The sequence below is a fragment of the Xenopus laevis genome, chromosome 7S, assembly GCF_017654675.1.
Source record: "Xenopus laevis strain J_2021 chromosome 7S, Xenopus_laevis_v10.1, whole genome shotgun sequence".
Taxonomy (NCBI): Eukaryota; Metazoa; Chordata; class Amphibia; order Anura; family Pipidae; genus Xenopus; species Xenopus laevis.
Genome location: NC_054384.1, coordinates 15972807 through 16261164, shown reverse-complemented (window position 1 = coordinate 16261164; position 288358 = coordinate 15972807). Strand labels below are relative to the sequence as shown.

Below are 288358 nucleotides of genomic sequence, written 5' to 3'. Positions count from 1 at the left end.
ATTTGCACCTGTTAGCTGTTCTGGGCTCTCTGCTAAAAGCCAATTAAGTGAGAAACTTTGTTTCTTTTTCTGGCTGTTCAGTGCAGAGAAAAGAGGGACTTTCCAGTACAAATGAGGGACTGCAGGTTGAGCTGTCAAAAGAGGGACTGTCCCTCCGAAAAAGGGACAGTTGGGAGGTATGAAATTCTCTTTTTTGGGATTAAAAAAAATAAAATAACAATTAAAAATGTTGCCACAGAATAAACCAGATTTTTGGTCAGTGTCTCAACAACCAGATGGCATTTAAACTGTACACTAGGGGGGGGAATTTAATAAAGTCCAATAATAAAGTGAAATTTGTGAAAATTGGATGAAAAAAATCGGCAAAATCATGAAAATCTAATTTTTTCCTGCAAAGCAAATTTTATGGAAAATGTAATGATAAATAAGTGTAAAAAACTTGAGCAGATTTGATTGGAATTTGTAGCAGAAAATATGGTCTTTGCCCGCACCAGATTTTTTTGGGATAATTTATTAATAAATAAGGTAAAAATGTGGATGGGAGTGTGGTCAAAGTTACTAAAATAATGAGAAATATTCTGCCATTCACTTTTACATGATTTACACAGGTTTTAGCTGGAGTATTTTTTGATTCAGGTTTTTAACAGCTTTGGAGCATTAATCTCGAAAAATTAGAGGGTTTTTTGTCTTAAAATTCCCCTTATAAAAAAGCTTGACCAGAGAAAATCGAGGCTTTATAAATAGGCCCCTAAAACTCAACTCAAAAAGCACACCATCTAAAAGATAAAAATTCATGTAGAAGTAAAATTTAAGGAATTTACAATTCCATAAGATTCATTTGAAATCTGGCAGCCTCATTTAAAATAAAAGGTAGCGTGTGATTTTAATGCATTTGAGTTGTTTTTTTTTTACATTTTTACTATATCCAGTTTTCAAAATTTTATAAATAACTAAGCATGCATTTGAGGTTTTACAGTTTTTTCAAATAAGAAAAAACGTAAACGTTAGATTTTTTTTTATAAAACGGCCTTTGTCTTTTTTTTCACTATTCATCTGGACTTTCATCCTTGTTATTGATTAATGGACTGGAAATTTCCATAGAAGATCAAAAAGACTGTCTACATGGTGTCTTATCTACAATTGTTACTACATATTAACTCTGAGTAAAAGTCTAAAAAGTAGAATTGAAAGTAGAATCTGAAGTTTAGATAAAAAGAATTTCAATCTAAATTTTAATCTTTGTGAAATGTTTAAACTGCTTTTGATTTTTTTAAATTTGCATTTATTTAATTATTAGTCTTCTTTCTCTGTTTCTTTCTAGGCTGCAACTTTGTGGTTGTTCCGGTCACTGACCCTGGCAATCAATCAATAAGTATGGCTTTAGTTTTACAGTTATTCTATTTTCATTTATCTTTCTGCTCAGACATTCTCCTATTCATCCTTCAGTCTCATGTCCAAACATTTAGGGGCTGATTCACTAAGGGTCGAATATCGAGGGTTAATTAACCCTCGATATTCGACGGGAATTGAAATCCTTCGACTTCGAATATCGAAGTCGAAGGCTTTAGCGCAAATAGTGCGATCATACGATCGAAGGATTATTCCTTCGACCGAACTATTAAATCCTTAGAATCAAACAATTCGAAGGATTTAAATCCAACGATCGAAGGAATATCCTTCGATCAAAAAAAGTTAGCCAAGCCTATGGGGACCTTCCCCGTAGGCTAACATTGACTTCGGTAGCTTTTAGATGGCGAACTATAAGTTTTTTTTAAAGAGACAGTACTTCGACTATCGAATGGTCGAATAGTCGAACGATTTTTAGTTCGAATCCTTCGATTCAAAGTCGTAGTCGAAGGTCGAAGTAGCCCATTCGATGGTCGAAGTAGCCCAAAAAATACTTCGAAATTCAAAGTTTTTTTACTTCGAATCCTTCACTCGAAGTTAGTGAATCGGCCCCATAAACACATGGCCTGAATTAAATTCTTATCACAATATTTTTCCTGATGCATCTCACTGCATTTCTCTAAACCATTTCTCACTTTTCTTTGGCTTATAGGGGCAGATTCTGTAGAAAACGGCTACCCAAAAAAAGTTTAAGATAGGACTTTTGCAGGCAATTTTGCTTCAAAAAAGGAAAAGTCGCCAGCGTTTTTGGAACTTTAATGCATTTTCAGCATAAAGGATATGACGTTAGTGACAGAAGATTGAGGAAGATCTAGCTTCTTTTTAGCACTATGCCTGGTCTGAAGTGGCAAAGTCAACTCAGGCAAAAGAGCTAACGTTCAGTAAAATCTGCACTCTAGTGAATTTGTGGAGTAGCGCCCGTTCGCCAGAGCGAAAATACACCTGGCGATAGGGTCCGAAACTATGCTAGCGACGGTCTGGTTCACTAGCAAATTGGTGCTGTCCCTGCCTATAGGTAGTCAGGGAAAGGAGAGAATGTAATTTAAAGAAACAGACAATTAAATAGTCAAAATCAATATATAAGCAGTACAGATAAATAGATTCATCATTGATCAGAAAACCTTACTAATATGGAATTAAATTAAAATCTGGCCCATTTTAAGAGACGACGAGACCATGTGATTTCATGGTTTATCTCATGAAAACCATGAAACATTTTTCTCATTGAATCTTGGTCAATAATTTATTTTGGTTGAAAAGGACACCACACAGAGAAGTAACCACAGTGAGACAAGATTAAATTATGAATAATATATATAGTGGGTTTTTCCCAAAAATTCCAATAAGCAAAGTTTATTTAAAAGTGGAAATCATTTATAAGGACAAAAAAATCGCCTAACGCGTTTAATGTCTGATGTTAACAGGACATCAGCCATTGACTTCTACATGAACTTGGCAGGTCTGAGTTAGAGTACTTCTTTGTTCTGACTTTTAACACCATTGGGGTTTAATAAATCGGAAAATTCCAGGGTTTCTTCTATAAAAAAAAGGTGTTTTTCCCATTTAAAAGTCTGACCAGAAAAATCTAACTTTAATAGGTATGTTACAGAACAGGCAATTCTAAGCAACTTTACACATAAACTCCGAATGCAAAAATCCTGAAAATGTTGTGATTTTGAGAAAATCTGACTTTGAAATAATCTCAAATTTTTTGGAATTTATTAAACTCCAAGGACGGAAAAGTCAGAATCCGAAAATCCGGCATCTCAGACCTGTCGAGGTTGCATTTAAGTCAATGGGTGAAGTCCCAATGATTTTTTGATGTGCGATGGGTTTCAAGCAATACCCTGAAGTTTTCGGACAAAAAGCATAGGAAATTTTTTTGGGTGAAAAATCCCAAACAATTTCTGGTGAAAAATTGTAATAATAAATAAGTGTAAAAAAACCCGAGCGGATTTGATCGGAGTTTGTAGCAGAAAATGTTGAGATAAAATCGGACTTTGTTAAATAACCCCCTTGGTTTTCATAATTTATTTTTTATCATTTGCCTTTTTCTTCTGATTCTTTCCAGTTTTCAACTGGGGTCACTGACCCCATCATAAAAGAAATGCTCTGTAAAGTTACACATTTATAGTTATTGCAAACCAATTGCAAATTGTCTCAGAATATCACTCTACTAAAGGTTAAATCAAAGGTGAATAACACCTTTAAATAAGTTGCACGTCACATTTTTTTTCCCTGTAAATGTTTTTAGACCTTAAACATTGTTATATATTATAGGCCTCTTTGTTTTCCTCCCCCCAAAACTATACTGGTTTATTGTTTCTTCTCATGCATAAGTAAGCACTTTTCAGTCTAAACATTGCTTTTACTACTGCAAGAAATTGATATGTGTTGGTAAATTATTGATTTTGAAAGCAACACAAATATATTTTCTTGCTGAATAAAGACATGGTTAGTACCTAGGTAACTCCAAGCCAGGATTCTGCTATTTAGTTAATAGAGGCAGAAGTCTCTGTAGATGTAGATAAGTAAAGCTAACTGGACAAATATTTTATGACATTATGTTTAACTCAAGGCACTGTGATTAGTATTGCTCTGAAGCATTGGGTTCCTAGGTTGCTATTGGCAAGGAGTTTTTCTATGCTCCCTGCATCTGTGTGTGTTTCCTCCCACACTCTTTGTTACTGGTTCATAACAAAAGTGGCCACCATGTGCCTGAAAGGGACTTTGTAAGCTCTACTGGGGCAGTAGAAATGATTTATAATTTATATAAATTGTCCTTAAACCTATAATGGACACTATTTACATTAAATACAGGATGATAACAATAATAATAAACATTTATAAAAAAATTAAAGGGAACGTTAAAGGAGAGATAAAGCTTAACTAAAGAAGTAGGCTAGAAATGTTGTACATTATGTTTTGGGTTTCTGTACCAGCCCAAGGTAACCACATCCCATTAGCAGTAACGATCTGTGTCTCCAAAGATGCCCCAGTAGCTCCCCATCTTATTTTCTGCTGATTCACTGCACATGCTCCGTGCTGCTGTCACTTACTGATCTTAGGTCCGGCTCAAAATATACTGAATCTATATAATATAAATGTCACAATATAAGGCTGATAGTACATAATTTAAATTATTGGTATGTTGCAACTCAAAAACCAACACAATTAGTATCAGAATTTAATAATCAGCCCTGTAGCATCAGCTTATATTACAGGCCAACCTCATTTTCTGCTTGATAATTAGCAACGACCCCTAAGCTTAGCTTCTCAACAGTCCTGGATCATTGCTGCTATTGACAAGCTGAAACTTTAGGCTGGTGCAATAAGTTCCGTACATAAAATATGCCATTATTTGGAGATTTATTAAAGTCTGATGGTGTTGAAAGTCTGATGAAAAAAGTACTCTAACTCAGACCTGCCGAGAACATGTAAAAGTCAATGGCAGATGTCCCATTAACAATTGTAATATTTTCTGAGTTGCACTGGCTTTCTCAAAAAATTTTAGCAATTTTATGAAGAAATCATAGGTTTTGAGAGCAAAATCTTAAAAAAAACTAGAATTCTGATTTTTTTTTACGATTTTATCATGACTTTTTCCGTACAAGAAAAATTTGTGAAAATGTATTAACAAATAGGAGGGGAAAGTTTGTGCGGATTCGGTCAGAGTGGTTTACAGAAAAAAGTGATAACATTTCGGAGTTTGATAGATAACCCCCACATTGTAAACTTAGTTTTACATTCCACGATTTTAAAGGAAAACTTTACCCCCTAAAGGAATACTTTAGCAACAGATAGTTTATATCAAATTAAGAATCTTACCAAACTGGAATAAGCCCAAAAATTGAATATATATTTAAAGCAAATATTGCTCTTTTACATCTCTTGACTTGCACTACCATTTCGTCATGGTTTGTGTGCTGCCTCAGAGATCACCTGACCAAAAATACTGCAACTCTAACTGTAACAGGAAGAAGTGTGGAAGCAAAAGACACAACTCTGTCTGTTAATTGGCTCATGTGACCTTACATGTATGGTTTGTTTGGTATGTTTGTGTGCACTGTGAGTCATACGATTCCAGGGGGCGGCCCTTATTTTTTTTAAAATGGCAGTTTTCTATTTATGATTACCCAATGGCACATCCTACTAAAAAAGTATATTATTATGAGAATGGTTTGTTTACATGAAGCAGGGTTTTACTTATGAGCTGTTTTATGCAATGTCTTTTTATAGAGACCTACATTGCTTGAGGGGTATAGTTTTCCTTCAAACATTCGCTTCTTTCAAACTTTTTTTTTTGTGGTCCCACCAATATACAATGCATTTCCCTGATTTTAGATTTTCCCAGATTTCACACCATTTTTTATGATCCCCTTAAAATGTATAAGGTTCTACTATATTGTGTTAATGGTATTAATGACTAAGCACACAATGGGGGTTATTTAAAAGTCTGAACTTATCTCTTAGATAGAGTTTTTTTGGGCTTATTTATTAATACACTTTCCTGAAAAATCAGATTTTCAAGATTTTTTTCAAATTTTTCATCCGATTTTCATGATTTTTTTTCACCTGAAAACTCAGAATTTTCCGCAAAAACTCAGAAAACTTCAGGGTATTGCCAAAAACCAAACACACAACAAAAAATCATTGGAACTTCTCCCATTGACTTATATGAAACCTTGAAAGGTCTGAGATGCCAGATTTTCTGATTCTGACTTTTCCATTCTCGGGGTTTAATAAATTCAGAAAAATCCGTGATTTTTTAAAAGTCCAATTTTATATAAAAAAATCCCGAATTTTTTGTGATTTTTGCATTTGGAGTTTAGTAAATAACCCCCAATGAATCATAAAACACACAAAGCCATGTTCTATTATGTTTCCTATTATACTGTAAATCATGACTAAAAAAGGTTTTTTAACTTTACGTAAAAATGAATTATTTGTATTCTCTAAAACTGCCATCCAAGCGCATTGTCCCTAAAAAGCCTGTGGTCTTGTGCCTTGATCCTGGGCTGAAAATCTTGGGGGCAGATTTACTAAAGGGCAAAGTGACTATTGCTGGCGATGATTCACCACCATTTCCGCTTTTAGGTGCTTCGCAGATTTACTAATAGGTGCTAGTGAAAGAGACAGACGCTATCGCTCATTCGCACTCTATCGACAGGCGCCCTGGACGCAACGTCGCATTTTAGTAAATCATCGTTGTCTGATCGAATTTCGACTGGCGACTTGTAGTGATGGGTGCGAAACCGTCGCTGGCGAATTTTCACCGCTTAGTAAATTTACCCCTCGGTTCAGATTTCATTGTCATGTCCCTGTGATCTTGAACACTATTATATCTTTAGTATTCCTAGCAGACATAGGGCAAACACTCAACTGTGAGTTTTACCCAGAGGAAAAACCTTTTGTAAATCAAAGACATTTTTTATATTCACTCAAACAAGCCTGTGTTTGCATCTGTATTTCGAGACTGTACATTTTATTGGCATTTGCTGAAGAAAACTAGAACCTATAAATTACTTTAAATGACATCAAATTATATGGTTTTGTGCTTAATGATAGAGCACACTCATCCCTTTAAAAAGTAACGTTTGCAGTGCCCTTTCATTATCTGGAAATAGAAGCGTGTACTAGCAGATTTGCTTATTGTTAGAATCTCAAAAGGCCACAATACCCTAGATTTATGAAGGTACGATAACTGGCATTCAGAAAAGAAATTCTCTACGAAGGAATAAAACTGCACTCGCTCATAATCACATGGACTACCGCAATATTTTTAGATTCTATATTAATAATGGAATGAATAAGGGGAGGCATTTGTATTCTACTTCAAAAAAAGAATGCATCAGAATGTATGCCATGTTACTATAACGAGGTGAGCCACACCATGGGGTAGATTTACTAAAGATCCGTGACTCCTCTTTACTGAACTGCCGAAGTCCCAAAAAGCCAAAGTCCTGAACAGCTGAAGCCCCGAAAAGACCCAAAGTCACGAAAAGAGTCAAAGTTGAAGTTCTGAAGCCACGAGTTCAGTTCTACTGAACACCCATGTGTGTTTTTTTTGTTTTTTTATACCCCTAGCCACCAATGTATTATTTTAAAACTCTATAGGCCCCTGCCACCAATGTTGTTTTTTTTTTTGACCAGCAATTTTTTAAAAATAACTTTTATGGAGGGCCCTGGCTCCGCAGTTTTTTTTTTAACTTATAGGGGGGCCCTCAATTACTTTTTATAACTTGTGTGTGGAGGGGGGTTTACCGTGTGATATCTGTGATGTCTGTGTGGGGTGGGTGGGATCTGGGTTGGGGCATGGGGCTGGGATGGGTGAGGTCGAACATGGTGGCCCTGAAACAGAGTTAGGGTCGCCACCTGTCTGGTTTTGACTCAGACAGTCCAGATTTTACAAGGGCTGTCTGGATCAAAACTGCCTGCCTGGTTTTCCAAACTAGTAAATCTGGACAGGTGCTTGAATGATGTGGTGATCAACCAATCATAAGTCAATGCATCATAGTCCTGTTCCATGGCATCAACCACCCTGGCAACCCTAACTGGGGTATCTGACCTAAAAGAACCCACACTCCAGCCACCACCAAAGCCACCACCTCTTCCTATGACACCTCTGCCACTGCAGCACCCCAGCCGACGATCACTACATCCTGCATCCAACTCAAGATCCAAATCAAAATGGATGTGTGAGCACATGGCATTCTCCTTTTATATTAGTGCACAGCGACACCTTGTGGCTTCCTTTGGGATCAGCCATGCTGCACCAATCCAAGAGCTCTGCCCCTAGAAACTCTAGGAAACCCCACTCTCAGTTATGAGGCTCCGACCGGAGGGGAAATTAAACACATTAAAACCTGCGGTATCCTGCGGGTTGCAGGTAGAAGTTTCAGGAGCAGGTATAGACACAGGTCGGCGGTTCTCCAGGTTTGCGGGTCGTGGTTCGGGTTGCGGGCCTTCTCAATAGCGAGTTTTACTCCTACTTCCAATGATGTCACTTCCGGTTTACAATGACAGCACTTCCTGTTTTACTCCTTTTTTTCTGATCACGCCAACGTCCAATGATGTCACTTCCGGTTCACAATGACAGCACTTCCTGTTTCTTGATAGTCAGCGGATCGGGTTGCGGATAAGGTACTTGCGGGTTGGGTAGTGGGTCCAAGCGGGTAAGTATGCGGGTTGCAGGTCGGGTTTGGGTTTAACAAATTGGTTCCACACAGGACTCCAGTCTGTAAGTCACGTTATTCCACCACTTTTACATCTCTGCCTGAAGACAACAGAGCAGCAGATGGTAGAGGTAGAAAGATGTGGCTGTGGGGCCCATTGGGATTTTACCTGGTATACCAGTGAACCAGTCTGACCTTGGTTTTATATTTAAGGTTTTATTATTCTGCACCCTCAGCCTGTCACTTATACCTAGTTGCAAATAATTACTACGTCATCAATTATGTCTACAGTCTAAGTATCATAATAATTGCAAGCTTGACTGACTTTGAGTCAGTGGAAAAAAAAATTTTTTTGAGACTTCAGTTATCAAGCGGCCTCTACTTTAAGCTCAGCAGAAGCAATTGAATATCCGTTTGGCTCTAAAGGAATAAATGTGTTCAGCAGGAAATGGGGTCAATGGAATTCAGAGAGGCAGAGGAAGACTATAAATAGCTGGGAAAATGGGAATGAAAATTGAACAAAGCAGAGAGGAAAGGCAGAATGAGGAAGCATAGCAGAAAGAAGTGGACTGGTGGGAATTATAGGAAACATCACAGACAGGTTGATTTGTGGATGAGTATTTATTCCAGGAAACACTGTACACTTGCAATTCTTCCCATTTGTCTAATATACAAAGCAGATTGTGTTTGCACCTTTTCAACAACTAGCAACTGTACAAAGGATTTCAGGGATCCTTTAAGAGAAACGTACTGCATTTAATAAATTAAAATATAATTCACCTCTTCTAGATTAGCTCACATGTCTATTTCTATGGTGAAAATACTGATACTTTGTTGCTCTTTACATTTGGCTATATGTCTTATTGGAATCACTTCTTATCACAGTATATGCTGATATTATTTTGCTTTAAGTTAATTCCAGACCTGTGACTCATTACACACCATGGGTAACAGGCAGTAACATAACTAGAGGGGGCGGGCCCTGGTGAGGGACACGCAGTCGGGCCCCCCGCCCCCCTCCGTATGTGATTTTTGGCCCAGAAACAGCGGCGCTGAGGGGGTGCGGGCCCTGGCCCAATCGCACCCATTGCTCCCCCGGTAGTTCCGCCACTGGTAACAGGAGTACCCTACAGTTGGATAGTCCAATATGTTGCTTTAGAATATGGCATAATCCTGGGTAACACTGAGTGCCCCCCGATAAATGCTCGTACCCGGTCCTCGGAGGGTTCGGAGAGAGGTGGTATCAGTCAGCTTACAGAGATCGCAGAAGATGGACGCGTGGAACTCCGCTTAAAGAATCTGCGCCGAGGGGTAAGTTTGGAGTATGGGGCATCTCCCCGGGGGGGTAGTTAGCCTGTGGGGAGGAGGGAGGGGGGTCTACCTGGGGTGGGGAGTACGGGTTTTTTACGAACAGGTTGAATTCTCCTTTACGTTTAGTTATGCTTTGTAGGAATAAACACTTACAGGTTTCTCTATTTTATAGACTGTTCCTGGTAAACCGCATGAATCAATAACTGGAAATGCTCGATGCTTTTTATTGTCTACGTCATGTCTGTCCAGTGTTATACCTAAGAGAAATTAGTTGCCCTTTAACAATCCCAGCTAATAGTGACATCCCAGTCAACGGTCCACCATAAATAACAGTGAAGTAAAGTTAAAATGAATATATCTTGTTTTATCTTTGACACTGAAAGCAGGCTATACTATATTCCCCAGTAAACAAAACAATACATACTGCATACCATCCTAAATTCATAATATCAGACATAATTATAGGGGGTGATAGCTTAATTCATCAGCCTACTGTCAATCATGTGCTGAATTTGAATATAACCAGGTTCAAAAGGCAACAAAAGCAGACTTGGGTTTGTACAGGGTGTCAATTCATCACGTGTCATATTGGGTGACAGATAACAAAAAAGCAAACAGTACTGGGCAGAAAAATCAATATTTATTAAAATTAACCAAGAATGTGTTCTCTTTTGATGGTCACGTTGCGATGTTTTATTATCCTATCCATAACTGTATATTCACTTCTTATTTCTATCACATACGCACAAGGCTAAGAGACACAGTAGTAAAAACCTGAAAGTCAAAAACATAATTCTTTCAAATGTCTTACAGATACTGATGAGGCTCTGTTGGGTGGGATTGAGTTTATATATAGCAATATCTGCTTGTAGGTTGTGAATAACAAAACAATATTTCACTTCTAACAAGCTAAAACTGAACTGCTGGAAACCATAGCAACTACACATACTGTAGTTTCCCAAAGGCAATAATTATATATGCTATGCTATCCATTCAGGCACACGTCTAGAAAATCCATCTATAATGGCTACACTGATTGCAAGTTATTTCGGACTGGGGAGCCCAGGGCCCACGGGGGCTGCTGTCTCAGGGCCCCCTGAGCTCCGACCCTGCCGTAGCCACCTTTGGTATGACCTAACCCCGTGCATGCATGCACATGTACATACCTTTTTAGATGCCAACCGGGGCTGGAGACAGAGATCGGGGAAGAAAGAGCAGAGAGCAGGTCAGAGCCAGTGGGGTCCCACGAGAGCTGGGGCGTACAGTGGTTTTTCCAGGCACCCCGCTGGCCCAATCCGACCCTGTTTTCATGATATCAGCTGTGGAGTGAAGAGTGTATATTCAAAATTTTGGTTCACAAGTCTATTAATTTTCATATTGCAAATTTATTTTTACAATATTTTGACAATTTACAAAATGTCTGAATACAATTACCAACAGACCACACTCCAAGGACTTTGTTGATGAAAATGAAGTGATTTATTTCAACGTTTCTGCATCTCTACTTGGGCCGTCATCAAGATGTCCCAATTTTCCTGGGAGATGATCTTTTTGCGTTTCAAATAAGGTCATGTTCAGTAGTTGGAGGTATGGGTTTAGCTACTATTAATTTTGTTTCCCCCTGGGAAGTTCCAATCCCTTGACATTTAAAACACGCAGATCAGGGAGTGAGACTTCCAAGGGGAGATTTAAATAGGTGTTAATTTAAATGTAGCTTTTAAACCAAACATGTCTTCTTTTATAAACCCAACAATATAAGATGACCAGAAGCACTAAAGTTCCATAACAGAAAACAAATGTTTGTCTCTTGGAGATAGTGGGGGTTATTTATAAACACTGGGCAAACTTTCACCTGGGCAGTATCTCATGGCAACCTATCAGGTGATTGCTTCCGGTGTTCAACCTACAGCTGTCTGAAAAAAGCTTATCCCTGATTGGTTGCTATGGGTTACTGCCCAGGTGCACATTTGCCCAGTGTTTATAAATGAGCCCCAGTATGTTGCAGAGAGGCAATTGGCAATCAATCTAAAATTTTTAGTTAATAGTTTTTTAATTATTTAGCTTTTTGTTCAGCAGCTCTTTAAAAAAAATGAAGACCAACTGAAACGTTGCTAAGAATTGGCCATTCTATAACTTACTAAAAGTTAACTTAAAGAAGAACCACCCCACAGGCATCTAGGATGGGATCTATTATTTGTAAGCTAAAAAAAACTAAAAATAAAAATAGAGGATATATATATATATATATATATATATATATATATATATATATATATATATATATATATATATATATATATATATATATATATATATATATATATATATATATATATATATATATATATATATATATATATAAGATTATAAAGATTATCACAAACCCAGAAAAAAATTATGGAAATAGCAGACACTTAGGGGCAGATTCACTAAGGGTCGAATTTCGAAGTTAAAAATACTTCGAAATTCGACCCTCGAATTGAAATCCTTCGACTTCGAATATCGAAGTCGAAGGATTTAGCGCTAAACGTTCGATCGAACGATCGAAGGATTTTTCGTTCGATCGAACGATTAAATCCTTCGAATCGAACGATTCGAAGGATTTTAATCAAACGATCGAATGAATATCCTTCGATCAAAAAAAGTTTAGCAAGCCTATGGGGACCTTCCCCATAGGCTAACATTGACTTCGGTAGGTTTTATCTGCCGAAGTAGGGGGTCGAAGTTTTTTCTAAAGGGAAAGTATTTCGACTATCGAATGGTCGAATAGTCGAACGATTTTTCATTCGAATCGTTCGATTTCGTTCGAATTCGAACGAATTTAACCAATTCGATGGTCGAAGTACCCAAAAAATACTTCGAAATTCGAATTTTTTTCATTCAAATCCTTCACTCGAAGTTAGTGAATCTGCCCCTTAGGGGCCGATTCACTATGGGTCGAATATCGAGGGTTAATTAACCCTCGATATTCGACTAGGAATTAAAATCCTTCGAATATCGAAGTCGAAGGATTTAGCGCAGATAGTTCGATCGAACGATCGAAGGATAATTCCTTTGATCGAATGATAAAATCCTTTGAATCGAACGATTCGAAGGATTTTAATCCAACGATCGAAGGAATATCCTTCGATCAAAAAAAGTTAGCCAAGCCTATGGGGACCTTCCCCATAGGCTAACATTGACTTCGGTAGCTTTTAGATGGCGAACTAGGGGGTCGAAGTTTTTTCTAAAGAGACAGTACTTCGACTATCGAATGGTCGAATAGTCGAACGATTTTTTCTTCGAATCGTTCGATTCGTAGTCGAAGGTCGAAGTAGCCCATTCGATGGTCGAGGTAGCCCAAAAAATCTTCTAAATTCGAAGTTTTTTACCTTCGAATCCTTCACTCGAAGTTAGTGAATCGGCCCCTATATATAAATACACATTTAACGGGATGTTGGTGAAATTAATGCAAAAAACATGAGAAATATTAATCTGATGTGATATTTGTTTGCAAATGTTTTATTTGAAGAAGTCTTGTTTTATTCCAATGTGTTTTGACCAGATGTGGCATCTTTTATTTGTTGGATGGATGGATGCATGGAAGGATGGATGGATAGATAAAAGATGTATCTAAGATTTTATTTGTTAGCAAGAATTTAACTTCAGCTTGGATAATGCATTTCAGAACCCATAAAAGGTACATTTCATCCTTAATTATATTTTCTGGATTAATGTCCTGCACTGCATTTACAAACTGGCCTAAATGTTGCTGGCACTAAATGGCAGTTACCAGAATTCCTGAGAATAGTTGTGGGAGCTGTACAGTAACGTAGATCAAGACCATGTCAGAGGACACGTGCACACGCAGGCACATAATACTGCCATCTGGTGGCTGCTTGCAGGCATTCACTAGGCAGAATTGCTGCAATTACTGAAAAAAAAACACAGAAATATGTTTAAACTTTCATAACCTGCCAAAATATTGGGAGGTATGTAATTTCCTTGATGCAGATTCTAAATCAGTTTATGCTAATGTGTAATTCCCCGCTCCAAATGTATAGTATTCATAGAGATATTCTATCATTTGTAGCTATACATTGTCTTTTGTGACCGACTGATTTAAATATAGCTGCAGACATACTAACACACACCAGCATCATCAGTACAAATAAACATTTTATTTACTCCAGAGACTTAGGACTACGGAACCATGTGTTCGTTATTTGATCTACTCTAGATGTATAAACTCCATTTTGCAGGGAACCAACTGCATATTAAAGGGCACCTGTTGCCAAGATATATTATATAATATATTACCCCCAAACAGAGGGCACTCTGGTTGGGGGTAAGAGTCGTTTTTTCTTTGAAAAGCGATAGAATACTCGCACTGGTGTGAGCGGCCATGTCAGTCAGAGCGAATGCACATAGCGCGTCTGACATCACAAGCATAATGAGCAAATTGCGCCATTCACTCATTATGCGCATGTGCATGCCCCAACATGGCTGCTCAAACCAGGAGCACTGCATACCGTCAGGCCCGGATTTGCGGCAAGGCCGCATAGGGCCGGCCTAGGGCGGCATGCCGCCCAGCCGCATTATGGGGACGTTCGCGTCCCCGTTCAACTACATCTGCTGCGCCGGCGTTTCTTCGCCAGCGCGCTGGGAAGGCGGGCGCTAGGACCGCACGGCCGCCTGGTCGGACCGCGCGGCCTATGGGCGGCCGGAGAAGAAATCCGGCGCTGCATACCGTGTATAGGAGCTTACTCAAAATGCACTTTTTTTAGATTTTATAAATGTAATAGCAGTTGAAAGCTGAATGTATTTATCCCTTTCTTTCTCTGGTTCTGAAAAAATGGAACAGGAGCCAGTTCTCCTCCAGGTCTGTTATTCAGTTGTATTCAGATGTATAAACTCCATTTTGCAGGCAACCGGCTGCATATTAAAGGGCACCTGTTGCCAAAATATATTATTATGTTATTCTAATAGAGCATGCACTCTGGTTGGGGGTAAGAGTCGTTTTTTCTTTGAAAAGCCAGGTCTGTTATTCAGTTGGCTTCTGTTTCATTGTTTCAGGAGTCAGAACCAGTAGTGCAGAGAATATAAGCAGACACTGATTTCAATTGTATTTACACTTTAACTTTAAAACCACTAACATTCTGCAAAGCATGTAATTAATGTTGCTTAGAATTACATTTTCTTTCAATGTGCAAAAAACTGTTTTTGGATGGAGGACTTCTACTTCTAGACAGCTCTGTAAGGGCTCTTACACAAGGGCGGTTTTTCCTGCAATGCGTTGCACTTTCTTCCATTCAGCTGCAGGGGAGCGCAGGAGTAGAAACACTCAGTTATTGTCAAGGGGGCTGTACTCACACAGACGCATGTAAGTGCCAAACACAGGTTGGGATGCAGCATGTTGCATTTCACCTGCTTTCGGCGCATACATGCGTCTGTGTGAGTACAGCCCCCTTGACAATAACTGAGTGTTTCTACTCCTGCGCTCCCCTGCAGCTGAATGGAAGAAAGTGCAATGCACGGGAGCTCAGGAAAAAACACCCTAAATAGGCCCCTAATTACCTACCTCCTGTGTATCATTCTAATAAAATTAGATTATTGTTATTAATAGAAATAAATACAGTACGATGTTTGGCATATAAGACAAATATATATATATACATACAGTATATATATATATATATATATATATATATATATATATATATATATATATATATAAGCAAAAAGAAGTCCAGCAACACAGAGATCTCTTGTGATATATTCAAATCTGTATTGTGAAATCAAATGTAATCCAACGTGACGTTTCGGTCCACACAGGGACCTTTCTCAAGGTCCCTGTGTGGACCGAAACATCACGTTGGCTGACATGTGATTTCACAATACAGATTTGAATATATCACAAGAGATCTCGGTGTTGCTGGTCTTCTTTTTGCTTATACTATATATTACCGTGTATATATATATATATATATATATATATATATATATATATATAAAACTTGGAACTGATGCATACGGCAAAAGAAAGTCCAGTGCTAGTGTGCTGGTTTATACAAATAATGTAATAACTAGAAGAAGAAACAGCACCAAACAGGTCTTTATATTGTGTCAAAAAACATAATTTATTTATCGATATTTCGGCTCGACCTACAAGTACAGTACATTGTACTTGATCCAAACTAAGATATAATTAATCCTGACTCGAGGCAGAACAATCCTACTGGGTTTATTTAATTTTGTAAGCATTTTTTAGTAGATTTAGGGGGTTATTTACTAAAACTTGAAATTTTCTCATTATTTTATTAAAACAACTTAGGCCAAACTCCCCTCCACAATTTTACTTTATTTATCAATAAAATAACGTGAAAAATTTGGTGTGGGAAAAGATTCAATAAAATCATGAAAAACTTAGAAGCATATTTTTTAGATGCCTGAAAACTACATTTTTCTGATTATCACCAAAAAACCACCAATTATTCAGATTATCATATGAAACCAAGCGCAGATCATGATATCTAGTTGTAAAAGGGACATCTGCCATTGACTTCTACATGACCTCAATTCATCTTTCCTATATAAATTCACTGAAACTTTAAATAATTTTCAAGTGTTTTGTAAATGTTGTTCCTATTAAAAGCTGTATCTGTCTAGCTCTGCATTCATGGCTTTGACTCCGGAAACAATTTAGCTGAACCCGAAAATGATTAAAACACAATGGGGCACATTTACTTTGCTCGAGTGAAGGAATAGAATAAAAAAAACTTCGAATTTCGAATGTTTTTTTTTTTGGCTACTTCGACCATCGAATTGGCTACTTCGATCTTCGACTACGAATTCGACTTTGAATCGAACGGTCCGAACTAAAAATTGTTTGAATATTCGACCATTCGATAGTCGAAGTATTGTCTCTTTAAAAAAACTTTGACCCCCTACTTCGCCACCTAAAACCTACCGAACCTCAATGTTAGCCTATGGGGAAGGTCCCTTCGAATTGTTCGATTTTTCATTCGATCAAACTAATTGTGGTAAATTCTTCGATATTCGAAGTCGAAGGATTTACCTTCGGCAGTCGAATATTGAGGGTTAAGTAACCCTCGATATTCGACCATATGTAAATCTGCCCCAATGTGTTTTTATGTCAAAATATTATATATTGAATGTTATATTATCAACACCAGCAAAATCAAAATACCAAAAGACTTCAGATATTGGGCATTTGTTCTCCAGATTAGTTTGGTTCTCCAAATTCATTAATTAAAAACACTAAAATTCACAATTACAATAAAACGTTTTTTAGATCCGACACCATCCGACTTTTGTATTACTTACCTTGTTTCCCGTTGCATCCAACTTGATGCGGGTGTTTTGTCGCCGATCGTTGGATCTGATAGAAGCGCACGGAAATCATCCATGTAGTGCTACCCTAAAGGCATTGCTCACCTTCAAACACTTTACCAGTTCAGTTGGTTTTAGATAGATCACCAGAAATAAATACCTTTTCCAATTACGTTCTACTTTCTATTTGTATCGTTTTTCTAAAATTGAAGTGTAAAGTGTAATTTTTCACCTTCTAAAGCAGCTCTAAATTGATACATTTGGGGGCATATTATCAAGGGTCAAATTTTGAATTGAAAAAACTTGAATTCGAATTCAAAAAGACCAACCGAAATTAAGTCGAAGTTTTTTCTTGGTCGAATAGGTCCGTTTTCGATCGAATAGGTCCGTATTCAGCCTAATTTGAATCGTACAAATCGAAGGAATATCGCATTCGCTCGAATTCGATTCAAAGTTTTTCCCAAAAACAACTTTGATTTTTCAGACTCCACCAATTGACTCCATGTAGGTTCTAGGAGGTCCACCATAGGCTAAAACACAATCCGGAAGGTTTTAGATGGCGAATGAGACATAATAAATTTCGATATTCGAATTTTCGGTTTTATTTCAAATCGAATTTGGACTATCCCCTACTCGAAGTACACAAAAAATAGCTAAAAATTTCAAATTTTTTTCATTTTAAAATTCACCTCAACCTTTGATAAATCTGTCCCTTATGTTTTTAGATTTTTTTTTTGATTCACCTATACTAGATAAATCTGCCCCTTAGTTGATACATTTGTTATCTTTGTCCCTGCTGAGCAGAATCTCCGGGTTTCGTTAAGGGCAACTGTTAGACTTGATACAATAGTTGCTAATATTTCACAAATGTATCAACTCATTGTATCAACTTAATGTAGCAAATGGTTCAGTTCAGTTTGTTCAGTTCAGTTGCTCCTGGATCACTGAGTTGCCAGACTGAGACACTAGAGACAGGAACATTAAACTTCAATTTTGGGAAAACGGTTCAAAATAAAAGCTGGAAAGCAATTGAAAAAAGTCTTTGTTTAATCTGAAAACAACTGAACTATATAAAAAAAAAAACTGTAGGTACAGCCCTTTAAACGTAAAATGAATGCTAAACTTTACAGTAATTGTTTCCTTGTTGCTGCACCATTAAAGGGGTGCAAAACCCAGGTTTAGAACCCCTAGAGTCCTCAACTGCACCACTGCACTCCCCCAAGACAGACCCACTTGTCCTACCTGTTCCCAAACTATGAGTAAAAGCAGCCCTGCAGTATTCCGGAACAGGCAGGGCAAATGGAGCTGTATTGGGTGAGTGCAGCGCTATATACAGTACATTGATTTTAATTTTGAGTAAATAGTGCCCCCCATGTATGAAAGATGCTTTTTTTGCAGTTGCAGCTGTTCAGCACATGTGACAATCAGCAGGATATTATGTAATTCAGTCACACATGCAGATGGTTAAATTCCGTAGGAAATGCAGGACCACACTGGCAATTTGGAAATTCTGGCAAAAACAGACTGGCACTTTTTTATTTGGGGGTTATTTATTAACATTGGGCAAATTTGCACCTGGGCAGTAACCCATAGCAACCAATCAGTGATTAGCTTTTTTCAGCCAGCTGTAGGTTGAACGCTGAAAGCAATCATCTGATTGGTTGCCATGGGTTACTGCCCAGGTGCAAATTTGCCCCTTGTTTATAAATAACCCCCTGACACCAGAAAATAACCTTTTTTTTTTTTATATCCATCATAATATTATCTTTGAATGCTATTTATAATTTTGCCATAAAAGTATTTGCCTGATGCTTTTTCATTACCTTTCTTACCCCCATGTTCCTCTATGAGGCGGCTGCCATATTTGTATCTGATCTACAGGTATATCACTTAAAACAAACAAGAGGGGGTCTGACTCACGTCAGTTCATTAGCATATGTGAAGTAAAAAGAAAGATACCCCCCTCCTACTTGCTTATGAAATACTAGAACTTAGACTTAGAAGTTTGTGATGCAATTCTATAGAACAATACTAAAATCGATTGCTCTCCTAGAGCGAGTTTAATTCATAAAAAATCTGATTATTAACTGATGTGGAGGGTGATATTCTGAGACTTGGTTTTCATTTTTTATTATTTGTGCTTTTTGAATTATTTAGCTTTTTATTCAGCAGCTCTCCAGTTTGCAATGTCAGCAATCTGGTTGCTAGGGTCCAAATAACCCTGGCAACCATGCCTTGATTTGAATAAGAGAATAGGAGATGCCTGAATAGAAAGATGAGTAATAAAAATTAGGAATCTAGGATTCTGCCTTTTTCAGCAGGATTCAGCCAACCCCTTCTGCCCGGCCAAACCGAATCCTAATTTGCATATGAAAATTAGGGGCAGGGAGGGAAATTGAGTAACTTTTTGTCACAAAACAAGGAAGTAAAAAATGTTTTCCCCTTCCCACCCCTAATTTGCATATGCAAATTAGGGTCCGGGTTCGGTATTCGGACAAATCTTTCAAGAAGCATTTGGGGGTTTCGCCGAATCCAAAACAGTGGATTTTGGTGCCTCCCTAATAAAAATAAGCAATAACAATAAATGTGTAGCCTTACAGACCGTTTGTTTTTTAGACGGGGGTCAGCGACGCCCATTTGAAAGCTGCAAAGAGTCAAATAATTATAAAACTATAAAAAAATAAAGAATGAAAACCAATTGAAAAGTTGCTTAGAATTGGCCATTCTATAACATACTAAAAGTTAACTTAAAGGTGAATAATAGATATTCGTAGAAATAAACAGGAGGGAAAGGCGCCTTCATTCTGAAGAGAGATTTCATTTTCCCTCACAACTCATGTCCCTAAGTAACCTTATTCCGCCTCAGGTCAGTGGAACAGCTGACCCCGCCCCTTCACTCTCCCCCTGAAACGTATTGAAACTAACATCAGCCCCGCCCACAACCCAGCCATCTCGCTGACGTTTCCTGAGTCTTTAGTATACAAAACTACGGAAACTCAGCAGGATCAAGGGCGCATTCGCTTATTTGTGGGTTCATTGATTTTTTTTTTTTTTTTAAGAAGTGTGAGCCTGGCTGTGAATGGACGGAATCTAAAGCGGCGGATGTAAGCTTGGCGCTGATTGGCTGCGGCTTCCCAGCGGCATGTGTCCGAGGCAGGCTTTTGTATATACCAGCCGCAGCTCGGCCCTTTAACAATGGATGGGGAGAGCCGTGCGAATTGATGGTCTACGGGAAGCAGCGGGGGCTAAACGAGCAAAGGGCAAGAGATGACTTGGGGGTCTACGCGGCGATCGGAAGCTGGATACTGACTGAGGTCGGTGCTGGGGTATTCGGGGGGTTTTGGAGTTATATGAGAAAGTTCTAAGTGCGGGGAAGGGAGGGGGCAGGGGGAGAGAAGCGTGTCCGGGGGTCTTTGTTGCCTCTGCCAGACATGGAGTATCATTGTGATACACTGACCATTCCTTACTGATCTCACCGAGCAGCCATTCCTTTCACTATTCTCCATCCGCGACTAGAAAACCCTTGGGCAGCGACTGAGGTTCCCCCCTCGTCTCTGAGATCCGCGACCCCTGCCCGTTTTATTGCCGACAATTATGATGATGATTATTATTTCCCAAACACCCTTTGTTGCCAGAACAGTGTTCCTCTGAATGAAGGTCTGTATGTTTCATTCATACTGACTTGGGACATGTGTCCATAGAGTACCAGTCTCTTCATTCACCCACATCAATGCATTTCTCATTACAATGTCCTACATTCATCATTCTAATGTCCTACAGCTGTAAAAGCTCCCAGCATGCACTGCTAGCCAAAAAAGCTGTTGGGGGGTGGTTAGGAGTTTTCCTTCCAGCTGGACAGGTTGAACATTCCTGGTGCGTATTGTATACCTTACGCCTCCCCCTTTCAATTGCCATTAAACTTTATTTTCTCTGGTTGTAACATACATAGTAGGCGAGGCTGAAATAATACCTTTCCTAGGAAAGTGCTGCACTGTTACCTTATACGGCTTCTAGTCTGGTTTTACTAATATTCGTATAATAAAATAAATGCGTGTTTTATTATTTGCTTGCTTGAAAACGCCCTGGAAGCCAGAGCGATAGACACGTCTAACGTCTTTGTATTTTGGGCAATAATGATTCCCAGGTGTTCTAGGAATGGGTGTGTAAGATTTTTTTTTTGTTCACGGTAGGGAAAGGGTTAAACTGCTGGTTGATTTTAATTAGGTGCAAAAAGGTTGTTGTTGTTTTTTTGTCTAAGCTTGATCCCATTTGAGGAAGCCTTTGTATGTAAAGTTGGCCTGTCTTGGGTGCAACAAAAAGTAACTTGGTTCTTATCCTGTTTGCAGAACTCCATTTTACAGACTTTTCCTGTCTGATCTTCCATGCAATGGAGCTAGAAGGGCTGTGGTGGAAGGGCCAACTTGCAGTAGATATCCATCAGACTCTTCGATATAAAGTAAGTCTTGCATTCCTTGTCATTACTGTGTATGGTAGGCACTTGCTGGGTTTTATATCTATCTATCTATCTATCTATCTTTCTATCTCTCTCTCTATATATATATCTATATATCTATATATATATATATATATATATATATATATATATATATATATATATATCTCGGCAGTGGTGCTTATACACTTATCCAGGACTTGCATTTGCAAGAATATGCACTATACGACCTTGCCTAAACCCTGCTCTACTGACTTGGTACTCTTCCATGTCTCAACTACAGTTCAGTTGAGCTACATTTACAGTGCATGAGAATGGTAACTCTTCCACAGGGAGCCCTTAATGCAGAAGAATGCATGCCTTGTGTTTCCTATCATGGAAATATAGCTCTAACTTTAGTGAAAACCATTTAGATGGTAAGCTCCTTTGGCCAGGACCTTTTGGTCTAGGTTATTAGGGGTTTTGTTTGCATGTAATGTGTCTCCGCCAATTTATTGTACAATTTATATGTTGGAGCTTTATAAATACATGTTTATTTTGATGTTTTTAATCCATTATTAATACTGACTTTTAAATGCAGTGCTTTCTGTATATTATTAGATAACAATTAGAAAATGACTGGTCAGCTGTCCGCGGACCTTTCACAATATCAGTGTTTTGAATGCTGGTATAATTAGAACTGTTAATTATCAAATATTTACAAAGAGCTGCCATGTTCATGTATAATTAATAAGGGTGTGCTCTAATTACGCACTTAGACACAGACCTCTCTCAAAGCCGAAGAGAGATTTAGGAACGCTTAACCCCCCCCCTCAAAAGGGAGATCAGCTGCTCTATATGCTGATGTATTGATATGATCTCTATTGCAAAGCCTTCTGTTGGTTGTCTGTCCAAATAAAATGTCACCCTCTGTTCTTGAGTGCAGGACCACCACCAAAAACCTTTCATTTATAGGCTTCATAGAAGACAGAGCTGCTACCAAAAAAAAAAAAATACAAAGTCTGGCTCTCCTAGTGCACACCATAAAACAAACACAGATGTGGGAAATTGTGTTAGCCTCATAAATCTTGAGATTGAATGGAATGTCCTTAAATCCTGTTTCCAGGTTTTAAAATCCTTAAAACAGGGATAAAAACGCTTGGGGCTCTTACACACTGGCGTTTTTTCCTACGTTTTTTTTTTTAGTTTGACGCGTGTAAACGCAGGGTTGAGCACGTAAAAACGCACTCACTAATTGATTCCATTATATTCTGCCAGGTTGTCCTCATGAGCATTCTGAGTTGCGATTTACTTCGAGTGCATTTGTTTAGACGCGCTTTCTCACACTTGACGCGCATTCAACTTTCAGTAGAATTAGGGATGCACCGAATCCACTATTTTGGATTTGTCTGAACCCCCGAATACTTCGCAAAAGATTCAGCCGAAAACTGAACTGATTCCGAATCCTAATTTGCATAGCAAATTAGGGGTGGGAATGGTCAAACATTTTTTACTTCCTTGTTTTGTGACAAAGCCACGCAATTTCCCTCCGCACTCCTAATTTACATATGCAATTAGGATTCGGTTGAGCCAGGCAGAAGGATTTGACCGAATCCTGGATTCGGGCATCCCTAAATAGAATAGAGGGTTGCTTTTGGAATAGGAAAAAATGCGCATAGCTGCAGCCCTTAAAGCAGTGATCCCCAACCAGTAGCTTGTGAGCAACATTTTGCTCTCCAACCCCTTGGATGTTGCTCCCAGTGGCCTCAAAGCAGGAGCTTATTTTTGAATTCCAGGCTTGGAGGCAAGTTTTGGTTGTATAAAAACCAGATGTACTGCCAAACAGAGCCTCAATGTAGGTTGACAATCCACATAGGGGCTACCAAATGGCCAATTACAGCACTTATTTGGCACCCCAAGAACATTTTTCATGCTAGTGCTGCTCCCCAACTCCTTTTACTTATGAATGTTGCTCACGGATCCCTGCCTTAAAGGCATATTTAATTGGCCGGTGCTCCTATCAGGAAAAAAACGGTCCGGGGGTGATTCCAGCGAGCACCACAGAGGACTTCCTCCTTCTTCAAATTTCCTAGGGCAAATGCATGCGCAAGAGAACAAAATAGCCAGCTTTTTCGTTAAAGTTCGGCTTTTCGTGCCGCTGTGCATGCACACCCGCGCAAAATAAAGAAGCCGGAACCCGATTGCTCTATGCTACTTTCTTGAATAACCCCAGGCCGGTGCAGCTTTCTGCTGATAGGAGCACCGGCCCAGGGTTTCAGGTAAGTATATACTTGGGGGTGGCTAACTTTTGGCACCCCCAAGTAAAAAACGCCGTTCCTTCTCCTTTAAAAAGTAGTGGCACTGTAGTAGTGCAACGGGCAGAGCCCAGAAGTGTTTCGCTAGGTCATTTCTCTAAAGTAAAATGGTGAATATCAGAGCTTTAGTGTCCCGTTGGCCTGAGCTAAGGCCAGCTGGTAACTTCCCAATGGTTCCTTTCACAGGCAAGTGCTAAGTAGCAGGGTGCCGGCAGCCCCCCTCAGGACATATCTGTTCAACATACTTTGTGAGCAGGCTCTGAGGTGCTGCTGCTGCTGCAAGAAGATTTCCATGCTTTCAGTCCTTTTGTTATTCAGCAGCAGGCTGGGATGTCCCTCATAACAGCAAACTGACTAGCGTTTCCCAACACAAATGTGTCTTTTGTTCCCACGAGTGTGCATTGCACTACTCCTGAACTTCAGAGTTTGCACCTCTTGTGCTCGCTCACTGCTAGGAGTCACAAATGCCATATTTTCTCAAAATTACATTTTTTCGGCCCCTTTTCCCTTCTTTCTGTCGCTCCATTGAGTGGATTAGGTTGCCAGGGTTACGTACATTAATTATTTTGATGAATTGCTTGTTTCGCACTCTGCCCAGTCATGTCTATAATCTGCACAATTCAATTAGTGCTTAAGGCGTGTTTCAACCCCAAACAAGGGCATGCTTTGTGTGAATTGGAGGATGTGTGTGGATATTCGTTTGCATAAACTTGCTTGCATAAAATTTAGGAAACAAAGGTTTTTGAGTTGTGCACTTTTGAAGGGTGACGGGCAATAAAGGAGATCTCCAACCAAAAACTTAGCAGTGAAAGAAATTCTAAGCAACTTTCCAATGTATTATTTAAATAATTTATATGTTAAAAGTAGTTAAAATGTAGTTAAAAGTTATCCCTGTCTGTTTTCCCTGTCCTACTAAAAGTTAAAGGGATACTGTCATGGGGAAAAATGTTTTTTTCAAAATGAATCGGTTAATAGTGCTGCTCCAGCAGAATTCTGCACTGAAATCCATTTCTCAAAAGGGTAAACAGATTTTTTTATATTCAATTTTAAAATCTGACATGGGGCTAGACATTTTGTCAATTTCCCAATGGATTTCAGTGCAGAATTCTGCTTGAGCAGCACTATTAACTGATGCGTTTTGAAAAAAAAATTTTTCCCCATGACCGTATCCCTTTAACTTTAAAAGTGAATAGCTCCATTAATATCGGGTAAATTTGTGCCGTTTTTGGGTAACCCATAGCAGCTAATCGGCAAGAAGCATTTACTATCACCTGGTAATCACCTGTTAAAAGCCAAGGTGATATACATTTGATATTTTGATTTAACAGTTCATTTTAAAGGAGAACTCAAGCAAGTAGGGTAGAAATGTTGTACATTATGTTTTGGGTTTCTGTACCAGCCCAAGGCAACCACAGCCCTTTAGCAGTAAAGATCTGTGTCTCCAAAGATGCCCCAGTAGCTCCCCATCTTCTTTTCTGCTGATTCACTGCACATGCTCTGCGCTGCTGTCCCTTAATAACCTTAAGTTCAGTATATAAAATGACATTTTAGCCATATTAATTTTTAGGGTTTAGTTTTCCTTTAAGGTGCCTCTTCTCTGGAGACAGGTGATCACTGCTGAACATTCCATGGATTCTGAAACATTGTTAATGTCTGGGTATTTCGCATGTTCTGTCTAAATAACATAAATGTATATATCCATGTGTTAAAGGGAATGTTACCCACAAAAAATCTTCTGCATGTAGGTAGTATCTGTTTGAAGATGAGGTTTATTCTTAGTGGTTTATGAATTAATGTGTTCTGTCCTCTGGAATGTTGTTTGCTAGGGCCCTCTTATTCTATTAACCAGCAATGGTTTGAATCACCTGTAACTCCAAAAAGTCATAGCTTAGCCTCAAGATAAATAAACTTTCTAGTTTTGAGGGTTGTTAAGTTCAGTTTCAGGATAGAGACAGGTAGGCAAATTGTTAAAAATCAAGACCAGTTGCAAGCTCCGAACAGATATGAGGAGAGGGCTTGAATAGAAGGATCAGTAATAAAAAGTAACAATACATTTGTAGCCTTAGGACTTTTACACACGGCTGTTTTTTCCTGCGCTCCCCTGCGTTTCGCCACAGGGGAGCGCAGGAGTAGTCGCACTCAATTATTGTGAAGGGGGCTGTACTCACACAGATGCATGTATGCGCCGAACACAGGTGAAATGCAACATGCTGCGTCCCACCTGCGTTTGCGGTTTACATGCGTCTACATTATAGTTAACGCAAAAGGTGACTCGCATGTAAGCCGCAAACAGATGCGACGGAAATAAGGTAAGTAATTCTATTGTCGGATTGTGTTGATGCGACACGACTGTCGGATGCAGACGCTGCGTCTGCATCAACACAATCAGACAATAGAATTACTTACCTTATTTCTGTTGCATCCGACGACACCTTCGTTTTTGCGCATTGTGGCGGAATCGTCCGTGGAGTCCCGCCCTAATGTGTGGCAGGCAAAGCTCCCTGAAAAGGTAGGGAAATGTCCAGAAACATCCAGAAAGTAATTCCTCATTGGTAATGGGGAGGGCTCAGGTAGGTACTCAGTGAGTCCATTGTCCTATGCTGCAAACACCCTGTGTGTTATAGGCCTAAAAATTCCAAAATGTGTAGTGCAATCATATATAACACAAATCTTAAGGTTTCTGTCTGGGTTTAATGATTTAAAGGGGAGCTATCACAAAATGAAAATTTAATATAAGCTTCATCATACTGAAATAAGAAACTTTCTAAATACATTCAATGAAATAATCAAGTTTATGTTCACTGCCCCTCTCTCAGCATCTGTTTCTCTTCATTCTGTCTTCATGCAGGAGTTGGGTGTCAGTCATTGAAAGTTAGATCCAATATATTTTATAGGGGGGCTCCCTTTCCTAGCAGATGTATTAGAGCTCACTCAAATAACTGATTTCAGTACAAACAAAATTAACAAAATAACTGCCTTTTGCATAAATTCTGCATGTAGAGAGACATGATGTCTGGTGATTTTAATAGTGATCTAACTGTCAATGATTATCTGACACCCAACTCCTTCATAAAGAGAGAATGAAGAAAAACAGATGCTGAGAGAGGTATAGTGAAGATAAACTTGATTATTTCAGAAACCGTACATAATTTTTAATTGATTGTATTTAGAAAGCTTCTTCTTTCAGTGTGCTGACGCTTGTATAAAATTTTCATGATAGTTCCCCTCTAAGTGAAATCTTGCTGAGCGTTCTCCTACTTCTGTTTACTTAGGAACTGAAACTTCCTTCCTACAAAGGCCAGTCTCCCCAGCTCAACCTGAGACGCTACTTTGCCGACTTGATCGCCATCGTCAGCAATCGGTTTAAGCTCTGCCCTACTGCCCGACATCTTGCTGTGTACCTGCTGGATCTCTTTATGGACCGATATGACATATCTATCCAACAGCTGCATATCGTGGCCTTGTCGTGTTTGCTTTTAGCGAGTAAGTATATTTTTTATGTTGACACGCCCACACAACTGCATCTCACAGTTGACCAGTTGTTTTTTGTTTTTAAGAAAAAAGGGCATTTATTGTTGCTATTTAATAATAACTGATTGAGAAAAGTATCTCTGACAGTTAGTACAGACTGGCCAATGACCAGCGAGAGCCAGAAACCAGCTGCTTCAGCTGTGCCGCCAGTTGCATTCTGTCATGTGACCGTCAAGAGCTGAATTCTTCTCTCTGTGCCAGTCCTAAGCCTGCTTTGGGTTTATGGCACCAGTTATGTGACACTTGGCAGTAGTAACAGCTGGGGGAGGGATTAGCACCAGATGCTTCAAGGTTCCCTACTGCAGTCTCTGATTTCTGCTATTACAATTAGACCTGCACCCCCTGTAGTGATAATGACAAGTGAACATCAAAGAAAAATCCTGGTGACCAAAAATATGAAATAAGCCTCGGGCCTCTCCATCCTGCAGTTCATATCTGTTTGCCTTGAGTCTGTCGCCCCCCCCCCCTGTTATCCCTTTGCACACTATTAATAGAAACAATGGCCCTCTACTTGAGGACACGCCGATTAAAGGGCAATTGTGCATATGTGTGATGCTAAGAGAGGAAGGCGAATAAGGAGTGACTTATTGCATCACATGCACTGGGGCCCCTTGGGACATAGATATCTGTAACTTTTTTTAATATTTTTTATGGATGTGTGATAAGTGACATATTTGTGTTATCACCAACACATACGGGCAGATTTATCAAGTGTCAGAGTGAAAATTTTAATTCTTGAGTTTTTTTTATGGCCAAAACTATTCAATTTGACTTGGGAATTGTTAAAACGTTTTTTAAAAAATTTGATTTTTTTTTTAAATGTATAATGCACTGGCCCTTTAAGAACTCAAATTCGACTATTTGCCACCTTAAACCAGCTGAATTGCTGTTTTAGCCTATGGGGGATGGCTTGGGATCAATTTGGAGTTGTTTGTTGCCTTCCTGACATTCAGAGAAAAAACTCGATTTGAATGCGATTTGTATTCGATTCGAATTTGATTCGAGTTTGCGGGTTGATCCCATTCTCCCGAGTTTCAAAAATTCTAATTTTTTAATAAATTGCAATTGGTCAAATTTCGAGTTCATGGGAGTTTTTAAATAACTCCCATGAACTCGAAATTCGACCCTTGATGAATCTGCCCCATAGTCTCTTTGGGTATTGGTATTATTGACTAGAAGGGTTCCATCCAAATGGGAAAGTCCACCTTTATATTAATTTCATTTTCACATTTTACCGTAGTGGTGTTACTGTATTTATTCCTTTATAGTGACTTATAGATGCAGTGGGTCTATTCACAATAGGGTAAATCTATTGTATATCTGTCAACAATAAAGCCTTTTTTTTAAAACAAAAAATACATTTCTATTGTTATGAGTGATTGTGTGCCCCAGGGTGTCTTTCTGGTTTGAGTGAACTGTGCCCTTTGTGTGTCTGGACACGGCTCACATTTACATTTTCTAGAGGCCAGACCTGCTGAGAATAAGCACTGACGCCTTAGGAGAAAACTGGTTTGTGTGTTTTACAGCAGAGCTTTCAGGCATATTGCTATGAAAGGTTCAGGAACAAATGAAGGAGCACATGTACCTAAATTAACTACTGTTCTGTTAAAACAAGAAAATGGGATTCTTTTTCATATAGTTAAAAATGTAAATGGCCAGGGGAGTCGGTTTGACTGACAGTTTCTCCAGTGCTAATACAGGTACAGCTGTATAGGATTTGTTAACTTATTATTATTATTATTATTATTATTATTATTATTATGGTGGTGGCACACGCTGCTATTTGGGGAGATTAGGCACCCAGCGACAAATCGCCTCTTCCTCGACTAATTTTCCCCCCCCCCCTCCCGCAATGCCTTCCCGCTGGCTAGAATGTAAATCGCCGGCGGGATGGCACTTGGAATACTTTGTTTTAAGACGCCTCACAAGGAAAATTCGAAATGCGGTCCCACTAGAGTCCTGCAGCGGGTCGGGTACCCGCGGGTTATCCGCAAAACCCTGCGGTAGCCTGCGGTTAGCAGTTCCGGGTGCGGGTATAGACGCGGGTTTGCGGGGCATGCCGCGGGTCTTCTCAATAGTGACATTTACTCCTTTTTTCTGATCACGTCTACAGCGCCGATTCTGTCACTTCCGGTTTACAATGACCGCACTTTCTGATTCTTGATGGTCAAGCGGGTCTCAGGTCCGGGTTGCGTATAAGGTACTTGCGGGTCGGGTAGCAGATCCAAGCGGATTGCAGGGTACGGGTCGGGTATGGGTTCCAAAAAAATGGACCCACGCAGGACTCTAGGTCCCGCGATCCGACCACCCGTTACCCACCCGTTACCACGATTGTATCAGCCCGATATCGCCCACCTCAAGGTGAGATCTGTCAGTGTATGGCCACCTTAGATTGATGACCAAACAGTTTTCTGTTTTTATAATCTTTTCATGTTGGGCTTTTTCAAAGAGACCCATGTTTGAATGTTGGCCTTGTTTGCTTTAATCCAATTATAAAACTCAGTCTGCAGTACTTACTGCTATCCCCCCCCCTGGCTCTGTTTTCTCCTCTGTGTGTAACTCCACTCTCTGTTTGATGCCATTTAGCAAACAATCGCTGGTATGTCAGACACTCATAATGATTATTGTCTGGGGAAAACAAAACCAAAAGACCTAATCATAAAATGGCTTCCTTTTTTCTTACCTGCTGTCAAGCAGATGAACTGTGAGATTTCAGTTTTGTTTTTAATCCTATTTTAGCTGCTTATCTATCTTCTGGCCCTCCCCTCTATAGATAATGCTATACTCTTATCCAAACTGCTTATTTGTTGCTACAATAATTACGCTGTAGCAACTGCTGGAGGATGCAAAAAACTCAGCAGTTTGTAATTTCAGCAATCTGGTTGCTAGGGTCCAAATTATCCTAGCAACCATGCACTGAATTATGGACAAGACATAACCTGAATAGAAAGGAGTTAAAAAATAAAAAAGTAGCAATAACAGTACATTTTGTAGCCTTAGGTGCAGATTTATCAAGGGTCGAAGTGAAAATTTTGAGGTAATTTCAGTGTGTACTTCGACTAGGGAATAGTCCAAATTCGAACTGAATTTGGGGGGGAAAAAATCGAATATCGAAATTTATCATGTACTGTCTCTTTGAAAATTCAACTTTGACTATTCGCCATCTAAAACCTGGCAAATTGCTGTTTAAGCCTATGGGGCACCTCCTAGAACCTATTTGGAGTCTTTTTTTTTTTTTTTTCGAATTCAGTCGAATACGATCCGAATTTCAATCGAACGATCAAATACAGCCTATTCACCTGAAGTTAAAAATTAGATTTTTTTTTTTTAATTAAATTTTGGTTGGTCTTTTATTATTCGAATTTCGAGGTGATATGGGAGTTCAAAAAAAAAAAAACTCCCATCACCTCGAAATTGGACCCTTGATAAATCTGCCCCTTACAGTCATCTCTGTAATGTGTTGTGGATATGTTTATAGATACAGGTATGGGATCCATAAACCCGTTTTCCAGAAAGCTCCTAATTGCGGGAAGGCCATTTGCCATAGAAGATAGTTCAAATCTTTAAAAATGATTTCCTTTTTCTCTGTAATAATAAAACAGTAACTTGTACTTGATCCAAACTAAGATAGAATACCCCGAGTATGGAAAAAGTCTTCATTCTGTCTTCATTCAGGAGTTGGGTGTCAGATATTCATTGACAGTTAGATCCAATATATCTTATGGGGGGCTTCCTTTCCTAGCAGATGTATTAGAGCTCACTCAAATAACTGATTCCAGTACAAACAAAAATCTAACAAAATAACTGCCTTTTGCACAAATCCTGCATGTAGAGAGACATGATGTCTGGTGATTTTAATAGAGTGAGCTCTAATACATCTTCTAGGCAAAAGGAGCCCCCCTATAAGATATATTGGATCTAACTGTCAATGAATATCTGACACCCAACTGCTGCATGAAGACAGAATGAAGAGAAATCTCTGAGAGATGCTGAGAGAGGGATAGTGAAGATAAACTTAATTAGTTCAGAAAAGGTACAGAATTTTTAATTGATTATATTTAGAAAACTTCTTATTTCAGTATGCCGAAGCTTATTTTAAATTTTCATTTTTGCGACAGCTCCCCTTTAAACAAATAATATTTTTCAAAATGATTTCCTTTTTCTCTGTAATAATAAAACCGTACCGTGTACTTGATTCTAAATAAGATATAATTACGTCTTATTGGAGGCAAAGAAATCCCATTTGGTTCATTTAACATTTTGATGGTTTGTTTTTTTTTTTTTTTAATGGAGGTCCAGAATTACAGAAGGATCCCTTATCTGGATCCCGAGCATTCTGGATAACCCAAACCTGTACAACAAATGTGATTTTTTTTTATTTTTTATTATTATTCATTCTTAGGAGTTGAGCTGACCATACACATTAAGAACAGCTTGTCCAATTTTATCTGAAAGGGACAAATATGCCAAATATGCAGTTTAAATCTGCCCCATATGGCAAGTTTTAAGACTACTTTCCAAATGAGCACATTTGATACATCCTAAAAAGCCCAGACGTGGGATGGAATTTGCTCACCCTTTGATGCCAGTGTGTAGTAATATATAACTGTCATTGTTCAAAGGTAAATTTGAAGACAAGGAAGACCGGGTGCCGAAGCTGGAGCAGCTCAACAGCCTGGGCTGTATGACCAACATGAACCTGGTGCTGACCAAACAGAACTTGCTGCACATGGAGCTTTTGCTACTGGAAACATTTGAGTGGAACCTGTGTCTCCCCACACCTGCCCACTTCATTGAGTACTACTTGTCCATTGCGGTTCATGACACTGACCTCCATGACGGCTGGCCGATGATTTGTTTGGAGAAGACGAAGATTTATATGGCAAAATATGCAGACTACTTCTTGGAAGTATCTTTGCAAGGTATAGTCATCATCCCTATCCGTGTTTATTATTAAGGCTTCTCCGATATCCGTACCTTGTACATGAATACATTTTATTTTTTTCTCTTTTCACAGATCACATGTTTTTAAACTACGGCCCATCCTTGGTGGCTGCTGCATGTGTAGCCGCATCTAGAATTATCTTGCGGCTCTCACCGTCTTGGCCGACGAGGCTGCATCGGCTCACCGTGTACGCTTGGGATATCCTTGTGCCTTGCATTGAGAGATTATTAATGTAAGTTCTGAATTTAATTTATTCTCTTATATTTTCCATTAGAGGGTAATGCACAGCAAAATGGCTCCGTTTTTTTCACCTTCATTTCATCAAGAGGCTGAACGATGCATACTTTGACTGCTTCGGCCAGCCACAAACAGGTGGATTTGGGGTTTCTATTTCAAACAGTACCTGTAAACTCTTGTTTACCTGGATCCAGGGTCGGACTACACTGGCAGGACACCGGGAGAAAACCCGAAGGGCCTCGGCCCTCAGGGGCCCCAGCCAACCAAGACCTGCTCCTCAATCACCCCTGATGGGCCCCTAAAGAAAAAGAGTTTGTGCATGAGCTGGCCCAGCATTCATACACCAGGAGAGCGTTCACGTGTACGCACGAGTGTATGGGGGGTCACGGGAGTTGGGGTGTCCGGAGGGGGGCCCCCGGTGACTTGCTAGGAGGGCCATTGTCGCTGCCGGTGGGCTCCATGCTCCAGTCCAACCCTGCTTTGATCTGTATGTAATAACAGCCTTGCTTTAAGATAAATTGAATAGATCTAATGGCTAGTAAAGATATTGGCATGTATGTATGGCCGTGGGTCTCTTGATTCATTAAATCTCACAGTTGTCACCAAACTAGCCGTGTCAGATTTAAAAGGCTAATGACTATACCAATAATACCTATAACTGAACAAATGGCAAAACCACACTGCAGGGCTGTGCAGAGATACTCAATGCACCTGGCACAATGTGTTGTTTCCAATAAATCTTAAAGGAATAGTTCAGTGTAAAAATAAAAACTGGCTAAATAGATTTATTGTGCAAAATAAAAATTGATTCGAATATAGTTAGTTAGGCTAAAATGGAATGTATCAAGGCTGGAGTGACTGGATGTCTAACATAATAGCCAGAACACTACTTCCTGCTATTCAGCTCTCTAACTCTGAGTTAGTCAACGACTTTAAGGGGGCCCACATGGGACATAACTGTTCAGTGAGATTGCAATTGATCCTCCGCATTCAGCTCAGATTCAAAAGCAACAGTTATGACCCATGTGGCCCCCTCAAGTCACTGATTGGTTACTGCTTGGTAATGCCTGCCATGTCAGCATGGAATATGCCATTACTTGCCTTCCAATTGTGCTGTAAACATTTGGGAATACTCCTGTTTGTTTTTATAAGGGTTTGTAATGGTATAATATCTTTAAATAAACTGAGTGAGTTGTAAATCTAATGCCATGATCTAACCAACAAAAAGTAGCTTTGATGCCTGAGGGTACCAGAGCAAGGTGAAGCCTATGATTAGGGTCCATAAGCACAAAACATGTTAGTCCTGTTTGTGTTTCACAGACTACACCTGTTGTTTTAATGAACCACGTAAAGCATCATTTGTACTTACTGGAGGTGTAATTTGTTTTGCACATTTGCAGTTGGTGAAATCAGCCAGGGGTCCATTCTGTTTATAATACCCTATATGGCAGCTTTGCAGTGACAGTACAAGCCTAAAGGTAAAGGGGTAGTTCACCTGTAAATTAACTTTTAGTATGTTTTCGAAATTAAGCAACTTTTCAATTGGTCTTAATTTTTTAGCAACCAAAAAATCAACTGGACGGCGCTGTGGTTAAAAATTTATTGTAGCAGACTGCGGATATGTCTGCATAATGCGTTTCGGAATCACTCCCTTAGTCATAGAAGCCTAGAAGGTAGTGATTCCCAAAACGCGTTAGGAGGACAAATCCGCATACTGCTACAATAAATGTTTAACCAGAGTGCCGATTTTTTTTTTTTTTTGGTTGCTATTTGTACAGTGGGGACGCTGTGGACTGGAGCTGCTTGAAATAAGGGGGAGCTTGGAGTAGTCTTTCTTTTTTTTTTTTATACTAACCCTGACAGCAACAATTTCAACAAGGTTACAATTTTATTATTGATACTGTCTAAGGCTGCTAAATAGCCAATCGTAAACTTTAATTGGCACTCCCAGGACCTTTTTTTTAATGCTTGTGTTGCTCCTCAACTCTCTTTATATTTAAATGTGGCTCACCGGTAAAAAAAGGTTGGAGACCCCTGTTCTACGTCATACTAAAACGTAAAAGGTGAACTACCCTGTTAAATGTACAGACGTTTTATCACAGTCAGAGAACAAGTACTTTTCGCGGGTGGGAGGTTCTTTTTTTTTTTTTTCCATTAATGAATTTGTATTTATCCGTGGATAAGCATATCTAATCACAAAAGACGGATAGGTGCTCCAACTGAAATTATAAAGCCCAAGTATCCAAATACTTTTTTTGCAAGGGCAGAGACGCACGCTGCAGTTCGGGGAGATTACTCGCCCAGCGATAAGTCTTCTCTTCTACAGGGCGACTAATCTCCCCGAACTGCCTTCCCGCAGGCTAGAATGTAAATCGCCGGCAGGATGGCACTCTGATCGATTCGTTTTCCGAAGTCACCCGAAGTTTCCTCGTGAGGCGACTTAGGAAAACAAATCACTTAGCCTGCAGGGGCAGTAGTTTGGGGAGATTAGTCGCCCCGAAGAAGAGGAGATTTGTCGCCGGGCGACTAATCTCCCCGAATTGCAGCATGTGTCTCAGCCCTAAGGGGTTATTTGCCTTGAATGAACTTTTAGTATAATTTAGAGAGTGCTATTCTGAGACAATTTAAACTCGGTCTTGGTTTTTTATTTTCTGTGTTTTTTAAATGATTAAGCTTTTTGTTCAGCAGCTCTCTCCAGTTTGAAAGTTCACAAGTATCTGGTTGCTAGAGTCCAAATTACCCTAGAAACCAGGCAGTGGTTGAGAAAGTGGAATATGAGTAGGAGAGGGTCTGAATAGAAGTAGCGTAATAAAATCAGCAATAGCAAAATTGTATAATGGCAAGCATTTTATTTTGGCTGCTGGGGGACAGTGACCCCCTTTTTGAAAGCTGGAAAGAGTCAGAAAAAAAATCAAGACCTATTGAAAAGTTGCTGAGAATCATCCTATAACCTACTAAAAGTTCACTTAAAGTTAGCTACACCTTTAATAAACTGGAAACCGTGTTTATGAAATCGTAGAATTCAAGCAGGGATGCGCCTTTCTGAATTTTTGCATATTCTGTAAAAAGAAAAGACAAACGTGCTCTATGTGTGTTTGATGCATATTTGTATTTTTTTCTTTTAGTGCACACGACAATGATGTTAAAGAAGCCAGTAAGCATAAGAATCATCTGTCGCATACTGCAGCACAGTGCCTCTTTCCTCCTGCATCTCCAGCGCCCCCACAAGCTCATGTCCAGCAGCACATGCCTCCGTATCTACAGTCGCAACATCACCAGCTGCAGTTCCACCACTCGGCCCCTCAACCGCAAAACTGCCAACCGATCATAACAGCGGCCCATGCCTCTGCTTTTCCGCTGCAGACTTGCGCTTCTGCTATCCCCACTAGCATTCAGGCTCGCGGCCACATACAGACTACTGCAAGCGTCTCCTTAGCTGCCGTCCCAATAGAAGTCAAGCCGTGCATTGGGGTGTCTTACAACAGAAGCTACCAAGTGAACGGACACTACTCGCGATTAACACAGTGTTTCGACAGGTGATGAGGCCTGAATGTGAACATTCTATAAACCTGTGAATTCTGCGGTGATCCAAAATTTTCCGTCAGCTTTATTATTTTGTCTTTTTGTTTTCGGAAAGATGCAATTGCATATCGAGATGAGTCCGATAAACAAGAATTGTGCAAAAGCTTCCTCCGTCAAACCACTTTCTTGCTGAAAAAGCAATCGCCGGACCTTTTTTTTTTTTTTTTTTTTTTTTTTTTTTTTTTATCCAGTAAACATTGTGACCTTCAAGGAAACCTGTCTTCTCTAAATGCAAATGGTTCTTTTTTTTTTTTTTATGAAGGAGACTTAAGGTGACCATAGACGTAACAATTACGATCTTTCTTGGAAACGATCTTTCCAAGAAAGATCGTTCGTTTCAATACACACGTGTAGAGCTGAATCGTCAGATATACAGGTAGATATACGGGAATAAACAATAGAATTCTACCTGTATCTGACGATTCAGCACTAACAATGGCCGATGTTTGGGTCCCTTCAAAGGCAACCGATCAAAATTTTCCATCCAGCCCGATCGACAAGCCGACCGATATCCAAGTCTTCTGCCGATATCGGTCGGCTCTTTTTCCACCATACACGCAACGAATATCGGACGAAAATTCGTTTCGTACGATATTATCTGTGCGTCTATGGCCACCTTTACAGTATTAATATTTTGCGACTTAAGGAGTACAGAACTACAGATATGGCAGTCGGCCGGTTTAACACAATCGATAACCACTCGTGCTTTTGTAACTGTAGATAGTCGTACGGTGCTCAGCTATGGGAATTATGGGTAACTAATGTTCCTTATGGTTCCGTCTTCATTGAAAGAGCTCAAGAATTCCATTATACCTCAAAGGATGCCATGTTTGGAAAAGCAATATTCCATACTAACTCAGGGAAATGAAATAATCATTTGTGCTGCTGGTATACTGTATATTGTAGCTAGGGTTATACATGTATACTATTTTGGTTATTGTTTGTCTAACCTTGTGCTGCTTTACAACCTAACTTGGAATGTGTGACCTCATCCATCCAATTGAAAATGTCCATTACTTTCTCTTGCAAGGAACATCGTATCTGATGTCTTTTCTGTAACACTAAAATGTGCAACACAATCGTCAATATACTGGTAATTTTTTAGGCGTAGCCGTAGCTGATTGTAGGTAGATGTAGTATATGGTAGTTTAATTACATGCCAAATGAAACCGACCAAAACTGTTATAGAATTCCACTTTGGCAAAGTTTTAAGACTGGAGTGGTTGGCCTGCCTGCTTCCATATGGAGAACGATGGGAGTTCTGTTGCTGAACGCAAAAGGAACCACTGGGGATTTAAGCTCTACTTTGCTGCCTCTAAAATATATAAAAAGGGTGTCATTATTGCAGCTATATGTGTATGTTCAATGAATGTTGTTCCATAGGGTGCTTAACGCGACGCCTATATAATGTGACAAAAATTGAATATATCCTTGAAATCAATCTAGCATTCTCAGAATGTTTCTCGAAAATTCTAGTTCTGTTTTATTACTTTTTTTTTTTTTTTTATGTAGTGATAAGGTTTATTTTCTCGCTAGTCTGCCATTTGTCCTGTTTGTGTTGGATCAGTATTTATAGCGTTTTTTTTTTTTTTTTTTTTCACTCCCATAAAATAGTGTTATTTTAGGGATTGCCGGGAATTCTAGAAATGGTTGGAGGCGCAATTGTTTAACATTTCAGTATCATTACAATTATCCTAATGTAACTACCTCGTGGGAGCTGTCTTTAGTGGGGTCCAAGGGGGTTGTTTATCAAGGTCCGGATTTATCTCCGTATTTTTAATATCAAACTTCGAGCAACTCCGAATTCCCGAATGGACCTTATTTATGAAGAAATAAGCCCGAATAAATAGGGTCAGCCAAACTTCGGAGCTTTCCCCAAAAACTCTCAATTGTTCGGAGTTTTCCGCAAAACGACAATCTTTTTTTCTGCGTTTTTTGCGCCAAAACCCGAAATCATCGGATATGGGTACAAACATTAGCGCAGACACTGGGACCTTCCCCATTGACTTATACAGAACCTCGAGAGCTTTTAGATCCCAATATTCGGACCTTGATAAATAACCCCCCAAGTGTTGGTGCTTTGTGCATAATGGTGTTTGCCAGTGCAGAATTGTCGTCCGGAACACTTATTGGCCGTGCACTGCTGGTTGCACAGCAGTATCTATAGTATCAATAGGGGCAATTGTATCATGGAAAGGGTTTTGCAGTTTAGCTGGCACAGTATGGTGACATGGCTACAGCCACACAATCTCAGAATACCTCAAAACTGATTTTGCCCCAGGCCCCGCCATCATTTACATCATGGTGAGAACAATTCAATTCCTCCTTGCTTCAAGGATTCAACTTGAAACTACAGATCAACGGCTGCTTGAAAACCAAGCGGCAGCAGATTGTTTTTTGTTTTTGAGCACCAATAACACTAGCAGAATAACCATTTTCTACATTTACTAACACTGGATTTTTTTTTGATTATTTTTTTTTTTTACTAAAAGGGAAGAATGGTGGGAAGATGTAATTAACATCTATATTCACAGCTACTGTACATATTTAATTTTTGATTACTTTTTATTGTCTTATAAGTAGTAGGATGCCAGGTCAGTACACTACAGTTTTATTATTTATTGCGTAGAATCACCTTCTGTTGTTGTAAAGCTACATAATCATGATACTGAAACAGCCAAAGGTATGTGCACTGTGAGCTGTTATGGCTATTGAGAATAATCAACCATAATTTCCTGTTGGAGCAGAGAAGCCAAAACGTTGTGGGCCTTCATCAGAATGTAGAGAAACTGATCCAAGTATTTAACCACAACAAAGAATTCGGGGTGAGTGCTATGCACTTCAGTTTTTTTAAATAAACATTTTCTTTGTTTAAATCTTGATTTATTTGGACTTGTTTTTGTTTTAATTGCTTTCGGCCAGATCTCGATCGGGGAAGCCCGTCGGGGGCCCCCATACACGGGCCAATAAGCTGCCAACTCGGTCTGTCGGCAGCTTTTGTCGGCAGCTTTTATCGGCCCGTGTATGGCCACCTTTATGGTAAGATATGACTACAATGCCTATATGGTCTCTTAAGATGGCCATAGACTTAACAATTATGATCTTTCTCAGGAAAAGATCTTTCCCGAGAAAGATGGTTCATTTCAATACACACGTGTAGAGCTGAATCGTCAGATATACAGGTGGAAACAATGAAATTCTACTGGTGATAAGCGAATAAATTCGCCAGGTGCAAATTTGCTGTGAATTTTTTCGTTTCACCGCCAAGAAAATTCGCAGACGAAAGCTCGCCATCGACAAAAAATTTTGGACGCGTGTCGGAAAAGTCGCTTGAGTCAAAACCATTGCGCATCAGCACTATTCGGACGCCCATTGACTTTAATACCGGCAGCAAAATTGCCGTGGGCGTTAAAATTCGCATTTTGCTGATTTTTCAGCATTTCGTGGGAAATTCGAGAGTTTTTCGGTGAAGCGAACTGGGAGAAGTTCGCCCATCACTAAAATTCTACCTGTATCTGACAATTCAGCACTAACAATGGCCGATGTTTGGGTTCCTTCAACGGCACCCGATCAAAATTTTCCATCCAGCCCGATCGACAAGCCGACCGATATCAAAGTCTTCTACCGATATCGGTCGGCTCTTTTCCCACCATACACGCACCCAATATCGTGCGAACATTTTTTCGTACGATATTAACTGTGCGTGTATGGCCACCTTTACATACCTATGAAATCCTATCAAGAAGGTAATTCAGGATGACATTTGAAAATGAAAACTTTTGCTGCCAATAGTCCCGGCTGAATGGTTGATACCAACATATTTGTATATCGCTGACCACAAAAGCCAATGGGGAAGTGGGGATAGGCTTTAATAAAAGGAGATAAAGGAGAAGATTCATTAACATTTTCAGGAATTGAGTTAATGTTAATAACAGGAAAAGATAATCTGATTACATTAGAACTGCTGGGAAAATACAAGGAAATTATTTGGAATCTGAATCTAACCCTTCATAATCCACCCCCCACCATATAATTATTGGGGGAATGGTATGAGGAAATATCACGATTTTCAAAGGGGTCATTGTAACCCATGCTTAACAGCTCAGCAACCAATGTTAAAGGGATACTGTCATGGGGGAAAAATTTTTTTTTCAAAATGAATTGGTTAAAAGTGCTGCTCCATTGTTTGCCCTCATTATTGAACCCCTGGCAATTCATATTCGGCAACATGTTGACATCCATGGTCTTCAGATAGGTGAGATTCATCATAAATGTGTCCTCTATGCTGATGACTTATTACTGTTGGTTTCCAAGCCTATGACATCTCTCCCATATTTATATACTTTACTCTCTGAGTTTGGCTCGGTCTCTGGTCTGAAGGTTAATTCCCAAAAATCCGAAGCACTGAACATTAATCTCCCTCCCCATACTCAAAAGCTGCTGGAGATTAACTTTGGATTTCACTGGCAACCTAAAAGCATAAAATATTTGGGGGTTCAGATCACTCCAGAATATAGTAACCTATCCCAAGCCAATTATCCGGGGTCAATTAAAAGACTGTTCTCTATGTTACATTCTTGGGAACCCTTGCAGTTATCCTGGTTAGGGAAAGTACATGCCCTGAAAATGACAGTCCTCCCCCATCTGTTATATTTGTTCCGCACACTTCCAGTTAACCCCCCTATGACTACTCTACTTAAACTGCAGTCTCAATGCTTAAAATTTGTATGGGGTGGTAAACGGTCTAGGCTGAGGGCAAGCATAGCCTACCGGAATAGGACTAAGGGTGGCTTGGGGATTCCTAGTCTTAGGGCCTATTATATTGCGGCTCAGCTGGCTCAGATGGTGGAATGGCATACCCAGAGTACTTCCCCTCTCTGGACACAGTTAGAACTAAGCTCTGTGGGGGGCACTCTTCTCAGCAATTTGATGTGGATTGGGGCCTCCCCTGACCCCACTTATTGCCCCACGGTGAATCATTCCCTGCAAGTGTGGAAGTCGGCTTCTACCAAATACCCATTAGTGTCGGCCCACCGTCCTGTGTTATCTTTCCTGAACAATCCTGACTTCCCTCCAGGCAGGGAGGGGGGCGCCTTCTCTTGGTGGCAGGACAATGGCCTTTTAGCTCTGCATCAGCTCACCAGAGATCATGTGTTTCTGTCTTGCCAAACACTCCAAGAGAAATTCCATATGCCTATCACTGAATCATTTAGATATGCCCAAATACGCCACTATTTTCTCTCCCTAACGGGGAACATTCTGCGGGACTTGCCTGCACCCACAATATTTGAACACTTATGCCTGCACTCCATCCCATATAAAGGGGCCATATCTAGAATTTATGATGTCTTAATACACCAGACGCCTGTTAAAGATTTGATTTTTGTTAAGCAGTGGGAGCAAGACCTGCGTCTCTGTTTGGAGGAGGATGCTTGGCTGGACATGTTGCGGGACATGTCTAGGTGTTCCCCTAGTATTTTGGTACAGGAAACTTCTCAAAAGGTGGTCACTAGGTGGTACTTAGTTCCCGAAAAGCTTGCGAAATGGTACCCCACCTCCTCTCCGGTGTGCTTTAGGGGTTGCGGGCAGACTGGTTCCTTTTTTCATATTTGGTGGCATTGTCCTAAGGCTGTCCGGTTCTGGACCAGGGTCTATACGATGGTAACTAGCATCACTGGGCTTATACTTAGGAAATCCCCTCTGGAAGCTCTGATACATGGACGAGTGCCAGGTGGGAACAAATGGGTTCGGCAGCTAGTAGGCCGTATATTTACGGCGGCCAAACAGACTATTGCCAAGGCTTGGAAAACCAACTCATTAAATTTACAGGAGGTGAAACACAGACTTGATAACTATATGTCTATGGAAAGGCTTTCCTCACTTGCCAGGGGTGACTTGCGCTCTTTTCACAAGCTCTGGGGCCCCTGGGTTCAATATAGAGGGCTATCGGCACTAGGTTAGATGTGGGTACGTTAGGTGGATTGTACCCTAGATTTGCCATTTGCCATTTTTCCCCAAGACACACCTATATTCTTATGTGATCATATTCTTCACTGAATACGCACCCCCTATGGATACGTTCTTTGGTTTCTGTTTTGCTACTTCTGTCTATTCTTTCCTGTCTAACTAAGGTTGGTATCCTATTTTCCTCATTGTTGATTGCAATAATTGTACTCTGTATCTTTGCATTATTGAAGCTGTTTTTTACATGCGATGCATTACTTTCTGTAAGACTTTTCATGGAAGATAGGAGCAACGGCTGTATTTTGATTTTCTTCTGTTTCTTTTTCTTTGAAAAACAAAATAAAAATATTGAAAAAAAAAAAAAAAAGTGCTGCTCCAGCAGAATTCTGCAGTGAAATCCATTTCTCAAAAGAGCAAACAGATTTTTTTTATATTCAATTTTAATATCTGACATGGGGCTAGACATTTTGTCAATTGCCCCTGGTCATGTGACTTGTGCCTGCACTTTAGGACAGAAATGCTTTCTGGCAGGCTGCTGTTTTTCCTTCTCAATGTAACTGAATGTGTCTCAGTGGGACATCGGTTTTTACTATTGAGTGCTGTTCTTAGATCTACCAGGCACCTGTTATCTTGTGTTAAGCTGGCCATAGACGCAAAGATCCGATCGTACGAATCAACGTACGATCGGACTTTCCCATCTCCCGACCCTCCACTAACCATTCAGATCAAAGTCTTTACCATTCCGATCAAATAAGAACAGATCACCCAATGTTCTGCCCCTGACAGCAATCGTACGATGTCTGACAACACTAGTGACAGTCTCCCTCTGAAAATCGTACGATCGGCAATACATGCAGAGATATTATCGGCAGGCGACAGAAATTTTCTAACCTGTCCGATCACCATCTCCGACGGACGAAAAATGTCGGGACTCTCCACACATGGTCCGAAAATCGTACGAATCCACGATTCGTACGATCGAATCTTTGCGTCTATGGCCAGCTTTAGGGAGCTGTTATCTGGTTACCTTCCCATTGTTCTTTTGTTTGGCTGCTGGGGGGGAAAGGGAGGGGGTGATATCTCTCCAACTTGCAGAACAGCAGTAAAGAGTGATTGAAGTTTATCAGAGCACAAGTCACATGACCAGAGGCAGCTGGGAAACTGACAATATGTCTAGCCCCATGTCAGATTTCAAAATTGAATATAAAAAAAATCTGTTTGCTCTTTTGAGAAATGGATTTCAGTGCAGAATTCTGCTGGAGCAGCACTATTAACTGATTCATTTTTTCCCATGACAGTATCCCTTTAAAGAGTTAAAAATATGGAAGTATGCAGTACAATATAGAACCTTGCATTGCTAGCGACCAATAGCAGCAAACACTCTCCCTAACGCAGGGGTACCCAAAACGGTAGATTGGGATCTACCAGTAGACCTTTAGCTGGTGATCAGTAGATCTCAAGACACTGTCAACAACTAAATCACCCTCCTGTTTCATTCTCTTCATTCAGATATTTATTATATTAAGGTTCCATAAGAAATAGTTGTTTGTTAACAATATACATTTGCTCATAAATCAATATTTAAGTAATATTTCCCATGGAACAGAATGCTAACTGCTTTTATGGATGTAGATCATAATGGGACAATATCACTAAAAGTAGACCTCACATTAGTAAAGTATGGGCACTCCTGTGTTGTGCAGCAGCTCTGCAGTTTGGAATTTCGGCAGCTCTCTGGTTGCTAGGATCCAATTTAACTGAGCAACCAGGCAGTTGTTGGAAAGAGAGACGGGAATGTACCTAAATAGAAACATAAGTAATAAAATGTAACCGTAACACAGAACAATAGTTTTTGGCTGCTGGGGTCAGTGACCTCCATTTGAAACCTGAAAAGAATCAGAAAGAGGAAGGCAAATAATTCAAACACAATAAAAAATGAAAAGATTATAAGAATCTTGCCATTTTAAAAAAAAAGTATTTCATTTTTCTCTGTAGTAATAATAATGGTTCATTTTACTTGATCCCAACTAAGATATAATTAATCTTTATTTGAGTGGTGTCAATCCTGGTGGTGTTGGCCAGGAGAGAAAACATTAGCCTAAAGTGATACTTGTGGTGGCCCATTTACTTAGTTTTGAGCGAAGGAATAGAGGAAAAATAGTTTAAATTTCAATGGTCGGATATGGCTACTTCGACCATCGAATGGGCTACTTCGACTACAACCTTCGAATCGAACGATTTGAACTAAAAGTCGTTTGACTGTTCGACCATTCGATAGTCGAAGTACTGTCTCTTTAAAAAATTCTTCGACCTCCTAGTTCGCCACCTAAAACCTACCGAGGCCAATGTTAGCCTATGGGGAAGGTCACCATAGGCTTCCTAACAATTTTCTGATCGAAGGAATATCTTTGATCGATGGATTAAAATCCTTTGAATCGTTCCATTCGAAGGATTTAATCATTCGATCGAACGATTATTCCTTCGATCGTAGGAATATCGGTAAATCCTTCGACTTTGATATTCGAAGTCGAAGGATTTTACTTCGACGGTCGAATATCGAGGGTTAATTAACCCTTAATATTCGACCCTAGGTAAATGTGCCCCTTGGTGTTTAAAAGCCTTTTCAGAAATGCTAGTGATTGTCTCCTTTAGTTATGTGATCCGTTATCCAGTAACCCGTTATCCAGAAAGCTCCTGTTACAGGAAGGCTGTCTCCCTTAGACTCCATTTTATTCAAAGAATTTAAATGTTTAAAAAGTATTTCCTTTTTTCTCTGTAATAATAAAACAGTAGGTTGTACTTGATCCAACAAATATATAATTAATCCTTATTGGAGGCAAAACGAGGCCATTGAGTTTTATTGATGTTTAAATGATTTTAGTAGACTCTTTATTTTAGTAGAAAGGTGCCATATCTGGAAAACCCCAGGGCCTGCACATTTTGGATAACAGGTCTAATACCTGTAACAAAAACCAAGAGTATAATCACAAATAACATTACACTGCTGGGTACAATACCTTCTACCCCAGTAAGATGTGAAATGAAGCAGAAAGTTATTCAGTGTGATTCTGCTATTCCCAGTACACAGGCCACTGGCTCAGTTGTCGGCTGCATTATTAATGTTGAAATCTTGCTCGTTTCCATGGTACTTTTCTTTTTGCTTTTTTACAGTGACTGCTCTTCTATTCTTTTTTTCTTCATTTATTAAGTTCAGGATACAGGTAACAACAACAATAGCAAATTAATTATTAATGAGAAAATAAAGTAGAAGCAGGAAGGAAAACATACTAGAATGAGAGAGAGAGAGAGAGAGAGAGAGAGAAGGGGACAGGGATCTGTCAAATTTTAATCCTATCTTTAAACCACTTAATCAGTATAAAAATATGGGTTATTTGTAGCTGGATTTAGAATCCAGAAAAGCCATTTAATTTGCCCTGGCACCCTCTTGAGATATATTCTGCCTTGTAATAAAGCAACATCCTGTTTAGTCTCCTCCCCTTCCTCAAGGATGGATGAGATGATCTGTGCCATTGGTTAACTGTTTTCTAGCAAAGTATAGAAAGATCAGGAGTAGGGATCTAATGCTTTCTTAGTATAATCAAATCGAATAAGGAAACTGAAGCTCATCTATGTTTGGATCTTGCAAACAGATAATTAATTAACAGTGCACAGATAATCTACCTGCAAACAAAACAGTCTGAACAAAGGTTAAATGGAGGGGTTGTATACTGAAAATCTAATCATCTACCTTGCAAGGACCAAACATACAGTAGCTTCAGTTCCCTTTTTTTGTCCTGTTTAGCTCACAAAATAACAAAAGATATTTTTTCATGGTTACAAAAAAACAGGCAAGAGCCTATTTATTCAACTCATGTTGAACAAGGGAGTATACTGCCCCTTTAATGTATCAGACGATGTTCTACTTCTTTAAGAGAAAGGATTTGCATTTAGGTATGAAATAACTGTTGAAATATCTCCCAAGTGTCAGGGACACACTCAAATGTTATAAATATACATAAAATAAATACACAGGGATGCTAAACCTTTTCCTTGAAATCCAATAACAAATAATGAAACAAGGGAAGCAAATCACTCTGAGGAAACCCAAACAGACACAAGAAGAACAAGCAAACTCCATGATGATGATATGCTGGTCAAAAAAAGACCCAAACACTACAAGACATTAACCATTACCTCTTGCATCGGTTATTGGTTGTTATTGTATGGAAATCGGTAGGTTTATTGTATATACGTATTTATTGTACAACGCTGCAGAATATCTTGGTTTTAATAATAATAGTAATAATAATTAGTCACTGTACCACCATGCTGCACGATGCTCTATATGTGGCACATAAACCCCCCAAGGGGCTACAAATGTAGCCAATGATATTTTAGAACTGTGTTGTCCTCAAACTGAGAAGTAATTATTCATTATGTCTAACCCTATCTAATTTTGTTGGCAGTCCAAATAATAAGGGGGGAGAGATACGTTATCCCATGCTGAGACCATTCTAACCACTCCCTACCATCTAAAAGAGCCATTTAGGGGGTTATTTATCAAAGTCTGAATGCCAAAAACTTGAAAAATTCGAGTTATTTTAAGTATAAAATCCGACTTTTGAGTGGAAAAAAAACCTCGAATTTTCCGGAATTTATTAAACCCCAGAGGCTACAAAAAGTTAGAATCCAAAAATCCGGCATTTCAGACCTCCAGAGGTTGGATATAAGTCAATGGGAGAGGTCCTTATCCTATTTGGACGTTTCTGTGGTCTGCGCTGGAATTAGCCAAAAAAATCTGACTATATCAGACTTTTCGGGGGGATATCCGAAAAATTCAGGCTTTTTAGGAAAATCCTGAAAAAAAATCATAAGGTTTGGGAAAAAACTCTGTAAAAAACAAACAATCTGATTTTTCATACGATTTTTTCGGGTTTTTTTCTCTAAACCAATTAATTTGTGCTTTTAAAATAATAAATAAAGTTTTATTCAAATACACAAAAAAAATTGGATTTTGATAAATATGAAATACTTCTCAAGTGACTCAGAGCTTCTTGGGAGACTGAAGGTGTCAGAGAAACATTTGTTTCCCCATGAAACGATCCCCTTAATAACAAAATTGTCATACCTTATGACATATACCATACCCTAGTGGTGCCAAGTATTTTTTGACTTTTTACTGGCTAATCCCCTCTTTTCTCTTCAGTTAATGTGAGTAAAAGCAAAGCAGAGGGACAATGGTTTGTGGAACAAAGGAGAAGTCGCACAAAGGTCAGATGTTAGTGAACAAGATTTGGTAGCCCTGTGTCTTGGGTGGCCATTAGAATAGACTGGCTGAAAAGCAAAGAGGACGAAGTGGGAAATATTTAAAAAGCACAATAAGGGCAGAGACACACGGGGAGATTCGGGGAGATCAGTCGCCTGGCAACAAATCTCCTCTTCTTCGGGGCAACTAATCTCCCCGAATTGCATCCCCTGCCTTCCCGCCGGCTAGAATGGAAATCGTTTTCGTTTTCCGAAGTAGCCTCACAAGGAAACTTAGAGCGACTTCAGAAAAAAAAGCGTTCTGATTGCCGGGCGACTAATCTCCCCGAATCTGACTGTGTGTCTCTGCCCTAAAGAGTTTATAAAGGATTTTTAAAAGAAGCTTTAGATCTTTCAACATATGTTAGCAGACATTGCTATAAAGACTTTATTTCAAGAGAAAAGTGATGAAACATGTCATTCCCATGTAAAAGAGAAAAATAACAAATTGCCCAAACAATGTGACTGGTGAGCAGCCTTCTCCCTTGAAGTTTATCAGAGCCCAAGTCACATGACTGGTGGCAGCTGGGAAACTGACAATATGTCTAGCCCCATGTCAGATTTCAAAATTGAATATAAAAAAATCTGTTTGGTCTTTTGAGGAAAGGATTTCAGTGCAGAATTCTGCTGGAGCAGCACTATTAACTGATGTGCTTTGAAAAAAAAACATGTTTTCCCATGGCCTGTGCCACCCTAGGCACAGGCCTCGGGGGCCTATATATATATATATATAAATACGGCCCAGCCAACAATGTCACCAGTTTCAAATGCAAGCAGCTTTTTGGTTGCTAGAGTCAAATATACTACATTTACCATGAATGTTTAACCATTCAAATCAGTGATTGCCCCATGGAGCTTTATGTGTAATGCCCCAGGCACATATGCAGATACACAAACCACAAATATTAGTCCTTTGTATCAGAAACCAATCAATCTTCTAGTAGTACAGGTATGGGAATGCTCAGGACCTGGGGTTATGTGGATAAGGCGTATTTCTGTAATTTGGATCTTCATACCTGAAAACTACCAAAAAATAATTTAAACGTTAAATAAAACTAATGGTATTGTTTAGAAGATAAGAGACCAGGGTAAAAGACCGCTACTAGGTTAGGATTCACAGCAGCAACCCCAATAAATCTTTTCCAGAAGTGCCGTCTACCTGTTCTTGTATTTATTTAATGGTATTGTTTAGCCTCCATTAAAAAGGGATACTGTCATGGGAAAAAAAAATTCAAAATGAATCAGTTAATAGTGCTGCTCCAGCAGAATTCTGCGCTGAAATCCATTTCTCAAAAGAGCAAACAGAATTTTTTTATATTCAATTTTGAAATCTGACATGGGGCTAGACATATTGTCAATTTCCCAGCTGCCCCAAGTCATGTGACTTGTGCTCTGATAAACTTCAATCACTCTTTACTGCTGTACTGCAAGTTGGAGTGTTATCGCCCCCTCTCTTTCTCCTCCCCCAGCAGCCAAACAAAAGAACAATGGGAAGGTAACCAGATAACAGCTCTCTAACACAAGATAACAACTGCCTGGTAGATCTAAGAACAATACTCAATAGTAAAAACCCATGTCCCACTGAGACACATTCAGTTAGGGTAGGGACACACTGGGCGATTTGGGGAGATTTAGTCGCCTGGCGACTAATCGCCGCGACTTTCCACGACCAATCTTCCCCGAATGCCTCCCCTCACTCTGCGCCTGGATAAAATGAAAAATCGCCTGCGCTAATCACACGCGGCGATTTGTTTTCCGAAGTCGCCCGAAGTTTCCTCGTGAGGCAACTTCGGGCGATTTCGGAAAACGAATCGCCGTGTGTGATTAGCGCCGGCGACTTTTCATTTTATCCAGGCGCAGAGTGAGGGGAGGCATTCGGGGAGAAAAGTCGCTGCGATTAGTCGCCAGGCGACTAAATCTCCCCAAATCGCCCAGTGTGTCCCTACCCTTACATTGAGAAGGAAAAACAGCAGCCTGTCAGAAAGCATTTCTCTCCTAAAGTGCAGGCACAAGTCACATGACCAGGGGCAGCTGGGAAATTAACAAAATGTCTAGCCCCATGTCAGATTTCAAAATTGAATATAAAAAAATCTGTTTGCTCTTTTGAGAAATGGATTTCAGTGCAGAATTCTGCTGGAGCAGCACTATTAACTGATGGGTTTTGAAAAAAACATGTTTTCCGATGACAGGATCCCTTTAAGGTTTAAATATTTTTTATGGTGGCCAATAAATAAAGTTGTTTGCGAACATTCCCATTGACTTCTATACAACCCAACCAGCTTTTACTTGCCAAGTTTTTGTCTACATGTTTTTCTCAGGAAACATGCCAACTAAATTTTCAGCCCCTAGTAGAATTGTTTTACCTCCAATAAGGATTAATTGTATCTTAGTTAAGATCAAGTATAAAGTACTGTTTTATTATTACAGAGAAAAAAGGAAATTATTTTTAATATTTTTAATTATTTGATTAGAATGGAGTCTATGGGAGATGGCCTTCCCGTAATTTGGAGCTTTCCTATACAGATCCCATACCTGTATTATTATTGCTATTAGCATTATTATTAGTAGTATTATCACATATTTATAAAACATCAACAAATTCCTCTGCGCTGTACAATATATTAGTGTCTACATTTGAAACATACAGATTTTTTATGCACAGAACCAATAACCTATACAAGAGGGCCTGCCCAAATGAGCTTACAATCTAAAAATATTTCTTTTTATTCTTACTTGTAACATTTTCTTTTTATAGAGGTCCTCTCCTATTCTTCTTTCATTCTGACTTCCAAAACCACAGCCTGGTTGCTAGGGCAACTGGGGCCCCAGAGAGCTAAAGAAATGTAAAACTGGACAACAAAAAGTTGATTTTAAATAAATCTTGTAAAACAAAAATTAAGACTTCTGCAAATTCTCTTTGAATTCAACAGGCAGAAATATAATGGGCTAGTCGTTCTTTTTCCCCCTGTATTAGGAGCTATAGTGGCATCAAAGGGGCATTATTGCTGACATATAATTATTGCATTTGTCCCAGAATGCAATGTGTTATATATAGAAAAGTAAATAATGTGGGAAAAGGTGATTCATTCATTTAAATTCAGAATTGTTTTTAGTCCTTTTGGCATATCCTGTTACTCACGCAGCAGCAGATACCTGAAGTCCTTTTCTGTTTTATTAATGATATTCCAGCTAACAGAGCATTCTGTCGCATTCTTACATCGATAGCGGCTGAAATGAAACGCTGATGATGAAGTATGTGTTGATCTCACTGACATTTTGCATTTAAAATACAATCTCGGCCTTTGATTAATTGAAACATGGGTGGATACACAAAATGAAAGACTTTTGTTGCAAGAAAGCTGTTAACTACATCGCTTTGTTAAACACATTAACATGAGCGACACTTACCTTTAAAGGAGAAGGGAAGGCTAAAATGAATTAAGCTTTATTAGAAAGGTCTATATAAATACACCAGTAAACCCTGAAAGTAATGCTGCTCTGAGTCCTCTGTCAAAAGAAACACAGCATTTCTTTCCTTCTATTGTGTACTCATGGGCTTCTGTATCAGACTTCCTGTTTTCAGCTTAAACCTCCAGGGCTAGGGCTTGAGCATGCTCAGTTTGCTCCTCTCTCCCCCTCTTTTTCCCCCCTTCCTGTTGTAATTTGAGCCCAGAGCTCTGAGTGAACAGGGAGAGACTCAGGCAGGAAGTGATATCACACCAAGCTAATATGGCAGTTGCTATCCTAAACAAACAGAGTGAGCTTCTAGAGCTGTTTACTCATGTATGGTAAAGCATTCTGCAGAATAAATATAGAGTTATAGCTTGCACTAATAGGCTAATCTATTGGCAATAAGCTGCTTCAGTAGCTTTCCTTCTACTTTAAGGGTAAACAATCCCATTTTGCCTTTCCTGCCAGGCACGGTATTCACCTTTTATCATGTAAATTATGATGAAACGCCAAATTAATCATTGAGTTTCTAACCATGTGTTTATATAATGCTATATTTACTGATATATTATACCTACAGACTAATGGTTTAGAAAAAGATTGTGCCTCACCCCACTGTGCCCTCTTCATCTCTTGAGCCCCCAGCAGTTATGTTTAAAAAACATAGACTTGTTATCCAGAAATTCTCTGATGGAAGGCCATCTCCCATACACTCCAGTATAAGCAAATAATTCTATTTTTTTTTAAAAAAAAGTCCTGGCTTGTTCTAGTAATAATTGTATTATGTTGTTACCATTCAAAAAAGGTAAAAGTATCATAAATAAGGATGGGAGTATCAGTATTACATAACCATTTCAGAATTTGGGGATATAGATAAGAAAGCCTGACACACAGCAAAAGCAACCCAGGATAATATAAAAGGTAAAGCTTGCCAGGGACAAATGTTTTTTTCTTACTGAGCAGGAGAATAAGTCATGTTAGTAAACACTGTCATTTAATCACAAAACCCTGGATGTTCAGCCAAGATGTATCACGTATTCCCATTTCTCTCTCCAGCTGGGATGCTGTGCGATAGCCAAACTGCCAAATACAGCTATGGGATCCATTATCCTAGAAACTCGTTATCCAGAAAACTCAGTATTATGGATTTAATTTTAATCAAATACAGATAAAGGTATGGGACCTGTTATCCAGAATGCGCAAGACCTGAGATTTCTGAATAATGAATCTTTCTTTCATTTTAATCAAATGCAGATAAAGGTAAGGGACCTGTTATCCAGAATGCTCAGGACCTGGGATTTCTGGATCATGAACCTTTCTATAATTTGGATCTTCATACCTTAAGTCTACAAGAAAATCATGTAAGCATAAAATAAACCCAATAGGCTGGGTTTGCTTCCAATAAGGATTAATTATATCTTAGTTGGGATTAAGTACAAGCTACTGTTTTGTTATTGGAAAGAAAAGAGAAATCATTTTTTAAAATTTGGATTATTTAGATAAAATGGAGCCTATGGGAGACAGCTCTTCTGTAATTTGGAAATTTCTGGATTATAGGTTTCCAGATACCGGTTCCATATCTGTATAATTAATCTTTATTGAAGGCAAACCTATTCCAATGGGTTCAATTCATGTTAAAATAATTTTTCTAATTATGTAAAGATCCTTCATTTGGAAATCCTCAGGTCCCGAACATCCTGGAGAATAGGTCCCATACCTGTACCTCTCTTTTTAATGTCAGTATGCTGTCATTGTGAGTTCCAAGACTCAAGGGAACAAAAATAAATAAAATAAAATAAATAAAGTTTAATTGGTCTTCATTTTTCCTTTTTTATAGTTTTTGAACTATTTGCCTTCTTCCTCTGACTCTTTCCAATTTTCAAATTAGGGGTCACTGACCCATCTAAAACACAAATGCTCTGTAAAGCTACACATTTATTGTTATTGCTACTTTTACTCATCTTGCTATTCAGACCTCTCCTATTCATATTCCGGTCTCTTTAGACCCTAGCAACCGGATTGCTGAAATTGCACACTGGAGAGCTGCTGAATAAAAAAGTCAAAATACACAAATAATAAAATATTAAAGTCAATTGCAAATTGTCTCGGAATATCACTCTCTACATCATACTAAAAATGAATTTAAAGGTGGACAACCTCTTTAAAACAAGGGGCTTCTTGGCAGAGAGCAGAGCAAAGACACAATTGTAATTACTTTAGATAAGCAAGTCTCTTGGGAGAACTGAGACTTGCAGCCTAAAGGGCAACTTCACCTTCATTAGCAAAACTGTTATAACACATAAAATATGGCCCTAAAACTCACAGAAATATGTTCAAACTTTAAGAACCTGCCAAATTTTGTAGATTGGACACTGTAATTATGGGGTGTGGTCATAGAATGGACGTGATCAATACATTATCGCAGATCTGTTTGTCCCGCTTTAGATTTTTCAAATATTGGGAGATACAGTATGTACTGCTGGCCTCGTATCTACCATAAGTCAATAACCCCAGTATTGAAAAGCCTAACTTGTATGAGTCAACTATTATCCAAATTAAAGGAAAAGTGCTTTCTATGGGGGTGCCAAATGTTAGGGCAGCCCCAAAGAATTGTAATGACTTACCTGATACCCCAGGCTGGTGCTCCTGTTAGCAGAAAACTGCACTGGCCCACGCCGGGAGTTCTGCTGCCATGAGGAGAGTTGAGAAACTTGCCTTGGGTGGGATCAGCTCTCATGTTAGCAGGGGCAGCATAAAAGCCGCTCCTGGTAACTTTAGGACATACCTCCTAACTGTTCAGTTTTCTGTGGGACAGTCCGGATTTTGACAGCTCAGTCCCGAGTTTCTTATTGAAATGTCACAACTTTCTTTTTGTCCCTGTTTTAGTTTTTCAAATGTTAAGAGATATGTTTTAGGAGTTGAAATACCAATTTTTAAATCGCACGATTGCACTTTCCACACTAGTAAGGCAGCTCCCCTGCACTCGCTCCAGTGCTAGAAATGGTATGCGCCGGGTGTGAGGGGCTGTGGCATCAAAAAGGCCGCCTCAGAGCGGCAAGGAGTCCCCAACTCCCCTGGGCCCGGGGTAATTGCAAGTGAGCAATCCTCTTCTTCCCTTCATCAAAATCCAGCGGCCAGCTTGTGCATTAGAGCAAAAGCTGAGGTTCTATGCCCACACGCAGAAGGAAGAGGATCAGTGGTTCTCAAGCACCCCTGGGAGTTGCAGTTTTCTGCTCAGGAAAATCATTATACTCCTTGGGGGGGGTTCCCTAACATTTGCACCCCACATCGACTGTATATTTCTTTCTTCTTTAAAATTATGTTTTGCAGTGACTGCTTTATTTCTTTTGAATGCAGTTCATGTGTGCTTCAAAAGCGGAAAAACGGCTCTCTGCAGCCCCATGTAGTGTTGCCACCTGGCTGGTATTTTACTGGCCTGGACGGTAAAAATGATGGTCTCCGTCTCAGATTACCAAAGACCCGGAAGATGGCTGCGTGGAACTTCAATGCCTGAATCTGCGCTGAGGGGTAAGTAAAAAGTTAGGGTTTTTTCCCTGGGGGGGTCTAGGTGGGGTGGGGGTAAAGTTGCCACATTTTCTTGAAACAAATATCAGCCTATCTCTATTCTTGCCATTTTTTCTTAATAAAACCTTTCAATAAAATTTGCACCGGCCGGTCCTGGGGGCGGTAAAAAGGGGTGGGGTGTGCTGCCAAAGGGGGCGGAGCGTGGCATCAAGGGGGCTGGTGTGACGCTGAAGGGGGCGGGCGTGACATCAAAGGGGGCAGCGTCGCGGCGTGCAGTTGTCCAGGCGGTGAAGAAAAGGTACATTTTGAGCAGATTGGGGCGGGCCAAGGGCTTTAGTTAGGGATATTACAAATTTACCGGCAGCTACATTGCCAGTATATTGCAATGCCGGTATTTTAGCGGCTAGGCGGGTAAAATACCAGCAACCCTTTTCTGCAAAAAAATACCGGCCTTCCTATATATTTATCTTTTTTACCTATTAATAACATTGGGATCAACCATCATTTTTACCGGCCAGGTGGTAACCCTAGTACAGGGGGGGTTAGGTTTTTTTTTTGCTTAAGGGTTGAATTCTCCTTTAAGGCAACGTTTCAGGCTACTATAACCCTTTCTTAAGCCTCGACAAAGGGCCGTAGTAGCCCGAAACTTTGCCTTAAGGCGCTTTAAGTAAAAGTCTTTCACTTTTCTCAATAATACCGGAGTGCTGCTGCTTTTATTGCTTTATTTCTTTTACTGTTTTTGAACCGACACTTTTGTTTGTAAACCTCTCTTGAAAAACCTCTATGAAAAACCAAATAAACACAAATTAAAAAAAAAAGTGTGTGACCCGACACATCCTGGATGAAGACCACCTTGAGGGGTGGAAATGCTTTTTGTTGTGTCATTTTTCTTCTATTTAACCTTTATACATGCAGACAAGTCACGCTACAAGCGTCATGGAACGCACCGTGGAACGCACCGCGGAACTGCGCACGTTAATTGCGTAAAAGGAAGTGTGACAACTTCCGGTTTTGGGCGGTGTGTGATCCTCGCCGTAGGTACCTGCTCCTTTATTTTTATCAAAAAATAAAGCAGACTTGATGCCTTTTGGCTGGGCTTAAGCGGACTCTTCATTTCTTAAACTGAGCGTTAACTCGATTCACGCAGATTGGTGACCGACCGAAGGTATTGGGAGCGTGATCAGTCGCAGCTGCTTCATTGATTGGGATTGGGCCTTCTTGCAGTTCGTCGGTTCCGGTTCTTTTTTTTTTTTTTTTATTCCCGTGCAGTTGGGAGGTGGAGTCTCTGTTTGTTGCCATGGTAAAGAAGAAGAACAGCATCCCCGGAAGGTGAGTATACAGGTTGATGAGCCCTGTGCTTTCCATATTGTTCCGCATGGGCACCCTCAGCTTGAAGGTCCCGTTTTTGAAACAGAGGCAGGTTGTCATTTCAGGGCTGGTGTTAGGGAAAGGCAGGCATGTGCCTGGGAAGGGAACTGGTGTAATAGTTGGCAGAAATGATTAAAGGAACAGTAACAAAAACAAAAGAAAAGCGTTTTAAAGGGATGACACTTTAACATACTGTTGCCCTGCTGCTGCACTAGTAACACTGCTGTGTTGGCTTCAGAAAGACTACTATAGTATATATAAACAAGCTGCTGTGTAGCCATGGGGGCAGCCATTCAAGCACAGGATACACAGTAGATAACAGATAAGTACTACTATAGTTTATATAAACAAGCTACTGTGTAGCCATGGGGGCAGCCATTCAAGCACAGGATACACAGTAGATAACAGATAAGTACTACTTTAGTTTATATAAACAAGCTGCTGTGTAGCCATGGGGGCAGCCATTCAAGCACAGGATACACAGTAGATAACAGATAAGTACTACTATAGTTTATATAAACAAGCTGCTGTGTAGCCATGGGGGCAGCCATTCAAGCACAGGATACACAGTAGATAAGTACTACTATAGTTTATATAAACAAACTGTTGTGTAGCCATGGGGGCAGCCATTCAAGCACAGGATACACAGTAGATAACAGATAAGTACTACTTTAGTTTATATAAACAAGCTGCTGTGTCGCCATGGGGGCAGCCATTCAAGCACAGGATACACAGTAGATAACAGATAAGTACTACTATAGTATATATAAACAAGCTGCTGTGTAGCCATGGGGGCAGCCATTCAAGCACAGGATACACAGTAGATAACAGATAAGTACTACTTTAGTTTATATAAACAAGCTGCTGTGTAGCCATGGGGGCAGCCATTCAAGCACAGGATACACAGTAGATAACAGATAAGTACTACTATAGTTTATATAAACAAGCTGCTGTGTAGCCATGGGGGCAGCCATTCAAGCACAGGATACACAGTAGATAAGTACTACTATAGTTTATATAAACAAACTGTTGTGTAGCCATGGGGGCAGCCATTCAAGCACAGGATACACAGTAGATAACAGATAAGTACTACTTTAGTTTATATAAACAAGCTGCTGTGTAGCCATGGGGGCAGCCATTCAAGCACAGGATACACAGTAGATAACAGATAAGTACTACTATAGTTTATATAAACAAGCTGCTGTGTAGCCATGGGGGCAGCCATTCAAGCACAGGATACACAGTAGATAACAGATAAGTACTACTTTAGTTTATATAAACAAGCTGCTGTGAAGCCATGGGGGCAGCCATTCAAGCACAGGATACACAGTAGATAACAGATAAGTACTACTATAGTTTATATAAACAAGCTGCTGTGTAGCCATGGGGGCAGCCATTCAAGCACAGGATACACAGTAGATAAGTACTACTATAGTTTATATAAACAAACTGTTGTGTAGCCATGGGGGCAGCCATTCAAGCACAGGATACACAGTAGATAACAGATAAGTACTACTTTAGTTTATATAAACAAGCTGCTGTGTAGCCATGGGGGCAGCCATTCAAGCACAGGATACACAATAGATAACAGATAAGTACTACTATAGTTTATATAAACAAGCTGCTGTGTAGCCATGGGGGCAGCCATTCCACACAGGATACACAGCAGATAAGTTCCCATTGTATACTACAGCGTATCTGTTCTCTGCTGTGTATCCTGTGCCTTTTCTCCTTTTTCTAGCTTGAACGGCTGCCCCCATTGGTACACGGCAGCTTTTTTATGTAAACTATAGTAGTCTTTCTGAAGCAAACACATCAGTTGTACCAGTGCAGGGCAATAATACATGATATTTCCATTACTTTAGAACACTTGAATTTTTTGGTGTTACTGTTCCTATAAATCCGTGATGTCCAACTTGTGGCCCTCAAGCTGAACTGCAGCTCTCAGAACCCTTGCCTCCTACTGAGTGTTCTGGTAGGTGTTGTTTAACCATTCAACTATCAGCAATTTTAAAGGCAGCTTTTGGAAAATCAAGTTGCTGAGCAATGAGTTTTCCCTCATATTTTCCCCTTAAACCAGGAAACTTAGGCGCTGCCTTATTGGTCCTAACTCCAGCCCTGGGATAATAGGTATAAATCAACTGTACATGGATCCTTAAAGGGAGCATGCCCAGTTTATTATTGGGCTTACTTTCCATTGAAAGTATGCAGGAATATTTTTTTCTTTTGTTTTTCACATTTTATTGATGACCTTTTTTTATGCACACGCACAGTGTTTTTTATTACATAAATAGTTTTTGTTTTTTTATTGTTTTATTATTATTATTATTATTATTATTATTATTTCAGTGGTTTTGTTTGGTCTAGTTCAGCAAATGCTTGCTATTGCTTCAACTCTTGTATTACAGATTTAAGTATGGGTAAGCGGAGTCCAAAATAGTGTTCAGCTCTGTGGATCATGCAGAGCAGCTGACAGTGGGAAAGGGGCAATTTGCAGGTATTCGTGCATCTTATTGAGATGAGTAAAACTGTCGCATGTAGGCCTTTGATATCCATCAGAAGAACAAGGAAACACGGGGGATTCTCTCTAGGAATCTCTCACTTGGTCGCTTCTACTCTACTGAATGAGGAGATGCATGATGGGTGTTCCCTCAAGGAATGCACCTGATCCAGGAATCTGTTCAGCATTTGGCTAAATTCAATCTGAACCTTTTTTTTTTTTTTTAAACAGTATTGAGAATCTGCCAAATTCAACACCTAATTAGCTTGTGGGATTTTGCTTTTTTTTAGGGGCAGATTTACTAAGGTTCGAATGGTAAATTAGAACTTTCGGGGGGAAAAAACTCACAAATTCGAATTTAAAACCACAAGGTCGAATTTAAATTTGAGATTTATCACACCTCTACCGTGGAAACAGTTCTAATTTGACTATTCACCGCCTAAAACCTGCTGAGTTCATGAAGAATTGATGTCCGGGCCAACCTCGCACTCCTCTTTGCGGGTGTGGGTTGAGCTCTTCTCCTGCTCTTCCCTTCCACCACCTTGCACTGTCGGCTTCTGACTTCCATCTTCTTCTTTTATAGACACTGCGCCTGCTCGCCCCTTTTGTGACATCATCCGCAGGGCAGGCCGGCATGGGTATATAAAAGGAAGCTCGTAGGCGGTTGGAGGGAAGACCCGCACATCACTTGTACAAGTCAATGGCAGAGGTCCCTTGAACTATTTGAAGATGTTAATAGTAGCGATGAGCCAAATTTTAGCAAAGTTTCACTTCGAAAATTACTGCCCATAGACTCCAATGGGAGGAAAAAATGTAAAAAAAAAAAACCTGACGTGCAAAAGTGGGGTTTTTTTTCAGAGGAAAAATCTAATCAGGTTTTCGGTCGGGACTATTCAATCCAATTTTAAACGTTTGAATTATTTAATAAATGACATACCATTTAAAATGTGAATTTGTTAGAGTTTTAAAAATATCCATGTTACTCTAAAATTCGACCTTTGATAAATAACCCCCTATATTTACTTTTTGGACTTGGTTTGGAATTTGGATGAGGTGGATTTGGTATTTGTTTAAATGCGAAAATTGTAGGTTTGGTGCATCCATAATTAATTTTTTTTAAGGCATTCCCCTGCAGGGGATGCATGGACCTTATTCTTCTTTATAGTGCTTATACCAGTGGCTCCCTGTAGAGCACAGGTGAGACACAACATGAAGCATCTCTCCTGCATTATTATCGGTATTTCAGAGCAAAGATCTTTATGGCTTTTACTCCGTATTTGTATCTACACGTAAATCATACGAGAGATATTTGTTGTTTTTTTATATGGTACATATGCAGTGAGGCACGTAATATAGTCATGTATTATAAAGGTAGTGTGTTACTTTTATAACACGCCTTTTAGTTCCAGTCCTAAATAAAACTTTAAAAAAAAATGTAATTAACATATAAAGACTTGAGTGCAAATGCAATAGCATCTTCAGGACACATTTCCTATATGAAAATCGCTGTGTATGTAAGTAAGTAAGTGACATAATAAAGGAGCAATACTGCACCAAAAACTTTGTGTTGAAGCTTTTAGCTGATGGAAAGAGACCATTTATCTATAGAAAAACAAAGGAGAAGGAAAGGCTAAAATTAAGTAACGTTTATCAGAAAGGTCTATATAAATACACCAGTAAACCCTAAAAGTAATGCTACAGCGTCCTCTTTTAAAAGAAACACAGCATTCCTTTCCTTCTATTGTGTAGACATGGGCTTCTGTATCAGACTTCCTGTTTTCATCTTAAAGGAACAGTTCAGTGTAAAAATAAAACTGGGTAAATAGTCTATGCAAAATAAAAAATGTTTCTAATATAGTTAGTTAGCCAAAAATAAAATGCTGGAGTGACTGGACAGAACACTACTTCCTGGTTTTCAGCTCTATAACTCTGAGTTAGTCAGCGACTTGAAAGAGGGCAACATGGCACAAAAGCAAGTTATGACCCATGTGGTCCCCCTCAAGTCTCTGATTGGTTACTGCCTGGTAACCAATCAGTGGAAACCAACAGAGCTGCAAAGCGGTAAGTAGTGTCCTGGCTATTATGTTAGACATCCAGTCGCTCCATGAAACATTTTGCACAGCCTATCTATGTACCCTGTTTTTATTTTTACACTGAACAATTCCTTTAAACTTCCAGGGCTAAGGCTTGAGGATGCTCAGTTTCTCCCCCTCCCTGCTGTAATCTGAGCCCAGAGCTATGAGTGAGCAGGGAGAGACTCAGGCAGGAAGTGACATCACACCAAGCTAATATGGCAGCTGCTATCCAAAACACACAGAGTGAGCTTCTAAAGTGGTTTACTCGGGTATGGTAAAGCTTTCTGCAGAATAAATATGATCTTGTTGCTTGCACTATTGTGACTAATCTAATGGCAATAAATTGCTTTGGTAGATTTCCTTCTCCAGTGTTTTATACTGGAAATCTTATTTTCTGCCAAGGATCAAACATAGGGGCAGGTTTACTAAAGGGAGAAGTGGCCGTCGCTACACGACAATCCGCAGGGACATCACCTGTTTACTAAAAGGTGTAGAGGACAATTCACTAGCAAAGAACTCAGAGCTAGAGACGTTTTTCGCCATTTCACCATGCGACTTTTTGCTAATGCCAACGATCGTTACACCGCAAATTCATCAGTGCGAACTTCAAAATACGTTACCCTTTATGCTTCGGGTCCCTTCGGCAATTTCCGTTACTGTCGGCGCATTCACAGTTGTCGAAAACCGAAGATTGCTCCAATTGCGCATGCGCCCATACGGCGATCACATTACGAAGAATACTGAAGCGCTGAAGATGGTGCCCCTGTCCTCTGCCGTGCTGACTCTGCATGTGCGGTCAGTATTTCTAGAGGGGACACAATTTAGGGGTAAGATTGTGCAGGAGGCAACAATTACCCATCATCTCTTCAGATCCTTCAGTCACTGCCGACAGAAGATGCCGTCTGTGAACTCCGCTAAGCCACATTTTTTTATGGAAGCGGGCATGCTTGTGTAATAGACTGTGCTGGCAGGGGTTTTGGGTAGGGATTGAGTTTCGAATTACGGAAAGGCTGTCTCCCATATAATCAAATAATCCAAATCTTTAAAAATGCTTTCCTTTTTCTCTGTAATAATAAACCAGTTCCTTGTACTTGATCCACACTAAAATATAATTAATCCTTATTGGAAGCAAATCCAGTTTGTTTACATGATTTTATAGTAGACTTAAGACATGAAGATCCATATTAGAGAAAGATCTGTTATCTGGAAAACGCCAGGTCCGAGCATTCTGGATAACCGGTTTATACCTGTAGTTCATACATTCAAATTGTTTTTCCATTACTGAATCTGGAGTACCAAATTGTACAAACACAGTCTTCACAAAAGGCATTTGAGAATTGTATTCTTTTTTTATCTGCAGTTTAACTCGAATAATTTTTATTTACAATTTAATTTAAGACCACTTTAGTATCACCCCCCCCCAAGCAATACAGGAGCATCTGCATCTTCTTACTTGTGACCACTATGTCCTGCCCCACCATCTATTTATTTTTCCCATTGTGGTGATCTGGTGCCTGGCACGGTCTGAAGCTGGCCAAACATTAAAAGATCCACTCCATTGGTGATCTTTCCCCAATATGCCCATCTTGATGAAGGCCAGTGGGTGAGGTCCCCTTCCACAACAGGATCTTTAAACTTACCTGATCAATATATAGCTGTTTTTCGGTCAGATATTGGTTGGGCAGGCTGTCAGAAGGCCCCACTGGCAAATATGCTACTTGACATTTATCTTGATCTTTCCTAGTATTTTTAGGGATTTATTCTGATTAAAACAATTATTAATTTTCATCCCAAGAAGGTGCCGTTTTAATAAGGGTCTGATTTAAAGGCACTGTATACACTATTGCTGTCCAACTTCTGTGGTACCGAGGGCTTGAATTTTTCTGCCCTACATGGTGGAGGGCCGATAATGGAAGCCAATCTTGACCACTCGCTGTTTTAAACCACATTCGCTATAAACCACACCCATATTACCACAAGAACGAAGACTATGTCCACATTAATGGCAGAGTATGGCACACACAGGAAGCATGGGGTAGGCATAGTATGGCACACACAGGAAGCATAGGGCAGGCATAGTATGGCACACACAGGAAGCATAGGGCAGGCATAGTATGGCACACACAGGGAGCATAGGGCAGGCAGAGTATGGCACACACAGGGAACATGGGGTAGGCAGAGTATGGCACACACAGGAAGCATAGCAGAGTATGGCACACACAGGAAGTATAGCAGAGTATGGCACACACAGGAAGCATAGCAGAGTATGGCACACACAGGAAGCATAGCAGAGTATGGCACACACAGGAAGCATAGCAGAGTATGGCACACACAGGGAGCTTGGGCAGGCAGAGTATGGCGCGCACATGGGGAGCATAGGGCAGGCAGAGTATGGCACACACAGGGAGCATAGGGCAGGCAGAGTATGGCACACACAGGGAACATGGGGTAGGCAGAGTATGGCACACACAGGAAGCATAGCAGAGTATGGCACACACAGGAAGCATAGCAGAGTATGGCACACACAGGAAGTATAGCAGAGTATGGCACACACAGGAAGCATAGCAGAGTATGGCACACACAGGAAGCATAGCAGAGTATGGCACACACAGGAAGCATAGCAGAGTATGGCACACACAGGAAGCATAGCAGAGTATGGCACACACAGGAAGCATAGCAGAGTATGGCACACACAGGAAGCATAGCAGAGTATGGCACACACAGGAAGCATAGCAGAGTATGGCACACACAGGGAGCTTGGGCAGGCAGAGTATGGCGCGCACATGGGGAGCATAGGGCAGGCAGAGTATGGCACACACAGGGAGCATAGGGCAGGCAGAATATGGCACACACAGGGAGCATAGGGCAGGCAGAGTATGGCACATACAGGAAGCATACGGCAGGCAGAGTATGGCACACACAGGAAGCATAGGGCAGGCAGAGTATGGCACACACAGGGATCATAGGGCAGGCAGAGTATGGCACACACGGAGCATACGGCAGGTAGAGTATGGCACACACGGAGCATACGGCAGGTAGAGTATGGCACACACAGGAAGCATAGGGCAGGTAGAGTATGGCACACACAGGGAGAATAGGGCAGGAGACCTGGAAACCTATAAGGACCCATGAACTGTTCATACTGTACTACGTACAGTGACACAATGCTCATGCCCCTCCAGCAGTTTGTATGAGGTGTGAACAGGGGATCAATGTGGGCACTTACAGTCCGGGTCTGAGCTGTAAACAGTACAGGGCTTTAGGGGTGTGAACAATAGAGGTGTTACAGGTGTGAAGAATACAGGGGGGATTACAGGTGTGAACAATGCAGGATTTTACAGTCACAGGCTTGGCGTGGCCCACATGCTGGTATACACCCCCTTTCAACATGAGCTAAATATATGGGGCTTGTACAGAGCATACTTTTTTCCTGTTCTTACTAAGAAGTTCTATTTAAAAACCTATGGTTTTTGTTCCTTCCTGCATTAAAGAGGGAAATGAAGTGAGTTTCACTTTAGTACTTCATGTCACTTCTGGTCCCACAGGAGCTGGTAAAGCTAATTACCAGTCCAACGAGAAGCCCCTAATAATGAGATGCTGCTTCAGTAAGGGAGGGGTTTGTTTGTTTATAAGAAGATTAGTGTGTACTAGTTTCAGGTGTTTTTTTGTGTTTTTTTTTTTCCCCTAGTCTTTTGGGAAGAGTAGGGTTAGGCAGAGAAACACGGATGTATGAATGTCCACAAATTACATAAAATTTACTTAAATGTTGAAATGTATTTAAAAAAACTTTTATATCTATTATAGATATAAGCTATATATTAGCTGTTCAATGTTTGCAATTCATTGTTAGAAAAATATTAAACATTTTGTAACGCTAAACCTGTGTATCTTGTTTACTTTTCATAAATATAATAACAGTTTTCTGAATGTGGTGAGAGCGACCGCTCTCCAGTTTCAATACTCTAATTGTCTTAATTGATTATGAAAGGATCCCAATCCCCTGCCTGCAGCTTGATTGTCACTGCGAGGATGATGTTGTTTTATGGTCTTTATTACATATAAAATGTTTACTTTTGAATTTGACAACTTCTTAAAGGAGAACTAAACCTCTTTTCTAATAAAACCCCTACCCTCCATAGTCCCCCTCCCTGCTCCCCCTCGCACAGGAGTTAACACAAGTAAATACCCCTAAGGCGGTAATTACCCCTTGTTGCAGAGTCAGCACAGCGGAGCTCACGGGGGCCATCTTTAGCCGCTTCGGTAATCTCAGTAAGGAAACTTCGTCTTGGCACAGTTGGAGCATTTTCCTGGTTCACTACAACTGCGCATGCAACGAAAGGGACGAAAATTACTGAAGCACGGGAAGAAGACCCAAAGTTTACCGAAGCAGCTAAAGATGGCCCCGTGAGCTCCGCTGCGCTGACTCTGCAACAAGGGGTAATTACCAGTTTAGGGGTATTTACTCCTGTGCAGGGGGGGGGGACTATGGAGGGTAGGGTTTTTTTTATTAGAAAGGGGGTTCAGTTCTCCTTTAATCGCACCCAGAAGTAGCAAACTCTTATTATTTATTTTTTTATTTAACAGTAGGAGCTCCTAAAACATGTTGGTTGTTTTTATAGCTGTTTTTAGTATCTCAAGAAAGGGAGGAAAATGGAGAGAGTGTAGGGGTGGGGGAGAAGAAGAGGTAGATTAAAACAAGTAGAGCCAAGCTGGGCTGTCGCAAGCTTAAAAACAGGCCCATTGATGTCTTTGGGTCATAGGTCTTGGGAAACTCACATATTTGATTGGAAATGAAAATATCTTCAGGTCTCTGTTGTCACTTAAGGTTAGCACTACATGGACGTTTTCGGTTGTGATCCGATGCGCTGCGACAAGTCGCATGCGACAAAAATAATGTACGTGAATGCATTGTCGCATTGTTGATCCGACACGACTCGTCTGCATCCGAAATTCGTGTAGCATCGGATCAACGATGCGACTCCATGCGACAATGCATTCACTTACCTTATTCTTTTTCAAACCGCATCTGTTAATAGTACTGCTTCAGCAGAATTTTGCACTAAAATTAGTTTCTTAAAAGAGCAAACAGATTTTTTTTTTATATTTAATTTTGAAATCTGACATGGGCCTAGGCATATTGTCAGTTTCCCAGGTGCCCCCAGTCATGTGACTTTTGCTCTGATAAACTTCAGTCACTCTTTACTGCTGTACTGCAAATTGGAGTAATATAATCCACCTCCCTCCCCCCCCAGCAGCCTAACAACAGAACAATGGGAAGGTAACCAGATAGCAGCTCAAAGGTGGCCATAGACGTTACTATTGCGATTTTTCTTGGAAAAGATCTTTCCATGAAAGATATTTCGTTTCATTACACACGTGTAGAGCTGAATCGTCAGATATACAGGTAGAAACAATAGAATTCAGCACTAACAAAGGCCGACCGACGAGCCGACCAATATCCAAGTCTTCTGCCGATATCGGTCGGATCTTTTCCCACTATACACTCACCGAATATCGTACGAAAATGAGTTTTGCACAATATTATCTGTGCGTTTGGCCACCTTAACACAAGATAACAGCTCCCTGGTAGATCTAAGAACAGCACTCAATAGTAAAATCCAGGTCCCACTGCGACACATTCAGTTACATTGAGTAGGATTAACAACAGCCTGTCAGTAAGCAGTTCAATCCTAAAACACATGACCAGGCAAAATGACCTGAGATGCACCTACACACCAATATTACAACTAAACATAAATAAACTTGCTGGTTCAGGAATGACATTTTATATGGCAGAGTGAATTATTTGCAGTGTAATTTAGAAATAAAAACTACACCATAAAAATCATGACAATCCCTTTAAAAGGCTCTAAAAAATGGGTGCCCAGTTCTAATGTTTGCGGGGTTCTATATTTACTGCCATCTTTGTATGTTTATGTTAAACCTGCAGGGTTTTTTTTCTTGTCCAACTTTACGTTTTCTCTTTTCTTTAAAAAAAAGTGGGAGATAAATTACAAGCAAAAACTGTTCTCACACCATGTAGCTGGTTAAAGTTTTGTACATTTTGAAAAGCAGTTTTTTCCTGTTTGCTATAGCAACTAGCACAGAGAGATCTTTACATCAGGCAAATGTTATTCAGTTTTATTCTTAAATCAGGGCACTAAACCATAGCAAAGAGACAAAAGTATGTCTGCTGGATTTTTACATCGGCATAACTTCTCCAGGCTTATCACCATAAATATAAGAATTAATTAGTCACTTGTTGGGGCCACTTTACTAAGTTAAACAAGAGCATTAGGGTATATGGGGCATATTTATTAATAGGGATGTACTGAATCCCCTATTTTGGGATTGGGCTGAATACTGAATCCGAATCCTCATTTGTATATGCACGAAGGGTCAAAAAAAAGCAGAATCCTGGATTTGGTGCTTCCCTATTTATTAACACTGGATACAAACAGCACCTCTGCTCTTCGATGATGAAATTAACCCCATGTGCCTGCATCAAGGTCAATGGAGTGACTACCAGGGCATAGAATCTGAACCCTGTAAAAAGCCCTGCGCTGTGCTAATTTCGGAACCCAGTTTTGCTCATGTTTTTGAGATAACACAAAATTTGATGTTGCCAGAGTGAAAATTCCTATTTCGTCTGTCAATGCACCTTGGTGCTAACATTTCCTGGGGGCCCTGTATGCTTGTGATTTTTAGTCTGACTAAATGACTAGATCTTTAGTACAGGTATGGCATCCATTATCCAGAAAGCTCCAGATTATGGAAAGGCCATCTTTCATACACTCTATGTTAATCAAATTTTTAAAAAATAATTTCCTTTGTCTCTGGAATAATAAAACCAGGTCTTGTACATGAACCTAACTGGAATATAATGAATCTATTGAACGTGAAATAATACTATTGGGTTTCATTAATGTTTAAGTAATTTTTTAATCGTTATGAAGATCCAAATTGCAGAAAGGTCCCTAATCTGAAAAAAACCCAGGTCCCGAGCATTCTGGATAACCGGTCCCATACCTGTCCCATCACTGGCAAATTGACTATGAATTAAAGCTTCCTGCAATTGGGATGAATTACTTGATATGCATGTGTTTAGGGGAGGGGGCTTTTTGAGATTGAACTGGGTATTAAGTAAAAAATATATATCCAAAAACTACAAATCAGCCTTCCAATAAGTATGAAAGTTGAACATTATTGGGGCAATGCACTAGAAATTATGTCTTGTCCTCTAACCCTTTGCTTTCTTATTGGTGCTGTGACATTTCAGACATGGCAGATAAACCAGCATAGATTTTAAAGAGAAGGAAAGCTACTGAAGCAGTTAATTGCCAATAGATTAGCCACAATAGTGCAAACTAGAACACTATATTTATTCTGCAGAATGCTTTACCATACCTAAATAAACAGCTCTAGAAACTCTCCGTTTGTTTAGGATAGCAGCTGCCATATTAGCTTGATGTGACTTCACTTCCTGCCTGAGTCTCTCCCTGCTCACTCATAGCTCTGGTCTTAGATTACAGCAGGGAGGGAGGGGGAAAGGGAGAGAGGAGCAAACTGAGCATTTAATAGTTAAATTATATATAAATAAAGGGTAACATAACATAATATTGCACTGCTTATTCCAATGTGATTAACACGAGTTCGCGGCATCTTGATCATCCCATTTTCCAAGAAGGTTGAAATAATCGAATGACTAGGGCCACCATTTCTCATTAAGTATGTGCCCATTTATGAATGCTTGTTGTGTTTTGAGAACATAATGATACGAATACATATGTATACATTCTTTCTTTTTTTCTAAAGCTATAGAAATAAATAAAAGAAAAAAGGTTCTACTCTTATCCTCCTACTAACAGTTTTAGGTCATGACCAATATTATTGTCACTTTGATATGAACGTCTGTGCATTTTATGGTGTAAACTTACACAATCGTGTGTTTAGTTCCTATACGTTTAACGAAAATGTGTTATTTTAAATAACAGATGGAAGTCTTTGACAGCAATTGGTCAGCGGATTCCAGGATCTCGATTTATTGCATTTAAAGTCCCTTTGAAATGGGTATGTGTTAAGAATTAAATTGTTTACCAGATATTGTTTTTCTCTACTGTGCTGGAACGTGTCATTTAGTAGTCTATAAACCTGAATTATAATACAAACTTGCTAACATTTTTAGTTGCAGGTTGGAAAAAAAGATCAGAAGGTTACTAATTTAAAAATCTTAAAGTTAGGCACCCCCAATTAATTACTTTTAGATACCTGACACCCGGGCCGGTGTTCCTATCAGGAGAAAACTACACTTGCCCGCGATTCTTCTATCGAGCACCACGGAACGATCCTGTTCCTGCTTCTTCTCGCGGCTGCGCACGTGCAGTAGAGCGGAAAGCCGAACTTAAAGGGATCCTGTCATGGGAAAACATGATTTTTTGAAAACGCATCAGTTAATAGCGCTGCTCCAGCAGAATTCTGCACTGAAATCCATTTCTCAAAAGAGCAACCAGATTTTGTTATATTCAGTTTTGAAATCTGACATGGGGCTAGACATATTGTCAGTTTCCCAGCTGCCTCCAGTCATGTGACTTGTGCTTTGATAAACTTCAATCACTCTTTACTGCTGTACTGCAAGTTGGAGTGATATTGCCCCCTCCCTTTCCCCCCCAGCAGCCTAACAACAAAACAATGGGAAGGTAACGAGATAGCGGCTCCCTAACACAAGATAACAGCTGCCTGGTAGATCTAAGAACAGCACTAAATAGTAAAACCAAGTCCCACTGAGACACATTCAGTTACATTAAGAAGAAGAAATAACAGCCTGCCAGAAAGCAGTTCCATCCTATAGTGCAGACACAAGTCACATGACTGGGGCAGCTGGGAAACTGACAAAATGTCTAGCCCCATGTCAGATTTCAAAATTGAATATAATATAGCCTCTTTAAAAACTTTACATAACGCCACTCTGATTACTCTTCCTCTGAGCCGGAAGATGGCGCCCTTCCGCTGCGCTTACTCTGCACCTATAGGAGAGTAAAGGATTAGGGGTGTTATAAACTATGCAGGGACGGGGGGGGTATGTAGGTTTCTGGGTAGGGGTTTTTATTAGTGGGGGGGTTTCAAAAACATTTTGTTAGCGCAAAAACATGGCACCAAAAACTACCCCTATACCATCAGTACACGTTTCCTGACAAATACAGACTAACAAACACTTGTGGGCAGATTTATCAAAGGTTGATTTTCGAGTTCATGTGAGTTTTGTATAAACTCCCATGAACAGCTCCAAATTGATCCCAGGACGTCTTCCATTGACTAAAACAGCAATTCTGCAGGTTTTAGGTTTGAATAGTTGAATTTGAGACAGTGCATGATAAATCTCAAAAATCAAATTCAAATATTAAAAAAAACCTCAAATTTTAACAATTACTTAGTCTAATATGACAGTTTTAGCCTTATAAAAAAAAAACTTGAAAATTCGAATTTTCACTTCAACCCTTGATAAATCTGTCCCTTGATGATGATTTCAAACAGGATTTAAAACACAGGTTTTTAAGCAACCATAAAAAGTCTCAAAATGCTCCATGTGCCATTACCCAAAAAATATAAAAATCTTGTTTATTTTTTGCTATTTAAGTATATTGGCAAATATAGATATCTTAATCCAATTCATTACGTTACAGCAAGCAAATCAACGCGTTGCCCCCAACCAGAAATTCACCCCAAAAGATTTGTTGTCTGAAATCCGAGCAAGAAATGAGGATCTTGGGTTAATCATAGACTTGACGTACACAGAACGGTACTATACAGAAAAGGTAGGGCGAGGGTTCCTCCCATTTCGTGTTTGTTTGTGTAACACTTTAGTGGAGCAATCTGAGGTATATTACAACCATTATCTTCTCTGTTTTTTTTTTTTAGGATCTTCCCAGAAGTGTGCAATATATAAAGCTGTGCACAGCTGGTCAGCAAATACCAGAAGATGGCACAATTCATCAGTTTAAAAAAATTGTTAGAAGATTTATTTGGCAAAATACAAGCAATGGTAAGAATTTTCATGGGGGGTAGGTTAGGCGGTTGTTGAATTTTCATGGCGGGGGGGTAGGTCAGGAGGTTGAAATTCGATGTAGATACCATTCTTTTGGGTCTGAAAAGCTACTCCCAATTATTCAAAGAATCCATAATACCAAAAATTAAGAAACAACAAAAGCAATTTGATTCTGTCTTTAAGGGCAATGGCACACTACTTGTGGCTGTATATATTCTTTTAACTCCTCAGTGACTTATAATATGCCTATATTTTACAATAGGGGCTACGTTATTCACTATATAAAAATATTCACAAGGATCCACACTCCAATGCCAAGAAAAGAATCACATTTCTTTTATTGTGCACTTCTTATTAGGGATTTGGCCTTTTTCAGCAGGATTCGGATTTGGCATATGCAAATTAGGATTCAGTATTCGGCCGAATCTTTCACAAAGGATTCGGGATTTCGGCCAAATCCAAAAAAGTGGATTCGGTGCATCCCTACTTCTTATACATCCAACGTTTCATATATAGCAATGCACTGTAACGTTTCGTATATAGCAATGCACTGTAACAGCACTCAAAGGAATTTCTGACAAAAAAGATTATGCAAAGGGAGGTTTATTTGATCCGACGTTTCAGCTCCATATTGGAGCTTTCATCAGGGAAAGAAGCAGAGCGTAGCGTCCAACCTCCCTTTGCATAAATTTTTTTGGAAATTCCTTGGAGTGCTGTTACAGTGCATTGCTATTGATGGATTTTTTTCGTGTGTGTGTGTGTTAGGGAAGCACCGAATCCAGGATTCGGCCAAGAGTCTGCCTTTTTCAGCAGGATTTGGATTCTTCTGAATCCTTCTGCCCGGCCAAACCCAATCCTAATTTGCATATGCAAATTAGGGGCGAAGAGGGAAATCATGTGACTTTTGGTCACAAAACAAGGAAGTAAAAATAGTTTTCCCCTTCCCATCCCTATTTTGCATATGCAAATTAGGATTTGGTTCAGTATTCGGCCGAATCGTTCACGAATACTGGATATTATAATTATAATGTTTTGTTTTTTTTATAATAAAAACTGCTATGTAAATGGTTTCTAAATGGAGCTTAGAACTTCACTTTTTGTTAGTATTACTGGTCGTGACAGGTTTTTAAACTTTTATTTTAGACAAGCTTATTGGAGTTCACTGTACAACTGGTATTAACAGGACTGGTTACCTAATATGCAGGTAAGTCTTCTCTTTATCACTGTTTATATAAACAAGCTGCTGTGTAGCCATGGGGCAGCCATTCAAGCACAGGATACACAGTAGATAACAGATAAGTACTACTATAGTTTATATAAACAAGCTGCTGTGTAGCCATGGGGGCAGCCATTCAAGCACAGGATACACAGTAGATAACAGATAAGTACTACTATAGTTTATATAAACAAGCTGCTGTGTAGCCATGGGGGCAGCCATTCAAGCACAGGATACACAGTAGATAACAGATAAGTTATGATGAATCCCATTGTATACTACAGTGCTTATCTGTTATCTACTGTGTATCCTGTGCTTGAATGGCTGCCCCCCATGGCTACACAACAGCTTGTTAATATAAACTAAAGTAGTGTTTCTGAAGCAAACCAGCAAACCAGTCTTACCCTAAATTACCCAACCCTGCTTGCTATGAATAGGAGAGGGCCTGAGGAGTAAGATGAGTAATCAAAAGTAGCTATAACAATAAATGTGTAGCTTTAAAGAGCATTTGTTTTGTTTTTTTAAATGGGGTCAGTGACCCTTGTTTGAAAGCTGGAAAAAGTAAGACGAAAAAGGCAAATAATTAATAAATTATAAAAATAAATAATTGACAAATTGATAAGTTGCTTATAATTGGCCATTCTATAACATACTAAAAATTAGCTTAAATGTAAACTACCCCTTTAATTCATACTGTGGGATCAGTTATTCGGAATCCCTTCTACACACCAAAAGTTGTGAGGGTCAAGTGGAATAGATCACCAGAAGGGATGGCAGAAGGACTGGTAGACACAACGAGGGAGGAAACTCTGTGAATTGCCAGTTCTAGGTAATTTAGATGTACTAGAATTCAAACCATTCTCAATTGCATTTTAGGTACTTGATTGATGTAGATGGATGGGATCCAGAAACTGCAGTAAATGGTATGTAAATATGTAATTGAGGTTGCTTAATTTCGATATATAGTATTTACATTTTGTTCATAGGGGGATTTCCCATAAGGGCCACTGTGTCTGATGCTGTAAAGTATTACGAGGAGTCAGATCAATCGCCAAGTCCCTTACTCAGCGCCGGATTTCAATGTGGGGCGCCCCTAGGCCGAGCGGTCCGACCAGGCGGCCGCGCGGTCCTAGCGCCCACCTCCCCTCCCTTTCCCAGCACGCCGGCGAAAAAACGCCGGCGCAGCTGCTGTAATTGAATGGGGACGCACGTGTCCCCATAGTGCGGCTGGGCGGCATGCCGCCCCTATTTTTTTGCCGCGCAAATCCGGGCCTGCCCTTACTTTTGTTTAGTGTGTCCTAGCATAGCTCTCCAGTGGATTAAGTGGAAGCAATGGCTCTCTTAGCAAATTCTCCCTTAAAAGTAGGGATGCACCGAATCCAGGATTCGGTTTGGGATTCGGCCTTTTTCAGCAGGATTTGGATTTGACCTAATCCTTCTGCCCGGCCGAACCGAATTCTAATTTGCATACGCAGATTAGGGATGGGTAGGGGAATCGCATGACTTTTTGTCACAAAACAAGGAAGTAAAAGATGTTTTCCCTTTCCCACCCGGTACATTATTCAGCCGAATCGTTTGCGAACGATTCGGGGGTTCTGCCAAATCCAAAATAGTGGATTCGGTGCATCCCTACTTAAAAGTAGTTCAGAAGTTCATCATTACAGCCATAGGTTACTACACTTATATGGAAACGTTCCTCCGCCAGCTCACCCAGGAGTTTACCTGCAATAGAACTAAACCTCCCTTTTTAACTCCATAGCTTTTGCACAGACTCGAGGTCATCCTTTAGAGGGAGTTGTATACACAGGAGATCTATTAAATGGACCAACAAGAAGGTAAGCACATTTCTGAATTAAAAGTAATCAATGGACTGTGTGAATGCCACTGTACCCTGACCTTTCCTGATGAGTTTTGTTTTTAGTGAAAATAAGAATATATTAGTTTGGTAGGTAGCACCACCCATTGATAGAGATTTGAAACAAAAGTGGAGGTGTGCAAGGTCATTAATAGTTGAATATACAGAGAAAAGAGAGAAAGTATGACCCATATAATTGCACCTTCCCACACTGGTTAACTGGATTCCCAAAGCAAAAAAGTAATAAAATATAACTTTTATTGATCACATCCTAAAATTACTGTGAGACAAAATAAACGTAAAGTGTATGTTAAAATCAAGGTTAGGAGAGGAAGCTGAAGTAGACTCAAGGTCATCAGCTAGTAGACGGTATATACTTGTCGGAACGGTGTGGGTTTTCTTAGAAATAAATGGTAAATTACCCACGACTTCACTCACAGTATTGGAGTACTGGTGGCCCACCGTGTATATATGGATCGGGTGGAAATAGGGTTAAGTGGTACTATATATATATATATATATATAAACCAGGTCTGGTTTGTTTGTTGACCACCTAGCGGTTTGGTCTCATCTCAAAGGAAGGGTGGTGCGGGCTGAAGTCGACAGTTAAAATTTGATTAGAGAGACCTGCTCTCCCCTCACCGGTGCTGACGGCTATATTTAAACGGAGTAAGCAGGCGACTATCTCTCTACATATACTGTACGATCCGCACACCAAGTACTTTTGCTCAGCTAATCAAGCAGACGGATCTCGCAATTTGGCGGATTCGGTCGCTCTTAGGTTAGAAGCATATTAGCTCTTAAGGATGTTAGATGATAAGGGACTACAAACTGCCCTAATACGGTGTGTGGTGTGAAACCGGGGCTTAACAAACCAGACCTGGTTTATATATATATATATAGTACCACTTAACCCTATTTCCACCCGATCCATATATACACGGTGGGCCACCAGTACTCCAATACTGTGAGTGAAGTCGTGGGTAATTTACCATTTATTTCTAAGAAAACCCACACCGTTCCGACAAGTATATACCGTCTACTAGCTGATGACCTTGAGTCTACTTCAGCTTCCTCTCCTAACCTTGATTTTAACATACACTTTACGTTTATTTTGTCTCACAGTAATTTTAGGATGTGATCAATAAAAGTTATATTTTATTACTTTTTTGCTTTGGGAATCCAGTTAACCAGTGTGGGAAGGTGCAATTATATGGGTCATACTTTCTCTCTTTTCTCTGTATATTTTAGTGAAAATACCTATGCCAGCTTGGTTTCACATATGCCCCTCTGCAAATTAGCTAAAAGGGACCAATTCTTGATCCCAGGGGTGCAACAGCACGCTCCTTAGTTCTCATTCCCTAAGCATTTGTGCCCCCCGTGTGCTTGTTCTAGATTAAGCACCGAATCAAAACAGGCATTGGGGCGGCAGATAAGACCAGCTTCAAATATATTTATTCCCTTTAGGGTCAGCGCACACAGGCAGATTCGGGGGGATTAATCGCCCAAGGACAAATCTCCTCTTCTTCTGGGCGACTAATCTCCCCGAACTGCCTTCCCACCAGCTAAAATATAAATCGCCGGTGGGATGGTACTCGGCGCGATTCATTTTCCAAAGTCGCCCAAAGTTTCCCCGTGAGGCAACTCCGGAAAACGAATTGCGACGAGTGCCATCCCGCCGGCGATTTACATTTTAGCCGGCGGGGAGGCAGTTCGGGGAGATAAGAAGAGGAGATTTGTAATAATTTGGAAATTATTGATTATAACATTGTCAGGAGTTGATATATTTATTAGAATTTTTTATATATAAATATATTGTATATAAAATTGTCATGTTGCAAGAGCTTGTAATTAAGGAATACTCTGTGCAGGAATTAAAATAAATTACTTTCTCTTTATTTTTATTTTTTTAATTATATAATTTACTAGTAATCTGGGTATAGACCAGCCACCATCTGTAGAAGAGACACGAGGTGAACTTAAGAATCAACCAGAAGATCGGAGGTAAAGATTTTATCTGTTTTTCTGTTCGATTACGTGATTCATTGTCAGCATCATCCAATTCAGCTTTTCTACCCTGATTCTGAAGGGGATCTAAATCAACCTTAAAAAAAAAAAAAAAAAAAAAGGCTATTAAAAGAAAACATAATTCTAAGCAACTTTGCAATATACATTTAATACAAATGTTCTATAGTTTATAAGTTATGTGTATATGTTATGAAGCAGCGCTTGTCTGTCCCTTTCTATTATCTGCCCGGGTGGCTCAGACTGCTGATACAATGTAAAACAAGGCAGCTGATTAACAGACCTGTCTCTGCTGGGGAACTAAGAGTTTTGCAGCATTGTTTAAAGAGTAACAAACAGGAGTAAAGCAAATGCGGCTTTCAATTGCAATTGTTTTTACAAAAAACTTTAAAAGCAATGACATTTTGTAAGAAATATATATTGAAAAGTTGCTTAGAATTACGTTTTCTTTAATTAGACAAATTTTTACTTTGGGTTTGACTTGCCCTTTAAGGCAATTTTGATAACAATAGCAGTTATTGACTGCTAATACCAAGCTTTGTGTTCAGCAGAACTCATTCAATGCTGCTACGCCAGCTATGCAGGCAACGTGTCCAATAGACACACAGTCTGGACAGTCCTCTCCATGTCTGCTCTAGATTTAAAAACTGTTCCCTTCAGGTCAACACAATTGACAATACCCAATATTATGCTACTGGAGGATTTCGATAACTTGGTTGAGGTCAGTAGTTTCACCCTGCTTTAATAGCTTGAAGCATGAAAAGAAGAGAACTGTACAGAATTGCATCTGCCATTAAAAAAATGCCAATATATCTGAAACCACTAAAAATAGAAAATTAGGCCTTTTTTTGCCAAAATGTAACCAAACTAGAAAGGCCAACTCCTGAACAATAGTACAATCTTGCAGTGACAGATGAAAAACTATTGTAGGAATAATATACACTTTACATAATTAACTTGCTGTAACAAATGGGCCCCTATTTGTTCACTGTAAATGTTTACATTAGGGGGCAGATTTATGAAAGGGATCCTGTCATCAGTTTTTCAAAACACATCAGTTAATAGTGCTGCTCCAGCAGAATTCTGCACTGAAATCCATTTCTCAAAAGAGCAAACAGATTTTTTTATATTCAATTTTGAAATCTGACATGGGGCTAGACATTTTATCAATTTCCCAGCTGCCCCTGGTCATGTGACTTGTGCCTGCACTTTAGGAGGGAAATTCTTTCTGGCAGGCTGCTGTTTTTCCTTCTCAATGTAACTGAATGTGTCTCAGTGGGACATGGGTTTTTACTATTGAGTGCTGTTCTTAGATCTACCAGGCAGCTGTCATCTTGTGTTAGGGAGTTGTTATCTGGTTACCTTTCCATTGTTCTTTTGTTTGGCCGCTGGGGGGGGGAGGGAGGGGGTGATATCACTCCAACTTGCAGTACAGCAGTAAAGAGTGAAGTTTATCAGAGCACAAGTCACATGACTTGGGGCAGCTGGGAAATTAACAATATGTCTAGCCCCATGTCAGATTTTAAAATTGAATATAAAAAAATCTGTTTGCTCTTTTGAGAAATGGATTTCAGTGTCGAATTCTGCTGGAGCAGCACTATTACCTGATTCATTTTGAAAAAAAATTTTTTCCCCATGACAGTATCCCTTTAAGGGTCGAATTGAAAATTCAGATTTTCACATTTTTTTTTATGGTCAAAACTCTCAAATTCGAACTGTGAATTATGCAAACTCAATTCAAGTTTTAATACAAATCTATCATACTTTGGCCCTTTAAAAACCCGAATTTGACTATTCACCACCTAAAACCTTCATGATAATTCAATGGGAGAGGTCCATCAGTTTGGACATATTAGTAGCCTTCCTGATATTCCTCTTTTTTGGAGAAAAAAACTGGAATCGAGTTTAGTCTAATTCAATTTGAGTTTTTGAGTAGAATAAAATGAGTTTGAGTTTTAGATATTTGATTTTTTTTTAATAACCCTTCGGTTGAATTTTGAGTAAATTTGAATTTAAAGAAGTTTAAACTCACATGAATTCGAAATTGACCTTTGATAAATGTGCCTCCCCATGTAAATATATCTTGTATTCCTATCATTTTTTTTTTTTAAACCTGATTTTGTAACAGGCCAGAGAAGCAATCTGCTCTTCGGTCCACAAAGCCAGATTTTATTACAGATGAATACGGTGATTTCGATGCACGGAAATTGCCGTTACCACCTCCTTTGCCAAAAGAGAGACCAAGGTCAACTAAACTTTTCGAAGACGACAAGGACTTTTTAACCACTATGCCAGAATATGTAGAAAGAGTTCGAGTGGCACGGCAAACAATAGAGCGTCAAAAACTAGAGGCCATCAAAATATCCGCAGTTAGAGAGAGATCTATTCAAGATCAAAGTTTAGTTCAACCTAAACAACGAATTTACAACAGTGTGGCAGAGGTTACACAAGAGATACTCCGCAATCGTTCCATGGAGGCTGGGCGTCTTGTGGAGAGTCAGAGCCGCTATGGATCTGAACAACGAGTAGAGGCGACATTAGATCGAAACCAGGAACGTTTTGGCAATAGAACAATGGATAGAATAATGCCTGCGAATAGCTCTCAGTCTCTGGAGTTCTCACAGGGAATGGTGGGTAGACATGATAATTATTCTAATGCAGCACCTGGACCAGCGCCCTATTCTTCTCATCCGATGTCTTTACCGAATTTTAACACGGAAATATGCAAGACTGATATTGGAAAGACAGAAGCTCAAAGCCGATTCCAATACCAACATGCTTCAGAATTCTCCACCAAGATGGCACCCCTGGATAGAAACGATTTACTGTTTGGAGAAAGACCAACTCCCCAGTTAACCTCTAATATTCCAACTTCACTAAACGAACTTCTACAAAAGGAGGCCACAATGAACCACCGGCAGCTTCTTGAAATGCAGTCGCGCAGTCTCCAGGAAAGCCCTGGATTGTATCTGAGAGAGAGAGAAATGACTATGGGACCTTTGCAAGGCCAGCGCATGGATGGAATGCACCCAGAGGAAAAACAGTTTCTAATGAACAAAGCCAGACTTATGATCGACAATGAGAGATCAGCAGGCACAAGTAATTATGAACCAAGGTAGGGAAAATATATATATATTTTTTTTATTTTCAACGTATTTTCAACTAATGTAACAAGGGATTAACGTGCTAGGTATAACATACATAACTGTATTCTAATTGCATCATCAGTCAGTATCATGACATATTATTCATACGTTTTTATCCATCATGACAGAGTTAGTCTCCTCTTGTCCTAATATTCTGATTCAGGAGAAGAAAAAGGAGAGAAGGGGAGGGGGGAAGGCGGAAAAAGAGAAAGTTGTCAGGTTCTAGCTAAATAAAGGGTTGAAACGTCATGTGTTCAACAAGTGGTGCCTCTAGCCGTCAGGTTATTCAGGTGCTGGGCCCACAGATGCCACTTCAGACCTTGCTGGTCTTGCTTAGTAGGTAATTTGCGGGACTCTTTAGAGGGTATTGCTCTGATCTTCATTCCTAATAGGAATGTGTGTGGTGTTGCTTGTATAGTGCAATGTAGAACCTCAGAGAGCAGAGTCGCTACCATTTTCCAGAATTCTTGAGCTATTGTGCAAGTCCACAAGGTGTGCAAGAAGGATCCCCTGTCTCCACACCCTCTGAAGCATCTTGAATGATCTGGGTTGCCACTTAAGGTGGCCATACACGGGCCGATAAAAGCTGCCGACAGACCGAGTCGGCAGATTATTGGCCCGTGTATGGGGGCCCACGACGGGCTTCCCCGATCGAGATCTAGCCAAAAGTCGGACAGATCTCGATCGGATGGGACTAAAAATCCCGCCAGATTGCGGCCGCATCTGTTCATTGATGCGGTCCCGCAATCCGACCGCCCGTTTGCGTTCGCTAGGATCCGATCGTTGGGCCCTAGGGCCCACGATCGGATCAACCCGATATTGCCCACCTCAAGGTGGGCATATCGGAGGGAGATCCGCTCGTTTGGCGACATCGCCAAACGAGTGGATCTCTCCATGTATGGCCACCTATAGTCTGCTAATGCGTGTTGGGGTGTAGTACCAGTGGAATATAATTTTATAAGCTCTTTCACAAGAGACTGCCCATATGGATGTTTTTTAGCTGTGTCCCAAATTGCTGACCAGGTCTTTTCAGAGATTGTGAGATCCAGATCCTCTTCCCACTTTGGGAAAATAATTTTAAAAGCGATGCTAATGTTATTGTTTTGTAAGGATACTTTTATCCACTCAAACTTCAATTTTAGTGGTACAGCCATCCCAACCCGCCATATTTTATGCAACAATGGAGGTAACAATACATAGTGCCATAGCAGTGCCACAATGTGTCACAAGAGGAGACGTTGATATCAATGTCTGTACAAAATGGGCCAGCAGATTTAACTTGTGTATTGATCTACAAAGAGAGAATTTTCTATTGACTGACAAGCTGGCTGCCTGTACATGTAATTTTCAGGGGAAATTATTAATGGTAGGCAGGTAAGCAGAGGATCTGGGGCTTAAAGACACCGCGTCTTCAGGCAAGAACACTGGTTTATTCAGGAAAACGCTTCCAACACAGTCACTGGCATACAGGAACACGGTTCATTAGAGTTTTAACGGCACACATTCAAGACTTTTCCCCACTCTGGGCTCCTCACTGTACAGGTAGGGTTTTCAAACCATATCAGTTAATAGTGCTGCTCCAGCAGAATTCTGCACTGAAATCCATTTTTCAAAAAAGCAAACAGATTTTTTTTATATTCAATTTTGAAATCTGACATGAGGCTAGACATATTGTCAATTTCCCAGCTGCCCTCAGTCATGTGACTTGTGCTCTGATAAACTTCAGTCACTCTTTACTGCAAGTTGCAGTGTTATCACCCCCCTCCGTTTCAACAAAAGAACCAGATAGGTAACCAGATAACAGCTCCCTAACACAAGATAACAGCTCCCTGGTAGATCTAAAAACAACACTCAATAGTAGGGATGCACCGAATCCACTATTTTGGATTCGGCCGAATCCTTTCGCGAAATATTCGGCCGAATACCGAACCAAATCTGAATCCTAATTTGCATATGCAAATTAGGGGTGGGGAGGGGGAACATTTTTTTACTTCCCTGTTTTGTGACAAAGAGTCACATGATTTCCCTCCCCTTATTTGCATATTCAAATTAGGATTCGGTTTGGCCGGGCAGAAGGATTCGGCCGAATCCTGCTGAAAAAGGCCAAATCCCGAAGCGAATCCTGGATTTGGTGCATCCCTACTCAATAGTAAAAGCCAAGTCCCACTAAGACTGATTCAGTTACATTAAGTAGCCTGCCAGAAAGTAGTTCCATCCTAAAGTGCAGGCACAAGTCACATGACTGGGGCAGCTTGGAAACTGACAATATGTCTAGCCCCATGTCAGATTTCAAAATTGAATATAAAAAAATCTGTTTGCTCTTTTGAGAAATGGATTTTAGTGCAGAATTCTGCTGGATCAGCACTATTAACTGATGTGTTTTAAAAAAAAAAAAACGTTTCCCATGACAGTATCCCTTTAAGTGCTTTTCCTTGTGGTCTCAAAGAGTTGCATTGATTATTCATTCCTGATGTTTTCTTTGGCGATATCAGGGTATTTCACATACATTTCCGTCTATTTCAAAATCCTGAACCGAATTTACAGTATTCGTGTCTACATATAGAAATACATTCTGCGTAAATAAATGTCCTTTACTGCAAGATGTCATATCTTCCCTTTGATATTCCCGTTTCTCCTTCCCTCTCCTAGGTTATATCAGGAAAGAAATATTATTCCAGCTGCAGATTTCCGTGGGGCCAACAGATTTGCGCCGTATCAGCCACCCATGAGACCACAGCAAAGTAATGATTTCTTAAGAAACAGGGATCCAGGACCTCCATTACATGAGAACAGAGACCACCATGGTTCCCTGGCGTATGGCTATAATTATAATATGCAAAGAGGCGGGCAGCCTATGGACAGATTTTTGCTCCAGGATATCGAGGCTAGAAACAGATTACATCTTAAATAGTTTTCTTTTGAAGTTGTCAGGTACGCTGACTCCGTTTTCATAGTTACATGTGCTTTCAAGTTAACTGTGACTATTTGTTTCTCTATTGTTCTCTCATATAGAGCAGTGGCCAATGGGTATGTCATATCAAAATTTAAATACAGTGCAAATTTTCAGTAAGATTCACTATCGTGAAAATGTATATTTATTATAAGCTTCATCATACTCAAATAAGAAACTTTCTAAAAACAATCCGTTAAAAATTCTGCTTGGTTTCTGAAATAATCAAGTTTATCTTCACTATTCCTCTCTCAGCATCTGTTTCTCTTTATTCTGCCTTCATGCATCAGTTGGGTGTCAGATAATCATTGACAGTTACATCCAATATATCTTATAGGGGGGCTCCTTTCCTAGCAGATGAATTAGAGTTTACTCAAATAACTGATTCCAGTACAAACAAAATCTAACAAAATAACTGCCTTTTGCACAAATCCTGCATGTAGAGAGACATGATGTCTGGTGAGTTTAATAGTGTGAGCTCTAATACATCTTCTAGGCAAAAGGAGCCCTCATATAAGATATATTGGATCTAACTGTCAATGAATATCTGACACCCAACTGCTGCACGAGGAGAGAATGAAGAGAAACAGATGCAGAGAGAGGAATAGTGAAGATAAACTTGATTGTCAGAAACGGTGCGGAATATTTAATTGATTGTATTTCGAAAACCTCTTACTTCAGTATGCAGAAGCTTATATAAAATTTTCATTTTCACGATAGTTCCTCTTTAAATAACATTTATTGACATACTAACGGGGGAATGTAATAAAAGTCGCTAATGGAAAAACTATTCGCAATGCGAAAAGTTATGCCTTTGCGCGAACAAATTTTGCTTTGTGCGAATTTAATATAGCTTTTGCGAGCCCGGAAACTGTTTAGCGACCACTTCCGACAGTGAAAGACCGTTTGCGAATTTTATAGTTTGCGCCAATGCGCAGTCAATGTAATAAAACTTCTTACTGAAAAAGTCGTTATGTTTGCTCCAAAAGATTACAACACCTTCAAGCACTTCTTATGAGTGCGCAATTAAAATTCGCAATGCTCAATTAAAATTCGCAATGCGCAATTAAAATTCGCAATGCAGTAACAGTTTAAGGAACAATATTACATAGCGAGATGTGTATTTTTAGTCTTATTGGTGCGAATTGTTTTTCTCTTTGCGACTTTTATTACATTCCCCTGTTAGTAAGGTATGCCTTCTTTTCCTTGCTAAGGGTGGAATTTAAATAGCAGCCAATCACAGCACTGAGTGCAGCAGGTTCTGACTAAGCAACAGTTGCCATACACTTAAAAATCATTTTTGCTTCACAGTTGTGACCTTAATGTGGCTTTCAGCTACTGACTCATTCATTTTGATTGATTTAATGTCACAAAAAAGCTTTCAACAACATTCAGATTCGGCTGCAAAACAAGTGCTCCTGAATTGGCTTCAACTATCCCCGCCCACCCCAGAACCCAGAGCATCTGATTAGCTACAATAATTTAAAAGTCCAAACTCGGCAATCACCTATTCAAGTGGGTCAGGGAATTAAAGGAGAAGGAAAGTCGTCTTGCACTCGGCGGTGACAGATGTTAGGCACCCCAAGTGATTGTATTGACTTACCTGAAACCTCGGGCCGGTGCTCCTATCAGCAGAAAACTGCACCGGCCCGGGGTTATACCAGTGAGCACCATGGAGTGATCCTCTTCCTGTTTCCTCTTACTGCATGCGCAGTAGAGTGAAAAGCCAAATTTTAACTAAAAAGTCGCTATTTCGTTCTACTGCGCATGCGTCTACCCCAGGAAATTTGAAGAAAGAATAAGACGGAAGAGGATCACTCCATGGTGCTCACTGGTATAACCCCGGACCGGTGGAGTTTTCTGCTGATAGGAGCACCGGCCCGGGGTTTCAGGTAGGGATGCACCGACTCCAGGATTCGGTTCGGGATTCGACCAGGATTCGGCATATGCAAATTAGGGATAGGGAGGGAAATTGCGTGGCTTTTTGTCACAAAACAAGGAAGTAAAAAAGGTTTTCCACTTCCCAACCCTAATTTGCATATGCAAATTAGGATTCGGTTCGGTATGCGCCCGAATCTTTCGCAAAGGATTCGGGGGTTCAGCCGAATCCAAAATAGTGGATTTGGTGCATCCCTAGTTTCAGGTAAGTAAATACAATCAATTGTGGGTGCCTAACATTTGGCACCCTCAAGTGCAAGAAGACTTTCCTTCTCCTTTAGCACAGATCTAATAATGATGGGTAATTAAAATCATTGTATAAATATTTAGCAAACTGTAACTATGTTGAAAACACATATGCATTAAAGGAGAATTCAACCCGTAGTATGAAAAAAAACCTCCTCCCCTGGGTAGAACCCCCACCCTCCTCCCCCCAGCCTACCTGCCCCCCCCCCCCCCGGGCAAATGCCCCTAATTTTATACTCACCCCTCCGTACAGATTCTGGCCTCCAAGTTCACTGCAGCCATCTTTTTCCTCTCCGGTAATCTTTGTGTATTGACGGCATTTTCGGCGCATATGCAGTCGCTGTAATTTTTGGGTCCAAGAACTTCGCATGCGCCAAAAGTCTTGACGCATGCACAGTGGTTCGGGAATGGAAATTTACTCCAACTGTGCATGCGCCGAAACTTCCGAAAAAGACGGAAGAAAGAAAATCGTGAACTCCGAGGGGTGAGTAAAATACATTAGGGGCAGGTAGGCTGGGGGGGGAGGGGAGTCTACCCAGAGTAAGGTTTTTTTTTTTATTACGGGTTGAATTCTCTTTTAAGGACAGCGGTAATACATAAGCCATACATTTTTATTACATGATGGAGCTGTACAAAATTGCAAAGGAAATTCTTTATATTTGACCTTCTGTATATTCTCGATTAAACGATCTGTTTGTCACACCCTTTGTATGTGCAGTTGTTTTTGTGTGTCTCGTGGATAAAGATAATCTAGAACAATATAGAATAGCGTTTCCCTCTCTACTAAGGACCAGTCTGCAGGATGATTGGAGGTTATAGTGGCCCTTTGAATATGAAATAAAAAAGAGAAAGTTAAAAGCAAAAACTTTTTGTTTTTTAATAAGAATTAAAAATGGCATTATAAAGGCATACTGTCATAATATGGGGTTAGCGACACATACAGGAAAATCATTTCAACATTAAAGGGATACTGTCATGGGAAAAAACATTTTTTCCAAAATGAATCAGTTAATAGTGCTGCTCCAGCAAAATTCTGCACTGAAATCCATTTCTCAAAAGAGCAAACAGATTTTTTTATATTCAATTTTGAAATCTGACATGGGGCTAGACATATTGTCAATTTCCCAACTGCCCCAAGTCATTTGACTTGTGCTCTGATAAACTTCAATCACTCTTTACTGCTGTACTGCAAGTTGGAGTGATATCACCCCCTCCCTTCCCCCCCAGCAGCCAAACAAAAGAACAATGGGAAGGTAACCAGATAACAGCTCCCTAACACAAGATAACAGCTGCCTGGTAGATCTAAGAACAGCACTCAATAGTAAAATCCCATGTCCCACTGAGACACATTCAGTTACATTGAGAAGGAAAAACAGCAGCCTGCCAGAAAGCATTTCTCTCCTAAAGTGCAGGCACAAGTCACATGACCAGGGGCAGCTGGGAAATTGACAAAATGTCTAGCCCCATGTCAAATTTCAAAATTGAATATAAAAAAATCTGTTTGCTCTTTTGAGAAATGGATTTCAGTGCAGAATACTGCTGGAGCAGCACTATTAACTGGTGCGTTTTGGGAAAAAAAACATGTTTTCCGATGACAGGATCCCTTTAAATGAGCCCAATAAGATTGTTTTGTCATTATTATTTTATCTTCATTTGGATCAAGTACAAAATACTATTGTTTTAATTTTACAAGTTTTCAAGTTTGAAATTCACCCTTTTTTGGAAATGAAAGGTGCCGCCAATAAAGCACACGCGTTTCTAGTTTTGTGCCAATAATTCCGTGGAACTATCGCAAAAATTTAATATAAGCGTCATCATACTGAAATAAGATCCTGCCCTCAGTATTTTGGGGGTGGCATGCTGAACACCCCAATTTTTCCATTGACTATTTGACAGGGAAGATTTTCAGCTTTGAGGCTACGCTCCCCAAACTTGAATCACATCGCCATCAGGTCAACTTGAATTAAAAGTTAATATTTGTTGGATTCCCCAATGTAGGTGGAGCTACCAACAGCCAATCCGATTTCACCCATTAATTTTTAATGGAGGAATTGAACCTGCTGCCATTGTCACAATATTAACCCCAGAAACTCTTCACAGGTTTGAAAAAGTGTGTGGACCCACCAACAGCCAATCAGAGTTATCTCATTGATTGTAAAGGGAAAATGATCCTTGAAAAAGGTCCTAAGAGGGACCGAAACGTTGGAGCATTGTGATATGTGAAAAACTTCCTAAGTGTGTATAAACAAAGCTGCTTGAGTTCTGCATGGCTGGGAAGTAAGGCGGGAGCTCCCCCTGCTGTTCATAAGTATGATTGTTTCCCTGCAGAGCAGTTAGGGACCATCTGACAATTCCTATCCACAGCAGTAAATGAAGGGAGAATTTCACTGCATACAGTCAGGTTTCTTATAAAAAACCTTACACATTTTTTAATTAAAGTATATTGGAGATAGGTTTCTTTTTCATTAAAGAAAGTAAAAATGGGATTGCATTTTTTTGCCTTTACATGCCCTTTAACAACGTATTATCTAAAGTAAGTCAGGGCATATGTGAGAATAAAGGGTGTTGTTTCAAGTCAGCATTCACTGTTAAGGCAAAGATTCTCAATTGGAAACCAGACCAGACAGATGACTTATCTTGAAGAAGCAGTGTATTGATTTATTCTACATCGGTTTGTCTTCAGGTTGGTCAAATATTGCATGTCTACTTCAGATTCCAAGTGGTGCCTAGATGCTGGAACGCAGTGCCGGTGCTAGTGGATTGGTGTTTTCTGCACCAGAATATTTACCAATGACAAGGCCACCACTAGCGAAATTGGTCTTAGAGCTACTCAAACCATATTCTTTTGCTTCCATACTGAGCAAAACAAGAGACGGTCCTTTCTTCAACATGAGAAACTCTTTAAAGGAGAACTAAACCCTAAAATGAATACGGCTAAAAATGTCATTTTTAATACTGAACTTATTGCACTTATGCTACTGATTGGTTGATATTCTACGGAAGTTGTCATTCCTACGCTCAAAAGATAGCGGTTTCTTCTTTCTTCATTTTTGACATCCATTTTGGCAAGTTAATATGTGTCTATGAGCCTGTCTGTCACTATTGTAACTTGAAGATTTACTATGTTAAGTAGGGATGGGCGAATTTGACCCATTTAGTTTCGCCAAAAATTCGTCGACGCTCATTAAACTTAATGCTAAGGTTTTAGTGCACCTGCGGAGTCCAAATTGGGATACTGTCATGGGAAAACATGTTTTTTTTTCAAATCGCATCAGTTAATATTGCTACTACAGCAGAATTCTGCACTGAAATCCATTTCTCAAAAGAGCAAACAGATTTTTTTTATATTCAATTTTGAAATCTGACATGGGGCTAGACATATTGTCAATTTCCCAGCTGCCCCTGGTCATGTGACTTGTGCCTGCACTTTAGGAGAGAAATGCTTTCTGGCAGGCTGCTGTTTTTCCTTCTCAATGTAACTGAATGTGTCTCAGTGAGACATGGGTTTTTACTATTGAGTGTTGTTCTTAGATCTACCAGGCAGCTGTTATCTTGTGTTAGGGAGCTGCTATCTGGTTACTTTCCCATTGTTCTTTTGTTTGGCTGCTGGGGGGAAAAGGGAGGGGGTGATAATCACTCCAACTTGCAGTACAGCAGTAAAGAGTGACTGAAGTTTATCAGAGAACAAGTCACATGACCAGGGGCAGCTGGGAAATTGACAATATGTCTAGCCCCATGTCAGATTTCAAAATTGAATAAAAAAAAATCTCTTTGCTCTTTTGAGAAATGGATTTCAGTTCAGAATTCTGCTGGAGCAGCACTATTAGCTGATTCATTTTAAAAAAACATTTTTTTCTCCATGACAGTATCCCTTTAAAGGGGACCCGTCACAAAAAATTATTCCAAATCCTATTTTATCACATTAGTCAAGCAAAATGAACTTTAATTACACTTTATAAATTATTTGAATCTTGTCTCCTCCAGTCTGGGAATTCTTAATTATAGCAAGCAGTCAGGAGCCATTTTGTGGACACTGTTATTAAGACAAGTCTTGTATCATCTCAGAATCTTGTTTGTGCACCAGAATGGGGGACCTGATGTCCATCCCCATGTACTGGCTACACAATTAAATGGTGAAGAGAACTGGGGAATGTGGGGAGAGCAGTGACATGTAGGAAGTGCTGAATGGAAAGTGAAAGTAATATACATTTATGAATGGGAAATAATTTCACAGCTTTTTATGTCTGGATGACAGGTCCACTTTATAAGAATAAAATACTCTAATACATACCTTTAGTGATGGGCAAATTTATTCGCCAGGCGCGAATCTGCGGCGAATTCCTGCGATTTGCCACGGGCGAATAAATTTGCAAAAATTCGCCCGCATCAAAAAAAATGGACTTCTAATTTTTGATGCCTGTGTCCAAAACGAGACACCGCCGCCGTTTTGCAAATTTTTCACGGTTTTGAGAATTTCACGGAACGCCACCGATTCGCCCATCACTACATACCTTGAGTGTACTTATTTTGTTGTATGCAATTAATTTTTCCTATTTGTAGAACCGGCGCTGGAATGTTCGAATGAGGAATCTTCTCCTTTTGATCGACTTCGTTTTGATAGGTTTGATATTTCCAGATTATTAAAACACGGGGCTTCTCTTCTGGGCTCAGCAGGTGTTGAGTTTGAAGATGACAAAACAGCTATTGCATTTTCACAGTTTCTTAAACAGCCTTACTTTTAGGTTTTTGACTTTGGATAAATAAGCCTGTTTTTTTTTTTTGTTTTTTTTTTGTGTGCATATGTGAACAATAGATTAGGATCATTTTCCCTGTTTTTCTATTAAGTATAATAAATTTTACATTTAAGGAAGTATAACTCCAGCTGTTGAACAGAATACATATATTTCATTATACACTAGAAAGCTTAGCTTGAAATTTGGTTTCCTTGAGTCCTCTGTTTCCATATGTCCCTTTCTACTTCTTGTTGAAAACATGGCTACAGATGAGCCTTTAAATCTTACTTGTACAGGTATGGGACCTGTTATCCAGATTGCTCGGGACTTGGGTTTTCCGGATAAGCGATCTTTCCGTAATTTAGATCTTCATACCTTAAGTCTACAAAAAATGTATGTAAACATGAAATAAACCCAATAGGCTGGTTTTGCCTCCAATCAGGATTAATTATATCTTAGTTGGGATCAAGTACAAGCTACGGTTTTATTATTACAGAGAAAAAGGAAATCATTTTTAAAAGTTTGGATTATTTGGATAAAATGGAGTCTATGGGAGACGCCATTCAGTAATTCAAACTTTCTGGATAATGGGTTTCCGGCTAACAGATCCCAGGGCCGGAACTAGGGGTAGGCAGAGTAGGCATGTGCCTAGGGCGCAAAGCTGGGGGGGCAGAAGAATGCGACCAAATCCTGCTGAAAAAGGTTGACTCCTGGCCGAATCCCGAACTGAATCCTGGATTCGGTGCATCCCTGAAAATAAACACTACCCCATAAAAGAACATTTCTGAATGTAATGTTTTTCCCAAAAAATAACAATTGTTTTCAAATATTAAACACATTTTATTCCGAGGACGGTTCCCCTTTATGGGAGGAGGGCGTTTTTACACTCGCACAAACCCCCAACATGTCGTCACAGGACCGGCATAAGAATGACAAGTTGTCAGTGATTTATCCAACTAGATTTAATGTTGTTTGATAACAGAAAAAGAAATCCAATCCAGGCTACAAAGTTGAAGCAGCTGTAAGCAAATAGCAGCAGGTTTAGACACAGTACTGCAATTTCATACATTAATTTAGTCCAAGCAAAGAGAACACATCCGTGTCAAAGCCGGCGAGCAGTTAGAGCATGTTATACAGTACAAGGAAAATACCATGGAGGAATATAGAAGGAACACATGAAAGGCATATTGGGAGAAAATACAAAAGTATTACAGGTACGGGATCCGTTATCCAGAAAGCTCCGAACTACGGAAATGCCGTCTCCCATAGACTCTTATTTTATCCAAATTTTTAAAAATGATTTCCTTTTTCTGTGTAATAATAAAACAGTAGCTTGTACTTGATCCCAAGTAAGATATAATTAATCCTTATTGGAAGCAAAACCAGCCTATTGGCTTTATTTAGTGTTAACATGATTTTCTAGTAGTCTTAAGGTATGAAAGCCCAAATTATGGAAAAATCTGTTATCCGGAAAAACCCCAGGTCCCGAGCATTCTGGATAACAGCTCCCATACCTGTACTCTACACCTCAACAAATCCAGTTAGAAAAGGGACTTTATAGCAATTTCTAAACGTTTCAATTGCCGCCTACTCGAGGTTCATAGATATAACTTTGTACAAAATGTGTGATGTGGTGTGTAGAGAAAGAAAACCAACAGCGCATAGGAATGACTTGGTTAATGTTTCATTTCGATAATGCATAAAGAGATATCACAAGACTCGAGATTAACAATCTATTCTTGAACATACGGTCAACCCCAGTTATGTTACAATTGCATATTTCTATTGAATACAGGTATTTTTAGGTCAGGTTGGCCCAATGTTCTCCACTGGCAAAAAGAAATGTCCAAAAGAAAAAGTCAGGTTTTTGACCTTCAACAGAGTTTGACTCGGATTCTTCAAGCTCCACAGAGGGTTAGCCTGCCCCCCAACCATAATATCCGGATGTGTTTGGGCAAAATGACACTTATATATCTACCAAGTGACCGGGAGGCATCCTAAATAAATGATTAGCATTAATGTAAAAGCTGCAAACATCTACAAATAATGTCAACCGATTTGGGTCAAATAGAGCCTTTCCTCTGATTGTGTAGGGCCAAAATAAGCCCAGCCAACCTTTAAAGGGGGACTGTACACCGTCTAATAAATTAGTAGAATGTCACAAGGACTTTTTGAAATACAATCAATTACCAATAAGTTATTTTTTTATTTTATTGATGGCACCTCTGGAAAAAGGAGTCAAGACCCATTCCTCCACCAAATAAATGAGACAGAGAATGGCAGCAGAAAGACATTTTCAAGGAGAACATTGTGCCTTTAATGCTACTGCACATGCCCAGACCTAGACATAAGATGCAGGTGCCATGGGGAGGGAGCTCACGAGAGGGTGGGTTGGTGGGGCTGTGTGAACAAAGCAGGAATTGGAACCAATGGATATTGGCAAGAAATGGCGAGCAACATCAATGGATATTGGATAGAGGGAATGAGTTGGTTGGACACTCAGATTTGCGAACGGAGTGTGATGGGGTGTTGGGGGACTGGTGGTGTGTGGACCAAAGTGAGCTGATGATTGGGGGTATGAGCCTTGGGAGCCAAGACAACATGGCCTGGCTCTGATGGTCATTACATCACTGTCCGGCAGCCAATCAGATCAGTATTGTACCAGTAATTGTGTGGAACCGGACATTCACACTCGAGTATACGGCCACTAAAGATTCCTACCTGCCGGTGGTCTCTGCACTAAGCCTAACCCTGCCATCTGGTAAGTGCAATCTGTAAATCTCAATATGATGAAAACAGATTTTTGGTAACTGTCTGTATTTTGAAAAGTGCTCATTTTATCTTCTTGTTTGGTAGGAGTTTACAAAGATTGCAAATTTGCTTGCAGTCAAGATATGTATTTGAATGCATTCAGTCAATTGGCTCATGAAAATGCGTAAGGTATTGCTCTACTTTATTGTTCCTGGGGCCAGTTTAGTCCATTATTAGTTTAGTTCTTTATTAGTCTTATCTATGTGTGACCTATTCGAGTGCCTTGCTCCAACATTTTGTTTTTCTACATACGGATTGTCCTCTCCCTTGGGCTGAGGTCCTAGGGCAGGAGCACCTTGGCCACCTATTCAATTTGGTGAGTCATTTCACTGGTGAAGTTATTTATGCTTATATATGCTTAGTCCACCGCCATAACAAGTCAACAACTAATGGGAAGATCCACTTGCATGGGCCACAATGCATTACAGACACCAGGAGCAAGATGATTTCTCCAATGAACGGGAACGATTCCTACTGAAGGAAATGAAGCATGCAGCATGATTCCTACCGATAAGACATTTATGGGACATATAAGGATTTTGTGTATAAATTTTCTGCAAGTGGGAAAAGATTTGATGGTTACATATCACTTCCGCTATTGCTCTAAGAATGGAGGCAGTTCAATGGAGTCCATGAGTCTTACTGTGGAACGAATCTCAAAAGAAACACGATGACCCAAATAGAGGGTTGTTCTATTAAAAAGGCCCTTCTAGTACTTATTAGGCCTAGCTCTGTCCATAATAGATCTGCATACATGTGCACAAGACAGACCCTAAATTTTACTGTTTATTGGTGAACTTCCCTCTGTAGGATGTGGTGCTATAGGATCCAATGCTGTGCAGCTACATGGACCTTAAAGGAGAATTCAACCTTTTACCAAAAAAAAACCTACCCCCCACCCCACATAGACCCCTCCCCCCCCAGCCTAACTGCCCCCCTGGAGAAATGCCCCTAACTTTTTACTTACCCCTCGGTGCAGATTCAGGCATTGGAGTTCAACGCAGCCATCTTCCGCTGAAGATACATACAAAAAAAAGTCTATGGAGACCCATGGCAAGTTGAGGGTCATAGAACCCCTTTTAAAGGGACAGTATACACACAGTAAACACCTGTGATAAATATTATATATAATAAGATTTGTGTTGAAAACTCGTTTTGCCCATGCTTTTTTTTTTTTCAATTTTAAGCACTAATTTGAATGTTGGGGGTTTTAACTGAGTATCCCCCCCCTCCATATAAACAGGGTAATTTGGTTCAGAGGTCTTGATCTACCATTAATCACACAAACCCCTCCCCTCCTTTCTAGGCAGAAGACTTTGACCAGCTCATTATTAGAGGCTTCCCAGTGGACACAAGTTTTCTCATTCTTCATTGCTCTGTGGGACAGGAAGTGACAGGAAGTGCTAAAGTGAAACTGGCTTCGTATTCTTGTTTAGTGCCAGACATCGTAAGAACAATCAATATTTCATCATAAAAACAATTGGTAAAAAGTACGTTCAGCACAAGCCCTGTTCATTGAGCATATGTTGACATGGGGGTTATATTGTCACTTTAAAGGGGAAGTAAAGTCTAAAATAGAATAAGGCTAGAAATGCTGTATTTTGTATACTAAACATAAACATGAACTTACTGCACCACAAGCCTAATCAAACAAATAATTTATGCTTTCAAAGTTGGCCACAGGGGTTGAACATCTTTGCAAGACCAAGACTGTGCACATGCTCAGTGTGGTCTGGGCTGCTTAGGGATCGTCGTAAATTATCAAAACAGCACAAGTCAAATAATATCTGCCAGAAGCCGATACAGCAAGACTGATTAATAATCAGAATATACAGACTGCACTGGGTCCTGTGTTGTCATGTAATCTAATGTGGATTTTATAGTTTTTGTTTTGTGTAATACAAACTTTCTCCAACTCTGCAGAACCAGTGGCTGCAGCAAAATAATCCTCCAAATAGAATCCCAGTCTATCTGTTTAAATCTGGCTCCATGATCTTTGTCCCAGCAGCTGGAGTTGGAAACAGTCAGTTCAGAAACACACGTGGAGATTCGGGGAGATTTAGTCGCCCGATGACAAATCACCTCTTCTTCGGGCGGCTAATCTCCCCAAACTGCCTTCCTGCTGGCTAGAATCGTCATCGCCGGCGGGATGGCACTCTGAGCGCTTCCTTTTCCGAAGTCGCCTCACAAGAAAAGAAGAAGTCGCCCGGAGGGGATTTGTCGCTGGGTGACTAAATCTCCCCAAATATCCATGTCTGTCTCTGCCCTAAATGGGTTGTAAAGGCAAAAATAAAATCCAAAGCAAATCTCTACACAGTCGCCGACTGCTCTACAGGGAAACAAACAAATCTGCTTGAGTTCTGCATGGCTGGGAAGTAAGGCGGGGGCTCCCCCTGCTGTACATAAGTATGATTGTTTCCCTGCTCAGCAGTTAGGGACCGTCTGACAATTCCTATCCACAGCAGTAAATGAAGGGAGAACTTCACAGCATACAGTCAGGTTTCTTATAAAAATGGTACACATTTTTTAATTAAAGTATATTGGAGATAGGTTTCTTTTAACGAAAGTAAAAAATGGGATTTTATTTTTTTTGCCTTTACATGCCCTTTAAAGGCTTCACCCAGCCTACTGGCCCATTCCCCAGATTTTTTTCCTCCTCTACAGAAGATCTAGGTTAACCTGATCTCATCCATAAAACATAGTCACTTTTGGGTATCATAAAGCCAAATCTTATAAACCAGTAGAAGCATCATTCTTGCGCATACAAATTTAGAAAACATTGAGCAATTTGTACAAAAATTCCATATACAGCTGATTTGTGTATATTACATAAGCACATGCATTTACAGAATAGTCCACTTACAGATGACCATTGTGTGGTTCCTAATATTCCCACTCGAACACCCATCAAAGGAAAATGCTGCTGAGAATGAATGTTTTTTTCTGCTTCATTAAGTTTTTTATTGCCCATTTATTCATTACATTTTTAATCACTTTTACATAGCCAGCCAAGTTCATCACTGTCACACCATTGTAAATCACATCAAGTTAATACAGAAAGCTTTGCTTTTCAGAAAAAACTAGACACCTTAGTAACAATATTACAAAGGTTTTCAGCACTAACTGGAAAGAAAATTTATTTTTTTTGAAGAATTTGCATCGTAAAATTAATTTATTCCAAGTAAAAATACAAAATTATATGAATGACATTGACCAGATCTGAAAGTACCTCTGAAGAACAACAGTATTAATGGTTGAAGAGAAAAAGAGAGAGATCACTCCAAAGCAAATACAAAATGAAAAAAAAAATATGTAAATGTTTTAATTTTTTTCTTAGCAAAAAATCTTTCTAAAAATAACAATGACAGTTTTGTCTCTGTACAAAGGCAACACTACAATTGAAAAAATACCAGCATGAAGAAAAAAGTACATATCGGACAGTAGAAAAATGATTTTTACGCAACCCACAACGTTTTGCAATGAAAATAAGTCTGCAATAAATTTGTCTTTTTAATTTTTTCTTCACTTTTTTTTTTTATATAAACATTACAAACAGTATTGCACATAACAACAAATAATCAAGGTTAAGTCTGCCTTCAAAATATCTGACTAATTCAAGTCTAACACCGAGAAAAGGCAACCAACTGAACTGACACATCCAACGGCTTATTCTGCAAGTTTGCAGTTCCAAAGACATTCGTTTAAAAAACATTTTTTAAAGGACCCTGTTGAATCCATTCGCCTCGAGAGGGTCCGGCTCCTCCCTACAGCAAATAGATTATTAGACAGATTTGAGGGGCTGGGGGGCGTGTAGATATACAAACAGGAGGGGAAAAAGAAAGGAAATTTTTTAAAAAATAATTTAACAAAATAAAAAGTTATCGTTAAAAAAATACAAACAGAAGAATTCTTTCATAATTCTGGTCAGTCATGCATAATCGACGCTTGATTACAAACATACAAATCAAGGGAAATCACCATATTTCGTTGGCTTTTACTGTATAATGGAAAAGGGGGCGGATTCTGCATACGATTAAGTAGAACTTTCATCATCTGATTTCTATCACATTAAGGTCGAATATCTTCATATTCAGAAATAAAAAGCATGAAAAACGAACAAACAAAAATAGCGATCTTAAATCATTCTCTTGCAAAATTAAATTAATATAATATATACTTTTTTTTCTGAATAAACTTACTTAGAAAATATTTTCTTTCCTATATTCAAAATTGAGGTATTGCAAAAAAAAAAAAAAAAAAAAATTCACGTCAGAAAGGTTTCCTTCTTTATCTTAAAAAAAAAATATAAAAAAATATTTATATATATTAAAAAAAAGGGGGGGGGGAATGTGAAAAATTGCCCGGGTACAAAGTAGTGCATAAGAATTTTTTTCTCTGTTTCTGACACAAACTACAGTAAAGAAATACATTGGGGCGTATAAAAATTATTGAACATTACTAATGTCAAAAACAGCGATTGTAACCCTAGCACTGAATGCTTTAGATAAACTACACTTCAAGCAAAAAAAGAAATTCTTTATCAAAACATTCCTTGCAATTAAATAATAAAAAAATAAAGGGAGAAAAAAAGGTGATTTTTTTTTAAAGCGGCCAGAGACGCTTTATATGCGAGTGGCTTCTCTGGACAAACAAAAAGTTATTTGGTGCCGCAGATACGTGCAATCTTCTGGTTTCTTATTATACAATTAGAGGAGAACATAAGTACCGCAATGCTTTAAACTTTTAAATAGCAGAACCTATAAAAGTGCTTTAAAAAAAATAAATAAAAATAAGCAGGTCAAAAAATTCAAGCTTTGTAGGATATGTCCAGAATTGAAAGCTTTTTTTCACAAAAGAAAAGCATATTTCTTAGTATACTTCCTCTTCGCAGTTTTATGCCCTGCAGGTAAGTCCGTAAGATAACATCATAACTTTGGTAGTGTATTTAAAAAAATAAAATAAAAAGGTTAATGTGCCTAATTTGAACTTTTACATTACTTATGTATTTATGTGCTATTTAAAAAAAAAAAACCTTGGAACAATTTGCAAAATTGTGAATGTGCCTAGTCTACGCAAAGCCATATTTATTGTTTGGGGGAAAAAACACTAACATTGGAACAATTTGCAAAATTTGCCTATTATAGGCAAAGCCATATTTATTGTTTGGGAAAAATCAAAATACTAAATTTGGAACAATGTGCTAAATTTTTAATGTGCCTAGTCTGGGCAAAGCCATATTTATTGTTTGGGAAAAAACAAAACACTAAATTTGGAACAATTAGCAAAATTGTTAATGTGCCTAGTCTAGGCAAAGCCATATTTATTGTTTGGGAAAAAGCAAAACAATAAATTTGGAACAATTAGCGAAATTCTTAATGTGCCTAGTCTAGGCAAAGACATATTTATTGTTTGGGAAAAAACAAAACACAAAATTTGGAACAATTTGCAAAATTTTTAATGTGCCTAGTTTGGGCAAAGCCATATTTGTTGTTTGGGAAAAAACAAAACACAAAATTTGGAACAATTTGCAAAATTGTTAATGTGCCTAGTCTAGGCAAAGCCATATTTATTGTTTGGGGAAAAACAAAACACTAAATTTGGAACAATTAGCAAAATTGTTAATGTGCCTAGTCTAGGCAAAGCCATATTTATAGTTTGGGAAAAAACAAAACACTAAATTTGGAACAATTAGCAAAATTGTTAATGTGCCTAGTCTAGGCAAAGCCATATTTATAGTTTGGGAAAAAACAAAACACTAAATTTGGAACAATTAGCAAAATTGTTAATGTGCCTAGTCTAGGCAAAGCCATATTTATTGTTTGGGGAAAAACAAAACACTAAATTTGGAACAATTAGCAAAATTGTTAATGTGCCTAGTCTAGGCAAAGCCATATTTATAGTTTGGGAAAAAACAAAACACAAAATTTGGAACAATTTGCAAAATTCTTAATGTGCCTAGTCTAGGCAAAGCCATATTTTACATTCAATTAAAAAAAATGATAAAAAAAATAAACATACATTGGGACTATGGTTGCCACCTTTTAGCCTGTTGGAAACTGGCCTGGGGGCAGGCTGTGACACTGAGGGGGCGGGCAGTGATGTTGGGGGAGGGGCTATGACAAGCCAATCGCCGATAGGATTTATATTTTATTTTTAAAAAGGTAACTAATGCATTGGGACACACTGCAAATTCATGTGCCGAAACTGGGCTAAGACATTTTTTATATATTCATTATTTGTATAAATAAAAAATTTCTACAATAAAATAATTAAAAAAAAAAAAAAACTGCCACATTAGGACAAATAGCACTTGAAGAGGCGCTTGTAACTAAGAAAAAGCTTTCGAACTACCAGCTGTGAGATATGCCATCTGATCACAGTACTTGACAAAATCACTTAAACTACATAAAAAAAAATTGCACAATATAACAGAGCACCGCAAAGTATTTTCAGCTACCATCGTTTTTTTTTTCTTTTTCGGTTTAACAATACCCTATGTCTAGGTTTCATTTATTTATTGGTTGTAAATACATTTAAAAAAAAAAAACCTCTGCAATGAACAGATCATTTTCATTTTGATGCATTACAGATGAGACATGCCTTCCTCCATCACAATTGTTAAGCATTTTGCCTATATAGAATCTTCAGTTTTGTGTGTGTGTGTGTCTGTGTGTGTGTGTGTGTCTGTGTGTGTGTGTGTGTGTGTGTGTGTCTGTGTGTGTGTGTGTGTCTGTGTGTGTGTGTGTGTGTGTGTGTGTGTGTGTGTGTGTGTGTGTGTGTGTGTGTCTGTCTGTGTGTGTGTGTCTGTGTGTGTGTGTCTGTGTGTGTGTGTCTGTGTGTGTGTGTCTGTGTCTGTGTGTGTCTGTCTGTGTGTGTCTGTCTGTGTGTGTCTGTCTGTGTGTGTCTGTCTGTGTGTGTCTGTCTGTGTGTGTCTGTCTGTGTGTGTCTGTCTGTGTGTGTCTGTCTGTGTGTGTGTCTGTGTGTGTGTGTCTGTGTGTGTGTGTGTCTGTGTGTCTGTGTATACGTACTGTGGTCAGGCTTCATATGACGTGGTATATAGAACATTTTATATTGCATGCAGCAACCTGATTAAATAAACATGCAGTCAAAAATATCCACCTTGCGTGGAAGTTCTCTATACCGGTTTCCAGCAGCTTTTTTAAATTATATATATTTCTTTTTCCCCCATTTAAATCACAGATACCCTAGCCTGAATAGAGTATTGTGGGTAATACCATTTTTTTTTAATGTAGCAGCAAAAGCTATTGCAGCATCAATTTATAACACTAAAAAGGTCTATTTCCCCCCTCACACCCAACCCTGAAACAAATAAAAAATAACCACACTAAATAAAAAAATAAAAATCTGATTCAACATTTAAGATAAGATATCAAATAAAGTTATGATTTTTTTTTTATATATATATCCCCACCGATGTTGCAGGTAATTCTAGCCAGGAAGGTAAATACCATTAGACTTCAATGTATTGTCTGTCGTATTCTCACTTTGGAGGTGCTGCTACACTGTCCATGGATACGATACATTTGGTAAGTCACCTTGTGGGGATAGGAGGGAAGTTAGTGTAAGTTGTGTATCAGTAAAGGAAGTGCACGCTCCAGCTGGAGCCCATTTTGTTGCCTAAGGGCTCTTACACACGGCCGTTTTTCCTGCGCTCCCCTGCGTTGCGCTTTCTTCCGTTCAGCCACAGGGAAGCGCAGGAGAAGATGCAGTCAATTATTATTTATAGGGGCTGTAAGCGTCGAATGCAGGTTAGGACGCAACACGTTGCATTTCACCTGCGTTTGGTGCATACATGCATCGGTGTGAGTACAGCTCCCTTCAAAATAATTGAGTGCGTCTACTAGGGATTCGGCCTTTTTCAGCAGGATTTGGATTCGGCTGAATCCTTCTGCCCGGCCGAACTGAATCTGAATCCTAATTTGCATATTCAAATTAGGCGAGGGGAGGGAAATCACAAGAGTTTTTGTCACAAAACAAGGAAGTAAAAAATGTTTTCCCCTTCCTACCCCTAATTTGCAAATGCAAATTAGGATTCGGATCTGTATTCAGCCGAATCTTTTGTCAAGGATTCGGCTGAATCCCAAAAAAGTGGATTTGGTGCATCCCTGGCGTCTACTCCTGGCGCAGGCAAAAATGGAGGCGTGTAAGAGCCCTTGCCCACAACAAGCTGGCAGTGAGAGGGGCAACAGCCTAATGAGATGTCTCTACTGACAATATAGAATTAAGGTACCAAGCAGATATTCATATAAATCAAAGTGCAAAAATCAGGACTATTACACTCCTGCATTATACTGGACACTCGGTTCAGTAAAGCGACTGTAAATAATATATATAATAAAAGATAACCTAAAAGGGAACCATTTTTCTTTACATCCGTCAAAAAAAAAACCCACAATACTTTCTGCCCTCGTCCCCCACTCTCATGTGGGTTTGTGCCGAGGTCGGACGAGGTGCTCAGCTCCAGCGGAAAGGGACGTGGCGCGGGCGATCTCCTCCCTCTTTCACCAGTGGTTTGTGGAATTCCCTGCCAGCCCGGGAGTGGATGCTCGCCCAGCAGAACTCACAGTAATACTGCAGGCAGGTCACGTTGGCACAGAAGAATGGAGCAAACTTTCCACTGCAGCGTGTGCCCTGGCATTCGTCGCACATCTGATCATCCAGCACATATGGCTTCACTTCCACCTGCAAAATGCACCAATAAAGAACTGTATGAATGGAAGGAGAAAGTCATAAAATAAACATTTTTTTTAGATTAATTCATGTGGAAAATAGATTTAGGTTTTATTCTGTCATCGGTCCCAAGAATTTGCTAACAGATACAGCTCCGTTGACGAAACATCTCGCTGCTTATATTACTGGTAGGGAGCCGACATTCCTCTTTCTCCTTTCTTTTTCTGGTGTTGTGAATAGGGATGCAACAAATCTACTATTTTGGATTCAGCTGAACCCCCGAATACCCGAGTAAACAGCTCTAGATGCTCTCGGTTTGTTTAGGATAGCAGCTGCCATATTAGTTTGGTGTGACATCACTTCCTGCCTGAGCCTCTCCCTGCTCATAGCTCTGGGCTCAGATTACAGCAGAGAAGGGGGGGGGAGCAAACTGAGCATGCTCACGCCGGGGCAAGGAGGTTTAAGCTGAAAACAGGAAGTCTGATACAGAAGCCCATGTGTACACAATAGAAGGAAGGAAATGCTGTGTTTCTTTTGACAGAGGACTCAGAGCAACATTACTTTGAGGGTTTACTGGTGTATTTATATAGACCTTTCTGATAAGGCTTACTTAGTTTTAACCTTTTCCTTCTCCTTTAAGAACCCACTGGGAAGATATGAGAAATGCATCAAACACACATTGGTTTTTCTCTGTAATATTTACTTGACAATATAATCCAAAATGAATAAATACTAGTTGGACTGTTTTCACCATGTTTTGAGAAAAATGTGACACTTTTTTCAGGTCACCCAATATCGTACGAAAATTACTTTTGTACGTTTTATCTGTGTGTCTACTCTATGGCCACCTTAAGATAGCATCTATCCAAGATGGTCTATCCAAGAACAGACATTCATTGGCACACAGGATTTTTTAGCTGCAGGGCAAGCCCTTGCAATTTTTTAATGCAGTGCAGGTGCACCTGCACTGCATTAAAAAATTGCACGGGCTTGCCCTGCAGCTAAAAAATCCTGTGTGCCAGTGAATGTCTTTTCTATGGAATTTTGAGGTGGCCGAAGCCTCTATCGTTGTGCACCAGGTGACAAGTTCAGGAAGGGTGGTGTTGGTGTGCGGTTAACCGAAATTTCTTGGCTACTATCCAAGAACAGCACAGTAAAGCAACCACTGTATGGTTTTGAAGAGTAAACAGAGCAAAAGTGAACGTCCTTGTCGAGGCATTGCTTACCCTCTTGTCTATGTCATTGTGCTGGAGCTGGACAAAGCGAGCGCTGATAGCAGCAATGTAGCTCTGCTGATTGGAGAATGCCACCCGGCCAGCGCCCTTGGGGTATTTCAGTTCTGGGTCTGTATCGATGCCAGCGTAGCACACTCCCCCATACAAGCGATCCATTATCATTGCCAGTTCAACTGTAGGTAGAGCACATTGACATAACATGAACCCTTATTCCAAAGTATAAGGGAGTTTAAAGGAGAATTCAACCTGTAATAAAAATGGCCCTAATTTTTTACTCACCCCTCTGTGCAGATTCTGGCCTCGAAGTTCACGGGCGCAACCTTCTTTCTTCGGTCTTTTTCGGAAGTTTCGGCGCATGCACAGTTGTTCGAGACCAGAAACTTACTCCAACTGCGCATGCACCGAAAATGCATCAAGACATGATGATTACCGGATAAGAAGAAGATGGCTGCCATGAACAACGAGGCCAGAATCTGCACGGAGGGGTGAGTAAAAAATTAGGGGCATTTGTCCAGGGCAATCAGTTCAGAATGCTCCTGGATCACCGAGCTGCCAGGCTGAAACACCAGAGACAGGAACATTACATTTTTAATTTTGGGGGAACAGTAAAAAATAAAAGATGAAAAGCAATTGAAAAAAGAAGAACTTTGGCATTAAAACCCCACTCAAAAAAGTGAGACATCTTAGCACTGATCTTCAGCTGGCAACCAAAATAGTTTACTTTTTTTTTTTTTTTAAATTTTCCTTTGAAGCCCAACTGTTACTTGAATGGAAAACTTACCAGCTCGTAGGGGTCTTGGAACACCACCTACAAATATAGTTTTCCTTGGGTCAAGTGGTTGAGAACCATCCATGACAAAGTCACTGTCACTCAAGTTCCAGGGTCGAATTTGAACCTGTAAGACAAGTGATAATATGGTTTAACATTCCCTTGGAAAAGTCATGGAAATTACAAAACGATCACTGTAAATAATCCACAAAAAATACCCTATCAGCAGTTCCAGAGATAATAAGATAATAAATAAAAGCCGATGATGGGCTGGTCCAAGTCAGTGATATAACTGGGCCCATGAGTGCCAATCCTTGAACACATATGAAAACTACAGTGAACCCCTGCATTCCTAGATTAATCAGAAGATAAAGGGCTTGCTTCCCTACTGTTACACCCTTGAACAAGAACGACATTCATTTAATTTCATTTTATGCAATGTGTAAACTTTGAATTTAATTTGCGAATGTGGAATTGTTAGGTGGCATGCAGAATTATGTGGATACATTGGAGAAATATATGCTATATTATTTTAAATGGCGGTTACATCTTTAAAACCTTACTGGTTTATCCTTGATGGTTGGGCTGGACACACACAGATAAAGCTTTCCATCTTCCTCTAAACAAGCATCTATCAGAGCCTGCACAGAGCTTTCGTCTTGGAAGAGCAGAAAGGCATAACCTGTAAAAGAAAATGTAAAAATCAGCATTATGTCCAAATACTTCCTAACATAAGTATGTTCAGGATAATGGATCTTTGCCGTATGTTTGTGAAGATTCTCATTGATCCAGGTCATGGTAAATCTATAAACATAAGTCAAATCAACTGGACTTGCTATGTTTTATCCTTGAAGAAAAAGTCTTTGACTTTTTATAGATAGATCTTTCCCGTATTTTGTATCTTCAAGTCCACTAGAAAATTACTGAAACATTAAATAAACCAAAAATGGCTGTTTTGCTTCCAATAAGGATTAATTATATCTTAGTTTGGAGCAAGTACAAAGTACTGTTTTATTATTACAGATTTGGATAAAATGGAGCCTACGGGAGACGGCCTTTCCATAATTTGGGGCTTTCTAGATAGGTCGCATATCTGTTCCCTTTGTGGGGCAGAAAGAGAAATTTGTTTTTCAATATTTACTTAGAAAAAGGAAATGAAGCTCCATTAATTATAACCCACATTGCACATTTACCCAGGCTATTTGACCAGAATAGTAAGGGTCAGGGCACACAGGCAGATTCGGGGAGATTAGTCGCCCGGCGACAAATCTCCTCTTCTTCGGGGCGACAAATCTCCCCAAACTGCCTTCCCTCCGGCTAAAATGTACAATTTAGCCGGAGGGAAGGCATTTTGGGGAGAATAGTCGCCCCGAAGAAGAGGAGATTTATCGCCGGGCGACTAATCTACCCGAATCTGCCTGTGTGCCCTGACCCTTAGATAAAGATTTCCTAAAAGATAATGTGCAGAGACCGTTTGAAAAAATTGAAATTAGACAGCAGAACTATGCTGATGTGCCATAAATCACTTTGAGCACAAAATAATTAATAGCATGCCAATTAGGCATTCAGCTTCTCTAATGTCCAGAACATTGATAAGCTCAGAGGGCTAATGAGTTTCTTTGCCTAAAGTCAGTAAAAATCATATTAAAATGCAATCTAAAGGCTTCACACGTAAAAAAAAGCAGTGTTCTGTATTGGGTCCATTTTTATTTAATTTGTTTATTAATGACTTGGGGAGGGTGTTGAAAACACAGTATTGGGGTTTGCTAATGAAACAAAACTATGCCAAACAACCGCAAGAAACAGACTTATCAACCTGGGCAGTTAAGTGTCAGATGTGATTCAGTGCTGATAAATGAAAGGCTTTGCATTTGGGATTCAATAATATGCAGGATACTTATACCATTTATAGGAGAAGGACTGTGGAGTACTAAACAATGCAGTAATGACAAACAAGATAGTTGTCTGTTTTAAATGTGGCATAGTAGAAGAAGGAGAAGGTAATTATTATGTAATATATATATATATATATATATATATATATATATATATATATATATATATATATATATATATATATAATATATATATATATATATATATATATATATATATATATATATATATATATGCCTTATTTCCCAGTACAGAAGCAATCCCTTCCAACTGAATGAAAGTAGGTTTTGTGATTCTGTGCCAAAATAGATCTTTCCTGTGTGAGCAGCGAAGTTGTGGAATTCTATGCCGAGGTTGTACTAGCAGATACCTTAAGATATTTTCCAGGACAGCCTTTTCAATATATGAAAATAAAACATAAAATGAACAACCTTGGCAAAAATTTGCTCCAATGACTGGTGCAAATGTCCTTATGAAGTTAAATAGGATTTTTTGGTCATACTATTTATTGGAGTTCAGAAAATATGTTTTGAGTTCCAAATTTGGCCCACCAACTAAGGAAGGGTGTCTACTTTAATTCTAAGATGCAGGAAATCTAGTTTAACATGCAGATCTGCTTTCTTGCAGCACCCATCACCCATGCAGTACCAAACACCATTAGTTAACTATTTTTCCCTTTTAAGGGCAGAGACCCACACTCAGATTCGGGGAGATTAGTTGCCCGGTGACAAATCTCCTTTTCTTAGGGGCGACTAATCTCCTTGAACTGCCTTCCCTCCAGCTAGAATGTAAATCACTGGAGGGATGGCACTCGGAGCGATTCGTTTTCTGTAGTCGTCCAAAGTTGCCTCACGTGAAGGCAGTTCACCGGACGAGTAATCTCCCCAAATCTGAGCGTGCGTCTCTGCCCTCAAAGTATAGGAAAGGCTCTTGCAACATTTGCATTATTTTATTTCACTTCCAAAACAATTGCTTCCCCACTATTGTTTCTCATTTGCTTTTTCAGCCTCTCCCTGGTCTCACTCTATTCGCCTTGTATGTATTAAAGACGAGCACACTCACACCATCTTATCCGCTTGCTGGTTCAGTTCCTCAAACATGTAACCCCACTTCTGTGTCTCATCACATTCTTTAGTTTCTGTGCCTTTACTCAACCCTCACTTATCACCTCACTATTTTAGTGTGCCCCATTCTACTCTATACTCCTGTGTGTTCATCTCTTACCTCTATTTCTTCAGGTAATCCCACCAAACTTTTATTAGTGTCTATCTATAACACGGTCATCCACTGTGCCTGTAGCCCACCTCCATGTGTATACACGAGCCAACCTTCCTCTGTGCACCTCTTTTCTATGCCATTGCCCTTTTTTATGTGTCTCTCTCCAGTCCTTTTCCCTTCATGCCTCTCTACTTTATAACCCTTTCTATTTCTCTCGTTAGCCCACTGCCCTTTATGGTCTTCTCTCCTTCATGATGTGCCCTGGTGCAGAATAATAAAAAATATAGGGCTTATCTTTCCCTAACAGTGAATAACTGTGGTATTTCAACTTGTGTGTCTCTATCTCCAATCCCAGAGCCACCATATTTAGTCTCTTTTGCCCATAACCTTGTGTATTTCCCTCTACCTTCCTCCTACCATCAGTTCTTCTTTTGCCTCATTTCCATGCTCTCTTTAAAACAGTCACCTCTTAAAATAAAGCAATGTACCACTTCTGATTCCAGTGTACAGGCTCTGCTTCCAGTTGTGTCAGGATTTCCCTCTAATCCCTCTTTGGGCATCTTTCTCTTTTCCACTCAGTACAAATTAGTATATAGACTTCACCCTGCAATCTCTTGACTCGAGTCTCTGCACATATTTCATACAATGACATATACATTGTGCTTAATCTACCACTTTTAAACCAAAGCATAAAACTATAAACCTCATTATTTATTCTGCAACAACAACAACAACAAAAAAAGGTACATGAAGAAATGAACAAACATCTGTTTAATCTCGGAGCACAATGGTGCTTGCATATATTCCAACACTGGTGCGTCTCTGCTGTGAACGGCAGCTGCTGCATGCTGGCTCTCTTCTTACTGTTTAGCCAACAAGGTGTTAGTGAAATTGAAAAGAAAAATAACATGCTGGTAACTGTGTATGGTGAGTGCACACTGAACGCTTGCCTTGCAGCAGTAAATAAAAGAAATGGCTCTCCTGCCGGCTGTCTTAATTAATCTAGTTTGGAGTGACAAGTTTCTTTTTCCACATTCAAACCAATCACTTCATGTTAAATAACATAAAGTGCTTTATGCAGAGATAATTAACAGTGTTGGAAGCAGGCACATACATTGTAACGGAGAATGCGTTGCTATGTCCCTATAGGATAAAATGCAAAAATAAAAGCATTCACTGTTGAAAAAAAGGAGTGTGCTGATCCCTTATTCCTCAATTTCATAAGCCACAGAGCAGGATAATCATGTTACCTTTTGGGGGAAAATAAGATTTGCTTTCAGCTTTGTGAGGCCAGTCCACCACCAGCGGTCCAAACCTACGGAAGCTTGCGGTGATTTCATCTGTATGGAAATGGCACATGTTAAACCGGATTTGTTGTAAACATTCACTAGAAATCTTGAATAAAGTTATCCCATAGTTCATTCACAACAGGACTGTGAGGATCCCTAAAATGTAGGTTATTATTTGTCATCTAATGCTTACTTCTCCCCCAAAAAAATAGTAGTACAGAGATGCACAACCATGGCAACTGTAAGAAAGAGTTCCTTGTACTGCGTATATGTTTATGCACACTCACTATATAAAAATAAAAGCATAAAAGGGTTCTAGTGGATATAAGTATAGTGCACAGTGCATGTTCATTTGTGCCTAGGGTTGCCACCCAGCCGGTATTTACCAGCCAGTAAAACACCTGCCAGGGTTGGGGCCGATATTACGAATTTACCAGCAATGTAGCTGCCAGTAATTTGTAATACCCTTAACAAAAACCCTTGCACTCCGGTGGAAACATACCTTTGCTTCCTCATCTGTCCCTTTTGCGACATGGCCCTGCCCCTTTTGCGGCACGGCTCCACCCCTTTTGCAGCACTGCCCAGCCCCTTTAGTTCCTGCCCCCACCACTGGCCGGCAACATTTTTTTTTTAAAAAAAGGTGGCAACCCTATTTGTGCCATCATAACATCTATAGGCCCATACACCAATAACATGTGGAAATTGCATTTCCAGATTGTACCAATGAGAACCCAATGCCAATTACATGCCATTATTGTCAGCAGTAATCAGTCTACTTATGGCTCACCAAATAGATTGGCACACCATATTCTCAAACTTCCATTTGAGCTATAAACTGAGAATATGAGAGAGATTTACACTGGTTGCCACTGTTTGATGGCAAGTTATATTCCTTGAGAAAACAGAGCCTGACACCCATGGCATGAGCAGCATGGTACAGGTATGGAACCAGTTATCCAGAATGCTCAGGACCTGGGGTTTTCTGGATAATGGGATGATTTCTGCTTAAAATCAGACAGAGCCTAAGAAGTCAGATGGCAAGAAAACAGAATAATTTTGTGAGCAGTTTGTAAGACCCTTCCTTACATTTGGCATCCAGACGTTCAAGCTATTAAGTCAATTTAATGAAAGAGCAGCTTAAACAAAATTTGCATTAAACATACATTTTACATACATTTTACATAATACAACACTTAAAGGAAAAGGAAAGATACTGAAACAGTTTATTACCAATATATTAGCCACACTAATGCAAGCTATAGCATTATATTTATTCTGCAGAATGCTTTACCATACTTGAGTAAACAGCTCTTGAAGTGTTCTCTGTTTGTTTAGGATAGCAGCTGCCATATTGGCTTGGTGTGACATAACTTCCCGCCTGAGTCTCTCCCTGCTCAATCATAGCTCTGGGCTCAGATTACAGTAGGGAGGGGAGGAGGGAGGCGGAGAGGAGCAAACTGAGCATGCTCAAGCCCTAGCCCTGGAGGTTTAAGAGGAAAACAGGAAGTCTGATACAGAAGTCCATGTGTACACAATAGACTTAAAATCACTTGTAGGTGTCTTAACGCATTGCTCCCCCAAAGTAAAAATACTGTACATACTGTACATTCCTTCTCCTTTAAGCAGGACATTTATAAATGTGCAGTTTAATCCTGAAACCAGAAATCTAGGCGCTGCCTTGTAATACCAGCAATAGAAAGTACCTTCATCTATGTCAGGAGGCAGGCCTCCCACGAACACCTTCCTAGAATAGCGTTCTATCCGTTCGCCGTTCTGACAATGCGTTGGAGAACTCAGGCCTGGCGATAAAGACTGGTCACCGTGGCTATCTCCAAGGAATCCATCTTCAAACGGAAAGAGCGATGATCGACCTAGAATATAAAGTGAACAATAACAGTTTTCTGCAAACATGGAAGCCCTACTACTTATTCCAAAGCAGCAAAGGGATTATGGTAATGCAAACTGTCATATTTTGTTTTACAGATCGGCTGCTATTGAATTATTCATCAAATCAATCTGTGTCCAAGGCAAACAAATGATTTGTATGTATAGTGCTTTACTACACATAGGGTGTGGTAAAGCAGTAATACTGCAGCTTCCTATTGGCTGAATGAATAGGGCTAGAGATTTGCAAAGAAGCTCCAGAAATGCATATGGGGTTAAAAAGACATCATACTGAACAATTATTAATCTTTTCAAAACAACACAATAATAATAATTACTATGCTTAATAATAATAATAATAATAATAATTACTATGCTTAAAAATATGTTCGGTTAGACCACTGGTGATCACTGACACCACCCTGGAATGATATCTCCTATAATCAGGATTTGGCCAAGGTACTAACCTACATGTACATCATGGAGGAAAAGATGTGGAAAGATGCCCTAGCTTACTATCTCTAGTAGGGACAGATACATTCAGATCAACTTCCTCAAGTATAAATTAATCCACAAAGGTTAGCGAGGATCTATCCAGGGGCCTCAGACCAGTGTCCCAAATGCTGCAACGCGGTTGTTATCTTCTTCCATGTCTTCTGGGAATGTCCAATAATTCAGGGATTTTGGCGAGAGGTACTTACCTACGCTGGCACTACTCTAGCGCTCCCAAATATACTGTCACCTAGCCTCTGCCTTTTGGGTATCATGGAAGCATTGCCATTGCGGCAAAACTGTGTTTTTTGCAACTGCTCTATTATGCTAAAAAAAACAATATTGTTACATTGGAAGTCCATGGGGCCGCCTGCATTGAACTTTTGGAAAAAAACGTATTAATGACTCATTACCTAAACAGAAACTTGTATACCAGGCCCATTGATGTCCTACTAAATTTGAAGACATTTGGGGACCATGGACGTGAATGTGTCGCCCCAACAAGGCCCAAGGAATTAGTAAAGTAAACATGACTAAGAATTTGTATGTAAGAATTTATGCATGACCTTAAGCTGGCCATAGATGCAAAGATCCTCAAACTATCGGACTTTTCCATCTCCAGATCTGCCACTAACCTTTCAGAACAAATAAAGTAGTAAAAGAACAGATCAGCCGATGTTCTGCCCCTACAGCAATCGTACGATAGTTATGTCTGACAAAGCTGGTGACAGTCTCCCACTGAAAATCGCCCAGTGGGCAATACACGCAGAGAAATAATTGGCAGCCAACAGAAATCTTTTAACCTGGCTGATCGATTGAATGAATGACCGATCCCCGTGGGACGAAAAATGTCGGGTCTCTCCACACACGGTCCGAAAATCGTTCGAATCAAGGATTCGTACGATCAGATCTTTGCGTCTATGGCCAGCTTTAGACTGGTAATCTCCCTAGCTCGACTCCTCTGTCACTCCTTCCATCTTTCTCCCCTTCGATTTCTTAAGGGGGCTACCCCATCTTATTTTTTCTGTTAAAATTAAAATGCAAAATAAATAAACTTATACAAATATATATATATATATATATATATATATATATATATATATATATATATATATATATATATATATATATATATATATGTTACCATTTACTGTAGTGGGATTGACAAAGCTAATTCTATTCAAATTGAACACAATGCAATTCTTTAAAGCCAAGCAAATAATAATTGGGGTATAGCATGTTGTATACAGATCCCAGCTAAAATGATTTCAATATTTTTAATTCATTGATTCCTGAATATGATTTTTCTGTGACATTTCCAAGGACAACAAACAAGCCAACAGCTGCATGTGAAGCAGACGGTCCCCTGTTTATTTCCCAGAATGAATATGCAATGAATGGAGCTCAAAGCATTGCTGATCTGCCTTCTCTCTCTGTTCCACCCATATTGAATAATGTGATCGTCTTGTGCATTGTAATTTGTTTTATACATGTAATAACTTTCATATCTATCCATTTCCCCCCAGATTTCCCCTATAATGGCCATTGCCCACTAAGCAGCGTCTAGCCCAATATGCACACAATGCACTAATATGGAAGCAAATTAGCATCAGTTTTGGCAAATGATGGGCAAGTATGTGTTATATTGCACTTACAAGAAGCTAGTAGAGGATATGGTCTGGATTCATGTGGGGGTCTCATTGAGTGCAAGTCTTAGAGCAATACAGATGCAAACGCATTAGAGGAAACAAATGCTCATATACAGAGCAGATCACAAGAACAGATCTGTGCCCCTTTTGACAGTGCACAAGAGGTTCTTGTCCAATCTGCTTATAGGGATACTGTCATGGGAAAACAGGGTTTTTTTTTTTACAAAAGGTATCAGTTAATAGTGCTGCTCTTGCAGACTTCTGAACACTGAAATCTGTTTTTCAAAAGAGCAAACAGAATTGTTTATATTTAATTTTAAAGTATGACATGGGGCTAGATATATTGTCAATTTCCCAGGTGACCCCAGTCACGTGACTTGTGCTCTGATAAACTTCAGTCACTCTTTACTGCAAGTTGGAGTGATATCACCTCCCTCCCAGCAGAACAATGGAAGGGTAACCAGATAACAGCTCCCTGGTAGATATAAGAACAGCACTCAATAGTAAATATTAATTTGCCACTGAGACACATTCAGTTACATTGAGTATGAGAAACAGAAAGCAGTTCCATAATGCATCGATGGCTCTTTCTGAAAGCACATGACCAGGCAAAATTACATAGCTTCATGCACTTAGGTTTAAGGCTTTACCTTTACCACAGATTAACTATCCAGATTCCCCTTCCAAGCTCAAGATAAAATTATCTTTTACTGGAACTGGGGATTGTGGAAACACGTACGTAAGTACAGGCAACAGAATAATTTTTAGTAAGTGGCGTATTCCTTCTGGGTTTGGTTTTGGAATCTACAACATGGATCAAACCAATTGCGAAACATCTTATACTATAGACTGCTTTCTGGTAACTAATTGTTGCTTATCAGGGCCTACATTAGATACACAGGGCTTGGGTGATGCAGGAAATCAGGGGGGCACAACATGCAACTTTCCATTGAATAACAGCCCCCTTTATCCAATGGCAGCGGCCAAAAAGTCAAAGGGCAGGCTCGCCTGGCTGTCTTTGGGTGCTTGAAGTGGGCTGCAGGTTGGATACCCTTAAGGGTCAGGGTACACAGGCAGATTCGGGAGATTAGTTGCCCGACGACAAATCTCCTCTTCTTCAGGGCAACTAAACTCCCCGAACTGCCTCTCCACCGGCTAAAATGTAAATCGCTGGTGGGATGGCACTCTGAAGAAATCATTTTCTGAAGTCGCCTGAAGTTTCCTCGTGAAGCAACTTCGGAAAACGAATTGCTCCGAGTGCCATCCTGCCGGCGATTTACATTTTAGCCAGCGGGAAGGCAAGGGAGGCAGTTCTGGGAGATTAGTCGCCCCAAAGAAGAGTCGCTGGGCGACTAATCTCCCCGAATCTGCCTGTGTGCCCTGTCCCTAATGCATATACTGAAACACATTACAAACTTTACAGATGGAGCAAAGTTTGCCAAAGATGGCTCACCATGTTCCCCCACGTTGCTACAAATTAACAGACAACGAGAACAAGTTCTCTGTAATGTCAAAACCAAACTTGCTCGACCTGTAAGTCATTTATACTTATTTACACCATTGATGGGACCTTTCTGGTACAAATCCTTTTCTGCTCCACTGCATAAGGGCCAGCATACAAATTAACAGATTTCATGGGGTGTGGACAGTCCTCAGATTTTGCTGTGGATTTAGAGGTCCACCCCACACCAGTGTCTTGTAAATAAATGCCCCCCTCCATAGCCTGGTCAGTGGAACAAAACACGCAAGCACAGGCAAGGAATTATTAAATGCATCACAATTATAGTAATCCAGGAATATAGTAATCCAGGAATCCAAAAGCATAAACCTTAATGATTTTTTACCCAAGATTTGGCAAAGCAAAAACAACCCCAATAAAAAACTCTCAGCGTATTTACCTCGTCTCCGACCATAGCTCCTGGCTGCATGAGAACAAAGGAAATTGAGATAATTAAATTAATATAAATAAACTAACATTTTTGCTTTCCCTTATTTAGGATATATTAACCCGTGTATATACGCTATGAATATTATATTGTAACACAAAATACAGTGCACCAGCTGCAGTGAAATTATTCCTCCGAGAAGCATATTTGCTTTGGCGGCACGGAAACCTGATCACAGGCCGGCTGGGTAAATGGCCAGTTTCTGAATCTGGTAGAAGGTTGAACTGCCACCACTATTATGTGAAGGAGTTGGTCACTTTTAAATTAACTTTCAGTATGATGTAGAGAGTGTTATTCCAAGACAATTTGCAATTGGTTTTCATTTTTTATTATTTGGGGTTTTTGAGTTATTAAGCTTTTTATTCAGCAGCTCTGCAGTTTGCAATTTCAACAATCCATGCATTGATTGTAGGGATGCACCGAATCCAGGATTCGGTTTCGGGATTAGGCCTTTTTCAGCAGGATTCGGATTCGGCCGAATCCTTCTGCCCGGCCGAACCAAATCCAAATCCTAATTTGTATATGCAAATTAGGGGGGGAGGTAAATTGCGTGACTTTTTTTCACAATACAAGGAAGTAAAAAATGTTTTCCCCTTCCCACCCCTAATTTGCATATGCAAATTATGAGTTGGTTCGGAATTCGGTCGAATCTTACGCAAAGGATTCGGGGGTTCGGCCGAAACCAAAATAGTGGATTTGGTGCATCCCTAATTGATAGGAATAAATGACTGGAATATAAATAGGAGAGGCCTGAATAGAAAGATGAATACTAAAAAGTAGCAATAACAATAACTTTGTAGCCTTAAAGAGCATACGTTTTAGATTGAGTCAGTGACCCCCATTTGAAAGCTGGAAAGAGTCAGAAGAAGTTGGCAAATAATTCAAAACAAAAACTTTTTTTTTTTTTAATTTAGACCAATTGAAAAGTTGCTTACAATTAGCCATTCTATAATATACTAAAAGTTAACTTAAAGGAAACATCCTTCTCACTCCTAAATACTATGCTGGTGGGTAAGGTCGCCACCTTGCCAGAAAAGGTGGCAACCCTACTGGTGGGTCACATCTGTCTCCAACTGCATCCCATTCCCTTTTTGCTCACTCCCAATAGTTCCATCACTAACTGGGATCAAGAGGTGCCTATTTTACGTTTATCCCAGGAATTCCCATACTTTACTAATGTGAGGTCTACTTTTAGGGGCAGATTTACTAAGGGTCGAATATCGAGGGTTAATTAACCCTCGATATTCGACCAGGAACTAAAATCGTTCGACTTCGAATATCGAAGTCGAACGATTTAGCGCAAATCCTGCGATCGAACGATCGAAGGATTATTCGTTCGATCGAACGATTAAATCCTTCGAATCGAACGATTCGAAGGATTTCATCCAACGATCGAAGGAATATCCTTCGATCAAAAAAACGCAGGCAAGCCTATGGGGACCTTCCCCATAGGCTAACATTGAGTTCGGTAGCTTTTAGCTGCCGAACTAGGGGGTCGAAGTTTTTCTTAAAGAGAAAGCACATCGATTATCGAATGGTCGAATAGTCGAACGATTTTTAGTTCGAATCGTTCGATTCGAAGTCGAAGTAGTAGTCGAAGGTCGAAGTAGCCCATTCGATGGTCGAAGTAGCCAAAAAAACACTTCGAAATTCGAAGTTTTTTTAATTCGAATCCTTCACTCGAGCTTTGTAAATGTGCCCCTTAGTGATTTTGCCCCATTATCATCTACATCCATAAAAGAGTTATTAGCATTCTGTTCCATGGAAAATATTTCTTAAATATTGGATTTATCAGAAAATGTATATTGCTACACACAAATAACTATTTCTTCTGTAACTTTAACATAATAATTATTTGAATGAAGAGCATGAAACAGGAGGGTGATTTAGACAAGTTGACAGTATCTTGAGATCCACTGATCACCAGCTAAAGGTCTTCTGGTAGAGCCCAATCTATCTTTTGGACACCCCTAGTCTATACACAAAACCTATTGCTACAGCTTCCTAGACGAGAACTTTATCCTTTCCGTCCCGAGCCCCTGCAGCATTAGCAGAGCAAGTCGTAAGAAAAAAGTTGCATGAATACAAATCATGAAGCCTATTGTGTTAAGATCCTTACATACGAAATAAAAAATCTGTAGCCAGTGTTTATCAAAAGTAGGGCACAGCCAGCAGAGGGGAAACTGTGAAAAAGCAGAAGACTGTTCTGCCATGATAACACTTCAAAAGCACAAAGCATGCCGCAATTGTAATAGTAAAAAAAAAAAAAAAAACATCTGGAGAAAGTCTTGCTTCCAACAAAATGTTCATTTGTCAATTTTTTTTTTCTCCTTTGTTTGGATTTTCCACTCAACACAGTAGGAAAGGAAAAATGGCTGAAACCATGTAACGTTTGAGAAGAGCAACAACTGCGTGTTGTTTTTTTTTTGTACAGGTATTGGATCTGTCATCCAATGATCGGGACCTGGGGATTTCTGGATAACGGTTCTTTCCATAATTTGGATCTTCATGCCCTAAGTCTACAAGAAAATCATGGAAACATTAAATAAACCCAATAGGCTGGTTTTGCTTCCAATAAGGATTAATAATATATTGGTTTGGATCAAGTACAAACTACTGTTTAATTATTATTATTATTATTATTATTGAGAAAAAGAAAATTATTTATAAAAACTTGGTTTATTTGATTATACTGGAGTCTATGGGAGATGGCCTTTCCATAATTCAGAGCTTTCTGGATAACGGATCCCATTAGTAAAATTAGTATTAGAAAAATGGCCTAATAAGGAGCCTACAAGGACATAAAAACACACACAAAACATCAGGCAGGTGTCGGTTTGATCATCGACCTAACATTATATATTCTCTGATGAGGACTTTCCTGATCACACTGCACTATGTGCCTGGATCATTTTGTAAGTTAGCTCAAATAAATCGGTATGGGATCTATTATCGGGAAACCCATTATCCAGATAACTCAATTACCAGAAATCTCCTGTAGTCTCCATTTTAATCAAATAATTTCAGTCTTTAAAAAAAACATTATTTCATTTTCTCTCTGTAATAATAAAACAGTACCTTGAACATGATCCCAACTAAGATATAATTAATCCTTATTGGAAGCAAAACCAGTCTATTGGGTTTATTTAATGTTAAAGGGCAGAGACAGACGAGAAGATTCGAGGAGATGTAGTCATTCTGCAATAAATCACCTCTTCTTCGGGCGACTAATCTCCCTGAACTGCCTCCCCACGGCTAGAATCTAAATCACTGGCGGGATGGCACTCTGAGCACTTTGTTTTCCAAAGTTACATCATGAGGAAACTACGGGCGACTTCGGAAAATAAATCGCTCTGCTCTGTACGATTTAAATTCTAACCAGTGGGGAGGCAGTTAGTCACGCCCGAAGAAGAGGCGACTAATCTCCCCGAATTTTCTCGTCTGTCTCTGCCCTAAATTATTTTTAGCAGTCTGGTGTTCCATATTATGGAAAGACCCCTTATCTTGAAAACTCCAGGTCCCAAGCAGTCTAGATAAAATGTCTCATACCTGTACTATTTGTAAACCACAGATTACATGGCATTAATAACATTACTTAACCACTCTGAATATTATTATTCATAGACCTCTCAAAAGTCTGGTTTGTTTCCATAGGCTACATTATAGAAACAGATGTTTGGTTTATGCAAATGGAAAATAAAAATAGCACATTATCAAACGAAACGTGTAGGTTTGGCAGCATTTGCCGTCATGGGGCTTGGAAGCCCAGCAACAAAGCTTACTGTATGCCGTCAGATTTGCTCAATAAAACGGAGACCTCAAATAACCCCAATCTAAAAAGAAATATGGTGGGTTGTATTAGTAACATGGGAAAAGTTATCAAAATATTATTTGAAATACCACTTCTACAAGGTTCGGTACAGGAAGTTTTCACTTGTACAAATGAGCCATAATATTAGTGATGCACCGAATCCACGATTCGGTTTGGGATTCGGCCTTTTTCAGCAGGATTCAGATTCAGCCGAATACTTCTGCCCAGCCGAACCGAATCCTAATTAGCATATGCAAATTAGGGACGGAGAGGGAAACTGCACGACTGTTTGTCACAAAACAAGTAAGTAAAAAATGTTTTTTCCCACCCCTAAAATGCATATGTAAATTAGGATTCGGTATTCAGCTGAATCTTTTGCGGATTCGGGGGTTCGTCCAAATCCAAAATAGTGGATTCGGTGCAAAATTAGGAAAAAATAATAAAAATCTTATGAAGAAGTCTGAAAAATTTGTGAAAATCAGATTTTTTCCCGCAAATCAAATTTTCGGGAAAATGTTATAATAAATAAGCGTAAAAAAAACAGAGCGGATTTGATCTGAGTTTGTAGCAGAAAATACTGCGATAAATCCGGACTTTGATAAATAACCCCCTTAGTGTTAGTAAGTGGTGCAAGTTTCCTACTGCGAACAAATCAACCATGCTGTGCGTCAGTAGTGCATTGCTGAAGTCAGCCAGTAAGAACAGGAGAAATTGTCAGGGACTTACAACATCAGTGTATAGGTTGTACCCAGTAAAAAAATGTTAGGTTGAGGAACTCACTAAATTTATTTAACTGTAAGAAGAAAATAGTGAAATACCGGTAGTTGTTCCCTGTAAGAGGCAGCCATTGCCTAAGGATACCAACTAATAGGATAAACAACAGCAGCTCTGTTAGAGCAGAAGGTGCAATAGTTGGAAAGGTCATGGAGAAAATATTTGATGCAAGGCCAATCAGCATCATAACATAAAAAAAGCAGTTCTGTATTTTTGAAAAAAGTGGCATAAAACAGCATATATCCTCCACCGATAAACTAATTTATTTTATAATTGAAAGCAGCTTTCCAATATACAAAACATTTTCAGATATGTCTAAATCAATGTGTTCTTGAAAGCAGGGTCTCTTTATTCCCTTTTAGTCTCTGGGTCTGACTTTTAAAACAGTGTAACAGGAGCCAGGTCTCCTCCAGGTCTTCTAATCTGTATTAATGAGCTGGCTTGCAACGCAGTTGGCAGAACTGCAGAGAACATAAACTTGAGAGGAAGGAATGCAGCCAGACACACACTGCTTTTAATAGCAACCACATTTACAAATGTCATTACAAGTTGAATTACATTTTAGTACAGGTATGGAATCTGTTATCCGGAAAACCGTTATCCAGAAAGCTCAGAATTACGGAATGGCCGTCTCCCATAGATTCCATTATAATGACATAATTTAAATTTTTTTAAAAATGATTTCCTTTTTCTCTGTAATAATAAAACAGTAGCTTTTACTTGATCCCAACTAAGATATAATTAATCCTTATTGGAAGCAAAACCAGCCTATTGGGTTTATTTAATGTTTACATGATTTTCTAGTAGACTTAAGGTATAAAGATTGAAATTACGGAAAGATACATTATCCGGAAAACCCCAGGCCCCGTGCTTTCTGGATAACAGGTCCCATACCTGTAGTATTCTCCTAATTAGCACATGCTCTATATATATATATATATATATATATATATATATATATATATATATATATATATATATATATATATATATATATATATATATATATATATATATATATATATATATATATAGATTCAAGATGGACCAGCACTTCAAGTTTTTCAATCAAACAAGTGTTTATTTTAACATCACTCAAGTGTCCAACGTTTCGGCCCACATTAGGGCCTTTATCAAGATATCAACATACCCTGACTGACCAGGCACCCACCCATACCGAAAGGAAGGAGTGCAGGTACTTTATGAACATTTATATATATATATATATATATATATATATATATATATATATATATGTATATATATATATATATATATATATATATATATATATATATATATATATATACATACACACACACACACACATACAGTGCATATTTTGGCTGGAGTAGGCAGTATGTAACTTGAATAAATGAACTGTGTGCAGTAAATATGTATTACAGACAAACTCACAAATAGAAAATATTAGAATTGCACATAAATGGCAATGGCAGATGGGAATGCTTAAAGGGGTTGGTCACCTTTAAATGAACTTTTAGTATGGTCTATATATATATATATATATATATATATATATATATATATATATATATATATATATATATATAGATAGATAGAGAGAGGTGTAAAAGGGCACAATTTACTTAAATATATATAAGGTGCTTTAATAAGCCATTAAGTTGATATCTGTTTCTTTGGGGGTATAGTTTTCCTTTAAGGATTCAGATTCGTTCAGCCAGGCAAAAGGATTCGGCCGAATCCGAATCCTGCTGAAAAAGGTCAAATCCTGACCAAATACTGAACCGAATCCTGGTTTCGGTGCATTTTTAGTTTTTATAAAATCAAAACTTGCCTCCAAGCCACTAAGTCAAAATAAGCACCTGCTTTGAGGCCACCGAGAACAACATGCTCGATAAGCGATAAGCCACATGCTCACGAGTCACCGTTTGGGGATCACTGCTCTAGACTGTGGCTTCAGTTGACACTTTACTGTCAATGGGTGCCAAATCACTTTAAACGAGAGCAAAGGAAGATAAAGAGACATCTGCAATGTTAACAAATATGTCCTCCATCTCTATGGCCACAGACAGGACACAAATGCTTACCCGCCAGTTACAAATCAGTTACAGGTTATAGTGCATTCCCCACACAACTGTGCAACATAGTGCGAACATGAAAGAAACTTACTGTTAAGTGCCATAATGTTATCTGTTCCTGGATGGTGGAAATTTAGCCCCATTCGAGCTGAAAAAAAATTTAAGAACAAAGAATAAGATTAAGAGTGAACAGCATTTTTGAAATATCAAAAAGCGTAACATAAAAAAAAAGCGTAACATAAAAAAAAGTTTTACAATGATCAGTCTTGTTATTTGCTGGATTCATCTCTCCAATTATACACTGTTAAATTAATTAGCAAAACCAGGGTATACGCCTGTCTGAAAAATACTTGCTTCAACGTGTTCTTGCTTGGTGAAAGAATTATGTAATTCTACAGCAATAATGTTTTACAAATAACAAATACTGGAATGGTTACATTATGCAAATAAATACATACTTTTGAAAAGATTTGTATGGGGTTTACCCCCATATGTAACAAAAGGCACTAAGTCTGCCCAAAAGCAGTAGCTGATAGCAACCAATGAAATGTTTGCTTTTGAACAGATGACCAGTAAATTCTACCTGCTGATTGGTTGATTTTAGTTACTCCATCTTCTCCAGCTACAATCATCCTGGACATGGAGCAGTGCAAAAACCTGGAAAGCTGGTGAACCATATAAACGGTGTAAAATGAGGGTTCTTCTGTATATGCCACTAAGATACAACGCTAACTAGTCCTAAAAACTAGGATCCTGTTCGGTCAGGTAGCGGATTGTATAATATCAGTACATGTAAGGAATGGGGTACATTATGTCTAATTTACAAGATCTGACTGAGGAACTAGAGAAAAAGCTGGTTCGAGCCTCAAAATCTTTCTGTGCCGATACAAAAAAGATTATGTGTTTGATGGCTTTGCCTGGTAATTTGGAACAGAACTATTAGGCTAGGACCAAAATCAGCCTGCTGAAATCCACAGGCCTATTAAAACCCCCAACCTCTAGCAGACCTCTCATCTGTGTTTGCATCAAGAAGCCTTGTGTCAGCTCAAGCACAAACAACCAATCGCCATGTTACGGATGTAAATGTCAAGATAATCCAAACATGGTCTGAAAATTGTACAAAACTAATTTTTGTGCAACTTTATATTTGCATCTATGGCCAGCTTTAGGCTAAGGGCACACTAGGCGATAGCGCCGCGATTTGACTCGCGGCGACTTTTCGCTGCGACTTTTAATCCGCAATCGCTGGGGAAACTTTGGCGCTGGCGTCTATGGGGAATCGCGACAAATCGCCAGCGTAAAAACACACGCGGCGATCTTTTTTCTATTGTTGCTCGAAATCGCCTAGCGAGGCGATTTCGAGCGACAATAGAAAAAAGATCGCCGCGTGTGTTTTTACGCTCGCGATTCCCCATAGACGCCAGCGCAAAAGTTTCCACAGCGATTGCGGATTAAAAGTCGCGGCGAAAAGTCGCCGCGAGTCAAATCGCGGCGCTATCGCCTAGTGTGCCCTTAGCCTTAAAATGAGTTTAGGGATTAGGGGGAGGGTTACTTGCTAACCTTGATATGCTTAGAGTAGGACAACAAGCCTGGCCCTAGTCTTAAGCTGGCCATAGATGCAAAGATCCGATCGTTCGAATCCTCGAACAAACAGACTTCCTCATCTCCCGACCTGCCACTTAGCATTCCGATCAGATAAAGTAGTAAAAGAACAGATCAGCCCATGTTCTGTCCCTACAGCAACTGTACGAAAGTTATGAAAATCATCTGATCGGCAATACACGCAGAGAAATTATCAACAGCAGACAGAAATCTTTTAACCTGGCCGATCGACCACGACCGATCTCCGCGGTACGAAAAATGTCGGGACTCTCCACACACGATCCAAAAATCGTACGAATCTAGGATTCGTACGATCAGATCTTTGCATCTATGGCCAGCTTAAGTCAGGGGCTTCCCTTAGTGCAGTAATCTCCAACCAGTAGCTCGGGAGCGACATGTTTCTCCCCAACCCGTTGGATGTTGCTCCCTGTCGCCTCAAAGCAGGTGTTTATTTTTCAATTCCTGGTTTGAAGGAAAGCTTAAGGCTAAGGCCACACGGCGCGATTTCGCCGCGATTCTGCGCTGGGCGAGTTGCGAGTCGCTGCGGTTTTTAAGCCGAAATAGCTTTGTTAACTTTGGCGCTGGCGTCAATGCAAATCGCGGCGAAATCGCTGCGCTAATTCACACGCGGCGATTCTTTTTCTACTGTCGCCCGGAAACGCCCAGCGAGGCAACTTCGGGCGACAATAGAAAACGAATCGCCGCGTGTGAATTAGCGCAGCGATTTCGCCGCGATTTGCATTGACGCCAGCGCCAAAGTTAACAAAGCTATTTCGGCTTAAAAACCGCAGCGACTCGCAACTCGCAAAGCGCAGAATCGCGGCAAAATCGCGCCGTGTGGCCCTAGCCTAAGTTGCATAAAAACCATTTGTCCTGCCAAACAGAGCCTCCTATATGTAAAAATGTCAAGCAAAGGAAAAGCGCGCTACTATGACTTAGTTGTTTCCTAGAAAAAAAGAAAGGTGCCTCCTATAGCCTGCAAATCCACATAGGGGCTACCAATAGGCAATTACAGCCCATATTTGGCACCCCGGGAACTTTTTGCATGCTTATGCTGCTCTCGAAAAAAAAATTTACATTTGAATGTGGCTCACGGGTAAAAAAGGTTGGCAACCCCTGCCTTAGCACATAACAGGATGACATAGATATAGTAACATTTCAGTGTATGACTCCACTTATCTTGGAGCTTGCAAGCAACACTGCGCTGAGAAGTCATATCAGTATCAGAAACAACAATTCCCCTGGACCTCAAACCTCAGAGCCCTTATACCAGAGTAATCATAGCCTAAATTCTGTATTATCTTCCATATGAAAGCACCCCTGTCAAATGCTTTGGACTATCAAACTTTCGTATAACTGATAAGTGAACCATTCAAGCTTTACTCAAAGCATACCTCCCAACTGTCCCGGTTTGAGCGGGACAGTCCTGATTTTGACAGCTCAGCCCACACTGAAATGTCCCGGCTTTCTCTTCAATCTCCTGCACTAAACAGCCAGAAAAAGATACAATGTTTCTAACTTAATTAACTTTTGGCAGAGAGCCCAGAACATTCAGCAGGTGCACTTTTGTAGCAATTTAAGATAAGCAAAAAAGCAATTGTAACAATTTAAAATAAGCAGGTCCCTTGGGGAAACTGACTCACAGTTTAAAGGACAATTTACCTACATTCGCAAAACTGTAATGACACAGAAAGGTGTTCAAACTTTCATGAACATGGTAATTCGGGGGTGTGGCCACAAAAATGGGCCAGGTCAAAAAATGTCACCATGCTTCACGCAGCAATTTTTTGTCCCTCTTTCTATTTCCAAAATGTTGGGAGTTATTCCCAAACCAACCAGCAGCCCATCCGGCCAGCCTTCTACTCATTCTCATGGGATATATTATTCAAGTAAAATAATGTCACCAACAAAAAACATATAGTCAACTCCTAACCATCTTGGTCACAACGTGACAATACCCAGATTCATCTATGTCACTACCTTTCCTTTTATGACCCCCTAGTCTGGACTGGGAGTCAAAATAGGCCCTGGCATTCCAAGCACACAGAGGCCCCAATTGTCCTCTACCAGCCCACTATATAGTGAGTGTCTATGGGACCTTACAGCAACCCCTCTGGCATTTGCCAAAACCCACAAATTGCCAGTCCGGGCCTGATGACCCCCATTCTTTTTCACCATAAGAACCAGCTATGGTATTATTATGCATACAATAAAACACTGGGGTTTTCATTTGGGGGAAAAAAGTATTTAGAAAGTACAAAATTAGTCCACAGAACTTGTAATACGGCATACCAAGGTAGCAAGTATCCCATCAGCACCAAAACGCTATTTATTTTTCCTTAAAGTTTCTTTAGCAGTTTATTTGTGTTCACAGTTTAATGACAACAACTCTAAATCTTTTCTCAGAATATATCCACTGACCTTGTCTGAACCTCTCAGCAGCCCTGCTATCACAGCCTTTGCTCTAGAAGCCCCCTGGCGAAGTAAATATTTAATTGATTCTTGCAACAGCCTTTGCTGAAATGTCCGCCGGCCTATTTACTGCCACAGACTTTAAATGTGTGGAAACTGGTTGGTGCCCGAGGCAACTCAGGGGGAACAAGTTCAATACCAATACAGAAAATATACTGTACAACTTTGCAGACCAAAAATCAGCATCCGGATACTCTGAAGCCTTTCCCATTGCACATCTGTATTCTTAAAGGGAAGAGGGAAAATATTTTCTGCCCTTACAGTCTCAGCACTGTGAACCATTCTATTGGGAGAAACAGCAACCCTTACAACAAAAAAAAAAAAACAAAAAGAAAAAAAATAGTGTATAGAAATAAAAGTCTAAAAAGGTTCACCGTACAATGAATTTTTAGTATGATGCAAATAAAGACATTCTAAGACAATTCGCTAGTGGTCTTTATTTTTAATTATTTTGTAATGAACTACTCTAGTCTGGGCTAGACCTAATCCCGTATATATCTTCTGGTCTTCTGCTCTCTGATGGAAATAGAGTATTCCCACTTGAAGTCAATGGTATTTGCAAGAGCCTGTGGTTGGCAATAGCTACGAGAGAGCAGAAGAGTGGACGAAAAGTGGTCTGTTATGTTGGCCATCATACTCACATGGGCCATCCAAAGGAGGCTGTGGGGGTTCTTTGCTGTGTTGGGGAGAGGAGCCAGTTAACTGTAACAAAATTGTTTCTATTGAGGAGGAATTCGGACAACTGACAATTTTTGATCTGGGCGGGTCAACCCAAGTTGGGGACAGGCTGGACCATCAATTTAAGGCAGGCAGGGCCAATGAGGGTTGAGGACAGACTGGGCCAATCTGTTAAAGGAAAGCTGGACAAATGAGGGTTGGGCTAAGCCAATCAGGGTTGAGGGCAGGTTTGGCAACTCGATGTTGAGGCAGTTAAAGTAATTAAAAGCTCACATCTATATGTGCAGCTGCAGTGCGGGCCCCCATAGTCTCTGTACACTGACAGAAGGGGGGGCCCAGCTAATACTAGTAAGTTTGGCATGGCCGGGCCACCTTAAAGGAAAACTATAACCCCCTCCCAACAAAGTAGGTCTCTATAACAAGATATTGCATAAAATATGTACATATGTAAAACCCTGCTTCGTGCAAATAAACCATTTTCATAATAATATACTTTTCTAGTAGTATGTGCCATTGGGTAATCATAAATAGAAAAATAAGGGCCGCCCCCTGGGATCATATGATTCACTGTGCATACAAACATACCAACAAACCATACGTTAGGTCACATGAGCCAATTAACAAACAGTTCTGTCTTTTGCTTCAACACTTCTTCCTGTTACAGTTAGAGCTGTAGTATTTCTGGTCAGGTGATCTCTGAGGCAGCACACAGACCATCACAAAATGGTGGTTCAAGGCAAGAGATGTAAAAGGGCAAGATTTACTTAAATATATAGACCAGCTTGGTAAGATTCTTTAATATGCCACTTAATATGATGTAAACTGTTGCTTCATTTGGGGGGTATAGTTTTCCTTTAAGAGCCAAAACCCACCGGGCTCGGGACGACAGGTATGACAGACCCCCAAGTGCCCCCCTATGGCAGCCCTGAGTTACAATTGTACCTTTGCTTATCTTAAATTATTACAAATGTATCAAAGTGCAGATGCTCAGTGTTCTACAAAAAGCCTCTTATTTTAATTAAGTTTCAAAAACGTTCTATCTTTTCATGGCTTCAGTGCAGGAGATCGAAGAGAAACATCTCAGTAAGAAACCCAGGACTTGCGGGCTGAGCTGTTAAAATTGTGACGGTTCCACAGAAAACGGGACAGTTGGGAGGTATGTTAAAGGACAACAAAACCCTAAAAAATGCATATGGATAGAAATGCCACATTTTATATACTGAACTTATGAACTCAGTGAACCAGTCTAAAGATTCAGCTTCTCTATAGCAGAAATGATCCAGGCCTTCAAAGTTGGCAGAGGAGTTTCCTATCTTGGATTTTATTAGGAGTGTCTGTGACACTACACATGCTCAGTTTGCTTTGAGCTTATGAGAAGCTAAGCTTAGGGGTCATTGCAAATCATCAAGCAGAAAATAAAGTTCACAAGTCATATAAGTGCTACATATATGATGCTACAGGGCTGATTATTTAATTCCGATGCTAATTGTGCTGGATTCTGAGAGGTTATGTGACAATAAACTGAATTATTAGCCTTAAATTGTGACATTTACATTATACATACACTTAAGTTTATTTTATGTTGGCCCCTAAACTCAGTTAGTGTCAGCCACACAGAGCATGTGCAGTGAATCAGCAGAAAAGAAGATGGGGAGCTACTAGGGCATCTTTCGAGACACAGATTTTTGCTGCTAAAGGTCTGTGGTGGCCTGGGGCTGGTACAGAAGCACAAAACATAATGTACAACATTTCTAGCTACTTCTTTAGTTAAGCTTTAGTTCTCCTTTAAACTTGCCTTTAAATAAAATGAAATGATTTGATATCATATGGGTATGGGCAGCTGCAGAGCTAAACGTGTTGCTTTCATTTCATTGCACTAATTGAAACTCGCCTTTCAGAGAAGCCACAGAAATAGAACTGAGAGTGTGACATCTGGAGACTTTGTTTTCCCTACAGTCCCTGTGCCAGGTGCGTGCTTGTCTGACATTTTGTCACCTGCCCATGGACGGCTATTTTTAAACTTTTTTTTTTTTTGGCAGCAGGGAAAAACGTTAAAGTCGAGGCTTGAGGAGAGATTGCAGAACCACTCACTGAAATGGACTTTACAGTTTAGTATTTCACGGACAGAGAAATGCAGCTATATTAAAGGACAATTAAACCCAGATACAATGTAGGACATGCGCCCAACCCATATCCATGTCTTCTTGCTCAGTGCGCCTCTGTTTAATAGACTGGAAATCATCAGGAGCAGACTTTCCAGCAACCAACTCTTAAGGCCCCCATACACGGGCCGATAAAAGCTGCTGACAGCCCGAGTCGGCAGCTTATTGGCCCGTGAGTTGGACCATCTGAAGGGCTTCCCCCGATCGATATCTGGCCATCTCGATCGGGCAGGTTAAAAAAATCCCATCGGACGCGGCCGCATCTGTGCGTTTATGTGGTCCCGCGATCCGACCGCCCGTTTCGGATGCATTATGATCGGATCTTTGGGCCCTAGGACCCACAATCGGATCAACCAGATACTGTCCACTTCAATGTAGGCATATTGGGGAGAGATACGCTCTTTTGGCGACATCAGATCTCTACCTCTATGGCTATCTTAAAGGAGAAGGAAAGGCTAAAACTAAGTAAGCTTTATCAGAAAGGTCTATATAAATACACCAGTAAACCCTGAAAGTAATGCTGCTCTGAGTCCTCTGTCAAAAGAAACACTGCATTTCTTTCTTTCTATTGTGTACACATGGGCTTCTGTATCAGACTTCCTGTTTTCCGCTTAAACCTCCAGGGCTAGGGCTTGAGCATGCTCAGTTTGCTCCCCTTTCCCTCTCCCTGCTGTAATCTGAGCCCAAAGCTACGAGTGAGCAGGGAAGAGACTCAAGCAGGAAGTGATGTCACACCAAGCAAATATGGCAGCTGCTATACTTAAACAGAGGGAGCTTCTATAGCTGTTTACACAGATATGGTAAAGCATTCTGCAGAATAAATATAGTCATAGCTTGTACTATTGTGGTTAATCTACTGGCAATAATCTGCCTCGGTAGCTTTCCTTCTCCTTTAAGGGGCAGATTTATCAAATTTCGAATTTAATATTAGAATTACACCCCACACCAGTTTTACAAGTGCAGTACAACAGTACATTATATTGTCATTCCAGGATTCGGTTTGGGATTCGGCCAGGATTCATCCTTTTTCAGCAGGATTCAGATTCGGCCGAATCCATCTGCCTGGCCAAACTGAATCTGAATCCTAATTTGCATATGCAAATTAGAGGCGGGGAGGGAAATAGCGTGACTTTTTGTCACAAAACAAGGAAGTAAAAAATGTTTTCCCCTTCCCACCCCTAATTTGCATGTGCAAATTAGGATTCAGTTCGGTATTCGGCAAAATCTTTTGTGAAGGATTGTCGGGTTCGGCCGAATCCAAAATAGTGAATTCGGTGCATCCCTAAAAGGAACTGCAACAGCAAAAAATGTAAGTGTTTTAAAGGAAAGAACATAATATAGTGTTGCCCTGCACTGGTAAAACTGGTTTAGAAAAACAACTATAGTTTATATAAACAAGCTGCTGTGCAGACACGGGGGGCAGCCATTCAGGCACAGGACAGTAGGTAAGATAAGATAAGCTTTATAAAATCTCATTGTGTGCTACAAAGCTTATGTGTTATCTACTGTGTATCAGGTGCCTTTTCTCATTTTTCTCCTTTGAACGGCTGTTTTATCAGTGCAGGGCAACACTATATTTTATTTATAATTAGTTTAGGACACTTTAATTTTTTGTGTTACAGTTACTTTCAGTTTTTGGTGTTACTGTTCCTTTAAGTAACGTTATAGATTTTTCTAACACAACACTAATAAAGTATATAAATAATAATAATAATAGTAATACCAGTATGTCAAGGACTGTGGGAGGAAATCGAAAAACAAAAGGAACACACAAATGTCATTAAACACAAGACCACAAACCTACCAAGCTGTATTTCTAACCAATAAGCAGATCTCCTCTATGGCAGGAAACTTGGAATGATTTATAAAATATGATTTTTTTCTTGTCACTGAACTTGAATATCATAAAGGTAAGGGGATTAAATCAAGATTCTGTCTTTCAACAGCTAATTGAGCACGGCAAATGGCTATGCCATTCTTTTGATGTACCTTCTTCAGCTGAATGTATTTGCAGTACTTTGTACATTCCAAAACTGCCCGTTTGCACAGATATCCACAATTCATTAATTAATTCATTGCGGAGAGATGTACGTTATCAATAAGGAATACATTTAAATTAGCACAAACCGCGGGCTGCCAACAGTTGTGCCCATTAAAATATGTTTTGCAGCAATGAGCTGCAAAATTAAGTCTTGCTTGGCAATTATCAGCAGTGTGCTGAGACATCATAGTGATGAAGCAGAGGAGAGAAGTAATATCACAAGACAAACAGTTCTCTTTTTTGCAATTTAACCGCATAGCCTTTTCACAAGTACCAAAGCTGGTTAAAGGACCCCACAGTTTACAAATGCAGAATAAGGCTAATCCATATGAGAAAATCATCTTTTACGAATATTCATTCGTTGTACAGGTATGGGACCCATTATCCACAATGCTCGGGACCTGGGGTTTTCCGAATAAGGGATCTCTCCATAATCGAATGTACCTTAAATCTACTAAAAAAAAGCATTTAAACATTAAATACACCCAATAGGCTTGTTTTGCCTTCAATAAGGATTAATTATATCTTAGTTTGAATCAAGTACAAGGTACTGTTTTATTATTACAGAGAAAAAGGGAATCACTTTTAAAAATTTGATTATAATGGAGTCTATGGGAGACAGTCATCCCATAATTCTGAACTTTTTGGATAATGGGTTTCCAGATAACGGATCCCATACCTGTACCATTATTATAATATATAAACACATCATGTTTCTCTTTTATAAGCATGTATCTTGATTAAACTAAAATTATGACAAAATATTTTTCTGCTTGGCAACCTGAATGGAAATGTGAGAGAAATCCAGTCCACTTGGTTCCAGATCAGATAAGACTCTTAAGGTGGCCATACATACAGAGATCAGATTGTTTTGTGAGGTTGCCAAACGAGCAGATTTCTCCCCTATATGCCCACCTTGAGGTAGACAATATTGGACTGAACCAATTGTGGGCCTTAAAACCCAACAATCGGATCACAAGAAGGAGAATAAGAGGGGGCAAATTGAGGACCGCATCAACAAAAACAATGCAGTCCTCAATCCGATAGGATTTTTAAACCTGGCTGATCTTGCTAACTTTGGGCCAGATATCGACTGGGGGAGCCCATCAGATGGCCACATACATTGCCCAATAAGCTGCCAACTTAATCTGTCTGCAGCTTATATCGGGCCCATGCATGGGGACCTTTAGAAGACCATCCTGAAGGTTAATTTCGGTAAAATTGGAGATGAACAACAAAACAACACATGAAGCAATAAAGCAAGTGAAATTTAATTCCTAAATGGCAAAATGGTACAAGTGAAATATTATAGGAATGCTTTATATGCTGGTAATGTGCATCTCTTTGGAGTTATAATTATGATTTGCCAGCGAGTTTGATTAGCTGCAGAGCCATAGATTGAAGTTGCAGCCATAGGGGTCCAACATGCACATTTTGCAGAGTAAATATTGCAGACATTATTATACTATTAACTGTGCGGTTTTGCACCATTAGCAGCCAATCAACACAGACACTGGGCTAGTACAGTTACAAGACTTAATGCTGGATTGCTACAGGTTAATGAGCTGGTGCAAATGTATATTAGCTGATAAGGACTACAAATGGAGTGGGTCTGATGTGTTTAGAATATGCAATATTTAAATGCAAAGACTGAAATCTGACTAGTGATGCACTGGAATGCTTTGTGAAATATTCAGCAGAATACCGAACTGAATCCGAACCCTCATTTTCATGTGTAAATAGGAAAATGAGGGGGGGGGGATACATTTTTGACTTCCGTGTGTGATGGAAAGTCATGTGATTTTTTTTGGATTCAGATTCAGTTCGACCAGGCAGTTGGATTCGGATGAATCCAAATACTGCTGAAAAAGGACAAACAGAATCCTGGATTCAATGTATCCCTTATTCTGACACTTAAAAAGAAAAATTGACATCTCCCATTACCTGATGTACAACTCTGATAGCAGAGATACAGCAAAATACAGAATATGCATTTATTTTGGATTTGGTGCCATGTCAAGCCCATGAAAATACATGCATTTCAATTTTCAAAGTCATAACTGAATACAGGTGAAATATTTAAGAATTCCCGAATGACAAACCTCAAAGAATGTGAATTACCCGTTAGGTAACTAAAGTTGTCATGTTAATATTGTAAATAAGGAATACTGGAACAGTATTTCTAGAATATAATGAGTGGTGATTGATGTACATATTTTTAAAGTTTATGTGTTTGTGTTGTACAGACTACATTAGCATCCAATAATCAACAATACATTCTAGAAATTCCAGTAAGAGCAAGTGACGAATACAAGCATGCAAGGGTGGTGGCAGACAAGCAACAAATCTTCTCTACTTCGGGCAACTAACCTCCTCGAAATGCCTTCCCGTTGGCAAGAATAACGAATCGCCAGCGGGATGGCATACATTTAAAAAGTTGACTCATGAGGAAACTTCGTGCGAGTTCGGAAATCAGAAGCAATTCGCATTTCCATCCCATCGACGATTCGTATTCTTGCCAGCGGTAAGGCATTTCAAGGAGATAAATTGCCTGAAGTAGAGAAAATTTGTCGCTGGGACAACTTCTCCCCCAAAATTCACGTGCCATGCCTGTCGGTGCACATATGAGAGAGTGCATGAGCTTTTATCAGCCCCAGCATCAGACCTGTGTGCCATTAGCCTTTATAATTACTGCTAGTATTTCCTCCTTGAAGGGTGCACAATAAAAGAACGCTATACAATCCAGTGGCGTAACTAGAGTGTGCTGGGCCCCACTGCAAATAAATCTTCAGAGGGGCCAGGTGCACTACGATTCCAATCCTCCATCCAACTTCCTGTCCCGCCTCCCCCGTCCATCTACCCCTTGCCCTGACTCCGCCCACTCAGTGCAGACTAGGGTTGCCACTTTTTCTGGAAAAAAATAACGGCCTTCCTATATATTTATCTTTTTTCCCTATTAATAACATTGGGATCAACCATCAACAATACCGGCCAGGTGGCAACCTTAGTGCCGACTTGAGTCCCATTTTCCTTGCCGCAGGTAAAGAGCTACTGGGGAGGAGGGGGTATACTTATTAGCTATAGAGGAAGCAGACCCCGCATTCGGGCCCTGCTTCCTCTATAGTTACGTCACTGATAAAATCTATATATTCAACTAACAGTTCTCACAGAAGAACAGCTTGCTTCTTGGATGTTATTATATTGAACATCAAAAAAAATAGGCAGTTATTATTTTCTTCCCCTGCAAAATGAGGCTTCTTATTTCATATGAGCAAATATTAGGGCTGTGTTTACCTTTCAGAGGTTCATGATCAGTCCTTATCATATCCATTAAGGAATTCTCCAAAGTGTGCAAGTTAAAAGAGTCATAGGGCCTATTCCGGTCCTGGAAGAAAAGAAAGCGGACAAAACTAGAAGTACAATCACAGCAGCAGAGAGTAAGGCAGGACAATACTGCATGCTAAACAAACAGCATAGATACTGTACGAAATGATAGTTTAACCTTGCACACACAGGCACCCGGAGTCTTGCACAATAGAAGCTTACACTTAATTAGCGCAGGCAAAATTTCTGCTCTCCTTGGGGCCTTTAATCGAATAATTTTCTATTTTAATCCTGGTCAGAGCTTAGACTTAACACCAGGGTACTACTAATATATGCAAGTATTCATCACAAGGCAAGTTAATGACTGCTAAATCTGGCCACATTTAAATGTCAGCCAATGAGAGCAACTCTCACTTAAACAGGCCTGATATCTACTTTTGTGCTGCCAAAGTGAACCAATGGTCCGATTTAATTTTTTCAAGGTTTTTTCAGGGTTTTTTTTAACTGGTCACCAACACTGGGATCTGTGCCCTTTTGTTTAGTTTGGCCCTAATCATGTATGATGCATTTGGCCTCAGGTTAAATAGATGTATCTAACTTTGAAGCACTGGGAATGGTGAGTGGCTTAATTGGAATACCAATTTGTGGACACACATTTGGCAATCATTCCACCCCAAACTGTATGAATCCAAGAGTTTATGTCAGTCCAACTGAGACATGTATCCGCTTGTTCAGCAGTCAGGCTTTAGGGCGATGGCACACAGAAAACTTTTTGTTGCCCACACTACATCTTACAGAGAGGGACAAAACATCTGCATCGCAGAAGAACCAGAAATGGCCTCCCTCTGCATTTTCTGCCATTGTCTCAAAACAAATGTTTTACCTCTGGTGATACACAGTCACCAATGGAAAGATATCTTCGGATGTTTTGTAACCTTAAGGGGATACGGTCATGGGAACATTTTTTTTTTTTTTTTTTTTTTTCAAAACTCATAAGTTATTAGTGCTGCTCCAGCAGAATTCTGCACTGCAATCCATTTCTCAAAATATCAGATTTTTTTATATTATTTAAATTTTGAAATCGGACATGAGGCTATACATATTGTCAGTTTCCCAACCGCCCCAGTCATGTGACTTGTGCTCTGATAAATTCAGTCACTCTTTACTGCAAGTTGCAGTGTTATCATCTCCCTCCCTCCCCCCCCCCAGCAGCCTAAAACTGGCCATAGATGCAAAGATCTGATTTTCAGAGAGTCCCGTCATTTTTCGTCCCATGGAGATCGGTCGTTTGGTCGATCGGCCAGGTAGACCGTCATCAGCTTTGTCGGACATAACTTTCCTACGATTGCTGTTAGGGGTAGAACAACGGCTGATCTGTTCTTTTACTACTTAATTTAAATTGAAGGTTAGTGGCAGTTTGGGAGACGGGGGCACACCAGTACAGGTATGGGATCAGTTATCCGGAAATCCGTTATCCAGAAAGCTTTAAATTACGGAAACCCTGTCTCCCATAGACTCCATTATAATCAAATCCAAATTTTTCTAAATATTCTCTGCAATAATCAAACAGTATCTTGTAACTGATCCAGACTAAGATATAATTAATCCTTATTAAAAGGAAAACCAGCCTATTGGGTTTATTTAATATGTACATGATTTTTTAATAGACTTAAGGTATGAAGATCCAAATTACTTATCCGGAAAACCCCAAGTCCCAAGCGTTCTGGTCCCATACTGGGGAACAGGAACACTGAACAATCAAGCACATCTAAAGCTGGCCATAGACATTCACATTTTAGCCTTGTATCCAACGAACGATCGGATGTCGTAAACTTCCGTCCTGCCGCTAACCATTCAGTATGAAAAGACGATATTCTGCCCGTTACAGCAATCGTACGAAAGTTATGTCCAACAAATTCTAGTGTCAGTCACTCATTGATATTGTCAGATAGGCAATACATGTAGAGAAATGGTTAGTAGACAGAAATATTTTAACCTGCCTGATCGACTTAATGACCAGTCGAAATGGTACGAAAAATGTTGGAACAATCCACGCGGTCTGAAAATCATATGAAACTTCAATTTGAGTCTATAAACTTCTTAAGCTAACTGCTATGTGGATACATTGCTGCTGTATCTACAGCAAGAAACTAGTAAAGCAATAAAATGTTCCCAGTTCATAGTCATTAGTCTTCGTTTGAAGGACCACTTGACTGGGATTCTTGGCCGGAGAGAGTAAACATATCACTGAATGGTTCAAGTGCTTTCAGAAAGAGGAGAAATGTAAGTAAGCTAGTCTCAAATTACTGAAATAAAGAAAAGAATGCTTTTTACTTTACACTACAAGAAAAGTTTTTTTTGCTCTCTCTCCCCGTAAACAAACATGGTTTTTGTGTCTAGAGTTGTGCACATCTCTAGGGATGCACCGAATCCAGGACTCGGTTCGGGATTCGGCCTTTTTCAGCAAGATTCGGCCGAATCCTTGTGCCTGGCCAAACCAAATCCTAATTTGCATATGTAAATTAGGGGCGGTAGGGAAATCACGTGACTTTTCGTCACAAAAGTAGAATTTTTTCCACTTTTTCCTTTCCGGCTCATAATTTGCATATGCAACTTTGGATTCAGTTCAGTATTCGGCCGAATCTTTCACTAAGGATTCGGGGCTGCTGAATCCAAAATAGTGGATTCGGTGCATCCCTAGTACATAGGCTTAACCAAAATGCAACCACTTTGTAAATATATATTACAAATTTGCATTGGTTTTAAAGTTATGTGTAAATGTAATTGCTAGTCAAAGTAATAAAGGTATAGGATATGTTATCCTGAAACCCATTATCCAGAAAGCTCTAAATTACAGGAAGGCCATCAACCATAGACTCCATTTTAATCAAATAATTCAAATTAAAGGAAACTATACCCTTGATACAATGTAGGTCTCTATAAAAAGATATTGGATAAAAAAGCTCAGGTGTAAAACCCTGCTTCATGTAAATAAACCATTTTCATAATGATACACTTTTTAGTAGTATGTGCCATTGGGTAATCATAAATAGAAAATTGCCATTTTAAAAATTAAGGTCATAGGATTCACGGTGCACACAAACATACCAAACAAACTGTCTGTTAATTGGCTCATGTGAAACTAACAAGTATAGAGTTCTGCCTTTTGCTTCCACACTCCTTCCTGTTATAGTTAGAGCGGCAGCATTTCTGGTCAGGTGATCTCTGAGGCAGCACACAGACCATCACAAAATGGAGGCTCAAGGTAAGAGATGTAAAAGGGCAATATTTACTTAAATATATATACCAGTATGGTAAATTCTTCAATATTCCAATTAATTTGATATAAACTATCTGTTGCTTTGGTATTCATTTTGGGGGTATAGTTTTCCTTTAAAGAAAAAATTTTCTCTTCATCTGTAATAATAAAAAAGTACTTGTACTTGAGCCCAACTAAAATATATTTAACCCTTATTGCAGGCAAAAGAATCCTAATGGGTTTAATGTTTAAATATTTTTTTTAGCAGAGATGAGGTTTAGAGATCCAAATTACAGACAAATCCCTTATCCGGAGTACCCCAGGTCCCGAGCATTCTCAATAACCAGTCCCATAGCTTTATCTACCTGAATGTTTACTTTCTCTGCACTTCTAGCTCTGACTCATGAATCAATGTTGCAAGCACTATGATTAAAACTATTAAACATTTACAGTTTTCACCCCCTGCACTCGATCTGGGCCAATAGCTGTTATCACGCATGTGAATCCCCCACAAAGATTGTGCACAGCCTGCACCCGGGCCCTGCAATGTAAATAGTTATGTTTCTGACTGAGCTGTCCAACTGGAAGCTCATTGGCCGGCACAGACACTTTTGTATGATGTATTTTCCTGCATAATAATCGTTCCAATACATGTAGAATTTAAAGCCTTTAGGGACATTTCTGTGCGTAATATTGCTAAATTACATAATATCTCAGAATATTACTCTTTAGCCTAGCCTATAGTATTCATTGGACACTGATTGGCCAATGCAATGACTGGGTAGAAAGACAGAAAATTGTGGTCACAATCAGATGGCCCTTGTGGCTGTAGCTGAAGGTCAATATCACGCACAGCTAAGGTCAGTTTTATCAGGAGCCAATTTCCCTGCCTCTATGTTTTTGTAGTGAGGGAGAAAATCTTGGTTCCTAGATGAAACCCACTCCGACACAGGGAGAACATGAATACTTGCAAATATTGTTCATGCTGGAATCGAACACTCGCTGCATGACAGAAGTGCTTCCGCCTAAGCCACTGTGCCGCTAGTGCTATAATATACTTTTGCTGTTTTTGCTATTTTACTGCTATTATCACAGCTTTCTTTACAAGTCATCGAAATCCCTTTATTATTTGTTTCAAGTGATCCAATCAGGACCCTCTTCTTTTTCCACGATTTATATTTGCTGGAGGAATACAAATGGGTCACTTGGGTGCCTTGCGAATAATGAATATTGTTTCGATGTTTTTTAAGCGCCAGAATCACATATGGGATATATCCTTAACTAGGGCATTTTTGTTCCGACAAGGATTCCTTTAGCGGTAATTGCCCACCCACTGAAGGTAAAATCTAAGGACCCATCACACACCTGCTATATCATTTACTTACTTTGAATACATTTCACCTTTACCTACTAAATGAAGTTTCATTTTAAAGTTTATCAATCTGTGTGCAGTGCCCAACCTGTAGTCCCTGACTCCCCGGTGTTCTTCACCATCTGTGGCCATTCCCTGCGTTATCACTAGCAACGAAACTGCTCATGTGAGGAAATAGAATGGAACTTTCAGGTGTTTCTCCATAAGCAGAGAAACCACCAGGTGTGACATGTATTAGTTTATAATACACAAAAGCCATGAATATCTTGTAAATTATATCCTTATAAACGGTGAGTAGTGATGTCATCACTTATAAACGGTGAGTAGTGATGTCATTTCTGTCACATGACTCACTAAAATTTGTGTATTATAATTAATAAAGTACCCCCAGTTGTAAAATATGAGGATATTAGAAGTTACCTCGGAGTTCCGTGACCTCTATAAAAACACTCGGCCTTCGGCCTCGTGTTTTTATATGGTCATAAAACTCCTTGGTAACTTATAATATCCTTATATTTTACAAGAGGGGGTACTTTATTCACTATATAATACACAAGAGCCAGGAATATCCTGTAAATTATATAGTGAATAAAGTACCCCCTATTGTAAAATATAAGGATATTATAAGTTACAGAGGAGTTATAAGTATATAATACACAAAAGCTATGAATATCTTGTAAATTATATCCTTATAAACGGTGAGTTCTGATGTCATTTCTGTCACATGACTCACTGAAATTTGTGTATTATAATAAATAAAGTACCCCCAGTTGAAAATATGAGGATATTAGAAGTTACCTCGGAGTTCCATGACCTGTATAAAAACAATCGGCCTTGTGTTTTTATATGGTCATGAAACTCCTCGGTAACTTATAATATCCTTATATTTTACAAGAGGGGGTACTTTATTCACTATAGAATACACAAAAGCCATGAATATCTTGTAAATTATATCCTTATAAACAGTGAGTTCTGATGTCATCAGTTATAAAAGTCATTTCTGTCACATGACTCACTGAAATTTGTGTATTATAATAAATAAAGTACCCCCTGTTGCAAAATATGAGGATATTAGAAGTCAGCTTGGCGTTCCATGACCTGTATAATAACCTCGACCTTTAGCCTCGTCAATTTATATGGTCATGGAACTCCTCGGTAACTTATAACATCCTTATATTTTACAAGAGGGGGTACTTTATTCACTATATAGAACAGAGATAGGACACAACAATAACATTTCCCATAGTGTCCTATAGTTCAGCGAGCAATTTGGGTCCCTAAGCCTCCCTGAGGGGGGCAATGCTACCGGAGGCAAGCTTCTCACTTTGACTCATGGCAGGTGCACCACTGATATAGTTTTCAAATCATTTTTCCCTGTAATAATTAAACAGCATTTGATGGTAACTAAGCTGTATAAATCCATGTTGGTAGCAAAACAATCCTACTCGGTTTTTTGATGGATTCACTCCTTATTTGGCAACCCTAGATACAAATTATTCTGGATCATTGATCCCATACCTGTAAGGAACACTCACCCTGGTGGTCTAGTGGGCTGGTGGGGATGCCCACCGCGTGGTACTTCTTCTGTCTAAATGCTAGTATCACTAGGGCGCGCGCGTAGCGTATTTTCCGAGTTTTACACGCTGTGCGCGTGATGTCATCACGCGAGTGGTGCGAAATTCAAATATTTAAAGGGGCTTTGTGCTCAAACTCATTGCCCATTGTTAGGTCTAACTTGTAAGTATCCTGGGTGCGATTTCTGTATTGTTTGATTCCTGTTTTGACCCTTGCCTGCCTGACTATCCTTGAACGCTGCCTGTACCGACCATGGCCCGATTGACCTTGCTTGAACTCCGCCTGAACCAACCTCTGCCTGTCTGACCCTGCTTGAACTCTGCCTGCACCGACCCTGGCCTGCCTGACTACGCTTCTTGTCTATTCACTGAACTGTTGCCTTCCATCCAAAACCTCAGTAACTACCATGCCCCTTTGCCTGTCCAGAACTCTTGCTTGGCTCCTCTCATATTAAGACCTGGCGGCATCTGAGTAGCTGAGGGCTCCTCCTGACGTCAAAGGCGGCTGCTACAGGCGGAAGCAGAGCCGTGACCAGGGAGCTTAGCACCTGTTCTGGATTTAGGGAGCCGATCGTGATAATACTGGTACCATACATATATCACCTGAATCTTCTTTGCAATCAAATTGCCTTGTGGTATATATTAGGTTGTATTTACTTTACCCCAGGGCACTAGTGCTAGAGCACTATGGGTTTCAAAAATGAACAACTTAGAAAACAGGTAGGGAGTGTTGGGGCACACACCTATATGCCAGTCTATGCCTCTCTCCGATAGAAAACTGCCTAAGGCTAGTGCCAGACGTTATGGAGAATGTGCTCCTCTGCTGCTTGATGTGCCTGTACCCAGATACACTGCCTCGGCTTGGGTGCAGACAGAGGAGCAAGATTTCTGTCCCAAAATAAGTAATTTTGCATTTCAGCTCCAAAATCCGCAACATCTGCCTGCACCCAAGTTGAAGGAATGTATCTAAGTGCAGGCACATCAAGCAGTAATGAAGCGGATTCTCTGCTTGCATTTCTCCACAGGCTGAGATCTGCAAAGTCTGGCACTAGCATAACGTAGACAGGACTCTATTCAAGGGGGCAAGTTGCAAGCCTTGGTTCTCCAAAAAAAACACAGGCATATTGCACCGTTTTTGTACTTTTCACACTGCCCAGACACTTGTAAATGACCCCTCTTACGTGTTGATGCCTGGGAGAGAAAGCAAATATAGTGGCATGGCACTGCTTCCCTGGATCAGTGGAAAAAAAGGAGCACCAGGCTTTTAGCATTTTAATTTACTAAGGGGGAGTCTAACATTTTGTGTGTAAATTACAGCTACCTTTAAGAAATATGAAGCGGCAGTAACTCTTTATAACTCAATTCACAAGGGGGTGCCTAACATTGTTAAAGTAAAGTAGGATTTCAACGTTCTTCACATATTCATTTGGACACTAGTGTTGAACATCTGAACAAAACAATCGCAGCAACACCCAGTATTTTTCTCCAACCCACCATCAGAAATCCATCCATGTCTCTGATAGCAAAGGTTGCCATTCACGTCAAATGCCATAATTAGCAGCCAATATATTGACTCATAGTTGGCCCGTTCCGTCAAGAAATGGGCAATAATAACAGCTTATGAAATCACTGAACTTTGCAGAGTGAAGAAAACATAATGTTAATGGTGCTCTTCTTAAAGGTCAGGAAGCACTGAAATCTTTCTAAGTAGCACTGATGGGCAACCAGCAAGGGACAGTAATTACAAAGTGGTAAAGCAAACAGCTGGGCGAGGGTGTATAAAAGCCTGAAAGGTAATAATTTATAATGTAAGAATATATATCACTTGAAATACAATGGACAGGTGTGGCGGCATCATCCTACCTCATGGGTATAAAAGGGTATATATGCAAGTATGAATTATTTTATATAGCAAAATGTATATGCAGACTTGTAAATTATTATTATATATCATATTCTGTAGTGTTGAGCCCCTGAAATGAAGTGATTGTGTTAAAAAAGGCTTTAGTTCTTCAAATTTTTATGCAATCTTTTTGTTCAAACCACGGAATTAAAGCTGAAAGTCTGCAGTTCAACTGCATCCGAGTTGTTTCATTTAAAATTCATTGTGGTAATGTACAGAACCATAATTAGAAAAAAGTTGTGTCTGTCCAAAAATGTATGGACCTAAAAAAATTTAACGGCCAGCGGGGGGCGGAAACTAAAGGGGCTGGTCGTGATGCAAAAAGGGGTGGATACACAGCAAAAAAGGGGCGGGCAACATTGCGCGAGGGCAAGATCAGGATTAAAAGGTACGTTTCCACCGGAGGGCAAGGGCTTTTGTTAAGTGTATTACAAATTACCGGAAGCTACATTGCCAGTAAATCTGTAATACCGGCCCTGGCAGGTGTTTTACCAGCTAGGCTGGTAAAATACCGGCCCGTGGCAACCCTACCGTGATCTGGTATAGGACTATATCTACAAAGGTAAACTCCATCTGTATGGTGGAGGTTCTTTATGTGAATGTACCTTACATATAAAAATGCGGTTGCTACACAGGTTAGGTGGATCCATTGTATTTAATAGTCCATCTCTGGTTGACTAGTGCTGCATAATAAACAAATCACCAATTTTAAAAATCTTGTTTTTCTAGAATGGACATTGTAACTTTAGCTGCATGACATGTATCATATCATTCTTGTAGTTATATTTCATAACCAAGGAAAAATAAAGTGCCAATCAGCTCTTCTTGGGGGGGGGGTAGCTGTACTTAAGGGCCCAACAAAAAAATTTTTTTGGCAACCAGAGCATTTTCTGGCTGACAACTGACAGAAGAGGTTTCAATTATTATCATTAAAAATAATTTATAATTCACTAAATACTTTTCAGCAATGAAGATCACAAGGGTGTATACTTCACACATGCAGAAGAGTTTCAAACACTAACCAAAACAAATGCAGCGAAGGTTTTATCAACCACAAGTATGTCACAATTCAACATTTTAGCAAATAACATTTATAAAAAGTTTTTTAGGATATGTACATTTCTATTTCTCTCATTTGGTGAGGATGCCAAACAAATGAATATGGCCAATTTGTTTGGACCACAACCTTGTGGCCAAATCAGATAATTTTTCCCATTGGCCAGTGATCAATCACATGGGAAGAGTCCCAAGCTTAAGTCAAACCATAAGATAAGACAAAGCAGACACCCCTTAAGGGCAGAGACAAACGCAAAGATTTAGTCGCCTGGCGACAAAATCGCCTCGTCTTTGGGCGACTAATATCCCCGTACTGCCTTCCCGCCGGCTAGAATCTAAATCTCCAGCGGGATGGCACTAGGAGCACTTTGTTTTCCGAAGTCGCCTAAAGTTGCCCGACGAGGAAACCTCGGGCGACTTTGGAAAACAAAGTGCTCAGAGTGCCATCCCGCTGGCGATTTCGATTCTAGCCGGCGGGATGGCTTTTCGGGGAGATTAGTCGCCCAAAGAGGAGGCGATGTGTCACTGGGTGACTAAATCTCCCCAAATCTTTGCGTGTGTCTCTACTCTTATTCAACATGAACAGTTCAATGAATAGGACTTGTGCTACTTTTTGCCTATTGTTTTAATAAATGGTTTTTCTTATCCAAGCTAAACAGAAACATTGAAGATACTCCATGTTTGGTCCTTGTGAAGGAGATAATCAGAACACAGCCCCCTCCTTTTCAACCTTAATTGTGTTTTTCCTGTTAGCAGAAGTCCGTTATGCAGGGGGCTTATGTTTACATTTTTAATCTAATTAGCTACCTCTCCAAACATAGAACAGCTTTTCCTGAAAACCATAGATTTTTGTTGATTAGAGCAATAAGCTAAAAGTATGTTCAGCACAGACCCTATTCATTGAGCTCATGTTGAACAAAGGGGTATACTGAACCCATAACCATCAGTGGGGTATCTGGAGAACTCTGGCTATAGTACAAGTTTTGTAATTAGCTCTGGTCCACACTATTTTTCAGAAAAGACAGTTCCTCCCCTAACCCCAGATTACAACTCTTAGCTGTCAATTTGGTCAAGAATAACCAAATCAGCACTCAATATCTGTCTAAGGGCACCTTAAAACCACCCCAATATGTGCTGCTGCTGCTTTATATCTCATTTTCTAGGCTTGTCTTCTTAAGACTCCAAGATACATCTGATAAATTAGATTTTGCAGCTTCATTCTTCTGTGAAGCAGCAATGTATTTTGTAAAGCCCTGCAAGTACTATGAAACAATCTATATATCCGATGCCTTATCAAGTAACACACAGAGAGGTCAAGCAAACAAACACCTCCTTTGGAATAGCAATCAACTTCAAAAAACATTGTGTCCTATTGGCTGCCTATCAAAATAACCTCAGAATCTAAATCAGAATTTGCTCATTCTGGTCACATATTCCATCTTCAACCTCTGAAACCAGCGCAGGTCAATAAACTATTATCTACCCGTGGAATCGTAGGCAAAGCCATTTCAAGGCGCAATTCCCTGGCTTCAGATGTTAATGTGAAAATTGAAGCAATCAGATACTGCAAAATAAACGAAATTAAAGTAAAACAGCTTCTTCAGCACCTAATTAGCCAAGGTGACAATATTTACAAATTTTATTGACAAAGTGATATTTCAGATAAAGGTGTCTGGGTTGCCTCAATGACATTTTTCTTCCAATTAAAGAACAGAGTAGCCACATAAATAAAGCCATATTTTAAAGTAGGTGAGGAATAAAACCTCAAATGTCAACATTTTTCTTGGGTACAATAATTCAAACTAGTGTTTGGATTTGATATGCTATTCAGCCTAATAGCTTGGTGCATGTCTAGTACTTATACAATAGCTCATTTATTGGTTTAATAGCATGAACCCTGATCCAGTTTTGCCTTAGTTTAGTCAATGCCAGAGATTATAGATATTATACATCTAATCTAAGATCCCTATTGCATTCACACAGACTAGGGTCATTTTGTAGCCCCTTGGTTAAAACAGACAAATCTGTGGGGAACAAATTATTTTTTATATTCCTTCACTCCACATCACCTGCTCTCTGGGCCCCAGGGCCTATAGCCTTAATCTTGCAATCCCCTAAAAACTTTATGAGCCATTACCCAGCAGGGTCATTTTAAGGCCTTGGTGGGCCCTGGTCAAATCCAACTGGTAGACCCCTATTATTCTGCCACTTGCAGTGGATATTTTAAGCAACTCACACTTTTTGCCCAAACCACTAAAAACCCCACCCATTTTACCAAAACACAACCCAAACGTGCCAGTATAATCACTACAAAAAATGGATTATTAGAATATTACCGTATACAGTATAATCACTGTAAAAAAGGCCAATGAGCACTCCATTAATCCAGACAAACAAGGCAAATCACTAATAAAATTGCTTTCAAAAACTCTTTCCAGACATGCCAATCATACCACAGAAAAATGACCAATAAGCACACGGTTAACTCCGTGCATACCAATAAGATCACTGAAAAATGTCTTATAAGCACTCCAACAACTTCATATATGCCAGAAAAAAAAAATTAAAAGAAATAGTGGCACATGGGTCACCCAAATCAGCAGGCCCTGGGCAGATGCCCCTTCTGTCCATTTAGTAAAGTGGCCATGTTACCAGGCACAACATTCATAGTAAATGCAGTCTTCGAAAGATAGCTGATCAAATAATTAAATTATGATTAGTGTTAAAGGAGAAGGAAAGATCCAGAGGCATTTTATTGCCAATAGATTAGCTGCAATAGTGCAAGCTAGAATGCTATATTCATTCTGTAGAATGTTTTACCATACCCGAGTAAACAGCTCTAGAAACTCTGTTTGTTTAGAACAGGAGCTGCAGTAGTAATGTGGTGTGACAACACTTCCTGCCTGAGTCTCTCCCTGCTCTGGGCTCAGATTACAGTAGAGAAGGGAGGGGTGGGGGGAGAGGAGCAAACTGAGCATGCTCTTGCCCAGGGCAATGAGGTTTAAGCTGAAGGCAGGAAGTCTGATACAGAGCCCCATGAGTACACAATAGAAGGAAAGAAATGCAGTGTTTCTTTTGACAGGGGACTCAGAGCAGCATTACTTTGAGGGTTTACTGGTATATTTAGATGGACCTTTCTGATAAGGCTTACTTAGTTTTAACCTTTCCTTCTCCTTTAATGCTCTATGCATTATGGGACTGGGGTGTTCAGGGCTTAACAGGAACCGCCACTTTATGGGCTCAGCACTCCAATGGCGGAGGCTCCTCACTCTCACTGCGTCCACCACCTCCATAATGAACATTGCCCTCCATTGCATATTACCTCTTCCTTGTTGCTGGAAATTTGCCGCTGCCAAAAAAAAAGAGATCCCTCTGCAGATTCTAGGAATGAGGCTGTGGGGCCCACCACAGTGTTTCCCCAGACTAGCTCTTTGGATGTTTTACAGTATGTAGCAGAGAACATAGGGCAGCAGAAGGCATGAGATGTTCAAGCACCTGTATAAACAAATAGCACAGGAAAAGTGCAGTCATCCTGTACAAAGGCATAACTGGGACACAAGGGGCCCACCCAAAAACCTTAGACCAGGGACCCACCAAAAAACCTTAGACCAGGGGCCCACTCTCACTACTAATATTCTTCCTCTCCTCACTCAACCTATTCTCCTAGTGTCTTTTCTTTACATACTATAATCTATTATTCCATCGATTTAGCCTCTTTGTTCTTATAGAAATAGGGAATGATCATGAAATAGGCCAAATGTTAAGCAGCATGAGGGCCCTCTGACACCTGGGCCCACCGGGAGTTTTCCTGGTACCTGGTGGGCCAGTCTGACACTTTATATAAAGGGTTTATGGGAAGGAACATTAGCCCTTTAAATGGACAGCTGCTGCCAGAGAGGACCAATAAAAAAGTAGACATGGTTAAGTGACCTATATTTGCAAAGTACAGAAAGCAATTTTTTCTAATAGCCAGGGTTGTGAATACAGATTGTAAGTGCAGCTAAGCCTCGATGATCGTTTATCCGAGAAAGAAGGACTTTGCATAATCTGACATTCCAAAAATGGGAAATATATGTTTGGAAGCGGTGTTTCTGGGGAGCGTTTTTGTATGGTAATTGTCAGAATGTCTAAATCACTTAGCATAATCACGGACAAATAGTTATGCGCAGTCACAAATAGGAGAAATACAGCAGGAATTACATTGGGCACATCTACCATCAATTTTAGAAATGACCTTTGCTATTTGTAAGCAATAAATGTGTCACAGGCAGGAAGGAATAGAAAGGGGGCAAAAATTCGAATTTGCCTGAACACAGTAGTCACAGCAGATGTCACTCAGAGACAATTCAGCAGTCCAAATGCAAGATCTCCCAAAGGATACACAATTTTGACTCACAAAACAACAGCGACTATTGCGCCTTGGGAGGTAACATCAGTAACATCGACATGACATTGGGGGGCCCATTTACTTAGCTCGAGTGAAGGAATAGAGGGAAAAAAAACTTTGAATGATTTTTTTGGCTACTTCGACCATCGAATGGGCTACTTCGACCTTCGACTTCGAATCGAACTTGAAAATCGTTCGACTATTCGACCATTCAATAGTTGAAGTACAGTAGGAGGTCGAAGAAAAAACTTGACCCCCTAGTTCGCCACCTAAAAGCTACCGAAGTCAATGTTAACCTATGGGGAAGGTCCCCATAGGCTTTGCTAGCTTTATTTGGTCGAACAAAAATCGTTCGATAGATGAATTAAAATGCTTCAAATCTAACGATTCGAAGGATTTAATCATTCGATCGAACGTTTTGTCGTTCGATCGAACAACGCTAAATCCTTCGACTTCGATATTCGACAGTCGAATATCGAGGGTTAATTAACCCTCGATATTCGACCTTAAGTAAATTTGCCCCTAGTAGTGGTGACTTGCTGCAGGCTATAAATATCTTTTTTTTTTTTTCAGGCATAATAGTTTCCCTGCTAATTGAAGCAACTTCAATCAGCAGCTACTAATTATCCCCTGTGGCCTGTGCCTTAGTTGCTATGTTAAAAAATACAAACAGGAGCTGCACACAATTAACACTGATTTTGGTTCTTTATCCATCAACTAGCTTATTAATTTGGGAGGGGTCGGTGACCCCACTCCAAGACCCGATTCAAAAAGACATTAGAAAGTGAAAAACTATTAGAATATTAGCAATATTAGAAAAATACAAAACCATTCAAAAAAAAGTCTTTATTCCGATGAAAAATCTGAAAACAGATAAACTAAAAAAGTTTTGGAAAGTGAACAACCCCTTTAAGATGGTAATAGCTGAATGAATAAACCAGGTTCTGTGTGCAGCAGTGATGTGCAGGCAAGGGAAAAATTCAATCCGCAAAACCTTAAAGGGATCCTGTCATCAGAAAACATGTTTTTTTCAAAACGCATCAGTTAATAGTGCTACTCCAGCAGAATTCTGCACTGAAATCCATTTCTCAAAAGAGCAAACATATTTTTTTATATTCAATTTTGAAATCTGACATGGGGCTAGACATTTTGTCAATTTCCCAGCTGCCCCTGGTCATGTGACTTGTGCCTGCACTTTAGGAGAGAAATGCTTTCTGGCAGTCTGCTGTTTTTCCTTCTCAATGTAACTGAATGTGTTTCAGTGAGACATGGGTTTTTACTATTGAGTGTTGTTTTTAGATCTACCAGGCAGCTGTTATCTTGTGTTAGGGAGCTGTTATCTGGTTACCTTCCCATTGTTCTTTTGTTTGGCTGCTGGGGGAGAAAAGGGAGGGGGGTGATATCACTCCAACTTGCAGTACAGCAGTAAAGAGTGATTGAAGTTTATCAGAGCACAAGTCACATGACTGGGGGCATCTGGGAAATTGACAATATGTCTAGCCCCATATCCGATTTCAAAATTGAATATAAAAAAATCTGTTTGCTCTTTTGAGAAATGGATTTCAGTGCAGAATTCTGCTGGAGCAGCACTATTAACGGATTCATTTTGGGGGGGAAAAAAAAAAAAACTTTTCCCATGACAGTATCCCTTTAACCGACAGCGAACCCTAAAGCTGGTAATAGACATGCAGGTCTATCCTTATATCCGACTAACAATCGTGCATTTCAATATCCCGACCTACAACAAATCAAACAATGTTCTGGCCATTAATTCAAAAACAGCAATTGTGCCAAAGTTATGGCCGACAAATAGTAGTGACAATCACCCACTGATATTGATAGATAGGCAAAAAATAATGGGAATAGGCACCAACGATAACCCCATCAACTAGCTGATGTGGTCCTCGACAGGAGGGGAAACTCAAACCTGCCCCATCAACATCATTGAGATTTATGTTCAAATATCGATTGGGGAGGCCTGACAGAAGGCCCCATACATGGGCAGATAAGCTGCCTTATCAGTCTAAAAGGATCCAAATTGGCATCTTAAATCTGGCTGTGTATGGTCACCTTAAGGTACAAGGGACACCGGGGATCCAAGGAAAGATGCTGCCTTCATGATCAGAATACAAGTACCTTAGGTCCCAATTTTAAAAAGAAGTTCATTGCCCCAGGGTAAAAGGTTGGTGAAGCATGAGACAGTAAGGCTCATTAATAACAATGGGCAAATACGCATCTGGGCAGTAACCCGCTGCAACTAGGCTCTGAATGGATACTAGGTTTTACTGTCCAGATGCAAATTTGCCCACTGTTACTGAATGAGCCCTAATGGGTTTCCGAGTGCCTGTTATATTATTAGACTGATCTTATAGAAATGCAACCTCCTTAGCATCTTATCCGCAGAAAAGGCCTTTGATTTATAAATGTAAGTCAGTTTTAAGGCAAATCTTTGAAGTGATAGCTTAGTCACACAATTTGGGGGAGGTGTACTTCTGTTTTGCTAATGCCACCAAATCCCATTTGACGAAGCCGTTCGTTTAGGTTTAATTATGCCTTAAAACTAAATGAGCCTATGGAATGGAAGTGCTGAGATGAACCACCCTCGAATGCAGATGTCTGGAACAGTTTGATGTAAAAGCATTAAGAATCAACAGCGATAGCCTCAAATCACTACTGCTCACATCGCCATGGCAACATGTTATGCAGTTACAAAAAAGCCTTGCTTCAGTAAAATTAAAAAAAATTAAGAAATTTGATTCTCTTCAAAAGACTGCAGTACTGTGGCCCCAGCATTTCCTTTACAGGAGGAGAAAGGCTTATTATAACTATTACTAGCTTGGGAGGGAAATCTATTAACCTCTGTTGAATAAGAGAGTGAAGCTGACACTCGTATTCCCAGACCTTGGAGAGTTTACAAATGCTGAGCGACCATCATCATCATCCCAAAGAGAAAACATTCATTATGAATAAGGCAATCTTATGCATGCTCAAAAGTGTCCAGTCAAGATTGTTGTGATCCCCAATCTTGCGACCATAAGCTCCACAGTAAAGGACTTTTCAAACCATGTGGACCAGAGAGCTTAATCACTACTTGTCCACCATCAAGACCATAAAAACCACCAGTTACATGGAGAACAGAGATTATGTTGTATGAAAGAAACAAAAATGTGGACACTACTTAGTAAAAGTCCCCAAAATTCAATGTAGAAGTTGTGCACACAAGAACCATTTGCCTCTGGAGTTGGAATTTTAGTGGAGGTCAAATGCTGTGAAACTTATTTGATCCATGCAGAAGATCAATTGGTGGAATATTGGGGTAAACCAGCTCCATTATCCATACCTTTAAGGCTAACCATTACAGAAGCAAAAGTCATGCTTAGCCCGAGGCTGCATTTTACAGCCACAGGCTGCCGCACGCTCCTAGAAACAAGTAGTATATGGGGGATGTCAAACACTAATCATAGCAAACAATCTCAGAGACTGATTTTGGGGTCCTTATCTCGTGTCAGTCTGGGGCTGCAGGTCTGCAGAAGGAGAGCATCCTGATTAAAACACAAGGTAATGGCAAAGTTTTGATGAACCTAAGTTTCATGAAAATGTTGCCAATACAACAAACCAAAAAAAAAAATCAAACTGGGAAAGGTTTTTAACCTAGACCGGACTAGGCAGTAAACCAAAACCTCTAATGATCCATATGTGAGGTGTCACAATCGGCACCCGAAATCCAGAACAAGTGCTCGGCTCCCTGGTCTTGGCTCCGCTTCCGCCTGTAGCAGTCGCCTTTCACTTAGGGAGGAGCCCTCTGCTAATCAGATCTAGGTCTTAAAGAGAGGAGCCTAGCAATAGTTCTGGACGAGCAAAAGGGCACGATTATTTACCAAGGATTTTGAACAGAAGGCCACAACTCAGGAGGAACAAAACGGAATAGTGTGATCAGAAAGGCTGGGTCGGGACAGGCAGAGTTCAAGGAAGGTCTGACAGGCCAAGTCGGTACAGGCCGAGTTCACAGGATAGTCAGATGGGCTAGGATCAGGATTGGCAAGTACAGAATAGGCAGGCAGGCGGGCAAGGATCAGGATTGGAGAGTCTGGAATGGTCAGGCAGGCTAGGGTCAGGATTAAAGAGTTCAGAATAGTAAGGCAGGCAGGCAAGGGTCAATACCAGTATAAACAAGCAGGATTCACAAGGAATAAGCACCCAGGAACAAGTTAGACCTAACAACGGGCAATGAGTTTTCATTCAAAGCCCCTATAAATACCTTTGAATTCGTGCCAGTGCGCTATGACGTCATCACACCGGCACATAAAACCCGAAAGTGCGCACCGCACGCGAAATAGGAGAGACTGGCACCAGAGGGAAAGGTCACTAGACCACCAGGGTGAGTGGACATTGCATGAGGTTCTTGGCTGAAAGCAAGGAAGGTGCTTCCTCCCCTTATAACCCTATTAGAGCAAATTACCCAAGAACGCCGATAGCCATATTTATATAGTTTCCAAATAAAAAGATTATTCACACACAAAATAAGAAGATGGCATCATTGCATGAGACCTGAAGCTGGCCATACAATATAAGATCTGCTCGTATGGCACGCTCCTAAATGATCTGATCGTTGGGTCCTAGGGCCAATCTGTTTACAATAGCAGAAATAGAAGCCATCAGAGCAAAGACAGCATCAATTAGCCAATACAGTTCTCAATCCGACAGAAAAATCAAACCTGCCCGATTGACATCTGCCCAATTTTTGTGGTTGAGTGGGCCCATCCACTGACAGACAAGCTTACGAATTGGTCTAAAGGACCCAAATCGGGAGCTTAAATCTGCCCATATACGGCCATCTTAAGTAAAATCCAAATCCAAGTCTGCTTATTGTTTGGAGTTCATTTTCTTTAAAATGTTTGTTTTTTTTGACAAAACAGAGTTTTATTTCTGAACAACTATCCATTACTTCCCTACATTCTTACTATTGTGACACTAAATGGAATCCAGCAGGACATAATCACTATACCAAAACTACAATATGTCTCCTTTACTGTGTAAAAAATCAGCAAAGCCACGACTAATAAGGTTTGTAAAACGATTCCAGACCACAAATATAAATATTATTTTATTCATCGTTGTATTAGGACTTGGTTTGCAAACTTAGGACAGCACTGACCTAAAAACAGACTGGTTTCTGAAGCAGGTGATTATGTCTGATATTGTAACAAGTAACACAATCTAAGCCAGAAAGAATCCTGAGATGAAACACTTTTATACCCGTAAGAAACACATGTCGTTCTCCCTGTATTCCAATAAAACACAGATTGTCTGTGTATCATTTCTGAGACTGTGTATGGAATATCCCTGCTGAGCTGTCCATGTGCCAAATGGAAAAGCAATTTTCAGACACCTGCCTCGAAAAAATAAAAAGAAATGGAAAAATCAAGTAGTGGCTGGGGGGGGGGAATTATTAATTTGTACGTTACACAAAAACCTACGGTAGGTATACTTTGTAACAAAAGCTTATTTGCAGACAGGCTATATTTGCATTATTCACTACAGAGGCAGTGCTGGGGAGATGTAATGAAGCCTGACATTTCTCAAGGTTTCTGCTTCATGCCACAAAGGCAATCAAGGAAATAACAAGGTACGGGCATAGGCTCAAGGATGAAGAAGAAAAGCCTTTAATGTGTGTAGCCTCATTTGTTCCATACACACGTGTAGGTACAATGTGCATATAAATACATCATATCTGCCACTTTATGACAGACCTCATCTATATATAACTCCCTTAAAGGGATAGTGACACTTCTCAGGTTTTAGCATAATTGAATTCTTCATCAAAATATGCCTATATTTCCTTTAGACCATTTTCCTCAGTGTGGCCTCTTTGTATATAAATTGAACATAGGTCCCTACCCCTTTTAGGGTTAGTCCACACGAGGAGATTCGGGGAGATTTTGTCGCCTGGCGACTAATCGCCTAGTCTTCTGAGCGGCCAACTCCCCCCGAACTTTCTCAGCGTGTTTTCCCATAGGCTACAATGAAAAGTCGCCTGCACTAAAGCACACGCGGCAATGCGTTTTCAATAGTCGCCCAAAGTTGCCTCAGAATGTCCCCGAATCTCCTCGTGTGCCCTTACCCTAAGAGAGTATCGGACTCAAACACATTGTTATGGTCCATTTGGGTTTGTCAATCAGAGCTTGCAAGGCCAGAAGTTAAAGGAACAGTAACACCAAAAAATGTAAGTGTTTTAAAGTAATGAAAATATCATGTACTGTTGCCCTGCACTGGTAAAACTGATCTGTTTGCTTCAGAAACACTACTATAGTTCATATAAACAAGCTGCTGTGGAGCAATGGCGGAAATTGAAAAACGGCTATATGGCACAGGTTAACTAATGGATAACAGATAACATTAGACAGACAGAGTTTATCTGCTATCTGCTGTGTAACCTGAGCCTTTTCTCCTTTGAATGGCTGCACCCATTGCTACACAGTAGCTTATTTATATAAACAATAGAAGTGTTTCTAAAGCAAACACAGCAGTTTTACCAGAGCAGGGCAACACTGCATTATATTTTCATTACTTTAAAACACTTATTGTTTGACGTTACTGTTCCTTTAAATGCTTGACTGACAGGAAGAATCTGGCAGCACAGTTAAATGGTGTTGTCTTGATTATACTACGTGAGCCAAACCAGGTCAGGGTTTACAGCCTCCTTATCACAGTATTGCTGCTTTCTTTCAGAAAGAGGAGATAAGAGAGGCTGAAAGCAGTAGTACTCGCCCCCTACAGGAAGTAGTATCCTTCTCTATATAAGGAAGTGGTGTTTTTTTTAGTTTTTTTTTTTTTTTAATATATTTTACTAATTTGTAGGTTTACTTCAGTAATTTTGTGATTAATGGCAGGTCCGGACTGAGAATTAAAATAGGCCCTGGCATTTCAGGTACACAGATGCCCAAACAACCCCCCACCAGCCCACTAAATACTGACTTTCTATGGCACCTTATAGTCCGGACTGAGAATTAAAATAGGCCCCTGGCATTTCAGGTACACAGAGGCCCAAACAGCCCCCCACCAGCCCACTAAATACTGACTTTCTATGGCACCTTATAGCAGCCCCTCTGGCATTTGCCAGAACCCGCAGATTGCCAGTCCGGGCCTGATTAATGGTTATTATTGCCATCAAAGTAGAGATCTAAAAACAAAACTAGGCGTCACTATCACTTTAAAGGAGAACTAAACTTTGAAGATGAATATGTTTAAAATGCCATATTTTACAAATTGACCTTTTTGAACAAGCCTAAAGTTCCAGCTTGTCAATAGCAGCAATGATCCAGGACTTCAAACTTGTCACAGGGGGTCACCATCTTGGAAAGTGTCTGTGACAATCACATGCTCAATGGGCTCCAAACAGTTATTGAGAAGGGGGTCGTCACAAATTATTAAGCAGAAAATGAGGTTGGCCTGTAATATAAGCTGATGCTACAGGGCTGATTATTAAATTCTTATGCTAATTGCACTGGTTTCTGTGCTGTCATGTAGTAATTATCTGTATTAATTACTAGTGAGTGACTGCAGCACAGAGCATGTGCAGTGATCAGCAGAAAAGAAGATGGGGAGCTACTGGGGCATCTTTGGAGACACAGATCTTCCCTGCTAGAGGGATGTGGAAGCCTTGGGCTGGTATAGAAGCACAAAACAATGTATAACATTTCTAACCTACTTCTTTAGTTAGGCTTTAGTTCTCCTTTAAAAAAACCAAACCTCCTTTCAGTGGTTAACGATCATCCTCCCAATAGAGAACAACCTGTTCCAACCTGAAACATAGGGATGTCAGCTCTAGTCCCTACCACACCCAACCAGTACCACCAGCTTTATATTTGTGAGTTTATAAGTTGAGCATGGTGGTTGGTGTATGCCATCTTCAGCCATGTCAAATTGTTGTCTGACAGAAATTGCCGACCAGGCGCACACCCAGTGGAAGTCAGGACCAGATCAGCTTCAATTGGCGATGCTACTGGAAAGGGATTGTTATGTATGTTTAATTGATGCATGGAGGTACCTGACCAGTTCCAAGCAGTTCCAAGCAAGCCGAGCTATAACACACCATAATTACCCTTAACCCTGTAACTGTGGGGTGCCAGTAGTTATCTGCTTTTTCTTTCCCCTCCATGCTTTCCTGCCACCGGGTTAATCAATAATGAAAAGCAAAACTGCACTGTTACGATTTTTTTGGATTCTTTTTTGGAAGTTATCACTGAAAAATCTGTGAAATTATTAAATTAACCCAAACACATTGGAGTCAACCAGTCTGTTTTCCCTGTGTTTTTGTTTTCTTGCGCCGAATGCAGCGGAGTCGATGGCTGTTTTTTCTCAAGCACAAAGCTGCAAATTTCATCCCCCACGGCAAAATAAAACACATGGCAAAATTCGACAGACTTGAAAATGAGAGTCCTCATCCCTATCAATTAATTGTAATGCAGAAGGCAGAGCGGACTAATGGAGGTAGCTCTATAAAATAAAAATGGCTAAACTTAATACAAATCTTGATGTAGTAGAATATTTATTTTATTTATTAACCAGAATATAACAGGTTGTGAGGTTAAACACTCTAGCAGACTATACAGGTTGAGATATGCTTGTTCGGCAAGGCCACCAAACAAACAGATCTCCCTCCGAACCGGTGACCCGCATGCTAATGAGGTCACTAGATATTTTATAGAAAGCTCATTAATTAATATGCAACGCTGTTGATTATTGAATGCAGAGTCTAAGTGCGAGTCCAGTTAACCAGACAAGGAACTGCTACCAAACAATCACCGTTCCACACAACTACTCTCAACCAACTTGTTCCTTCAATAAACATGTGCCTCTTTACTCCTACAGGTAGCGGTCAAAAATTTATATTAAATAAACGTGAACAGTCAATATTAATCTTAAAAAGTTAACACAAATAGATTTTTTTTAAATATAGTTTCTTCAGGTATAAATAGTGGAATAATGTGTTACCTCAACCTAACATTTTCCCCTACTGCAAACTACCCAACCATGCTGCATGTCAGTAGCGCGCTGGAAATTGCTGACTACTGCTGGAATTGACCAATTAGAGCAGGTGAAATCTGTTGGTGGGTTGGATCTAGCCAAGAAAAATAGGTTAAACTAAGAAATGAACAAGTAATTAAACATAAAGAAACACAAATTAATATTTGTAAAATGACTAAACTACTTTGCATAATTTATTATGATAACTGGAGAGTACTAGAAGAGAAGGGCTTCCATGCAATAGGGCAGCCAATTCAGCAAAATGGACAGTGGCTGCCCGGCAGCAAAATGTCAAATTGGCCAATTGGAGATGAAAATGTCTCATGCAACATTTAACGAGATGTTAACTAAGCATGAGCATGTTTATTTTCCTTGAGATACCAGTCTATTCTTCAGACTTAAAAGAATAACCTCTCTATCATACCATTCATTTTGGCCAACAGTTCAAACAAACTGAGGGAATAAAATGGAAAGCACCTTAAATTCATACATAGGTTGCCCTGGCAGAAATATTCCAATATGTCCAATGATATGCTGATAGGATTGCAGGATGATCTGTTGAAACAACCCCCTACCTGCTATATATTATGATCAGGCAGTATGCGGAAATCGGCCAACTGCCCAACTAAATCTAGGTATGTCAACTTTAAAGCCATTGAAAATTAAAAAAAATACCATTTTACATGCAAGACAACTACCCCTACGACTCACACAGGGAGACTTCATGTGGCAGGAGGGCCGACATACTGTTCTTTTTTTATTTGTATACAACCCACATTTTAAAGTAAAAAAAAAAAAAAAAGGATCCTCTAATATTTGCGATGCGATGGTTATTGCACTTATACAGGTTGAGTGCTCTTATAAAGGTCATGAAATTCTAAGCTGGCTCCATATATTTCAACCAGGGTGTGTTATTAAATAGTATTCATATTTCAATGACTCGTGAAACAATTGACCAAACTAAGAACCGATTGTAACTGTGCATTGCTAAGCACTAGATTTTTTTTATTCTTGTATTTTTAATATTCAAGACCAAACCAAATCAACTCTCCTGCATCTTCAGCAGTCTGTGGGAATGAAGATGACCTGGGTGGAAATGTGGGAGTGTATCAGACAATGGCCACAAATCTCCTTGATCTGATGATATTTGGTCATCTAGGTGATGATCTAGGCAAGATCATTGGAGAACTTTATTATTCTGAAAAGCACAGATAATGAAATGGATAACTGTAAAATCTACTTCAACAGACCTCTGGTTGGAGATAGTTTGACAAATTCTATGCTTATTCAAATAAACAATCTGACTAGGGGATGGCCCAGTAAATATAACAGGGTATTCGGGTGTTTGGCCTCTATACCAGAAACAACTTTAAAAAAAAAATATATATATATATATATATATATATGGCGCTCTCCTTGATGCTTGCTCTCCCAACCCCCGCTTAATGGTGTCTTTGGAAGAGATCATGCTAGACAGAGAGAAAAGCAGGTATGATCTTTCTCCCCCCAAAGATAATACTTTTTTCACTTAGGATAGGACTGACGCACGGACACTGCCTTGACGGGGCGCGTCAGCTTATGCATGCTTTGTACAAACTTTGTAACTAAAAGTGTCTCTTTTTGTGTTAGTTACAGTTCAGTTGTGCAAAAATAGGTTTCCCAGGGGGCTATATGTTGGAGTGCTGGGGTAAATTTCTATTAATTTGTATATCAAGCCGTACCTACGTGCACCCAATAAAAAGGGATTGAGCTGCATTTTTTTGATTTAATTATATATATATATATATACAGATATCAAAAAAAGGTCCGCACACATAGGACTTGAATAAAAAAGAAAAAGTGTAGTTTATTCAACGTTTCGGCCCAGTCACTTGAGCCGTCCTTCCTGAGGACGGCTCAAGTGACTGGGCCGAAACGTTGAATAAACTACACTTTTTCTTTTTTATTCAAGTCCTATGTGTGCGGACCTTTTTTTGATATCTGTATATGATTGTTTTTTGTTCCAGCACTGAGGCATCCATTTTGTGTTCTGGGTGCACCGACCCCATGCTGTTTACACACACACACACACACACACACACACACACACACACACACACACATTCAACCTTAACCACATGATCTAGTGATGGAATTCTGGGAACTGCTGCTGGGAACTGTTACTGTGACATGTTTGTGGCTTTATATTTCTGGATATTATGCTATGTATGACAGGACCAATGCATGCTTCAGGTTATTTTCAGTGCGCATTTCAAAACCAAAGGAAAGGATGGCACTCCGGTAAAAAAAGCGGGTTTATTGAAGTGTCCTACAATAGTCCATTGCCAATACACTGCAATAAACCTACCTTTTTTGTGATGTGCATGGTATAGTTTTTTTGTTTTTTTTAACAAAAATATATTTAAGAACAACATGAGTTATTCCCACAGTAAAACTTTCCAGCTAATGGATCCTCAAATATTTAAAAAAAAAAAAACACATTATCCAAACCCCGCCCCCTAAAATGTAGCGTAGACTGTCCTGACTTTTGGCATAACCATATTGATCTTTGAGAGTTTTTCAGGATTCCTTTGGCCACTAGCAGGTACTTCTCACTAAAGTGAAGATGGACTATGATAAACCAAAGTAAGTAAAAAGCAGCGCGGGCCTTGCTCAGACAGGATTTAACATGTCCAATTGATTTCAAGGCAATTTTAACCCAGATTTCAGTCTGGGAAGCCCGTCAGAGGGCCCCATATATGGTCCAATAAGATACCGCCGAAGTCTGTCGGCCCGTGTATGGCCATCTTGACAGTTTCTGAAACTTTGATTTAAAGTGGACCTGTCAACCAGACATAAAAAGCTGGATAATAAAAGTCCTTTTTTAATTAACCCTTTAAGTGCCACAGAACGTAGAATCTACGTTCTGTGGATCAAAGGACCAAAGTGCCACAGATCGTAGATTCTACGTTCTGCAGCACTTCCGGGTTTGCGAGCGGAGGAGCGGCTGTTAGAGCCGCTCGCTCCGCTCCTTCACGATCCCCTGCCCCTAGACAACGAGCAGAGCAGGGGATCGTGTGGCCCCTGGGGCGCGATCGCCCAGGGGCCCCAAAGCAGCAGCAGGGACGCGTTTCCTATGCGTCCTGCTGCTGCCTGCGCCGCACTTCCGCCCAGCTCCGCCCCCACATGGCTGATGATCGTTGGAGCTGGAGATCTGCTGCGTGGGACCCTTTCTGATCGATCTGCAGCATCTACCCCAGGTAAGTGTAACATTTACACACACAAAAACACACAAACACACCAACACACACTTATTACAGTAATATACACTTACATTCACACTTACACACACTCACACATAGATTTTTGGGGATTGGGGGGGTCACACACACTCACAGCACCCATGTACACTTGCACACGCGCACATGCGCAAATAACATGCAATTTACCCGTTGTGCACACGCATATGTACATATATGGCTTTGTGGCTTTTTTTTTTTTTTTCTTATCGCATCGTCTCTTTTTGGGCTAAAAAAAATGTTTTATTGCCGTTCCGAATAGCGTATTCGCTAACCGTACTGTGCAATAGCTTTTGTATGTTATTTTGGTGGTTATATTGCAATTTTGGGTATTTTGGTGCATTTTTAGCCATTTTATTGAATTTTAGCCATTTTATTGCATTTTCAGCTCTGCATTTGTGTTGTTCACTTGTTTCTGCCCGTATAATCGATTTGGCCCAGCTAAAATATTCAAACGGTAATTCTGGTGGCCGATTACACTAGTGTGAAAAAAAAAAGCATTGATTTTTGTGGTTTTATTAGTTTTTGGTGATTTATTTGCATTTCACACTGTTCTGTGTTATTTTGTTTTGCCTATGTAAATTTTATCTACTATATATCCATTTGGGGGTCTCTGTGCGCCACATAGTTTGGTATATCTATGCATATTGGGCATCAAAGTGTTCAGTAGACCCCTGTCATTCATATTTAGGATGTTTTATGCTGATACGTTACGAAATGTGGGGCACATAATGGGGGTAAAATTCAAGCTTTGTGACGATTTTCAGAAATTTGATAAAAACCGTTATGTTCAGCATTGCTTTGCAGTTTGGCAGTTTGCTGTAGAAACACTTATTTACCCATTTTGGATTCGTCAGAATGTGTACTTTCTGAAAATATATGGTTTTCTGGGGTCTCTGTACTGTTAGGGGGGGTCTAATGTCGCATAATACACACACCAGGTGCTTATATTGCAGCAGCCAGCGCGTCAGCTGTGAAAATGTCTATACATATTGTCATTTGGGGGTCTCTGTGCGCAACATAGTTTGGTATATCTATGCATATTGGGCATCAAAGTGTTCAGTAGACCCCTGGCGCTCATATTTAGGATGTTTTATGCTGATAAGCTACGAAATGTGGGGCATATAATGGGGTAGAATTCAAGCTTTGTGACGATTTTCAGAAATTTGATAAAAACCGTTATGTTCAGCATTGCTTTGCAGTTTGGCAGTTTGCAGTAGAAACACTTATTTACCCATATTGGATTCGTCAAAATGTGTACTTTCTGAAAATATATGGTTTTCTGGGGTCTCTGTGCTGTTAGGTGGTCTAATGTCGCATAATACACACACTGGGTGGTTATATTGCAGCAGCCAGCGCGTCAGCCGTGAAAATGTCTATACATATTGTCATTTGGGGGTCTCTGTGCGCCACATAGTTTGGTATATCTATGCATATTGGGCATCAAAGTGTTCAGTAGACCCCATGCGCTCATATTTAGGATGTTTTATGCTGATAAGTTACGAAATGTGGGGCATATAATGGGGTAAAATTCAAGCTTTGTGACGATGTTCAGAAATTTGATAAAAACCGTTACGTTCAGCATTGCTTTGCAGTTTGACAGTTTGCAGTAGGAACACATATTTACCCATATTGGATTCGTCAAAATGTGTACTTTCTGAAAATATATGGTTTTCTGGGGTCTCTGTACTGTTAGGGGGGTCTAATGTCGCATATTACACACACCAGGTGCTTGTATTGCAGCAGCCAGCGCGCATCAGCCGTGAAAATGTATACACTATTGTCATTTGGGGGTCTCTGTGCGCCACATAGTTTGGTATATCTATGCATATTGGGCATCAAAGTGTTTAGTAGACCCCTGGCGTTCATATTCAGGATGTTTTATGCTGATAAGTTACGAAATGTGGGGCATATAATGGGGTAAAATTCAAGCTTTGTGACGATTTTCAGAAATTTGATAAAAACCGTTACGTTCAGCATTGCTTTGCAGTTTGGCAGTTTGCAGTAGAAACACTTATTTACCCATATTGGATTCGTCAGAATGTGTACTTTCTGAAAATATATGGTTTTCTGGGGTCTCTGTACTGTTAGGTGGTCTAATGTCGCATAATACACACACACCGGGTGGTTATATTGCTGCAGCCAGCGTGTCAGCCGTGAAAATGTCTATACATATTGTCATTTGTGGGTCTCTGTGCGCCACATAGTTTGGTATATCTATGCATTTTGGGCATCAAAGTGTTCAGTAGACCCCTGGCGCTCATATTTAGGATGTTTTATGCTGATAAGTTACGAAATGTGGGGCATATAATGGGATAAATTTCAAGCTTTGTGACGATTTTCAGAAATTTGATAAAAACTGTTACGTTCAGCATTGCTTTGCAGTTTGACAGTTTGCAGTAGGAACACATATTTACCCATTTTGGATTCGTCAGAATGTGTACTTTCTGAAAATATATGGTTTTCTGGGGTCTCTGTACTGTTAGGGGGGTCTAATGTCGCATATTACACACACCGGGTGCTTATATTGCAGCAGCCAGCGTGCGTCAGCCGTGAAAATGTATATACACTATTGTCATTTGGGGGTCTCTGTGCGCCACATAGTTTGGTATATCTATGCATATTGGGCATCAAAGTGTTCAGTAGACCCCTGGCGTTCATATTCAGGATGTTTTATGCTGATAAGTTACGAAATGTGGGGCATATAATGGGGTAAAATTCAAGCTTTGTGACGATTTTCAGAAATTTGATAAAAACCGTTACGTTCAGCATTGCTTTGCAGTTTGACAGTTTGCAGTAGGAACACATATTTACCCATATTGGATTCGTCAGAATGTGTACTTTCTGAAAATATATGGTTTTCTGGGGTCTCTGTACTGTTAGGTGGTCTAATGTCGCATAATACACACACCGGGTGGTTATATTGCAGCAGCCAGCGCGTCAGCCGTGAAAATGTCTATACATATTGTCATTTGGGGGTCTCTGTGCCCCACATAGTTTGGTATATCTATGCACATTGGGCATCAAACTGTTTAGTAGACCCCTATGTTTATATTTAGGATGCTTTATGCTGGTAATGATACATGGACAATACGATGCTGGAAAGTTGAAGCTTTGAGGCAATTTTCAAAATATTTTACCAAAACCGCCAAATTTGGCAAAGCCTTGCGACTCAGTAGTTTGGGGCAGAAAGGCATGGGTACCCATTTTAGATTCTGTATAATGTGTACTTTCCAAAAATATATGGGTTTGGGGGGTAAACATATATTTCTGTGTTTTTACCCCACAAAAATGCAGTCAATGTGTTGATTTTTCATTAGCTGAAGTTACCCACAGGACTATTTGTATGCGCTAACTTCATTTTGGGGCCTCTAACTGCCATATACTTTGGTAAACCTATGCACAGTGGGCACCAAACTGTTTGGAAGACCCCTGGCAATCATATTTAGGGTGTTTTTTTTTGGTGCGTAACGATACGTGGGTGATATGGTGCTGAGAAGTTGAAGCTTTGAGGCAATTTTCAGATATTTCACCAAAACCGACAATTGTGGGAAAGCCTTGCGACTCAGTAGTTTGGAGCAGAAAGGCATGGGTACCCATTTTAGATTCGGTAGAATGTGTACTTTCCAAAAATATATGGGTTTGGGGGGTAAACATATATTTCTGTGTTTTTACCCCACAAAAATGCAGTCAATGTGTTGATTTTTCATTAGCTGAAGTTACCCACAGGACTATTTGTATGCGCTAACTTCATTTTGGGGCCTCTAACTGCCATATACTTTGGTAAACCTATGCACAGTGGGCACCAAACTGTTTGGAGGACCCCTGGCAATCATATTTAGGGTGTTTTTTTTTGGTGCGTAACGATACATGGGTGATATGGTGCTGAGAAGTTGAAGCTTTGAGGCAATTTTCAGATATTTCACCAAAACCGACAATTGTGGGAAAGCCTTGCGACTCAGTAGTTTGGAGCAGAAAGGCATGGGTACCCATTTTAGATTCGGTAGAATGTGTACTTTCCAAAAATATATGGGTTTGGGGGGTAAACATATATTTCTGTGTTTTTACCCCACAAAAATGCAGTCAATGTGTTGATTTTTCATTAGCTGAAGTTACCCACAGGACTATTTGTATGCGCTAACTTCATTTTGGGGCCTCTAACTGCCATATACTTTGGTAAACCTATGCACAGTGGGCACCAAACTGTTTGGAGGACCCCTGGCAATCATATTTAGGGTGTTTTTTTTTTGGTGCGTAACGATACATGGGTGATATGGTGCTGAGAAGTTGAAGCTTTGAGGCAATTTTCAGATATTTCACCAAAACCGACAATTGTGGGAAAGCCTTGCGACTCAGTAGTTTGGAGCAGAAAGGCATGGGTACCCATTTTAGATTCGGTAGAATGTGTACTTTCCAAAAATATATGGGTTTGGGGGGTAAACATATATTTCTGTGTTTTACCCCACAAAAATGCAGTCAATGTGTTGATTTTTCATTAGCTGAAGTTACCCACAGGACTATTTGTATGCGCTAACTTCATTTTGGGGCCTCTAACTGCCATATACTTTGGTAAACCTATGCACAGTGGGCACCAAACTGTTTGGAGGACCCCTGGCAATCATATTTAGGGTGTTTTTTTTTGGTGCGTAACGATACATGGGTGATATGGTGCTGAGAAGTTGAAGCTTTGAGGAAATTTTCAGATATTTCACCAAAACCGACAATTGTGGGAAAGCCTTGCGACTCAGTAGTTTGGAGCAGAAAGGCATGGGTACCCATTTTAGATTCGGTAGAATGTGTACTTTCCAAAAATATATGGGTTTGGGGGTAAACATATATTTCTGTGTTTTTACCCCACAAAAATGCAGTCAATGTGTTGATTTTTCATTAGATGAAGTTACCCACAGGACTATTTGTATGCGCTAACTTCATTTTGAGGCCTCTAACTGCCAGATACTTTGGTAAACCTATGAACAATGGCCACCAAACTGTTTGGAGGAACCCTGGCAATCATATTTAGGGTGTTTTTTCTTGGTGCGTAACGATACATGGGTGATATGGTGCTGAGAAGTTGAAGCTTTGAGGCAATTTTCAGATATTTCACCAAAACCGACAATTGTGGGAAAGCCTTGCGACTCAGTAGTTTGGAACAGAAAGGCATGGGTACCCATTTTAGATTCTGTAGAATGTGAACTTTCCAAAAATATATGGGTTTTGGGGGGTAAACATATATTTCTGTGTTTTTACCCCACAAAAATGCAGTCAATGTGTTGATTTTTCATTAGCTGAAGTTACCCACGGGACTGTTTGTATGCGCTAACTTCATTTTGGGGCCTCTAAATGCCAGATACTTTGGTAAACTTATGAACAATGGCCACCAAAATGTTCAGAGGAACCCTGGCAATCATATTTAGGGTGCTTTTTCTTAGTACGTAATGATACATGGGTGATATGGTGCTGAGAAGTTGAAGCTTTGAGGCAATTTTCAGATATTTCACCAAAACCGACAATTGTGGGAAGGCCTTGCGACTCAGTAGTTTGGAGCAGAAAGGCATGGGTACCCATTTTAGATTCTGTAGAATGTGTACTTTCCAAAAATATATGGGTTTTGGGGGGTAAACATATATTTCTGTGTTTTTACCCCACAAAAATGCAGTCAATGTGTTGATTTCTCATTAGATGAAGTTACTCACGGGACTGTTTGTATGCGCTAACTTCATTTTGGGGCCTCTAAATGCCAGATACTTTGGTAAACTTATGAACAATGGCCACCAAAATGTTCAGAGGAACCCTGGCAATCATATTTAGGGTGCTTTTTCTTAGTACGTAATGATACATGGGTGATATGGTGCTGGGAAGTTGAAGTTTTGAGGCAATTTTCAGATATTTCACCAAAACCGACAATTTTGGGAAAGCCTTGCGACTCAGTAGTTTGGAGCAGAAAGGCATGGGTACCCATTTTAGATTCTGTAGAATGTGTTCTTTCCAAAAATATATGGGTTTGGGGGGTAAACATATATTTCTGTGTTTTTACCCCACAAAAAATGCAGTCAATGTGTTGATTTCTCAGTAGCTGAAGTAAAGTCCTGAACAATTTGGATGCGCTAACTTCATATTTGTGTCTCTAAATGCCAGATACTTTGGTAAACCTATGCATAATGGATATCAAACTGTTCAGTGGACCCCTGGCAATCATATTTCAGGTGCTTTTTCTTGGTACGTAATATAGTTTGGGATATGCGGAGCAGCAAAATAAAACCTTTGAAATGATTTTTCAAAATTTTGAATTTTATTTTGAAAAACCGCTATGTTCAGACAAGCTTTTCTGTTTGGTAGTTGGGAGTAGAGAGACATAGTTACCCATTTTGTAATCGGCAGAATGTGTACTTTTCAAAAATGTATGGTTTTCTGGGGTAAACCTATGGTTTCAGGATTTTTTGCCTTGGAATCTAAAGCATGCCGTTTTCTGCCTTAGTGCTTTCAAAATTCAGTAATATACTGCCGGGAGTTTTTGCTGTACAGAAATCCTAAATCTCCCTAAAACTATACATATCTGGTATTGGCACGTTCGAGAGACATAAGGCTTTCCAAATCAGTTGGATTTTCATCTGTAAAATGAAATATTTTTCTGGTATAAATTGATATACAATGAAAAATGGTAATTTTTCATTTTTTTTTGTTATTTAGCACTATAAATTTTTTTGCACAGGTGGAAATACATGAAAACTCAGGCAGATTTAGAAAGCTCAGTTTCTACCGAAAAAAACAATGTATAGTTTTCCTAGGTAAACTATAGGTTTCCCCTCAGAAAATGCCCCTAAAGTGAGAGAGCACAAAATGCTTAAAAACGGCTGGCATTTCGCGTAACCAAAATGTGAAATTCTGCTGGCACTTAAAGGGTTAAACATGAAATTCAAATTTTTTTAATTTTTTTTATTAAAGAGTTCATAGCTGTTATAAACATTTAAAAATCCCAGCTGTCAATCAAATATTGCCTGCCCCTCCTCTATGCCCTTAGGCATAGAGGCAGGGCAAGCAATTACTTTCACTTTCTATTCAGCACTTCCTAGATGTCACTGCTCTCCCCACATTCCCCCAGTTCTCTTCACCATTTAATTGTGTAACCAGTGCATGGGGATAGACATCAGGTTCCCCATTCTGGTGCACAAACAAGACTCTGAGATGACGCAAGACACTGTCCACAAAATGGCTCCTGCCTGCTTGCTATAATTATGCATTCCCAGATTGATGGAAACAATATATAAATAATTTATACAGTGTAAGTAAAGTTCACTAACATGATAAAATAGGATTTGGAATATTTTATTTGGGTGACAGGTCCCCTTTAATATCAAGAAAGCACACCAACTAGATGAGATCACGCCATGGAGATCTAGACTAAGACTCTGCTCTACTGTATGCTTGTATTTCCATTCTTAGCAGATTGTCAGGAGAGCACAGAAAGGAGATAATGAGTTCCAAGGAAGAGCACAAAGACAGAGGTCAGAGAAGGTCAAATCTGCAAAAAAGGCATATGAATAAAATTCTTTTTATTTCCCTAGGACATTTGTCCTAGACATGGTCCAAATTCTTATTTGGTTTCCTAGACATTCTTAAGATGGTCATAGACGTTACAATTACGTTCTTTCCAAGAAAGATTGTTCGTTTCAATACACACGTGTATCACTAAATGTCATATACAGGTAGAAACAATAGAATTCTACCTGTATCTGACTATACAGCACTAACAATGGGCAATACTCGGGTGCCTTCAAAGGCGCCCAAGCCAAATTTCCAGCCAACCAGATCGACGAGCAGACTGATATCCAAGTCATCTGCAGATATTGGTTGGATTGTCTCCCACCATACACACACCGAATATCATACGAAAATGAGTTTCGTACAATATTATGGGTGCATCTATAGTCACCTTTAGAAACAGAGTCTGAAAGCTAATTAGGGGGTTTGCAAATGTGCAATATTAGACAACAAAGGGGTGGTCGGACAATGAAAACTGTGAAAATAATAGGGGAAGGGAGGGAGCCAAGTGGGCCCTTTATCTAAACTTTTCACAGATATTTTCATTTAACAAAAGTCCAATTTTACTGCAGTGTCTTCAACTGACTGCAATATCTAGTTTGTTCTCAAGGAATAGCACTAAAGCACATGAGCTCATACATGTCTAATTTTATGCCTCCACTTTTCCAGGAGCCAAAGATAGTCCTGTCTAGCACTTGCGTAAGTTCAAATATTTTATTAAAAAAAGGTGGTAAAATAAAATTGTGTGTTCAGATATTCCTTTCAAACTGTTCAAGTTTAACCAAATGTTTAGACCAAAATGGATTTGATTACAGGGTTAAATGTTTTAAGAGGAAACCCTGCTGTGGATTATCAATGGTACATTTACTGGTTATTAAAACTTGTAAAACATACATATGTGTATGGCTTTAGAAAAGTACATTTTTTAATGATGCTAATTAATTTAAAAATGCCTTAAATCCATAATTTGTGAATTTGTCTAAATAATGAATCCACCACAAATGATTCTGTTGAATATCAAACCTAATCTGAACCCATAGGTTCCTGCACACCTTCCTTTTAAGATTTGGTGACCTCAGGATCAGAATTAGAAAAGAGGAGGGTCTTGCCAATAATGGACTGCTGGTCTCTCATCTACTATAGCAGGCGTCCCCAACCTTTTTAACCCTTGAGCCACATTCCAATGTAAAATGAGTTGGGGAACAACACAAGCATGAAAAAGTTCCTGGGGTGCCAAATAAAAGATATAGTTGGGAATTTGGTAGCCCTTGGTGGACTGGCAGCCTACAAGAGGCTCTGGTTTGCCATAACCTGGTTTAATTCAACCAAAACTTTCATCCAAGCCAGGAATTAAAAAATAAACACCTGCCTTGAGACAATTGAGAGCAGCATCCAATGGGTTGGTGAGCAACATGTAGCTCACGAGCCACTGGTTGGGGAATCTCTGTACTATATAATAACAAACACTTCAGTCTTGTGGAACTATTAAAGTAAAACGCCCAGTATCTTGGACCAGCCTTCAGCTGTATATACTGAAAGTAATTAAACAAAATTTCCCCACAACTGGCACCTTCTAATGTTGGGGGAGCAGAGCAAATGTCTTTAATTACCTAACATGAAACCAACTATGTGTGACCTGCTGTGACCAGATTTATGTATAAAAAAGGGACCATATTTGCATTAAAACAAAAACTGTAAACTTTAATGATGGGTGATGAATATAACAAACAAAAACAAAAAAATTTAAAAAATTTAAAAAAAAAAGGACTACAGGGAAGGCAAATAATTCTGATTTCCAAAAATGCATTTTCTTTTTCTCTGTAATAATAAACCAATACCTTGTACTTGATGGTAACTAAGCTGCATGAACCTGTGGCAGTGGCAAAATAATCCAATTGAGTTTACTAAATGTTTCAGTTATTTTTAGCAGGTTCAATGTATAGAGCTCCAAATTACAGAAAGATCCTTTATTAAGAAAACTCCAGGTCCCGGGTATTTTATGGTGCATAAGATTTCATGTTTAGGCAAAATGCTAGAATCATAGTATAAAAAATAAAGAGGAATTAAGAAGTGAGCGGTGTACAGGTATGGAACCTGCTATCCAGAATGCTCGGAACCTAGGGTTTTCCGAATAAGAGATCTTTCCATAGTTTGGCTCTTCATACCTTAAGTCTACTAGAAAATCATGTAAACATTAAATAAACCCAATAGGCTGGTTCTATTTCCAATAAGGATTAATTATATCTTAGTTCGGATCAAGAACAAAAACTGTTTTATTATTATGGAGAAAAAGGTGGATTATTTGGATTAAATGGAGTCTATGGGAAACAGCCTGCATTCTGGGTAACGGGTTTCTGGATAACAGATCCCATACCTGTACATATATACCGGTTACTAGTCTTCACAGTGTGTTAAGTTTATTCTGCTGCTTTATTTGTTCAGTAATACATTGAGAAACCTTACCATATGGAAAAATTATGGAAACATATCAAAGCCATGGTACTGTAATATGCTTGTGACATATCTGTGTATCAAGAAGAAAAATAAAATCCGTATGGATACAAGGGGAAGAAAGGAAGAAATATGACAATAGTCGGACAATTTTCTTTTTCTCCCTTGAACAACCTTCTAAAAGATACCAAAAAATTACCAATATGTAGAAATCCCCTCAGTTTAGCTTTAAAGGGGTTGATATCAAATACATTAATACAGCATTGTGACCATAAGGCTAAGGCCACACTAGGCGATAGCGCGGCGATTTGACTCGCGGCGACTTTTCGCCGCGACTTTTAAGCCGCAATCGCTGTGGAAACTTTTGCGCTGGCGTCTATGGGGAATCGCGAGCGTAAAAACACACGCGGCGATCTTTTTTCTATTGTCGCTCGAAATCGCCTCGCTAGGCGATTTCGAGCGACAATAGAAAAAAGATCGCCGCGTGTGTTTTTACGCTGGCGATTTGTCGCGATTCCCCATAGACGCCAGCGCCAAAGTTTCCCCAGCGATTACGGATTAAAAGTCGCGGCGAAAAGTCGCCGCGAGTCAAATCGCGGCGCTATCGCCTAGTGTGCCCTTAGCCTAAAGCTCCACCTTTAAGTCAAATAATTCCTACATAAATACAGCATTGTGACCAAAAAGCTCCACCTTTAAGTCAAATAATTCCTACTTGCATACCATGCATGGTGAAAAATAAATAAACACACCTGAAGGTACAAATCCCATATTTCCTTCCCTTTCCAGATAGACCCAGTGATTGACCTAAAGAATTCCAGGTTTCCATGACTGATTGAGAAGCAGTTGTGTAAATAAATGGAAGAAGAAACCGTTCTACAATTTAAAAAAGAAGCCTGTCAGGAGTTGTACCTGCTTCTAGGTCTGTATTTTAACAGCTACCTGACTGCACCATTACAGAGGATTTTTAGAACTAAATGTCTGTGCAGCAAAATATATCTAACCTGGTCTGTTAAAAATTGTTTTTTGCTGTTCAATTGGATTAGCCAGATCCACAGACTGTTGGAAAAGAAATGCCGCGGATGCATCAAGTGCCGACATCCATCTCTCAAACTGCTTATTAGAATTAATGGGGGTCGGTAAATTAATAATTACAGGAATTAAATGTGCAATCTCTCCGCTGTATCTAGAAAACATTAGAATACCACCAGCACCATACAGTCAGGGCAATTATATATATTTTTTTATATATTTAATACAGGGCTGTACGGTGTATGCTCCACAATTATATATTACTGCAAGACTTTGATCATAAAGATTTTAATACCGAATAGCAAAGCTTAAAATATGCCTAAAAATACCGGTACTATACCTTTACAACTCAAATTTAAAATAGATTTATTCCCCTTATTCATACCATATTACTTAAAAATATCATACATAATCGTAAACAAGCAAAAAATAATATTTATTAAATACAGTTGGTTTACCTGGAAAAAATATTTGTTTATTTTTGGGCAAACTCTGGAATGCTTAAAAGCAAATCTCCAAAAGCGAATTCTGTAATCCTGCATCATAATTCTACTCGTATCAGCAAACACCTTAAGTCTCATATTCGCTTTTAGATTGTAAGCTCTGCTGAGCAGGCCACTCCTGTATTTGCCTGTGACTTTTATTGATGTTGTATACACCATTTCAATGTACAGCCCTGCAGAATATGTTAGCCCTATATAAATCTGTGTTATAAACAATAATAATAATTCATACTGAAAAAAAAAATCAAGAATGGAACCTGGTCAAATCAAGCCACTGAAGAAAATGCCCACAGCGAGTTTTCGGAAATCACCTTTGCAACAGATGTGAAAACCCAGATTGTAAATAGGGATTAAAAGGGGAAGTTCTCCATAGACAAGACAGCCTGCAGAAGATAATGTGGCTTCTGCTCATTTTGCACAAACCAGGCAGTTTATTGCCAGATGCCACCATAGCATAGCCCCTAGTGAATAATAACAATTAACCTCTGTCTTGTCATTAATATTAATGAATTGTCAAAGGCATATTGACAATGCAAAAGTAGTTCTTTATGAATAGCGTCAAGTGTTGGGGGAAATCTAATATAAGTAATAAAAAAAAAAAAAAAAAAAGATATTCCAGACATGGATGCATATTAGTGATGTGCGGGCCGACCCAGGCGGGTTCGGGTCAACCATGCAGTGCTCCTCGTGGGTGGCAGGTTGAGCTCTTTTCCTGCTCTCCCTGCCCGCCACCTTCAAATGCCTTCAAATGTGACATCATTGGCGGGGCAGGTCTATAAAAGGACCTCCGGAAGCGGGTGCGGGCGGGTATTAGCAGAGCGGGTTAGGGTCGGGTGCGGGAAACCGTGACCAGCACATCACTTATGCATATATTAGATATACAATGACCTGGATGAATGAAAATCTTCATAGCCATGTTGGGGGGAAGTTGAATAGTTACCATTATGATGGTAACCCTTTACATTTTTTAGCTTACCAGTTAAAAAAAACAAGCACAACACACACACATACAAGTGACAGGCATTCTATTACCTGTAGGGGCAATAGGGTATTGCCATTATCTGTCCTGAACGCGTTGTCTTCCACCCAGGATTTGGGGGTTAAAGGAGATGCTCTTGGGAATTTAGGGGGTGCGATCACATTGCTGGAGAAAGTTTTTTTCAGCGGGGAGATGGGGTTCAGTGGAGATGGGACCCCAACAGCCACTCCTACTCCAACCCCTACAGCCCTGCGTGGGTCCCTCCCAGGTTGCAGTGCCCCCCACGGGTTAGAAGGGCTATTCCAGGCAGCATTTTGCTGGTTATTCCAGTTGGATGGGGAAGGTGATGAGGAGTTGGGGGAGGACGAGGGCTTGTTGGTCAGGATGGGCTGATGGCTGTAGGCATTACGCTGGGTGTATGCTGTGTGGTTGTTGGGGCTGGCAGGGGATCGCCTCTGTTGTGTTTGATGAGCCAAGCCCAGCTGAGGAGAGAAGGTGCCCCCAAATACTGGGTTAACATGATGATGATGATGGGAAAAGTTCTGGAACAACATGGTCCCATTCACTGGCGTAACCCCTGGGAAGAAGCTGTCATCAACAGCGCGGTTAGTGCCTCCAGTAGACCAGGTGCTGCCAATAGAAGGGGACAGAGATGAGGTGCTGGGGGGCTCATGTTGAAAGCTCAGACCAGGCAGTAAGGGGGACTCCATCTCCATCTTCTCCTTGTGCGTAGGGGGGCTGCTTTCTCTGCTGCTGGAGGGCTCTGCTATAGAGGGAGCTTCCTTTTGCTGCTGCTGCTGCTGAGTTTGGGAGGACAGAGACTGCTGAGGCTGCTGCTGAGCTTTGTTTTTGTCCATCAGTAAATCATCCTGCATGGTTTGCGCCAATGAAACAGGAGAAGGTCAGACGTGGGTTACGATTCTCACAATCACCTGCTGCTACAAACTGACGGCAATGCAAAGTCCTAGTACACCCCCAAGGAACATGTCAGCCAATACACTACCGGCTGGGAGGGGAGGGAGTAGGAAATAGAAGCAGAACACAGAGCGCCTCAGCAGGTACCTCCCGCTACTGAAGACTAGTGTGCCCGTCCCGGTATAAATAAGAGACGTGTTTAGCAGCGGAGCATATAGCGTTGCTACTCCGCCACGTCTCTTTGCTCCTGTACCGGAACTCTGAGCTCTGAGGCTGCTCTTTCAGCCTGATTCTGGTTCCTGTTATCTGTAGGCCCCGCCCATCTCTTCAGCTATTTGCATACGTCAATAAATACTGCTGCGTCCTTCAGCAAGGTTACAATCCGCTACTGCCCTGTCACTGGATGCCGGCAGGCACTCAAGCCGGTGTCCTAACAGCTGGCTGCCCTGACAGGGTGCAGTAAGATGTAGTACAACAACTTCTTGACAGCCAATGTTATTATTTCATCCCCCCTCCCCAAATAATTAGACTCTCCCAGCTGTAAGCGACGCCCAGTGTTGAAAAAGTGACTAACAACCTGCCCCTACCCTTCTATCCTAATAAATCCACCTGCAGTGTGGTAAATAAGTTCACCACAATTCCTCTTTAAATGCATTATATTTCCGTGTATTTTTTTTACTGAGTCCTGTATTCAGCCAAATTATATAGCATTTGGTAAACACAGCAAATCAGGCATTGGCACAGACTGGTAGTCAAAATGCCACGACCCTCCATGGATCACATTCTCTGTGGATTGTGCTTCCTCTTTATAAACCCATGTTCAGGCTAATAATGAATAAGAATGGCTAGTACTGACTGACATGATTCATATTCAGCGGGGCTACGTAATAAAGTTCCCTGGACCAGTACAATTTTTTCTAAAGAAGAGCACTGACAGGGTTGGACTGGGCGGACAGGACACTGGGACAAAAATCCAGTGACCCAGGTCCACTTCACCCTGTCAGAACATGTGGCACCAGCCCTGATAGTTGCCCAGTGCCATATGGAGAAGCTACAGGTGGCAATTGGTGCCAGGGGCCCCAGGCTGGAGCCCCAGTGAGTCCTGGACACCCCAGTTAGGGTTGCCACTTTTGCCGGTGGCTAAACCCGAACAAAGGGGGCAGGGCAAATAGCATTGGGGATGCAGCAGTGATGTTGGGGTGGGTATGATGACATCAGAGACGGGAATAATGATGTTGGTGGAGTCCTGCGCGGGTCCATTTTTTGTAACCCGTACCCGAGGACCCGACCCATACCCGCAACCTGCAATCCGCAACCCGCATTATTACCCACTTGGACCTGCAAGTACCTTATCCACAACCCGGACCGGCAACCCCATGACATCAAGAATCAGGAAGTGCTGTCATTGTAAACCGGAAGTGACATCATCGGAAGTAGGCTTTATCAGAAAAAAGGAATAAAACTGCTATTGAGAAGACCCGCGGCCCGACCCGCAGCCCGCCAACCTACGTCTATCCTTGCACCCGGAAATTCCACCCACAACCTGCAGGGTACCGCAGGTTTTTGCGGGTAACCCGCAGGTACCCGACCCGATGCAGGACTCTGGTTAGGGTTGCCTTAGGCATAGAGGTGGGGCAGAGAATTACTTTCACTTTCCATTCAGCACTTCCTAGATGTCAGGCTCTCCTCACATTCCCCCTCTCTCTTTACAATTTAATCGTGTAGCCAGGGCATGGGGTTGGACCCCCATTCTGGTGCAAAAACAAGACTAATTAAAGTTCATTTTGCTTGACTAATGTGATAAAATAGGATTTTGAATAATTTTTTTGGGTGACGGGTCCCCTTTAAGGAAATATTGTGTGCATCTGATTCTATGGATCTGGTAGTTCATTTTTATTGCTGCTGAGTTGTTAACGAAGAAGAGCCAGCAGGAACTCTGAGGCTGCAGAGGTATAAGAAGAGGAATGTTTTTTTGTTAGATCTATCGGTTATCTGAGGTTGGGTCACAAAGAGTTCCATACTGTACTCTTTCACTGCAAATAGAGGTAGCATTTTATTAGGGTTATTATAGTGTAATCACTGAATATGTTTTAGCAACAGGACTTTATGTTCAGTAAATACATTCTTGCCATTAACATGGATACATATTCTATATGTAGCAAAACTGAAATGAGTTTAGATGGATTTTAAAATGACATAGCATTTGAAGTGCTATTCACTGTATATTCCCAAAAGAGTGCATTATATTGGATTACAGTAAGTAAGGCATTCAACATGATCATTACCTCCCATTTGTTCAGGATACACTGAATTAGAACTAAAAGGAGAAATCTCTGTCACTCACATGGAAGAACTTATTTTTCAGTAATTGGTAACTATACCAGAGACCCACCTGGAGCAAACAACATGAAGGAATTCACAAAACAGGTATAACATTTAACCGGTAGTAGTAATCCACAGCAAACAAACAGAATTATCTTTGCATTTGTCAGCAGTTAAAAGGGCTTTTCAAGAAATATAAAAAAAACTTTGCTTAAAGGAGAATGAGGTATTTATATGTGCATATGCTTGAAAAAAGAGGCATGGCGCGAAAAGTTGCATATCTGCACTTTGAATTAAAGCAAGGGTTTCCCTGCAAATAAGCCTTGTGTGCCGGTATCTTTGTTCTTTGGCTCAATTGGAGGTTGCCGTATCCTCTACTATTGAGCACCAGGCTGTTATCTCCATGAGGTTGCTGTGAGTGTGCACTTGCTCTACCTTGTTCCAGTACTACTTAATAAGAAGGCCCCTAAACTGCCTATGACATACCCAGTAAGTGAAGATCTCTATTTATTGCACCTTGCATATCAGGATTGTACTACCCAATGTAGCTACATGGTCACAGCATCACTGCTTGATGCCACTGTTGGGTTCACTGCTTAATCAGGGTTTTTAGAGTTAAAGGGGGCATCAAGCAGTATAAATCAAGTCTAACAAACATTAAGCAATCGGGGCTATTCTTGGCATTTTGCCCTTGCAACAACAGACCCAATGCCACTCTGTCACCTCCATGTGGACATGTTATTGCTCGTTTGGAGAACAATTCTGTGCCCTCCTAGAGAGGGGAGGCAATGAGAATGAGCGAATGAGCATCAAATAGGACAGAGGAGAAAGAGAGTGATGGCACAGTTGGGGGACATGGTAGTTCCACAGAGTACTTTCACATGCAAGCATATATATCTATATATCATCCATACTCTTTAAAGTACATTTGGAAGCAGCAACTTATGAGGGGCATAAGTCTATATCTAGCACAATGGCTGTCACAGCTGTAGAACACAAGGGAAATATATTGCCTAAACAAAGAATGTTTATGAAGCAATTACTGCAGCTACTGGGACTTAATTTATGGGCATCCTCTTCTGCAACTGCTACTCACATCAACATAACTGTAGTTGGTAACCAACTTTAAACTATGTGGTTGGTAGGGGTTAATTATGTTACCAACTTGGAACAGTTTAGAAACCAGAACAGAAGATTAGTAGTAGATCTTGAAGCATCATAAAAATAGCATTACAAGCTACAGTCAGGTTCTCCAACTTTGAAGGATAGGCCCAAGGTTTCAGGAAATGGTAACATAAAACACTGTAAACAATATACACAACGAAATATTCCTACAAAGTTACACGATTTTTTTAAACAACAAATACTTTAACCCAGTTTTAATCCAAGTTTTTATTCTCTTGTGAATATTAACAGTACATGGTATAGCCCAAATATATATGTAAGCTGAACATAAGATCATGTAGCAGGTGTCATTTGAGCATAGATTAATACTTACTTGAAGGGAATTTGTTTTCCTCCAGGTATCATTCAAGCTGCTAGAGCTTAAAGGGGAAAATGAAAATTTAATATAAGCTTCCTCATACTGAAATAAAAAACTTTCTAAATACAATCAATTATATATTCTGCATCATTTCTGAAATAATCAAGTTTATGTTCACTATTTTCATGCAGCAGTTGGGTGTCAGATATTCATTGACAGTTAGATGCAATATATCCTAGCAGATGTATTAGAGCTCACTCAAATAACTGATTCCAGTACAAACAAAATCTAACAAAATAACTGCTTTTTGCACAAATCCTGCATGTAGAGAGACATGAAGTTTGGTGATTTTAATAGTGTGAGCTCTAATACAGCATCTAGGCAAAAGGAGCCCCCCCATAAGATATATTGGATTTGTAGAAGTGAAATTACAAGTGTGCATATTTTTTTTCCTTTAGTGTTTGGAATGTTACCCATCCTGTACACTGATTCCATAGTTCCCCATTAAAAGGAAAGTTGTCTTTTACTAGAACTTTTAGAATGTTATAAATGAAGCAATGTTTCATTTGGTCTTTTATTATTTTGCTTGTATAGTATTTAAATTATTAATTTTCCTATTCTGGCTTTTGGCAGCATGCAGATAAAAATTCTGTTAGGTTGTCAGGGTCACTGACCCCAGCAACTAATAAACAAACTGACTGTAGCTTGTACTGCAATTTTTTTAATGCTTGTTTCAAGATTTACTACTAATCTTATGTTTTGGTTTCTAAACTGCTCCCCAGTTGGTAAGATAATTAACCCCTACCAACCAGATAGTTTAAAGTCCAATCTTTAGAGCTGCAGAACAAAAAAAATCCTTCGTAAACCACATAAAATGTAAACTACTCCGACACAACTATTCAGATACCTTGAACAGACAATCCCCTAATTCAAGACTTGAGTATAAGGTTATTTATATGTCCACACAGAAGACTGAATTGCGATATTGTCCAAGGTACATGAAATGAACAACTACTTTATTATCCATCTGCCTGCATAAAACCTGATTTATCTCCATAAAAAATCCTTATAACCCATTTCCTATCTGAAAAGTAGTCCCATGTGTTTTACTGTTTATCTTATAACAAACGTTATTTATATTATTCACCTAGAGAGTATTCATACTCATCATACATACATTTAGCTGTTTTATCTACCTTTATTAGAGTATTTCCCTAGGCTGAAAGTTTTAAGAATTTGATATAATTTTAGACTGCAAAGAATCTTTTTTTTTTTGTAACTTATGATTTATTGGGTTAAGGCATTTTTTTTATCATACATTGTAACTTCTTGAGATTACAAAGACTTGTGATAATGAGGTTTAAAGTTACATAGTGACTGCATAGAATTTTAATATTTAACTACAATTGCTGGCTGGAGTTAGCTGATTAATATACATGTACTTGTTTATGGAGTATTACGTTAAGCTTAATACATGTAAAAACCCTAGCACTATCCACTTTAGAATATCCCTAGTTTATTAATGTTTCTAACTCTAACCCTTTACTTAGCATTTCTTAGTATTAACCATAATTTAACAGCACTATTAATGACTTGTTTAAAGATCACTTTCCACATCAGATTCAAGATGTTTCTGGTATACTATAACTTCCATGATATTATATCTGGATGGGTCCTTATTGTAGTAAAATTAATATAATAAACCTTGTTCCCTGTCTGGACTGAGAATTAAAATGAATGGCATTTTAAGTACACAGAGGCTTCAATATATATTGGCTTTCTATGGCATCTAACATCAGCAATCGATGGATTACCAGTCCCTATCTGTGTCTGTTTCATTCCAAGAGAAACAATCAAGTCAAGTTAAGAAAGAATAAAGAAATGCAATAAGCCATATAAACAAAGATTGCATTGGCCTTATACTAAGATTTCCTTTTTGCAAACTGCACTTCGTAACAAATTTTCCACTGAAACTTTAGTTACCTGTTATGCTTCCCCACAATTCCTTGGAGTTTTACATAGTGATGTCATTTATAGAGATTGGCTGCTGACCACATATGCCACGTGGCAAATTGCTGTCAGCTAGTAACAGTTAAGATCTTTTAGTGCACTTCGCTGACTTATATGAAATGTTTGTTTTTTCTAATGCTGTATGCCTCATTCACCTTTCAGAGTGACGTCAGTGCATAGCTTTCATCTTGGAAAGCTACAATATGTGGCAATATAGTAATAAACGCTTGATCCATTAAGAGACATTTGTTCATATTTAATTCCCTTGTACAGAATGTTCTGTTCAGATCAGTGTACCATTATGACTTAATGTACCATTTAGTATTAATGAACTGTAATAAATATACCACAAAGTAGAAAAGGCACACAATATTTGTGGGTTATTGACATTTTTTAATATAAGAATTTGGTGCCACAAAGTAAAGCAGAAACCTTGTAAGTAGTAAGCTCAGCTGGCAGTAACCCATGGCAACAAAAATTAAATTTTTCTACTTACAGCCGGTTGTTTAAAGGAACAGTAACATCAATAAATTAAAGTGTATCAAAGTAAGTAAAATGTTCTATTGACCTGCACTGGTAAAAATGGTGTTTGCTTCAGAAAGACTTTTATAGTTTATATAAATAAGCTGCTGTGTAGCAAGGAGAAAAAGCACAAGAGACACTGCAGATATCAGATCAGCTCAGTAAAATACTATTGTATTCTATGCAGTTTATCTGTTATCTGTTATGTAACCTGTGCCTTTTCCAGCTAAAATTGCTGCCCCAGTGGCTATATAGCAGCATATTTATATAAATTCTAGTAGTGTAGTAGAGCCCCAATTCATTTAAAGTAGTCCAATCAGATCAGTGCAGCTTTCATTGACTTCTATATGACCTAGACAACTTTTACTAGAGTCACTTTGTGTCGGGCTTGCTCACCGGGATACCAGGAAAAGTCCCGGTGGGCCCTCATGCTGCTAAACATTTGACCTATTTCATTGCCATTCCCTATTTCTATAATAACCAAGATGCTAAATAGATGGAAAAATAGAGTATAGTATGTAAAGAAAAGAGACTAGGAGAATAGGAGAATAGAGGTTGAGTGAGGAGAGGAAGAAAAATACTACTAAGAGTGGGCCCCTGGTCTAAGATTAATTGGTGGGTCCCTGGTCAAAGGTTTTTGGGTGGGCCCCTGGTGTCCCAGTCTGACACTGGAGTCACTATTGTCTAGAACAACCACAAGTGTAGCAGGCTGGTGCCTGAGTAGTTTATGGGTACATTTGCCAGTACCTTAACTAGCACTGTCAGGGCCCGGGTGCAGGACATGCAGCAAGGCCCCCTGTCCTCCTCCAGCTGGCTCCGATGGGCCAGAGGGGGTGTGTGCCCCAGTGCAATTGCCATTGTCATACTCTTACACCTGCCATGATTGATTTCATGTTGCAGCTACACTGAAATGTAATTTAACTGGCAAGCATGTACTTATTACCTACTTTCACTTGGGTGTGTCTCATAATCTTAAGGCTGTCTCACGTTGATGGGTTCCTGTTGTACCATGGTCTGCTCTTGAGAGAAAGGCATGGACATCTGGATAGAATACAACCAAGAGCCCTTGGAGAATGTAATTCAGTTTTGGCCAAGTTATTGTTATATATCATCTCAGTCTCCCTCTTGTCTGCTGACAGTGGAATGGGGCGAAAATCTGATTCAAATATTTAAAATAGCATAGGGTCTAATAAAGAACTGTAGTTTGAACATGGGGGGCCTGGTTATCAAAATTTGAATGGGTACATTTTTGAGTTTTTTTAAAAAGAAAACTCACCAGACTCAAACATGTGATCTTTATTTAAAAAACTTGAATATCGAAAACACAATCACATAAAAACATCATAAAAAATACTTATTACTAATTTATTTCAATGAGTCTACCAACTCCAAAAATCTAATTGAAAAAAAAAATGTGATTTTTGCTAAGACAACTCCCATTGACTTATAGATAAACTTCATATATTGTAACCTCTGCACACCTGCAGTTCACTTTCCCTGCTTATGGTTTTGCTGATCCTCCGTAGACCAGGCAAAGTCCCTTAGCAACAGTGAGAAGACTTAACCGGAACTACACACATGAAAATTTTTAGCAGTCGGGGGTTAACCCCCCCCCCGAAACGTGTGTGCGTGTGTGCGGTTACGTTTAATTCTTCTCATTATAGATAAACTTGCCAGCTTATAGAGACTTGTTTATTAAAGGTTGGATTTTAGTGACTTTAGAAGTGTTTGACTAAATTCACAAACTTTAAAACCACATTTGTCATTTAATTTATTAAAAGATCAGATCAAAAAAAAAAAAAGTGCTGAATGATGTGGATACCTCGAAAACCAAATTAATTTAAAGCAGTTCAATCAGATCAGCGCAGATGTAATTGACTTTTATAGAACCTAGACAACTTTTACTTGGCAAAGTTTTGCCTTTTTATCTTGAAGCACGGTTCTGGGATCATTTTTTTGCCTTATAGGTTTTTGTGGTTTTTACACTTAGGGGGTTATTTATCAAAGGCTGAATTTCGAAGTTATATGTATTTTTTTTATATAACTATAATAAATTTGAATGTACTCGAATATTAGGAAGGCTATAAATATCTTCACATGGTTCTACCAATCTCTGCCATTGACTTCTACATAGAACTGTTTCCATGGTCTAGGTGTGATAAACAGTGTCGGACTGGGCCGGCGGGACACTGGGAAAAAATCCGGTGGGCCCAATGCTCTTGTGGGCCCCGCTGGCCCAGATTCACTTCCCAGTGGCGCGTGACCCCTCTTTATCGGGAGTTGCGGCAAAATCAAAATTTCATGCGTGCGCACTAGCGTTGCACAGCGCGCATGCACACTAACGTAGCGATGCGCGTGTGCGTACTGACGTTCATACACATACCCCGCACCGGAGTGCCGGAGGGGGGCCTGGGGGTAGTAGCCCCGGTGGGCCCCAAGCCCCCAGTCCGACCCTGGTGATAAATCTCACATTCTAATTCAAATTTAAGTTGGTGGTTTTAAATTTGAAATTGTAAGTTTTGACCAAAAATTTTTTTTTAGAATTTACCATTCGTACCTTAGTAAATCTGCTCCTTAAAGGGATACTGTCATGGGAAAAAAAAAATTTTCTCAAAATGAATCAGTTAATAGTGCTGCTCCAGCAGAATTCTGCACTGAAATCCATTTCTCAAAAGAGCAAACAGATTTTTTAATATTCAATTTTGAAATCTAACATGGGGCTAGACATTTTGTCAATTTCCCAGCTGCTCCTGGTCATGTGACTTGTGCCTGCACTTTAGGAGAGAAATGCTTTCTGGCAGGCTGCTGTTTTTCCTTCTCAATGTAACTGAATGTGTCTCAGTGGGACATGGGTTTTTACTATTGAGTGCTGTTCTTAGATATACCAGGCAGCTGTTATCTCGTGTTAGGGAGCTGTTATCTGGTTACCTTTCCATTGTTCTTTTGTTTGGCTGCTGGGGGGGAAAAGGGAGGGGGGTGATATCACTCCGACTTGCAGTACAGCAGTAAAGAGTGATTGAAGTTTATCAGAGCACAAGTCACATGACTTGGGGCAGCTGGGAAATTGACAATATGTCTAGCCCCATGTCAGATTTCAAAACTGAATATAAAAAAATCATATTGCTCTTTTGAGAAATGGAGGTGGTAGCTTTACCACCTTTTCAGAAAATTTATATTGGCCGTTGGTAGGGGCGGGAACAAAAGGGGTGGGCGATGATGTAAAAGGGGTGGGACGTGATGCAAAATGGGCAGGGCCTCCAGGGGGCATGCTGCAAAAGGGGCGGAGCCACACCCTGCAATGGCCAGAAGACGGAGAAAAGGTACGTTTGCAGCGGAGGGCCAAGGGCTTTTGTTAAGGGTACTACAAATTTACCAGAAACTACATTGCCGGTAAATTTGTAATACCAGCCCCGGCAGGTGGCAAACCTAGAGGAGGGTCTATGTAGGGTAGGGGATTTTAATAAAAAGGGTTTTTAATAAATCTCAAATTCTAGAGCTTTTTAGAAACATAGAAAAACCACACATTTTTGAGACTTGTGTAAAGAAAAGAAATGTGATTGTTAGTAATTTTTTTTTCCCATTTGGGCTTTAATAAATAAACCCCTATGTAGCAAAATTGTTTCTGTGTCACGTAAGTGCACTTTACAAGGCAAAGTCAACTCCTAAATACATAAAAACAGATAATCAGAATAAAAATATCGTCAAAGGAAACTCATTTGGTACTGCTCAACACAAGGTATTAGCAATCCAACGGTGTTACCATAGCAACAGACACCTTCCAGAGCGCAGCCCACTTCCTGCTTCCGCCGCCGCGTGAAGTACGAGTGACGTTCCACGCACGAATTCTGGTTCCGTAATAACAACATCGAGTAAGGGTGCTGGTAAAAGGAAGGGGAATTTGCTGAAAGGACTTTAAAGCCGACGGATGGCGGTTCGGTGACAATCTGTATGTCAGACTTGGACACGTGGGGCCTGATTATTGTGTATCTCTTGGTATTTACATAAGTACGGGTGCGGGCAAAGGACAACATGTCGGAGGCGAACAGCGTGTCTGTACAGCAGATGCTTGACAGGTGAGTGCGGTTGTCCTGTCGCAATGACAAGCGCTGCCGTTATAGATAGGTTTGGCGACTGCCTTCTCTTTCACTTGTACTAGTGATTTATATGCGCTGCTGCAGCTTCTGTGGCTTTATGTACAATGTCACACATTTAATTTACCACTAATTTCTAGTTCCAGGGTTGCCAGGTCTCATTTTCAAAACCAGCCAAAGCCAGCTACAAATCCAGCCCAAAACTAGCCAAGAGGCACTTCAGAAGTAGCCCAAACATAGCACAATATGTGCAGTGAAAAAATAAATGAATATTTGTGAAAATTCCACTGTTTGAAGCAAAATGGGACAGATACTCCTGTCACCAGGGGCGTAACTACAGAGGAGGTATAGGGGCCCCATAAGGCTCTAATTCATATACAATTTCAATAACATTGGTAAAACAGTTCAACCTCTAGACATGTTGTTGGCCAGCAGATTTTTACCCCAAAATTGTCTGAAATTGAGGAACTTCACTGGAAAATGTGAGAATGCTTTTGGTACAGAACAGAGCCCAAAGTCTGGTAACTCCTGACTTCTACACTAGTGATGTGCGGGTCAGGGTTTTCCTGACCCGCATCCGACCCTAACCCGCCCTGCTCCAGCCGGCACCCGCGCTTCCGGGGTCCTTTTATAGACCCGCCGATGACGTCACAATGACATCACAAAGGGGGGGGGGCAGATGCGAGACTATAAAACCGGAAGCCGTCATTTGAAGGTGGCAGGAGCAGTGCGTGGTTGACCCGAACCCACTCGACCCGCGGGTATCAGGTCGGCCCGCACATCACTATTCTACACAAGTCAGTCCCATTGCATGCTGGGTATTGTAGTCTTACAATAAATCTGGCCATGGCAAATAGTTAAACAAAAACTACATTACCCAACATGCATTGGGAGACGCAGGCTTGGCACATTAGGACAAAAACTTTGGCTGGTTTGCAAAGTACAAACCAGCCAATGGCCCAACAATTAGCCCAAACCCGTACTTTGGCTAGTTTGTACTTTCAACCCCCCCGGGCTTTAAATTAGTAGCCCAATTTGGCTGGAAAACCGCCAACCTGGCAACCCTAACTAGTTCTTACTGCTTATAAAGCTGGATATTAAAAGCGTTTAAAGGCTGTACCAAGCCAAAAAATAAACATTTGCCTAATGAAAGAAATTATCATTCTTATGTACCCTTTTGCTACATTTTGTCAAAAGTCAGAACGAGAAGCTCAGAGAGTGAAAAAAACACTGCTTTCAATAACAATAAATACATTAAAGGGTTCATTCTCAATTAAAACTAGACTAGTTTCAACATTAATGGCTGTCCCCATGGCTACACAGCAGTTTATTTATATAAACTGTTAGTAGAGCTTCTGTAGCAAACGCACACCTTTTACCAGCGCAGGGTACTAGTATAATATATTTAATAGTATACAGAAGCCTTTCATTTTTTTTTTTTTTTTTTTGGTTCTTAAATACCCTAGAGCAGAACTGTACAACTGGCTGTCTATGATTTTGGTATGTCACAAACAGATTAACGTGATTCTTTTAGACTTCTTAAAAAAAATGATGTATGACATTGCAATGTTGGTTCAGTGTTGGAATAATTTGGACAGCAATTAAAGGACCAGTTACTAAAATAAATGTGCTTCCAGATTCTTTGGGAATGTTCCCTATTTTTCTATATCTATCTAGTATAGGTCAATCTAAAAAAAAACAACAAAAAAAAAAAACAAAACAAAAAAAAAAACAACTGGACTTGCTGAGTACTCAGCAAGTCCAGTTTGATTACTCAAGTCCAGTTGATTACTCAGCAAGTCCAGTTGTTTTTAGATTGACCTATACTAGATATACTATGACCTGGATGAATGAAAATCTTCATAGTCATTTTTCTATATCATTGTTTGAAATGTAATTGCTTTCCTCTAATTCTGCCTTTGAAGATGGTGTTAATTGAGGCAAGCGCTAGACTGCTGCACTGTTATCAAAGTATTCTCTGCAAATCTATTCAAAGATTCAAGGATTAAAATAGAGTTTTCAAACATTGCATTTTGAATGTAATTTTAAGTTGTTTTAATATCAATCTTTAGGTTATTCGGGTTTAGTGATGTGTGAGTCGAGTAATCTACCCTGCCTTCTCCCAGCCTGGCATTCCATGATTTATAAACCCATTCCTGACCTGCCCATCTCTGCCTTCACCAGCAAAGAGAACAGGACAGGCCTGAGTTTATAAATCAAAGCAGCTTGAATTTCAGACCATCACCAGAGGAGGCTAGTACAGGGGGAGCAATGTCCTGGCTGGTTCAAGGAAAGCTTTAATTCTGACACCCACTGGAAGAGTAATTAGTCGGGCCATCTAGAGGTGCAATAGAAATAATAACTGGTGGAGTTTACAGGTATCCGTATTACTACAGCCACCCTGAGATTGCAGCCATAGCACTGCTTTTCCTTTTAAGGCATATTTATCAAGTGTCGAATTTGAAAAACATCGAAATTCGAATTCAAAAAGACCAACCGAAATTAAGTTGTTTTTTTTTCTTTTTGGCCGAATCGTACGAATATAAGTAATAGCGCATTCGATCAAATTAGAATCAAAGGTTTCCCAAAGAAAAAAACTTAGATTTTTCAAAGTTCACCCATTGACTCCAAATAGGTTCTAGGAGGTCCCTCATAGGCTAAAACAGCAGTTTGGCAGGTTTTTAGATGGCGAATGGTCAAAGTTGAATTTTCAAAGAGACAGAACATGATAAATTTCGATATTTGAATTTTTGAATTTTGTTCAAATTCAAATCGAATTGGCACTATATAGCTCAAAATTAGTATTTTTTGAATTCGAAAATTCACCTCGACCTTTGATTACTCTGCCCCTTAGTGCTCACACTTGACAATTTCAGTTGGTCTGATCATCGTTGTAATTTCTAATTTCCTAGTGCAAGAAACAGGTACAATGTTTTAACAGAATTGCCACAAGTCCCTGTTCTCCGTTTTGAAATAAGGAGACCTGCCACTAGCCTGCATTTGGCAGTACTCTATCCAAGAGGGGTGGGGGCAAGTTAAAGTTATGGTTCACCTTTAAGTTTTAACTTTTAGTATGTTATAGATATGCCAATTCTAAGCAACTTTTCAATTGGTCTTCGTGTTTTCTTTTCAATAGTTTTTAATTATTTGCCTTAGTCTTCGGACTCTTTCCATCTTACAAAGGGGGTTCACTGACCCCATCTAAAAACAAATGCTCTGTAACGTTACAAATGTATTGTTATTGCTACTTCTTATTACTCATCTTTCTATTCATGGCCTACCCTATCTTTATTCCAGTCTAAGAAAAAGATATCATGAAAGAAAAAAAAATGCAGGGTAGAGCAAGGTATAGGGTGAGGGCAGACAGGGAGTTTTGTCGCCTGCAGTTGTGATTTACTTTATTGCTGGTGGGAAAGCATTTTAGGGTGATTGTGGCCAATGGTAGAACATATTTAACCAGGGCAGACAAATTCACCATCTGCTGCTGCTGTAGTTGCTTTGAAGTGCACTGTCCTATAAGGTTTTATGCTTGTGAGGTTTTCCTTTAAAGTGGACCTGTCACCCAGACACACAAATCTGTATAATAAAAGTCCTTTTCAAATTAAACATGAAATCCAATTTCTGTTTTTTTTTATTAAAGCATTCATAGCATGGCTTATGCATAGAGGCGGGGCAGACAATTACTTTCACTTTCCGTTCAGCACTTCCCAGATGTCACTGCTCTCCCACATTCCCCCGTTCTCTTCACCACGAATATAGAGTCCACCATTCTGGTGCACAAACAAGATTCTGAGATGAAGCAAGGCTTGTCTTAATAACAGTGTCCACAAAATGGCTCCTGACTGCTTGCTATAATTATGAATTCCCAGACTGGAGGAAACAAAATTTAAATAATTTATATAGTTCTTTTTTTTTTTTTTTTTAAACTCATGTAGTTTATTGAAAAGTTGTCACATCAGAAAAACAACATATCACTGTTCAGCATGTCAATTACAGAAACCTCAGAATAGTTATTACAAAGGTGTTGAGCTGTACATCAAATATTCATACTTAGGATTACATAGAGAAACAACATGTTTCTGAGTGATACAAAACATATCAAAAATCAAGGAATGTAATACATCACAAACATAGTAACAGCATAATTTGCTGACCTTTATTGCCCAACTATCGGGCGTGTATGTGGAAGGGGGAATACATCCAACCAAGGGCCCCAAAATTTATTAGGTACCCCCCTTTTTATATACACCAGTTGTTCAAGATTGCATATAACCCGCATGCTTTGTTTCCAGTTAGCCAACGTAGGAGGGGCAATATTCCTCCAATTCTGAAGTCTCTTAGCCAGTAATTTATTTTAACAATATAGGATTTGGGTATCCACACAGGAGCATGCTGAAGCATGTACAAGAGTTTGGGCAAAAAAAAGCATTTTGATAAGCTGGACTCTTCCTGAAGGACCAATGTGTAGCTTGTTCGCCATCCAGTCGAGGAGTGGGTCTAGATTTAAGTGTTGATAGGACCAAAGATTAGATGTCACTAATAGTAGCCTTCAGTTACTATTTTAAAGGGAAAGCTAGCCGATCGTTCATGCATTGTAAGTGGGTCTATCAAAAGCGCAATAGGCTTAGTTTGATTTAATTTTAGTCCAGACATTGTGCCAAACTCTGACAGAATGGCCATTGCATTTTTTAAAGAGTCTCCTGTCCCCCAAGTAGAGCAAAGCATAATCTAATAATTTATATAGTTTAATTAAAGTTAATTTTGTTTGACTAATGTGATAAAATAGGATTTTGAATAATGTTTTTTGGGTGAAGGGTCCACTTTAAAGGGTACCAGGTAGGCTGGGGGGGGGGTAGCAGGGAGGGTGGTCTATTTAGGTTAGGGGGTAGGGGTATTTAATAAAAGCGGTTGAATTCTCCTTTAAAGAGCTAATTGGCTTTCATTATTGTTTTTTATGTCATAACTTCTTGGTAAAATGTATGTGGCTTTCCTCTAAATCTAACCACTTCTTTAGGCGACAGTTTTGAAATATCATCATCATCATGGCCATCCATGCACCCAAACAGAATGTAATTTTTCAGGCTTCATGCACAGTGCAGAGTGAGCATTGTTTTTACGAGTATGACCTTGACCATCCCGACACTAGGCTGTTTTGATGAATGTGCTTTTTCATTTCAACAGAAATAGAACAGCAGAGAAAGCAAAGAACACCTTTTATGTTTAACTGCACTTACTCAGTTCTCGATATTGCTATATTTTGAGGTCATGGTGTGTTGATTTGTAAAGTAGAATTTCATTGTGTGAGACCAAATCTTGCCAGATTTAGGTACTTTAGGCGAATTATCCATACTTACCATACTGTGGGCATGAATGCATCATTTATGTGGTGTATATGTGTGTGAATATATAAAATTAGTTTAAAGCAATACTGACATGTTCCTATAAAAATCATCAAGTAGGTGTTGCACCCGGAATAGTTCCCCTCAAAGCCCCCCCCCCTAGGGGCGGAGCGATCCTTCCATAGGCTGAAGTCCTGTTTTCATTCGTAATAAGCCTATGGAAGGATTGCACCGCCCCCAGCCCAGCATCATTGAAACTGCACAGAAGATCATTTAGCAGTGGTGGAGGGTTCGCGTTAACGCAGGTTCGCGGGGCTGGGGGCGGCTTTGAGGGGAACTATTACGGGTGCAGCACCTATTTCATGATTTTTATAGGAATGTGTCGGTATTGCTTTAATAGTATTCTAATGTTTTTCTCTTATAGATTATTTTAGGTTGAAGGAGTGCAGCAGTGAAACCTAACTATCAAACCTTAAATGACAAATAAGACTATGGGGTATATTTATCAAAGAGTGAAGTTAGAGATCACCACAGTCCGCTAGAGCAAAATACCGCCTCTCTCCATTCATTTTTATGGGATTTTTAAAAGAGTATTTATTTATCAATGGGTGAAAGTTCATCCTTTGATAAATATGCCTTTCAAAATCCCATAGAATTTAATGGAGAGTGGTGGAATTTCACTATAGCAGACTTGTGATCTCTAACTTCACTCTTTGATAAATACATCCCTAAATGTCTATAACATGGATGTTAACCATCCATTGATTTATTACTGAGATGCTAGAGCCAACCAGGTGGGAAAGAGGGCAAGAGTGATACTTTTTATTTTTCACCACATGAAGCTGGGCAGGGAGAATCCTGAATTTTATTAGTCTTTCATTTACATAAGAAATTGTCAGTAGGTTGCCATCTAACACTAGTTGAAAGTTGCTAATCTGCGGCTTGCAGATCAATCGGAACTGGAGGGTTGCAGACAAATAGGAGATGGAAAAAGGTCATAATCAGACCTGGACTGGCAGTCTGTCAGTTCGGGCAAATGCCCGAGGGGCCGCTTTGTATTTTGTTTGTGGGCCGCTGCAGCGTCTCTACTGCACTATTGACTCGCCCCTTCACTGACACTCGGCTCGTAAAGACTGTTTCCTATAGCAAGCGTGACACGCGCCCTCTGTAGCCCAGGAGTTGAAGTTGCGGACTGAAGCGGACCCAAGTCGCCCAGGCAAGGAGGGAGGTGCCTGTCTGGCAGCTGCACAGAGAAGGCAGCCGGCACCTAACAACAGGGGAGGCAGATGCCGCGACCTCGGGGCGGGGAACAGGGTGCTCTATTTTGAAAGGCTCGGGAGAAGTATAGGAGACTTTATACAGGGGTTCCATGTGTTGGGGCGAATGCCCTTGATCCATCTCCACACACACAGATGGCACACCGCAAGCAGTGACAGCGCGGATACTCCTGGGACTTATCCGTTGGCGCATGCCCAGCCTTTCCTGCATCAGTGCGTCCAAGCTCAGCCCAGCCTCACCTTTCCTACAAAAAAAAAAACAACAACTTTATTTGGTGTATGTCTACCTAAAGGTGGCGATACATGGATAGATCCGCTCGTTTGGCGATGTCGCCAAACAAGCGGATCTCCCTCCGATATGCCCACCTTGAGGTGGGCAATATCGGGCAGATCCGATCGTGGGCCCTAGGGCCCAACGATCGGATCCTAGCATTCGGCAAACGGGCGGTCGGATCGCGGGACCGCATCAACGAACATATGCGGCCGCGATCCGATGGGATTTTCTGTCCCATCCGATCGAGATCTGGCCGACTTTCGGCCAGATCTCGATCGGGGAAGCCCGTCGGGGGCCCCCATACACAGTCTGTCGGCAGCTTTTATCGGCCCGTGTATGGCCACCTTAAAACACTGGAATAAACTGATCCAGGTGTATAATAAAAAATCATATTGTGGGGGGAGAGGCAAATATAAAAGTTAGTACATAGAAGTTTTTGCTTTGTTTTGTTGTGAAAACTACATCCTAAGTTACAGATGTCAGTGGAACATATAACTGTATTGGTAATAACCATATCTTTAAATATCATTAAAACATACTGAGAGTAAAATAACATATAAAATAATTACACAAAAAAGAAAAATACAAGAAAATAATTAGCACCTTACTAGAGCACTAGGCAATGTTGGGTTGAAGGTTAGGGCGGGTAGATGGCCTACCTTTAATTTGAGGTTGAAGAGTGATAAAATTCTCAGTTTGCCCACACATCATCATATTTAGGTCTCGTTATTTTGTTTATTTTATCACTCATGTATTATAAGGGATAATGTACCCCCTACTGTAAATGAAAAGGATATTAGAAGTCACTGAGGGGTTGTTCTGTTCCATATAAAGGCACGTGGGTATAAAGGCACATGGGTATAGAATATTTTACATATTTTACATGAATTACACTTAAGTGAGAAAGGCAGCTCTTTATGCACATTATGTTTTGCAGTTTTACTATATATATAAGTGGATGAGTACAAGACCTTCGCATGTGTACATGTGGGCTGCTTTGATTTTTTTGCCCGGGCTGCCTTTTACTCCCAGTCCGGCCCAGGTCATCATCCCCAAACAAAATATGTCTCCTTCAGTTGTCAAGGCCTTTAAAGTCACAGTATTTTAGGTGCTTGGTTCCTTTTAGTCAGACGCTAATTTATAAAAATCTGAAAAATTCTACCTTTTTTATGAAAATCATTCAGACCAAATCCATACGGACTTTACCACTCTATTTATCAAGAAATTTTCACGAAAATTTCTTGTGCGGGAAAAGACTTAAAAGATAAAATCATGAAAAAAAAATCTGAATTGTGGTATTTATATACGGTTCCTGCGCCTAGCAATTTATAGACTCGCCCCTGCCCCTTTTATGATGTCACTGCTGGTGGGCGTGGGTCTATAAATAGAGGGGGAACAACTGGCTGGGCCAGGTGCGGGTTGGGAGGGGGCAGGTTAGGGTCGGTCGGGTGCAGGTTGACTACTTATCAGGTTTGTAGCTGAACATTTAGACAAGGGTTGAATTTCAAGGGTTGAATTTCGAATTCACATTTATCAAGGGTTGAATTTCGAATTTTGAATTCCTAAACTCTCTTAAATGCGACTAATTGAAATTAATTAAAATCAAATTTTTTAAAGTTGGATGAATTGAATCGACCCAAAAACTCGAATTAAATTTGATTCGAATGATAAAAACCTTGATTCAAATTTAAAAAACTTGATTTGAGTTTTTTTGTGGACTACTATTCGTGTGCTTCATCCAATGTGTACATGTACTAGGTGCTCTGCAGGATACATATAGATGAAAAAGAACAAAAATTGCGCATAAGGATGAACAATCACAGACATGTCTTCAGGACATGCAGATCTTAATTCTAAAAGGGAACTTTAAAAATGAACAGGAAAGGAAGATTTATGAATTCAAATGTATTAAGACAGGGCCTTAATTTAGGGTCAGGTTTCATGTCACACTATGTGACCTGACTGAATCCAGACTCCTGGACTATTTACAACCCACGCTAATTCATTGTATTATCTCTTCAATTGATTTCTATCTATTTTTTGTAAATTCCTAATTTATTGCCCATGAATACCTTTCACCGATCTTAAGCTGGCCATAGACGCAATGATCTGATCGTACGAATTGTGGATTCGTACGATTTTCGGACCGTGTGTGGAGAGTCCCGACATTTTTGGTCCGGACGGAGATTGGTCGTTTGGTCGATCAGACAGGTTACAAAATTTCTGTTGGCTGCCAATAATATCTCTGCGTGTATTGCCGTACCATCTTCAGTGGGAGACTGTCACTAGCTTTGGTCGGACATAACTATCGTACGATTGCTGTCAGAGGTAGTACATTGGCTGATCTGTTCTTTTACTACTTTATTTGATCGGAATGGTAAGACTTTGATCTGAATGCTTAGTGGCGGTTCGGGAGATGGGAAAGTCCGATCGTACGTTGATTCGTACGATCTGATCTTTGCGTCTATGGCCAGCTTAACAGTATATATGCTGTTCCTTTCCAGCTTTTATTTGTATTTTGCCTGACGAAGGGGCCTTGGTGCTCCGAAAGCTTGCAATGTATTTTCATTGTTAGCCAATATAGGTTTCACTTCTACAATACTTTTTGTATTTGTTTTTTTTTTATTTGTTATTTCTCCGGGGAAAAAAAAACTTGAATGTCAGGAAGGCTGCAAACATCACCAAATTGATCCCAGGACCTCTTCTATTGACTTATAAATTTATTCGGCAGGTTTTAAGTGGCAAATAGTCAAAAACGAGTTCTTAAAGGGCCAGAGTATGATAAATCTCGAAATTCGAATTAAAACTCAAATTGAGTTTAGATAATTCACAAGTCACACAAATTTGAGAGTTTTGAAGAAAAAAAAAATTCAATAATTATAATTCAAATTTTCACTACGATCCTTAACCCTTTCCCTGCCAGCCGTTTTGTCCTAGATGCGAACATCTACTGCCAAGCAGTTTTTAGATATTTTGCACTCTTTCACTTTAAGGGCCTTTCCTGGGGTGGTCTTTTAGTTAACCCAGGAAAACAATATATTGTTTTTTTCAGGACAACCTGAACTTTCACAATATGCAAGAATTTTGGTGTAATTCTACTTCTGTAAAAAAATATTGGATTCTAAGTGTCAAATAAAATGAAAAAAATCATGTTGCACGAAGAAGAATCACATATATCAGAAACATCATTCATTTTATGTACGAGAACACAGCCGATTTAGAAAGGTCTATGTCTCCTGAACGCGACAATACCAAATATATATAGTTTTATGGAGATTTCTCACTTGTATAGCTCAAAATCTACAAGCAGTACAAAACCAAATTTCCAAAGCAACACTCCCCAAACGGCATACTTTTGATTTCAAGGCCAAACATTCCGCTAACAGTAGGTTTACCCTAGAAAACTACCCATTACTAGAAAGAACAGATTCTGGTGAATCAAAAATGGGTAGAAATATCTTTGTACTCCAAACCACCAAGTTGCAATTGTTTCCTAAAGTTATAATGTTTTATAGAAATTGGTGAATATTTTGAAAAATGACCTCAAAGCTTCCACTCTACAGCAACATATCTCCCACACATCATTAGGTATCAATGTAAAACACCCCAAATATAAAATCCTGGGTCCACTGAACAGTTTGATGCCCAATATGAATAGATGTACCCAAGCACGTGGCATAGGAGGCCCCAAAAGGAAGACCCCCCGTTTGTTCTGTCATTTCAGATACTGCAAAATCAACACATTTACATCGTTTTGGGGGGCGGCAAAGGTAGAAAAAAGTATGTTCACCCCAGAAAACCATATATTTTCGGAAAGTACACATTCCCCTGAATCCAAAATGGGTATGCATGTCTTTGCACTCCAAAGTACCAAGCGGCAAACCATTCCTAAATTTGGTGATTTTGGCGACATTTCCAAAAATCACCTAAAAATTTCTAACCTGCAGCATCGTATTACCCACATACTTTTAGGTATCAAGAGAAATCACCCCAAATATGAAAGCCTAGGGTCCTCTGAACAGTTTGATGCCCAATATGTATAGGTGTACCCAAGCAAGTGGCATATAGGGGCCTGAAAAGGAAGACCCCCATATGGTCTGTCATTTCAGATACTTCAAAATCAACACATTTACATCGTTTTGGGGGGCGGCAAAGATAGAAAAAGTACGTTCACCCCAGAAAACCATATATTTTTGGAAAGTACACATTCCTCTGAATCCAAATTGGGTATGCATGTCTTTCTACGCCAAAGTACCAAGCCGCAAACTATTCCTAAATTTGGTGATTTTGGTGACATTTCCAAAAATCACCTCAAAATAGCTACCCTGCAGCATCGTATTACCCACATACTTTTAGGTATCAAGAAAAATCACCCCAAATATGAAAGCCTAGGGTCCTCTGAACAGTTTGATGCCCAATATGTATAGGTGTACCCAAGCACGTGGCATACAGGGGCCCTAAAAGGAAGACCCCCATATAGTCTGACATTTCAGGTACTGCAAAATCAACACATTTACATTGTTTTGGGGGGGCAAAAGTAGAAAACAGTAAGTTCACCCCAGAAAACCATATATTTTCCGAAAGTACACATTCCCACGAATTCAAATTGGGTATGCATGTCTTTCTACGCCAAAGTACCAAGCCGCAAATCATTCCTAAATTTGGTGATTTTGGTGACATTTCCAAAAATCACCTCAAAATATCTACCCTGCAGCATCGTATTACCCACATACTTTTAGGTATCAAGAGAAATCACCCCAAATATGAAAGCCTAGGGTCCTCTGAACAGTTTGATGCCCGATATGTATAGGTGTACCCAAGCACGTGGCATACAGGGGCCCCAAAAGGAAGACCCCCATATAGTCTGTCATTTCAGGTACTGCAAAATCAACACATTTACATCGTTTTGGGGGGGGGCAAAAGTAGAAAACAGTAAGTTCACCCCAGAAAACCATATATTTTCGGAAAGTACACATCCCCACGAATTCAAATTGGGTATGCATGTCTTTCTACGCCAAAGTACCAAGCCGCAAATCATTCCTAAATTTGGTGATTTTGGTGACATTTCCAAAAATCACCTCAAAATATCTACCCTGCAGCATCGTATTACCCACATACTTTTAGGTATCAAGAGAAATCACCCCAAATATGAAAGCCTAGGGTCCTCTGAACAGTTTGATGCCCGATATGTATAGGTGTACCCAAGCACGTGGCATACAGGGGCCCCAAAAGGAAGACCCCATATAGTCTGTCATTTCAGGTACTGCAAAATCAACACATTTACATCGTTTTGGGGGGGGCAAAAGTAGAAAACAGTAAGTTCACCCCAGAAAACCATATATTTTCGGAAAGTACACATCCCCACGAATCCAAATTGGGTATGCATGTCTTTCTTCGCCAAAGTACCAAGCCGCAAATCATTCCTAAATTTGGTGATTTTGGTGACATTTCCAAAAATCACCTCAAAATATCTACCCTGCAGCATCGTATTACCCACATACTTTTAGGTATCAAGAGAAATCACCCCAAATATGAAAGCCTAGGGTCCTCTGAACAGTTTGATGCCCGATATGTATAGGTGTACCCAAGCACGTGGCATACAGTGGCCCCAAAAGGAAGACCCCCATATAGTCTATCATTTCAGGTACTGCAAAATCAACACATTTACATCGTTTTGGGGGGGCAAAAGTAGAAAACAGTAAGTTCACCCCAGAAAACCATATATTTTCGGAAAGTAAACATCCCCACGAATCCAAATTGGGTATGCATGTCTTTCTACGCCAAAGTACCAAGCCGCAAACCATTCCTAAATTTGGTGATTTTGGGGACATTTCCAAAAATCCCCTCAAAATATCTACCCTGCAGCATCGTATTACCCACATACTTTTAGGTATCAAGAGAAATCACCCCAAATATGAAAGCCTAGGGTCCTCTGAACAGTTTGATGCCCAATATGTATAGGTGTACCCAAGCACGTGGCATACAGGGGCCCCAAAAGGAAGACCCCCATATAGTCTGTCATTTCAGGTACTGCAAAATCAACACATTTACATCGTTTTGGGGGGGGCAAAAGTAGAAAACAGTAAGTTCACCCCAGAAAACCATATATTTTCGGAAAGTACACATTCCAATGAATCCAAATTGGGTATGCATGTCTTTCTACACCAAAGTACCAAGCCGCAAATCATTCCTAAATTTGGTGATTTTGGTGACATTTCCAAAAATCACCTCAAAATATCTACCCTGCAGCATCGTATTACCCACATACTTTTAGGTCTCAAGAGAAATCACCCCAAATATGAAAGCCTAGGGTCCTCTGAACAGTTTGATGCCCGATATGTATAGGTGTACCCAAGCACGTGGCATACAGGGGCCCCAAAAGGAAGACCCCCATATATTCTGTCATTTTAGTTACTGCAAAAGCAACACATTTACATCGTTTTGGGGGGTGCAAAAGTAGAAAACAGTAAGTTCACCCCAGAAAACCATATATTTTCGGAAAGTACACATTCCCACAAATCCAAATTGGGTATGCATGTCTTTCTACACCAAAGTACCAAGCCGCAAACCATTCCTAAATTTGTTGATTTTGGTGACATTTCCAAAAATCACCTCAAAATATCTACTCTGCAGCATCGTATTACCCACATACTTTTAGGTATCAGGAGAAATCACCCCAAATATGAAAGCCTAGGGTCCTCTGAACAGTTTGATGCCCAATATGTATAGGTGTACCCAAGCACTTGGCATATAGGGGCCCTAAAATGAAGACCCCCCCTTGTATGTTCTGTCATTTCAGGTACTGCAAAATCAACACATTTACATCGTTTTGGGGGGGGGGGCAAAGGTAGAAAAAAGTAAGTTCACCCCAGAAAACCATATATTTTCGGAAAGTACACATTCCCACGAATCTAAATTGGGTATGCATGTCTTTCTACTACAAAGTACCAAGCCGCAAACCATTCCTAAATTTGGTGATTTTGGGGACATTTCCAAAAATGTCTTCAAAATATCTACCCTGCAGCATTGTATTACCCACATACTTTTAGGTATCAAGACAAATCACCCCAAATATGAAAGCCTAGGGTCCTCTGAACAGTTTGATGCCCGATATGTATAGGTGTACCCAAGCACGTGGCATACAGGGGCCCCAAAAGGAAGACCCCCATATAGTCTGTCATTTCAGGTACTGCAAAATCAACACATTTACATCGTTTTGGGGGGGGGGCAAAAGTAGAAAAAAAGTAAGTTCACCCCAGAAAACCATATATTTTCGGAAAGTACACATTCCCACGAATCCAAATTGGGTATGCATGTCTTTCTACGCCAAAGTACCAAGCCGCAAACCATTCCTAAATTTGGTGATTTTGGGGACATTTCCAAAAATGACTTCAAAATATCTACCCTGCAGCATTGTATTACCCACATACTTTTAGGTATCAAGACAAATCACCCCAAATATGAAAGCCTGGGGTCCTCTGAACAGTTTGATGCCCAACATGTATAGGTGTACCCAAGCACGTGGCGTATAGGGGCCCCAAAAGGAAGACCCCCATATGGTCTGTCATTTCAGGTACTGCAAAATCAACACATTTACATTGTTTTGAGGGGGGCAAATGTAGAAAAAAGTAAGTTCACCCCAGAAAACCATATATTTTCGGAAAGTACACATTCCCACGGATCTAAATTGGGTATGCATGTCTTTGTACTCCAAAGTACCAAGCCGCAAACCATTCCTAAATTTGGTGATTTTGGGGACATTTCCAAAAATGACTTCAAAATATCTACCCTGCAGCATCGTATTACCCACATACTTTTAGGTATCAAGACAAATCACCCCAAATATGAAAGCCTGGGGTCCTCTGAACAGTTTGATGCCAATATGTATAGGTGTACCCAAGCACTTGGCGTATAGGGGCCCCAAAACGAAGACCCCCATATGGTCTGTCATTTCAGGTACTGCAAAATCAACACATTTACATTGTTTTGAGGGGGGCAAATGTAGAAAAAAGTAAGTTCACCCCAGAAAACCATATATTTTCGGAAAGTACACATTCCCACGGATCTAAATTGGGTATGCATGTCTTTGTACTCCAAAGTACCAAGCCGCAAACCATTCCTAAATTTGGTGATTTTGGGGACATTTCCAAAAATGACTTCAAAATATCTACCCTGCAGCATCGTATTACCCACATACTTTTAGGTATCAAGAGAAATCACCCCAAATATGAAAGCCTAGGGTCCTCTGAACAGTTTGATGCCCAATATGTATAGGTGTACCCAAGAACGTGGCATACAGGGGCCCCAAAAGGAACACCCCCATATGGTCTGTCATTTCAGGTACTGCAAAATCAACACATTTACATCGTTTTGGGGGGGGGGCAAAAGTAGAAAACAGTAAGTTCACCCCAGAAAACCATATATTTTCGGAAAGTACACATTCCCACGAATCTAAATTGGGTATGTATGTCTTTTGACTCCATAGCACCAAGCTGCAAACCATTCCTAAATTTGGTGACTTTGGTGACATTTCCAAAAATCACCTCAAAATTTCCAACATGCAGCATCGTATTTCCCACATACGTTTAGGTATCAAGACAAATCACCCCTAATATGAAAGCCTAGGGTCCTCTGAACAGTTTGATGCCCAATATGTATAGGTGTACCCAAGCACATGGCATATAGGGGCCCCAAAACAAGACCCCCATATGGTCTGTCATTTCAGGTACTGAAAAATTAACACATACATAGTTTTGGGGGGGAGCAAAGGCAGAAAAGAGTACATTCATCCCAGAAAACCATATATTTTCGGAAAGTACACATTTCCACAAATCCAAATTGGGTATGCATGTCTTTGTACTCCAAAGTACCAAGTCGCAAGCCTTTCCTAAATTTGGCGATAAAAGCAACAGTTTTTACATTTCTGAAAATTGCCTAAACATATTGCAATTGGCCGCATTTATCTCACCCAATTTCTTACATAAAATTGTAAAACACCATAAATACTGATGCCAAGGGTCTACTGAACAGTTTGATGCCCAATATGCATAGATATACCAAGGCAGCTGGCATGTATGGACCCTAAATTAAAATAGTGCATATGAGTTTTCTCCGCTGCCAATTCGCCTTCTGTGAACATAGACCCTTGACTTCATATTATGTGCCTCAAGACCCTCCTAACAGCAAAAACCCCCCCCAAAACATATATTTTTGGAAAGTACACATTCTGACGAATCCAACACAGATAAAGATCTCTTTCTACACCAAACTACCAAACTGCAAAGCTTTTCTAAACATAGAGGTTTTTACAACATTTCTGAAAATCGCCTAAAAATGTTGCAGTTTTCTGCATTTATCTCACACAATGTTTTACGTACAAAGAAAAATCACCCTAAATATGGACGTCAGAGGTCTACTGAATAGTTTGATGACCAATATGCATAGCTTTACCAAAGTATGTGGTGTGTACGGACCCAGAATGAAAAATGTGCATATGAATTTTCAAGCCGGCCAACTCATCTGCTGAAAAGAGAACCCCAACTGTGCGTTATGTGCCGTAAGACCCCCAAACTGTAAAAAAAACCTAGAAAACCACATATTTTTGGAAAGTACATATTCTGACAGATCAAACAAAGTAAAATATATATTTCTATACCAAAGCACCAAACAGCAAAACAATACTAAAGATACATAAGCAAAACAGAACAGAATATTCAATAAAAAAATCACAGAAAAAGCAAAAATAATAAAATGACAGCAAATAAATATAATTATGCAGGTGTATACTCTTGCAAAGGAGTGTGTGTATATATGTGAGTATTGGTGTGGGTATATGGTTATACAAATATACAAATATAGTGGGGGAAAGAAGTGAGAAATTGAAGAAAGTAAAAAAAAAAACAAGTTTGATAAAAACAAAGTGTAATAAAGTAAATTTTGTACCTGGGGATAGGCAAAGTCTCCCCCTCTCGAACACCACTGGAGGTCCGCAGCAGGAAGGCTCCCAGGCAGATCAGCACCAGCAGAGAAGAAGGGGGGCGGTGCTGGGAGGCAGGATTTCTTACCCCAGAAGCAGCCACGTGTCAGCTGACGTTGGCGCTGCTTGGGGGTCACGTGGGGGAATGATCGTGGGGCCAGCAGGCGACTGAGGACCCGAACTCGTTGCCTAAGGGGCTGGCAAGTCATCTGCGGCTTTTCCCAGGAGCGCGATCACAGAAGAAAACAAAGTTGGCTGAAACCCGACACAGTAAGTGTGTGTGGGTCGGCGCATCTTGGGGTCGGGTGGGGGGTCGATCGGTGGGGCCAGCAGGGGGTCGAGGACCGGGTGCTCGTTGCCTAGGGGGTTGCAAAGTGATCTGCGGCTGTTTCCTTCCCCTGCGAGCCGCAGATCACACTAGAAAGCTGGAAATTCCAAACAACGTACGAGGTACGTGTTTGGCAGTCTGAGCCCTTGCCTGCCAGAACGTACAGCGTACGTGCTTGGCAGGCAAAGGGTTAATAAATCTGCCCGTTAAAAAAAGTATAGATGATTTGCAAAAATGTTTTTTCTCACAGGAGCTATACAAATGTAGATAACCTCTAGCTATAACCGGTAAAAAAGTTATTTCAAACCATCCTATGACTAGCCCTGCTTTCCACAAAAAAATAGTAACTGTAATTAATACCTCACCGACGTTGATTATTACATGATATTTTGGCTGGCAGTGGTCATTTCCATACTTATTGATTAGTCAGTCAAATTGTTTTTCCCAATTTTTTATATATATTTTTTCATATAACATTCTCATTTATACTTTTCTGCATATTAAGCTCGGGGCCTTAAACTCCAGAGATTCATTATGCTAGATGGAAATGGCTTGCCTGGTGGAACAAATGCATCCCTGAAGACATGAGTAGTGTTAGAGCCATAATTCTGATGTATGATTTCAATGCTAGTATGTGCCTCCCAGGTACTCTAAATTTGATTTAAAGAAGAACATCAATACAAAGTGTGTCATTACTCCCACCTGCAAAGTAGTTAGCTGGGAGCTCAGCACTTAAACCAGATACAAATAAAACTTTAAGCTGCACTATAAGCTATGTACGCTGATAGAAACATAGTCATTGACAGGAGGTAGATAGTCTGATAGTAATGTGGTGCTTAAACATCTGATGGGTGTTCAACCCTCTATGTCCTCTCTTTCTTCCTCTAATGTTATATCTGTAATTGCAACCCTTTTATTGTCTTATTGCACTGTGTTTTTAGAAAAACTGCTTAGTGAGTCTATTACTGGCTCTATAAGGCCTATACAAGCATCTGATGGGACCATGGGGAAGATGCAGTGGTTGGGAAAACAAGATGTAGCAGCAAGGAGGGAAGTATTGAACGCATCAATGTTTTTCTCAGTAAATATATTTCTAATGGGGCTATTGACATGAAACTTACACCAGATGTCGGTTACAACCCAAGTAAGTCCATAAATTAAGTTATGTGTAGTAAAGTGGAATGACGCAAGGACAAGTATTGAACACGCTTGCTGAAAATTATTTAATACTTAGTAGAAAAACCTTTGTTGGTAGTGACAGCTTCAAGATGCCTCCTGTATGGAGAAACTAGGCATATGCATTACTCAAGTTTAATTTTGGCCCATTCTTCCACACAAACTGTCTTCAAATCTTGAAGGTTCCAGGGGACCTCTTCTATGAACTGATCTTCAGTTCTTGCCATAGATTTTTAATTGGATTCAAGTCAGGTGATTGAATGGGCCATTCTAGTAGCTTTATTTTCTTTCTATGAAACCAATTGAGAGTTTCCTTGGTTGTGTGTTTGGGATCATTGTCTTGCTGAAATGTCCACCCTTGTTTCCTCTTCAGCATCCTGGTAGATGACAGCAGATTCTTATCAAGAATGTCTCTAGTCTTCCTTCAATTATATGAAGTCTGCCAGTACCATATGCTTAAAAACAACCCCACATCACGATGTTCCCACCTCCAAACTCCAATTTTGGAATGGTATTTTTGAGGTTATGTGCAGTGCTATTTCTCCTCCAGACACTGTGTTTGCAATGACATCCATAGAGTTCAATTTGACCAGACTTTATTCTCTCAGAATTTCATTAGCTTGTCCAAATGTTGTGCAGCAAACGTTAAACGAGTTACAACATTAATTTTGCATGGTGAGCACTCATAGAGGCAATGTCGGTTGAGTACATTACTTATTGATTTCTTTGAAACAACTCTACCTGGTCTTTCTGAAGCTCTCCGTAAGTGATCCTTTGCTCTTGGACAGATCTTCTAATTATTCTTTTGACTCCTGTGTCAGAAATCTTACAAGGAGCACCTGGTCATGGCCGGTTTAGGGTGAAATGATGATCTTTCCACTACCGGATTATGGCCTCAACGGTGCTCAGTAGCTTAGAAATACGTCTGTAACCAATGCCATCAGTATGTTTTGCAACAATAAGGTTGCGAAGGTCTTGAGGGAGCTCTTTGCTTTTACCCATCATGAGCGGCTTCTTGTGGGATACCTTTAAATGAGAAACCTTTTTATAGGCCATCAATTAGGACTAAACCAGCTGATATTAATTTGCACTGATAGGGAGCAGGATTGCTTTTTTAAATACATTTCTGCAGGTTTCTTGGCTTTCCATGCCTATTCGCACCTCCTTTTCTTCACATGTTCAATACTTATTCCTTGTATCATTCCATTTTATTACACATAACTAGGGTTGGGCGTATTTTTTGCCTTGTTTCGCTGCGAAAATTACGTCCATAGAATTGTATGGCATAGTGCGTCAGAAAAAAGACGCGCAGCAAAATTTTTTTTTTTTTCTGCCTATAGACCTTAATGGACGTTGGCGACATTCTGCCAGCGGGGAATTTTTGCCATAACTAAACAGGTCAAATTCGCCCAAGCCTACACATAACTTTATTCATGGATTTATTTGTTTTGTGGATTACTTGTTACCAACATCTGGTGTAAATGTCATGTCAGAAGCCCCATTAGAAATATATTTACTGAGAAAAACATTGACATGTTCAATACTTATCTTCCCTGCTGTATCTGTAAAATGCTTCAACTTGAAATACATATATTATAATTGCAGGTTGTATCATAGTTAGTCTAATGTAACCGCTAGATTGGAAACTATGGTTCTTTCTCTTTTTTTTATTAAATATTTTTTCATATATTTTTCTTCATATTTCATCCACTGGGTACAGTTTTTATTATGTTTATTTGCTTATCCCTCACTAATGAGTTGGTAGAGGACTGAGTGGTCGCTACTAAGTACTGTTCTCAAATCAGCATTTATCTCAACAGTGATCCTAAAAATCGTTATTTCGAGTTCACCGGCAGCTTAAAGTTTCAGGCTCTTTATTTTGAACATTGCACAGTTTACAACTGCAGCCAGTTTGAGGAACTGGCAATTGAGAGCAGCTGTACTGTTAAATTCAATTTTTACACTGCTGGTCTCCCAGACTATTGTACTAGGGTCCTACTTGACCCTATACTATGCCATTGGAATTATATATTTTTAGAGAGAGCAGGAAGATTGGAGCATCTGATGGTTTACGGCTTTACGCTGATGGCACACAGGGCTGTCAAGTTGTTTCCTTGAATTCAGTGGGAGCTGGCAGGTGCAGTTTCAGGGGCTTCTCATCCAGATGAAATAAGCTGGTGGCAGAACACCATATAGGCCTTACTAAACTAGAAATTATTGAGGTTTTACAAATGAAAAAAGAAAAGCAAAATACTGATAGGAGAACTTTGACTATCGGCAGCACTCAATCCTTAAAGGCACAGTATTCACCCCTTTTCAAAATGAGCTAAACGAAGAGCTTGTGCTTAACATACTTTGTTTGAGAGATTTTTCTTTTTAACATTGTAAATTCATGGATCCTTCTCCTTTAAACTAAGTCAGTTTAATCAGAAAGGTCTATATAAATACACCAGTAAACCCTCAAACTAATGCTGCTCTGAATACTCAGCTAAAAGAAACACAGCATTTCTTTCCTTCTATTGTGTACACATGGGCTTCTGTATCAGACTTCCTGTTTTCAGCATAAACCTCCAGGCTTGGGTTTGAGCATGCTCAGTTCGCTCCTCTCTCCCTCCTCCCCTCCCTTTTCCCCCTCCCTCCTCCCCTCCCTGCTGTAATCTGAGCCCAGAGCTATGAGTGAGCATGGAGAGACGGTCAGGAAGTGATGTCACACCAAGCTAAAATGGCTGCTGCTATCCTAAACAAACAGCTTCTACAGCTGTTTACTCCGGTATGGTAAAGCATTCTGCAGAATAAATATAAAATAGATTTCAATTAGTGCTTTTTAGTGTAATAAAAGAAATCTAGCTTTTTTTTAAATTAATAGAATGCATTTTCAAGTACTTTTTATTTTTCTCATTTTCAGCAAAGGTGTTTTTTAGGTGTATACCATCCCTTTAAGAAAAGTTGAATTTGCTTACATTACTTTTCTTTGTCAGTCATTAAAAAGCTAGTAATTGCTCTGGGGTACAAATTCCACCTTGCTTCTCCTGTTTCAGCCTACAATTCGCCGCCTATTAATTTGAAAGGATTTGTGAGATTTTGTAATGGCAGGAAGAGAAAGGGACCAGTAACCCAGACTGGTATAAGTGGCTGACTTAATATGTCTTGAGTTTATAAGTGAAAACCAGTGCACCTCTGAGTTATCACTATATCCAGGTATCTCATTAGCCTGTGGGGGCACAAGAGCAATGAATATAACCTTTGATATAATTTTATTTTATTCCAATGAGAGAAGCCACTGAAATGGCAAATTAACTACTTACCTTTATAGAAAGTAGAACCTATGACATGAGTGATTAAAGACTGCCATGCACCACAGATTCTACAATCCTCATGAATAATAGTCAGCCAATGGTTGGTCCTCTCAAAATCATATGAATATGTTTGCCTACTTTTTTAGTTATGAAATACACAGCCATCAAATACATGGCTGCCACTCATGAGGATTTTTTTAATTGAGTTGCCTCAAGTTATCAGCAGGTTAAAACATTGCCCTTCACACTTGTAAGGAACAATACAGCTTTAAATTTTTTTTCCATAACAACATTTCTTTAATTCAGCTGTTGGGCGGCGCAGGGAACATTGACATGACCTTTAGATTTAAGGGCTTATATCTTTTAATGTAATTTAGTTTCCAGAAATAGACAAATGCATTTCACAAGACCTTTTTCTCCAAAGATTTCTGCAAACAAATGGATGTCAAACTGAGCATTACAAAACAAAAGATTTTCATTCCTTCTTTCCTTGTTCAACTTGTGCACATTTTATTAATGAACTGCTTTGAGACCAGAGGTACTTGGTAGTTAATAGTGATGGGCGAATTTATTCGCCAGGCGCGAATTCGCTGCCGGCGAATACATTTACGAAACTGCATTTTCGCCGGCGTCGTTTCGCAAATTTTTAGACGTTTCGCAAATTTTGCTAATTTTTCGCCGAAGCCAAACACCACAAATTCGCCCATTACTAGTAGTTAAGCATTTAAATAGTTTTTAATATGGTCTCATAGATCCCTGGGAGTTTGTGCAAATTGTATTAATGTCATTTGTGTTGATACAGCAACTTGGATTTCTTTTGGAGGCTTTCAGAAAGATATATTTTTTTATTTGGATGCGCACTGCTTCGTCATTATTTTAATTGAGACTTTGGTCTGAATTGATGCCGCCCACTCTTAAAAAGCTGAATAATAAATAAGGGGTTTATTTGTTCTTTCTGTGGTTTGCAGACAACACATCGAGGGGTTTCAAGCTGATTAGACTTTGCATAGGAAAAGCTATTAGACAGTGAACCCTTTGGCATATACAGAGTGGACTATCTTATTGGGCTTCGTGAGGTCTAGGGTTTGAAATTTCATTACGTAGTAATATTCATTACGTGACTTATGGGTTCCTAGGTGTTATACAGGGACTTTCTTTACAAGATATGTTAGGTGGTGGTAAGTTCCCAGTAGAGAGAGCGGTAGGTGCATATTAGATGACTGACCCAAAATAGATTCTCAAAAATAATTCATGACCGTACAGGAGTACATAAGATTCCTTATTTGAAAACCCAGAAACCACCAAATTATGGGAAGGCCATGCCCCATAGAAGATAATTTTAATTAATTTTAATGATTTCCTTTTTGTCTGTAACAATAAAACAGTACTTTGTACTTGATCCAAAACTTAAATGCATATATCCATATTGGTGACAATGCAATCCTATTGGGTTTATTTATTGTTGAAATAATGTTTAGCTTCACCTATGGAGATCTAAATTATGGAAAGATCCCTTATCTGGAAAAGCCCAGGTCCAGTTGCTCTGGGTAATAAATCCTATACCTGTACAAGGTGTATAAAGATTAAAAACTGTAGCAGTATTTTGCAGTATATTTTATTGTTCAGTTCGTGTCTTCAAAACATTGGTTTGGTCTCCTTGGGTTGGGGCAAGTGAACATCCCTATAACATGATTTCTCTGTGCTCCAGTATCACTCTAATTAAAAAAAAAAAGGCACACAAGCATATGTGTATTTTATATAGTGAATAAAGTACCCCCTCTTGTATATTATAAGGATATTACATACCTCCCAATATTTTGGAAATAAAAAAAAAAGTTGCCACGCACAGTGTGGCGATTTTGTTTTTTGACCAGGCTCATTTTTGTGACCACACCCCCTAATTACCATGTTCATTTTACAAAATTTAGCAGGTTATGAAAGTTTGAATGTATTTCTGTGTTGTTATTACAGATTTGCTAATGAAGGTGAATTACCCTTAAGCTGCGAGTCTAACTTCTCCCAAGAGACCTGTTATCTTATATTGTTGCAACTACTTATTTGCTTATCTGGAAATTGTAACAAAAGTATCTTATCTGTTGCTGTTCTGGGCTCTCTACCAAAAGCCAATTAAGTTAGAAACATTGTTTCTTTTTCTGCCTGTTCAGTGCAGAGAAAATGGGGACTTTCCAGTACAAACGAGGAACTGTGGGTTAAGCTGTCAAAAGAGGGACTATCCCTCTAAAAACGGGACAGTTGGGTGGTATGATATTATAAGTTACCGAGGAGTTTCATGACCATATAAAAAACACGAGGCTGAAGGCCAAGTGTTTTTATACAGGTCATGGAACTCCTCGGTAACTTATAATATCCTCATATTTTGCAACGGGTTAATTTATTTATTATAATACACGAGTTTTAGTGTGTGTTTATTTCTCTTTATTTAACCAAAAATAAAGATATTATGTGAATGCTGAATATTAATAAGTAGCTGTACTAGACTTCCAATAATCGGAAATATTTCAAGCAGTATGAATATATTTGTATTTTTAATGGCATACAGCAGACCTTTTAGCGTGTTTCTCTTATAGTGGTATACTTTTACTTTCATTATGCTGTCAGCATTGTTTTTCAGTTACCTTCTAGCAAAAGACATTCTGTCAGTAATAAAATTCAGCAATAAACCCTGACAGAGTAATGTTCTATCACTTCAGAGGCCTTTAAAATTTCTTTAACGTGTTTAATTTGTTTTTCAGTTTTTCTTTTCTGCCCGCAAATTGTTTAGCGCTGTGCAGTAGGATTATATACAGCTTTATGGAAGTGTATTGAATATTAAAGGAAAACGATACCCCCAAAATTAATACTTAAGCAACAGTTTATTTCAAATTAAGTAGCCTATTAAAGGAGACATTTTGTGGAAAAAATAAGAATGTACCAGTGAATTATACTCATTTAGATATAGAAGAATTGTGCTTAAAAAAGTAGTTTCAGGCTGATTTATTGAATATGTTTACAAAAACCCTAATAATTCCTCCCTTCTCTTCCACTTCCTGCTCCCTGATTTCCCAGGCTGTGCAGGGGAGCCTCTCAGCTCACTATACTGTAGGACAGGAACCAATCAGCATTATTCTTAAGAATGCTTTCTATACCTGAGCAAACAGCTCTAGACATGGCTCTGTTTGTTTAGGATAGCAGCTGCCATATTAGCTTGGTGTGACATCACTTCCTGCCTTAGTCTCTCCCTGCTCACTCATAGCTCTGGGCTTAGATTACAGCAGGGGAGGGGGAGAGGAGCAAACTGAACATGCTCAAGTTCTAGCCCTGGAGGTTTAAACAGGAAGTCTGATACAGAAGCCCATGAGTACACAATAGAAGGAAATATATGTGGTGTTTCTTTTGACAGAGGACTCAGAGCAGCATAACTTTGAGGATTTACTAGTGTATTTACAGTATATAGACATTTCTGATAAAAACTGCGCATTTACATCTCTTGTCTTCAACCACCATTTTGTGATGGTCTGTGTGCTGCCACAGAGATCACCTGACTAGAAATACTACAGCTCTAACTGTAACAGGAAGAAGCAAAAGACACAACTCTGTTCATTTGCATATGTGACCCAACATGTATGGTTTGTTTGCTTTGTTTGTGTGCACCGTGAATCCTACGATCCCAGGGGGCGGCCCTTATTCGTTAAAATGGCAATTTTCTATTTAGGATTACACAATTGCACATACTACTAAAAAAAAGTTTATTATAAATGGTTTATTTACATGAAGCAGGGTTTTACATATGAGCTGTTTTATGCAATATCTTTTTATAGAGACCTACATTGTTTGAGGGTATAGTTTTCCTTTAAGGTGCTGTGCGTATATATCGTCAAAGCAAAGATCTTTACAACCATTCACTCCTGCCAACACAGTCAGCTAATCTGGGTTTTTTTTTGCTTTAAATTATCTAATAACAGAAATATATATATAGATATATATATATATATATGAGCTATGTTGACAGATGTCCTTTAAAGGAAAACTATATCCCCTGAATAATGTAGGTCTCTTTACAAATATATTGCATAAAACAGCTCATATGTAAAACCCTGCTTCATGTAAATAAACCATTTTCATAATAATATACTTTTTTAAAGTATGTGCCATTGGGTTTGTCTGTTATATAAGCCAATGCTACAGGGCTGATTTTCAAATTCTGATGCCAGTTTCACTGATTTCTGAGCTGATGTATTAATTATATGTATTATGTACTAGCCTTCTATTGTGACATTTCTATTCTGTAGTATATTGTGAGTGGGTCCCTAAGCTCAGTAAATGACAGCAGCACAGAGCATGTGCAGTGAATCAGCAGAAAAGAAGATGGAGAGCTACTGGGGCATCTTTGGAAACACAGGACTATGGACTGTGTTTGCCTTGGGCTGGTACAGAAGCCAAAAACACAATTACAACATTTCTAGCTACTTCTTTTGTTAGACTTTCCTTTAAAAACCTTTCTGCCACAGTTCTAGTCTGGGGAAACCCTACAGCCTTGTGTGGTTGCATCTCATAATTATGACATAGGGAAGTATTAACTAAGTATGAATGAATTTGATTGTAGCTCCTATGGGCAATAGAAAATTTGCACGTATAAGTTCTTAGAAGGTGAAAAATTAAACTTTACACTTTTTTACAATAGAATGTAACTGGGGAAAGTACTTTATTTCTGGTGATCTATCTGAAACCAATTGAACTGAAAAAAAGTGTTTGAAGTTGAACAACCCCGTTAATTAGGTGATATGTATGTTTTTCTTTATTTCTTAAACTAAACCGGGCAAAATCTGAACTTAAAAATAAACTTTCTTCTGGACACTTCCTGGATTTATAAGCTGCTCTTTATCTTGCATAGTTCCTAATTAAAAAGAGGCAAAGAGTATGTTCAGCAAAAGCGTTATTCGTTGAACTAATGTCAAAAGGAGGGTGTACCCCACATGAAAAGTTTGTTGAGGATCAATTTAGACATAAGTTGGTGTTTTTTCCCCCATATCAGTTCAAAAGAGCAAAAATATGAATTCAAGAAGGACTTTGCTAGGATATTTTATACCACTGAGACAGCAAAGTCGGTTTTGCCGTTTCGTTTGAAGATTACATTTATGAAATATGCAAATGATGTTGATTAAGCTAAAGATATTCCTTTTAGTTATTTAAAGTGAAATTTAAATACTTACAGATAAAATGGCTAATGAAGGATAAAATCAGCATATGTGTGTATTAATTAAATGCTGTTCTAGCTCAGCAAATGGAATATACTGATATGCATGCTTAACAGGAATAATAACTTACATCAGCAGCTGTTAAAAAACAAATGTCTAATTTCATTAAGAAAAGAAAGGAAAATGGCTCAGGAGAATGAAATTAAAAGCGCATTTGTGCGATACTAACGAGTATGCATTTGCTTGTATTGCAAAACGTTACTATATCAATGGTCCAAGTAATACATTTTAAAAGGAATGTACAGTATACACTTGTATTTTTTAAAAAAAAGTTTTTTGAGTCCTGCGCGAATCCATTTTTTGCAACCCGCATTCTTACCCGACCCTCAAGTACCTTATCTGCAACCCGGACCCGCTGACCATCAAGGATCAGGAAGTGCTGTCATTGTAAACTGGAAGTGACATCATTGGAAGTAGGCGTGATCAGAAAAAAGGAGTGAAACAGGAAGTGTGGTCATTGTAAACCGGAAGTGACATCATCGGAAGTAGGTGTGATCAGAAAAAAGGAGTAAAAATCGCTATTGAGAAATCAGTTGGGAAAGCCCATTAAATGGCCCAATATAAGTGTCAATAAGCTGCAGACTTAGTCTTTCTGAAGCTTTTATCAGCCCATGTGTAGCCACCGTTACACTGAAAATATATTATTCAGATGTTAGTTTGTTGGTCTTTATTCATGGATTAATTACACTGTAAATGTATTTAATCATACTAGTAGTTTTCTCGCATGTAAGTCACTTTTGCCTAGGCAGTGTCAGCATTCATAATCCTTATAGGTTTAACATGGTTTTCATACAATGAAACCAGTCACACATCTATTAATTTTCCTCTGTCTTGTCGGACCATCATTCTTCCTGGAGTTAACAAGGATTAAGGTTTTAATTTAATCGCAGGCAAAATGGGATTGGCAAAAATGTCTTGTATTTTGAATTAGAAATGTTTGAAGGTGGCATTATTTTTCCATTTATTAAATTGCTCTAGGAGTGTGGTATCATTTACACCAAGCGCAGTTGCATTTTCTTACGGCTTATCTATATTTGTTTTTTAAATCTCTGTATGATGTGACATCTTTAAGGGGGTTATTTATTAAACTCCGAATGCCGAAAACCCCAAAAATTCTTGTTTTTTTACTATAAAATCCAAATTTTTAGTGGGGAAAAAAACCCACAAATTTTCGGGATTTATTATACCCCAAAGAGGGAAAACATCAGAATCTAAAAATCTGGCATCTCAGAACTGCCGAGGTTACATATAAGTCATTGTGCGAAGTCCCGAAGATATCTTGATCTGTGCTGGGTTTTGTGCAATAATCCGAAGATTTTGCAGTTTTTTGAGTTTTTCTAGCAGGATTCGTTTTGTCACGATTTTTCAGGTATTTTCCCTGAAAAGACATTAAATCAAATGTATTGATAAATAAGGGGAAAAAAACCTATGCGGATTTGGTCCGAGTATTTTTCAGAAATTAATGAGATAATCAGACTTTAATAAATGGGCGTCCCCATCTTAAATACTGATCTGCACAAAAATGTTGTAAAATTACAGGAACTGTGAGATTTAATTCACATATATGAGCAAACGCATGAGTCAGACTTTGGTAACAGCAAGAGCTCATACAAAATTTTTTAAAGGTTAGAGCTTTCTTTTGGCAGGAGCCTCCTTCCTATAAGTGTTATCTCCGGAGACACTTCTTGTGCATCCAGCCAAAAGCATTTCTCCAGTTCCATTAACTTGTTTAAGAGAAATATCGATTAGCCAGTCTTCATTGCTGACCATGGGCTGCCTCTGCATATTGGAGGTTTGAGTTGTACAGTTATTTTGCATGCATTGGTTGCTTGTGACGCCAAAGGCTAATTGAACCACAGCTACTGTTTGTAACTAAAGAAGTTTGAATCTGCATTATAATCGCTTATTAGAACTATAAATATCATCTCTTTCATAGGGTCAATAAAACAAAAGAAAAGATATTGAAAAGGACTGTTGTTTATATTTTTTGTCCAAAATAATTCCTATAATAGTTATTGGAATGGAGGAAATATGCTTAGACAGGAATAGGTCCTATAAACTTTTGCAGAACTATAAATAATATTTCAAGATACAGGTATGGGACCTGTTATCCAGAATGGTTGGGACCCAGGGTCGGACTGAGTGTGCATGAAATTTTTTTTTGCCGCGACCTCCGACAAAGGGGGTTGCGGCATTAAGAAGCAGATGTGTGTGCGGACATGGGCCGGCGGGCCCACAAGAGCAGGGGGCCCACTGGCCCAGTCCAAAACCCTGTTGGTACCTGGGGTTTTCCAGATAACAGATCTTTCCGTAATTTGGATCTTCATACTTTAAGTCTACTAAAAATCATTTAGACATTAAATAAACCCAATAGGCTGGTTTTGCTTCCAATTAGGATTAATTACATCTTATTTGGGATCAGGTACAAAGTACTGTTTTTATTATTACAGAGAAAAAAGAAATTATTTTTAAACGTTGGATTATTTGGATAAAATGGAGTTCATGGGAAATTGCCTTTCCGTAATTCGGAGCTTTCTGGATAACAAGTTTCCAGATATAGGATCCCATACCTATATCAAAAAAATAACATTTTGTATTCCCCCCCCCCCTCAGTTTAAGAGGGATCATGTAAATCTATTTGAATCCGATGGAAAAACTAAAGCACATTACATAATATCTATGCATTTATATATGCAAGAATGCATTATGAAACAAATCGATAATGGTAATTAGGAAATCACTTTAAAATATAAGTGTAAGTAGAGTCTTTCGCCAAGAGGGTAAATCTTTGTTGTGGGGTTCAGAAACTCCTAAGTATCATTATAATCAATATCATCATGTGTCTCTAACCAGAGTATGTGCCTAGGACCCTCTAGAAATAACTGTGTTCATGGTATGTTCATTTGAAAGGGTGTCTGATACCTAAAATATTCGGCTGATTTGTTTAAGATCATATTTATCTAGCTTGCCTTGCAAAGCATTCTTAGGTGCCTAAAAGAATTCTTGTGCCTGAAAAAATCAGATCAGATGGTTCAAGCAGAAGTTCAAAGGGTTGTAAATAGGTTGAACTACATTGCCATAGCCTAATCCATTTTTGCTTTTTCTTTAGTGAAGCATCTTTTTAGAAAAACTTAAAAACTTTGTTTGTCATATAAGTAGACTGTTTCATGCCTTGCTCTATATTTATTCAACTGATATTAAACATTTCTTCTCCGGTCTCTCATGTTCGTTTTAACAATTGTTCTCTTTTAATAATTGATACCTTCTGAAGGACTTGACAAGTGTAAATATTCAACAACCGTTTCCAGTAGGAGTCTAATAAATAATTTCAAACACTGTAAACTGAGAGGCAGTTATCTTGTTACTTGATCTTTTCTCGATCTCCCTTTTTGCTTTTCCTTTTTCAGTCTTTTATGTTTACTGTAGTGAAGGTTATTTTGCCTTTGCCAATACCCAATTACCTTGCCCTTGGACAATCTAGAAAGTTGTCATTTTCAACGATCATGCAAATATCTTTGAAGTTTTGCAAGACTTCACTAAAACTGAAAGGGGATACTTTTAAGTACCTTGTATGAAATGGAGCCCAGTTGGATCCCGTTGCTGGGAAAAGAATTCTGCTGATAGTATTAGCAATTCCAAGTAGGCTTTGTTCAGAGGTGTGAATTCCAATGAATAAGTTAAGCCTCTGACGCTTGAATCCCATGGTGAATAAAAGTTGTGGCAAAGGGGCATGGGTCCAAAAAAAACAAAGGGGTTCACAATTTCTTGTGATATAGGGTGGTGCGTATTATCCCCAGCATCACTTGCAAGACATAAATTCAGAGATGACTGGGGTTGAATTCAATTAGAACAATGCAAGTAGGTGATATCAGGTGATATGGCTTCCAGAAAAGCTCTCTTTAATTTTGTACAGTATTTTAAGGTCTACTAGAGAATCATATAAACCTTAAATAAACCCAATAGGCTGGTTCTGCTTCCAATAACGATTAATTATATCTTAGTTTAATTCATGTACAAGGCACTGTTTTATTATCACAGAGAAAAAGGAAATCGTTTAGTACAGGTATAGGATCCATTATCTGGAAACCCATTATCCAGAAAGCTCCTAATTATGGGAAGGTTGTCTCCCATAGACATCATTTTAATTAAATAGTTAAACATTTTATAACTTATTCCTTTTTCTCTGTATTAATAAAACAGTACCTTGTACGTAATCCAAACTAAGATATAATTAATCCTTATTGGAGGCAAAACAATCCTATTGGGTTTATTTATATAATGTTTAAATTATTTTTAGCAGGCTTAGGGTATGGAGATCCAAATTATGGAAAGATCCCATATCCGGAAAACCCCAAGTCCCAACCATTCTGGATAACAGGTCCCATATCTGTGTATTGGGGAAAGTAAAACTGTACAATACACATAATCATACAAAAACCAACCTGATCAATCAGGATGAAGCGATGTTTCAGTGTTGCACCAATGCTCTGTATGTCATAGTTCATTGTATTAACAGAAGCTTTATACAGTCAGAAGCTGACTGTATATGTGTGTGTGTGTGTGTGTGTGTGTGTGTATGTATATGTATATGTGTATATATATATATATAGATAGATAGATAGATAGATAGATAGAGAGATATATATAGTACCATTGTATTACCCTTCTGAGCAGAATAACCTATGTCAATGTAACTATATAGTAAATAACTATATACAATTACAAATAATTGTATAAAGGCAGGTTATAACCAGGGTAGGTTTTGTTCTTTACAAAAGCTGAAAGTACCACAATTACTAGACAGTCCTCCTACCACTACTTCGTCTGGAGCAAATGGAAGGAGTGTAAGCTCATAGGATAAAACGGCCACACGTGGTGCTTCTAAGGTATCCTATGTTTCTCTTGGTCTGTTCCAAAAATGTGATACTACATGGGGTATATTAAGACATGTCTTTATGCAGATGACACAAAGATCTTTAAGTGAGTTTATACACCAGGAGGCGCTTTATGAGCATAGAAGCTTAATTGCACAAGTGCAGTTCCTAAGAGCAACCAATGAGCTCTTCATTTTGAACAGTCTTCTACAAGCTGGAAAATGATAGTAAGCACCTCACTGAACTAATAGGTGTGGGGAGATGCAAAGCAATTGCAAGAAGCTCAAACAAAAATGGAAGCAGTAGGGCAGGCAAAATGGCCCTAGTGTTTTTTCCTTTTTTTTTTTTTAATGATGTTAAATTATATGTTACAATTTATCAACCTGCTACGTGGACAGTAGTAGCCCCTACTTATTTGTTGCGGACACCCTGATAGCTGTTGGTTGTCACCCTGGGCAGCAATGTTCCCTCTAAGGTGTGTGCTCGTGCATGTGCACACAAATTTAAAGGCCATCGCACTCAACAAATAGTGAATTTTGGATCAGAAGCGATCTTAGAGGGGGGCGGGCCCTGGTGCGTGACGCACAGCCGGGTCCTGCCCCCCTCCGTATTTTGGCTGGATTTGTTGTGGCGCACGGACTGCTGGGGGGCCCTGAGGGGGTGCGGGCCCTGGCCCACTCGCACCCCCTGCTCCCCCGGTAGTTCCGCCACTGTTTTGGATAAAAATACAACATTTTGTATCAATTCTGACTCGAGCACATTGTTTTTAAAAACTGCGCACACAAGTTTAAAATGTGCGTAAAAAATATATATATTTTTTTTGCGCACATAGCCGAGAAGGGATTAGAGGGAACATTGTTGGGTAGCCACTGGCAGATTACACAAGTAGACACGGGGAGGCCCATTTTGAATTCATGTGATTTTTTTTAAAATCTACTCAAAATTTGATTGGGAAGTTATTTCATAAAAAAATCGAATATCTAAAACGCGAATGAATATTACCGGCCCAAAAACTCGAATCAAATTTGACTAAACTCGAATTAAGTTTTTTCTTAGAAAAAAACTTGAATGACAGGAAGGCTAGTCACATCTTCACTGGATGGGTCACTGGACCTCTCCCATTGACTTCAACCCCCAAAACCCCTCCAAATGAAAACCCAGCATCCATACACACCCCTACCTACTTTTAATTAAATTCTATATACCCATACCTATACTAACTATAGAGTTTATTATCACAATAGCCTTTGATATTATGTCTGTCCAAAAAACATGAACTCGGCAGGTTTTTGGCGGCGACTAGTCGAATTCGATTTGTTACAAGGGTCAAGGTTTGATAAAACTCGATTTGCGAATTAAAATTTGAAATGAGTTTGGATTATTCACAATTCGAATTTGAGAGTTTTCACCATAAAATAAATTCGAAAATTCGAATTTCAATTCAACCCTTAATAAATCTGCCGCTTTGGGACATTATTTCGGGCAATAGTAGATATTATTGCAGTTTTAAGCTATTCTTATCATGGAGCCTTGACTCTAGCTCTGCATTATTCAATGATTATTTTTTTTTTGTTGCCTGTGTATAAATGTTAGGGATGCACTGAATCCACTATTTTGGATTCGGCAGAACCCCCGAATCCTTTGCGAAAGATTCGGCCGAATACCAATCCAAAACCTAATTTGCATATGCAAATTAGAGGTTGGAAGGGGAAAATTTTTTTACTTCCATGTTTTGTGACAAAAAGTCACGCGTTTTCCCTCCCCGACTCTAATTTGCATATGCAAATTCGGATTCGATTCGGCCGGCCAGAAGGATTCAGTCGAATCCGAACCCTGCTGAAAAAGGCCGAATCCTGGATTTGGTGCATACCTAATAAATGTAGGAAACAATGTTTATCTTAAGATAAGTGTTACCAGATACATCTTCTGATGAAGTGGCAGGACGCCACGAAACGCGTTAAGCGGGCAGCCAGGGTGAACTGCTGCTGTAACCTGTTTTTACATGCTTACTGAATAAAATTTTCTATTTTTAATATTTTTACTGGACTCTCACGGTGCTCCGCTGTTTTTTCTTCAGATACATCTAACCTTTTGTCTTGTGCACTCATCGCTGAGCTAGATCAGCCGCGTTATAATAATGCTGCTGTTTCTCTACGCCAGCCTTTTCCAATTCAGGTTGTTATTCGAGCAGTGACCTGATTCAGTCCCTGGATCAAGGTCATGTTTTATTCAGCAAGAGAAAATGGAAAATCTGGCAAGAACGGAGAGCTTTGTGCTGAAGTGGTTTTATTTAGCTCTTTGTGCATCAATAGAAAGAGATAAGGCTGATGAGAGAATACAAGGGAATTTCTATTCATTATTCATTGCTTGCTATAGCGTTAATTATACAAAAGGTTATCCTATGATTCTACCTCTGGGGGGAGACTTACGAATTAACGTAGTCTGTGAAATCGTAGGTGCACTTGTACCTTTGTTTCCATTCATTGTTGGCCTTTATGAGATCCGGAATGAATTAAAACAAGTACAGGTATGCAATCCATTATTGAAAACCCCTTATCCAGAATTACAGAAAGGCCGTCTCCCATAGACTCCAGTTTATACAATACAAATAATCCAAATTTTAAAAATGATTTCCTTTTTCTCTGTAATAATAAAACAGTATATAAAACCATATTGGAAGCAGAACCAGCCAATTGGGTTGATTTAATGTTTACATGATTTTCTTATAGACTTAAGGTATGAAGAACCAAATTACGGAAAGATCCGTTATCCAGAAAACCCCAGCTCCTGAGCATTCTGGATAAAAGGTCCCATACCTGTAATATGTGAAACCTCTGCAGAACGCAGAGGCTTTAAATATTTGCTCACAAGTTTTACAGTGAATTACAGTTTCACTTCTGTACTGATACTGATCATCGTCTCCGCCATTTATTTGACAAATTGTTGCAGGCCCTGAATTATAAATGACACAGCGGCAGTGGATTTGTTGCTGAAGCTGCACTCCCAGCCAACGATGATCAGGCAAAGCCAAATAAGCAGCTCTGCTTGGAGATTAAAAGGAGGAATTTGAAATTACATATTGGACACTTATCATTTCTGCAGTTAAACTCCTGCAGGGATAAGTTTAATCGCCTGGAATACCGCCAAAACTAATTAAAAACTTAATTTCCGGGTCCTAGAGCCAAACTGATAAGCCACAGGCAAATCTAGGAGGGTTGCCAATGTTATATTTAAAAAAATGTATATAATGAAGAAGTTTGTAGGGATCTTTATGAATTGAAGAATTAAGTGGATATTTTTTTTTATTTGTTTTATCCAGGAGTTGTTGGGTTTGTTTTGCCACGGACGAGGATGACCGGACGGCGGAGTGGGTGAGGCCGTGCAGATGCAGAGGGTCTACAAAGTGGGTGCATCAGGCATGTCTCCAGAGATGGGTTGATGAAAAGCAAAGAGGAAACAGCACCGCTCGAGTTGCTTGCCCTCAATGTAATGCAGAGTATTTAATTGTGTTTCCAAATCTTGGTAAGTTCACAATGTAACATTTACTGCGGTAAGGGATGAGGAAAAAAGTCCAATATTGCAAAAATGGTGAGTAGTAAGGTACACTTACCAATACTAACAGGGGGTCCAGGTGCTCAAGCCCCAGACCTTCAGCTTGGGAAGGTAGTTAAGTTAAGGGATCGGTGTTCTGATCTCCAAATCCCCAGTAGCTCTATAAAATATGCTTAAAATGGTGTAAAACCTTTTATTAAACAATTCTGAGAATAAAAATTGCACTCACATTCTTGTAAGTCTAAGCTCACATATATAATTGCCTCCGCAATGGCATGTCCTGGACCGCCAGTTCAGTAAAATGTGCTGCCGACATTCTGATCCTGGTGTGGTGTGTAATCCCGGGGGCGCAAGCGGATGACGTCACTGCCTGACGTGTTTCGTCTTGCGACTTCCTCAAAGGCTTTTTACATGTTATTACATGTACCCATCTATAATTAAAGGAAAACTATACCCCCCAAACAATGTAGGTCTCTATAAAAAAATATTGCATAAAACAGCTCATATGTAAAACCCTGCTTCATGTAAATAAACCATTTTCATAATAGTATACTTTTCTAGTAGTATGTGCCATTGGGTAATCATAAATAGAAAATTGCCATTTTAAAAAAATAAGGGCCGCCCCCTGGGATCATAGGATTCACTGTACTCACAAACATACCAACAAACCATACATGTTGGGTCACATGAGCCAATTAACAGACAGAGTTGTGTCTTTTGCTTCCACACTTCCTGTTACAGTTAGAGTTGTAGTATTTCTGGTCAGGTGATCTCTGAGGCAGCACACAGACCATCACGAAATGGTGGTTCAAGGCAAGAGATGTAAAAGAGCAATATTTACTTAAATATATATTCCAGTTTGGTAAGATTCTTTAATATGCCACTTAATATGATATGAACTATCTGTTGCTTAAGTGTTAATTTTGAGGGTATAGTTTTCCTTTAAAAAAAAAAAAAAACCCCAAGGCATAACGGTTTGGAGTTGGGCCATAAGGCATACAAACCTGAAAGGTGGAAGAAAAAAAGAGCACTTCCCTTGTAGAGTGTGAGTTCGCAGAAAGGGGTTCCAATAAGGTTAAAAAATACTGCACCATATTTGGCACTTATCTTTGATGTCTACCCTTAATAAAAAAATGTTAAATGTGGGAAAACGTAAAGGGGTGGTTCACCTTTGGGTTAACTTTTACTATGTTTTAGAATGACCAGTTCTAAGCAACTTTTCAATTGGTTGTCATTAATTATTTATTATAGTTTTTTTTAATTATTTGCCGCCGCCTTCTGACTTTTTTCAGCTTTCAAATGGGCGTCGCTGACCCCTTCTACAAAACAAATGCTCTGTAAAGCTACAAATGCTTCTTTTTATTACTTATCTTTCTATTCAGGCCTCTCCTATTCATATTCCACTCTCATATTCAAATCAAGGCATGGTTGCTAGGGAAATTCGGACCCTAGCTACCAGATTGCTTAAAATGCAAATTGAAGAGCTGCTGAATAAAATGCCAAATAACTCAAAAACCTTAACTAGTAAAAAATGACACCCAATGCATATTGTCTCAGAATATCAAACTCTACATCATATTAAAGGTGAACAACCCCTTTAAAATCAGGGTACTTAAAATCGAGATTTCACTGTACATGAAAAAAGCATACCCCAACAATTTGCATTTACTACTACACTCTTCTGCAATCGCCACATCGGTAAAGTGGGGTGCGGTGAAATGCATCCATGTAAATCCTCGCATATTTTGCAGTTCAAATCAGCCAAATCCTTAGGGTTTAGATTTAGTTCAGTAGAGCACTTAGTCATGTGACTTGCAAGCTCTATACAATGGATTGCCACCATTTTTTTTTTTTTTTGACTCATGCAAATTTCTGAATGTAAATATGCAATAAAGGGTTTTGGGTTCAACGGTGACATAAGCCAATGTGTCATCAGTCAAACAACTGCAACCGACAAGGCAAAACTAAAATCTGAGTACCCCTTTAATTCTAAATATAGGCCCATTGGAGAGAGGCTGGGGGATACTGCCAATCAAGGCAAGTGATTTATGCTTTAAAGAGATGATCAGCCAAACCCACATAATACAGGCATGGTTACATTCCATGTTATTACAAGATTATTATGCAGGATTGTGATGAAATATATCCATCCCAGCTATTGGTATGCTTATTTAATCTGGCATTAATGTACTATAGTTATAATTGCCCTGGCAGCCCTTCCCAGTGCAAGGTTCATCCCGATAACAAGTAATCTCCCTTCCCAAACAGCAGAGCCTCTTGATTTATTTTGCATTACAATATAGTCCCCACAATTCCCTTTGCTGAAGCATTGTCCCTTATGAGAGCAGAAACCTGAAAGTAATTGAAGGCTTATTTAGAGACACAGAAATGAAACCTGGGCAGCACAACTGATCAACCTCTTCCAAAGCTATATCATCATCATCATCATTTATTTATATAGCGCTGTCAAGATACGCAGTGCTTTACTGCAGTTATAGCAAACAGGGAATAAATGGTGGATAACAGACAAGGATTACAGAGTACAATAGGGTTTACAAACTAAAAGGTTAGGGTACAATTGAGACATTAGGATTATATAAACACTTTGTCATTTTTGATACAGCAATGATTAATTAAGGTACCTGCAATATACAGTATTTGCAGGCGTCTGTGGATTGAAATACCATATTTACTCTCAAGCAAATGTTTTCTTCTCTGATCTAGTTCCCTTAAATACTTTTATTTTAAATATTATTTATTTACCCATTTTTTTCAACATGAGCGCCGTGAATTTTTCGTTTTCATTAAGAAATATCTCTGGTTTTATTTCTTGCACTAAGCAAGGCAAATTCTGAAATTGAAAATAAAGTCACATCCTTTTGTATGATCACAGTTAAAACAAATCAAACAATCTGTGTACAATGAACAACGCCTTGTCTAAAAGCCTATCAAGGGAGGGGATTGTTTATACAGTCTGCCTCTTAGTGGACTGCTCATTTACTTTGATTGTGCTGATAGGAACTAGGAGTGGATTGTGGCTTTACTTTCATTTTCAGATTTTGTTGTAAAAAAATGACATTTTTTTTATTGCTCTCAGAATGACATTTACAGTAAATACTAAGCACTGGGAGGAAATCTAAAACTCCTTAGCAACTTTTTCTGCAACACCCACGGTTGTTTTGTTCAAAACCATGCTGTTTAGCATGCAGAATATTTTCCATTTACTTGCTTTATAGCATGCCAAAGGTCTTTTCAGTTAATCAATATTAGGGATGCACCAAATCCAGGATTCGGATCGGGATTCGGCCAAGATTTTGCCTTTTTCAGCAGGATTCGGATTCGGCCGAATCCTTGTGCCTGGCCGAACCGAATCCAAATTTGCATATGCAAATTGTGGGGAGGGCCGATTTCACTTGACATTTTGTTACAAAACAAGGATGTAAATCAATTATTTCCCCTTTTTCCTTTCCCGCCCCTAATTTGCATATGCAAATTAGGATTCGGTTCGGTATTCGGACGAATCTTCCAAGATGGATTTGGGGATTCGGCCGAATCCAAAATAGTGGATTCGGTGCATTCCTAATCAATATCAAACCATTTCATCTACATTAGATAGTGTATATAAAAACGAAGGCTGTACAGATACTAATCTCCATTAGAACTAGTACAATTTTATGTACAGAAGATATTTCTTATCATGACCCACAAAATATTAATGCTTTAATTTCCACCCGCCATAGAATCTATGGCACTGTCAACAAAATACAGGGTATATGATCTGTTATCCAGAATATTTGGGACCTCCGCTTTTCCAGAGAAGGGATCTTTCTGTAATTTACTTCACCAGACCTTAATTCTGCTAAAATATTTTTATTATTTATTAAATAAACCTAACAGGATATTTTGCCATCAATATGGTATGGAGCAGCAAGGTAAATAATAAATAAACAACAAATAAATACAGTAATAAGCAGCTTTGATGTAATCAGAACTATATTAAGTTCTAAATAATTGTCAAAGTAAATCGTATGGAATGATATAAAATAATACATGTAAGAACCTAAAGCGGATGTACTCAATTCTTAGTAGCCTTTAAACGACTGATAATTTTAAAGTTTAACATCTGCTCAGAGATTGACACAATAGCAACAATTTGTACCTAGTTTGTTACAACTTTGAATGCCATTTAGTGCCTTGTTTTTAAAGTTTTTTGGGGAATATTGTTAATGAATGTAGTTTTTTATTGGGAATGTACTATATTTGATGATCTACACGGATATATGATGACTATACTAAAACATCACAGGAATTGCTGCTGTTTTTTCCACCAACTTGCAGATTTAAGGCATGATCACTGTTATTTTGGTACTTTGAGAAAGGCCTGGGTTTGGGCCGAAATGTCAGTTTGAAGTTCTGAAAATAAAACTCATTTTTTATCTATAAGCCCTGATGTGAGTGCGGATCCTTTTGGATGTACCTGGAGAATTTTGATGTTTCTGCACCCAGGCACATTTAATTACTTTATCGAGTGTGCGTGTAGCCGAGAGAAATATATATATATATATATATATATATATATATATATATATCGTTGCATATATGTATATATATATATATATATATATTAAAATATATATATATATATATTAAAAATATATATATATATACTATAGATTCAAAAAGCCGCACTCCTAGGTCTTATTTAGTGAAAAAAATCAGGAAGACGGCACAAGTGTTGTTGCCGAAACGTTGAATAAAACTTTATTTGATTTTTTTCATTAAATAAGACCTAGGAGTGCGGCTTTTTGAATCTATTACATGTTTTTTGACCAGCACCCAGGCTGATGCCATTGGGTTGGGAGTGCACCGGATTGGGAATTATATATATATATATAGATAGATAGATAGATATACATACAGAAATGTCACAATATACAGCTGATTAGTAATTAATACAGATAATTACTACATGGCAGCACAGTTATCAGTACAATTAGCATCAGAATTTTATAATCAGCCCTGTAGACTCATCTTATATTACAGACAAACCTAAATTTCTGCTTGTTAATTTGCAACGATCCCTAAGCTTAGCCTCTCAACAGCTGCTCAGAGCCCACTGAGCATGTGAGTGTCACAGACACTTTCCAAGATGCTGACCCCCTGTGACAAGTTTGAAGTCCTGGATCATTGCTGCTATTGACAAGCTGAAACTTTAGGCTGGTGCAATAAGTTAAATACATGAAATTTTTAGATGTATTCATTTTTAGGGTTCAGTTCTCCTTTAAGAAAGAATGGCACTAAATGTCCAGTATGCAAATAAGGCAAATGTTTGTTATCTCTATTGTTAAATTAAAATAAAGAAACCAAAAACGTCTAATGATGCCTTTTGCCTCCTACAGGTCCAGTGGTTTATGTATTGGATCTTGCAGATAGGCTGATATCCAAAGCCTGCCCTTTTGCTGCTGCGGGGATCATGGTGGGGTCAATATACTGGACAGCTGTCACTTATGGTGCAGTCACTGTGATGCAGGTAAAGTTTAATTGTTACATCTTCTGATAGGGCATGCCTCCTCCCCCACCTCAAGTCACTGATTGGTTACTGCCTGGTAACCAATCAGTGGAAAGCAAGAGAGCTGCAAAGCAGGAAGTAACGTTCCAGCCTTTATACATTACATTTTTGGCTGAGTATATTGAAAACATTTTTTTTGCACACCTACCTACTGACCCAGTTTTTATTTTTATACTGAACAATTCCTTTAAATCTATGCTTTTGTGGCTTAAAGGGGTTGATCACCTTCAAACAACTTGTTGTTTTCAGATAGATCACCAGAAATAACGACTTTTTCCAATTACTTTCTATTTTTTATGTGTCACCATTTTTCTAATATTGAAGTGTAATTTTTCACCTTCTAAAGCAGCTCTGGGAGGGGGGTCGCCGACCCTGTAAACTGTTCTTAATTGATACATTTAGTTGATACATTTCTTAACTTTGTTTCATTACAGGCAGCTGTTAGACTTGACTTAACTAGTTGCTAATATTCCAGAGATGCTGCTGAGAAATGTATCAACTAAATGTTGTAATATTGTAACAGTTTAGAGTCTGCACCTGAATTACTGAGCTGCCAGACTCAAACACCAGAAACAGGAACATTAAACTTTAAAGGGATACTGTCATAGGAAAACATGTTTTTTTCAAAATGCATCAGTAAATAGTGCTACACCAGCAGACTTCTGCACTGCAATCCAATTCTCAAAAGAGCAAACAGATTTTTTTTTATATTCAATTTTGGACATGGGGCTAGACATATTGTCAGTTTCCCAGCTGCCCCCAGTCATATGACTTGTGCCTGCAGTTTAGGATGGAATTACTTTCTGGCAGGCTGTTATTTCTAGGGATGCACTAAATCCACTATTTTGGATTCAGCCGAACCCCTGAATCTTTCGCGAAAGATTCGGCCGAATACCGAACCAAATCCTAATTTGCAAATGCAAATTAGGAGTGGGAAGGGGAAAACATTTTTTACTTCCTTGTTTTGTGACAAAAAGTCACATGATTTCCCTCCCTCCCCTTATTTGCATATTCAAATTAGGATTTTCTGCTGAAAAAGGCCGAATCCCGAACCGAATCCTGGATTCGGCGCATGCCTAGTTATTTCTCCTAACTGAATCAGTCTCAATTGCACTTGGCTTTTAATATTGAGTGTTGTTTTTAGGGTTAGTTCACACAGGGTGTTTTGGTTTTGGTGAGATTTGGTCACCTGGCGACTAATCGCCTCGTTTTTGCGGCAATCTCCCCAAAGCCTTCCCTTTTTCTGCGCCGGCTAAAATGAAAAAAGCGTTGGCGCTAATCATATGTGGCGGTTCGTTTTCTGAAGTCGCCGGAAGTTGCCTACCAATACAATTAAACACAAAAACGCCAGGTTTACACTTAAAATTCTGAAATCCATCAAGAAGTACTTTCTAGTGATATCTAAGTGTGATAACAACATAAACAGCTTGGGAACCAATAAGTTCTGAATGGTCGGTGCTACCAGGCAAGCAGCATATGGAGGCAATTAACCCTGTACAGCAATGTTTATAATGAGTGAAAAAAAGCCTGTAACTGAGGACCAAATGCTGTTTTTTGTTCTTCGTTACTCGGAAAATGATATAGAGATGTTTGTCACTAGGATGTTGCATGGTGAGATGCATCTTCATTAACAGTCTTAAGACCCACGGCCATTGTCCCACAAAATAATGGAGCTATTGAGCAGATTTGGAGTTCTAGTGCTCACATGTTCTCCAGCAGCTGTACAGATTACTGGGCTTTACTAAATGCATTCTTATTCTCCCAATCCCCGGCTTTTAGGGCAGAGACACGCGTCGAAATTCGGGGAGATTAGTCGTGGGCGACAAATTTCCTCTTCATCGGGCGACTAATTTCCCCAACCTGCCTTCCCGCCGGCTATCAACGGCAGGATGGCACTCAGAGCACTTCGTTTTCCGAAGTTGCCTCACGAGAAAAATGGCGACATCGGAAAACGAATCGCTCCAAGTGCCTTCACGATACTCTGAAGAGGCGGTTTGTCGCTGGACGACTAAATCTCCTCGAATTTCCACGTGTGTCTCTGCCCTTAAAGGAGAACTAAAGCCTAACTAAAGAAGTGGGCTAGAAATGTTGTACATTATATTTTGTGCTTCTGTACCAGCCCAAGGCAACCACATCACTCTAGCAGGGAAGATCTGTGTCTCCAAAGATGCCCCAGTAGCTCCACATCTTCTTTTCTGCTGATTCACTGCACATGCTCTGTGCTGCTGTCACTTACTGAGCTTAGGGACCCACTCACAATATACAGTACACATAGAATAGAAATGTCACAATATAAGGCTGATTAGTAATTAATACAGATAATTACTACATGACAGCACAGAAACCAGTGCAATTAGCATCAGAATTGAATAATCAGCCCTGTAGCATCAGCTTATATTACAGACCAACCTCATTTTCTGCTGGATAATTAGTGACGAGCCCTAAGCTTAGCTTCTCAACAGCCAATCAGAGCCCACTGAGCATGTGAGTGTCACAGACACTTTCCAAGATGGTGACCCCCTGTGACAAGTTTGAAGTCCTGGATCATTGCTGCTATTGACAAGCGGAAACTTTAGGCTAGTGCAATAAGTTCATTATACATTTGTCAATTTGAGCCACATTCATTGTTAAGGTTTAGTTTTCCTTTAAGGAGCTGGAGTTGTGATATAAATACAGAGAAACCATTGGATTTCTGACCGCCAATAGCCTTAAAACATTTGATTAATGGTCTCTCCTCCCAGTGAATGCGAAGCTTGTGTACACTGGTATAACCAATATAAATTGCTGAACTAGAAACCTATACATTTCCTTTGTTATAAAAAAAAAAAAAAAACTTCTGACTACTAATAATTAATCAAAATATAATAGCTAAATTTTCACTGTGATTATCTTTGTTAATTAACATCTGTGCTAATTGTGTCAATGTTGACTTTGATATTCTGCCAATGTCTGCGGCTTCTGTTGTGAGGATTAGCATAGCTAATTTATTGCTCTTGAAGTCAGTGTTAAAAATATAGAATCTTGATTATTTTCTAAAATGTATTTTCAACTTTGTTGATTGCAGCCGCCAGCAGTATCTCACGGTTACCAATAAATGAAACAGATTTGTGAATATCTGTTGTGTCTGTATTATATGTTGTACTTCTAAGCCGTCATGTCAGCCCCTCGAGACTAAATGGTGGTATAGTAGATAAAGTGACCAATATCCGTTGGCTGACATAAACATACTGAAAATACTTCATGCTGATTTTATTGGCATATGCATACCTCTCAACTGTCCCGTTTTTCAAGGGACTGTCCCAATTTTGACAGCTCAACCCGCAGTCCCGGATTGTTATTGAAATGTCCTGACTTTCTCTTTGATCTCTGCGCTGAACAGCCAGAAAAAGATATTTGGTTTCTAAAACTTAATTGGCTTTTGGCAGAGAGCCCAGAATACATGGCAGGTGCACTTAGATATTTTTGTAACAATTTAGCAACCATTGTAATTATTTAAGATAAGCAGGTCTCTTGGGGAAACTGTGACTTGCAGCTTAAAGGGCAATTCACTTTCATTAGCAACATTGTAATGTCACATAAAAAACACAGAAATGTGTTCAAACTAGAGATGCACCGAATCCAGGATTCGGTTCGGGATTCGGTCAGGATTCGGCCTTTTTCAGTAGGACTCGGATTCGGCCGAATCCTTCTGCCCGGCCGAACCGAATCATAATTTGCATATGTAAATTGAAAAAATCACGTGACTATTTGTCACAAAACAAGGAAGTATAAAATGTTTTCCCCTTCCCACCCCTAATTTGCATATGCAAATTGTGGTGATTCGGTTCGGTATTCGGGTGAATCTTTTGCATAGGATTCAGGGGTTTGGCCGAATCCAAAAAAGTGGATTCGGTGCATCCCTAGTTCAAACTTTCATAACCTGCCAAATTTTGATAAATGAACATGGTTATTAGGGGGTGTGGCCACAAAAACAGACATGGTCAAAAAAAATTGTCCCTCTTTCTATTTCCAAAATATTGGAAGGTATGTGTATGTCTGATGTAGCTTAGGTGTGAGATCTGTTCTTAATTACACCTTTCCCATGCAAACAAACTCCCTATGTTAAAGATTTATTTTCCTTTTTTTCTTGCTTTTAAAGGGAAAAATCCCTGTCCCTTTCCCTTTTGACATGCGCTCATTAAACTGTGCTAGTGCAAAAAAAGGCGCATAAACACGATCTGAACTTCTAGATATAAATTTATTTTAAAAAAATACAAATCTGCTTCCACAGATTGAAAGGAAGCCATGTTACTCGTAAGAATCATTTCCCAGTCTCCCTGTGGCTTATAGTGTAATTCCATCTTGTTTTCACCGTGAAATGATGGATTCTGGGGCTTGAAGTCCCTCTACTTTTCATAGTGGCTGCTGCACAGATTTGTAAAGCAGAAGGAGCAGGTCCCAGTGAGCACAGACAGACCATCATGGAATCCTTTCAATCGGTGGAATTGGGTGTCCGTGGGAAAGAGAACAAAAAAATATTCATTTTTGGAAGTGATATATTTATGCAGCTTTCTGAATGAGCTCTTGTGGGAAAAAAAGGGGTGTGTTTTCTCAATGAATGAACCAGTGAAAATGTGTTTACAAAGAAAGGAGATCATTCGTTTGTTTTATTGTGCCAAACATTGCAGATTTATATAAGGGTAAACGTTTAAACTTCACATTAGTTCAATGTTTACATATGAGACGAGGGAACGATGCTGTGACAATTTACCTAAAATATTGAATGTGTTTGTTTTTGTTACAGGTTGTTGGCCACAAAGAGGGCCTCGATGTCATGGAACGGGCTGATCCCCTCTTCTTGCTGATTGGCCTGCCTACCATCCCGGTCGTGTTGATTTTAGGCAAAATGATTCGCTGGGAGGACTATGTGCTCAGACTCTGGCGCAAATACTCCAACAAATTACAGATTCTTAACAGTATATTTCCAGGTAATAGAATTCTGATTCATTGTTCAGACTTGCTGATGTTTTGCTTTTTTTTCTTCCATGTAACACTTTACTTTAATGGTACCATAGCTACTACACTAAAGGGAATGGTTCAACCAACTTGTATTAGCACTACTAAAGTGAAAAGAATTTTATAGATCAAATATGTTTTAGATGGCATGCCACTTTGCTGATTGCAAGGTAGGTAATGGGGTGTAACTATAGAGGATGCAGACCCTGCGGCTGCAGGGGGGCCCAATGAGGCCCTAATTCATATATAGTTTCAATAAATATTGGTAAAACAAGTCAACCTGTAAGCCAATGATCCCCAACCAGTAGCTCGTGAGCAACACTTTGCTCTTCAACCCCTTGGATGTTGCTCTCAGTGGCCTCAAAGCAGAAGCTTATTTTTGAATTCCTAGTTTTTAGGCAAGTTTCTGTTGCATAAAAACAAGGTTTACTGCCAAACAGAGCCTCCTGTAGGCTGCAGTTAGAGTTGCAACCTTTTAAAAAAAAAAAAAAAATACCGGCCAGTGGTGGGGGCGGATAATAAAGGGGCGGACCGTGACGCAAAAGGGGCGGAGCCGAAGTCAGCAGCATAAAAGGGGCGGGGCCACAGGGTAGCGCCGCAAAAGGGACAGGGCCACATCGCAGAAGCCGAAGAAAATGTAAGTTTTTACTGGAGGGCAAGGGCTTTTGTAAAGGGTATTACAAATTACTGGCAGCTACATTGCCGGTAAATTTGTAATACCGGCCCCGGCCCTGGCAGGTGTTTTACCGGCTAGGCTGGTAAAATACCAGCCGGGTGGCAACCCTAGCTGCAGTCCATATTGGGGCTAGCAAATAGCCAATCAAAGCCCTGTTTGTCATCTACAGGAATTTTTTCATGCTTGTGTTGCTCCCAAACACTTTTTGCATGTGAATGTGGCTCAAGAATAAAAAAAGGAGACCCCTGCTGTAAGCATTTTGGGGCCCTGCAAAATATTTTGCTGTGGGGCCCAGTAATATCTATTTAAGTCTCTGTCCGCATCTCCAGTCCATGAATATCTCTGTCCATATGAAACAAAATATTCTGAGCACCAGGGCCGAACGTTCGGATTCATCCGATGTTGCCCAACCGTTAGTGGGCATATCGGGTTAAGATCCACTCGTTTGGTGACCTTGCGAATTGTTCATTTATAACCACATTGTCACCTGTATCTTATTTGCTAAAGTATGATGATCAAATCCAGTTTATCTCCCTGGGCCCGTTCATTATAGTCGTCCTCTCTGTTCAGTTGTTGTTAGGTTTTATTAACATTTAGAGGCTACTGCTGCATTACCCCATTATTTCTTCACTGGATCTGGAAAAGAAACTATTAACTGTGTGTGTCTGCCTTTTATTCTCAGGAATTGGCTGCCCAGTTCCCCGGGTACCAGCTGAAGCCAACCCACTGGCAGATCATGTCTCTGCTACACGAATACTGTGCGGAGCTCTGGTCTTTCCCACTATCGCTACTATTGTTGGCAAATTGATGTTTAGCACCGTTAATTCCAACCTACAAAGGACAATTCTGGTAAGGAGGCCTTCAATGATTTTCTTCTAGTTCTAGTTTTACAACAGACTTCATCAGTAACACCAGGTCCCAAGCATTCTGGATAACAGGTCCCATACCTGTACCATGCCTTTAGACTCTGGCTTGCACTCTACTACTTCTTTACATAGAGCGCATATGTGCATCAATCCTGCCCAGAACCAACAGTGTCAGTACATGTGTGTTCCATATAATGAGGAACTACAGCTCTTACTTAAACTGCCAGTTTGGAGGTGGATGAGCAGTCACAATTGTTGGAACCTAAAGAAAACTGTCACCTGCTTTAAAACATATGGATGGCTGAGCTGCTAAACAGAATTATCATTGACCTTGAGTCAAGACTTAAAGTAATAGGGCTAGGGCCACAAGGGGGCCGAACTCAGCTAGCCGAAATCTGATGGCTGATTTCAGCCTTACCACAAGCAGTAGCCTCAGTGCGAACAGACTTCAGCAGATTTCGGCTCAAATTGCAAAGACTTGTGGTTCTTTGCTAATGGTAGGACTTCACGGACGATTTCCGCGCGATCCGACGCGATCCGACGCGCTGCGCAAAAACGCAGGCTTCATATTGGATGCGACAGAAATAAGGTAAGTAATGGAAATGTCGGATGAATTCTCAGCGTTGATCCGACGCGACACAACTGACGGATGCAAGCTGCGTCTGCATCTGACAGTCGTGTGGCGTCGGATCAACGTTGCGACACCATCCGACAATGAATTAGCCTTACCTTATTTTCGTTGCATCCGATTTGACGCTTGCGTTCTTGCGCAGAGCGTCGGATCGCTCCAAAATCATCCGTGAAGTCCTACCCTAAAACCGCTGAGTCTGTATTTGCCCAGTCTGTTCCTAATGCATTTATGGAAATAAAACTTATTATAAGGATTTTGAGCTGTATTCACTTTTTTTAAACCTACTGCTACTTTTCTGAACACAACTGTATATTTGCACTGGGATGTGTGGTGTTTGGCCCAAGCTGCTTTCAATATCCCCTTGTGTTGAAATTGCTCATCTCTCATTTTGCACGGAGCCACAGACAGGCAGACTTGGCAGCCTGAGCCCTCGGCCATTGTATCTCAATAGAAGGCATTTTATCACAGCAGTCTCTCTGCCATTGTCATTAAGGACTTCTCACACACAAGGCACTCTTCCATCTAAATAATGACTGAACATCAGCACATCATTCCTGTGCAGAACAAATCCTGCATTTTTTCATTTCTACTGCTGTGCTTGAAATTGCTTTGAGGGCAGAGACATAAAACTGCAACTCGTAAGATCTGTCAGATGAATTAGAATAAGTGGAGGGAAGATGGACCACCTCCGGAGCTTTCTCTACAAGATGCTTTAAGTGCATCAAGGTGCAGAGATGACCTGCCAAAAGTGATAAAAAAGAAAAAAACAGGAAAACATTGTAATAAAATGTATTTTAAGATTAGAGTGGAACTTACAAGTATCTTACAAGTATTTCAGTGTAGTTTATAGAAAGTCCAGCCCTGTGGGTTTGTATGTTGCCCAAGGTGGCCCTATTCTCTGTATTGGGCTCCTATGGGTCGTAGCAAGTGCAGAATCCAGTTTCCGAGATGTTTGTTGATGTCAGGGAATATCCCATGCAGGGCTCCCCAGTGGCTATTCTGAAGAATATAGATTGAGCATACATGCTGTCCTAACTCATTATATCAGGTCATGTTGGCTGTCAGACTCCTATTAGGACATGGTAGCTCTCTGATGCCCTATATCAGGTCCTTATGGCTTCAAAACCCATTATATCAGACTATGTTGTCTCTTGGACTCATTTTATCAGGTTGTGTTGGCTATAGAACACATTTTATCAGGTTGTGTTGGCTCTTGGACTCATTATATCAGGTTGTGTCGGCTATAGAACTCATTATATCAGGTTGTGTTGGCTCTTGGACTCATTATATCAGGTTGTGTCGGCTATAGAACTCATTATATCAGGTTATGTCAGCTATAGAACTCATTATATCAGTTTGTGTCGACTAGAACTCATTATCTCAGGTTGTGTTGGCTCTTGGACTCATTTTTTCAGGTTGTGTTGGCTATAGAACTCATATCAGGTTATGTCAGCTATAGAACTCTATATATCAGGTTGTGTCGACTAGAACTCATTATATCAGGTTGTGTTGACTAGAACTCATTATATCAGGTTGTGTCGGCTATAGAACTCATATCGGGTTGTGTTGACTAGAACTCATTATATCAGGTTGTGGTGACTATAGAACTCATCTCAGGTCCTGCTGGTTGTCGGACTCATATTAGATCATGGTAACTTTCAGATTCACTTTATCATGTTGGTCTGGCCCTGCAAGTACTTGCCCAGTGTGTCCATTTTGGGTGGGAATTATTATGGAGGGTGCAGACCCCCCCACTATTAAGCACCAGGCCTACCTTTAGATTTGGAAGACAAGATATACAAAAAAAGAGGCCACTGATCATTGCACACTCCATGGCCCCATGTTATATTAGTAATTCATTCTGTACCAGTGCAGACATTTACAAAAACAGAGGGTTTCAGGTTTACAGAAATATAATTGCCAAGCAGTTCTCCTGACATCCAGGTAAAGCCAATAATCCTAACACTGCTGAAACATTGCATTGGGGTTACATTTAGTTTTGGAAGGCAAGGGTCTGCGAATGGTTTCCTATTGTGTCACTATTAATTTGGACAATATGCTATGCACACTTTCTTTTGCCTTTTTGTAAGCGATGGGGCTCTAGTTCCTGAAAAAATTGTTTAGTGGGAGCACTTACCGGACACTCCATCCCATGTGATCAATTCTAGTTCCTTATTCATTGAGATGGGTCTTGCAGCCCAGATACAACTTTTTTTTTGTACATAAACTGTTTCCTGGGTTTGTGGCCAAATCAGTTTGGGGTATATACACTGGGTGCTGCTCCATAGTTCAATGTAAGATGCAGCCTAGGAAGCGGCAGCTAGAAGTGGCAGACAGAAGTCAAGCTGCATTAGTGGAGCGCAGAGAATAGGAACAGGAGATCCTGCTGCTTGTATGATACCCTTGTTTGTATTGCAGGGAGGAATCGCTTTCGTTGCCATTAAAGGAGCCTTCAAGGTTTACTTCAAACAGCAGCAGTACCTGCGCCAAGCTCACCGGAAGATCCTCGACAGCCAAGAGCCCGAACCAGAAGTATAAGGACAGTTTTACTGCTCAATTCACTTTCCCGGCTCCTGGGGATGTACAAGAAGCTGCTGCCTGTGACATTTTGTTAATTAATCACTTGTGCGAGAGGGAAAAGCCTACAATCAGCCGTCCTCACAATGTGATCCAATGTCTTCGGCCTCCTAAAAAAACAGCAACATTGCGCTTTGGCGTGTTATTCGCCTCGTACAATATTTCCCCGGCACAATAACATACCTGTCTACACGTTGCAGTCCAGACTGCTCCATTCACTGGCTCCATCTGTTGTTTTGTTTCTCCCCCAACATTGCTGCCAAATTTCTTAACGTATTCACCGCCAGAAAACCGAGTGCTGCTTGTGGTTTTTATTCCTCACAAATACTAGTGTGTGTGTAGTGTGTCAGGATCCATCACACAACCTTCAGCTCTTTATTTTATTGTTTCTTACTAAATCTCATTATTATTATTATTATTACACGGTCTAGTCATTGGATTCCCTTTTGCTTCCCCCGCACTAACACTTGTATTGGTTTTTGTTGGGCCGTTTGAGCTGGATAAAAAGGGGGCCCCAAATTATGCAGGAAAACAAGGGGATATCAGGGATCTCCATCTTATTTTTACCTTAAACTTCTTAAAGGAGAAGGAAAGGCTTTGGGGTGCCAAATGTTAGGCACCCCCAAGTGATTGTATTTACTTACCTAAAACCCCGGGCCGGTGCTCCTATCAGCAGAAAACTCCACCGGCCCGGGTTATATCAGTGAGCACCACGGATCGATCTTCTTCCGTCTTCTGCTTTCTTTGTGCGGCTGTGCATGCGCAGTAGAACAAAAAGCCCTAATTTAACTAAAAAGTCGGCTATTTCATGTGTCTGCCTCGGGAAACTTGAAGCAAAAAGAAGCCGGAAGAGGAACGCTCTGTGGTGCTTGCTGGAGAACCCGGGGACAGTGCAGTTTTCCGCTGATAGGAGCACCGGCCCAGGGTTTCAGGTAAGTCAATACAATCACTTGGGGGTGCCTAACATTTGGCACCCCAAGTGCCTTTAATGGTCACAGACTGGACCGCCCTTATAAACAAACTGAAACCGCTTCACAATATGGGGCAGATTCACCATTATCTGTTATTGAAACAATTGATTCCGATCAATCGGTAACTCTCAACGAAAGGAAACGCCTAAAAACAAACAAACAAATTGAAAATGGCTCCCTTCTACGCACTTTGCCAGTTTACATGCCAATATAATGAATGTAAGACGACTGCACCAAATGACCAGCAGGTGGCGATGTCTTCCTTATATTAGCGGTTTAAAACCAGAGAATATCTTGAAAACTAGAAGAAAAAAAATGTCAATTGCCATCTTAAGGGCATTTCCATTAAATATTCCTCCCTGCCGGTAGTTTGTTTACTGAGAGTGTCCGTTTCTTAAACAAGTCAAGCTTGTGGGGTGATTCTTAGAGGGTGCAGAGAGCGTTAAATACAGATTGTGATCTAAGGGCAAGGCCAGAAGTGGCGTTTTTACATTACGTTTTTAAAAAAAAGAAACGCCGGGTGTAAATACGTCACTGAAACCACACGTGACTGTCAACATAAGTTTTTCACCATGTAGGTTTCTTTTCCCAACATGCACTTCTCATTGAGAATTTGGACGCCATATTAAAAATAGGCTGCGTATTTACGCAAAGTGTGGTTTCAAACGTGCAGATCCCATACAGTCTACTGATTTGGTAGTTTCTTGACATATTGGCGTTTCTGCAGAAAAACGCCAATACTGGGGTCCTGTGGTGGATTTCGGCTTGCAAGCGCCCTGTGTGAATTGCCATAGTGCTTTTTCCAATAGTTTCAGTGGTAGTGCAGTTTATGCTTATTTACGCCTGCCGGAGCTTTTTTTAAAAATGCCACGTCTGGCCTTGCCCTAAATTGTCCATACAAATAATCAATAGAACAATTTAATTGGATGACCAGCAATCCTGCTGCAGGTTTTCCCTCTGATCTTTAATAAACCTGACCCCAATTGCAGCATTTACTTTTTTTTCTCATGGGGAGAGGGGCCCTGGTTATAAGTCAATGGTTTCCCCTCTCTGACCCCCATTTCTTGTGAAAACGTGTAGCAAAGTGTCATAGGGGAGATCTCTGACCCTGAAGTGTGTGATATTGTGTCATTGGGGGAGCTCTGGAAATGGTGGTACCTTTTTTTTTTTTTTTTTTTTTTTTTTTAAATGAGAGCTAAAATAAAAACTAAAATAGGAGACATTTTTTTCTCTTTGCTTTACTTAAATTAGGGCTGTCCAGCTGGAGGACACGGGACAAGATCCTAGAGATTTTTTTATGCGCCCCAAGAACTCCTTCGATATTTTTTTTGAATGATCTCTCCTGCAAACCTGAATAAGTGGCTAATGTTATGGAGAACCATGGTCAGAATTGTCACGTTTGTTTTGCGCACAACTTTCTCAGCATATTTGCTTTGCGTGAGAATTCTTCATTAACAACAGTGCCCCTAGTGCTTATAAAGATTTAGTTCTGTTTTCCGACATTTAAGGGATACTGTCATCGGAAAACATGTTTTTTTTCCAAAACGCATCAGTTAATAGTGCTGCTCCAGCAGAATTCTGCACTGAAATCCATTTCTCAAAAGAGCAAACAGATTTTTTTATATTCAATTTTGAAAGCTGACATGGGGCTAGACATATTGTCAGTTTCCCAGCTGCCCCAAGTCATGTGACTTGTGCTCTGATAAACTTCAATCACTCTTTACTGCTGTACTGCAAGTTGGAGTGATATCACCCCCTCCCTTTCCCCCCCAGCAGCCAAACAAAAGAACAATGGGAAGGTAACCAGATAACAGCTCCCTAACACAAGATAACAGCTGCCTGGTAGATCTAGGAACAGCACTCAATAGTAAAAACCCATGTCCCACTGAGACTGATCAGTTACTGATTAAGTAGAAGAAATAACAGCCTGCCAGAAAGTAGTTCCATCCTAAAGTGCAGGCACAAGTCACATGACCGAGGGCAGCTGGGAAATTGACAAAATGTCTAGCCCCATGTCAGATTTCAAAATTGAATATAAAAAAATCTGTTTGCTCTTTTGAGAAATGGATTTCAGTGCAGAATTCTGCTGGAGCAGCACTATTAACTGATTCATGAGGGGGAAATGTAATAAAATTCACAAAGAGCAAGATTTCACTTATAAAAATTCGCCTGTTGCAATGTAATATTATTCGTTAAGCTTTTATTGCATTGTGAATCTTAATTGTGCATTGCGAACCTTTAACACCTGCTCTGGAGCTTTGTTAAATATTTTGTTGCAAAAAAAAAAAAAAAGGTTCTGCTATTGCCAATTTTTATTACAAAAAGCAATTTGGTCGCAAACTTTGCGAGGAAGTTGGTAAGTTATTTAATCCGTCAAAAATGGTGAAAATACGGTCTCTAACGTTTGCAAGCGTCTTTGCGACCGTTTTTTATGCTAGCGAAACATATTACATTTCCCCCCCATAGTGTGCGCTCTGGTGGGTATTTTAAGGAAAACGGACTAAAAGCGTATTTTATTCAGGCTGGAGATACTACCCAAGTAGAACACTGGTTAGTTAAGGAGAACTTGGGTAAGGTTTTAGGTCTCTATAGCAAGTTCTGCTGTGGATCACCAACAATAAATTGGCCTCTTCTACTCAAAGAAGGATTATGCCGATGAGCCCAGATGATCGCTGGGAGACTGTGAAGCTGCAGGAAGGTACCGGTTAGTGACCCCACTGCTCATACAAGTCAAACTCCTAGGACTTTACGTGATGAAGCTGTTCATTGGCTTTTTGTGATTTTTGGCTTTACCTGCTGTCAACATGACTCTCCTTTTGATGTTAATTATTAATAAATATATATATATATATATTTCCAAGTAAGAGACAGGGGTGTGTTTATTTACACTGGCTAATAAGAACCTTGCCCAAGGAGCCATCTTGGTTTACATTGGACTCTAGCTGGAGATGGAACATTTTACCAGTCTGTGCCCATTAGGCTGGAGAACTTTCGAAATACAGACAGACAGCTGTGCACCTCGGTGGAATTGCTGACAGTGGCCACATTAGTGTGTTAAACGAGTTGCTGTTCCTCCATCAAACAGACTTTTCTTTGTCAGGGCCGTCACAAGGCCTGTAGATCAGATTGGCCCCAGGAGATATTTAAAGGAGAAGGAAAGCTACAGAGGCAGTTTATTGCCAATAAATTAGCCACAACAGTGCAAGCTACAAGACTTTATGTATTCTGCATGGTGCTTAAAAGAGAACCAAACCCCTTGCTATTAAAAATCACTACCCCCTACCCTACATAGCCCCCCCCCCGCCTAGGTGTTACCTCCTGTAATTGCCCTTAATGCTTTCCTTGACTCTCCTTGCAGAGTCAGCACAGTCCGGAGCTCACGGGCGCCATCTTCACCTCTTCGTGAACTGAGCGGCGTATCAGCACATGCACAGTTGGATCACCTTTCCGGCTCATGACAAATGCGCATGCAATGAAAGTTATGGAAATTGGAAGACGTCCCGAAGAAATCCAAAGATCCAGCAGATGTCACCCATGAGCTCTGCTGCACTTACTCTGCAAGGAGAGTTAAAGGGCATGTAAAGTCTAAAACAGAATAAGGCTAGAAATGCTGTATTTTGTATACTAAATATAAGCATGAACTTACTTGCACCACAAGCCTAATCAAACAAATAATTTATGCTTTCAAAGTTGGCTACAGGGGGTCACCATCTTGTAACTTTGTTAAACATCTTTGCAAGACTAAGACTGTGCACATGCTCAGTGTGGTCTGGGCTGCTTAGGGATCGTCATAAACAAAGCTGCTTGGTAAGGCGGGGGCTCCCCCTGCTGTTCATAAGTATGATTGTTTCCCTGCTTAGCAGTTAGGGACTGTCTGACAATTCCTATCCACAGCAGTAAAAGAAGGGAGAATTTCACTGCATACAGTCAGGTTTCTTATAAAAACGGTACACATTTTTTAATTAAAGTATATTGGAGATAGGTTTCTTTTTCAGTAAAGAAAGTAAAAATGGGATTTAATTTTTTTGCCTTTAGATGCCCTTTAAGTAAAGAATTAGGGGCAATTACAGGAGCTAATACCTAGGCTGGGGGGAAGCAGAGGTTGGGGGGCTATGTAGGATAGGGGTAGCGATTTTTAATAGAAAGGGGGTTTCATTTTCCTTTAACCATACCGGAGTAAACAGCTCTAGAAACTGTTTTTTTTTACTATAGCAGCTGAGCTGCCATATTAGCTTGGTGTGACATCACTTCCTGCATGAGTCTCTCCCTGCTCCCTCATAGCTCTGGGCTCAGATTACAGCAGGAAGGGGAGAGAGGAGCAAACTGAGCATGCTCAAGCCCTAGCCCTGGAGTTTTATGCTGAAAACAGGAAGTCTGATACAGAAGCCCATGTGTACACAATAGAAGGAAAGAAATGCTGTGTTTTTTTGACAGATGACTCTCTTTCCAGCTGTGTGGGAGTTGGCTGCCCATGCGGATCAGGCATCATATCATAAGGTTGCTCTGACCTCAATATTATGGAAGCCCACCAGTCATACTTGTTAGACATGAGGCAGTTGTTACTATCGTTTTGCTACTGTTGCTTTCTTGCAGGGCCAACAACAAGAGCTGTGCCCAGAGAGAGGCAGCCAATCAGAGAAGCAGGCTGGATATTTCATGTCTGTTTGGAATCAGCTCCGATAAGAGAATCAACATTCAAATTCTCCGTTTGGCTTCTCACTTCTCCCTTGTCTATTTTATCTACAGGACGGTCCATATTGAAGCACAGTGCCGATGTGTCCTTAATTGGGAATGGTCTGAAATATAAACAACACCACACACCTGTCTTATTCACACCTACTTTATTCCAAAAAAAAAAAAAAAAAGAGAAAATTCCCTTCTTTATCAGATAACAGGTTTATTCTGTACAGTCAGATCGATGCTCTTGTGCCGATTCCCAGAAGCATTTGACATATTTCCAGAAAGGGTCGGACGCCTCTTTAGCAAAAGAGAAACCGCAAGGCTGCAGCTGTTTATACTCCTTGTCCAACGTTGCTCCCAGGACTGGACAGATTGACTTTTGGAATCGAGAAGTTTATATTTGCCGCTGGCAGGAACACGATTGGTTGCTGTGGGTTACAGGACCTGGGCATACTTTGCCTTTATACCCAGTAAGTGAAGAGTGACAGACACGAGGTTTAATTTATAGTAGGAACTTGCCAATACTTGCAGTCTGCAAAACTTACACTAAGGGGGTTATTTATTAAACTCTGAATGCCAAAAACATGAAAAAATATATATATATTTTTTTACTATAAAATCTGATTTTGTGTGTGGAAAAAAAAAAAAATCGTTTGGGATATATTATCTGAAAATCCGGCATCTCAGACCTGCCGATGTTGCATATAAGTCCATGGGAGAAGTCCCGAAGAGATCTTGGGTTTCGTGCAATCCGAAGATTTTGTAGTTTACAGGCAAAAATGAGAAAAAAAAAAGTTTTCAGGTGGAAAATCCAGAACATTTGTACAATTCGTATTTTTCATGAATTTTTCGGGATTTTCCCCGCACATAAAATTTTCGGGAAATGGATTGATAAATAAGGGGGAAAAAAATCCCATGCAGATTTGCTCTGAATATTTAACGGAAAATAATGAGAAATTCAGACTTTGATAAACTCTACATTTGGTGACCTTTGTTGCTTAGTGGTCGCTAGGCTCACTGACACGAGCTTCACAAATTGACAGGATCTCATAACAACAGGAAAAAAAAATAATTAAAGGGGAAGTAAAGTCTAAAATAGAATAAGGCTAGAAATGCTGTATTTCGTATATTAAATATAAACATGAACTTACTACACCACAAGCCTAATCAAACAAATGATTTATGCTTTCAAAGTTGGCCACAGGGGGTCACCATCTTGTAACTTTATTAAACATCTTTACAAGACCAAGACTGTGCACATGCTCAGTGTGGTCTGGGCTGCTTAGGGATAGTCATCAATTATCAAAACAGCACAAGTCAAATAATATCTGCCAGAAGCTGATACAGCAAGACTGATTAATAATCAGAATATGCAGACTGCACTGGGTCCTGTGTTGTCATGTAATCTAATGTGGATTTTATAGTTTTTGTATTGTTTAATACAAACTTTCTCCAACTCTGCAGAACCAGTGGCTGCAGCAAAATAATCCTCCAAATAGAATCCCAGTTTATCTGTTTAAATCTGGCTCCATGATCTTTGTCCCTGCAGCTGGAAACAGTAAAGGGGATGTAAAGGCAAAAATAAAATCCAATACAAATCTCTACACAGTCGCCGACTGCTCTACAGGGAAACAAACAAAGCTGCTTGAGTTCTGCATGGCTGGGAAGTAAGGCGGGGGCTCCCCCTACTGTTCATAAGTATGATTGTTTCCCTGCAGAGCAGTTAGGGACCGTCTGACAATTCCTATCCACAGCAGTAAACGAAAGGAGAATTTCACTGCAGTCAGGTTTTTTTTTTTATAAAAACGGTACACATTTTTTAATTAAAGTATATTGGAGATAGGTTTCTTTTTCAGTAAAAATGGGATTTTATGATTTTATTTTTACATGCCCTTTAAGGATGCTTATTCTTTGTGCTTGAGATCAAACAAAAGCAGATGCTTAAAATCCTGGCTTGGATGCACCAAACACGAGTTTATTATCCACATGGGGTGGTGGAAGAGCAAATCATAGCCCTTGGGAGCTATTTTGAGCAATAACGGGGCTCCTGGGTACATATTTTTGGATGGCCTAATTTTTGGTGGTAGCACAGCAACCCATTTATGGAATCCTAATGTGTAAAGACCCCTCACTTCAACCTTTTATGTGCTGTACATTCAAACACTGTGGTGCTGAGATTGTGGTGCTAGAGTTTATTTAGTGTGGAACAAAAGAGTGTGTGTGTGTGTGTGAGAGAGTGTGTGTGTGTCTCTCTCCATGGATTGTACCAACACAATAAAGAAGCGACAGCATTTCATTTAAATAAAACACTTTTATTTATAAAGTCTAAAGGGCAAAACCAGAGAAACCCTGAGAAACAGACTGAGATGGAGCTTTAACTCCGTGGTTGCCAGAGAGAAGGCCCTGTCTGAAGAGAGAGCTTCTGGCATCCCAAAAAGTTCAGCATTTATTATACGTTACCAAACAAAACAAAAAAAAAAAAGGTTTCAGCATGTTACAGAGAGTCTGAGTTCTACCAGCTCGGCTATAAAATTGCAAACAGATCGATAGAAAGATTAAAACCATGCGGAGATGCATCGGGTTATAGTTGCACTACTTGCGGTGGCCAAATTCCCCCGGCTCTGTGACGCACATAAATATGTCTCCACTTGCTACAAAAGGTTCTCTAATAAAAACAAAGTCGTAATCAAAAATAAATTAGCCTATTGTTTTCCAGAACAAAAATAATAAGAGGTATTTGAGTGGTTTCTATTAGGTGCCCCTCGGTGTTCACCAGCGGAATTGGAAAGGGACCAGACACAAATGAGAAACATTAAGAGATGGGGTAAATAACGAGCGGTCGTTTCCATGGATACACAAATGTGCAGTTACTCCAGTGCAGTTTCCATGGATACACAGATGTGCACCCAGTCACTCCAGCCTATGAGTAAGTGCCCCAACAGGCACGAAACGCGTTAGGTTTTTATGTCCTAATGAAAATTTCTCAATTTTTTAACTAATTGCTTCTTTACTATTGGAGGTCCTCACCATCTTTTTTGAAATGCTGTCCCAGTCACTCCAGTGCAGTTTCCATGGATACACAGATGTGCACACAGTCACTCCAGTGCAGTTTCCATGGATACACAGATGTGCACACAGTCACTCCAGTGCAGTTTCCATGGATACACAGATGTGCACACAGTCACTCCAGTGCAGTCTCCATGGATACACAGATGTGCACCCAGTCACTCCAGTGCAGTCTCCATGGATACACAGATGTGCACACAGTCACTCCAGTGCAGTTTCCATGGATACACAAAAGTGCACACAGTTACGCCAGTGCAGTTTCCATAAATACTCCAAGGTACGGAGCAGTCACGTGACACTGATTTAATGTTTAAGGCTACTGCATTTGGATGGCAAGCTTCTTGCCCAAAGCTTGGAATTTCCTCCATAGGCCTGGCCAACTGTATCTATAAGCAAGAAGTGCTACAGCCACAACTACACATTGTGTGGAGAAAGTCTGTAATGGCCTCTGCTTGCCATTCTCTCTAGAGCGTAATTGGCCTATTTATGGGGACATATACCCACCCACATAATATAAAATTGCTTTCTTAGTACATTTGAAATTAATTTATCATGAATGGGTAACAGAAGCCCTGTCTGCTCTTCTCTTTGGGCAGGGACCAGGGAAACTTTTAAAGGGATTCTGTCATGATTTTGATGATGTATTTGCAAATAATTCACTCTACAATATAAAATTTAATTCCTGAACCAGCAAGTGTATTTTATTTTAGTTGTAATATTGGTGTGTAGGTGCATCTCAGGTCATTTTGCCTGGTCATGTGCTTTCAGAAAGAGCCAGCACTTTATAATGGAACTACTTTCTGGCAGGCTGTTGTTTCTCCTACTCAATGTAACTGAATGTGTCTCAGTGGGACCTGGATTTTACTATCGATTGCTGTTCTTCGATCTACCAGGCAGCTGTTATCTTGTATCAGGGAGTTGCTATATGATTATCTTCCCATTGTTCTGTTGTTAGACTGCTGGGGGGAAAAGGAGGGGTGATATCACTCCAACTTGCAGGTTCAGCAGTAAAGAGTGACAGTTTATCAGAGCACAAGTCACATGACTGTGGGCAGCTGGGAAACTGACAATATGTCTAGCCCCATGTCAGATTTCAAAATTAAATATAAAAAAATCTGTTTGCTCTTTTGACAAACGGATTTCAGTGCAGAATTCTGCTGGAGCAGCACTATTAACTGAAAAAAAAAAAACCGTTTTCACATGACAGTATCCCTTTAAGTTACTGATGTTGGAAGAGTCTACAGACGCTTTCCTACTCACCTTATCACATCAGTAAACTAAGCTTTTGCATTTCTATCGGGTCCCCACCCAGCCCAGCAGAACAGCAAGGGGTGCTCCTGTTACACATTAAAAGCAAACGAAACAAAAAACTTGTGTATATTGCATAAGTGCTCAGATGAGCATTTTGGACAAGTTTCCATACAGGTGGGTGTATGTCCTCTTTAAACAACGAATAATTCAACACAATGAAATCACGTCAAGGCGCAGGGGAAGATCTATGGCATTCCAGCTACACTAACAGTCTGGTTAGCCAAGGTTTTGTTTTTTCCTTAAATCCTACGTTCATAAATACATTTACATTTCAGCAATAAGTGTAATATAGGTTTTCCAAGTAAAAGTCTAGTTGCCCTTCTCTTCCCAATCCAGTGCCAGCATTTGTATCATGTGACACAACCAATCCCAACGCGGCACCTGATGCGGCCCATGCGCTACAACGTCAAATCAACACGTCAACAACATTTTTGTTTTTTTTCTTACTACAGAGATTATTGTTCTACTAAATGTCTATTTGCAAAGTGCAACCAGATTTACTCCTCGCTTACAAGCCACGGCACATCTTTAGCAGCAGCACCTGGTTCAGCGGGCGTAGTCTTGTTGCCGCTGGGATCATAATTTGGCGGCCATGAAGTTAATGTGGGGTTTGACGAGAGGGAAGAGAGGCAGGCTCCTCTTGAATTCCGTCATATTGCTAATGACAACGGGCTGCGGTGGGGGAAAGAGAAGGAATAAGTTACTCTTAACGGGTATTTACACACGTCACTTACAGACAGAAAGTAGTAAACATTCCGTTAGGTGACGGCACATGGATGATTTGTTGCCTGGAATGTTCACACAATTTTTATGTTTTCCAGTAGTGATGTGCGGGCCGGCCTGATACTGCGGGACCTGTGGGTTTACCCACAGGTCGAGCGAGTTCAGGCTGACCTTGCACAGATCCTACGCGGATCCATTTGTTGGAACCCGTGCCCGACCCGTACCCGCAACCCAGACCCGCATTCTTACCCGCTGGGACCAGCTACCCGACAGTACCTTATTTGCATATGCAAATTAGGATTCCGATTTGGTTCGGCCGAATCCGAAAAAGGCCAAATCCTGGATTAGGTGCATCCCTACTCTTTTATTTGGTCCAACCTCCAAAGGTGACAGATATTTGGAGACAGTCGTCCTGCGATGCTTCTGCAAATATCCAGAAAATATATAATATATAGAAAATAATACCTGAGGAAGGGCTGGTGCTGGAGCGAGGTTGACATCGTTCTGACTTGGAAATTCTCCCACTACAGGACCTGGATAGAGTAAATATTAGACACAATTCATTCTTGTTCAAATCATTAGATTAAGAAGCAATAACAAAAGTATGCGCTTTGCTTGGTGTTCACATTTCCAATGTCATTAATGGTTCCTACAGACCGTACCCTGGATAGCAACAGCTACAACGCCCCTCCATGCACTCGACTGTGAAAAATGTATAAAACTTTAGGAAATGCTACGTGACCCTTTTATTTAGCTTGTCTCCAACACTTAAAAGCAGTTTCACCCCAAAAGTGATAAATAATTGTTAATTAAAATAGATAAAGGACAAAATTACAGGGGACAATATCCATTTGCAGGAGCACACCGGTTGTTTTGAAATAGTTAGAAAATATTAATTTTACCGTATATACCCGTGTATAAGCCGAGTTTTTCAGCATCCAAAATGTGCTGAAAAAGTCTACCTCGGCTTATACTCGGGTCAGCGGTACCCGAACCGAGTAGCTGAGATTGCAGTCACTTTTAATCATTCCTATACCAACAGTTCACTTGGGGAGAGACTGCAATATCCCACAATGCCCTCTGTTGGTTATATGAAAGAATAACAGTGACTGCAATATCACACAGCGCCATCTGTTGGTTGTATGAAAGAATAACAGTGACTGCAATATCACACAGCGCCCTCTGTTGGTTATACGAAAGATTAACAGTGATGGCAATATCACACAGCACCCTCTGTTGGTTATATGGAAGAATAACAGTGACTGCAATATCACACAGCGCCATCTGTTGGTTATATGGAAGAATAACAGTGACTGCAATATCACACAGCGCCCTCTGTTGGTTATATGGAAGAATAACAGTGACTGCAATATCACACAGCGCCCTCTGTTGGTTATACAAAAGATTAACAGTGACTGCAATATCACACAGCGCCCTCTGTTGGTTATATGAAAGAATAACAGTGATGGAGATATCACACAGCGCCCTCTGCACATGGTAGTGGGACAGTAGGACAATGCACACAGTAATCCGTTTGGCAATTCTCGGTCACCATCAACTTTGCAAAGAAGTCCGGTTGATCGCTGGGGGGGTCGCTTTGGCAGAATGTGCGCTGCTGGGAGACAGGGCTGTAGTTGTGTCTAGGCTTATACTAGAGTCAATAAGTTTTCCCAGTTTTCGTAGGTAAAATTAGGTACCTCGGCTTATACTCGAGTATATACGGGTATTTATCCATTTAAAAACAGGCCAACGTCTTGATAAAGGTCATCATTAGGACTGTGTGTAACTTTACTGTGTGTAACAACAAAGTTGTGTTTGATATAAATAGTAAGGCACTTACAGGATTCCATCTCTCTGGAAAGAACGTGCACAGATACTTTGTGTCTTCTTGGGGCGTCCACAGACAGCAGATTCTGTAAAATAAAGCTGGTTGGGTTATTCTGAAGATTCCAGACTGAGCTCATTTGCTGTTGAGTTGCACAACTGTATGCCGGCTAGTAACGGATAAGAGCTGCCTGGTAGATCTAAGAACAGCACTCAATAGTAAAATCCAGGTCCCACTGAGACACATTCAGTTACATTGAGTAGGAGAAACAACAGCCTGCCAGAAAGCAGTTCCACCCTAAAGTGCCGACTCTTTCTGAAAGCACATGACCAGGCAAAATGAACTGAAATGGCTGCCTACACACCAATATTAAAACCAAAAAAAAAAAAAATACACTTGCTGGTTCAGGAGTTAAATTTTATATTGTAGAGCAAATTATTTGCAGTGTCATTTAGAAATAAAAAGTACATAATAAACATCATGACATAATCCCTTTAATGCTTTAGTGCTGGTGAACTGCTCCTTCTGAAGCAAATGTATAGAGATCCCAATTGAGCTTGAGCAATGACTCGACGGACACCCAAAAGATGGCCTAACAGTATTTTCTCCAAAAGGGAGCGGACATCACCATGTTGTTTGTAGGGTAGGCACTCAAAGAGGAATCCTCCAGGCAGAAGTATTAGTAAAAAAAAAGGTCTTTATTGAAGTACAAGTGTGGATTACAGCCTTACGCGTTTCGCGTTCTCACAACAGCCTATATGATTAAGTGTTGTGAGAACACGAAACGTGTAAGGCTGTAATCCACACTTACTTCAATAAAGACCTTTTTTTACTACTGCCTGGAGGATTGCTCTTTGAGTGCCAACCCTACAAACAACTTTACGTGGCGAGTCTTTTTGAATAGAAATGTCTGATAGTATTTTCTCCAAGACAAAACTAAAACAACGATCTACTGTTGCTTTACCTTGCAGAAGTTTACGATATCTTCCTTTGTCAGAGTCTTCATATAGGCAACTTCAACGTTGTCTGTGGAGGGAGAAAAGCAAAACAATCTAAAAGGACTACACCAAATTGTAATGGTGACAGACTTCGATATAATCACTAGATCTGAGCTAAAATCTGGTTGGCCAACTATTTGATCCTATTTATGCAGTGATTGGGCAACTACATGGACACAGGACACTCTGTGCAATTCGATCTATAACAATGACAAATGCCTGTGTCAGACACTGACCCTAATGCAGAGACCACAGAAGCAAATATGTGCTCATATGAAATCTGTAAACAATTCAAGTTTTTTTAAATTTAAATTTGATTAGTTTTCAGGTCGATTTTATTCATCTGAGCTTGAAAAATTTGAATTTACAAATAAATTTCGATTTAAAAACTCATATGAATTCGGAATTCGACCTTTGAAAAATGTGCCTCTATGAGTGAGGCTTATTCTTAAGAGCATCAGCTGCCAAATTTGTTTGAGTAAAAAAAAAAAAAAAGTTATTAACTAATGTAACTACAGTGGTTAAACTGGTGGTCACATAAATGTGAAAATTACATTTTGTTTCTTAGTCCTCTTGTTCCACAGCAGAATATCCATTTGAAGTAACAGTAAATCCAAAAAATTAAAGTGTTTTAAAGTAATAAAAATATCGCGTAGTGTTGCCCTGCACTGGTAAAACGGATCTGTTTGCTTCAGAAACACTACTATAGTTCATATAAACAAGCTTCTGTATAGCAATGGCGGAAATTGAAAAAAAGTCTATATGGCACAGGTTAAATAGTGGATAACAGATAACACCATTACGTTCTACAGAGCTTGTCTGCTGTGTAACCTGAGCCTTTTCTCCTTTCAATGGCTGCCCCCATTGCTACACAGCAGCTTATTTATATAAACAATAGTAGTGTTTCTGAAGCAAACAACAGTTTTACCAGTACAGGGCAACACTACATTATTTTTGTATTAATTTAAAGGTTCAGTAACATCATTTTTTTTACATTCATTAGCATAGATCAAAAAAAAAAAAAAAAACCACAAAGACATATTAAACATTTAAATCCCTAAGTCGCTTTATTAAGAAATAACTTACTGAAACTCCACTTGCGCTTCAGAAACAGCTAGGATCCATCGTGCGCTCAATTTCTCTTCCCTGGCTATCTCCTATAAGGAAAGCAGGGAGGAGAAATTGAGCGCCGCACGATGGACCAGCGGATTGCCTTTTCTGAAGTGGAGTTTCGGTAAGTTATTTCTTAGCAATTTAAAAGTTTAATTTGTCCTTGTGGTTTTTTTTTTTCAAATTGATGTTACTGGTCCTTTAAGAATACAAAGATGTGTCACAGCAAAGACAGCAGTTGATCAATTCTCAAGAGCTCGAAGCCCAGATCAAGTGCAGCTAAAACACCTCCATTGTGTTATTACCTCTGTCAAAATTATACTGCTGGGAAATGATTTCCCCCCAGTACTTTGCACACTCAGCGGAGAGTTTCTTTGGTTTGTCTAGACGACGTATTGCGAGCGCCTGGATGTGCTTCTGGAACGCTTCCTCCGACATCTCTTCCAGGGACTTCTCGGTGGTCAGTAAGAAGGCCTCCACGCGGCTCTCTAAATAATGAGGCGGCTTCTCGGACTGGATAATAAATCTCAAGCCTTGGATGCCGTTAGCCCTGCGGGGGCCACTGAACACAATGTAACCTTCAAAAGACAAAAGCAAGTCAAATGTCTGAAATGGAAGCCGTTTTGCTCACCTGCTGAGATGAAATGAAGCGAGCGCCGAGAAATACGGCACAGATTCTTTATGCAACTGCCAGGAATACATATGCTAATTACACAGGAACATTTATGCAAATTGCACAGAAATACTGGTAGAATAACGGAAGGAAGCAATTAGGAGCTCGCGTCCTTGTTGCGTCTCACCTAACTGCTCCTTGGTGCGCAGTGTGTTGAAGCAAGGCTCCGAGATGATCTGACAGAAGAGCTCCAGCAGCATGTTCTCCGATGTACTCTGCATGTCTGTCTGATAATAGATCTCAATGCCACAGTTATTATGGACCTCGTTCCTCTGCTGATACACGAACCAGCCTCCTGGGAGATAGAAAGAAGCGACGTGAAGTCACGCTCGTGGTCGACAGAAGCGAAAGTGAATGGAAAGAAGCAGAGATCTTACTGTCTGGCAACTGGACTTCACGGTATCGGACCAGCTGACTTGGAAGAAGAGGCTTGGTGTGGGCATGTTCAATAAGCGTGTCCTCCACCATCTGCATTATTCCCACCGCAGTCTAAGAGGCAACATAATGCTGGTCATTTCATGGAAAGCAAAGCAATTACTTGCACACATTTAAAGGGGACCTGTCACCCAGACATAAAAATATGTATGATAAAAGTCCTTTTCAAATTAAACATGAAAACCAAATTCTTTTTTTTTTTTTAAACCATTCATAGCGGTTATAAACTTTAGCTATAAATTTTTAGCTGTCAATCAAATATTGCCTGCCCCTGCTCCATACCATATGGACAATTACTTTCACTTTCCATTCAGCACTTCCTAGATGTCACTGCTCTCCCTACATTCCCCAGTTCTCTTCACCATTTAATTGAGTAACCAGTGCATGGGGATGGACATCAGGTCCCCCATTCTGGTTCACAAACAAAATTCTGAGATGATACAAGACTTGTCTTAATAACAGTGTCCACAAAATGGCTCCTGCCTGCTTGCTATAATTATGAATTCCCAGACTGATGGAAACAAGATCACAGTGTAATTAAAGTTCATTATGCTTGACTAATGTGATAAAATAAGATTTGGGAATATTTTTTTGGGATGATGGTCCCCTTTAAAGGGGTGGTTCACCTTCAATTAAAATTTTAGTACGTTACAGAATGGCTGTTTCTAATCAACTTTTCAATCTGTCCTCATTATTAATAGTTTTTTTTAATTATTTTCCTTCTTCTGACTCTTTCCAGCTTCCAAATGGGGGTCATTGATCCCATCTAAAAATCTAATGCTCTGTTAGGCTACATATTTATTATTGTTACTTTTTATTACTCATCTTTATATTTAGGCCTCTCCTATTCATATTCCAACCTATTATTCAAATCAGTGCATGGTTGCTAGGGTAATTTAGACCCTAGCAACCAGATGGTTGAAATTGCAAACTGTACAGCTGCTGAATAAAAAGCTAAATAACTCAAAAACCACAAATTAAAAACAACTGCAAATTGTCAGAATATCACTCTACATCTGACAAAGTTCATTTAGATGAACAACCCCCTCTTACGCACTCACTGTGCCTCCTTATGATCTATGGATGCTTATTATACATATGTACATGCTGCAGTTTGATGCTCACTCAAATAACTGATTCCAGTACAAACAAAATCTAACAAAATAACTGCGTTTTGCACAAATTCTGCAGGTAGAGAGACACGATGTCTAGTGATTTTAATAGAGTGAGCTCTAATACTAGGCAAAAGGAGCCCCCTATAAGATATATTGGATCTAACGGTCAATGATTATCTGAAACCCAACTCCTGCATGAAGAGAGAATGAAGAGAAACAGATGTTGAGAGAGGGATAGTGAAGATAAACTTGATTATTTCAGAAATGGTACAGAATTTTTGATTGATTATATTTAGTATGATGAAGCTTATATTACATTTTCATGATAGTTCCCCTTTAAAAATGAGTGGAACCCACCTGCTTTGTGATGTTTCCGTGCACAAGAGCTTCCACGTGCAGCCGAGACAGCAGTTGAGGAATGAAGGCCTTCAGGCGGGGTAGGGTGACATCTGCAAGACATAACACCGAATATTAGAAATACATTTTTATAAAGCTTCGGCCAATTCCACAACACTGAACAACAGAAGGGCTTAGACATGAAACATACATATTACATAAAGAAAGACAGGAGTAAAGAGGGTTTGTTCATATTAAAGCTATACAGCAGCTTTGATTTTAGGGGCTTGTATAAATTTAGGCTCAAGTTTGCTTACTGTTCCATTGCATACAATGGCCAATTAAAATACAACTTTGAACAGGAGTTGGCTGGGCCGGGGGAGACGTTTTCTTTTTATATAGGCACCCCAAGGGCCTGTGTCTAGGACAGCACTTACAGGTGACTATTGGGAGTCACAGCCTACAGGATTCTTGCAATAAAGCTGAAGGCTTCCCATTTCTATAGACCTGGCACATGCACCAATCAAAAAGCAGCAAGGGGAGCATGCCGAGGGCAGGGATTGTGTGTGCATGGGGAGTGTGCACAGCGTTGCTATATAAATTGTGTATGTAGGAACTGTACATTAGACACCTAGATGTTACCATTACCATTTCAAGCCTTAGATCTAATATAATTTAAAATCTGTGATAGCTTCTGTGAACTGCGACCTCTGAATCTGCACTGAGGGGTAAGTAAAAAGTTAGGGGCATTTCCTCTATTAGCTAGGCTGGGGGTGGGGGTGGAGGGAAGGGGGTCTACCTAGGGTAGGGGGGGTAGGAATTTTTTTAGTTAAGGGTTGAATACTCCTTTAAAGCATTGTATTACTTCCAGTGATGTAGTTAAAGAACTGTATTACTTCCAATGAGAGCCTGGCACATATTGTCTGGGATATTCCACAGGGACAATTATGATGGTTATAAAAACATTTAAGCTTTTTTTTTTTAAATAAAAAGATTTGCAAACAAAACATATTGCATTTAATATAGGCAATTTGTTTTTATTTTGGATGGTCTTGTTCTTGATAAATTGAGGGAAACTTAAAAGCAGGAATTGTGATAATATTTTAAAATACATAATAATCTGGTATCGTAGGAACAAGAGGGGAAAATTGCTGGTCTCGGTGCAGAAAAATGCTAGCGATGGAAAGCACATTTACCTGCTGTTTGTCTAAGTGTTGCTATGGCAATATTGTGAGGGCAGCGTAGCAATAAAAGGATAATATCACAGCTTGCTGTTTTGATTTGGAATAGTCCATTTTAGAGGAATAATGCATAGGCTTCAAAAGAGCCTTAGGAAGAAATGGACTCTATTAATAAGGATTTACTTGCCCTTTACTTACTGGCTATATTGGGATACAGAGTTGCTGGGCTGAGGTTGGGATGGGGGCATTGATGTTTTCTCTGGAGAATGTAGAATGGGGGGGTATATTGATCATTCTCACTTTAAATATGAGGAAACAAAGTGCTGTCTTGCTGGGGTTGAAACAAGTGAAACTCTCATAGACTCCATTTTATCCAAATAATCCAAATTTTTAAAAATGATTTCTCTGTAATAATAAAACAGTATCTTGTACTTGATCCAAACTAAGATATAATTAATCCTTATTGGAAGCAGAACCAGTCTATTGGGATACATGGTTTTCTAACAGACTTAAGGTATGAAGATACAAATTACAGAAAGATCCCTTATCCAGGAAACCCCAAGTCTGAGCATTCTGGATAAGGGTCCCATACTTGTACAAGTGAGCCCTTCTCTTGCCAAAGATAGCCCAGATATGGAAACCTGTCTGCAATTGGCTCACTTCTAATGGATTCAATCGACACATTATAGATCATTGCCAAACCTTTACTTAAAAGCAAATTTAATTTCAGAGGAAGAAGAAGAGAAACTGGAATATTGGGCAGTCACTATGCTGCTGTGGGGGGAACTTACCATCTAAAGCTTCTTTGAGCTCATCCTTGGTCCAGGCCACTTCAGTCATCAGCAAACGGAGGTAATACATGGCATGCTGGTGCGGCTGTTCTGCTCGGAAGTTATTCAGAGAACGCATGTACTGCAAACAAAAAAAACATTATCAGGCAATAGAAGAGGGGGGGGGGAGGATATATTTTTTTATTGGTGGAAGAGTTGTATTTGTTCAACATATCTCTCGCTTCACAAATATTCACAAGCAAAGTATATGCAGAACATCTGGGCGAGTACAACCGAAGATGAAATATAGCCGGGAGTGTTACCGACTCCACCAGCAATACATACAAGCAAGCAAACATGGCAGCTAATGCACCGTGGGAAGGAAGGAAGGAAGGAAGGAAGGAAGGAAGGAAGGAAGGAAAGAAAGAAAGAAAGAAAGAAAGAAAGAAAGAAAGAAAGAAAGAAAGAAAGAAAGAAAGAAAGAAAGAAAGAAAGAAAGAAAGAAAGAAAGAAAGAAAGAAAGAAAGAAAGAAAGAAAGAAAGAAAGAAAGAAAGAAAGAAAGAAAAAGAGAAAGAAAGAAAGAAAAAGAGAAAGAAAGAAAAAGAAACTTACTGCTTCTTTGATAATTTCAAATCTTTTCTCGTCTATTTGAAAGGAAGCCATTTTCTCGATGATCTTCTTGAGCAAGATATGCTGCTTGTCGCTGTATCCTTTCAGGGAGAGCTATGGGGGGGGGGCAAATTGTACATTATGAAATATCATTAAAATTAAATACAGCCTAAAATCACATCTGTGCGCAGTGTCCTGGTTAGTATTGGCATTTCTGCTGGCACCAAAACTTTATTGCTTGGGTTAGTTTTGAAAACAGTCCCAGAATACACTGTGTATCAGACGCTGCGGAACAACCAATGAAGATGCGTCAAGCCAATGTAAAAATATACAAGTAGAACTCGAGGCAGCCGCTACGTTTCTCTTTTTTTTTTCTTCGTTAACCATCCAAAAATTACTGGAATCCTAGGATTGCTAAAGCTCTCTGTATTATAGTGTTCAGTATCTAGTGAGAAGTTAGAAGCAACTGGACTTAAAGGAGAACTAAAGCTTATCTAAAGAAGTAGCTAGAAATGTTGTACATTATGTTTTGTGCTTCTGTACCAGCCCAAGGCAACCACAGCCCTATAGCAGTAAAGATCTGTGTCTCCAAAGATGCCCCAGTAGCTCCCCATCTTCTTTTTTGCTGATTCACTGCACATGCTCTGTGCTGCTGTCACTTACTGAGCTTAGGGACCCACTCACAATATACAGTACACATAGAATAGAAATGTCACAATATAAGGCTGATTAGTAATTAATACAGATAATTACTACATGACAGCACAGAAACCAGTGCAATTAGCATCAGAATTTAATAGTAAACCTGTAGCATCAGCTTATATTACAGGGGAAGCTCATTTTCTGCTGGATAATTAGTGACGAGCCCTAAGCTTAGCTTCTCAACAGCTGCTCAGACCCCACTGAGCATGTGAGTGTCACAGACACTTTCCAAGATGGTGACCCCTGTGACAAGTTTGAAGTCCTGGATCATTGCTGCTATTGACAAGATGAAACTTTAGGCTGGTGCAATAAGTTCAGTATATAAAATATGAATTTTTTAGCCATTCATTTTTAGGGTTTAGTTCTCCTTTAAAGGAAAACTCAACCCCCCCACTAATAAAAATTCCTACCCAGAACCCTACATAGTCCCCCCTTCCTGCTACCCCCCCCCCCGCCTAGGTGATAACATCTATAAGTGCCCTTAATACTTTAATCGCCTATAGGTACAGAGTAAGTGCAGCAGAGCTCATGGGCGACATCTTCTGGCTCTTTGGATTTCTTCGGGACATCTTTTGTCTCTTCTGCAATTTCTGTCACTTTTGGCACATGTGCAGTTGCTATAAACCCGGAAGACTGCTCCAACTGCGCATGCACCAATACAACGCTCACTTCCTGAAGAAATCAGAAAAGCCGGAAAATGCGTCCATGAGATCCGCTGCTCTTAATCTGCACCTATAGGCTAGTAAAGGATTAGGGACACTTATAGGTTTAATCACCTATGTGGGGGGAGCATGGAGGGGGGTCTATGTAGGGTAGTGGGTAGGGGTTTTTATTAGTTGGGGGATTTAAGTTCTCCTTTAAAAATGTTTCTCCACTCATCCGTATGACTTTTTCAGTTCAAGACATTGCCCCGCATTTTAAAAGCTAAATACAGTTACCAACATCCAATCACAAGAGTTCCACTGACAGGTATGTATCCTAACTGAACCTAGAATCCAAACACAATGGTACCATGAATCTCATGCCAAGGAACACTCTCTCTCTCGGTACACAAAGGTCAAAAAAAGGTGAAGAAATAGCAAGGTTTATTAAAGCCGACGTTTCGGTTCATACAGGAACTTTTTTTTTTTTTTTTTTTAAATTATATATAAAAATGTATATATACAAATGTATATATATATTTGTTAAAGTAACAGTAACACCAAAAAATGAAAGTGTTTTAAAGTAATGAAATTATCATGTAGCGTTGCCCTGCACTGGTAAAACTGATCTGTTTGCTTCAGAAACACTACTATAGTTCATATAAACAAGCGGCTGTAGCAATGGCGGAAACTCAAAAAAGTCTATATGGCACAGGTTAAATAGTGGATAACAGATAACACCATTATGTTCTACAGAGCTTATCTGCTGTGTAACCTGAGCCCTTTCTCCTGGCTGCCCCCATTGCTACACATCAGCTTATTTATATAAACAATAGTAGTGTTTCTGAAGCAAACACGCCAGTTTTACCAGTGCAGGGTAACACTACATTATATTTGTATTACTTTAAAATACTTTAATTTTTTGATGTGAATGATCCTTTAACTGCATGTGACGCCTATGAAGACGGAGGTCACATATTACTGAACCTGTGGGTTAAACTCATTGTTTTGCCTCATTCAATTACTAAATGGAGTCTCTAGTGCACATAAGAATCATTTATGTATCATTATACAAGACGGGAGGCTGTGCTAGACAGTAAGGGGGTCAGAGCAGCGTGTGAAACAAGTATGAGTAGTGGTGTGAGGGTCATATCCAGTCAGGCACATGGCAAGGAACACTGGGGATCCATCAAGCAATGGCTTAGGGTTAATAATAACATACAAGTTACATAGGCCCCACTGATGAGTCAACAAACACATGTGAAGGGAACAGACTCAGAGCTTTGTAGTAAGTTACTGGCTACTAAATAAAACCCATATCTTGCTATATTTCTCCACCAGCAACAAGTGAAGAGGAGCCCTGACACCTCTTTATTTTCTCTTCTGAATCATCATCGGTGGCCGACCAACAAGCGACAGAAATCCACAGTACAAAGATATCTGTTGGGATCATCAGAATACGCTAAAAATCATACGGAGCCGCTACAGACGTCTGACCCAGGTGAAAAAAGGGGCAATGACTTTACTTGTACTTTGGCATCTGTATTTGGGAAGAGGACATGTTCTAGAAATCCTCTAAGCAAAAAATCTTTCTAGTTCCCTGTGTTAAGGTGGCCATACATGGATAGATCCGCTCGTTTGGCGAGCGGAATTCCCTCCGATATGCCCACCTTGAGGTGGTCAATATCGGGCTGATCCGATTGTGGGCCCTAGGGCCAGACGATCGGATCCTAGCGTTCGCAAACGGGCGGTCGGATCGCGGGACTGCATCAACGAACAGATGCGACCGCGATCCGATGGGATTTTTAGTCCCATCCGATCGAGATCTGGCCAACTTTCGGCCAGATCTCGATCGGGGAAGCCCGTCGGGGGGCCCCATACACGGGCCAATAAGCTGCCGACTCGGTCTGTCGGCAGCTTTTATCAGCCCGTGTATGGCCACCTTTAGAAATGTCTTCTGGTTACATATTGGCGTTTAATGTACCTCTCTCTCAAATGCTTTTACAAAAGACACTTGAGAAATATGCCATATAAAATAGAATCCCTGGCTCAAACCAATTATTTGTGATCCTACAAGCAGATTAGAGAGGTCTCCATAGACTGTCTTACTTACAAACACACACACTGCATAGAGCATCATGTATTACGGGTATGGGACTGCTTATCCAGAATGCTCAGGATCTGGGGTTTTCTAGATAACAGATCTGTCTGTAATTTGGATCTTCATACCTTAAACGGGTTGTTAGAAATATGGCAGTACACCTGGTTTTTATGCAATTAAAACTTGCCTCCAAGCCTGGAATTCTAAAATAAGCTCCTGCTTTGAGGCCACTGGGAGCAACATCCAAGGGGTCAGAGAGCAACATGATGCTCGCGAGCTACTGGTTGGGGATCACTGCTATAGACCAACCTAAAATGTACATTGGAAAAAAAACTATATCACTTTGCCAGAGGTGTGGATAGTCTACCACAGGGAAACTAGTTCCAACCAGCTCGTCTAATACACAAATTATTAGCGCACAAAAAGGCACTCGACTGGGGTTAATATAAGCCAAAAAGGAGGAATAAACAAGCAGATACAGAAGTCAGCCACATAAAGATGAAGCCATTGCTTCTCAGGGCAGGTGCATAGAAAAGCCAGAGACCATCCAAAAAGGGCAGCAGGAGGCGTGTGACATGCCTAATAACTCAAGCTGGAGAAACTCTTCCTTCATTTACTTACAAGGATCGCATTCATTCCAGAGGCAATGCCATAGTTCAAACCTGAGAGGCGAGCTGCATATGTATACTCTTTTAAATCATCCTTCAGTAACCTTAGAAACAGGTATGTCATGTTGCAATGGAGAGGGTCGGCATAAAGGTAGCGACTAGCAAAAAGAAACACAAAATAAAGAGGACTTTTGATTCCACGAGCAATGACATGGACATCGATGGAGGAGAGCGACAAAAAAGAGTATGTATATGCAGCACCGTTATCAGCTTTTCTTTGGGATGAGAAGGGTACCAAGCACTACTTGTATAGGCTCCAGAAAAAGCGCCAGACTGGACAAATTATTTTGCCAATTTCAGAAATGTCGTCAACAGAACGACCCCCTCCAAAAACGGGAGGCGGGGGTTACGTTTTGATGGAGATATTAAAGGGGTTGTTCACCTTTAAATTAACTTTTAATATGATGTAGAGAGTGATATTCTGACACAATTTGCAATTGGTTTTCATTTTTTTATTATTTGTGGTATTCAAGTTATTTAGCAGCTTTCCAGTTTGCAATTTCAACTGTCTGTTGTTTGGGTCCAAATTACCTTAGCAACGCATGCACTGATTTGAATAAGAGTCGGGAATATGAATAGAAGAGGGCCTGAATAGAAAGAAGAGTAATAAAAAGTAGCAATAACTAGAGATTTTTAGCCGTACAGGGCTTTTGTTTATTAGATGGGGGTCAGTGACCCCCCATTTGAAGGCTGGAAAGAGACAGAAGAAGAAGAAGGCAAATAATTCAAAAACTATAAAAAGAAAATGATGGTCTATTGAAAAGTTGAAAAGTTGTTTAGAATTAGCCATTCTTAAACATACTAAAAGTTCACCTTTAAGGTGACTTTTAGTATGTTATAAAATGGCCAATTCTAAACAACTTTTCAATTGGTCTTCATTATTTCGTTTTTATATTTTTAAAGTTATTTTTCTTTTTCTTCTGACCCCTTGCAGCTTCCAAATGGGCGTCGCTGACCCTTTCTGAAAAGCAAATGCTCTGTAAGATTAAAATCTCTAGTTATTTCTACTTTTTATTACTACTCTTTCTGTTGAATCCCTCTCCTATTCATATTCCAGTATCGTATTCAAATCAGTGCATGGTTGCTAAGATAATTTGGACCCTAGCTACCAGACTGCTATTCAGTCCCTCTCCTATTCATATTCCAGTCTTTTATTCAAAAAAGGGAAATTTGGACCCTAGCAACCAGATTGCTGAAATTGCAAGCTGGAGAGCTGCTGAATAAAAAGCTCAATAACTCAAAAAACTTACATAATAAAACATGAAAACCAATTGAAACGTTGTTTAGAATTGGCCATGTTATAACATATTAAAAGTTCATCTTTATGGTGACTTTTAGTATGTTATAGAATGGCGAATTCTAAGCAACTTTTCAATAGACTTTCATTTTTTCTTTTTATCATTTTTTAATTATTTGCCGCGTTCTTCTGTCTCTTTCCAGCCTTCAAATGGGGGTCACTGACCCCATCTAATAAACAAATGCCCGGTAAGGCTAAAAATCTCTAGTTATTGCTACTTTTTATTACTCCTCTTTCTATTCAGGCCCTCTCCGATTCATATTCCATTTCAAAAAGGGAAATTTGGACCCTAGCAACCAGATTGCTGAAATTGCAAGCTGGAGAGCTGCTGAATAAAAAGCTAAGTAACTCAAAAACCTTAAATAATAATAAATGAAAACCAATTGCAAATTGTCTCTGAATATCACTCTCTACTTCATACTAAAAGTTATCTCAAAGGTGAAGCACCCTTTTTAAGAAACAAGCAGAATAATTAGCACAGTGAAATAAAAATAAATAGAAGAAATCCCTCTCTTCCACCCACTAGAATATACAGATTTTTTTTTAGAGGCAGGTAGAAGCTAATTGGTCTCACGTCTGCCTTTGATGGTTGGTACTTACATACATCCCATAGATGGTATTTTGCAGATCATAGTTCAAGCCAGCTAGCTCTGCTGCATATGCATACTCGTTGAGGGAATCTTTAAGTAGCTCAAGGTACAAATAGGCCATGTTACAATGTAAAGGATCCACATAAGCAAATGGGCTGAAAGAAAACATTAGAATTAGGGGCTTGTTCTCGAGATTTTCTCAGGCTGTCCCCGCTCTTTCTGGTCTCGGCACACTGGAGACTTACCTGTTGTGCTGCAGGAGTTAAAGGCAAATAAAACCATACAAACATGTAACAATAGGAAGCGATAGGACAGAGGAATGCATCCTTTACATACTGTACCTGCAACTTATATTAGTACCAATATTAACAATTAACATGAAATATAGAATAAAATCATTAGGACGAGTCCCTAATCCTGTTTAACGTGCAGCAAAATGATATTTAGACAGCTGCAGTCCTAACAGTGCCTGTTTTTTTTTTTTTAAGGCTTTATTTGTATTTGAACAGATTTTTAATTTTAACAATAGTTAAAAAGGAGGAAAAAGCCTAACAGTAACCTTTAACGGAATAAGTTACAATCAAAGAGTGTTAAAATATCTGTTCCAAAGAATAGCAGTAAAACTATAAAAAAAAACATCCCCGGTACACTCAGCTCTTTACTGGTCCTAGAAGGGCAATGGAACAACTCAGTTTCATCTCAACAATTTCGATCAGAAATTAGAATCTCTATCTACCTCGGACTGCTTATATGTCACATGAATGGGAAGCCCCAAGGTCACTGAAAACATCTTAAAACAAAATTCTAGTATAATGCATAAACTCTCTGCCTATAAATAAAAATAACCCTCCAGCGCAGTCTACAAGTCCAAGGTCTGAATTATACATATAAACATTAAAGGGGTGGTTCACCTTTAAGTTAAGTTTTACTATGTTATAAAATGGTTAATTCTAAGCAACTTTTCAGTTGGCCTTCATTTATTTTATTATAGTTTTTGAATTCTTCTGACTCTTTCCAATTTCGAATGGGGGTCACTGACCCCATGTAAAAACAAATGTTATGTAAGGCTACACGTCTATTGTTATTGCTACTTTTTATCATCTTTCTATTTAGGCCTCTCTTATTTATATTCCAGCCTCTTAGTGGTTCCTAGAGTAATTTGTACCATAGCAACCAGATTGCTGAAATTCCAAACTGAAGAGCTGCTGAATAAAAAGCAAAATAATTAAAAAAAAAACAAATAAGAAAAAATGAAAACCAATTGCAAATTGTCTCAGAATATCAACCTCACATCATACTAACTTAACTCAAAGGTCAAAGACCCCTTTAAACATAAACAAGCCATTAACTTTCCTTGTAGATCATAATAAAACATAAATGTAATAAAACTATACATGTCTATGTTGCCTAACGCAGTATCATTTTACTTGTAAGCCCCTGCCCATATATATTCTTTTTTTGGGGAATGTGTTACTGAAGCTGTTGATAAATGTATTCATCTAGACACTTTGGCAACTTTTTAAAAGTTTCTTAAGAAATGACTAAGCGATAAATTATGGAAACCACAAACTGATTCATATGTGAGACCACAAACCCAATAACCAGCTCTGGAAAGCTCTTTGGGAAACAGGATATTTATTACCGGGCATAAATTCAAAGGGAAATGATGGCGGGTTATGATCAGTGGCAGAGATTACGGCATCTTTAGTGCAGCTCAATCCATAAAGAAAATAATAAAGATTAAGTGCTCAGTCTTCACTTAGTCAACAGTGTCTAGAATTCTGGCTGGCCACATAAATGTTAGTGCTTTACTCCAGCTCCACCCAATATCTCCATACTGCTCGCGTAATTGACTCTCAGTGTGTGCACTGCTGAAAGTGACATTTACAATAAACCAGACAAATTAAAAGATTTGTTAAGAGATTATCCCCTGTGACCAACATAATGCCATACCTGAAAAACTCAAAGTTGAGACATGATTTCGGCAGGAAGAATTTATCATCTTGTTTGAACCACAATTTACTCATTGCAGTGTCCTGCGGGGGGAAATAACAGGAGAACGGAACATTACACAAACTATTGTTAAAATATATATAAGACACAAATATAATTGAATTTGAAAGGTGCAGAAGTATGAGGGTTTTAACCCCAGCAGAGCTGGCAATCGACACCTATACTTTGGCACATTAAACCACCCCCTGCAGTATATGAACATCACTGAAATAAATAGAAATGTTTTACAGGTATATCTGTGTATAGCTGGCTTTCTTAAAGGGATACTGTAATGGGAAAAAAAAAATTTTTTAATAGTGCTGCTCCAGCAGAATTCTGCACTGAAATCCATTTCTCAAAAGAAAAAACAGATTTTTTTATATTCAATTTTGAAATGTCACATGGGGCTAGACATTTTGTCAATTTCCCAGCTGCCCCAAGTCATGTGACTTGTGCTCTGATAAACTTCAATCACTCTTTACTGCTGTACTGCAAGTTGGAGTGATATCACCCCCCTCCCTTTTTCCCCCCAGCAGCCAAACAAAAGAACAATGGGAAGGTAACCAGATAACAGCTCCCTAACACAAGATAACAGCTGCCTGGTAGATCTAAGAACAACGCTCAATAGTAAAAACCCATGTCCACTGAGACACATTCAGTTACATTGAGAAGGAAAAATAGCAGCCTGCCAGAAAGCATTTCTCTCCTAAAGTGCAGGCACAAGTCACATGACCAGAGGCAGCTGGGAAATTGACAAAATGTCTAGCCCCATGTCAGATTTCAAAATTGAATATAAAAAAATCTGTTTGCTCTTTTGGGAAATGGATTTCAGTGCAGAATTCTGCTGGAGTAGCACTATTAACTGATGCGTTTTGAAAAAAAAAAAAATCCCATGACAGTGTCCCTTTAAGACTATAAAATAGATGCCATTTTAAGCATTACTTGATATGTTATATATACTCACTTGACATTTTTACAGGAACTAATTATTAAATGATATTTAGCACATTCCTGTGTTAATAATACATCTCAATGTATATCTAATATTGAAATGTTACCTTAATCAAAGCTGGGAACGGTGTTGCGTCCTTTTCCAAGGGTAGAATCTCAAAGTTTGTAGGAATAAACTCATTCTTCATTGGTAGTTTCAATTTTCCATTAAGATCTGCCTTCTGCCATTTCTGAGATAGTCAGATAAATATTATTATTACACAAATCCCCTAAGTGTGTATCACGCTATGAACATATCAGAGCTGCATTCAGACAGGCCTTGCAATGATATTAATTCAGGACATTATATACAAACTGATGCAGACATTTCATGCAGTAATGAAATTCCAAAATTGTTCTAATGGGGATAAGCAAGAAGACAATACTTATAAAACAATTGTCTTTCTAGAATAAGTCTGTTATACCAGGGAAATGTGTATAGAAGAAGGTGCATGCAGTGAATGGTACTGACCTGAATAACCTCTCGTGCGATGTCCTCTTGTTTATACTGGGTTCCGTACCACTCTTCTGTGCGGTCTGTCTTGCCTTCAAACGACTTGGAAACTACTGCCACCCTGCAACAAAGAGATGGGTTAACAATGGAGTTTGGTCTAATCTACACATACAATTCCCTGAATAAATCAATTTGTCTGCAACAAGAAAAAAAGAAAAAAAAAAAAAAAAAAAAAAAAAAGAAAGAAAGGCTCAGGAATCAAATAACCAACCAACTTCTTCCATTTAACCTCTAATTGTCCCAGTTAAGATCCTTGCAACACTCCCTACAAGTTTTCCTTTTCTGCCTGTGGCTCACAATATAAGGCTGAATAGTAATTAATACATGGCAGCACAGAAACCAGTGCAATTAGCATCAGAATTTAATAATCAGCCCTGTAGCATCAGCTTATATTACAGGGGAAGCTCATTTTCTGCTGGATAATTAGTGACGAGCCCTAAGCTTAGCTTCTCAACAGCTGCTCAGAGCCCACTGAGCATGTGAGTGTCACAGACACTTTCCAAGATGGTGACCCCCTGTGACAAGTTTGAAGTCCTGGATCGTTGCTGCTATTGACAAGCTGAAGCTTTAGGCTGGTGCAATAAGTTCAGTATATAAAATATGGCATTTTTAGCCCTATTTATTTTCAGGGTTTAGTTCTCCCTCAAAGGCTTTCAACCGAGGAGAGGTTTAAGTATTGTACTTGGCATCAGTACATATTCCATCATGGAACACCTTTTATTACAATGTGCAAATAAAAATGCGTTTTAACCTAAGGACACCATGCCTTTTAACATCAGTGCCCCTTTAAACAAACTGAAGTGGAAAGCAAAGATGGAATGAGTCCGGCTCAGAACTCTTGGATTGTTACAGAGACAGATGGCCTACGAGAGAAAAGTGCCGACACTCACATAAGCATTCTGCTAAGGAAACATTGTTGTTTATGGAGTTCCAGAAGTGCTGCCGCCAGCGAAGCTTTTTTTCTTGCTGCTTTTGAAGACCATTTCTAAACAAGGTCCCAGACTTTTTGTGTAAGTGTAGAAGTGCAATTTGTTAGATTCAGCAGCCTTTCTTCCTGTAACATGTCCTACTTTCAAGCTTCCCATATGCTTATCATATTCAGACCCAAAAATACACGGGTGAGGGATAGAGAAAGCTGATCTTGTCGGCTGAACCTTGAACCTTATCAGACTCCACAGATTTCTTTCAATTTTCAGTTGAAGTAAACCCAACAGTACCCAACCTAATACAGGTATGGGACCGGTTATCCAGAATGCTCGGGACCTAAGTTTCCGGATAATGGATCTTTCTGTAATCTGGACCATCATACCTTAAGTAGCAATTTCAATTATGGATCCGCACACACCAATTTTCTGCAGTTTTCTTTAATTTTTATTCACCACCAATATCAACGTTTCGGGGGGTACAAACTCCCTTCGTCAGGATACCATTCCAATACCATCATACCTTAAGTCTACTAGAAAATCATGTAAACATTAAAGGGGACCTGTCACCCAGACATAAAAGGCTGTAGAATAAAAGTCCATTTCATATTAAACATGAAACCCAAATTCTTTTTTTTATTAAAGAATTCATAGCTGTTGTAAACTCATCTCAATCTCAGCTGTCATTCAAATTTTGTCTGCCCCTCCTCTATGCCTTAGGCATAGAGGCGGGGCAGACAATTACTTTCACTTTCCATTCAGCAATTACTAGATGTCACTGCTCTCCCCACATTCCACCTCTCTCTTCATTACCATTTAATTGTGTAGCCAGGGCATGGGGATGGACATCAGGTCCCCCATTCTGGTGCACAAACAAGATTGTGAGATGATACAAGACTTGTCTTAATAACAGTGTCCACAAAATGGCTGCTGCCTGCTTGCTGTATTTATGAATTCCCAGACTGATGGAAACAAGATTCAAATCATTTTTATAGTGTAATTAAAGTTCATTTTGCTTGACCAACGGGATTAAATAGGATTTGGAATAATTTTTTTTGGTGACGGGTCCCCTTTAAATAAACCCAATAGGCTGGTTTTGCTTCCAATAAGGATTAATTATATCTCAATTACACGCTACTGTTTTATTATTACAGAGAAAAAGGAAATCATTTTTAAAAATTTGGATTGTTTGATTATAATGGAGTCTATGGGAGACGGCCTTTCCGTAATTCAGAGCTTTCTGGATAACAGGTTTCCGGATAACGGGTCTCATACCTGTACATTGTTTTGAAGCAGAAATATTCTCATGAGGAGCTTTAAAATACATTTAAGACCTTTCGATGCTACAGCAGTGATAAAAATCTAAATTTGCAGAATGAGAAATAAAGAATTAAATTGTTGCTCAATATAAATCTAGAAAACTAACTTTGCCTAAAAAAAAAAAATTAAAAAAAATATTCACAATATACATCCACAAGAATTTTTCAGTGGTTTTTGAGTTTTTTGTAAATGTAATTGCTATTGAAAGCATTATTTGTTTATTTCTTTTCTTCTGCATGTTTAAACAATGTTACAAAGACAGGTCTGTTAATCAGCTGGCTTCTGCTGTATTGTTTTAAACTTCAGAACCACCAAGAGAGGATAGAAAATGAAAGATGCTGCTTTTAACTGCATGTACATTTAAAAACCACTTCTAAAAATATGTACAGGTATCGGACCTGTTATCCAGAATGCTCGGGACCTGGGGTTTTCTGGATGATGGATCTTTCCATAATTTGGATCTTCACCCCTCAAGTCTATTAGAAAACATTATAGAAACCCAATAGGATTGTTTTGCTTCCCATAAGGCTTAACTATATTTGAGTTTGGATCAAGTTCAAGCTGCTGTTTTATTATTACAGAGAAAAAGGAAATTATTTTTAAAAACTTGGATTATTTGGATAGAATTGAGTCTATGGGAGACAACCTTTCCCGTAATTCGGAGCTTTCTGGATAATGGGTATTCGGGCAACGGATCCCATACCTGTAGAACAATGAATAGGAAACCATGTCCTACTCTCTACCACCAGAACTATGGACAAAAAGGGTACGTTGCTTAGAAAGGCATATACTTATATTAATCAAACCTTTATTTTTGGGTAGATAATCTTTTTATAGGATGGAAGGAGATACTGCAACACTGTTGCAGACTGTCCTACTAAAACATATTAATGATAGTTTAGATTTCCCACTTAATTAGGCGGCTTCATAGCTCTCCTCCACTAGGCAGTGTGGGTTGGCCGGGTAGCATTATGGCAAGATGGCTTCCCATGCAGCAGCTTTTTGGTGAGCACAAAGAACAAGACTGCACAACTTAAAAAACCCAGGCAACTACCCCTGTTGCAAAAGACTGTCTGCTATTGATACTGTTTTTTGTAATTCTTTATATTGCCACAGGAATGGAATATTTATCATTTTAGGCAACTGCAATTGTCAAGTGCATAATATCAGATAGAAAATACAGAAAACTTACCGGACATTTTCGGGCTTCAGTTTATCCAACACCATTTCTATCAAGTCTGGTCTGAAGTCTTCCAGTAAATACTCGGCAGACAGTACTTCTTCTAGGGGATAGTACTGCAACATAAAATATTGTGTTAGCCCAAAGTCATAATACATCTTTATTTATCTATTTAATATGGAATTTATGGCTAGAAGTTCTCTGAATGTGTTGGCATTTGAATGAATTTATATATAAAACTACTAATGCAAACGCCAGAAGAATGCTCATCGTGATAATATGCAGCACCCAGTACTGCAGTGCCATCTACTGCCCATCGAAATAATATCAGAGTGCAAAATTACTAGTAACGCACAATGTTTCATTATGCAGTTTATTTTTCATGTGAATCTATGCACAGATTTTTAAAAGACAAATTTAGTCCATGGATAAACAGGGTCATAATTGGAGGAAAAATTGTGTTACGTCAACACATCTTTGAGAGAAGTCTTAAGATAGGATGTACTTAAGGGATACTGTCATCGGAAAACATGTTTTTTTCAAAATGCACCAGTTAATAGTGCTACTCCAGCAGACTTCTGCACTGAAATCCATTTCTCAAAAAAAACAAAACATTTTTTATATTCAATTTTGAAATCTGACATGGGGCTAGACATTTTGTCAGTTTCCCAAATGCCCCAGTCATGTGACTTGTGCCTGCACTTTAGGAGAGAAATGCTTTCTGGCAGGCTGCTGTTTTTCCTTTTCAATGTAACTGAATGTGTCTCAGTGGGACATGGGTTTTTACTATTGAGTGTTGTTCTTAGATCTACCAGGCAGCTGTTATCTTGTGTTATGGAGCTGCTATCTGGTTACCTTCCCATTTTTCTTTTGTTTGGCTGCTGGGGGGAAAAGGGAGGGGTGATATCACTCCAACTCGTAGTACAGCAGTAAAGACTGATTGAAGTTTATCAGAGCACAAGTCACATGACTTGGGGCAGCTGGGAAATTGACAATATGTCTAGCCCCATGTCAGATTTCAAATTTGAATATAAAAAAAAAAATCTGTTTGCTCTTTTGAGAAATGGATTTCAGAGCAGAATTCTGCTGGAGCAGCACTATTAACTGATTCATTTTGAAAAAAAAATTTTTTTCCCATGACAGTATCCCTTTAGCTATTAAGTACAGGTATGGGACCTGTTATCCAGAATGATTGGGACCTGAGGTTTTCTGGATAACGGATCTTTCCATAATGTGTATTTTCATACCTCAAGTGTACTATAAAAATCATGTAAACCGCAAATAAACCCAATAGGCTGGTTTTACTTCCAATAAAGATTAAATTATATGTTAGCTGGGATCAAGTTCAAGGTACAGTTTTATTATTACAAAGAAAAGGGAAATCATTTTTAAAAATTCGGATCATTTGGATAAAATGGAGTCCATGGGAGAGAGCCTTTCTGTAATGTGGCGCTTTCTGTAGAACAATGAATAGGAAACTATGTCCTACACTCTACCACCAGGACTATGGATATAAAGGGTACTTTGTAACTAGTGATGGGTGAATCTGAACCATTTCACTTCACCAAAAATTGCAGTTAAGTTTATGGGTGGCAATTTTTGCGCAACAATTTTTTCCATGCATTGGAGTCTATGGGCGTAATTTTTGCCGTGAAACTCGGAAAAAAATTATGCTCATCACATTTGTAACATGTAAGTGTAATTAACACATGAAATGCATAAGCACTTTTCATTCATATATTATTCGTATCCAGTAGAGGCACATACAACTTTCTTTGCAGGAGCGCTCCTGTGTCTTTACTTACTATGTGTTGAGTGATATGGATAACAGGTAGCACACAAAAAGATAATTTGATCATTTCAGTTCATTCAAACATATGCCTTTACTTACATGCAGCAATCCTGCAATCTTGGATGTATAGCCTCGTGGTCGCTCCTTATCCTTGAATCGAAAGGCCACGGCATTCAGGTCCTACATAGTAAAGAACTGTTAATATCTTCAAATCACAAACACAACAATAGAATAGAATAGAATAGAATAGAATAGAATAGAATAGAATAGAATAGAATAGAATAGAATAGAATAGAATAGAATAGAATAGAATAGAATAGAGAGAGAGAGAGAGAGAGAGAGAGAGAGAGAGAGAGAGAGAGAGAGAGAGAGAGAGAGAGAGAGAGAGAGAGAGAGAGAGAGAGAGAGAGAGATATATGCTGGATAGTTGGTTACCTTGCACTCCTGGAACACCCACTCTTGAGGGCCTTCTGTTCTGAGCTTTTGGATATACTGAAACATGTGGAAAATGATGTCATCCACATGCACTGACAAAGGAATGAGAAAACCATTAGCACAGGCAAGTGAAAGATGTAAATAAGAATCCTCTCAAATGCTCAAAAATTTTAACATTTGGTCTGTTGGTTTAAGTTCTTATTTATAGAGTAGAGACACACAATTATTATAGGTTATATATGAGTATAGCCTATTTAGTGTTGTGATTTATTTTAGCATTGCTTTAGCTAAAAGTGTTAATACAACTGGCTGATTTTCATGGGGTCTAGCCGACTGTGCCCATGGGATTTCTTAATTTGCATATTTGCAGTTATTTGTTGCCAAACCAGGGGCAATAAATGAAAACAATAAAAGTCCAGAAATATGGTATCTTCCGCTCATGTGACTAATTACAAATATGCAAAGATAAAAAAATGCTCGCTTTACACAGTAAGAACGGTCTTCAAGAGGATCTAACTGGAAAAAATCTTAATGTTTTATTACTACCTAGATCACATGCTCAGTGATCCAGTTGTCCTATTTACAGGCAAGGGGCTCAGGCAGAATTGAATACTTACACAGGCCTTCTTCGGTCAGATCCACATTAATGATGAAAAACATGAATCCCTTGGCACCTTCTTTCTGTCCCCCGACAAGAGTATTTACCCAGCCTATCAAGGCAAAAGCCAGAATATTTTTCATTACAAACTACAACATACATTAGTACCAAGGTATACATTTCAAGGCCAAGGTGAAACAGAAAAGCAGGATGCTATATCAGAAACAAGCATTCATTGTTGGGATGCTCTTTTTACACTGCCTCCCCAAAGAAAATATAAACCATCTTCAGCAGCATCTGCTGCAGTGATTACAAAACAGCAGGGTTCGCTCCACCTGAAGGTATATGGCAAAGCAGGAGGGGTTTTAAGCCTGAATGCCAGTCAGGGTACAAAGGGTGGAAGACTTATTTGCTCTCCTTAATTTATCTGTATGCCCCACTTGAAGTGGAAATAGGATGAGAAAGAGAAGCGGCTGTTCTTGAGAGTTACCTTTAGCCTCAGTGTTTTTGGGCAAGAAAAGAGAAGCAGCTGTTCTTGAGAGTTACCTTTGGTCTCAGTGTTTTTGGGCAAGAAAAGAGAAGCAGCTGTTCTTGAGAGTTACCTTTGGCCTCAGTGTTTTTGGGCAAGAAAAGAGAAGCGGCTGTTCTTGAGAGTTACTTTTGGCCTCAGTGTTTTTGGGCAAGAAAAGAGAAGCAGCTGTTCTTGAGAGTTACCTTTGGCCTCAGTGTTTTTGGGCAAGAAAAGAGAAGCGGCTGTTCTTGAGAGTTACCTTTAGCCTTCAGTTCAGATAGCAGACTTCCAGGTCCCTCATGGCCAATAAGATGGCCAAGGTAATGACCTGGGTTAGACTTGTAATATTTCTGAAGATCTGGAATTGGGAATGTGACGTACAGGTTTCTTATATCCTTAATGGGCACGATCTTGTACATTTGCTAGAAATATGAAAGAGGAATAAAGCTTAGCACAGGTATATGACTTTTACTGCAGAATGATATACATGTCTAGCAGACTAAGATATTTCATCTGTTTGTCAAAGGGCACTTAAGCTAAACCTCAAGTTAATTACATGTCCCCTAAAACATTACATGTAGCCCATAAAAACATTCCTAGACCTTCACAGAAATTACCTTTTTACTAGCTTCTAAACAAACTGTTCTCCTGAAATCACCCTTGGGTGAACAATACAGTTTAAAAATACCGAACTTCCTCTATCCAAAAAGTTATTTTGGCATAATGAAAGAACAGCAACATTCCAGCATACAAAACATATTCTCAATGGTTTTAAGGTTATTTCTAAATGGAATTACGGTTGAAAGCAGCACCCATCTTTTTATACTCTCTGTACATCTGGTTCTGACCTAATACAATATTTCAGGAACCAGCTTATTAAGACGTGAAGAACTAACTGCTATGTTGTTTCCAAAGTCAGAACCAGAGAACAGAAGGGGATAAACAAATACTGCTTTCAATTGCAATTTGAATGTTGCTTGGAACTAGAATCTTTAAAGGGGTTGTTCACCTTCCAACACTTTCAGTTCAGATGGTTTCCTATAGTTCACCATTTTTTCTAATTATCTTCTATTTTCTCTGTGTGACGGTTATTCTAATATTGAAGTGTAATTTTTCACCTTGTAAAGCTGCTCGGGGAAAGGGGGGGTCGCAAACTCTTAAACTGATCTTAATTGATACATTTAATCGATACATTTCTTATCTTTGTCCCTGCTGAGCAGAATCCCCAAGTTTCATTTAAGGCAGCTGTTAGAATTGATACAGTAGTTGCTGATATTCCACAGATGCGGCTGAGAAATATATGTGAACCTGAATTACTCAGCTGCCAGTCAAACACCAGAAACAGGAGCATTAAAGGAGTTATTCACCTGCAAACACCTAGTTGGTTTCAGATTTTAATTTGAAAGAAAGACTTTTTTTCAATTACTTTCTATTTTCTATGCGTGACTTTTTATAATATTGAAGTGTAAAGTGTCATTATTCACCTTTTAAAACAGCCCTGGGGGGGGTCTCTGACCCTGTAAACTGTTCTAAAATTATGCGTTTAGTTGAAACATTTCTTATCTTTGTCCCTGCTGAGCAGAATCCTTAGGCTAGGGCCACACGGCGCGATTTTGCCGCGATTCTGCGCTGGGCGAGTTGCGAGTCGCTGCGGTTTTTAAGCCGAAATAGCTTTGTTAACTTTGGCGCTGGCGTCAATGCAAATCGCGGCGAAATCGCTGCGCTAATTCACACGCGGCGATTCGTTTTCTATTGTCGCCCGAAGTTGCCTCGCTGGGCGTTTCCGGGCGACAGTAGAAAAAGAATTGCCGCGTGTGAATTAGCGCAGCGATTTCGCCGCGATTTGCATTGACGCCAGCGCCAAAGTTAAAGCTATTTCGGCTTAAAAACCGCAGCGACTCGTAACTCGCAACTCGCCCAGCGCAGAATCGCGGCAAAATCGCGCCGTGTGGCCCTAGCCTTAAGCTTCATTTAAGGCAGCTGTTGGAATTGATACCATAGTTGCCAAGACTGCAGAGATAATGCTGAGAAATGTATCAACTAAATGTTACAAGATTTTGGAAAAACTGTAAAAAATAAAAAAAATGGAATGTAACTGGAAAAAGTCTATTTCTGGAGAATAATCTGAAAACAACTCAACTGAAAAAAGTGTTTGGAAAGTGAAGAACCCCTTTAATTTTTTTTTCTTTTCAGTATTGAAATTGCAGCTCCCCACTGCCAGCAGCCCTACATCTTAAAGGAACAGCAATATAAAAAAAGAAGGTGGTTTAATCAAAATATAATGTGGTATTGCTCTGCACTGATACAATTTAAAATCCTAAAATCCTACTATAGTCTATATAAACAAGCTCCTGTGTAGTCATGGGGACAGCGATTTAAAGCTGAAAAAAGGCATAGGTTACAAAGCAGAAACTTTTTAGAATCCCATTGTATACTACAGAGTGTATCTGTTATCTACCATAGAGGCCTGTGCTTGAATGGCTGCCCCCATTGGCCACACAGCAGTATGCTTATATAAACTAGTAGCAAAACCACCAGTCTTACCAGTGTAAAAGTACATTTTATTTTCATTACTTTTAACCAATTTCATGTTTTGAGGTTACTGATCCTCTAGGTTAGATGAACGTATGCATTTGCTCGACATGGCACTCACTCTCTGGTGAAAGCAAGAATAGAATAGGAGTTGGAGGGCTACATGAGAGGTATGAAGTGGGTAACTTATCTGCCTTAAATGTTAGCATATGCATGCTATTAAAAGCTAACAACTTGCCCCAGACTGAGTTGGCATCTTTTCAGCGCATGTATTAAAAAAAAACAAAAAAAAAAAACAGCCAGTGCTCAATTGGGCAGGTGTGAAAACCCTGGACAGCATAAGATATGGTCCTCTATGATCTAACCATTTGCCCATGGACCAACACAGGTTTTTTCCCACAGGTTGATTTCTCTTTAATGCAAAAAATGACTTAATAAAAACCTATAACACCACAATTATATATATATATATACTGAACTCACCCGGAGGTGTTCTTCCTGAAAAGGATGGTCAGGGAATTCTGGGAGGGGAACATTTTTATTTTCAACCTCCGCAAATAGCTTTGTTATCAGTTCCGTCAAGCTATCAAGAGATTCTGCAATAATGAACACAATTCTATTCAGACAGCATTCAAAAGCAATCAAATGAATATTTCAGCCCACAAATATTACAGAACAGAATGACATTCAATGCTACAACCTTTAGGCCGATGCTGTTTCAGAAACATCATGAAGTGGAGGTAAACAGTCAGGTTTGTGTTTATCCGCATGCTAAGAAACAGCATTGACTGTAGCTTTGCTATTTCTATTAGACTAATACACAAAAAAAATCTAAATGATGTAGTAACAATATAATGGAAATGTACTGTATAAAAAGTCTCCAAAAATGACAGAAAGAAAATACCTATAATAATACATAAAAAAAAAATCTAGCAATAATGTAATGTTTACCTCTTCCAACGACACACAGGGACATCATATTAGATGAATAATACGTAGAGTGAAATTTAAGCAACTCTTGTCTGATATCAATCCCTTGCTGCGTTGGTCTTGTCTCAAGTGTAAGTTTGTTGCCTAAAAATTTACCAAAACAAAAACAGAAGGTGAGATATTTTGCATCTTCTGCTCCCAATTCCTATAAGAGTATAAATGTGCTGTCCATGTTCATATGTATTATTTGTAAACACTGCACATTATATAAAAGTACAATACACAGTTTGTCTAGTTATTCAGTACAGTAGAACCCCCATTTAACGTTTTTTAAGTGACCAGGAAAAAATTATGTAAAATCTGGGAAAATGTAAAATCAGGGAAAGTGTTAAAGTAACTTTTTCTTCAACTACTGAAAGGATATAAGCACACGAGTCAGTTTTACGGAGATACAATATTTACTGTGTTAATAACAAGGGTTAAGCATTGCAGTGTTAATGTTACACTATGGGGGGAATGTGCAAGACTGGTGCAGGACTAATTGTAATGACCATTTACAGGCAGAACCATGGCAAAATATACATCTGGTTAGTATGTTAAACCTCTATTTCACAAATAACATTAATAGAGGGAAAAAAGCCGTTTTCGGGAACATCAGGACAAAACTGATGTAAAACCCAGGAAAACATTACTTAAAATCAGGGAAATGCACCCATTGAAATGCATTATAAATTGGTGGGACCACAAATAAAAATGTAAAATGCAGGAAAACCTCCAAATTAAGATTTCACTGTACAAAAACGTAGGCATGCACATAACTTTACTCTTAACGATTGCACAATATGGTTAGTGGCAGAAATTAAGACATGAGTGATACAGCGCCTACAAAAAGCACATTTGAATATACTTTTACTAACAAGGGGAAAGATAAGGTGTTGACATTCCCTGTCCATTAGTCACAGGCTACTGGTGTGGGTGTTAGCCCGTGCAATGGAACACATATAAAATCACCTGTCTGACGGCTAATGGGAACTGAACATTGAACACAGAAATTCTGCCAGTTGGGTACTTTACATTCAGTGCTTTCTAGAGCAGAGAAAGGCAACAGGGTCTCCACTAGAGAGTAGTGGCTACCAAAACAAACCCTGTAGACCAGCTTTATGATCACCTGTACAGAACTAGGAACATACAAATAAAAATACATAAAGAGTAGTGTACAATAGGGTTACAGCCCATTATAATTTTTCAATGCTCTATCCCTCCCATGCACAAACACAACACAGGAGAGGAAGAGAAATGGGAGTGGTATGTTGCCAGTAGGTGTTTCTCAAAGTTTGCTGGGCTGAACAGAAAACACCTAGTGATCATCTCATTCCCCACCCATAGATAATTGGTAATAACTGGAAACAAAACCTTATTCGCTATTCTGCAGCCAGAAATACCAGTTGCTGTTTTACAGGCGGAACACAAACAGCAAATGCCATGTCATATTTTCAGTAAGTAAGTAGGTTAAAGGCACATAAAGGTGTAGTCCACCTTTGAGTTAACTTTTAGTATGTTATAATGTCTTATTTTTAGCAGCTGTTCAACTGGTCTTCATTTTTATTTGTATCGTTTTTGAATAATTTGCCTCTCATCTGCCTCATTTGACTTGCAGTTTTAAATGCTGCCAGGTTGGTAAGGGTCACTGACCCAAAAACATTTTGCTCTTTGAGGATACAATATTTGTTGCGGTTACTATTAATTATTTACATGTCTATTCAGGACCTTGTTGGCTAAATGTACTCTAACCACAGGCTAATGAACAAAAAGCCTAACTTAAAAAATGATAAAAAATTAAAGACAAACTGCAAAATGTCTCGAAATTTCATGCTCTATGTCATACTAAAAGTTAATAGAAAGGCAAACTACCCCACTAAAGTGGCACAGAGTGTGATGGCCACCTTTTGAGTACCTCTGCTTTAAAGCATAAATGTGACTTTAAAGGTATACTGTTATGGGAAAACATGTAATTGTGCTGCTCCAGCAGAATTCTGCCCTGAAACCAATTTCTCAAAAGAGCAAACAGATTTTTTTATATTTAATTTTGAAATCTGACATGGGACTAGACAGTGTCAGTTTCCTGGCTGCCCCCAGTCATGTGATGTGTGCTCAGTCACTCTTTACTGCAAGTTGGAGTGATATCAACCCATCCCCCCCCCAAGCAGCCAAACAAAAGAACAATGGGAAGGTAACCAGGTAGCAGCTCCCTAACACAAGATAACAGCTGCCTGGTAGATCTAAGAACACTCAATAGTAAAAATCCAGGTCCCACTGAGACACATTCAGGTACATTGAGTAGGAGAAACAACAGCCTGCCAGAAATTAGTTCCATCCAAGTGCTGGCCCTTTCTGAAAGCACATGACCAGGCAAAATGACCTGAGATGGCTGAGTAAACAGTGTAATTTAGTAATAAAAATCAGGACAGTATACCTTTAAGAACTGGACTGAGAGCACCACTTGACACTACTAAATTGCCACCAACCTGTTCCAAATTTACTGAATGGATGATTTGGATTTCCTGTGGCTTTCTCCAGCTGAAAAAGTCTCCAAGCATCATTCATTAGATTCTTCTCATGTTCAGAATCTACAGCATTCACTTCCCGGTCCTTACAGCTCTCATCAAACAAGGGGCAAAGGAAAAACTGAGCAAACCTGAGAAAAGAGATCAAACTATAAAAATCAGTCAAGGCATTGGTGAAGGACCTAGCTATTTTTTACACACAAGATGTCAAGTCTAATTGCCTGCCTAGCAGTTTAAAAAAAGTCTAAAACATCAAATATTTCAGGAGAACTAAAAACAGAAAATGAATGCAAATTGTAAAAGCACTTAAAGGATCTCTGTAACTTTACATCAATTATTTTTTGGGATTTAGATCCCCTGCAGACGCGCATAGGTTACAAACGTTGTTTTTTGCTTTACATGTCAATGTAAAACAAACACTGGAGTAGGTTAGATCAACTGGCCAATCAGTGGGGTTAAACGAACATGCAGCAAATCAGAATTAGGATTTCTACAGCTCAAAAAGTAAGTAAATTGCTTTAAAAAATGGCAACAAAGTTTAGGAAAAATGCACGTCTATACCAGAATTCTTAAAACTATTTCTGCTCACTCTTTTACAGCACTTGAGTATCTAATGGTAATTTTTAATAAATATCGGCCAGGTGGCAACCCTAGCCACAGGTCTAGTCAGTTACTAGTCAACTGTTTTAAAAGCAAATGTAATTAGTTGCCATGGATTGCCGCACACTAGCAAACTTTTTACCTTTGCTTACGTATGGTATGCTAAACAGTGACAGTAGTATGAGGAAAACAAAATATTTAGTAAACAGGTCAACAATGGGGATCTTCTCATACCTTCTGCATGAGAAAATGCAGATGCAGCCCCCTAACTCAAGTCAATGTGCACATGAGGAAGATTTTGGCCAAAAGATGTACGGTTTGCGGTTCAAATCTGCTCCATATTTTAAAAGACAGGGTATTCTATCCCTGATACTGTGGGGTAGGAGTCCAAATGAGAGCTTTCTCTGCTGTGCATCACATTTAAATCACTGCATATCAGCACTAATATCAAGAAACAGTACATAAACGTTTGCGCTATGTCGGATGGAATTAGATGCTCTCTCATTAAAATAGTTGCAGTCTGACACTTGGGAAAGTGTCAGCAAGCCAAAAATATAGTGGCTCTGCAAGTTATTGTGTTGGTCACATAGAGGCACATTTTATCAAGGGTCGAATTTCAAATTCATTGGAGTTTTTTTATTAATAAAATCAAATTTTTCCAATGTCAGGAAGGCTGCGAACATTTCCAAACTGATCCCTGGACCTCTCCCAATGAGTTAACAGCAATTCAGCAGGTTTTAGGTGGTGAATAGTCAAATTATAATTCTTAAAGGGCCAGAGTATGATAATTCTCGAAAAAAAAATTAATATGACCCCAATGGCCCACTTTCAAAACATATGGGTGTGGAATGTGCTTGATAGTGGGGCATTATTTTACAGTATGATGTGATTTAAGAAAATCTGTTATTTCCAACTAACCTACAAAATATTTGATTCTAGGAACTAATAATGAAAGGAACAGTTCAGTGTAAAAATAAAAACTGGGTAAGTATAGAGGCTGGAGTGACTGGATGTCTAACACTACTTCCTGCTTTTCAGCTCTCTAACTGACTTGAAGAGGGGTCACATGGGACATTCAACTGTTCAGTGAGTTTGCAATTGATCCTCAGCATTCAGCTCAGATTCAAAAGCAACAGTTATGACCATGTGGTCCCCCCTCAAGGCACTGATTGGTTACTGCCTGGTAACCAATCAGTGGAAACCAGGAGAGCTGAAAAGCAGGAAGTTGTGTTCTGGCTATTATGTTACACATCCAGTAACTCCAACCTTTATACATAACATTTCTGGCTGTCTAAATAGATTACAAACAGGCTTTATTTTTCACAGCCTATTTACCCATCTTTTATTTTTACATTGAACAATCCCTTTAATAGTGCTTCCAAATGAAATATGAATTCCACCCAGCTATTCTGCTGCTAGTCTAGTTTTTGCATTGATGTTTGTGTACATCACCTGTCAAGGGCACCTTCCAGATGTTCATGGGACACGTCAAAGTAGTAGTTGGTGTGTTCTCCACTAGTGAAGGCATTGGAGCTCCCAGCATGCTCACTGAGAAATTGGCTGTACTCGTTTTCTTTTGGATATTTTTCTGTCCCCAAGAATAACATGTGCTCACAAAAGTGTGCAAGACCAGCAATATTGCTTGGATCAGAGAGGGATCCTTAGAAAGGAAATACAACAGTAAGTAAAAAAATGGAAAAAAAACCCAAAGATGCAAAATTCTTAAACTTTGTGTTTTGCTATATTTATCAAGTATTTCCATAGCATTAAAGGGGTGGTTCACCTTAAAGTTAACTTTTAATATGTTATAGAATGGCCAATTCTAAGCAACTTTTCATTTGGTTGTCATTACTTAATTGTTATAGTTTTTTAATTATTTGCCTTCTTCTGACTCGTTCCAGCTTTCGAATGGTGTTCACTGACCCCATCTAAAAACACAAATGCTCTGTAAGGCTACAAATGTATCGTAATTGCTACTTTTTATTACTCATCTTTATATTCAGGCCTCTCCTATTCATATTTCAATCACTTATTCAAATCAGCATGTAATTTGGACCCTAGGACCCTAGCAGAGTGATGAAATTGCAAACTGGAGAGCTACTGAATAAAAAGCTAAATAACAAACACAAATAAAAACCAATTGCAAATAGTCTCAGAACACCCCTTTAACAATCCCTTTAAAGACGGAATTCAGATTTTAATTAAAAAAAAAAAAAATACTATTTAACGGTTTAGCAGGTAGGGAGGACCCGAATCCAAAATGTTTAAATCCCAAAAGGAACACTTCTTTGCATATTCAAATTTGAAAAAAAATTGCATCAACTGAACAAAAGAAGAAAAAAAAAATGTATGCATTCAGTTGACCAACTTCAAAGTCACATTATTTTAATAGTTTACATTTGGATCACTTAAAGGGGAACTATTGCAAAAAATTAAAATTTAAAATAAACTTCATCATACAGAAGTAAGAAACTTTCTAAATATAATCAATTAAAAATTCTGCATTGTTTCTGAAATAATCAAGTTTATAATCACTATTACTCTCTCGGCATCTGTTTCTCTTCATTCTCTCTTCATGCAGCAGTTGGGGGTCAGATGAATAAACCAATATATTTTATAGGGGGGCTCACTTTCCAAGCAGATGTATTAAGAGTTCACTCAAATAACAAAATAACTGCCTTTTGCACAAATTCTGCATGTAGACAGACATGATTTCTTGTGATTTTAATAGAGTGAGCTCTAATACATCTATCTAGGCAAAAGGATATATTGGATCCAAGATATATTGGATCATTCATCTGACACCCAACTCCTGAATGAAGACAGAATGAAGAGGAACAGATGCTGAGAGAGGAACAGTGAACATAAACTTTATTATTTCAGAATCGGTACAGAATTTCTAATTGATTGTATTTATAAAGTTTCTTATTAAGCTAAAATTAAATTTTAATTTTCTCGATAGTCCCCCTTTAAGATCTGGTGGGGGAGGCAAATCCTGCAAAAAAAAAATGCTTGGATTTGTCTGAATCCCAAACCCAATCTTGGATTTGGTGCATCCCCAATAGTAAGACAATGTGATTAAACACAGCAGTAATTTGGAGGTTTGGAGTTTCCAACTGTGCAAATGCTCTCTATGCTATTTCTACAGGCCCTGCTGCGATTATTGGTCTGACTAGCAAGCATTGATCTAGATACTATTAGCCAGAATTATTGCACTTGCTTTCAAAAATACAAATGTGCATGGGGCCCTTGTATATCAAGTTCATTTTTAAATGGATTGGGATAGAACTCTTATCTGGCTATAACTTGCACTACTTTGAATGTGGCACATTCAGGCAGTTGTTTTGCTTTTTTCAAAGCTCTTTTTAAAGGAGAAGGAAAGGTGAAAACTAAGTAAGCTTTATCAGAAAGGTCTATATAAATATACCAGTAAATTCTCAAAGTAATGCTGCTCTGAGCCCTCTGTCAAAAGAAACACAGCATTTCTTTCCTTCTATTGTGTACACATGGGCTTCTGTATCAGACTTCCTGTTTTCAGCTTAAACCTCTAGGGCTTGGGCTTGAACATGCTCAGTTTGCTCCCCTCCATACTGTTATCTAAGCCCAGAGCAGAGTGCGCAGGGAAAGACTGAGGCAGGAAGTGATGTCACACCAAGCTAATATGGCAGCTGTATCCTAAACAACAGAGAGCTTCTAGAGCCGTTTACTCTGGTATGGTAAAGCATTCTACAAAATACAGTGTTATAGCTTGCACTATTGTGGCTAATCTATTGGCAATAAACGGTCTATGTAGCTTTTCTTCTCCTTTAATAATAGAACAGGGAGGATAATAATTTGCTTAGTCATCTTCACTGGGCGATTCATTTCTGCATCTGTCGATCTACTTAAAAACGTTCTCATGTTACCAGATAATTAACTAATGAGAGTGGCTTGAATTACAAACAGAAATTTATAAAAAACAAAAATTAACAGGATTTGAGGTTATGTTTACCGTAAAGGTAAAGTTAAATCCTGAAATCATTTAAGGTAATCTTACTTGAAACTTTTAATACTGAATTGATGTTTATAATGTAAAAATAAAGAAGGTGGTACCGATATGAACATCCAGAGCTGCCGAAGATTTGTCTGTGGTGGGGTCACTAATGACGATGGCCTTGATTCCATTTGCTAGCTCCAGGCCTCTGTACTCTCGCTTGTCCTCTGGAGATTTGCAGATGTCATTTATGACTTGCTTTACGGCTAGGCTGTTCATCTTTCCGTAGGTTGTTGCCCGATGTCTGAAAAGGAAACCAAAGACTTTAAAAAAGTTGTTATAACCTCCTAATTAGGGTTGCGCCAAATCCACTATTTTGGATTCGGCTGAACCCACGAATCGTTCGCGAAATATTCGGACGAATACCAAATCAAATCCTAATTTGCATATGCAAATTAGGGATGGGAAGAGGAAACATTTTTAACTTCCTAGTTTTGTGACAAAAAGTCATGCGATTTCCCTCCCTGCCCCTAATTTGCATATGCAAATTAGGATTTGGATTCAGTTCGGCCGGGCAGAAGGATTAGTCCGAATCCTGCTGAAAAAGCCCGAATCCTGATCCGAATCCTGTATTCGGTGCATCCCTACTCCTAGTGAAAGATTTCAAAATATCAAAATTCACCTGTCAAGAATAAAATAACTCACTACAGCATTTGTGGGGCCCAGTGTTAAGATACCAGTGGTATCCCTGCCCGTACCTTACTGGCAGCCATCCCCAAATTTGTTGTAATCCTGCTGCTATCGTACTTCATAAACACTTCTCACTAATCCTAAATCTCAGATGCAGAACATCAGACATATCTAATCCTGCAAGCTGAGCCACTAGCACTGTCATAGAAACAATTTCCATTAGTTAAAGAGGTTGTTCACTTTTGAGTCAGTATTATATAGAGAGTGATATTCCGAGACAATTTGCAATTGGTTTTCATTTCTTATTATTTGCGGTTTTTGAGTTATTCAGTTATTCTTTTTATTCAGCAGCTCTCCAGTTTGCAATTTCAGCCGTCTGGTTGCTAAGGTCCAAATTTCCCTAGCAACCATGCATTGAAGTGAATAAGAGACAGGAATATGAATAGGAGAGGCTTGAATAGGAAGAAGAGTAATAAAAAGTAGCAATAAAAATAAATGTGTAGCTTTACAGAGCGTTTGTTGTGAAAATGGGGTCAGTGACCTCCATTTGAAAGCTGGAAAGAGGCAGAAGAAAAAGGAAAATAATTCAAAAACTAAAAAAAAAAAAAATGAGGACCAATTGGAAAGTTGCTTATAATTAGCCATTTTATAATATCTAGAAGTTAACTTAAAGGTGAAGCACCCCTTTAAATACTCAATGAGAATACATGAAGGTATAATCTGAGGCTCTAATATGTAGAACTATTAGCTGTGTATCGAGTCATGTGAAAGTATCTTACACAACTTATGGCAAACATTACAACTCTTCTAGGAGCAAAGATCAAGCTTGATTATCTGTTGACGGCATCAGCGTCACACACACGCATGAAAGGAGCCAACAAACATTTATTAATAGAGCAAGCCAACCTTGCGTTATATTTAGAGTCTGATTTCAGGATACTCAACAGGATAATTAAACAAATATTTGAATAAAAATGCTCAGAAATGTAGAAAGTGATTAAATAATAAACATTCATCAATAGACCTACCGATCTATATTACATGAATTTTCTTGCAAACTGGGTTTTCTGTCTTCTTCAGGTCGTTAAGGGCTTAGTAAGTGTGGGCTTCTAGGCACAGTTCCAACACAGCTCTGTCAAACACCATTTTAAAGGGGCAGTATACCCCCTTGTTTAGCATTCATTAAGTAAATAGGGTTTGTACTGAAAATACATTTTTTGCCTTTTGTACTAACTAAGAAATACCTGCGATTTACTACTTGCTTGTTCTTTAGAAAATTGTGGGAAAGAGAGTACAGCCAGTCAACAGATTAACCTCTAGTATCACAAGCTCCTCCTTATCTGTCAATCTTAGAAAAAGACTGCAGCTTGGAGAAAGGATGGGCTCTTTACACAAGGCCTCTCCTTCTAAATAAAATGTCCTGATGATAGGGGGACATTTAAGGGCAGAGGCAAACATGGAGATTCGTGGAGATTAGTCAGCACACATGGAGATTCGTGGAGATTAGTCGACAAATCGCCTCTTCTTTGGGCAACTAATCTCCCCGAACTGCCGGCGGGATGGCACTCTGATCGCTTCATTTTCCGAAGTTGCCCGAAGCGGCGACTTCAGAAAATGAAGCGATCAGAGTGCCATCCCGCCGGCAATTCCGATTCCAGCTGACGGGAAGGCAGTTTGGGGAGATTAGTCGCCCAAAGAAGAGGCGATTTGTTGCTGGGTGACTTATCTCCCAAAATCTCTGTGTGTGTCTATGCCCTTAAAGGTGAAAAGAAGACAATGGAAGTGAAATTGCAGGTCACCGGATATTTTTTTGTGCGTCTGAGGGGGGGCATCCCCACACTATCCTACACTTTCTAACCCACTTACACTGAATACATTTCCTTTATTTCACATTTTGAGCGAAGAAAAAATAAACTAGACAAGGTTGTCCACTTTCAACCCTTAAATACAGTGACGGGCTAGGTTTTAAAAATAGAGTTGCTTGAAAAAGGAACTACTACATTCAATTAATTGTAATTATCATCAGTATGCCGGTCCATATGATTTCAGGTTTATTTAACATTTACTCATTTATGAATGCAAAAGTATTCCTTCTTAGAATGAGCATGAGTACACTACACTGTATGTTGGTAAATGGGAGCGGTCATACTTCTTGCCTTGAATGACACTACAGGTAACAATTAACAAAATCTATTTCAGAGACCAAAGGACAATAGGGCTCTATCAATGTGTTTATCAGTGGAGACATTTAATACAGGTCCATTCTTATACCTAGAGGTACATCTCTCATGTGAAAATAGGAGTTTTTCAGACTGTTTGGGTCCTAGCTCCCTTTGTGGTCCAAAATTTGTTCAGGCCTCCTAAGCAGTAAAATTAATTCACACACAAATACAATTTAAAGAGACAAATATTACAGTACAGGTATGGGACCTGATATCCAGAATGCTCGGGATCTGGGGTTTTCCGGATAATAGATCTTTCCGTTATTTGGATCTTCATGCCTTAAATCTACTATAAAATTATATAAACATTAAATAAACCCAATAGGCTGGTCTTGCTTCAAAAAATGAATAATTACATCTTAATTGGGATCAAGTACAAGGTACTGTTTTATTATTAGAGAAAAATTAAATGACTTTTAAATATTTGGATTATTTGAATAAAAGGAAGTCTATGGGAGACGGCCTTTCAGTAATTCAGAGCTTTCTGGATAACAGGTTTTCGGATGATGGATACCATACCTGCATTCCAAGAGAAACCAAATAATTTCAGTAGAACTGAATGTAACCTCAGGCGTATGATAATTAATTCATAGGAAAATAACACCCTATTTTAACCAGCGGCTATGTTGCAGAGGTCACTGGACCAAAACATGTATATTTTTCATATATCCTATTGATATCTATAGCAGAGTAAAACATTATATGGCTATGGTATCTGTTATCCAGAAAGCTTCGAATTACGGAAATCCTGTTTCCCATAGACTTCATCATAATCAAATTTTTCAAAATGATTTCCTTTTTTTCTGTAATTATAGAACTTGATCCAAATAAAGATATAATTGATCCTTCCTGGGAGCAAACCCAGCGTATTGGGCTTATTTAATGTTTACATGATTTCTAGTAGACTTAAGCTATGAATATCCAAATAACAGAAAGATCCCTTACCCGGAAAACCCCAGGTCCCGAGCATTCTGGATAACAGGTCCCATACCTGTACTGTACCGAGAAACCCCTTATATCTCAAGATAGACTTCCTCCTGATGACTATATTTTGTAGTGTCAAAAATAAAAGTGTTAATGCACAACAGATGTGCTGTAAAGGAACAGAGTCAGGTGGCTTTGAGAATAAAAACAAAGGTCACCGGAGAGATATCAATTTAGCTTCAGTAAGTAGCTGTGTCTGCCAGGCACTCTGCGTAATAGATGAAGATAATCTTTAAATATTTATATGGATTTAAAACTTGGACTCACATATAGGGATGCACACTTCAGCATACAAAGAAAGTAATGTATTTATGTTTGCAAATTCAGAAGAATGCATTACTGGGGCCAATGCAGCTGAGATAGTGGACATTGATTTCTTTAACATGGGAGTGTGTGTGTGTGTGTACACACACACACACACACACACACACACACACATACATACATACATATGTATATAGTGAATAAAGTACCCCCCCTCTTGTAAAATATAAGGATATTATAAGTTACTGAGGAGTTTCATGACCATATATTTTTATACAGGTCATGGAACTTCTTAGTAACTGGGGGTATTTTATTTATTATAATACACAAATCTCAGTGAGTCATGTGACAGAAATGACATCAGAACTCACTGTTTATAACTGATGACATCAGAACTCACCGATTATAAGGATATAATTTACAAGATATGTATAGATGTGTATTTATATATATATATATATATATATATATATATATATATATATATATATATATATATATATATATATATATATATATATATATATATATATATATATATATACACAAATAAGATCCGCACTCACAGGGCTTATGAAAATTATAGAAAATTTATTGCAAGAGCCTAACGTTTCGACCTCATCCAAGGTCTTTTTCAAAGTAAGCTTACTTTGAAAAAGACCTTGGATGAGGTCGAAACGTTAGGCTCTTGCAATAAATTTTCTATAATTTTCATAAGCCCTGTGAGTGCGGATCTTATTTGTGCATATGGAGATCGAAACTATTGATACTGCACCCAGGCATTTGTAACTACTTATCGAGAGTGCTGGCTTCTTGGAGGAATATATATATACACACACACACACACACACACACAGTAGAACCTCAATTTGACATCCCCTGATTTTAAGTTTTTCCTGATTTTGTGGCCCCACCTATATATTATGCATTATACATTTCCCTGATTTTATATACATACACATTATATATATATATATATATATATATATATATATACATACACATTATATATATATATATATATATATATATATATATATATATATATATATATATATATATATATATATATATATATATATATATATATATATATATATATATATATATATATATATATATATATATATATACACACACACACACTTTGTATGCACAGGTATTATCCAGACCTGTTATCCAGAATGCTCAGGACCTGGGGTATTCGGGAAAACAGATCTTTCCTTAATTTGGATCTTCATATCTTCAGTCTACTTGAAAAGCATTTAAACATTAAATAACCCCAATAGGCTGGTTTTGCCTCCAATACGGATTAATTATATCTCAGTTTGGATCAAGTACAAGATATATTTTTTTATTACAGAGAAAAAGGAAATCATTTTGAAAACATTGGATTACTTAGATAAAATGGAGTCTATTGGAGATGGCCTTTGCATAATTCTGAACTTTCTGGATAATGGATCCCACACCTGTATATCTACCTGTACAAGCTATATACACATACATAGCAAGGCCTCACTATTGCACTTATTTGCAAGGCAGCTCATGGCAAAACCCAGAGCTTTGCTTTTATAGCTACTATTGAGTTTCTTTCACCCACTTGTCACCTGCAAGCCAGTACTGACAGTTAGTACTAATTGGCAGAGAACACCCAGCTTTACAAAAGTTACATTTTCAAATATCTCTGCATGCTTTACCTATCTCAGATACAAGGGTACCCTCCGCGTAAAAAAAAAAAAAAAACAGGGCACGGTACTGACAGGTACAACACGTGAATGTGATTATAAACAATCATGATAAAATATCAGTAGTGCAAGGGCATGAAAAAAGACATATCAAGACAGGAAAAATATATAGATTCACATAAATATAGAAAATTAGTAATGAATGCATACTGCAAAGTTGATTAGAAATGTGTTCTCTTTTATTAGGCAAAAAAGGGGTTGTTCACCTTCCAATGCTTTTTTTCAGTTCAGTTGGTTTCAGATTATTCCCCATACACAAAGATCTGAGCCAATTGCTTTCTATTTGTGACAGTTTTTCTAATATTGAAGTGTAAAGTGTCATTTTTCACCTTATAAAGCAGCTTGGGGGGGTGCCAACACTGTAAACTGTTCTAAATTGATACATTTAGTTGATACATTTCTTTTCTTTGTCCCTGAGTTTTATTAAAGGCAGCTGTTAGAATTGATACAATAATTGCTAATATTCCACAGATGCTGCTGAGAAATGTATCAACTAAATGTATCAAATTGTAACAGTTCAGATGCACCTGGATCACTGAGCTGTCAGACAGAGACATGAACATTAAAGGAGAAGGAAAGGCTAAAATTAAGTAAACTTCGTCAGAAAGACCTATATAAATACACCAGTAAATCCTCAAAGTAATGCTGCTCTGATAAGTCTGTCAAAAGAAACGCAGCATTTCTTTCCTTCTATTGTGTACACATGGGCTTCTGTATCAGACTTCCTGTTTTCATCTTAAACCTCCAGGGCAGGGCTTGAGCATGCTCAGTTTGCTCCTCTCCCCCTCCCTGCTGTAATCTGAGCTCAGAGCTATCAGTGAGCAGAGAGAGACTCAGGCAGGAAGTGATGTCACACCAAGGTAATATGGCAGCTGCTAACCTAAACAAACAGAGAGCTTCTAGAGCAGTTTACTCAGGTATGGTAAAGCATTCTGCAGAATATATATAGTGTTATAGCTTGCACTATTGTGGCTAATCTATTGGCAATAAACTGCTTCGGTAGCTTTCCTTCTCCTTTAAACCTTAAACGTAGATTTTGGAAAAACTGTAAAAAAAAAAATAAAAGAATAAAAAGATAGAAAGCATTTGAAAAAAAAAAAGTAAAATTTCTGGGGAACAATCTGAAAACAATTGAACTAGAAAAGTGTTTGGAAGGTGAACAACCCCTTTAAAGGGAAGAAATATACAAGAAACAGGCAGTTGGTTTTTGTACAATTTGTAGCCAGAGTAGACTGGCAGCTTCCAAGCACAGAGGCATCTTCCCCAATACAGAACAAAATGTTAATACTGTTCCTAAATGGTGACCTGTAATCAGGGCTGTCCAGCATGAGGCCCATAGTGCAGTTAGATTAGAGCAGCCGTCCATCAACTAAATGGTGCTTAGGAATAACAGTAGGATAACAGAGGACTGTAGGGCCAGACATTTAGAAAGCTGTATTTTTCTTTTTTTTTAAATGATCGGAAAACTCAGTAGGACTAATTCCCCAGCTCACTTGCACACTCTTAATGCACTGGCAGCTATTGTCCCTGCTTTATTACCCAACAAAATACCATTGGGAGTGCGAACGTGCCCATGTACCAAAAAGCATTGACCTGGTGTCAATCCACTACTAGCATCAACATTAAAAACAAAAATCTGAACTGTACCTTTACTCCAATATAAACATAGAACAAGGTTACTTTGTTATGCACAAGTCTTTACATGAGGTTTACTCGGCTTCAGCTTGTTTCTAAATTTTGCAATGGAGTACGAAGAGACTAAACGCATTCCCTTAGCAATGAGCAATCTGCAGCCCTTGAAGATGTTGCTGAACTACAACTCTGGTCAGTCTTTGGCTGGTAAAGAAATGAAATATTGGAGGATTTGTTTGAAGGATAGAAAGGCGTCACTCCGTTTAAATGAAAAAGGTGCTTTATTCCAACAGGTCGCTGACCAACATAACTTGACGCGTTTCGAGAGTCAGTGACCTGTTGGAATAAACCACCTTTTTCATTTAACCGGAGTGACGCCTTTCTAACCTTCGAGCAAATATTATTTCAGTGGGAACGCTGATGACAGAGCACCCGGAATACAAAATGGAGTTACATTACAAAGAACACGCAGGGGGTGAGTTTGGAGCGGCCTAAACCTCTTTTCTAAATATTGGAAGAGTTGCATGTGGCACATCCCTGTCTTGATCTATTAGATAGGGGCTCCTGCAATCATTCGTGTGTGCCTCTTATCCAGGAATCCCAAGCAAAAACCATAAGAGAGTTTTTTGGTAGGAAGGAATTAAGGAGTTTTTTGGCAGGAAGGCATTTAAGGAGTTTTTGGCAGGAAGGAATTAAGGAGTTTTTTTGGCAGGAAGGCATTTAAGGAGTTTTTTGGCAGGAAGGATACAGGAGCATGTGCACCATGAAATACATCCCCCCATGAAGCAAAATAAGGAACTGTAACTGCTTCTAAACTAGAGATTCATGTTTCAATTAACAATCGGAAATAAGTTGTTTAACGTCTCTCTCTCTCTCTCTTTATATATAAAAAAATACACAAAAGCCATGAATATCTTGAAAATGATATCCTTATAAATGGTGAGTTTTGATGTCATTTCTGTCACATGACTCACTGATAATATGTAATAAAGGAGAGCGGGGGAGGGTTCAAACTTCATCCACCCGCCTATATAATCCATATAGAGTTTTGTCAGGAAGGAATTATAAGGTTTTTTGTCAGGAAGGAATTATAAGGTTTTTTGTCAGGAAGGAATTATAAGGTTTTTTGGCAGGAAGGAAGGATACAGGAGCATGCGCACCATGAAATACATTCCCCCATGAATTAAAATAAGGGCAATAAGGAACTGTAACCACTTCTAAACTAGAGATTCATGTTTCAATTAACCATGGCTAATTAGTTGTTTTACATCTCTCTCTATATATTTATACAGTTGTGAAGGACCTTTAGATAGGGGCAGCGGGGACAGCAGCCCAGGGCCTTTGAGTAAGAATTGGATAGACTGGACGGAGCGGGGGAGGGCTCAAATTTCATCCCCCCCCCGCCTATACAATCCCTATTCAGTTCTACAGATGCTAAAACCTCTGTGACAAAACGCACAGAACGAAAAGCCGTGTATGGGCAAGAACATGAAGGCGGCACCATAGCTGCCGCCCTCGCTTCCGAAGTCTACAGGTCACTGAGGATCCGGGTAATACAGGTAAGTGTATGCTGCCCAACAGTCCCGTATTTCCCAACCCAGCCCGCAGTCCCACAGCGATACTTACACCTCCCGAAAAGCTCTTAACTGGAGACTCCTAGCCACCTGTCTCACACAAAATCCCAAAGCCGCATATCTCATCACGCGAGACTAGCGTCGCGACCTACGCGGAAGCGCAGTGACGTATCACGTAGCCGCCCTGTGGGAGTGACGAAGCGACGCTACTCCTACTTGTGAACAAACCATTTTCATTCACTTGTTCGCCCATCCTCCCACCTCAGCTAAGAATAGTTACATCGAAGACATTGCGAGGACACTTTTCCTTTTATCTTATTGAAGCTCCAAGTAGTGCGCATACCTCCCAACTGTCCCTTTTTCGGAGGGACAGTCCCTCTTTTGACAGCTCAACCCGCAGTCCCTCATTTGTAGTGGAAAGTCCCTCTTTTCTCTGCACTGAACAGCCAGAAAAAGAAACAAAGTTTCTCACTTAATTGGCTTTTAGCAGAGAGCCCAGAATAGCTAACAGGTGCAAATAAGATACTTTTTAACAATTTTGAGACACAAAAACACAGTTTAGCTAAGGAGAAATATTTTTAAACTTTCATAACCTGCCAAATTTTGTAAAACAAACATGGTAATTAGGGGGTGTGGCCACAGAAAGGGGTGTGGTCAAAAATTGCTGCGCTACATGCGGAAAAAAATTTTTTGTCCCTCTTTTTACTTCCAAAATGTTGGGAGGTATGTAGTGCTTGTATTTCCGCAAAAAAGGGGCCCCTGTGATTTCTGATGGTGGTACTGTGCAGCACCCACTGTGGAAAGTAGAGGGATTTCATGTA

The 288358-nt window shown here is 39.5% G+C and overlaps 5 protein-coding genes across 9 annotated transcripts; 3 read left to right on the top strand and 2 right to left on the bottom strand.

Moving 5' to 3' along the window:
- Positions 1-20234: 20234 nt before the first annotated feature.
- ccnj.S (cyclin J S homeolog) lies at positions 20235-39143 on the top strand. Its single transcript, XM_041570918.1, has 7 exons — positions 20235-20539; positions 21572-21681; positions 27245-27455; positions 32126-32425; positions 32521-32680; positions 35811-36534; positions 36886-39143. The coding sequence occupies exons 2-6, from the start codon at positions 21613-21615 to the stop codon at positions 36223-36225; spliced, it is 1155 nt and encodes a 384-aa protein (XP_041426852.1). The 5' UTR covers positions 20235-20539; positions 21572-21612; the 3' UTR covers positions 36226-36534; positions 36886-39143.
- Positions 39144-55492: 16349 nt separating this feature from the next.
- dusp11.2.S (dual specificity phosphatase 11 (RNA/RNP complex 1-interacting), gene 2 S homeolog) lies at positions 55493-81907 on the top strand. The gene is made up of 10 exons (XM_018227415.2): positions 55493-55839; positions 68448-68523; positions 70134-70265; positions 70369-70492; positions 71639-71699; positions 72588-72634; positions 73471-73546; positions 75496-75570; positions 77720-78706; positions 81387-81907. The coding sequence occupies exons 1-10, from the start codon at positions 55808-55810 to the stop codon at positions 81646-81648; spliced, it is 1872 nt and encodes a 623-aa protein (XP_018082904.1). The 5' UTR covers positions 55493-55807; the 3' UTR covers positions 81649-81907.
- Positions 81908-99731: 17824 nt separating this feature from the next.
- On the bottom strand, positions 99732-171256 carry LOC108697402 (cytoplasmic polyadenylation element-binding protein 3). 4 transcript variants are annotated; one of them, XM_041570916.1, is made up of 10 exons: positions 169819-171256; positions 131379-131469; positions 119221-119277; positions 112437-112460; positions 108217-108384; positions 106475-106564; positions 102674-102792; positions 102123-102237; positions 101333-101514; positions 99732-100118 (listed from the first exon to the last, which is right to left on the bottom strand). In XM_041570916.1, the coding sequence occupies exons 1-10, from the start codon at positions 170638-170640 to the stop codon at positions 99891-99893; spliced, it is 1896 nt and encodes a 631-aa protein (XP_041426850.1). In that variant the 5' UTR covers positions 170641-171256; the 3' UTR covers positions 99732-99890. The 4 variants fall into 4 exon arrangements, with proteins under 4 accessions (XP_041426850.1, XP_018082901.1, XP_041426851.1 ...); XM_018227412.2 differs by lacking the exon at positions 112437-112460 and having other exon boundaries at positions 169819-171255; XM_041570917.1 differs by lacking the exon at positions 131379-131469 and having other exon boundaries at positions 169819-169933.
- Positions 171257-180817: 9561 nt separating this feature from the next.
- Positions 180818-232187, top strand: marchf5.S (membrane associated ring-CH-type finger 5 S homeolog). The gene is made up of 6 exons (XM_018227411.2): positions 180818-181090; positions 216223-216425; positions 221855-221985; positions 226808-226991; positions 228378-228544; positions 231611-232187. Exons 1-6 carry the CDS (start codon positions 181047-181049, stop codon positions 231728-231730), a joined length of 849 nt encoding a protein of 282 aa, XP_018082900.1. The 5' UTR covers positions 180818-181046; the 3' UTR covers positions 231731-232187.
- A 9658-nt stretch (positions 232188-241845) lies between these two features.
- On the bottom strand, positions 241846-287747 carry ide.S (insulin degrading enzyme S homeolog). Of its 2 annotated transcripts, none has more exons than XM_018227409.2 (25): positions 287590-287747; positions 278546-278730; positions 275906-276113; positions 273815-273984; positions 271311-271433; positions 270843-270955; positions 268087-268249; positions 267336-267428; positions 266719-266810; positions 266383-266463; positions 264504-264607; positions 261027-261129; positions 260623-260745; positions 259526-259608; positions 255639-255783; positions 251577-251687; positions 250985-251105; positions 249034-249125; positions 247504-247615; positions 247254-247421; positions 246759-247031; positions 245310-245371; positions 244361-244433; positions 242986-243053; positions 241846-242469 (listed from the first exon to the last, which is right to left on the bottom strand). In XM_018227409.2, the coding sequence occupies exons 1-25, from the start codon at positions 287661-287663 to the stop codon at positions 242374-242376; spliced, it is 3036 nt and encodes a 1011-aa protein (XP_018082898.1). In that variant the 5' UTR covers positions 287664-287747; the 3' UTR covers positions 241846-242373. The 2 variants fall into 2 exon arrangements, with proteins under 2 accessions (XP_018082898.1, XP_018082897.1); XM_018227408.2 differs by lacking the exon at positions 255639-255783 and adding an exon at positions 257583-257727 and having other exon boundaries at positions 287590-287746.
- Positions 287748-288358: the final 611 nt, after the last annotated feature.

Coding starts and splice junctions, on each gene's coding strand:
- ccnj.S (XM_041570918.1), top strand. CDS start 21,613: ATGGAGCTAGAAGGGCTGTGGTGGAAGGGCCAACTTGCAGTAGATATC. Junction 27,456..32,125: donor GTCGTGTTTGCTTTTAGCGA/GTAAGTATATTT, acceptor CATTGTTCAAAG/GTAAATTTGAAGACAAGGAA. Junction 32,426..32,520: donor CTTGGAAGTATCTTTGCAAG/GTATAGTCATCA, acceptor CTCTTTTCACAG/ATCACATGTTTTTAAACTAC.
- dusp11.2.S (XM_018227415.2), top strand. CDS start 55,808: ATGGTAAAGAAGAAGAACAGCATCCCCGGAAG. Junction 68,524..70,133: donor TTAAAGTCCCTTTGAAATGG/GTATGTGTTAAG, acceptor ATTACGTTACAG/CAAGCAAATCAACGCGTTGC. Junction 75,571..77,719: donor AATCAACCAGAAGATCGGAG/GTAAAGATTTTA, acceptor ATTTTGTAACAG/GCCAGAGAAGCAATCTGCTC.
- LOC108697402 (XM_041570916.1), bottom strand. CDS start 170,640: ATGCAGGATGATTTACTGATGGACAAAAACAAAGCTCAGCAGCAGCCT. Junction 108,385..112,436: donor GAGCTATGGTCGGAGACGAG/GTAAATACGCTG, acceptor TTTATATTCTAG/GTCGATCATCGCTCTTTCCG. Junction 100,119..101,332: donor ACAATGACATAGACAAGAGG/GTAAGCAATGCC, acceptor TGCATTTTGCAG/GTGGAAGTGAAGCCATATGT.
- marchf5.S (XM_018227411.2), top strand. CDS start 181,047: ATGTCGGAGGCGAACAGCGTGTCTGTACAGCAGATGCTTGACAG. Junction 181,091..216,222: donor GTACAGCAGATGCTTGACAG/GTGAGTGCGGTT, acceptor TGTTTTATCCAG/GAGTTGTTGGGTTTGTTTTG. Junction 216,426..221,854: donor AATTGTGTTTCCAAATCTTG/GTAAGTTCACAA, acceptor TGCCTCCTACAG/GTCCAGTGGTTTATGTATTG.
- ide.S (XM_018227409.2), bottom strand. CDS start 287,663: ATGAGATATGCGGCTTTGGGATTTTGTGTGAGACAGGTGGCTAGGAGT. Junction 278,731..287,589: donor TTAAGAGCTTTTCGGGAGGT/GTAAGTATCGCT, acceptor TTTCCTTTTCAG/ACATCGGGCAACAACCTACG. Junction 247,422..247,503: donor TGAAGTCCAGTTGCCAGACA/GTAAGATCTCTG, acceptor TCTATCTCCCAG/GAGGCTGGTTCGTGTATCAG.